Source organism: Schistocerca piceifrons, chromosome 5, assembly GCF_021461385.2.
Source record: "Schistocerca piceifrons isolate TAMUIC-IGC-003096 chromosome 5, iqSchPice1.1, whole genome shotgun sequence".
Taxonomy (NCBI): Eukaryota; Metazoa; Arthropoda; class Insecta; order Orthoptera; family Acrididae; genus Schistocerca; species Schistocerca piceifrons.
The window spans coordinates 76,514,412-76,802,769 of record NC_060142.1 but is presented as its reverse complement, the minus strand read 5'-3'; the positions used below and the strand labels follow the sequence as shown (position 1 = coordinate 76,802,769).

At 42.9% G+C, this 288,358-nt stretch overlaps 1 protein-coding gene and 1 non-coding gene across 2 annotated transcripts; one reads left to right on the top strand and one right to left on the bottom strand.

The window, feature by feature from the left end:
* Positions 1 to 8,771: 8,771 nt before the first annotated feature.
* On the bottom strand, positions 8,772 to 8,878 carry LOC124799718. The gene has a single exon (XR_007017070.1). It is a non-coding gene; the product is annotated as a U6 spliceosomal RNA (small nuclear RNA).
* Positions 8,879 to 85,445: 76,567 nt separating this feature from the next.
* On the top strand, positions 85,446 to 273,518 carry LOC124798746 (O-acyltransferase like protein-like). The gene is made up of 10 exons (XM_047262274.1): positions 85,446 to 85,639; positions 104,682 to 104,791; positions 149,951 to 150,177; positions 162,836 to 162,993; positions 181,885 to 182,053; positions 213,253 to 213,449; positions 229,746 to 229,872; positions 246,870 to 247,065; positions 262,037 to 262,179; positions 273,345 to 273,518. The coding sequence occupies exons 1-10, from the start codon at positions 85,446 to 85,448 to the stop codon at positions 273,516 to 273,518; spliced, it is 1,695 nt and encodes a 564-aa protein (XP_047118230.1).
* The last annotated feature ends 14,840 nt before the right edge of the window (positions 273,519 to 288,358 follow it).

Here is a 288,358-nt window from a genome sequence, read left to right as displayed (position 1 = left end):
CGTTCAGTCATAAATAAAGTAATAGAACAAAACCAATGTCTTGATAGCAGACTTTCTTTTATAGAAAGTTATGATAAAGCATTCTTTATACCAATTGCTTCATATTCTATTAATTAATTAAACCAAACAAGCAATAAGACTCCTAATTCAGGCGATAGCAAGGAAAGGTGTTTGTATCATTCTCACTAGGAAAGGTGTTTGTATTATTCTCACTAACCGCTTTTTCGCAATAAAGAACAGCAGTAATCATTTATTTCCTATTGTACTTCGACGAAACTTGAGTAATTCATAATTATACCAACAGTGTTTCTCGGTATTTTGCGTGATATTTTAAAGTCCTCTGGGAGACATATTGAACGACGAACTGCGTTAGCGTAATGGCTAATGTGTGTGGCTGCTAAGCGAAAGGTTCTGAGTTGTAACGAACGAAAACGAACAAATTGAGATAAAAAACCTTGATCGGTGCTTAATATATTATTTATTTAAAAACAATATCGAAGTGTCTTACTTCATGAATTTTTTGAAATTTCTAGTGGCAACTGAAATCGACCACACGGAAAGTATACGCTACGAACTTTTACTTTTGCAAAAAACTTCTTCAAAATTTCGTGCAATGGTTTACTACATCTGATGCTGCACAATAACTGCGTCGAACATCGAAACAAAATTAAGTCATTTATGGGAGAAAGGTACCAGTCAAGAAGATGTGTAAAAATCAAATTTTTGGGCCAAATAGTTTTTGTGAAATCGAATGATAAAGTCGAAACATCATGTGTCTGCACAGGCGAGCAGTGCAATGATGACAAAATCGCGCACATCGCGGAATGCGGGGAGCACGTCTCTTGTGGCAGCGAAAGGGTTAATGTGGCCGTGGTGGCATTACTTCATAAACTGCGCGCTCCCCCCTTAAACGTAAGTTTGCGAACTATACTATGGTGCTGCTTCTCTTGGCACGTACAACTGGCAACGCAGCAATCTCCCGCGTCTGGGAGGGCATGCGGGAACCGCCAAGATAAAAGAATTGAACTATAACTCCGCTCCCACGCGTCCCATGCTATGGTATTCTGCGTGCTGTGTACACGTGTCTACGTCAGTCACGAAGCACGATTTTATGAACGGCTGTATGGCGACGTCTCAGTGTCTGTCACACTTCTATAGACGACTATTGTTTTCGCCAGCAGCCGTCGACTTAAGACTAAAGCCGTCGGCACACGGACCGTGCATCCGAACGTTGAGCGTTGAGCGTGCCGAGTTTTTGACGTCACAGCATGGAATAGCACGCTCGGAAGTCTTTCCGAACGTGCAGAGCAATATCTGGCATGTCAGATATTCTGAGCGTGCGTCTGAGCGTTGACCAATGAGATGGCACAACGCTACCCACGTCACACGCACTCCGTCTCCCTTCAGTACAGAGTTGTGAGGCGCCATATTGGCATTCATTTCAAGCCTATATGTGTATATGCCGTTTCTGAGCACCAGCAAATTGAGAATCACTGGAAAACCCGTTGTCAGTAGTATGATTCGTTCTAACAAAATAATGAGAAACATCATATTCGTGGCAAAAGAGTTGTTGTTACTTGCGTATTATGAGAGTAGGCTATTCAAAGGCAGAGACACACTGATGATCCACCCAGAACGCATTGTTCTCGGTACAATTTTTTATAATTAAATTTCAATTAGTAACATATCTACAATTAAGGTTTTTAGCATGGGGTAACATAATATGATAGATGTACAGGGTGTGAAGTTCGTTAAGCGTAATGAGTAGCATGTCTGTCCGTTTATGAGTCTATATTAGGGCGGTGGTTCGCACCTTAACACTTTTTTCCTAACATTCACGTTTTTATTAGGTTCTGATACTTTATTATTAGTTTCATAGAAATATGTAGTATAATATTTGATGTTATGTAAATACAAGTTCACCTTTTATTGTGGGGTGACTTTGTTCGATTGGCTTAATCTACGGTACAGTTTGCGCTACTTGTATAAAGATATTTTGCTTCTTTTTCTTTTACGCTTCGTATTTCACATGTTGCAAAGATTCTGCTACTGGATAGGAAGAGAGATCAAGTAAGCCTGACTTTGGGGTTCTACTAAAATGTGGGAGTGATGAAATAATGTTATCTTATGTGGAGAAGTATTCCACATTTGTAACGCACTGTTTGTAACGGATCTTTTATAAGCCTGTGTCCTTATTGACTGGACATGGTGCTTTCCTTTTCGTGGACGATGGAGGAAATGTGCGTTTTAATAGAGCTGACGTGGGAATTTTACGCGTGCTCGTTGAGTAAACAGTGTGATTTACGAACTAATCCCTCAACTGCCGCTGGAGTGCGTTGCGATCGCATATACCACGTTGGGGGCCCACGTACCGTATGCACGAATCGCATCGTTCCTGAGCGTTCAGCAGCACGTTCAACTTGGCACGCTCAACGTTAACGTTCGACAGCACAGTCCGTGTGCCGACGGCTTAAGGGTGCTCGGCGCACCCCTTTGCGTGGTTGTGCCGAGAGGAAAACCCGACTGTCACCTGTTTGTCTTGTACGACGCCTTTGGCTACCAATGTGAAGCCAGAAGGGACGTTGAAGATGGCACGAACGCTAATTCGTGCTAACTGCTGGAACATATAAAGACGACGATTCACTGTCTGCTCGGTCGCTACGATGCCTGAAGAAAACATGTTTCTACAAAAGACTAATAACGATAAAAGCATACAAGTGTACTGCTGAGACAACTGGGCAACGTTGTTCCCGTGTTAGCATTCTGCAAAGAGAACGAAATCACTTTGCTTACCGCCAATGTCAGACACAATTCAAACACTTGCATTCTCAGAAAGCGATAACTTTTGTAGCAGCTGTGCTTCCGCGCAAAGCCCCTTCTGACATGAGCGACTTCCTTGTCTCAATCGACTGCTAGTGGCACCTGACAGGGGAACCTCCCCATCGCACCCCCCTCAGATTTAGTTATAAGTTGGCACAGTGGATAGGCCTTGATAAACTGAACACAGATCAATTGAGAAAACAGGAAGAAGTTGTGTGGAACTGAGAAAAAATAAGCAAAATATACAAACTGAGTAGTCCATGGGTCACATAAGTAACATAATGGACAATCTGAGGTTATTAGCGCCGTGGTCCCGTGGTAGCGTGAGCAGCTGCAGAACGCGAGGTCCTTTGTTCAAGGCTTCCCTCGACTGAAAATTTTACTTTCTTTATTTTTGCGTAGTTATTATCTGTCCGTTCGTTCATTGACATCTCTGTTCACTATAATAAGTTTAGTGTCTGTGTTTTGCGACCGCATCGCAAAACCGTGCGATTAGTAGACGAAAGGACGTGCCTCTCCAATGGGAACAGAAAACATTTGATCGCAAGGTCATAGGTCAACCGATTCCTCCACAGGAAAACACATCTCATATATTCTATACGACACTGGTGACGGCATGTGCGTCACATGACAGGAATATGTTGTCGACCCACCTAACTTGTACACTTAGCGAATGGGTAAAAAGATTCTTCTACCTTGCCCGATTTAGGTTTTCTTGTGGATGTGATAATCACTCCCAAAAAAGTGATGAAAACATAAGAGTTTGTCACATAAACTGAAAATAAAAATTTAAAATTTTCACTTGATGCAAGGTTTGAACCCAGGACCCTTTTTTTTTTTTTTTTTTTTTTTTAATTAGAAACAGTAACAAAAATGGCTACAATGAAATGACATAAATAAGATGACAGATAATTGCAGTCATGAATTACAGCATTCAAAAAATGAGTCTTTAGTAGTAGCACAATTTAGCACCTTCACTGTCACCTTCAACTGGTGGCAGTTCAGCAAGCACATTTTCTTCTTCTGCAGCCGGTTCCTCATCATCATTTCCTTGGCCCAAATTAATCATTCAGTAAATCCTTGATATGTGTTCTTTCCAGGGTAAATTACATGGACAGAAGAGAAGTCCCGAACAGCGACATCGCAAAATATTTCACTGCCTTGTTATTTTTGTCAGTTCCAGCCTTCTAAACGCATCTATAGGGAGTTCATGATCTTCCTTTATATCAGACACCAGATGTTTCTCGCCGTATTCTTGTATCTGCTGTACTGCTGATTTATTTTTCATGTGTGACTTGCAGGTGAGGTTAGGGTCGGGAACGTGACCCAATCCATTCCCTCTCTACTAGGAATCCAGTTCCTAACCTATACCCATTCGGTTGAAGACAATTCGGAGCATGTTACCATATTTCTTATTGTGATTCTGATATTTGAGTATTTTCTCGAATTCATTTTCCATATACATCTTGTATTCAATATGTTCATCGCTCCCAATATTGTTAAAAACGTAACTTGTATATTTGCCCATTAACCAAATCACTGCATTATTTTTTGCCTGAGGGTAGTAACTTTCCTCTGGTCTGAAGAAAATGTTAGTCGGTACATTGTTTGCTGAAGTTCTTGTTATTTGAGCAATTTTCTCCCTGGTCCACCTCCAGTTGATAATCCGATCTCCACAAGTGTAACGATGAGGCACACTATCAACGAGGTTGCATTTGCTGCAGAGGTTTGTGTCACTTAAACCGACGGCAAAGAGGCGCTCATTAGTGCTGATGATGTTATTGACTACCTTGTACCACGCTGTTCTCACGTCAGACGAAAGAACATCACTACTGATGTTTTTCCAGACCACATGCCATGCTATTCCAGCATATTTGGTTTCTATGTTATTTTTCCTTTCATGTTTCCGCCTTTCAGCTAAAATCGCCTTTGCTGTAATGTTTTTGGAGTTTAAAATCTTTTTGCTGAGATAACTTAGTTCAAGATAATACTCCCTAATGTGTTTCAGCTTAAAACTTATTTTTTGTATATTTATCGGCGGCTCTACACTTTCTGGCCTGACAATATCGTATAGTTTTGCTGTAATGCACCCTGGATCATTACACATTATGCTCCATGTTCGTTTGACGTACAATGCCATCGCTTTAGACTTGATGTCGGTTAGACCCATTCCTCCATTGCTTGGATCCAAAACTGCTGTCTTCACCGGCACTCGAAACAATTCCCCTTTCCACAAGAACTTTGCTGAAGTGGACATGATCGTCTTCGCCACCATTGATGGAATGGGGAGAACCTGTGCTATGTAGTAGGCCTTGGATAAAATATACGTGTTGATAAACAGTATTCTCTGGAACTGGTCTATGCTACGTTGACAGTTTTCAATCAAAGCTCCCTTGATTTTTCTTGCCACCTGCCGCCAATTTATTGCTATCATTTTTATAAGGGACGTTGTCAATGCCATTCCAAGAGCTTTGTGTTCATTGACAGGGTTCGCCCACTCAATGCGTAAGTTAGCAAGCCGCTTTATATTTAGGAATTTACTTTTATTTTCATTTACCCTCGCACCTGATGCGGAACAATATTTTGCAAGTATCATCTCTAGTTGTGTCACATCTGTTTGGTCTCTGATGATTACGCCTACATCGTCCGCGTAAGCACCTACCACGGTCTTTGTTCCTTGAATGGTAATGCCTGTCAGCCTGTGCTGTAGCTGTCTCAAGAAAGGTTCCAGCGATATAACGAACAGGAGCATGGATAAGGGGCTTCCTTGGGTAACACCCCTTTTTATTTCAATTTTTTTTGTCAGTTGACAGTTAACGGAGATTTGTGCAGTAACACCCATTGCCATGTTCTTGATGATGTCGATGGTTTTTGGCAGGAAGTCCATTCGGCGCATTATCTCTATCAGGTATTTGTGATTAATTTGATCGAATGCCTTATGGAAGTCTATGAAAAGCAGTCCACATTTTATGTTACTTGCCTGCGCTAGCGCAATGACATCGCGATACAAAGCCGCAGTTTGTAAAATCGTTCTTCTAAAAGCACAAGTCTGCTGTTGGCCTATGATGTCAGCAGTGCATGGTGTAAAGCGCTTGTTAATTACTCGAGCTATAATTTTATAATCTGAATTTAAAAGCGAAATCGGCCGTAGGTTGTTTATTTTTTTGCAGCCTCTGTTCTTCGGGATCAACACGATTTTGCATTGTTTGAACTCTGCAGGCACTGGCTTTCCTTGTAAGACTTCATTGACAATTTCGGTGAACTTTTCTCCTATTAGGGTCCAAAATCGTTTATAGAATTCAATGGGCAGTCCGTCAGGTCCTGGAGATTTTTTAGCAGGGGAGCTGCACACGATTTCTAATACATCTTCCTTGGTGATGTCCGAAGAAATGTTCTCATCACCATCTCGCGATATTCGTGGAAGATATGTCCTAAAGAGGTCATCGTATTCTTCTTCGTTTGTTTCCCCTGACGCATACATACGTTCATAGTACGCTGAGATCTCTTTAATTATTTCCTTCTGGGTGGTGATTATGGTGCCATCATCTATTTGAAGTTCATCCATGAAACTTCTTCTTCTATTTTTGGCGTGTCTGACAAGGTGGTACAATGCAGCAGTCTCATCTTCAGTGACTGACTTTGCTTTGGATTTTATTTTAAGTCCCTCCAGTTCCTTACGTTTCAGACTTATTAACTTTGCTTTTATTTTCTTGATGTCTTTTAATCTTGTAGGAATTGCATCTGTCTGATCGTAGAGGTCCCTGAGCACGCTGTAGTAGAATTCTACAGTCTGTTTCCTTTCTCTGGCCATATCTATACTAAAAGATATTAAAACTTTCCTTAGCTTCGGTTTCGCTCGTTGGGTCCACCATTCTATCACACTTGGAAAGTTGTTCAGTGAACAGAGACACATTTCCCAAGCTCTGGTTAGGGCATCTTCTAAGTCTTCTTCTGATAATAACGATATATTTAGATTCCACTGGCTTCTTACTCTTCGGGTAGGTTGTGGTGTTAAATTTACGCAGGTCAGCAACGCACTGTGATCGGAAAAACTAACGGGAACAGTTTCTGTTTTCAGTACTTTATCTGCTAAATTTTCCGATACGTAAATTCTGTCAATTCTACTACAGCAATTCGCAACAGTATGAGTGAAGTTCACCATTGTTGAGTATTTTATTTCCCACGCATCTTTTAATTTTAAATCAACAACAAGACGTCTCAAGTCAGTTGAGTAATTGAAGTTGGGGGTTTGATCCTTTCGACTCAATACACAATTAAAATCTCCCCCTATTATAAGTTGGAGGGGGTTTTTCCTCAGTAAATAAATTACGCTTTCATTAAAGAATGTGGCTCTTGCAGCTCTATTACTGCTGCCAGAAGGAGCATATAAATTGACTATAGTAACTCCTGCTACATTTATTCCAATACCTCGCCCCGATTCTAATTTATCAACGTCATGTACGGGGATGCCTTCTCTAACTAAAATGGCCGTGCCAACATTCGTTTCAGTGGAAATATTGTAAAAATCAACGTAATTGGAAAAATTTAATTGTGGGGATACCACTTCCTGTAGGAGAGCAATATCCGTCGCTGACTCATACAGAAACTGTTTCAGAGCAGCTATTTTAACATCCGACTGTATTCTATTAATGTTTAACGTGGTAATCGTATATGACTGTAACATAGGGGGGTGACCTTTTTCCCGCTAGTCTATCATTTCATGCCACTCCATGCCGGATACTTCCTGAGAATCTGACTGGAGACCACCGTCACGGTTTGCATTAGAACCTTTCTTTTTACTTTTCTTGCGGTGTGCATTGACACTAGCCTTCACCGAATGTCTGCTCCGCCCACCCCCTGAACAGTTTTCCACCGAGACCGGTGTCGGTGGATCTGAGAGGCAGTCGTGTGCCACCATCTCGTCTGCCAAAGGCGGCGCAGAAGCAGTTTGCAAACACTCTTCCAATGCCCCATCACTTCTATGAACACTTTCGTTTACTGTTTGTGTGTTATTGTTGTAAAACTCCGCTTCTTCGTCTTGGGATTTGGACTGTGACGTCGCCTGTTGTTGACAATCACTCGCTACCTCGTCATGTTTGCTTTCAGTTGCATCTGCGAGTGAATTTGTCTGCATTGATTGACGTACGGGTACTGCAGCGCGGGGTTGTGGTGTCACCAAGAGCAGCGCATCGCCATCTACTGGCGCGTCCAGCGCTACAGAATGGGACTCTGATGTCACTTCGACCTGTTCAGGTGATGGTAGCATATTCGATCTGTCTACTGATGTGCTTGACTCAGAGTTCGAATCTATGCTGACAATATTGTCTGAAACAGTTTCCAGTACTGTTTTCTGAATGTCACCTACAACTTTCAGCGATAGGTTGATATCTTCTTCATCTGTGCTACTGCCGTCACAAGTTCGACGTCTTTTGTTAGTGGCTATACTACTTTTTCCAGCCGGATTGTCTACAGTGTCTTTCCTGAGTAAAGGTGGAAATGCTTCAAGAGTATTTTGTGGCCTGTCGTCTACATTCCCCGAAATGCTGGAAACTTCACCACCCGTCATCTGATTTTCAGTCACAAGATCAGCCAGTGTTAACCTTTTACGCTGTTGTAAATTATTCTGCAATACAAACACCTTTTTTGGACAGTTCTGCCGGAGATGCCCACTTTCATTACATATATGACAAGTCAAAGTCTGTCCATTGTATATAACGTGCGCTTTGTAGCCACAAACCAAAATATGAGATGGAATGTTTTGTTTGACATGCATATCGACAGAACGAACGCCACTAAAGCATTGCAATCTATGCTGGCTTGACCACCGTTCATTACGAATTTGTCTGACGTCACCGTATTTAGATAATGCGTCTTTTAAGTAGCAGTTTTCTACCTCAGGAGGCAAATTAAATACTCTGACTTGTTTATAATCAACATCAGCATTTGAAATAGTAACTGTACTCACCGTCACGATTTTGCGTGTCATCCTTGCGCAGGGGCCATGCTAATCTTCTCTGTATCGTTCCAATTTTAGTATATGTACCGCCGAAGCGAGTACAACCCTTCGTTCCGCAGCTGCTCACGTTACCGCGAGACCACGGCGCTCTTATGGTCTCATTGTCCTTATTGTTGCTTATCTGGCATTGAACTACTCAGTTTGTATATTTTGCTTATTTTTTCACAGTTCCACACAACTTCTTCCTGTTTTCTCAGTTGATCAGTGTTCAGTTTTTCAAGGCCTATCCACTGTGCCAACTTATAACTAAATCTGAGGGGGGTGCGATGGGGAGGTTCCCTTGTGAGTACACTGCATCGCTCTGCCGTTTTATTCGCATTCTGAGACTCACGTGTCTCTAGTGATCGTTGGTGTTCAAACGGCGGCGCCAGAGTTGCGTGTGTTCTGAGCACTGTCTGTCACTTAGCACTGCTTCTGAAGAGTGAAACTGAGTTCTTGTTAAACAATAACTGTAGAGTAATCCTTTATTAGTACAATATGTTTCGATTCATTGAAACTGTACCAGGAACACATTAAGAGATAATGTTGTGGATTGGCAAGAGAGCCAACCCACTATGAGAGCAAGCCGAAAGGCACGCGTTTTAGCTCACGCAGGCTGGCGTGAGGTCTGGAACAGGTCAAGGAAACGAGACTAGCAAAAAAGGACGTAGCTGTGGAATACTTAACTTTAATCCATAAATGGTGAACATCGCTCTTGACGGTACATGTTTTACAGCATCAATAGTAACTGGTAATGGCGCCTTGCTAGGTCGTAGCAAATGACGTAGCTGAAGGCTATGCTAACTATCGTCTCGGCAAATGAGAGCGTATTTTGTCAGTGAACCATCGCTAGCAAAGTCGGCTGTACAACTGGGACGAGTGCTAGGAAGTCTCTCTAGACCTGCCGTGTGGCGGCGCTCGGTCTGCAATCACTAATAGTGGCGACACGCGGGTCCGACGTATACTAGCGGACCACGGCCGATTTAAAGGCTACCACCTAGCAAGTGTGGTGTCTGGCGGTGACACCACAGATAAAACAAAGACTGGAGGAAAAAAATTGAACAAGAGATCCAGTGAAATCAATGTGCAACTCCACTGACGTTTAGGTACTAAACATACGAAACAGACAACAACCTTCAATAGAATCGAGTACACAAAAAGCAGAGCACTCATAATCAACTCACTTACAGGGAAATGTAGAGATTATTGGACGTCTCAATCATTTTCAGTCATGTTGTATTAAAACGTCTTTAAAAGAAACGGTAAACGAAATAAGAATGATGCAATGAAACATATGGCTGGGGTAAGTGCCTCAAGCTCATGGAGATCAATCGAATGAAAATAGAGGGTGTCCCACTCAAATATCCCTGATTTCAAAGACACAGGAAAACAACCACAGTAGATACGACAATGAAAAATGCCGCACACTGTAGAGCATCTCAAAGAATTTATTTATTTATCATCAGTACACCTCTACATGTGAACCATTTGTAGCACGAAGAATATCGAGTCTATATTCAATTTCTTGCTAAGTTCTTTGTAACATTTCCTCTGTTATTGTTGCAATCGTATTAGTGATACAATGTCGCAACAGAGGAATATTGTCCACTTTGGTCACATACATGAGGTTCTTCACGAACCCCACATGAAGAAATCAAGCGGCGTAATGTCGGGTGAACGTGGTGGCCAGGCAATGGGTCCTCCGCGTCAACTTCCTATCCAGGAACTTGCGAACAGCCGTTGACCAATACGGCGGAGCTCCATCTTGTTGAAAAATGATGTTGGCTTGTTAAGTCTTGTATCTGAGGGTACACAAACTGCTCCAACATGTCCAGACACACTGACCCATTCACTGTTTGTTCCACAAAGAAGAATGATCCAACAATCCTGCCGTGCATTGGGCCGCACCAGACGTTGAGTTTAGGGTTATCACGTACATGTTCAGTATAGCATATAGATGCTATGCTGATTATATCTGTATGTTTTGACGATGCCATTATGGCCATATCACTTTAGGAAATGGTGTAAAAAAGATCTGAGGATGGTCGTAACAAACTGAAACCGGTCATCGTCTAAAGAATTCATTTGTGATCAGAGACTGGAATAAAAAAGCATTTTACAGTATTGGATCACTGTTTGTACACGCGATTTTGTCGCAGTTGGTGAAAATGGGTTCATCACTTCGAACAGGAAAGAAAACGGCAACCATCTGGAAAGGAAGTTCAAAGCCGCACCCTCAGTTGGTAAAGTCGTGGCGACGGTCTACTGGGACTCTGAAGAGATTATTCTGTTTGATGTCCTCCGTCATGGTGCAAAGATTAACTGTAAAATATGTTGTGCTACCCTCAGGAAATGGAAGAAACGACTTCAGGATGTTCTTCACCACAAAAATGCCAACGAATTCTTCTCCATGACAACGCAAGACCTCACACAAGTGCGCACACATCCACAGGAGCTCACAAGACTTCGTTATACTGTTCTCCCTCATCGACCATGCAGGCTGGACCTCGCACGTTCACACTTCCATCCGTTTGCCCAACGAAGAATGCACTCCGCAGAAGGCAGTGCGTGGATGACAGTGATGTTGTTGATACAGCAAAATTCTGACGCTGAAGTCGACCAGTAGGGTGGTACCGTGCTGGCATACAGATCCTTCCAGTGAGATGGCGTAAGACCGTCGCATTGATCGGAGATTTTGTAGAAAAATACGGTTTTGTAGACAAAACAGTGGGGAATAATATGCTGTATTGGAATCCCGAATAAATCAACCTGCTTTTAGAGAAAGAAATGAGTTGCATTACTTATTGAACGCTTCTCGTATATCAATAACTTTGTCTTGGATCTAATTCAAAGGAATAGCACAGGCCGAAAATTCTAATTATTATAATCTACTTCTCAACAGAAAGCTTTATTTAAATGACACAGAGTAAGAATATGCGTATTTTTCAAAGTTAAAGGATATAACTTTTTCTCCTGTAGTATTACTGAAGGCATTTCGGCATATTTTAGCATTTCATTTAAGTACCCTATGTGCAGATAAGTCATAAACATAATGTTTGAATGATATTTCCGCCGTTTGACTGTACAAACTTCTTTATTTTATGCTAGCTGACCCGGCGAACTCTGTTCCGCCTTAAAGCCCATAAATAATCAGATTTTCGATGTTAAGTTGAATTTTTTATTAGGAAATACAAATAAAAAATTAAATATTTTAATGATTCTATATTCTTTATGTTTCTTGGTGCATACCTTCCACTGTTCAGTTAAGTACCTTGTGATACACGACATGTTTTGTTTTATTATCAGGCGCAAGAACAAACAACGCAGATGGTCTTCCAACCCATGAACATGCCACATATAATTGACCATGTGAAAAAACAAGGTTATTCCAGATTTAAACCACAAGCTTTCAAGGATTGGCCTTGTCATTTGTTAATGGTCATGGCGAATGCACGACGGATCGGAAATAGAAGTCTTTTAAACTCAAACGGAATATCAGTTGGGATCATCGGGATCCCCGGAGTGTGAACTCCTTCACCTCCGAATTTTTCTTTGAGTATCGTCGCGTAAATAACATTGTTCATTAATTTACTTACCACCAAACGCGTACCGTTGCACAGTTTTGGTTGGTTTATGTTTCGAAGCATGTTTACTGCAGAGCCAACTTTTAGGCGTAAATTGTGCGGTGGTAATCCAGGCACATCCAAGGAGTTTAAAAATCAGTTGGATAGTTGGTGGCTTCATCTTCATTTGTTTCACTGTCAATAGATTTGAATGAATGCATTTTACCAATGATCTCATTCTGAATTATGTAGTTTAGGTCATCTACATCTTTATTTTTAGCCACTAAAATTGCTCGCTCACTCAACCAGTCATTACTTTTGTAGTTAGTAATGGTGTTTGGGAATACTTTGTTGATAAGTTCGTCTTTCGATGAGACAAAGTTACAGAAATTATGAGGAAATGAAATCAATCCGCTCGATTCTTCAACATAAATAAATACCTTGAATGTCGGATTAAATTCTCGTTCTTCGATACTGTCTGCTCCACATGAGGTCAGTTGGAAACAACTATTGTATTTTTGGGTGTTTGCATGAAAATGACGTGATTCGGGTGTTTCACCACAAAGCAATGAATGCAATTGCTCAGGTGGCGGAGTCAGTAATGGCAATTACACTTTCCCACTAGGGCAGCACAATCCGTGCGTTTCTCCAGAAAACTTCAATGCGCCACAGTACTCGCAAACAACGTCCATCGACCCAATGCAAACGAAAGGATGAAAGCAGTCATCAGTGCTAATAGCGTCGTGCCGAAAATCATGATAGTAACATAAAATAAAGAAGCCTGTACAGTCAAATGGCGGAAATACCATTCAAACATTATTACATGATTGTGACCCGAAAATATGAAAAGATTGTAAATATGAGCGAGAATTTCCTAACTTTTGGTGTTAGCAGACGACTCCACAGCTTTCTGTTTCTGCGCATGCGCAATCGGCAGTGTATTCGGGATTTTGTAACTACACTCGGTTCAGTCAACTGACCATTGACGTCACTGACCCCTGTTGGCGGCTTACTTACACGCTGAAACGTGACGTGAGCAGTCGAACTAGAACAGGACGTATTTTGTGTAAAACAGGTTAAAGAAAGCAATGTGGAAGGTCTACACTGGAAGGGTACTGATTGTGCATATGTGTAGGCGTCTGAGTTGGAGGGGGGGGGGAGATGTGGAGAGGGAAGAGAGAGGGGGAAAATGTAATGGATTGTCGGGGGAGGAGAAGGGATGTAACTGCTGTTGTATAAACCTCTCGGACTGGTGTGTGCTCCAGGCCTCTTAAGCCATGGAGAAATTTATTGCGTTGCTTTGTCCCCACTCGTGACGGCGAGAAGGAGGAGATTAATATTTAACGTCCTGCCATCAACGAGGTCATTAGAGGCGGAGAAAAGGCTCGGATTGGGGAAGGATAGAAAAGGAGGTCAGCCGTGCCCTTTCTAAAGCCGTCGGCACACGGACCGTGCTGTCGAACGTCAACGTTGAGCGTGCCGACTTCAACGTGCTGCTGAACGCTCAGGAACGATGCGACTTGTGCATACGGTACGTGGGCCCCGACGTGCTATACGCGATCACAACGCACTCCAGCGGCAGTTGCGGTATGTTTCTAGCTCGTAAATCACACGGTTTACTTAAATGGGTGCGCGTAAAATTCCCCCATTACCTCTATCAAAACGCACATTTCCTCCATTACCCATAGGCCAATCGCGTTGTTCTATATGTAATATACAAAAATAAAAACTTCAATATCCATGTAAATGTTTTAAGACGAAAAGGAAAGTACCATGTCTAATAAGTAAGAACACAGACTTATAAAATTTCTATTACAAACAGTCTGATACAAATTTGCAATAGTTCTCTACATAAGATAAGCATTATTTCAGCATTCCCACATTTTAGCAAAACCCTAAGGTCATTCTTACTTGATCACTGTTCGTACCCAGGAGCAGAATTTTTACAACATGTGAATTACAAGACGTAAAAGAAAAAGGAGCAAAATATCGTTATACAAGTAGCGCAAGCTGTCCTGTAGATTAAACCAATCGAACAAACTCACTCCTCAAAAGAAGGTGCACTTATATTTACATCACATCAAATACTATAGTATAAACTTATATTAAACTAATAATAATGCGTCAGAACCTATTACACGAAAGGGGGAAAAAATAAGACAGCGCAAGATGCAAACCAAAGTTATTTCTTGCAGCTAGGTAGAAGTTGGTAATGCTACTCACTACGCTACACTGACAACGTTGGATCCTCTTTGTGTCGTTGCATTCAAATGGCATGCTCTCATAACGCGCAAGTTACAATAATACTTTTGCCATGAATAAGATGTTTCTCGTTATGTTTTTTGCAACGAAACACACAGTTAACAACGGGTTTTCGAGTAATTCTCAATTTCCTGATGCTCATAAACGGCATATCTACGTATAGGCTTGAAATGAATGCCAATATGGCGCATCACAACTCTGTGCTGAAGGGAGATGGCGTGCATGTGACGTAGGTGGCGTTATGCTATCTCATTGGTCAACGCTCAGCCGCACGCTCAGAATATCTTACCCGCTAGATATTGCCCTGCACGTTCGGGAAGACTCCCGAACGTGCTATTCCACGCTATGATGTCAGAAACTCGGCACGCTCAACGCTCAACGTTCGGATGCATGGTCCGTGTGCCGACGGCTTAAAGCCATCGGCACACGGACCGTGCTGTCGAACGTTAACGTTGAGCGAGCCAAGTTCAACATACTGCTGAATGCTCAAGAATGATGCGACTTGTGCCTACGGTACGTGGGCCCCAACGTGGTATACGCGATCGTAACGCACTCTAGCGGCAATTGAGGGATGTTTCTAGTTCGTAAACCACACTGTTTACTCAACGGGCGCGCGTAAAATTCCCACGTTAGCTCTATTAAAACGCACATTTCCTCCATCGTCCACGAAAAGGAAAGTACCACGTCCAATCAGTAAGGACAGAGACATATAATAGTTCCATTACAAACAGTGCGGTACAAATTTGGAATATTTCTCCGCATAAGATAAACATTATTTCATCATTCCCACGTTTTAATACAACCCCAAGGTCAGTCTCACTCGATCGCTGTTCCTACCCAGTAGCAGAATCTTTGCAACGCGTGAATTACGAAGCATAAAAGAAAAAGGAGCAAAATAGCTTTACACAAGTAGGGCAAGGTGTCCAGTAGATCAAGCCAATAGAACAAAGTCACCCCTCACAAGAAGGTGAACTTGTATTTACATAACATCAAATATTATAGTCTATATTTATATTAAACTAATAATAAAGTATCAGATCCTAATAAAAACGCGATTGTTAAGAAAAAAAATTAGTTATGTCAGGACGCGAACCACCGCCCCAACAAATAAACTTTCCACAGGACAGTGACGCTATTCATTACACTAAACGGCCGTCGCGCCTTTTCAGTGCAAATCATAGTGTCTTATCACTTGCTAAAAACCTTAATCGTAGATATGTTACTAACTGACAATTACTTATAACAAATTGTACCAAGAACAATGCGTTTTGGGTGGATCTTCAGTATTGCTCCCTTCAAATAGCCTACTGTCATTATTAATTCTTTTGCCATGAATATGATGTTTTTCATTATTTTATTTGAACGAATCGCACAATTAACAAGAGGTTTTGCAGTTATTCTCGATTTTCTGGTGCTCAGAACGGTATATATACATATAGGCTTGAAATGAATGCCAATATGGCGCCTCACAACTGTGTACTAAAGGGAGACGGCGTGCGTGTGACGTGGGTAGCGTTGTGCCATCTCATTGGCCAACGCTCAGACGCACGCTCAGAATATCTGACATGCCAGATACTGCTGTGCAGGTTCGTAAAGACTCCCGAACGTGCTATTCCACGGCATGACGTCAGAAACTCGGCACGCTCAACGCTCAACGTTCGGATGCACGGTCCATGTGCCGACGGCTTAAGGAACCACCACTTCGTTTGCTTTAAGGGTTTTAGGGAAATAACGAAAAACCTTAATCAGGATTGCCAGACACGAGTTTGAACCGTTGTCCTATTTGTGACGAGATTAATAAATGGTAAGGTGGGGTACGATTATTACATAGGACAACTTTAATTAAAATAGAGGTACGATAGTCGATTCCTGTCGATGATTACAAGCGCAGCTGCAACTACATCACTCCTTCCTGCAGTTTTACAGACAAATCGTGGCTTACTTGCAATTACTGACTGTCTCCGTAACCGTAAAGAAACGGAGCTCATAATATATAGCAGGTATTTCGATAGTAACTTGTTAGAATTTCTTAGGGACAGGTGGAAGGGTTACAGAGGAATAACAGAGGTGCTGTAATTGAACTGAAAATCCGTGTATTGACAAGCACATGGAGAATGGTGAGGCAGCGTCCGGAATATGGGAATGGCAATAAATCCGCAATTCTGGTCTACTCTTCGCAAAAAAGCTATCTACTGGCGAAATAGCACTTGAAACACACAAGAAAATAACAATGGGAGTTTGTTACAGCCCTTAGAGAATATTTACTAGTTTTATTGAGGGTGTAAAGTTATCGGACGGCAGCAAGTAAGCAGTTATTGAGTCACAAGGGTTGTAGGGCGGAGGAAAAGGGCGCTTGTGCGTGATCGCGTTGCTTACCGCAAAAGCATTGATGAGTTGATGGTTGGCTACTTGCTGTGTGGGACACGAGCGCTTGTCGTTCCAGCGATCGGGGATTCACTTCGTGCCATCTGGAGATCGTGAACAACAAGTTGAATGGCAAAAAATATATTTAAAGACCCCGACAGAGATGCGAGTTCGGAACAGGCAACAGCTTAATCCTTGAAAAGAAGAAGAAGAAGACTATGATGATAGTAATGAGACACACAGTTGCTCTGTCGTTTTAATTCTGCTCATCTCAGAATGGTAGTGTTATGACTGTAACACGCACGCTGTTGTCCGCTCTCGAATATAATCATCAACGTAGATGTTAGCGTCGAGTGCAGATTCATCATTATCATCAACACTCCGCCTTTCATAGTTGAAAGTTGGTGACGCCTCACACAATTCTCTTTGTAGTCTGTCTCCATTTTTTCCTGTCATTTGCATCTCGGAGTAGCTGGTCCCATGTCCTGTGCGTCTTCTCCTTTATCTGGTCTCCTTATCTGGTCTATCCATCGTCTCGGTGGTATTCCCTGCAATCTTTTTCCATCTTTTCCAAATGATCCTCCTGTCGTCGAATGATGTGGCCAATGAACTGCAGGATTCGCTGGAAACAAATAATGGACAACATCTTCTTCTCCCTCAGTTCTAAAAGGATAGATTTGTTGGTCTGTTGGCCCTTCCATGTTATTCTCAGCAGCCTCAATGCCCACATCTCAAAGGCATCGGTGCTTTTGCGGTCACCTTTATTTATTGTACATGTTTTCCGGAGCGATACCAAGTTGCTCTAGTACCATAATTCTTCCCTTATTACCATAATTAAATGTTATCAAAACGTCATAAACATCCAAGCATAGAGGTTTCATTCCTACAAAGGTATTTTTCGGTATGCAGGTCCAAATGACGTTACTGAAAGACTCATTCGGGTTTTGCGTTCGGCCATGGAGACATTTGGACAGAAGGTCAGGATGAGCTAATTCTCGATGTATTGGTTTCATAGCTTCCATCACTTTAATGGTATGCTATTTTTGTGTCTAAATCATTCCTCTGTACCTGCTGCCTGACCCTTGCGGTATTTGCACCACGAATCAGCACCAGGTGTGCAAAGACCGTGTATAGGTGTATCATCAGTGGATAATCTGTGGAAGAATGTAGCTCACATTGCTCTTTTCAGCAACTTGTACATCATGTGTATTGATCCTTATTGCCATTCCATAATATTGCTGGAGTTCAATGCTTTGTCTGTAAGTCTTCCTTTGCCTTTTAGTCTCCACAAAATGCATGTGCATGTGCAATACCGCAACTGGAAGCTTCAGAGATTTCACCACTCTCAGTTTAGTATGTCTGGCCAGGACTTGGTTTTTTCAAATCACCGTCAGCTTCGATCAGCTTCGATGCAGCATCCCTACCCACAACGATCCTACGTCGTATATCCTGAGTAGAACCACACTCTTTCTGAACCACTAAACCCAGGTACACAAAGTGATCAACCATTCATATTCATGCGCGTTCCTGATCATCTTATTACCCTCATCATGTTCTCTACTCTGATAGTAAGGCAATAATCAGATTAGATAAAAATGTTTCAAGTCCTTTCGAACCATGTAAAGAAGTTAGACAGGGATGCATTCTATCGCCTGCTCTATTTAACATTTTTGGAGAATATGAACTTCTCTAGCGCCCAGCCCTTACTAAGAAAGATACTCCATTGTGAGTTTCCCATACATGTCTGACTTCAAGGTGATGAAGTCCAGCACATGTTACAACTAAGATGACGGTAGACTTCCCCGACAGTCTTCAAGATGTACCAAAACCAACTGATGGCGACTAGATACTGCTTCAAAGAGGACTTGTGAGCGTGTACCCCTCAATTTTGTTTCTGCGGTGGAGACATTGCGGAGTGACTTCACCAGCAGAAAGTAGTTCCTTGCTGCCAACTTGCCCAGGAGGCAAAGCTTATCCTCTGCGGCGTTGTAGGTCGAGTGGTGGGGGAGGTTCTCTGGCTTTTAAGAGGACTACATACAGTGTTCAATTTGTAAAATTGATGACCCATTATCTCAGAATCTCTGATGGATAGAGATCTGAAATTTTTGGGAAGTGTAGTTCTCGCCTTTTCTGATTACTGAACCAGAATCATAATATACAGACAAATAATTTGTTGGTTATCATTTTTTTAAAATTTATGTTCATTTTTTTAAAAATCCACTTTTGATTCTGAAAGTAAGTAGCAGCAGCAGTATACTAAGAGGTAACATAGTGTAAAATTAGACATATATATCTGTAATAGTTCATGAGATAATGGGTCAAACATTTAAAAAAGTTATTTTCAGGAGATGTAGTTTAAACATTTTATTTGATATTAACACTCATCAGGAGGCATGCCAGCTCGTAGAAATAACCACACCCATAATCAGCATTATTTAGATCCTGTTCTTGATCATCCTGTAAACCTAAAAGCTTCTTTCTTTTCCTGCCTCTCGCTTCTTTAGTCATTTTCTCTGCTGCACGCTGGGCTTTTAGGATCCTATGTCGATCCATTCGCTGGTTCAAAAATGGTTCAAATGGTTCTGAGCACTATGGGACTTAACTGCTGTGGTCATCAGTCCCCTAGAACTTAGAACTACTTAAACCTAACTAACTTAAGGACATCACACACATCCATGCCCAAGGCAGGATTCGAACCTGCGACTGTAGCGGTCGCGCGATTCCAGACTGTAGTGCCTAGAACCGCTCAGCCACTGCGGCCGGCTCCATTCTCTGGAAGGCTTGCACTATTTTGGCTCCTGCAGCGATACCAAGTTGCTCTAGTACCCTTATTACCAAATATAGAGTTTTCATTCATACAAAGATATTTTTCGGTATGCAGGTCCAAACGGCGCTACTGAAAGACCCATTCGGGTTTTGCGTTCGGCCATGAGACATTTGGACAGAAGGTCAGGATGAGCTAATTCTCTACATATTGGTTTAATAGCTTCCGTAACTGCAAATGGTATGCTATTTTTGTGCCTAAATCGTTCCTCTGTACCCGCTGCCCTACCCTTGCGGTATTTGCATCATGAATCAGCACCAGGTGGGCAAAGACCATGTATATAGGTGTATCATCAGTGGATAATTGTGAAAGAATGTAGCTCATACTGCTCTTTTCGTCCCTTGTAGGTCATGTGTTCAAAATGGCTCTGAGAACTATAGGACTTAACTTCTGAGGTCATCAGTCCCCTAAAACTTAGAACTACTTAAACCTAGCTAACCTAAGGACATCACACACATCCATGCTCGAGGCAGGATTCGAACCTGCGACCGTAGCGGTCGCGCTGTTCCAGACTTTAGCGCCTAGAACCGCTCGACCACTCCGGCCGGCCTGTAGGTCATGTGTATTGATCCTTATTGCCATTCCATAGTATTTTGTTCGTAAGTCTTCCTTTGCCTTTTAGAGTCTCCACTAAATGCATGTTGATTTGCAATATCGCAATTTCTGTTTACACATTGCATCCAACCTCTTAACACCAACTTTAGCATGGATTCAAGGAATAAATAGCTGCAAATCTTCTAGATTGAATAATTCTGGACATAGAGATACTTTTTACTCTTGCGCTATTAACTTTGAAATAATAAAAACTACACTTCCAATTGGAATTAATCGACAAATGATGCATCAAATTGTTAAGCAGAGATCAAATATTATTTAAATAATCGAAAAATGTCACTTTTTGACCACTTTCACCATACATGCTCCCCTTAAGTCGTTCATTCTGTGATGGCCCAAACCTAATGCTTCTTTGGAAAATTATCTCCTTGTGCGGAAGCATGGTGACAGAGCAAGTTTGATCACCATATTGGGACTATGGTACTGAATTGATTTCTATAAATCTAAAACCTATGTGGACTTCTCATCCTATTGTCCTTTTCTTTGGCAACACTTCGACAAGCTCGGGATTTCGGAGGAAATAACTTTAGTGGGGGGAAATTTACTTATCATATTTACCAACTCATTAATTATGTACACAATCAAAACAAATTGCGGTCGATTGGTTAGGAATCTCTTCTACAGTTAGAGTCTGTGCTTGGATTCTGTATCAAGTAACTACTTCTAAGCTCTTTCTCAGTATGGGCTGGACGCTAGAAAAGTCACCTGTTCACAGGGAGGAGTTTCCAGCTGCGACCCTAGTGTTCAGCTGCAAGTATCATTGTCTTGTCTGTTCCCCAACTTTGGCTCTGGACATTAGTGGGCATCATCTTCTTGTTTCTGGTACAGTAATTCTGTTACCCGGCATTCTCATGAAGCGTTATCTCAAATCTTCACAATACTTTTGAATTTTTCATTCTTGTTAAAAATATTTAATTCTGTTCTAATATCTTGATTTCTAATCATGTCGCTTCTTGTGCAACCCTTCGCCCTTCTTAGGAACCTCCTAACTGCAATGTGAATTTTATTTTCTTGTATTTTTTTGTGATAACCTGGCTTTCACTTTCATGGGATAACACAGGAATCGCCATCACTTCACAGAATTTTTTCATGATCTCTTTTTGTACTTTGTGGCTCAATGTTCTGCTAATGGAACCACAGACAACTGGGAATTTGCCTTTTTTCAATGTAGGAGTCAAAATTGACCTTTTTCTTGAGTCATCAATCTTCTTCTGAATGGTTTTATGCAGCCTGCCACAAATTTTTCTGCTATACCAACCTTTTCATCTAAGAGTAGGAATTGCAACAGTCCTCAATTATGTGCTGGATGTATTTCAATCGCATTCACTGATTCTTCTGTTACTTCTTGGTAGAACAATTCAATATTTAAGGTTGAATAACAAGTGCACTTCTACTGATTTTTGTTTATTTTGCACTAGTTTCCAGCTTACTAGGCCATCTTCAAGAAACAACTGACTAGGGTCTGGAAGTGACACTGTTTCTTAGGTTACCAAACATTACAGTCGAAGGTACAATCACTTGCATGAAGTGTTGTGCATCAAACTTGTTTCTTAATGTTGAAATTACACTTTATCCAATAGACAATATTAAACACAATACATAATTAAGCTACACAATATTACAGGTTACATGGATTTCGTTCCCTGACATACTGTTAAACTGAGTACTCTTAATTTATGTTGTGCAATAAACATATTTTTTAACATTGTAAACTAAACTCTAGGCACTGGATAGTACTATACAAAATAATTAGAATACACAATCTTACATTATTACAGGATATATGGTTATGATGCCATAGTTTGAGAGGTCATGAAATTGGTTGAGAACTATCCAATGGAGCACTCATAATTTATGCTAAAAACATACATGTTTTACGTTGTAAATAATGCTTTTATGTAATGGGCAATAATGAACATTGTATATGGTTAAATATACAGTATTAAAGTATTACAAGTAATATTATTGAAATTTGTGTAGCAGTATGTGTCATTGTGGTGGTTTGAGACTTAAAAGTGGGGATGTGCACTGTTGTAATTGATCATTTAAAACCAGCTGGGGCTATTGAGCTGAATGTCTGTTTTTCTCAAGCGCTTCTAATGGACTTACTTTTCTTCCTTTGTTGGCTACATGTAGTACTTCTGTGTGGATGTGGTACTTGTGACCTTCCTTCAACACTTGTTTGGTAAAGATGGAGTCTGACTTATGCAATCTCCAGCAGCGTTTGTATTCAGACAACCTAGCTGTTATGGGCCTGCCTGTCTGACCAACATAAAGTTGTTACAATCATTGCAAGTGATTTTGTAACCCCACGTGTTACTCAATGAATCTGTTTTGTCCTTGCTGTTGAATGGAACGTAGCTGTAGTGCCTCTTACATAAAATGAAGTTTTGTAATTACAGGATTTTAGAGTTTTGGCTAATTTGTCAGATAGCTTTCCTAAATATGGGCTAGTACACTAGTTGGTTTTAGACATGACTTTTGCTGCAGATGGGGCAGGCACTCAGGGTAACATTTTCCTTCTTTTTTGTGCAACGTATTTGTCAGTTAATTCAGGGGTATAGCCATTTTTTGATGCAATACATTTAATTCCGTTTGAAAATTAACTTCTGACATTGGTATGGATGTAAGACGATGTACCATGGACTGGAAGGCAGTGTGTGTGTGTGTGTGTGTGTGTGTGTGTGATACTGGTCGTTGTGAACATATCCCCTTCTCTCAAGAACAGTCTTGAACAGAGTAGAACAGAAGAAGAACTCTTTGTTTGGTTTCGAAACTCGCAAGCCGCGTGTAGTAGCATCCCATCTCTCTCACTTCTGATTGGCTGAGGCCACACTCGCCTAAAAGATCTTTGGAAGAGAAACTATCGTAGCAGATATAGCAATGGATATGTGAAAGTCGATCATTGGGAGTAAGGGGACTTTCGTGTCATTGGGTGCATATGTAATGGCAAAGATTGCTTGCATGTAGCACACCCATAATAAACATAATGTACAGAAGTTGGCAAATAAAACGCACAAATTTCACCGTCTTTCCTTTTGGGGCATATCTGTTTCCTATCAGTCTGTGTATCTATCAATCTATCTCTTTGTTCTTTGTACAGGGTGTCTCACACAAAACTGGTATGCCTCGTGTACAGGTTAATCATTGATAATCGGATTGCTTGTGAAGTGGCAACAGTGTCTCGAAAATTGGCTACACTACATTTTATCGGATATTTGAGTGCAGCTGTGTGTTCGTTTGTCAGTTGTCGTGAGGAGCTCGTATCGCTGAGTTGTTACAGAAGTGGGGCAGTTTGCATTAGAACAGTGAATTGACATTTTGCAGTGTTACATGAAGACAGGCTCCATCAAGGAATGTGTAGAAATGTTTCAAGCGAAGTATCCTGGTAGGAAACTCCCTACTAACAGCACTATTCAAAATCCATACAAAAAATGGAGGGCTGTAGTATCCGTTCAGAATGTGCAGAGAAACAGGCGTCTGACAGTGAGGACCCCTGAAACTACAGGCAGAATTCGCATGGACATTACGAGAAGTTCCAGCAAGTCTGTAAGAAGGTTATCGCAGCAGGCTGCTACATCTCGTAGGTAATGTCACTATGTCGTAAAAGATATGAAATTAAAAACCTATCGAGTGACTGTGGCGCAAGAGTTGAAGTCTGAGGACCAGGAAAAAAAGAGTTCATAATTGTAACTGGCAGTTAACATCAGTTGCTACTGGTTGCCTGGACCCCTTGCTTTACTTCATGGCAAATGAGGCCTGGTTTCATTCTATCAGGTTATGGGAACTCCCTGAATTGCAGATACCGATCGCAGCAGGACAACCCACGTATTCTGCATGAAGAACATCTACACTCAGAGAAGATAGGTGTTTGGTGCGCATTGTACGACATGCGCATTTTTGGCCCCATATTTTTCAATTGCCCCTTAAACAGTACCAGATATCTAGAGATCTTTTACTCTTCGTATGCACAACTAACAGAAGCAGAGAAGCTGTAGGCAGTATACCAACAAGATGGAGAAACCGCTCACACATCCAACCGAAGTATGGCCCATATCACCAACGTGTTCCCTGAAGACAAACTTGTCAGAAGAGTCCTCTGTGTCCCAAGGTCCCCGAAATTAATATCGTGTCATTTTTGTTTATGAGGCACACTAAAAATCAAAGCAAAGCATGTGCTGATAGTCCTCGCACAATAGACGATCTTAAACGGAACATTACTAGACAAATTAAAAAATAACGCCTGCAGAATTACAGTGTGTTACTGGTAACGTCATCACACGAAGTCAGCGATGCCTGGATGCCCATTGCCACAACATCCAGCATCTCTTATAAACAGGTAACTACATGTTTTCGTAACGTTGCTATTACCTATTCTTTGTCAGTTAGTTCATTATCTCTTGTCAATAGCACTCAGCACTTCATGTGAATAAAGAGCTAGTAGCGTTCCTGTGAAACACAACTAGCTCTTTATTCACATGAAGTGCTAAGTGCTATTGACAAGGCATATCAGATCGATTCCGTATTCCTGGATTTCCGGAAGGCTTTTGACACTACCACACAAGCGGCTCGTAGTAAAATTGCGTGCTTATGGAATATCGTCTCTGGATTTGCGATTTCCTGTCAGAGAGGTCACAGTTCGCAGTAATTGACGGAAAGTCATCGAGTAAAACAGAAGTGATTTCAGGCGTTGCCCAAGGCAGTGTTATAGGCCCTTTGCTGTTCCTTATCTATATAAACGATCTGGGAGACAATCTGAGCAGCCATCTTCGGTTGTTTGCAGATGACGCTGCCACTAATAAAGTAATCAGAAAATGAAAACAAACTGCAGAACTATATTAGAAAAAATATCTGAATGGTGCGAAAAGTGGCAGTTGACCCTAAATAACGAAAAGTGGGAGGTCATCCACATGAGTGCTTAAAGGAACTCGTTAAGCTTCGGTTACACGATAAATCAGTCTAAACTAAAAGCCGTAAATTCAACTAGATACGTAGTGTTACAATTACGAACAACTTAAATTGGAAAGAACACACACAAAATGTTGTGAGGAAGACTGCGTCATATTGGCAGGACACTTAGAAAATGTAACAGACCTACTAAGGAGACTGCCTGCACTACGCTCGTCCGTCCTCTTTTAGAATACTGATGGGTGGTGTGGGATCCTTCTCAGGTAGGACTGACGGAGTACATTTAAAAAGTTCAAAGAAAGGCAGCACGTTTTGTATTATCGCGAAATATGGGAGAGAGTATCACAGAAATGACTCGGGATTTGGGCTGGAAATCACTAAAAGAAAGGCGTTTTTCGTTGCGACGGAATCTTCTCACAAAATTCCAATCACCAACTTTCTCCTCTGAATGCGAAAATATTTTGTTGACACGTACATAGGGCGGAACGATCACCACGATAAAATAAGGGTAAATCAGAGCTCGTACGGAAAGATATAGGTGTTCACCCTTTCCGCGCACTATATGAGATTGGAATAATAGAGAATTGTGAAGGTGGTCCGATGAACCCTCTGCCAGGCACTTAAATGTGATTTCCAAAGTATCCATGTAGATGTAGATGCAGATTATTACTAGAATCTCGGGCGTGAGGCGTACCGGATTTATGTGGGACACGATGTATTTTGTGTCGCTGTTATTTTCGTGCTGTCGCTTCCAGGGAGCAATCATCAACTATGACAAATGTAGCATATTACTCATAACTAGGTGGGAAGACTCACATTGTATGACTACACAACTGAAGAACAATCACTGGAATGTGTTACATCCATTAAATTTCTAGGACTTTGAGTAAGGAGCGATTTAAAATGGAATGACTACATAAAACTAATCGCAGGTTAGGCAGACTGCAGACTGAGATTCATTGCAAGAATTCTCAGGAAGTGTACTCACAAAGGAGGTGGCTTACAAAACCCTCGTTCGACCGATATTTGGATATCGCTCCTCTGTCTGGGTTCTGAACTAGATAGGACTAAAAAAAAGAAAATGAGAAGATCTAAAGAAGAACGGTCTGTTTCGCTGCAGGTTATGGAGATGTTAAGCCAACTGCAGTGGCAGATGCTACAGCAAAGGTGTTTTGCGTTCCTCGAAGCGTCAATCAATAGGCCTATATCGCTTCCTCCAATGTACACTGAGGTGACAAATGTCATGGGATAGCGATATGCACGTATACAGATGGCGTAGTATCGTCTACACAAGGTATAAAAGGGCAGTGCAGTGGCGGAGCTATCGTTTGTACTCATGTGATTCACGTGAAAAGGTTTCCGACGTAGTTATGGCAGCATGATGGGAATCAACAGACTTTGAATAGTAGTTGCAGGTTGTTGTTGTTGTTGTTGTCTTCAGTCCTGAGACTGGTTTGATGCAGCTCTCCATGCTACTCTATCCTGTGCAAGCATAGAACTTTCCATTCCTGATATCGTTAGGGAATTCACTATTTCCAAATCCACAGTATCAACAGTGTGCTGAGAATACCAAGTTTCAAGCATTTCCTCTGACCACAGACAACGCAATGGCCGACGGCCTTCACTTAACGACCAAGAGCAGCGGCGTTTGCGTAGAGTCGTCAGTGCTAACAGACAGGCAAGACTGCGTGAAATAACCACAGAAATCAATGTGGAACGCACGACGCAACGCAGGCGCCTTTGCTAAAGCCCGTCTCACAAGGAGCAAGATTCACTGTAAGTTTCCTTGCTGGCTCGCGCGGCGGCTACCTTGCGGGCTCCGTCGTCTGCTAGCGGGCTACCTTGCTGGGAACCTTGTAAGATTTCCAGGATAGGTCCGGTGCTATTTTTCTTGCAAAGTTCCCTGCGTGCTACCTGCGTTGGCCAATCATGAGGCGTTTCGTTTGTGACGTCAGACGCGGAAAGCTTGGGCGGGAAGCCTTTGTTGATAGTCGCTTTTCTGCTGTTGTGAGGTGCGGTAGGAAGTTCTTATAATTATTAAATAATGGCACTGCAGTGGTCCAAGGAAGCGATTGAAGCACTCATATGTACTTATAGGGAAGAACAGTGTCTGTACGTCGTGAAAAGCGCAAACTATTATAATAAACACTTGCGTGCAGAGGCACTCGTTTTGCAAATACCAATACATCCATTTGTATAAAATTTGCAAAGGATTTACGATCTTCTATCCTATAAAATAAAGTCGTATATAACAGTCATTATTGGTATATTTATAAAATCAAACAGTAATGAAATGGTGATACTTTTCAAACAAAAGTAGGTGTTATGCGAATTAACCTCAACTCTTTATGAAGCATGGAGAGCACCCCTATTGCAGCGTTTCTCCTCTTAATCCAGTTTTTCGTCCATTCTTTCTTTCTTCGTCTCTCCTTAGCATGCATTTCTGCATCGTTTAGCACCAAAACAGCTAAAAACGCCAGGTTGCTCTGAACATCTGTACCTGAAGCAGCCATCTTCGTTCGATACAACATGCAGCCGATCACAACACAACTAGCTGACGATCTTGCACCGTGGGAGAGCTTCGGCTTGTAAGATAGCCGGCTCCTTTCCCTGCAAGCCGGCAGGCATGCCCGCCATCTCGCAAACTTGCGGCGAACCTTGCTCCGTGTGAGGCGGGCTTAACAGCACGATATCGCCTGCAGCGCTTTTTCCGAGCTCGTGGCCTTATCTGTTGGACCCTAGACGACCAGAAGACTGTAGCCTGGTCAGGTGGGTCCCGATTTCAGTTGGTAAGCGCTGCTAACAGGGTTCGAGTGTGGCGCAGACTCACTGAAACCATCGACCGATGTCGTCAACAAGGAACTGCACTAGCTGGTGGTGTCTCCATAAATATGTGAGCTGTGTTTACATGGAGTGGACCGGGCCGTATTGCTACGTTCGGCTACATGGACACCATTTGCAGCCATTCATGGACTTCATGTTCCCAAACAACGATGGAATTTTTATGGATGACAATGCGCCACGTCTCCAGGCCATAACCGCTCGCGATTGGTTTGCAGAACATTCTGGACAATTCGAGCGCTGTTCACCCAGACGTGAATGCCATCGATCATTTACGGGACACACTCGAGAGGTCAGTTGGTGCACAAGACCCTACACCGGCAACGCTTTCACTGTTGTCGATGGCTGCAGAGGCAGCAGGGCTCAGTACTTCTGCAGGGGACTTTCAAGTGTATATCTTTCGGAAAAGCATCATCCACACAATTCCGAAGACGGCAAGAGCTGACAAGTGCGAGAATTATCGCACAGTCAGCTTAACAGCTCACGCTTCGAAGCTGCTTACAAGAATAATATACATAAGAATGGTAAAGAAAATTGAGAATGTGCTAGGTGACGATAAGTTTGGCTTTAGGACAGTGAGGCAATTTTGACGTTACGGCTAATAATGGAAGCAAGGCTAAAGAAAAATCAGGACACTTTCATAGGATTTGTCGACCTGGAAAAAGCGTTCGACAATATAAAATGGTGCAAGCTGTTCGAGATTCTGAAAAAAGTAAGGGTAAGCTATAGGGAGAGATGAGTCATATACAATATGTACAACAACCAAGAGGGAATGATAAGAGTGGACGATCAAGAACGAAGTGCTCGTATTAAGAAGGGTGTAAGACAAGGCTGTAGCCTTTCGCCCCTACTCTTCAATCTGTACATCGAGGAAGCAATGATGGAAATAAAAGAAAGGTTCAGGAGTGGAATTAAAATACAAGGTGAAAGGATATCAATGATACGATTCGCTGATGACATTGCTATCCTGAGTGAAAGTGAAGAAGAATTGAATGATCTGCTGAACGGAATGAACAGTCGAATGAGTACACAGTAGGGTTTGAGAGTGAATCGGAGAAAGACGAAGGTAATGAAAAGTAGTAGAAATGAGAACAGCGAGAAACTTAACATCAGGATTGATGGTCACGAAGTCAGTGAAGTTAAGGAATTCTGCTACCTAGGCAGTAAAATAACCAATGACGGACGGAGCAAGGATGACATCAAAAGCAGACTCGCTATGGCAAAAAAGGCATTTCTGGCCAAGAGAAGTCTACTAATATCAAATACCGGCCTTAATTTGAGGAAGAAATTTCTGAGGATGTACGTCTGGAGTACAGCATTGTATGGTAGTGAAACATGGACTGTGGGAAAACCGGAACAGAAGAGAATCGAAGCATTTGAGACGTGGTGCTATAGACGAATGTTGAAAATTAGGTGGACTGATAAGGTAAGGAATGAGGAGGTTCTATGCAGAATCGGAGAGGAAAGGAATATGTGGCAAACACTGATAAGGAGAAGGGACAGGATGATAGGACATCTGCTAAGGCATGAGGGAATGACATCCACGGTACTAGAGGGAGCTGTAGAGGGCAAAAACTGTAGAGGAAGACAGAGATTGGAATACGTCAAGCAAATAATAGAGGACGTAGGTTGCAAGTGCTACTCTGAGATGAAGAGGTTAGCACAGGAAAGGAATTCGTGGCGGGCCGCATCAAACCAGTCAGTAGACTGATGACCAAAAAAAATCTTGCGAAAAGACCATGGAGGTAAAATTAAAAAGATTGGAGCTCGCGATCGTTCGTTCCGCGGACAGTTCGCAACTGGAACGGGGAAGTGGGAAATGACAGTTTTAACTGAAGTACCGTCCGCCACACACCATAAGATGGATGCGGGAGATGGTTGTAGGTGCCGGTAGGTAGGCCGCAGGCCGGGTAGCGACATTCACTTGACGGCTGTCACCTCTGGTTGAAGGCGCCGGCCATTGTTTACACGAGAATGAGTAGGCTAAAGACGAGATGTGTGAAGAGGGGACAGAAAAAACAAATTGTGTGGCTTTCACAGTTCTCGGAAAACCAACTGGTGATGTGTGCTTTACGTTTTAAACGTGCAGCTTAGAGCATGAGGTCGATGTGTGAGCCGGCCGACAGCCATGTCTGCTTCTGTACTCTGTTATAATGCGCACAGAGCAGAGTTCTCTTTAATCCAACGTGTATTGAGGTCTCCTATCATTTCACTCAGAGATGGAGCGTGAGAAGAATTATTGCTTATACAGGGTGATTCTTACTAACGTTTGAAAACTAGTGAAGCGACGTAGATAGAGTTCAGACAAGTAATTTAATATGAGGCCGCACCTGCAGGAGGGCACCCCGAAGGTGGATGACAGATGTTGAACTATGAATGTAACTCTATCCTTTGTCTGGAGTGTGGGACTACAGCTGGTCAATTTCCAATAATACACTACCACTAATGCAACTTCCTGGCAGATTGAAACTGTGTGCCGGACCGAGACTCGAACTCGGGACCTTTGCCTTTCGCGGACAAGTGCTCTACCAACTGAGCTACCCAAGTACGACTCACGCCCCGTCCTGACAGCTTTACTTCCGCCAGTACCTCGTCTCCTACCTTCCAAAGTACCCGAGTTCGAGTCTCGGTCCGGCATACAGTTTTAATCTGCCAGGAAGTTTCATATCAGCGCACACTCTGCTGCAGAGTGGAAATCTCATTCTGGATTACCACTAACCGTTATTTAGGTTTTATTTTTAGGCTACCAATTTTGACTCTACATTAAGTCATCTTCAGGACTTTCGTGTTACAAAACACAGCAGCACTGTAACTGATCTCGTGATGATTAATTCTCACGGGCATGTGTGACAGCTGTCGGCAACTGACAGCTGTCCAAGGAACACACATGCCTGTGAGATTTAATCTTCACGTTACACGAAAGTTACTCGATTTAAGCACGCCTGAAGATGACTTAACGTAAAGTCGAAACTGGTAGCCTAAAAATAAAACCTAAATAACGGCTAGTGGTATTGTATTATTGGAAATATTGAACTTGTGACATCACCAGATGACGTACCTCGCCCCACTTGTAGCGGTTGAGCCTACTGGTATATCGCACCTGATCATCCCAACACAAGTCAAATATTCACGTCCGTGTTTTTCTGGACCCACATGCGCGGCTTTAAGGCATGGGACTCAGGGTTCAAGTCTTGTGCCTGGCAAGCAGCATTTTTTTTCATTGTGTTAGGCAGTTATGTGTCTACACTGACGTAAGATTTATTATTTTATATACCTACCTGGCCGTCTCCTCTGGTTTGTTGCAAAGCACAGTGCCGTACAACAAAAACCTATCGTATTGTGTTACAAGTAAATGAGTAAAAGCTTCCGAATTTCGTCATTGCCAGCACACGACCTATCTTTTCTTTACGAAATAATGTCTATAACCAAAGAAAGAAGGGTCAAAAGGAAATAAATACAAAATAAGAACAGCTTTTACTCGGTTACAGCGAGGACAATAGTTCCATAACTTCAACATTTACAATAGATTTCATTTACAATAGGTGTTCGAAATTCGCAGCGTTTGCTGGAATGCAAGTATTGCAGCGCTCCATCGTCCCTTCACGTCCAAGACCAACCGCTTCAAGTGCGATGAGGTACGTCATCTGGTGACGTCACATGTTCAATATTTCTCATCTATTTTTAGGGTATTTCTCGACATTTGCGACCCCACGTGTCTTATATAAAATTACATGTCTCAGTGTCATCGACGTTGCTTTTGGGTTTTTCAAACGTTGATAAGAATCACCCTGCATATCTCTTAGCAATCTGTTATTTGCTGTAACATTATCTTCACACGGTCTGTGACACGATACATTTGGATTTAAGTAGTGTTCTTGGAACTAATCCGTGGTCTAGGGGTAGCCTCTTTGATTCATAATCAAAACGTCTTCGGTCATGGGTTCGATCCCCGCCACTGCCTAAATTTTGATAAATAATCAGCATTGGCGGCCGAAGACTTCCGGCATAAAAAGTCAGCCTCATTCTGCCAACGGCCTTGTCAAAGAGGGCGGAGGAGCGGATAGAGGTTCAGGGCACTCTCTTGTCCTAGGGGTGGGAAATTGCCCCTAAATGCGGAAGAATCAGCAATGATCAACGACATGAGGATGCAGAAGGCAATGGAAACCGCTGCCTTAAAGACACGTAACGTGTATCCACAGGACATGTGGCCTGTAATTGAAGAAGTGTCATGATGATCTCTCCATTGGCAAAAGATTCCGGAATAGTCCCCCATTCGGATCTCCGGGAGGGGACTGCCAAGGGGGAGGTTACCATGAGAAAAAGATTGAATAATCAACGAAAGGATAACGTTCTACGAGTAGGGGCGTGGAATGTCAGAAGCATGAACGTGGTAGGGAAACTAGAAAATCTGAAAAGGGAAATGCTAAGGCTCAATCTAGATATAGTAGGGGTCAGTGAAGTGAAGTGGAAGGAAGACAAGGATGTCTGGCCAGATGAGTATCGGGTAATATCAACAGCAGCAGAAAATGGTATAACAGGTGTAGGATTCGTTATGAATAGGAAGGTAGGGCAGAGGGTGTGCTACTGTGAACAGTTCAGTGACCGGGTTGTTCTAATCAGAATCGACAGCAGACCAACACCGACAACGATAGTTCAGGTATACATGCCGACGTCGCAAGCTGAAGATGAACAGATAGAGAAAGTGTATGAGGATATTGAAAGGGTAATGCAGTATGTAAAGGGGGACGAAAATCTAATAGTCATGGGCGACTGGAATGCAGTTGTAGGGGAAGGAGTAGAAGAAAAGGTTACAGGAGAATATGGGCTTGGGACGAGGAATGAAAGAGGAGAAAGACTAATTGAGTTCTGTAACAAGTTTCAGCTAGTAATAGCGAATACCCTGTTCAAGAATCACAAGAGGAGGAGGTATACTTGGAAAAGGCCGGGAGATACGGGTAGATTTCAATTAGATTACATCATGGTCAGACAGAGATTCCGAAATCAGATACTGGACTGTAAGGCGTACCCAGGAGCAGATATAGACTCAGATCACAATATAGTAGTGATGAAGAGTAGGCTGAAGTTCAAGACATTAGTCAGGAAGAATCAATACGCAAACAAGTGGGATACGGAAGTACTAAGGAGTGACGAGATACGTTTGACGTTCTCTAACGCTATAGATACAGCAATAAGGAATAGCGCAGTAGGCAGTACAGTTGAAGAGGAATGGACATCTCTAAAAAGGGCCATCACAGAAGCTGGGAAGGAAGACACAGGTACAAAGAAGGTAGCTGCGAAGAAACTATAGCGACATACCATCTGACTTTCGGAAAAGCATCATCCACACAATTCCGAAGACGGCAAGAGCTGACAAGTGCGAGAATTATCGCACAATCATCCTAACAGCTCATGCATCGAAGCTGCTTACAAGAATAATATACAGAAGAATGGAAAAGAAAATTGAGAATGCGCTAGATGACGATCAGTTTGGCTTTAGGAAAAGTAAAGGGACGAGAGAGGCAATTCTGACGTTGCGGTTAATAATGGAAGCAAGGCTAAAGGAAAATCAAGACACTTTCATAGGATTTGTCGACCTGGAAAAAGCGTTCGACAATATAAAATGGTGCAAGCTGTTCGAGATTCTGAAAAAAGTAGGAGTAAGCTATAGGGAGAGACGGGTCATATACAATATGTACAACAACCAAGAGGGAATAATAAGAGTGGACGATCAAGAACGAAGTGCTCGTATTAAGAAGGGTGTAAGACAAGGCTGTAGCCTTTCGCCCCTACTCTTCAATCTGTACATCGAGGAAGCAATGATGGAAATAAAAGAAAGATTCAGGAGTGGAATTAAAATACAAGGTGAAAGGATATCAATGATACGATTCGCTGATGACATTGCTATCCTGAGTGAAAGTGAGAAGAATTAAATGATCTGCTGAACGGAATGAACAGTCTAATGAGTACACAGTAGGGTTTGAGAGTAAATCGGAGAAAGACGAAGGTAATGAGAAGTAGTAGAAATGAGAACAGCGAGAAACTTAACATCAGGATTGATGGTCACGAAGTCAATGAAGTTAAGGAATTCTGCTACCTAGGCAGTAAAATAACCAATGACGGACGAAGCAAGGAGGACATCAAAAGCAGACTCGCTATGGCAAAAAAGGCATTTCTGGCCAAGAGAAGTCTACTAATATCAAATACCGGGCTTAATTTGAGGAAGAAATTTCTGAGGATGTACGTCTGGAGTACAGCATTGTATGGTAGTGAAACATGGACTGTGGGAAAACCGGAACAGAAGAGAATCGAAGCATTTGAGATGTGGTGCTGTAGATGAATGTTGAAAATTAGGTGGACTGATAAGGTAAGGAATGAGGAGGTTCTATGCAGAATCGGAGAGGAAAGGAATATATGGAAAACACTGATAAGGAGAAGGGACAGGATGATAGGACATCTGCTAAGACATGAGGGAATGACTTCCATGGTACTAGAGGGAGCTGTAGAGGGCAAAAACAATAGAGGAAGACAGAGATTGGAATACGTCAAGCAAATAATAGAGGACGTAGGTTGCAAGTGCTACTCTGAGATGAAGAGGTTAGCACAGGAAAGGAATTCGTGGCGGGCCGCATCAAACCAGTCAGTAGACTGATGACCAAAAAAAAAAAAAAAAAAAAGGAAGTGTTCTTGGAACTCCGTTGGCCGGTTTCTACGTACGGCATTTCTCTCTTTGCGACTATATTATTTGTGAAATTCCAGCATTCATTTTGTGTTCTGCAGAGAAGCACATAGCTCTGTGTCTGTTCGCAGTGGTTCAAATGGCTCTGAGCACTATGGGACTTAACATCTGAGGTCATCAGTCACCTAGAACTTAGAACTACTTAAACCTAACTAACCTAAGGACATCACACACATCCAAGCCCGGGGCAGGATTCGAACCTGCGACCGTAGCAGTCGCGCGGTTCCGGACTGATGCGCCTAGAACCGCTCGGCCACAGCGGCCGGCTGTTCGCAGTGTTGTTGTCTCTATAAGCTCAACGTCGCATGTTAGTGCGGCATGATATGGACCCCGACAGTTGAGAAATGTTCCAGTGAAATAGCCGTACCAAGAGCGATATTAATCTGCGTCGAAGACCGCAGTGGCATTAGCGGTAACGAACATGCTAACCAATTTGCTAACCAAGGCGCAACTTCAGACACAGCATGTCATCCGAAGCTACCGCACACAGATACGGCGACTTAAAATGAATATGCCAAGCTTTAAGTGATTTCACATAAAAAATTCAGAGCCATTATTTTTCAGAACGCCTTCGCAGAAATGCACTTTGTTCACGTCGTTAAGTGTTTTCTAGTTGGCGTTTTTGTTTTCCGAAGCATCTAAAACGATCACACAATTTCAGTATCAGGATGCCCATGTAAAGGCTTACATAGGTAACAAAAATTTAATTTTCAGTATTTCGTATAAATTATTGACTGAATTTAAAAATTTAAAATTCTTCCATGATATACTCATTAAGAGCTATAGTCTTACGTGACACAATAAGTCAAGCATTAAAGTTAGAAACTGTGAATGGCGTATATCACGGCATGAAAAGTATCCAGATTATATTTATCCAGTATTTTAGAATGAGGGCACGTAGCGTTTTTGAAAAAACTGTATACATGATGCCAAACATTTTACAAGATCGGTATAGGTAAATGGTTAAACGTAATGTAGAAATGATGCGGTACGACATTGAAATACTCAAAACTGGCAGGTTAGTTTGGAAAACCGCCAACAGTGACGCCATCAACGGAAGTTGTTGAAAATGGCGGCAAACTAGGCAGAGAAAACATTTCTCTATAGCCAAACAGTAGTAAACGGGCAAGGAGCTTTCCCTGGCAAGTTTCAAAAGGCATCGTTGGTTTACAACGGGACAGTCCCCCCCTGGGAGATTCGAGTCCGCCCTCGGGCATACGTGTGTGTGTTGTCCATAACGTAAGTTAAGTCGTGTGTAAGCCTAGGGACCGATGACCTCAGCCGTTTGATCCCATAGGAACTTAACAAATTTTCAAATTTTTCCAAATTTTTGCAACGGGACTGTGAATTGTTACAAGAAATTTGATGACGATGGTTGTTTGTGGGATGCAAAATGTTCGGACCGACCCAGCGAGTCAGAACCGTGTGAGGACTGTGATGATGCGAAGCCCCACAAAGTCTACATATCGAGGTATCTGTATTTCAGAATTGAAATCCCCCCGCCAACTGTGTCGAAAATCCGTCTACGTTGTAATTTTTATGAGTCTTGTGATCCAGTCGCACGATGAACTACAGCGCAAAAAAATTCGACTTCACACAATGACGTGGGAAGCGTACCTAACGTAAGCCGATCTCTGTGTTTACAATAATTGTATATGTGACGCTGAAGCGCGTCTTGTGTGGAAAATTCCAGTAGTGTTTGGTTTGTGCTGCATATAGAATATATGTATTTTGTTAGCATCGTTGTGTGTGTGTGTGTGTGTGTGTGTGTGTGTGTGTGTTATTTTTGGTGTGGTTATCATATGTTAAATACGGAATGGGCCAGACACAGAATTTGGGATCAAAACACATCAAGAAGGAAAGCCGGACAAATAATTTGAGGTGAACCGGCCAACTGTTGCGGCAGTTTGGCAACGGCGAACGGTTCGAACGTGACGTTTAGTGCTCTGATTTTGAGGAAACCAGCTCCAACGCGTAAAGCGTCAACCATCAAGTAGTTTTAATCAGGCTATAAACGTGTGCAACACCAATGCACTCTGGTGTCGGTTCTACTTGTCACAGAAAATTGTAACTCCAATCATCTACATAACGCCGATGTTGTGTGAATCTACGAAATAATATTGACATCGGACAATGTCGTTAGATTCCCTTACTTTCTTGTCAGGCAGTGTATATTAATGTTGTTGTTTGCTGTAATCCACCAAATAGCTACTTATAATAAGTTATCTTTATTTAGTGTTTCAGCTTTATCGCCAATTTTAGGTACCTGTGATAACAATTTCGATGAGAGCGCGAATGAATGTGAATCTCATTTAAATTAAAGTAGCTGTATTGTAATCACGTCTAGATTGGTGTGACGTCCGTATTACGTTGTTAGTGGACTGCCAAATAACTGTCACTGTTTCAATAAGATGGTAAATGATGCCAAATTTTTGAAAATAAAATGTTAATTAGGGTGTGACTGTGGTTTGACAGTTCCACTCTTACGACACTATATGTTTACAAAGTTATGCAGATGAACAACAACTAAAATTTGTTACGATAGTCTTTTGGTGTTGCATATGTTACTTCCGATTTATCCGTTTTCGTGTTCTAAAAGTTCAATAAAGTTTTTGAGGTAGTATTTGTGTCTAAATTCCGTATGTTCGTTTTATATTTCTTGTGGGTATTTTGTCGTATACATGTGGATTTCTAATTCTTCTAGAATGTTCATTGCAGAGTGTTCTGTGCAGAATCTGGAGCGCATTTTCGATCATATTAGCAGTGTGATTTTGGTTTTTCAAGTGTAAAAAGTAGCTTGACTGGATATATTCGCTCACTCTAATGTGTTCTTTATATCTGATGTGAAAATATCTTTCTGTTTGGCCAATGTAAAAGCTATTGCAGCTGCCATTGTAGATTTATATACGCCTGGATTATCATATTTCGGTGTTCTAGTGGTGGCGGAAAGTAATTTTATTGAAAGGTTGTTATTGGTTCGGGAGGCTAAGTGAATATTTGCGGCTTTAAAAAGCACATTAATTCTGTTGGAGTTTCTACCAAGATAGACTGCTGGTACATACGTTATTTTCTGTGTCGGTGATGTCTCTCGAGTTAGGCATATCTCGCCATATATTGTATTCTGCTTTGGTGTTTTACGTCTGTCGTATAATTTTGTGATTATGTTCGGGTCAAAATCATTTGTCTAAGCTATTTTATGTTGTGTGTGTTAAGTTGTCTTTGAATTGCTGGTTTTTCTAATGGTAGGCTATTTAATCTATTAATTACTGAATGGAAAAATGCTAGTGTATGAGCCACTGGATGACAGGAATTGGCATTTATAATATTGTCAGCACTGGTATTCTTTTATAGATATCAAACGTATGACAATTATTTTTTTTGCCAATTGTAAGGTCTAGATAGTTAATGGTATTGTTTTTCTCAATTTCCATAGTGAATTTAATTTTAGGGTGTAGGTGGTTCAGTTTTTGGTGAATATTTTCGGTATCTGCGTGGCTCCTACATACCAACATGAGGGTATCATGTACATGTCTAAAACAGTATACAATTTGGTTGAGAGTAGGCCAATCTGAATTAAAGAATTTCTCTTCCAGGGATTTTAGGATAATATCTGCTAATATTGCTGCTACAGTATTATCCATGGCTACTCCATCTGCTTGGGTATAACTTCGTTGTTAAATTCAAAATTGTATACTATTTTACATTGGCCAAATAGAAAGATATTTTAACATGAGATATAAAGAACACATGAAAGAGAGCGAATATAATCAGTTGAGCTTCTTTCTACACTTGAAAAATCAAAATCACGCTGCTGATACGGCCGAAAATGCACGCCAGATTCTGCACAGAGTACCAAAAGGTTTTGCAGTGAACATTCTAGAAGAATTAGAAATCCACATGTACACGAGAAAATAGCCTCAAGAAATTTTAAACGGAATTGAGGCACAAGCACTACCTCAAAAACTTTATTAAAGTTTTAGAACACGAAAATGGATTAATCAGAAGTAACAATCGTACCAAATTTTAGTTGGTAAAATAATATCGCTGTTCATCTGCATAATCTTTGTAAATATATAGCGTCGTAAGAGTGGAACTGTCAGATTACTGTCACATCGTAATTAACATTTTATTTTCAACAAATTAACATCGTTTACCATCTTATTAAAACAATGACAGCTATAAGACTGTCCACTAACGACGTGATGTAGGCGTCACATCAACCTTGACGTGAGAACAATACAGCTGATTTAATATAAATGACATTCAGATTCTAGCATGTTCTCACCAAAATTGTGATCGCAGGTAGTTCAAAATGGCGATAAAGCCGAAACAGTCTGTAGTAAATAAAGATTACTTATTACAAGCAGATATTTGGTGCACCTACTGTAATTATCATATCGTCATCAGACATGTATTATACTGCTGGCCCTAAAGAAGAAAAATTGTTGAACGTTAGCAGTTGGTTGTTACATGGTAGTTATTTGACACAATATCTGCCACTATACGCCCCTTTGTTTCGGTGATATAAAACTATTAGCATGATTGTCGCTGCTTTGTTGGCTCTCTTAGATATTCCATCGCCTTCGAGCAGGGTGACTTCCGTAGCTGTAGCGACTGCCTGTTCGGCAGTATGCTGGGAACTGTTGGGAAGTCATTAACGTGGGCTCCTTCCGGCGCAGTTATGCAACGGCGGGCGAAACGTTAGGCTTATCGCCGCTGCTGTCAGAAGCGGCCAGGCGGTTAACATCGTTAGCAACTGCGTTAGGTCATGCGACCGCCGCCAAGGTTGAGGTCTGTCGCCGAGGTCGCTGTTCTCATCACTAACGTCCACAAACAAACATCCCTAAAAACTGCATTTATTTGTTCCCTGGTGTACCTCGCATACGATTCTACACAGTGTATGTGAAAGAATTGCCTCCTCTTCTGGCAGGAGTGCCCTGCAGGTCGTTGGAGGAGCGAAATTTCCGAGTGATTGGAGAAAGTGCAGGTCATTCGCGTTGAGAAAAAGCACAAAATTATAGGCCCACATCAGTGACGTCACTATGTTAAAAAATTTGAAAACACGTTTTATGCTGGCGTAACGTATTCCTGCAGTTCGAAAATCATCTCTGCAGGAATCAACATTGATTCTGCAAACAACGCTCGCGTGGAACCCAGCTCGCTCTTTTCGTCCACGAGACCCGGAAAGCAGTAGATACTGGCACACAGATTAATGCCGTGTTCCTTGACTTCCGGAAGGCGTTCGATACAGTTCCGCACTGCTGCCAAATTAACAAAATACGGCTGTATGAGGTGTCACAATACACAATTGGATTGTAGAGTAACTAATGGCTCTGAGCACTATGCGACTTAACTTCTGAGGTCATCAGTCGCCTAGAACTTAGAACTAATTAAACCTAACTAACCTAAGGACATCACACACATCCATGCCCGAGGCAGGATTCGAACCTGCGACCGTAGCGGTCACTCGGTTCCAGACTGTAGCGCCTAGAACCGCAAGTCCACTCCGGCCGGCTGTAGAGTAACTAACACACATACACTGCATGGTGTCATTAGTAAAGTTGAGAAATCTTCAGACTTAACTTCAAGCGTTCTCCAAGGAAGTGTTATACACTGAAGAGCCAAAGAAACTGGTACACCTGCCTAATATCGTGTAGGGCCCCCGCGAGGACGCAGAAGTGCCGCAACACGAAGCGACATGGACTCGACTAATGCCTGAAGTAGTGCTGGAGGGAATTCACACCATGAATCCTGCAGGGCTGTCCACAAATCCGTAAGAGTACCAGGGGATGGAGATCTCTTCTGAACAGCACGTTGCAAGTCATCCCAGATATGCTCAATAATGTTCATGTCTGGAGAGTCTGGTGGCCAGCGGAAGTGTTTCAGCTCAGAAGAGTGTTCATGGAGCCGCTCTGTCGTCCTGGAATTGCCCAACTCCGTCGGAATACACAATGAACATGAATGGATCCACGTGATCAGACAGAATACATACGTACATATCAAATGTCAGATTCGTATCTAGACGTATCAGGAGTAACCTACCATTCCAGATGCACACGGCCCTCACCATTACAGAGTTTCCATCAGATTGAACAATCCCCTGCTGACATGCAGGGTGCATGGACTCATGAGGCTGTCTCCATACCCGTACGCGTCCATCCGCTCGATACAGTTTGAAACGAGACTCGGCTGGCCAGGCAACATGTTTCCACTCATCAATAGTCCAATGTCGGGTTTGATGGTCCCAGACAGGTCGTAAAGCTTTGTGTCGCGCAGTCATGAAGGGTTCACGAGTGGAGCTTCGGCTCCGAAAGCCCATATCGGTGATGTTTCGTTGAATGGTTCGCGCGCTGACACTTGTTGATGGCACAACATTCAAATCTGCAGCAATTTTCGGAAGGGTTGCACTTCTGTCACGTTGAAAGATTCTCTTCAGTTGTCGTTGGTTTCATTCTCGCAGGATCTTTTTCCGGCCGCAGCGATATCCAAGATTTGATGTTTTACCGGATTCCTGATATTCGCGGTACACTCTTGAAGTGATCGTACGGGAAAATCCCCACTTCATCGCTACCTCGGAGACGCTGCGTCCCGTCGCTCGGACGCCGACTGTAACCCCACATTCAAACTCACTTAAATCCTGATAACTCGTCATTGTAGCAGCAGTGACCGATCTAACAACTGCGCCAGGCACTTGTCGTCTTACATAGGCGTTGTCGACCGCCGTATCGTATTCTGCCTGTTTACAAATATATTTGAATTCTCATGCCTATACTGTTTTCTTTGGCGCTTCAGTGTAGGACGCCAAGTGAAAGAGAGAGAGAGAGAGAGAGAGAGAGAGAAAGAGAGAGAGTTACCACAGATGACGTGTCACTGATCTCATTTGCCCTAAGACTACAGTACACGCGAGGTTCCTAGTTGCTTCCACCGCTCTCAGTGGAATGTGTTGTTGTTGTTGTGGTCTTCAGTCCTGAGACTGGTTTGATGCAGCTCTAAAAATGGCTCTGAGCACTATGGGACTTAACATCTATGGTCATCAGTCCCCTAGAACTTAGAACTACGTAAACCTAACTAACCTAAGGACATCACACAACACCCAGTCATCACGAGGCAGAGAAAATCCCTGACTCCGCCGGGAATCGAACCCGGGAACCCGGGCGCGGGAAGCGAGAACGCTACCACACGACCACGAGCTGTGGACAATGCAGCTCTCCATGCTGCTCTATCCTGTGCAAGCTGCTTCATCTCCCAGTACGTACTGCAGCCTACATCCTTCTGAATCTGCTTAAGTTCCGAATAATGTTCACCAACCTGCAGTCTTCTATAGTTGAAGTCACCTACGCGGGAAACGGCACTTACGTCATGAATCCGTTATCGTTAGACAGTAATAAACTGTTAGCGAGGAACTGGTATTGTACAAATAATTCAATTTTGAATTAGTTTGTTTAAACGGGATGCCACTCGCTTTTTATTAGCAGAATACGAGAAACTGCACAATTAAAGTCCGCATTATGAATCACAAATAATGTCCATTCTTCACAATTTCACAAATAATGAACAAAGTAGTGAGCTGCATGTTTGTGTAATTGCTATCAAACTAGTTCTCAATTACATGTTCAAAAACCAGAGATTGTTAATTAAGATCTTAGCCAATACCGACCGCGACAGGCAACATGTCTCTCCATCTAAACTACCAATCGAGCTCTTACATTTACACACCAGAGATTGCTAATTAAGTCTTAACTGATACCGACCGTGCCAGACAGCATGTCTGTCCTCCGAGACAGCCGATCCAACTCCGATCTTACCGCTGAACCATCTTGCCCGCCATCCAAGGTCTCCGAAGTGCTTCATCTGCCTTTTCGTTTAGCAATTGTTTGCTATTTTGCTGTCAATCAACACTTTTGAAATAATAGAATGATAGCTTGTTATTCAGAGATGTATTTTATGTGAAATGCAAGCAAATTCACTATTTATTTTTTAAATATTAGTATCAGAAGCTTATCTTTTTGGCGCGCTGGTTCCGAACACAGCAACAAACCACGGAGAAGGGTCACAATTTTGGCGGTCTTTCTCGCGATACATGTTTCGAATAAACAATCTGTCACCGGTACCTCACACCGCATTACCTTATCTTCCCACTGCTCTCATCTCAACTGCTCTAAGAAGAGGTTCTTGTAGCAGAATATGCTGGCTGTAAAATGGTTCAAATGACTCTGAGCTCTATGGGACTTAACATCTATGGTCATCAGTCCCCTAGAACTTAGAACTACTTAAACCTAACTAACCTAAGGACATCACACAACACCCAGTCATCACGAGGCAGAGAAAATCCCTGACCCGCCGGGAATCGAACCCGGGAACCCGGGCGCGGGAAGCGAGAACACTACCGCACGACCACGTGTTGGCTGTAAAGCGGGATACATTAGAATAAAACCATTACTTTTCGCAATATATATAAATGACCTAGTGAATATCTTCGAAAGCTCCATGAGGGTGTTCGCAGATGATTTAGTTAATATATAAAGAAGTTCTCAGTTAACTCAACATGGGATGAAATCCCAAACTTTCGATAACTACCTTCATTATCGTCGGAAGTGACTAAGTCCGACTGTCAGTCATTTTACGTATACCCTCTCTACTTGGGCTACCGTCAGTTATTTTGCTACCCAAAATAGCAAAATTCATGTACCACTTTTAATGTTCGCTTTCCTAGTGTCAACGTCACCTGATTAACTCGACCGCATTCCATTACCCTAGTTTCCTTTTTGTTGTTCTTCATCAAATAACCTCTTTTAAAGACACTGTCCATTACGTTCAGCTGCTCTTCAAAATCCTTTCAATCTCTGACAAAATTACAGTGTCATCGGCAAACCTTAAAGTTGTTATTTCTTCTCGCTGAACTTTAATCCCCTGTCCACATAATCTCTTCCGCTTGCTCTACTGCTTGCTCAATGTATTTATTGAATAATATCGGGGATAGGCTGCAACCTCCTTTCAATCCCTTCTCAGCTAGTGCTTTCCTTTCGTATCTAACAGCTCTTATAACTGCCGTCTGATTTCTGTAAAAGTTGTAGATAACGTTTCTCTCCCTGTATTTTATCGCTGCTACCTTCAGAACCGCTAAGAATGCGTTCCAGTCAAAATTGTCTAAAAGCTTTCCTTAAATCTACAAATACTATACATATTAGTTTGCCTTTTTTATCCTATTTTGGAAGATAAGTCGTTGGGTTAGTATTGCCTTACGTGTTTCTACATTTCTCCTGAATCCGAAATGATCTTCCTCGAGGTCGACTTCTACAGGTTTTGCCATTTCTCTGCACATTCGTATATTTTGCAACCATGGCTTATTAAACTGATGTACGTCATATTCACACCTGTTTTCCTTGCAACTGGAATTATTATCTCCTTCTTGAAGTATAAGGAAATTTCGCTTGTGTCATACAGCATAGAGCAATAGTTTTGCCATCCTATGAACATTTGTCCGGAAATGCATTGTTGCCACGTTAGATGGCGCTAAGGAATGAAACTTCCTCTGACCACTTGCCGTGTGTTCCTTGCGTGTTGCAGGCCGTGTGATTGACGCAGCGTACTGTAAACGGCAGAATGGTCCGGTTTTCATGTCGGGAACAAGCCAGGATGGTATTTGTGTATGGCCAAGTCTGGGTACGCACAGTCCGCCGCCTCCATGCACGTTCGTCTGTCTGAAAGGGCCCATGATCACTCAAACGCCGAAAACGGGCTTGAAATGTTGTGTGATGTGGTTGGTGTCTCTGACGGTACTTGTTTTGGTACAGCCGTCCTTCCTCTTAGAGAGCCTGTGTAGGGAGAGAGTGGCCAACCGGACGATACGGCGGCCATTTTTCTACCAAACTATGGGCGGGACTTTTGAATGGCCAGTAGTGGAGTAGTATAGTACACGCTCACCGAATCAAAAGCACAAGACAATATGGTGAAATCATTCGTTAAATGCCTTTCTTTACACCTATAATATACTCATAGTAGCCTACTACGTACAGCACAGGAAAATTTGATACAGTGGTTGTAAAGATTATTCGTTACTTGCATTTATCCCGTTTAAAGTTCGTTTACTAGACATATTGCAATGAAAGTAACGTAAATAAAAAAAATAGTGTATAGTATTTGTTTTGTATCGGAAGTGCATAACGCTAAAGATTTAAAGTACCTATATTACGTTAGTTGAATGAAAGTCGTAAGCAGTTGTTTATTTCTGACATGCAAAAAGTGTGTGACGTATTAGTCTTCAAACTTTTTGAATATCACAAGTAAACAGCTGCTTACGACTTTCTTTCATATACTGAATACCTCTCGTAGATAACAAACGAAAAACATTACAAACGCCAGGTAATGTTAAATGTAGGCTACTGTAATAACAACAAAATATAACAAGAAAACTACCGCATCCCTTCTACCCCATAGTAAGTAGGCCTATTAAAAACTGTCTTCAAGAGTAGCTACAATTATTTACTACGAATAATGTTTCAGCAACCACGACAACTGCGGAAAACGTGCTTACAACTTGCCTGCGTCAACAGACAGGCAATAATACTGAAACCAAAATAATGCCTAGTGTTCTGATTCGGAACGAAATAAAGTTTGACGCTATAAAGTCGAATGAGCATGGCACAACAATTACAGGAACTTTCCGTTTCCAGCAAGGACTGTCAGATATTGGCTTCAGAAAAGTTTGTGATGCTACCAGTATGCACGAACTGTTGATGATGGCGTGTGACGAGGACCTCCCGTCGGGTAGGCCGAACGCCTGGTGCAGGTCTTTCGAGTTGACGCCACTTCGGCGACTTGCGCGTCGATGGGGATGAAATGATGATGATTAGGACAACACAACACCCAGTCCCTGAGCGGAGAAAATCTCCGACCCAGCCGGGAATCGAACCCGGGCCCTCAGGATTGACAGTCTGTCGCGCTGACCACTCAGCTACCGGGGGCGGCACGAACTGTTAAAGAAATAAGAGATTAAAAATGCAGTAAATTGTAATAGGCCTACCCACTTCAAACATGTAGGCCTACCGACTTCATCAGAAAACGCTTCATTATTGCAACTCGTATTTGATATCGCAAACGCTAATTGCGTACTAAAAACGATATACAACTAAATCGAACATGCATGCACAATGCATAACAAGTCTCTCAATAATTCAAATACCTTTTAATCGTTTCCAAAAGTCCGCTGAACTTCAATTCAACTCAAAAGCACGGCGAACATAGGAAGCGCGAGAGACGTTCAGCAGGAAAATGGCGCCAAAGCTAATCAACCAATCGCGGGCAACTTCACCTGTGGCCATTGTCTTCCTATACGGGCTCTCTACTTCCTCTCGACCGTCAGCGCCATCTACCTTGGCAACGATGCAGTTCCAGACCCATGTTCATCGAACCTTTTTTCCTCCGTTTCCAGTCAGGAATCCGTCCCTGCACTTTGTCGGTTTTATTAATGTTCACCGTATACATCTCGGTGCATCACACAACTCAAGCAAATTACAAATGGCAGTTTCATCGTGATCCACAGGTATGTTGTGAATATTATTTCTTGTCCATCTCACACAAAGTTTTCAATGAATAAAATCTATTTTAAAAGTTATATATACATACAAAATTTCGAACTGTCGACGTGTTGGCTCTAGGGCAGTTCATGTCTGTGGAGCTGGCGTCTGACAAGCGAATCTAGTCAATAGATCAATTAATGTCCTTCCTGCGGCTGTGTTCTGCACATTAATTTCGTCAGTCGCTGACTCTTGTATCTGTCTTATGACAGGTTTTCAAGTAGAGGCTTTCCATCGTATTCTGTTCTAAACATTTTCCTTCATCTATTTGTAAATTCGTCCTCTTCTAATGTCGTCTATCATTCCAATTCTCTCCCTACCTCTTTCTTTTATTCCTTCCACTTTTCCCTTTATAATTCTTTGTTGCCGACGATTCCTACGCAGTCTGTGTTCCAGCCAAGAGTTTTGTCCTTTTCCTCATTACGTTCATCAATCTTGTTTCTTCTCCAATTTTCCCCATTACTTCTTCATCTTAAATTTGTCAGTCTACTTCAGCTTAAGTTTGTTTCCCCATAGCCACATTTCGAAACTATCTTTTTTCTGTCTTTTTAACTGTTTATAATTTGCTGCTGTATTTCACTACACCCCAGACGTAACATTTAGCTGATCTTTTCCTCAGTACCACTAGAATGCTTCTAGATATTAGTAACTGCTTCACGTTTTCAAATGCTCTCCTTCTCATAGCGATTGTCCTCCTTATTTCTCCCGTAGTTAAACTTCTCAGGTAAAGAAAGCATTTTAGTTGTTCTATCTTTTTTGTCTTTATGAATTTATTAAGTGGAGCCTCCCTAGGTCACCAATATCCGCATGCGCTTTTTACTACCTGTTGGAGGAGGAGTGTTATTTGAATGTGGAACAGATGTTTCACGTCAAGCGGGGAGCAGGGGCCATATTTAAAGATCTATGCACCACTATGCGGAACACCTGGGGTGGGCCATACCAGAAAAATATTTGTGACAACTGACACACTAACAATGTATTTCAGCACGACTTTCGAATTAAAATCCTGTTACCCAACATTTAAAATTTTACGTTACAGTTTATGATTTAAGAGTCGATGATATTTAGAAAGCTAAAAGGACTAAAACTATTAACATATTCTTCACAATTTATTGAACAACTACATTAAGTAAAGAGAACAAGAAGTCGAGATTAATGGCTATAAAAACAGTATTTTGATTTTAAAAATAATATATTATATCACTAAATGTCGAAGTGGGTCACAAAATACGAGTTGCAGGTTGCCTGTCTAAAAGTTTTCTGGGGCAAAAAAAATCATTTTCAGTACTTCACACAACTATTGACCGAATTTAAAGTTTAAAGCGCTGCCATAGCGTACCCATTAAGAGGTACAGACTTACGTTAATCGTTTAATGCATTAAAATGTCTAACACAGTAAATCAAGTATTTATGTCAGAAACTACGTTTATGTTTTAAGGCAGCGTAACTCATGGCGCCCAAATAACTCAGACTACACTATGTGATCAAAAGTATCCGGACACCTGGCTGAAAATGATTTACAAGTTCGTGGCGCCCTCCATCGGTAATGCTGGAATTCAATATGGTGCTGGCCCACCTATAGCCTTGATGACAGCTCTCATTCTCGCAGGTATACGTTCAATCAGGTGCTGGAGGGTTTCTTGTGGAATGGCAGCCCATTATTCACGGAGGGCTGCACTGAGGAGAGGTATCGATGTCGGTCAGTGAGGCGTTCAGAAACTTCACAAAATTCATCTATAGGATTCAGGTCAAGACTCTGTACAGACCAGTCCATTACAGGGATGTTATTGTCGTGTAACCACTCCACCACAGGCCGTGCATTATGAACAGGTGCTCGATCGTGTTGAAAGATGCAATCACTGTCCCCAAATTACTATTCAACAGTGGCAAGAAAGAAGGTGCTTAAAACATCAATGTAGGCCTGTGCTGTGATTGTGCCACGCAAAACAAGGGGTGCAAGCCCCCTCCATGAAAAACACGACCACATCATAACACCACCGCCTCCGAATTTTACTGTTGGCACTACACACGCTGGCAGCTGAAGTTAACCGGGTATTCGCCATACCCACACCCTGCCATCGGATCGCCACATTGTGTACCGTGATTCGTCACTCCACACAACGTTTTTCCACTGTTCAATCGTCCAATGTTTACGCTCCTTACTCCAAGCGAGGTGTCGTTTGGCATTTACCGGCGTGATGTGTGGCTTATGAGCAGCCGCTCAACCATGAAATCCAAGTTTTCTCACCTCCCGCCTAACTGTCATAGTATCCAGTTGCAGTGGATACTGATTCAGTTTGGAATTCCTTGTGATGGTCTGGATAGATGTCTGCATATTACACATTACGACCCTCTTCAACTGTCGGCGGTCTTTGTCAGCCAACAGACGAGGTCGGTCTGTACACTTTTGTGCTGTACGTGTCCCTTCACGTTTCCGCTTCACTATCACATCGGAAACAGTGGACCTAGGGATGTTTAGGAGTGTGGAAATCTCTCGTACAGACATATGACACAAGTGACACCCAATCACCTGACCACGTTCGAAGTCGTTGAGTTCCGCGTAGCGCCCCATTTTGCTCTCTCACGATGGCTAATGACAACTGAGCTCACTGATATGGAGCACCTGGCAGTAGGTGGCAGCACAATGCACCTAACATGAAAAACGTATGTTTTTGGGTGTGTCCGGATACTTTTATACTTTTCATCACATAATGTAGTTATAAAATAAGCAACCTTTAATTATGAATACAGTAAATAAATTACTGAAACGTTTGATACAGCACTGGGTGCAGTATGTCTTCAAGCTTTATTCCCACCTAACTCTGTTAGTTCCCGACGATCCCGCTAGGTGTCATGCTGCGAATGAGTTATTCAAGCAGTCATAGATGCTGAGTGCACGCAATTTCGTTTCTGGTTTCATGAATCCAAAATCCACTGCAACATTTCAGAGACAATTCGGAACTAGATCTCGCAAGCCACCACCTCGAAGACAAACTGTTGTTAACTGGCACAATCGTTTCACCAAAACTGGCTGTGCATCACATAGGACGAGGGGTCAGGTTTGGCCAGCACTCTCTGACATGCACTGCTAAACATACTTCAACTAAATGCTGAGCAGTAATGGTACTACTTGTCAGCCTTAAAACAGTGTTTACGTAACGGAAATGGTAAATTTCTGTGTTTTCAACAGGCAGCATTAAATGGTTCACATTTTTCTCGCAATTATGTCGTTCTGAGATGTACAGTGAATATAACCATTTTAAATTCTCTTCCCTCGTATTTTGTTTTCCAACGTGCTGAGAGTACTGAACATCACCCACATTAACAGATACAGATTCGTCTTTTTCCTCCTTTCCACATGCTTCAGATTGCTGAAAAATGAACTGTTTGCAAAGTTTAATGACAGTATGTAACCTCCAGGATGCGTCACACTCTGCTGACAGTTTTTCCTTTACCTTACCGGCAGAGAGGAGGAGGAGGAGGAGGAGTGGTGAAGTACAGTTCCCCATCACCAGACTTTGCACCAACGTCCTGTATTAAATTCCCAACCTCTCCACTATGTCTCGTGGAGTGAGGGCTTGTGACACTGTTGATGGTGATCTGGCCGTCTGATGGAGACGTTAACTCGGCGGCCCCCTTGGTTCTGTACGGGAGGAGTAGGCCATGTGCCGGCACCATGCTTCACCCTCTCCAATCATCACCCAGCGCACCCCATTACGCACAAAAAACCTGTGGTTTAAAATATAAGGGGTCTGCGATCCCCTACCCAACGATAAACACATTTTTTTCCTCACAGGAGTCGATGGTAGACAAAATCGATCGTCAAGTGACGCTAACTCTAAGTGAATGAGTGATTGAGGTGTCAGTCCTTAGTCGAGTCTGGGACTCATTCGAGTTTGGGCCGAGCCGCGACCTGCGGGTCGTGTCGTACCGGCCTGATGTGTCCCCACCGCCGTAGGTTGACTCTCAGAAAAACACTACCGATTCGCAACAAATGATATTTCTGACAACTGTTTTAAATTTCTTACTGGTCTTGCTAAAGTAACATGGGGCCTCACCCCACCTAGTTAGTTTAACACTTGCTCGTAAGTGTTGATGAGAAATGTAGACAATGGTTCCATGTGAATCTTGCTAGGATATGCGTGTGTTTTGTGTGAGTTACTTGAGGTTCTAAGCGTGTGACGTAATTTTTTGGTAAATTCTTAAATTTTGTGCACGGATCTTTTGATTCATGACTATCCCTATTTGCAAGCAGCAACCTAGACGAGGCTCCACGTCCTAATTGGTAAACAATAGGTTGTGAGTGTGAATAACTCTGTAGATTGGAAACAAGAATGAACAGCGGGGTGAGTACAAAAATAACCGTTAGTGTCGATCACCCACGTGGTGTCGAATTGCAAAACGCTACTGCTTAAAGTGGAACTATATGGTTTTTGATACCTTTGATTCTCTCGTGTGCCGAAGGTACTAACTGATTGCATTACTACAAGAAAATGAATGGTCGTAACGACATGCTAATTACTTCCACCCTGGAAAAGAGTCAATTAATAACAATACAATAAATTATACCTCATCCCACAAAGAATTTGGCGGCAAAGACGGAGATCGCCCTCGATTATGTCCGCTCAGTTCAACAGCTTCCCCCAGAGTGCCCCTGTCATGGCGGCCCTCACCGGTCGTTGTCCTCCACCCTGGAGGGGAGGGGTACCTGTTACCATCCCCGAACTACCCCTGGCAAACACGTGCAACATCGCTGCCTTTACCTCAAATTTATGTTGGCAATAACTAACTTAGAGAGTGACCACATTTCTGCCTTGCTTCTAAGAGCAGAAGAACTCTTAACTCAAAGTTAACTAACCCAAGGCAAAGTAGAGGGATAAAGGAAAGGAAGTGCATTTATGTAATTATGAATTAAATAAACAGGTAGTCCATTTCCTCACTCGAGTTATAACATTGCTTACATTTGGAAGAATAATGAAAGTACCTCAAACATCTGTTGTTGTTGTGGTCTTCAGTCCTGAGACTGGTTTGATGCAGCCCTCCACGCTACTCTATCCTGTTCAAGCTGCTTCATCTCCCAGTACGTACTGCAGCCAACATCCTTCTGAATCTGCTTAGTATATTCATCTCTTGGTCTCCCTCTACGATTTTTATGCTTCACGCTGCCCTCCAATACTAAACTGGTGATCCCTTGATGCCTCAGAACATGCCCTACCAACTGATCCCTTCTTCTTGTCAAGTTGTGCCACAAACTCCTCTTCTCCCCAATTCTATTCAATACCTCCTCATTAGTTATGTGATCTACCCATCTAATCTTCAGCATTCTTCTGTACAACCACATTTCGAAAGCTTCTATTCTCTTCTCGTCCAAACTATTTATCGGCCATGTTTCACTTCCATACATGGCTACACTCCATACAAATACTTTCAGAAACGACTTCCTGACACTTACATCTATACTCGATGTTAACAAATTTCTCTTCTTCAGAAACGCTTTCCTTGCCATTGCCAGTCTACATTTTATATCCTCTCTACTTCAACCATCATCAGTTATTTTGCTCCCCAAGTAGCAAGACTCCTTTACTACTTTATCTCATTTCCTAATCTAATTCCCTCAGCATCACCCGAGTTAACTCGACTACATTCCATTATTCTCGTTTTGCTTTTGTTGATGTTCATCTTATATCCTCCTTTCAAGACTGTCCATTCCGCTGAACAGCTCTTCCAAGTCAAACATCTATAGCATTTAATATAAAGCGACGGAACAAGCTGATTATAATGAGATGGAACAAGCTGTTCCCTCTCAACATATCAAATGTTTCAAATGGCTTTGAGCACTATGGGACTCAACATCTGAGGTCAGCAGTCCCCTAGAACTTAGAACTATTTAAACCTAACTTACCTAAGGACAACACACACAGCCATGCCCGAGGCAGGATCCGAACCTGCGACCGTAGCTGGCGCGCGGCTCCAGACTGAAGCGCCTAGGACCGCTCGGTCACAAAGGCCGGCCTCTCAACATTGAATACGGATGCCTATACGTTTCTTTGGCGCTTCAGTGTAACAACATTTGCTACTAAACAGTGGTTTACAGAGGTAAGGGGGCTTCTCACTTTCTCTACATGTCCACAACAACGAGTATGTGTTCCCGCCCATTGGTCCCCTATCTCAATATAATCGGTTGTGGACCCACTAATACCTATTTCAATTTGAGCCAAAACGCTTGAGACACCCAATATATTTTGAAGTCAGGGTTCTTGAGCTGCAGCGTAGATAACCTGCGCGCAAATGCTTCGGCGCCTGGTAGGCTGCAAGTACAGTGTGTGCTCTTCGTGTTGTGCCGCAGTGGCGGATGCGTGGGCCAAGCCGGCACCAGGAGTGCTGTCTGGGAACACGAGGCTGCTGGGAGACTTCGACGAGTGCGTGGCCGCCGGGGGCCGCCTGTGCGTGGCAGACCTCGTCCCCAGCGCGGTGGGCGGCGGGGGCGGCGGGGGCGGCGGGGCGCAGCTGCTGGCGGCGGCCACCGCGCACCGCGCCGCTCTGGAGGCGACGCATCGTCAGGTGAGCAAGCGGGACACGTCCCACCACACGATTCCTGTCTCAATGCGGGAGCGTGGATCGACCTCCGTGAACCGTAAATTTACTTTCAAAATCTTTTCTGAAAGAATTTACTTTATTTACTAGCGATTCATCAAGAACATTAACACATTTAATCACACCAGGTGGGCATGGAAGTAGTTGCCAGGAAGTAACTGATGGAAAATGAAATTACTTTTAACAAATGTGAATTTTATTCCTTAAAGCTTTTCCAAAACAGATTTAAAATTATAAGCAGAAAAGCACCCTCGAAATATCAAGTTACAATTTTATTTAGAGGGTGAAGGAACAATATTAACAGTATGAGCCTTCGGGCTGAGAAGTTTGCCGCTCCCTTTCAACACGGCCGTAGTCATGACCGCTCACAACAACCTCTGAAAGAGTACACTGGTGCAAATCTGCAACACACCAGATTACGTTAAACTAAAAAAATTTTCAACAATTCACACAAACACGTAAACTATGCACACCGCAAGAGGGATGGAAATGGTACAACACTCAAATTATTTGCCACCGAAAGTGCAGTTTGTCTTTTTTTTTTTTTTACGGTGGAAGGGTGGCAACCTTATAACCTAAAATGACTATTTAAATAAAACCCATAAAATGCAGGCTTACATAAGATGTACAACATGCTCTACGTTACACATATACCACCTCGCAAGATGATAGACAATATAAAGACATATTTCAGGAATTCGGCCTTTAAGCAATAAATTCGTTAACACCGAATCTGACAAACATGACAGAGGTAGCTATTAACGTATGGCAGATTGACACGGGTGGGGGGTTACTAAATAACTCGAACCGCTGATTGCTCTAAACCTCCCCAATTCCACAAGAGGAAAACGGACCACCCAATTCACAAATAACCACCTTCCTGCGGGTGGGAAAACGGAGAAGAATGGTGGGACGACCCCAAAAGAAAGCGGCTGGTGACCTCACCAAGAAAACAAGTAGAATTTAACAAGTAAATGAAGCAACAGATCTCCAGTCACTTAACTTCTAATAACTGCGATTTCTGGGGAAGACCTGGCGCAGCATCCCCAACACTCTCCCGAAGCGTCCGCTGCCAGCCGCTTCAACGGACGCAGGAAGGCGCGCCGATCTCCAGTCTCGCGGCGTCGCTGCTCGCCCCGGCCAGCCCTACGTCATGGTTTCGCTCCTGTTGCTCTCGTGTGAACCGCGAAGCCACTACCCCTTTCTATAGGGCGCTGCCCACTGGACTCACGTGGGGACCTCACATGCGCCGACGCTCAAGGCGGACAAGTCATCTCATGTCTCAGTGCGCCAGCCGGTGTGACTGAGCGGTTCTAGGCGTTTCAGTCTGGAACCGCGTGACCGCTACGGTCGCAGGTTCGAATCCTGCCGCGGGCGTGGATGTGTGTGATGTCCTTAGGTTAGTTAGGTTTAAGTAGTTCTGAGTTCTAGGGGACTGATGACCTCAGATAAGTCCCATAGTGCTCAGAGCCACTTGAACCATTTTTTGTCTCAGTGCACGACCGACCAACCGACCGATCCAAACGCCAATGACCGTTGCCCGATCAACTCGAGCAGACTGGCGGCCTAACACGCAGACTCAGATGCAGGAACTCAGCCCCGACGGGGCGACCACTAGCTGAGTTCTGTTACTGGCGGAGTGGCAAGACTCTCATTTTCTGGCTGTAAAGTTTGATCCAAACATCAGACATATTAGCACTCCGACGAAAGACAGACACTGACTGCCGCTCAAATGTAAACGAGAGACAGACCAGCAACTGGTGACGCGAGACTGACGTAGCTGCGACTGACCCTCTGCCGAGCTGATAGCGCCCCTTAAATGCACGTGAACAGGCATCCTTTCCGCTTTCCCACCAGAGGGAGACACCAAAGCTGCGATTATCACAGCGGCGCCACCGCCAGAAACGGAGCGCGACTGCTTCACACAGCACGCGGCGGCGCGCTCTTTTTTTTTTTAAAAAAAAAAAAATAATAATAATAATTCCCACGGCTCACTCCGCTGCAATAATTTTTTTTCGGTTCACGTCTGAAGCATCAATACGAAAACATATAGATATTTACAGACTACATACTCTGAGATGACAAAAGTCACTGGATACATGCTAATATCACATTGGACCTCCTTTTACCCGACGTAGTCCAGCAACTCGACGTGGCATAGGCTCAACAAGTCGTTAAAAGTCCCCTGCACAAATACTCACCCATGCTGCCTCAATAGCCGTTCATAATTGCGAAGTTATTTTTGGTGAAGGATTTTGTGCACGACATGACCTCCAGATTATGTCCCATAAATGTTCGCTGAGATTCACGTCGGGCGATCTGGGTGGCCTTATAATTCGCTCAAATTGTTCACAATGTTCTTCAAACCAATCATGAACAATTTTGGCCTCGTGACATGGTGCCTTGTCATCCATAAAAGTTCCATAGCTGTTTGGATACCAGAAGTCCATGGATGACTGTAAATGTTCTCCAAGCATAACCGTTTCCAGTCAATGATCGGTTCACACCCTAGCGTTAGGAACTTGCTTATTAACAATAGTGATGCTGTAACTGTTGGTTGGTAATATTTACTGACAAAATGCAACCTAACGCTAGACTGCGTACTTACGGCTATCCCGTGTGGCCGTTTTTTAGTACGACTTTAAAAGAGAGAGAGATTATTAATTGATCACCGATGCGTCGGTTCTCGCTTGCGTTCAGGAGACGTACGGATTGATTACGCGAATAATTGACCTTTAGACCCGGACTGCCTTCACACGATCAGAATCTTCGATGAAAATACCTAAGGGACCTATTTGAATGTGAAAATGGAAAGAAAGCAAATTAGTGGAATTTCGTAAGAGAAAGATTAACACATCGGAAGTCTCCCAAATACAATCGAGACACCGCGATAAAGAGCGAACCTGTAACAAAACTCATATACAATTTGAACATCATTTTTAGTTAATGAAACAAAGGAATAAGAAGAAAATTACTGCATGGTAAAATATTAATATATTTTGAACAAATTTCTTTTGTGGATGGCGCGGTCCCGTAATCGCTGCTTTGTCAGTCCGTTCCTTCTTAAAATTAGATGTCCTTGCGTATGCGGAAAAATATTGTATTCACACCCGAGTTACCGAAATGTTTGTTCGTCGTTTCACATTGTTTTTACACAAAATAAAAATACAACTTGTAGCAATGCTATGTAGTACGTCTTAACATGTCGGCGACCAAAAGTACAAGGGATAATGAAGTCTCTAGAATATTTCTTAACGAAAGATAGACTGTTCTTTCTCCTGTTTCGCAGCTTATTGCTACCAAGCGCTGCGGCAGTGATTTTAAATATCTGCGCCCAGCAGGTCATAGTGTTTATTTAGAGTATTTAAACGCTGGACGCGCGTCTTGGTATAGGCGCACATAAAAAAATATTTCGTCTCTTTACTCTCGCGCTGTGATGCTTAGCTTCTTTACGAACTACAGCTCGTTGGCTGTCCTTTTCTTTAATGACAAATATCTCACATGCAAAGTAGCTGAAATCCAATAATATTACAACACCACACCATACCATTACGGACCCACCACCATCTTGCACAGTGCCTTGTTGACAACTTGCGTCTGTGGCTTAGTGGGGTCTGCGCCACACTCTAAACCTACAATTAGATTTTACCAACTGTAATCGGGACTCATCTGCCGAGGCCACGGTTTTCTATTCGTCTAGGGTCTAACCAATATGAGCCCAGGAGAGGCACTGCAGGCGAAGTTGCGCTGTTAGCAAAGGCACTCGCGTCATCCGTCTGCTCCCATGGCCCAACAACACGAAATTTCACCGCACTGTCCTAACGGATACATTCGTCGTTAAGTCCCACAATAATTTCTGCGGTTTTACCACACAGTGTTGCTTGTCTGTTAGCACTGAAGAAGCTCCCCAAACGACGCTGCTCTTGGTCGTTAAGTGAATGTCGTCGGCCACTGAGTAGTCTGTGCTGGGAGGTAATCCCTGGTATTCTCAGCACACTCTTTCCACTGTGGATCTCAGTATAATTAATTTCCTAACGATTTCCGAAATGGAATGTTCCATGTGTCTAGCACCAACATCCATTCCGCGGTCTAAGTCTGTTAATTCCCGTCTTGTGGCCATAATTACATCAGATATCTTTTCACATTAATCATGTGGGTACAAATGACTGCTCCGCCAATGCAGTGCCCTTTTATACCTTCAGTATCACCGCCATTTCTATATGTAGATTTCGCTATCACATGACTTTTATCATATCAACGGAAAACGCGTAACTTAAAGTGAAACTTGAGTTTCTGACGGCTTATAAAAGGTTCAAACTACTTATTGAAATTCAGCCGGATGACAGTGCCTATATTTCGACAGGTTAACACCCCATCATTTACAAGGCACAAATCCGACGATAGAGCGCTGTGCAAGAAAATTTAAACCGCCAGTAGGCAGGACTACGCCGACCAACGATCAAAATAAGGCATATGCATAATTTTTCCTTTAAGAATTACCAGTTTCCTGAACGATTAAAGTACTCAGTGGTAAAGTCGCCTTATAAAAAGGGAGAAAGGGATAATGTAGACAACTTTATACCTATTTCTATGCCATCAGTGTTGTTTGAAGTTATTGAAAAGGCTGTGTATGTAAGGATAATTGATCATTTTATATCACATAATTTGCTATCAAAGTACAGTTCGGCTTTAGAAGTCGTTTAACAACTGAAAATGCTATATTCTCTTTTCTCTGTGAGGTACTGGATTAATTAAGCAAAAAGTTGTGAATGCCAGGCATATTTTTTGATTTAATTAAGGCTTTTGATTTTGTTGATCTCAAAGTATTGCTTCAGAAGTTGGACCATTACAAAAAACGGGAAGTAGCTCACAATTGTTTCATCTTTTACTTTAACAACAGACAGTCATTATTCACAGTGTTGAGAATGGCTGTGATGCGGTGTTGAGTGGGGTACGGTCAAATGGGGTGTGCCCCAGGGATCAGTGTTGGGGCCACTCTTGTTCCTTATTTATATAAATGATATGCCCTCTAGTATTACAGGTAATTCTAAGATATTTCTGTTTGGTGATGATACTGCCCTGGTAGTGAAGGATGTTGTGTACAACGTTGGCTCTCTTTCAAATAGTGCAGTTTATGACATAAGTTCATGGCTTGTAGAAAAAAAAACGAAAGCTAAATCATAGTAAGTCTCAGTTTTTACAGTTTATGACACAATTCAACAGAACCCAACGTTTTAATTTCACGGAATGGGCATATGATTAATGAAACTCAACAGTTGAAATTTCAAGGTGTTCAGATAGATAGTAAACTATCGTGGAAAGTCCACTTTCAGGATGTTGTTCAAAGACTTAATCTGCCATTTTTGTCATTTGAACGGTGTATGAAGTAAGTGATCGTTCGACACGAAAATTAATCTACTTTGCTTATTTTCATTCGATTATGTCATGTAGTATTATATTTTAGGGTAACTCTTCCCTTTATAAACGGATATTTTTGGCTCAGAAACGGGCTGTTTGAGCAATTAGTGGTGTAAATTCACAAACCTCTTGTCGACCCCTCTTCACTAGTCTGGGTATTTTGACATTGCCCCCTCAATACATATATTCTTTACTGTCGTTTCTTGTCAACAATATCAGCTTATTCCCAAGAATTAGAAGCTTTCACTCAATCAATACTTGAAGAAATCAAATCTGCATTTCGATCGCACTTCCTTAACTCTTGTGCAGAAATCTGGAGTATACTGCTGCATCCATTTTCAGTAAGCTACCACAAGAATTCAAAAATCTTAGAAGTAATACACGCGCTTTCAAATCGAAACTGAAGAGTTTCGCCGTGGGTCACCCCTTATAATGTGTTGAGGAGTTCCTTGAAAAATTAAGTTGATTCTTATGTTATATTGTTGACTGTGTTTAGTTAAACTTATGGCTTGACGCTTTTGGGTTCATAAACATTTTATTTTATCTGTTATTACTTTTATATTGTAATTTCATGTACTGACACGTTCCATGACCTTGGAGATTTGCTCGTCAGTTGGTACTATGGAACTAGAAGTGTAAATAAAAATAATGAAATAAACACACACTCGGTATAAACGATGAATTTTCTTACACACACTGTCTTATTACATGGTTGCCATGAAAATGACGGATACTCACCTTCTGAAATATTGGCGGTTGTTGAATACATTACCTGCCTGTATTACTATAAGTTGTGTCAATAAGTAACTTTATGTTGGACGATTACTATGTAACACCCGACTAATGATAACAAAAGGAGGGCCGGGCATGTTAACTGCAGCGGAACCTGTACACCAACGACGTGAATGCGTTCGAGAGTTCCTGCAAGTATGGTGTATGTGGAAGCTTGTTGTGGAACTGATTGTTGTGGCATTCCGTGTGGTACGGCAACATGCCTGCAAGTCATGATTTGAGTGCTTAAGATTGCGGATGAGCAGTTGTACGGCTCGAAACCGGTCGAAGTGTCACTACTGTGGCCACTGCCGTGGTTGTGTCCAAAAGTATCACCTCGCGATTAAAAAAAAAAAAAAGCCACTGTAGGTGGACATACATACAAACATACATACATAAATACTTGTTCCATTGGTCATGAATACGACATTTTGTAATGAAGTGGAACGTGTCACTTTAACATAAGTTTTCTTTACACAAAATAATTATTTTTTTTTACAGTTACTACTTCATATCCACAAATTCATCTATTGAGTAGAAGGGGTTGACATTTAGAAATTCTTTTAATTTGTTTTTAAATGTTGGTTGGCTATCTTTCAGACTTTTAATGTTATTTGACAAATGACTAAAGATTTTTCTAGCACCATAGTTCACCCCTTACTGTGCCAAAGACAGACTTAACCCAGAATAGTGAAGATCACCCTTTCTTCTAGTGTTGTGGCTATGCACTTCGCTGTTATCTTTGAATTCGGATGAATTATTAATAACAAATTTCATAAGTGAATATACGTATTGGGAAGGCACTATGAATATCCCGAGTTCCTTAAGTAAATGTCTGCAAGGTGATCTTGGGTGGGCTCCAGTTATTATCCGATTAACACGCTTTTGCACAACGAATACTTTTTCTCTCAATGATGAATCACCCCAAAATATGGTGCCATTTGAAAGTAGTGAATGAGAATAGGTGTAGTAGGCTAATATACTGATGTGTGTATCACAAAAATTTTCGATATCCCTCATAGCATAAGTAACTTAACCTAACTGTTTCAGCAAACCATCGATGTGTTTCTTCCAATTCAATTTCTCATCAATGCACACACCCAGAAATTTTGAATATTCTCTCTCAGCAACAGACTTGTGTTCATAGACTGTATTTATCAATGGTGTTATGCTGTTTACTGTACAGGACAGTATACACTGTGTCTTCTCAAAATTTACTGAGAGTCCATTTGCAGAGAACCAGTTAATAATTTTCTAAAAGACATTATTTACTATTTCCTCAGCTGGTTCTTGTTTGTTGGGCGTGATTACTATACTTGTATCATGAGCAAAAAGAACTAGCTTTGCATCCTCATGAATACAGAATGGCAAGTCATTAAGATATATCAAGAACAATAATGGACCCAAGGCTGAACCCTGTGGGACACCACTCTTGATACCTCTACAGTTAGAAGACTCTGCTGATTTTTGCAGACTACTTCTCCTGTTAATTTCAACCTCCTGCATTCTTCCAGTTAAAAAGGAATTTGTTCCCTGTCCCATTCATACAACAATACTTAAGCCTATCTAGAAGAATTTCATGATCCACACAATCAAAAGTCTTTGAAAAATCACAAAATATCCCCATGATGGTTGGTTATTCAGTAGATTTGATATTTGATCAGTGAAAGCATATATGGCATTTTCTGTTGAAAAGCGTTTCAGAAAACCAAATTGACATTTTGCTAGTACTTCATTTTTACAAATATGTGATGCTGGTCTTGAATACATTACTTTTTCAAGACTTTTGGTTAAAGCTGTCAGAAGCGAGAGTGGGCTGTAGTTGTTAGCATCAGATGTATCCCCTTTTTATGCAATGTTTTAACAATAGCGTATTTCAGTCTATCTGAAAAAAATGCCCTGTTTCAGTGAGCTACTACATATGTGACTAACAATCCTACTTACCTGTCGGGAACAAGCTTTTAGTAGTCTATTGGAAATGCTATTCGAAAGCGTGTCGGGGGTCGTAAACGGACCACCACACCGCAATAGTATCGATTCGTAGCCCTAGTGGCGAAAAGAACAGACGTATCACTTCCAGGTAGATTGCTACAGGTCTTGCAACCGCTATCGGTACATGTGTCTCTACCAGAACCACTTCGCAGCGATTAAATCGGGCTGGTTTGTATAATCGCAAGGCTGCTAAATGCACCCCGCTTCAACCACGCCATCACTGAGAAAGATTTCGTTGGCGTAGGGGGCAGGTTTTTTAGGGTCAGCAACAGTGGTCCAGAATGATGTTCTCCGACTAATCCCGCTTCATCGTGGCAAAAGATTTTAGGCACAAGTTTGTGTGAAAAGAGAGAGAAAAACGTTACCCACCACATTTACCAGATATAGACTGGGACACTCAGATGTTTAGGACGGGTGGTAGGGACAGAGCATCGAGTGACATTATACTGAGTGCACTATCCGAAAATTACCTCGAGCAATTAAACAGAGAACCGACTCGTGGAGATAACATATTGGACCTACTGATAACAAACAGACCCGAACTTTTCGACTCTGTATGTACAGAACAGGGAATCAGTGATCATAAGGCCGTTGCAGCATCCCTGAATATGGAAGTTAATAGGAATATAAAAAAAGGGAGGAAGGTTTATCTGTTTAGCAAGAGTAATAGAAGGCAGATTTCAGACTACCTAACAGATCAAAACGAAAATTTCTGTTCCGACACTGACAATGTTGAGTGTTTATGGAAAAAGTTCAAGGCAATCGTAAAATGCGTTTTAGACAGGTACGTGCCGAGTAAAACTGTGAGGGACGGGAAAAACCCACCGTGGTACAACAACAAAGTTAGGAAACTACTGCGAAAGCAAAGAGAGCTCCACTCCAAGTTTAAACGCAGCCAAAACCTCTCAGACAAACAGAAGCTAAACGATGTCAAAGTTAGCGTAAGGAGGGCTATGCGTGAAGCGTTCATTGAATTCGAAAGTAAAATTCTATGTACCGACTTGACAGAAAATCCTAGGAAGTTCTGGTCTTACGTTAAATCAGTAAATGGCTCGAAACAGCATATCCAGACACTACGGGATGATGATGGCATTGAAACAGAGGATGACACGCGTAAAGCTGAAATACTAAACACCTTTTTCCAAAGCTGTTTCACAGAGGAAGACCGCACTGCAGTTCCTTCTCTAAATCCTCGCACAAACGAAAAAATGGCTGACATCGAAATAAGTGTCCAAGGAATAGAAAAGCAACTGGAATCACTCAATAGAGGAAAGTCCACTGGACCTGACGGGATACCAATTCGATTCTACACAGAGTACGCGAAAGAACTTGCCCCCCTTCTAACAGCCGTGTACCGCAAGTCTCTAGAGGAACGGAGGGTTCCAAATGATTGGAAAAGAGCAAAGATAGTCCCAGTCTTCAAGAAGGGTCGTCGAGCAGATGCGCAAAACTATAGACCTATATCTCTTACGTCGATCTCTTGTAGAATTTTAGAACATGTTTTTTGCTCGCGTATCATGTCATTTCTGGAAACCCAGAATCTACTATGTAGGAATCAACATGGATTCCGGAAACAGCGATCGTGTGAGACCCAACTCGCCTTATTTGTTCATGAGACCCAGAAAATATTAGATACAGGCTCCCAGGTAGATGCTATTTTTCTTGACTTCCGGAAGGCGTTCGATACAGTTCCGCACTGTCGCCTGATAAACAAAGTAAGAGCCTACGGAATATCAGACCAGCTGTGTGGCTGGATTGAAGAGTTTTTAGCAAACAGAACACAGCATGTTGTTATCAACGGAGAGACGTCTACAGACGTTAAAGTAACCTCTGGCGTGCCACAGGGGAGTGTTATGGGACCATTGCTTTTCACAATATATATAAATGACTTAGTAGATAGTGTCGGAAGTTCCATGCGGCTTTTCGCGGATGATGCTGTAGTATACAGAGAAGTTGCTGCATTAGAAAATTGTAGCGAAATACAGGAAGATCTGCAGCGGATAGGCACTTGGTGCAGGGAGTGGCAACTGACCCTTAACATAGACAAATGTAATGTATTGCGAATACATAGAAAGAAGGATCCTTTATTGTATGATTATATGATAGCGGAACAAACACTGGTAGCAGTTACTTCTGTAAAATATCTGGGAGTATGCGTACGGAACGATTTGAAGTGGAATGATCATATAAAATTAATTGTTGGTAAGGCGGGTACCAGGTTGAGATTCATTGGGAGAGTCCTTAGAAAATGTAGTCCATCAACAAAGGAGGTGGCTTACAAAACACTCGTTCGACCTATACTTGAGTATTGCTCATCAGTGTGGGATCCGTACCAGGTCGGGTTGACGGAGGAGATAGAGAAGATCCAAAGAAGAGCGGCGCGTTTCGTCACCGGGTTATTTGGTAACCGTGATAGCGTTACGGAGATGCTTAATAAACTCAAGTGGCAGACTCTGCAAGAGAGGCGCTCTGCATCGCGGTGTAGCTTGCTCGCCAGGTTTCGAGAGGGTGCGTTTCTGGATGAGGTATCGAATATATTGCTTCCCCCTACTTATACTTCCCGAGGAGATCACGAATGTAAAATTAGAGAGATTAGAGCGCGCACGGAGGCTTTCAGGCAGTCGTTCTTCCCGCGAACCATACGCGACTGGAACAGGAAAGGGAGGTAATGACAGTGGCACGTAAAGTGCCCTCCGCCACACACCGTTGGGTGGCTTGCGGAGTATCGATGTAGATGTAGATGTAGAACGTCATCGATATGGGCGTCATGGTGTGGGCAGGCATTAAGCACAATGTCGGAACACCGCTGCATACTTTTATGCAACCGTTAGAGCACAGCAGTATTGCAGGGAGATTATTCTGGATCATGCCCATCTGTTTAGCGGTGCAGAAGGCCCGGCTTTCTGTTTAAGGATGATTATGCTTGACCACACAGGACCGCTGAGGCGTCTGACACACTGGAAAGGGAAGACATAGAACGTATGGAAAGGTCTGCGTACATACCGAAATTAAACCCTATAGCGCATACCTGGAACGCTCTTGGCAGACGTGTTTCTCATCGAACACGCCCTCCCCGAACCTTGCAGGAACTGAAAATCGTTTTGAGAGAACAATGGGACAATTTTCCCCAGGAATCCTCAACAGTTTCGCAGACAGCATGAGCAACAAGTGCAAAATGTGCGTTAGTGCCCGAGGAAGACATTTCCCTTACAGAGAGTCCGGTATCAACCTTCATGTTGAAAGTCTGACCGGAGTCAAACATCAACATTATTAGGATCTGTCATCCTGCTTTTTCAAAAGGCGAAATCTGTACCGTTTTTCGTTATAAATATACAATTCCAGCTCTATTACGTATGTACTTTGTTTCATTGGCTCTGATTATTTCTGTTCAACAATGTCTCTGTTGCATAGCAATTATCAAGCAGTGTATGTTTCAATAATGTATTGAATTGAAATAATCAGAAGGCATATTACATGGAGATTTACACTGAAGTGTCAAACAAACTGGTACACCTGCCTAATATCGTATAGGGTCCCGGCAAGCACACAGAAGTGCCACAACACGACTTGGTATGGACTCGGCTAATGTATGAAGTAGCGCTGGGGTGGGGGCGGGGGGTGGGGGAATTGACACCACAAATCCTGCAGGGCTGGCCATAAATCTGTAATAGGACGTGGGGGGCGTAAATCACTTCTGAACAGCACATTGCAAGGCATTCCAGATATGCTCAATAATGTTCCTGTCTGGGGAATTTGGTGGCCGGCGGATGTGTTTAAACTCAGAAGAGTGTTTCTGGAGGCAATTTGTAGCAATTTTAGACGTGTGGGTTGTCACATTGTCCTGGAGTTGCCCAAGTCCGTCACAATGCACAAAAAAATGTTCAAATGTGTGTGAAATATTATGGGACTTAACTGTTAAGGTCATCAGTCCCTGTGCTTACACACTACTTAACCTAAATTATCCTAAGGACAAACACACGCACCCATGCGCGAAGGAGGAGTCGAACCTCCGCCGGGACCAGCCGCAAAGTCCATGACTGCTGCGCAATGCACAATGGACATGAATTGGTACAGGTGACGAGAAAGGATGCTTTGGTATGTGTCACCTGTCAGAGTCGTATCTAGACGTATTAGGGGTCCCGTATCATTCCAACGTGCCACACCGTTACAGAGCCTCCACGAGCTTGACATGCAGGTTCCATGGATTCATAAGGTTGTCTTCATACCCGTACACCTCCATCGAGTCGATAGAATTTGAAGCGTGACTCTCCGACCAGGCAACATGTTTCCATTCATCAACAGTCCAATGTTGGTCTTGACAGGCTCAGGCGAGGTGTAAAGCTTTGTGTCGTGCAGTCATCAAGGGTACACGAGTAACCCATATCAACGATGTTTCGTTGAATGGTTCGCACGCTCACACTTGTTGATAGCCCAGGATTGAAATCTGCAGCAATTTGCGCAAGGGTTGTACTTCTGTCACGCTGAACGATTCTTTTCAGTCGTCATTGGCCCCGTTCTTGCAAGATCTTTTCCTAGCCGCAGAGATGTGGGAGATTTGATGTTTTACCGGATTCCTGATATTTGTGGCACACTCGTGAAATGGTCGTACGGGAAAATGCTCAGTTCATCGCTGCCTCGGAGATGCTGTATCCCATCGCTCGTGCGTCGATTACAACACCACGTTCAGACGCACTTAAATCTTGATAACCTGCCATAGCAGCAGCAGTAACCAATCTAATAACCGCGCCAGACACTTGTTGTCATTCAGAGGTGTTGCCGACCGCAGCGCCGTATTCTACCTGTTTACATATCTCTGTATTTGAATACGCATGTGCATACCAGTTTCTTTGGCGCTTCAATGTAAATAATTACTATCGACTTTCTTAGAAAAGGAAGCGGACAAAAACATGGAAACACCAACAACAGAATACATTGCCTTATAAGGTGCAGGAAAATTATTGGCATCCAAAGTGAAATTCCAGTGGTCTCGGAATGAATAAATACCTCTATGTTTTATATGGGAGTCTTACATCATTCTTCCCACAGAACAATGGCAAATTCACGTTACGACAATAGACGTGGATGGAGATCACGCACCATTCTCTCCAAAGTAGACTACAATGGCTCGATAACATTGAGATGTGGTGATTGTGGTGGCTTGGGGAGATGCGAAAATTCATCCTCGTCCTCACAAAACCAGTTCTGGTTGATTGGATGATGCGAGCTATGTGAACAATGGCCTTGAAGTCTTGGAATACAGATCACCATTGGGAAACAAACATAGTACCATGGAATGGACCCGGTCACCCAAAATGACCACGTGATCCTTGGCAGTAATGTGACCTTGCGGAGTAGCCTTGGGGCTCATGGAATACCACGATGTGACTTTCCAAATCGTCACCGAATCCCCACCGCCTTTCACTCTTGGGACATAAACTCGGGCAGAAGTCCCAAACATTGTAAAATAAGACATATCCGTCCAAATGGCATTCCTCAGTCGTCCCATCGTCCAGATTTTATGGCTTCGGCACCGCATTTTTCTCTTACGGCGTTTGCGTTACTGGTGAGTGGTATTGGAATTCCTGCGAGCCTTGCAATTCCATGCCTGTGGAGCTCCCATCATGTTGTTTTGGTGCTGACTGGGTTCGCGAGTGCGACATTCAGTGCTGTTACTTTTGCAGCTGTCGCCCTCTTAATTTTCGTCACAATCCTCTTCAATGAAAGTCCGTCACGATCATTCAACATACAATTTGATCCGCGTTGTGATTTAGTGAATGATGTTTTTCCGCTTTCTCTGTATTTGCTATAAATCTTCGGTGGGGTTATTCTTGAACACCAAACAACTAGGCTCCTTTCGTTGCGGACGCACCCACCATACGAGTACCAACGATGTGCCCCCTTTTTTTTTTTTTTTTGGTCATCAGTCTGCTGACTGATTTGATGCGGCCCGCCACGAATTCCTTTCCTGTGCCAACCTCTTCATCTCAGAGTAGCACTTGCAACCTACGTCCTCAATTATTTGCTTGACGTATTCCAATCTCTGTCTTCCTCTACAGTTTTTGCCCTCTACAGCTCCCTCTAGTACCATGGAAGTCATTCCCTCATGTCTTAGCAGATGTCCTATCATTCTGTCCCTTCTCCTTATCAGTGTTTTCCACATATTCCTTTCCTCTCCGATTCTGCGTAGATCCTCCTCATTCCTTACCTTATCAGTCCACCTAATTTTCGACATTCGTCTATAGCACCACATCTCAAATGCTTCGATTCTCTTCTGTTCCGGTTTTCCCACAGTCCATGTTTCACTACCATACAATGCTGTACTCCAGACGTACATCCTCAGAAATTTCTTCCTCAAATTAAGCCCGGTATTTGACATTAGTAGACTTCTCTTGGCCAGAAATGCCTTTTTTGTCATAGCGAGTCTGCTTTTGATGTCCTCCTTGCTCCGCCCGTCATTGGTTATTTTATTGCCTAGGTAGCAGAATTCCTTAACTTCATTGACTTCGTGACCATCAATCCCAATGTTAAGTTTCTCGCTGTTCTCATTTCTACTACTTCTCATTACCTTCGTCTTTCTCCGATTCACTCTCAAACCACACTGTGTACTCATTAGACTGTTAATTCCGTTCAGCAGATCATTTAATTCTTCTTCACTTTCACTCAGGATAGCAATGTCATCAGCGAATCGTATCATTGATATCCTTTCACCTTGTATTTTAATTCCACTCCTGAACCTTTCATTTATTTCCATCATTGCTTCCTCGATGTACTGATTGAAAAGTAAGGGCGAAAGGCTACAGCCTTGTCTTACACCCTTCTTAATACGAGCACTTCGTTCTTGATCGTCCACTCTTATTATTACCTCTTGGTTGTTGTACATATTGTATATGACCCGTCTCTCCCTATAGCTTACCCCTACTTTTTTCAGAATCTCGAACAGCTTGCACCATTTTATATTGTCGAACGCTTTTTCCAGGTCGACAAATCCTATGAAAGTGTCTTGATTTTTCTTTAGCCTTGCTTCCATTATTAGCCGTAACGTCAGAATTGCCTCTCTCGTCCCTTTACTTTTCCTAAAGCCAAACTGATCGTCACCTAGCGCATTCTCAATTTTCTTTACCATTCTTCTGTATATTATTCTTGTAAGCAGCTTCGATGCATGAGCTGTTAAGCTGATTGTGCGATAATTCTCTCACTTGTCAGCTCTTGCCGTCTTCGGAATTGTGTGGATGATGCTTTTCCGAAAGCCAGATGGTATATCGCCAGACTCATATATTCTACACACCAACGTGAATAGTCGTTTTGTTGCCACTTCCCCCAATGATTTTAGAAATTCTGATGGAATGTTATCTATCCCTTCTGCCTTATTTGACCGTAAGACCTCCAAAGATCTTTTAAATTCCGATTCTAATACTGGATCCCCTATCTCTTCTAAATCGACTCCTGTTTCTTCTTCTATCACATCAGACAAATCTTCACCCTCATAGAGGCTTTCAATGTATTCTTTCCACCTATCTGCTCTCTCCTCTGCATTTAACAGTGGAATTCCCTTTGCACTCTTAATGTTACCACCGTTGCTTTTAATGTCACCAAAGGTTGTTTTGACGTTCCTGTATGCTGAGTCTGTCCTTCCGACAATCATATCTTTTTCGATGTCTTCACATTTTTCCTGCAGCCATTTCGTCTTAGCTTCCCTGCACTTCCTATTTATTTCATTCCTCGTCGACTTGTATTTCTGTATTCCTGATTTTCCCGGAACATGTTTGTACTTCCTCCTTTCATCAGTCAACTGAAGTATTTCTTCTGTTACCCATGGTTTCTTCGCAGCTACCTTCTTTGTACCTATGTTTTCTATCCCAACGTCTGTGATGACCCTTTTTAGAGATGTTCATTCCTCTTCAACTGTACTGCCTACTGCGCTATTCCTTAATGCTGTATGTATAGCGTTAGAGAACTTCAAACGTATCTCGTCATTCCTTAGTACTTCCGTATCCCACTTCATTGCGTATTGATTCTTCCTGACTACTGTCTTGAACTTCAGCCTACTCTTCATCACTACTATATTGTGATCTGAGTCTATATCTGCTCCTGGGTACACCTTACAATCCAGTTTCTAATTTCGGAATCTCTGTCTGACCATGATGTAATCTAATTGAAATCTTCCCGTATCTCCCGGCCTTTTCCAAGTATACCTCCTCCTCTTGTGATTCTTGAACAGGGTATTCGCTATTACTAGCTGAAACTTGTTACAGAACTCAATTAGTCTTTCTCCTCTTTCATTCCTCATCCCAAGCCCATATTCTCCCTCTTTCATTCCTTGTCCCAAGCCCATATTCTCCTGTAACCTTTTCTTCTACTCCTTCCCCTACAACTGCATTCCAGTCGCTCATGACTATTAGATTTTCGTCCCCCTTTACATACTGCATTACCCTTTCAATATCCTCATACACTTTCTCTATCTGTTCATCTTCAGCTTGCGACGTCGGCATGTATACCTGAACTATCGTTGTCGGTCTTGGTCTGCTGTCGATTCTGATTAGAACAACCCGGTCACTGAACTGTTCACAGTAACACACCCTCTGCCCTACCTTCCTATTCATAACGAATCCTACACCTGTTATACCATTTTCTGCTGCTGTTGATATTACCCGATACTCATCTGACCAGAAATACTTGTGTTCCTTCCACTTCACTTCACTGACCCCTACTATATCTAGATTGAGCCTTTGCATTTCCCTTTTCAGATTTTCTAGTTTCCCTACCACGTTCAAGCTTCTGACATTCCACGCCCCGACTCGTAGAACGTTATCCTTTCGTTGATTATTCAATCTTTTTCTCATGGTTACCTCCCCCTTGGCAGTCCCCTCCCCGAGATCCGAATGGGGGACTATTCCGGAGTCTTTTGCCAATGGAGAGATCATCATGACACTTCTTCAATTACAGGCCACATGTCCTGTGGATACACGTTACGTGTCTTTAATGCAGTGGTTTCCATTGCCTTCTGCATCCTCATGTCGTTGATCATTGCTGACTCTTCCGCCTTTAGGGGCAATTTCCCACTCCCAGGACAAGACAGTGCCCTGAACCTCTATCCGCTCCTCCGCCCTCTTTGACAAGGCCGTTGGCAGAATGGGGCTGACTTCTTATGCTGGAAGTCTTCGGCTGCCAATGCTGATTATTTATCAAAGTTTAGGCAGTGGTGGGGTTCGAACCCGGGACCGAAGACGTTTTGATTATGAATCAAAGGCGCTACCCCTGGACCACGGGTACGCTACTTCACAATGTGCCCATTAGCTCGATTTAGCAGAGGTTTACGGGCGTGGCTACTACAGAATGCAGCTCGTGTGGCTTTGAGTCGCCTCAGACTGGACATGGTCTTCACTTTTCCGCTGCTTACAGTGAAGAGGGATGAAGAGAGTGGCGGAACTTTCATTATTGAATCCCTGTCTCCGTATCCCTCCATTATGCTTTGACTCCTCATTGATCGACGTTTAATATAAATGTTTCGTTAATGTTAAAGCCTTTTTTTTTAGCTGGCATTCCAGTTCTCACCACTGTGATGGAGTGATGCTTAGTTTGAATCTTTCTCGCTGGAGTGCAGTGGGATCATAATCAACGTCATAAGGTGTTCTGTGTATTGGCAGGTTCCTGACGCCACTATCATCTCCACGTGATCCTGTTCCAGGCCACTGCTTCGCACCCAGGCATCTTTCTCTTTTCATGTCAACCAGCATTTCTATTCTTCTCGTCCTGTTTTCTTCTATACTTCCACTGTACCTTCGCTAGCTGTCAGAAATGCTTTACCTTGCAATGTGTATCCTACTCAGTCAGCTTTCCTTTTTTAACTATGTTTAGGAAACTTCTTTGTTCCTTTACCCTTCCCAGTATTTCAGTATCTTTCACTTTATCTGCACATTTCTTTACTCCACTCTCCTCCAAATTCACATCTCGAATACTTCAACTTTGTCTGTCTCTTTCTTCTTCAATATCCACTTTTCACAGCCATATGAAAAAACACTTCACACAAAGCATTTAACCAACACTTTTCTTAACTCCAAACCAAATTTTCTGCATAATATGCATTTTTTCTAGACTGCTTGCTTTGTCATTGCACTTCTAGCACTTATTTCTTTTTCACTCGTTCAGTTGCCAGCTTGCTCTCCACTTAACTGCACTGTGTGTGTAACGTCTTTTTTTGACCTGTTATTTTCACTTTCATATCTTTTTTGTCATGTACAGTCATCACCTCAGTTTTCTATGTATGTATTTTCATTCTGTAGTCCTGTAATCCTTCTTCAAGCCTAGATACCATTCTTTGAAGAGATATTGTTGCATGTGGAAGCATTAGTAAGTCATCAGCAAATCTGATGGAGTTCATCTTCTGGCCATCTATGTTTACTTAGACCTTCTCTACTTCTAGCGTCTTCTTTGTCAAGTCTTCAAGTCTTCGACATACACAATAAACAGAGCTGGTGAAAGACAACAATCCTTTCTTATTCGTATTTCGATTTCAAATCTGTCTGACTCCATTTCTTAGCTTGATGGTTGCTCCCTGTTCTGCGTATAACTCATTAATTAATCTCCTGCCCCTCCTATTCACCTTCTTCAATTACACTGGTCAACAGTGAAAATGTAACTGGGATGAAATACACGTTTGTTTGCTATATCGACCACGCCGATAACGAAAACGACGATGATAAATCTGAATTAGTTCTCGTTTCCAAGTTAAAGGCAGCTGCATTTAATTGCAATTATATTTTATTAGCAGTCATTGTCGATCCCTTCCTATATTGTCTTCGAAATACCGTTGATGGTAGACGGGGTGATGAAGTTTCCGACAACAATAGTTGTGTGTATTTTGTCGCTATTTTTAGCCTGGCCTCGTACCAACAAGGGGTAGGGGAACCAGAAGGGTGGAGCCGAGCATGTTTCGTTTAAGGTAGTTTTAGTGTGTTTCAAGCTTTATTCTAGTCGTATGCTGGAAAAACGTCTTACTGAAGTGTAGTTATTGCAAGTGGTCACTGTAATTCCCGTGATTCAATATGCCTCGTAAATGCGTAAACAGTGATGACAGTTTTGTGCTACATTTGCGGCCAGGTTACAGTAAAATCGCAAAGGAGGCCAGTAACGCCACATATTAGGAAGGCGTACAGACTGTACTTTGGCTGTGAAATCGGAGACTGGGTGAAGCCCTTGGCTCCTCATGTATGTTGCATATCTTGTGTCTCGATTTTCACTCGTGGTTGAATCGTAAAAGGTCTTCTATGGCCTTTGCTATACCCATGGCAACAACCACCAAACCATGTTAATGATTGTTATTTTTGTCTCACAACTTCATTAATATGGGGTATTTCCAAGAAGAAGAATTATCCCTTGACACATCCTAACATACCGTTGGCCATTCGACGAGTGCCTCTGAAGATGGACCGCTTGTTCCTGTCCCACCCGACTGCGATTGTTACGGGGACGGTAGTGAAACTGCTGCTGCACCATTACCTTCAAAACTTAGTTCTTCGAGAGATCCTAGTTTTGCGTGTAACGATAAGTGTACAGTGATTCATAAAATAACACAGTGTGAATTTAATGAGCCAGTAAGAGATCTGGAATTACCGAAAGGTAAAGCTGAACTATGGGCGTCAAGACTACAACAGTGGAACTGTCTTGGTAAATGTGTCTGCGTTCCGTAGTCGCCATACGCCATTCCTGCCATTTTTCGAAAGTGCAAAGAACTCGGTATTTTGTAGTGATGCACAGGAACTAATGGCAGCTATGGACATTGATTATAGAAGTGATCAGTGGAGCTTGTTCAAAGTAAGTCACAGGTGTATGCCATTGCATAATGGAAACGTGGTACCGTCGATTCCGATTGGGCATACACCTCACATGAAAGAAAGACATATGATAACGTGAAACAACTGTTATTGCTATTGAACTATCACAGTTTTAAATGGCAGATTTCCGGGGATTTGAAAATCATAGGCATATTACCCGGGCTACAACACGGCTGCGCCTAATTCTGTCACTGCTAGTGCCTGTGGGATAGCCGCGCTAAAGCATTACATTATAAAAAGAAAGACTGCCCTAAGCGTCAATTACTTGAACCAGCAACTGGCAGTGTTATGCACGAAGCATTTGTCGAATCAGAAAACATAATTCTACATGCTCTTCATATGAAATAGAGTCTTATGAAAGACTTCGTTAAGGCCATGAACAAAACTGGGAAAGCATGCTCTATTTCTGTTAGTGAGGCGAAAATGAGAGAGTTGATTTTCGTGAGTTGTCAGATACGCAGAATATACAAAGATGAGCATTTCAACACCACTGAGACAGGTGAAGAAAGGTTGGCCTAGGATGCCTTTGTTCAAATGTCGACAAACTTTCTAGGAAATCGTAAGGTAGGAAACTATAAGGTTCTTATGCCAAATCTTCTGCAGTGCTATGATAGACTGGGGTGCAACATGTCAAAGTTATATTTCCTAGAATTCCACTTGGACTTCTTCTCTGAAAAATGTGGTGCTGTTCCTGGGGAGCATGGAGAACGCTTCCACAGCAAATTTCGGACATGGAAATTGGATACCAGGGAAAGTGGGGTGCATCAATGTTAGCCAGTTCAGAGAGTCACAAGCAGAAAATTACAAATGCCAGGCAAAGCAGTTGCGCCTTCAATGACCTTCTTCTGAGGGACAACACCAAGCAAAGGCACACATAACTCTCTATAGTTCTCTATATATGCAATAATGTCGAGTTATCAGAACTTCAAAAGGAGTGCTATTATTGAATTTTCATCAACGTTTTCGTTATCAGCACATCCAAAACACAAAGATTAGCTGTTTTCATGCCAGTTATAGAATAAAAGTAAAATTTTATTGGCTAGTGTTACAGGATTTCCATCATCTTGTCCATTTCACTCAGTCAAGTGGCTTTTGTTGATAAGTGCACCCATGCTTCATTGGTGACAGAGACTGGAATTTGCACGTCAGTACCGTAACTGGGCGCCCCCTGTGTGGTGACAGATGGCCTTTTCAGATGAATCACATTTTATGCCCCATCAGCGTGAAACATCTGAAAGCAAACACCCTGCAACAGTAGTTGGACAAAGCTGATTCTGTTGCATTTTGTTTGTGTGGGTTGGATACATTCAGGGGCAAGTGTCCATTAAATAGCAAATTATCCCCCTCCTCTCCCATGCTAATTGTTTTATTGTTGTGCTAATTGATTTATGACCCTTGGAGATGATTTATGACCCATTGGGCATAATCTGTCTTTCTGAGGAGGTGTAAGTCAGATAGCTTAAAACACTCACCACCTCCTTATGACTATTGTTCTTCATAATAAAACAAAATTTCAGTGTTTGAGAATCAGTGTTTTGCAAATCAAGTAATTAAATGATCACCACAAATAGATTGTAGTGCTAAATATTTCTGAGGTCTTCTATACACTGGCTTTTGAGAAGACAAGCAACCTCCTCCACCACAAAGTTTCCACCAAACATATCTGGCAAAACAAAAGTCACACTCACGATCACGAAATGTGTGCTGTCTGCCAATGGTAGGAGTGCTGGTAGTTGCGCCTACGCCAGGTAGGAGAGGACTAGAGACTCACAGCCATATCGGCCACCCTGGCAGTTGCATACTCACCTCCTGGTATCCACTCACCAGCCGTATCAAAGGTTCAGAGGGCGGAGAGACTGTCACTATCACTGCCCAACCATCAACTAATCAAATTACATAGGGGAATAATCGTCCTGCACAAACACTCGCCATATTGAATCTTCTCAAATTTCCACTTAAAACACAACACACACCAGTATGCTATATCAGCATACTGGTTAGTTCACCATTCAGCCCTTCTTTGCAGAAGGAGGAATCCAACTGACGTACACTTTCATATGTGTGGTGGCTTTAGCAGTGTGGTAAATTTCTCAAGTTCATATTTGTCAAGGCTGAGGAATGTCTGCTACATAGTGATGATAATGTGATGGCACTTTGAATTCTAGGTAAAATAGTAAGAAAGCATCTAAAAACCTGTGATCAAAATATATAAGATGGAAATGCCCGACGTTAAGATTGCTATTGTGGTGGAGCAGTTGTCTGAAATATCAGAGGAGCTATCAGTTAATTCAATTATTTTTCCTACAGCTTATGCTTATTTTCTTAGAGTTTTAAACATCTACTCACCACCTCATTGGAAATCCACCTTCCTGCCAATGACTGTGTCACTGACTCTTCCTACTTCTATAGGAATGCGATAGGAAGATCCTTGACAATGGTCATATGTTTGAAGAAACTGTGAGAAGCTGTACCAGAAAATATAAATCTTAGACCTTTGAGGAGTAGCGGTGGGTTTAGGTCGGAAACTGCTCACTTTGTAACGTCACATGTGAATGGCACACTAGAAAATATGATAATTCGGTCTGCCATTGTAACAGCTAAACTGTTAAATTCCGCCTCATTTAAATGTGGTAGCAGGAAAGCAACTAAAGACCCATGATCAAACCACATGGGTTGCAAATGGCTGACATTTAAATGCTGTTTTCATGGAGCAGCTGTCTGGAATTTCACAGTAGCTACCAATTCTTACAGTGCTTATTTCTATAGCTTATGCTTATTTTCTTAGAATTTCATCACCTCATCAGAAATCTGCCTTCCTGGCAGCCAATGTGTCGCAGACTCTTCCCTGTCTGTAGAAATGTGATCGAAAGACCTGTCCGCTAAAAAGAACCTGGTTTTTAAGCTCTGGTTTCAAACTATGGAAATGGACTGTTAAAGTCTGATACTGTCTAAAACCTAGCGATACAGAACTACCTTTCAAAAATCAGTATGGGATTTATATGGTGCAGAGGACTGTAGTTTTAGTGGAACATTTGTTAATTATGGAAGGGAGCATCCTACACAGCGTTGCAGTACTTAAATAGCCCTGACATTCGTTTGGGATCTATGTTACAAGCATCTGATTCCAATGCGTGGTAAGATCACTGGGTATTTTTTTATTCATAGGAAAATTACATTTCGAAATTAGAATGGAGTCTATATGCACGTATATGACATGGAAAACTCTAGTTTTAATGGAACATTTGTTAATGGTGGGAGGATGTACCACACATAGCATCACTGTACTTAAATAGCCCTGACAGACCTTTGCAGATTAAGTTACACACATCTCATTTCATTGCACCTCTGATTACTGGGTATTTTTTTCTTCCTAAGGGGATCTAAATGCACTTACGTGGCACAGAGGACTGTAGTTTTACTAGCACATATGTTAATTATGGGAGGGAACACCACACACAGTATTACTTTACGTAAGTATCCGTGACAAGCGTTTGGTATCAATGTTAAAGACATCTGATCCCACTGTTTCGCTGGATGAGCTGTATTTTCATCGTAAGCAGATTACATTTTGAAATTAGGAGTCTGTATCCATGTATATGACGTGGAAGACTCTAGTTTTAATGGAACATCTGTTAATAGTGGGAGGGAGTACCAAGCATAGCATCACTGTACTTAAATAGCACAGACTGACATTTGGAAACTATGTGCAGTGTTTCGCTAATAATTGTTTTTTGTACACTTAGAATTCCACATTTATTGCATGTAAAACCTGCTGGAGTACGTATACCATCTTGCAATGAACCTTCGTTGACCCTAGAATGATTAAGTGATCAAAATCACAAACAGCACACCTCCATCTCAATGCTTCCACCATTTCAAGCAAAACAATACCACAGATCTACTCTCGCACCACTGCAGCACATATACCACTTCCTGCAGACCTTGTATGTTCATAGCACTTTGTTCCTTTAGAAATATGTTCAGTGATGATTCTTGAGCTGTTAATTTTAACATAGCAACACCAAGCATAATCAATATTGATGCAATAACATTGCTGTTGTTGAAGATAGGTATGCTGAGACAGAACATGTACTTATCCGCCAGCTGCCCCTTGATGTATATGTCAGTTTGCTACACAGTTTCTCCCATTCTATTTGAATGAGTCCCACCTTTGTACCGCCTTAAACATTCTCAATTCACTGTATCTTAGAGGACATGGTCAGCTGCTATCCCGACATTAACACTCATAGACCTGTGTGTGGTTAAATATTAGGGTATCAGTTTGACAGATCACACTACAAAGTCGCAGTCTACCTACTCTGTGAGCCCACATCTGTTCGTACTATGCGACTGATCTAGGAAGCAAAAGCATCATATGGATGCTGCTAGTATCGTAATGCGAAAAAAATGTCTGGGAAATACGAAATATTTCTCCTGGAAACATGTGGGGTGGATTAGGGTATGTATAGAAACATATAGACAATTTTTTGTTCGCTCAGCGTGTGAGATTGGGCTACATGAGTGATCAATAATATTGGTGCAATGTACCCTCCACCATGCATTGTAGAGCCGCTTGTAGTGTATTTGTCATAGATGCGGAATGTTCATAGGCAATGGAGTTGTTCGCAAGCAGGTGAGAACACCTGTGGTGAAGATGGAAGTTAATCTGAATGTAACTAAATCTACTGCGCATTAATACGGGTAGAAATCCTGTCCACCGTCTTCAGAAGCGTTAATTGCCATAAAATGCCTAGCAGTAAGCATCTGGAGCGAGCTGAAGTAGAATGCATATATCGAGTTTGGATTCTTTTGCTAGAATCTTAAGGGACGCAATACAAACACGAAGAACAGACAAAACCATGAGGTAAAGCAGAAGAATATGTCAGGCCCAAATTCATCTGCCTGAATGTTTAAGGGGATGTGATCCACTCACTAAGGAGTGACGGTGTAGGAGGTGAATGACTGCAGATTCAGAAGACACACCGCCTAGAGTTTGTTGCACAATAGTTCGGATCGAGGTATAAGAGGTACTAAGATGACTGCTGTTGCCTGGAAGAAACATTGACGTTGATTTGGTCCTGCTTGTTCTTGGCTCTCGATGTACAATAGTTGGGTAAGTGTGCTAGTACTGTCCATGGTTTTCAATAAATAACGAGCACTATGCATATGCGAACTGCCCATGTGGATATACTCTGCTCTAGATGAATTACAGTATCATTGTTGGTCCACTATTGAACAACACTTGGGGCTAAAAGATGAGCAGTGCTGTGATTAAGTCCACAATCTCCCCCTACTCTGAATTATGCATGGGGGCGTGCACTGATGTATATGATTCAATGGATAGTGTATTGAAAGCTCTGTGATACTGTTAGAATTCGTATGATGTGGGAGAAAAAAGTTGATATATTTCTCATGAAACACTGCGTTATCAACGAAGACTCAGACACAATTACACTGTCGCATTTCTAGTGTAGTAATCATAGGAATACGACAGAGGAGATTAGGACACATTCAAGGGGATATTAATGAGCGTATGGCATTGGTGGTCGGGAGACCCCTCGCGGGGCGGTTCGGCTGCCGCTCCACAAGTTCTTTAACGCCACTACGGCGACTTGCGAGTGAATGAGGATCAAATGATGATGAAAGACACACAACACCCAGTCATCTCGAGCCAGAGAAAATCCCTGATCCCGCCGGAAATCGAACCCGGGACCACATACGCGGGAAGCGAGAACGCTACCGCAAATCCACGAGCCGCGGACAAGGGGATATTTGTAGACAATCATTCGATCTCGATGAACTGTAGGTGTTACGCTTCTAGATTTCTTAGTGCAGTCCATGTATATTCTTCATGGCTGTGAGTTTCGCCCTGTACGGCAGTGTGCTTTTTTCTCATTGTGATAGCTCTCTGCCTAGTCAGTGATGGGTAGAGGACTCGACAGCATCCTAACTTATGGAATAGTGCTGTCAGAACGCCATGGGAGTTCAAGAGAATTAGCAGGGGTCTGTGACTCGACGGGGGACATCCCTTATCCATCGAAATCAGGTGGATTCAAATGCTATATATCGAAGACTGGAAGATTCGTGAGAATGTGGCAAGTAAGCGAAACTCTGGCTGTTGTGGGCAAACATCTTACAACCTTTCGCATAAATCTCTTGAAGTGGCTGTGATGAGAAAGTTAGCTGGACTAATACGAAAATTTCCATTGGGAAACAATCAGCAGTAGAAGTCCCACCTTTTGTTTTCTCGACAAGTACGAGGCAACATTCCTCAGTGAGTTTTGTGTGCCTATAAATGGATGGACTGACATCTTATTAGGTAGAATAAATTTACGTCTACATCTATCACACTCTTCGTAAGCCATCGTTCAATGCGTGGCGGAGGCTTCCCTGTACCACTACTAATCATTTCCTTTCCTATTCCACCTGCAAACAGAGCGAGGAGGAAAAAGTCTGTGTATATGCCTCCGTATTAGCGTTAATTTCTCGTCTCTGGTTGTCATAGTTCTTAAGCGAAATGTATGTTGGCAACAATAGACTCCTTCTGCAGTCACCTTCTCTACAATGTTTCTCAAAAAGAACAGTGTCTTCCCTCTAGGGATTCCCATTTGAGTTTTGAAGCATCCACCCATCAGTTTGGCGAAAGCCAATAGGAACGCTTCTGTAGGTCTGTATTCTAAGGGAAATCCAGGTGTGCAGGCTCATGCACGTTTGGAATGGGGTCAGGTATTTTGCTATTGTTCAATGGGTTACCTTTCCAGCATATTTCGAAAATACGTTTCAGAACTTTTCGGTTTGTAGGTGGGATGAGAGGAAGTATATTGCTCAGTGTCTTGGTATTTAGCGAAGTGACATTTGTGCACCCAGTCCTGCGGACAGGACAACTTTTGTGAGCCTGGAATCATTAACAGCTATTCAGCATGGCAGGTGCTGGCTTGTTGGCCAGGAGTGGTGCAGCCATGATGTGCGGGTAGAAGTTTGTGGCCAGGTGGCGGCAGCGGCAGCGGCAGCGGCAGCTGTTCTCTCGTGAGAGGGTGTGGCTGGTGGGTATGCGAGTGGAGGCATCACAGGGGTGGAGAAGGGAGTGAATCATCCTCCTGCCCCCACAGATCCAGCAGGGTTAGCTCGGGAGCAGTATACTGGAATTCTATGTGACACATCCACAAGGATGGTAAGGCAAGTGACAGACAGAGCGTAATTAGCAGTGGATATCTTCAGCTATTTGACAATGGTTGCTACCCATTTTTTTATAGGTGGAAGTGACTGCCTATCTTGCGCGAAGTCCTTGGAGACGTCACAGATGATTCTGTAGTGGTTATCTGGCGAGTGTTATCTGACTCCAGAAAAAAATTATTCACATCGCGAATGGGCCCTCATGATAAATTCAATTAATTAGTAAATTAATTTGATATCGAGGATTGTCACCAAAAAATTGGAAACGAGGGAGAGAGTACACAGATATGATTCACGAGTTGGAACGGTAAGCAGGCGAGATCTTTTAATGAAATTTCAATCTCTCACCTAGACAGAGAGAGATGGCCATCGTAATAAGTCAGCTATATTACCGAATGCATAAAGTGATATTTAGTATTAACCTGATATTTACAACTCTTCTGTGCCGCTATGTGCCATCCTTAAGAGACTTTGTAGGTGATGAGGCATCTGACTACCTTGAGACAGTTCGAAAGTGAGGAGACACCCTGTGACAGAATAGAGGATTCTATCAGCACTCTGTCACGAGCCAAAAATCAGTTTAATATTCTAGTTCTGCGATGCTGGTCGTAACAGATACTAAGCTAATAAGAAGAATTTTTTACCTGATGAGAGAATACTGAGAGGAAATATAGTCTGTGCTATACTGTTGTACATGATCTTAAAACAGGTAATGATACTTTAGCAATGTGCAAATACAAATATGCTCAAATTTCTTCCAACTTCGAAAATAATTGATATAAAAGGGGAGAGTCTACAGTTTGTGTGTGAAATTCAAGGTATATGGATAACAGCATCCATGTCTCAGGTCGGTTGAAATGTCGGCAATTATTTTAATGACATGTATGGAAATGTGTGTGTGACGTTTCGTCTCTGACAATGATAGTATTCTGGTTGACAACAAAAGCAAGTAGAAATACGAACAGAAAAAAAATTACTCCTCCACGAATTATAAAGAAATCAATTCTCACCATCTGACTGAATTTTAAAATATCCTCTAAAGTCTCCTAACAACTGTTCTGCCATGCTCCTGTGCGCAGTCTTGCTGCAGCAACTGCGTGATCACCGACATGCTAAATTATTTCAAAAAGCAATACTGCGATCCATGCAGAGTGTAATGCATGGACTAATTGCAACAATTACTGCCTTAATTTTATACGTAGAAACTGAACGATCAGGAGAGGTTTGGTCAACTAATCTTAAGCGATGCAAAGAAAAGTGAAAGAAACGAATAAAAACTTTTAATTTACTGTATTCAGAAAATTGATGATTTAAAAGCTGACAGACTTTACGCAGACTTTTAATTATTCCACAATGTCTATGCTCAATTTACAGCAAAGATATGAATATTACTCTGAGACTATGCATACATAGATCTGATAAAATCCCTCCAGTGCACAAGCAATCAACAACTACGTGCAGCAAAAAGGCAAATTACCAAAACATCCTCAGTTAATACCAAAGATCCTCCGGCGCTACTAGCACGGTCACGGCAGGCTGTGGCCTTTTATGTGGTGCGGCTGCTCTCCACTGCACTTTGCACCCGGCCATTTCCGACTCCGCTCGACAACTGCTCGCTCACTACTACTCACGATAGTAATATCTCAGACTCAGAGTTTGTGTATGCACACAGCAGAACCATAGACATCTAACTTTCAGGGTGAAGCGGATTTTTTAAACGAGGAAGAGTCAATGTCGGTGGTGGAACTGCAATTAGAACCGTAAGTCCAAGACATGCCTGCTTGTCTCACAGCGTGCCACAGCCAGTGACAGGGGAGGTCACGAGAATTTGGCTATCCGGAAGCCGCGACTCACACTTTGCAGAACAGTTAGTTACAAAGAAAGGGTCTGACTAGTCTGCTCTTACCCACAGCTGCATGGACAGTTCCCAGTGATGACGCTTGCAGTGTCCTCTGGCTGCTTGAGTAGTAAACTAACCAGTATGCTGGTTGAGCAGGAACTGAAGTGGACATGCGCGCTGCGTGTATTCGCCAGTTCTTAAGTGGAAATTTGAGAAGATTCAAAATGGCGAGTGTGCTAGACGATTATCCCCCCTATGTAAATTGATCAGTTGATGGTTGGGCAGTAATAGTGACAGTCTGTCTCTGGCCTCTGAGTGTCTGGTACGGCTGGCGAGTGAATGCTCAGAGATGGGTACGCAACTGCCAGTGTTGCCAATGCTAGTGCGAGTCTCCTGGCGGGCGTGGGCACGACTCCCAGCATCCCTACAGTTGGTAGACAGCACACACTTCGTGATTGTGAGTGTGACTTTTGTTTTGCCAGATATGTTAAGTGGAAGCATTTGGGTGGTTGCTCGTCTTCTAAAACGTCAGCGTATAGAAGACCTAAGAAATATTTAGCACTACGATCTATTTAATTACTGGATCTGCAAAATGCATGTACGTGATTCTCAAACGTTTTATTACGAATAAGAACCGTCATAAGATGGTGGTGAGTGTTTTAGGCAATCGATTTGACTTGCACTTTCCAGAGCTTTTTCCGTTACCTTGTCTCCTCTAAATTGTTGTTAAAGCATTAATTTGATAGGATAGTGGAAGTGGACTATTTCCTGCCGGTTTTGATATCACTATTGTGATGTCATAAGAATGGGCTATTTTTCCTGCCCAAATAAAGAGAACCACAGGTAAAGATTTCTCACCAATTAATGTTTAAATAAATGGACAATTTACGGCACATTTTGTGTCATGTAATCCTACCAGTCTAGCAGCTCAGCACAGATTGAGTTTTTTTCCCGCAAATTTCGTGTTGGGGAGGGGAGGGGGTGAATTTGGAAGGGTAGGGAAGGAGCCCTCTCTCCTGCAAACCATTTAAATAAAGAATTCACAGAAGGGGGAGAGGGGGAAGTGGGGAGGGGATATCTGAAGAATTTCCCAGGAGGGGGAAAAGTGACTCTGAACTGAACTGGGGAAGGGTGACGAAAAAAAGTGTCCCTTTTCCCAGACGGGGAAGGAGGAGTGGGAGGTGGGAGGGGGGTTCTCACAAGGATAGATGATCCCCAGGGGGTCATAAATGAACCACAGGGATCATAAATCAGTTACCACAACTATGTCTCAAACCTGTCCATGCTGTAGAAGGCTTTTGACAGATGGTCATACTAATGTGGTTCTACAGGATATGAGGCAAAAACCCTTTTCCATTTTCTGCAAGGACCGTCAAATGAGAGGTAAATAGATGGGAAGAAAGTAAGCAAACTGTTTATTATTTCAAAAGTAATCGCCATAACTAATACTTTTCTCCCACTGTGTGGCAAGGTGGTCACTGTCTTGATGGAAAAAGTTTGTATTTGTCTACGGAACTATGATAGTACCCAGGTGCGCATCTTTTCACCCGAAGCAAATTGATGGCCAGTAACATCTTTTGTCACGGTTCCAAAAATACCGAAATTGTGGGAGGACAGATAGGAACTACACTACTGGCCATTAAAATTGCTCCTCCAAGAAGAAATGCAGATGATAAATGGGTATTCATTGGGCAAATATATTATACTAGAACTGACATGTGATTACATTTTCACGCAAATTGGATCCATAGATCCTGAGAAATCAGTACCCAGAACAACCACCTCTGGCCATGATAACGACCTGGATACACCTGGGCATTGAGTCAAACAGAGCTTGGATGGCGTGTACAGGTACAGCTGGCCATGCAGCTTCAACACGATACGACAGTTCATCAAGAGTAGTGACTGGTGTATTCTGACAAGCCAGTTGACCAGACGTTTTCAATTGGTGGAGAATGTGCTGGCCAGGGCAACAGTCGAATATTTTCTGTATCCAGAGAGGCCCGTGCAGGACCTGCAACATGCGGTTATGCATTATCCTGCTGAAATGTAGCGTTACGCAGGGGTCGAATGAAGGGTAGAGCCACGGGTCGTAATACATCTGAAATGTAACGTCCACTGTTCAAAGTGCAGTCAATGCGAACAAGAGGTGACGGAGACGTGTAACCAGTGGCACCCCATACCATCATGCCGGGCGATACGCCAGTATGGATGCGACCATCATGATGCTGTAAACAGAACCTGGATTCATCCGAAAAAATGACGTTTTGCCATTCGTGCACCCAAGTTCGTCGTTGAGTACACCAACGCAGGCGCTCCTGTCTGTGATGCAGCGTCAAGGGTAACCGCAGTCTCCGAGCTGATAGTCCATGCCGCTGCAAACGTCGTCGAACTGTTCGTGCAGAGGGTTGTTGTTTTGCAAACGTCCGCATCTGTTGACTCAGGGATCGAGACGTGGCTGCACGATCCGTTACAGTCATGCGGATAAGATGCCTGTCATCTCGACTGCTAGTGATACGAGGCCGTTGGGATCCAGCACGACGTTCCGTATTACCCTCCTGAACTCACCGATTCCATATTCTGCTAACAGTCATTGGATCTCGACCAACGCGAGCAGCAATGTCGCGATACGATAAACCGCAATCGCGACAGGCTACAATCCGACCTTTATCAAAGTCGGAAACGTGATGGTACGCATTTCTCCTCCTTACACGAGGCATCACAACAACGTTTCACCAGGCAACGCCGGTCAACTGCTGTTTGTGTATGAGAAATCGGTTGGAAACTTTCCTCATGTCAGCACGTTGTATGTGTCGCCACCGGCGTCAACCTTGTGTGAAAGCTCTGAAAAGCTGATCATTTGCATATCACAGCATCTTGTTCCTGTCGGTTAAATTTCTCGTCTGTAGCACGTCATCTTCGTGGTGTAGCAATTTTAATGGCCAGTAGTGTATATGGAGGATGTGTAAGGTCTTGCCAGTGAAACTTCTGTTGCATAGTTGAAACAATATGTTGGTGGTCACCCAAACGCTGAGCCTGTTAGGGTTCCACAGTAAGTTTCAGAATTAATTTCTCTGCCTCTTTCCATAAAATGAACAGTGTCACAGAAACTTCTACATGGGGTGCGCATAATTTTGAGTTTGCTAACCGGAACGCTTTCGGTTGAAGGGTGTTTCGGTTGTTGGGTATTCTGGTAATCGGCACTCTACTGTACATGTTGCTGAGTAGAAACGTCACAGCTGACCAGTGGCCCCGCGCCACGTTAAACTGCTGCTTAGAATGTCGGTGTGTGGTGCGTGGCGTGTTGCAGGTGACGTTCTTCATGTCCCGCTTCTCGCAGTGGCAGTGGGCGGCGTGTGTGCCCTCCGCCTGTAACGCCAGCGACGCCCGCCAGATGGTGCTGGCGGCGCTGCGGCCCCACCTCCACCCGCGGCTGCAGCTCGGCGTCAGGCTGGACGAAGAGGACTGCAGCAGCGGGGAGCCGCTGCCCTGGGACCTGCCCGCCGCCGCTGCTCTGTGCGTGCCTCACCACACCTCCCTATAATAAAGAGCACTGCAAGCAGGTGCCCATTGCGCATTGCGTTTCTGCGGCTGCGGTGTCTGAGAGGGTGAATCAACGTAGCCCCCCCCCCCACCCTCTGGTTTCCTCCTTCCTCTCCATCCCCCGCCGCACCTCTACCACTGTATCCCTCCCTCTCTCCACCTCCACACCCTCCTTCATCAGGGCAATTTCCAGCACCTACCCCTTACGGATGTTGAACTTCGCCGTGACATCTACCCTTCCATCCATCTGTAACCTGGCCTTGTTCCCCCCCACCCCAGGGCCCCTCTTTTCCTCTCCCCTCCTTCTCCCAGAGCGGGTTTTCGTCCTTCCCCCCCCCTCCCCCCTGAGTTCCTGCACCCCATCCTCGCTCCTTCCCTCCCACGTCCTTCCCTCCACAGCTCTCTTTGGTGCTCCCACCACCCGTCTCCCCCCTCTCTTCCCCTCCCTCGCTTCTTCCCTTCTCGCTCATCTCCTTGCGCGTGGCAGATCCTCCGTTTTGCTCATCAGTGTGCTACATCAGTGTTGTGTTTGGTGCTGTTCTCCTGTGCGTAAAGAGCTGTGATTTTAGTTGTGTGCTGGACTTGTACATAGTGTTACTGTCAGTGTTCGTTATGTGCTACGCCGTCCATCGATAATTTTATACTGAAGCCATACGTTGCCTTAGGTTCTTTTAATTGTCCCAGTGTGTGGTTTTTTGTGCTCAATTCTTTTTAAGGTTTTTGTCTCCATTTTACAGTCGCCCCATTGTTGTCTGTTCTCGTCCATTATGTTCCCCCTTTTTATATTTTTGTCAGCCATATTTTCTCCTTTGTAATTTTAAGTGTCTTCTGTTGTATCATTATTGTCTTTTGGCTGATGAGCAGCGGATATGCTGCTGCTAGCCCACCCCGATGGGGAATTGAAATTCAATAAATAAAAAATTAAAAAAATCAACTTAGCATAGTTTTGTGGAAGCTAACGATGAGCGACACTACTTCATCAGATGACACAGCCGCTTGCCAGGGCCGTTTCTACCATTAGGCAAGACAAGCGGTCGCCTAGGGCGCAAAATTTTAGGGGTGGCAAAGGGTGGAAAAAATTAATTTCAAATCAGAGTGCGGAAAAATTGAGCAACTGAGGAGAAAGAATGGAAAAGACGAAAAATTAAATCACCAAATTGTTTTCAAAAGCATACAGAACAGTCACTTCCAAAGTCTTTACCCTCTCTGATGCAAGTAAACACATTGCCTCTACCTACCTCAAAACCAACGCAGCCGCCATTGAGTACGAAACAGAAACAAACATGTCCTTAATGAAATATTCACTCTGTAGCTGAGTGTGCTCTGATACGAAAGTCCCTGGCAGATTAAAATTGTGTGCCAGACCGAGACCTGAACTCGGGACCTTTGCTTTTCGCACGCATGGTTCTACCAATTTTTTTTTTTAGTCTCATTTCCTACGCTTTTGTTCGTTTGCTCGGGGCGGACGTCGTAAGGCATCCGTGTAAGTTCGTTGATGATCGATTAACTCATTTTTTTTAGTACAGAGGTCAGTTAACCCTCTGACCGAACATGGTGAGCAACTGAGCTGCCCAAGCATGACTCATGACCTGTCCTCAGACCTTTAATTCCACCAGTACGTTGTCTCCTACCTTCCAACCTGCGAACCAGCAGGAGAGCTTCTGTGAAGTATGGAAGGTACTGGAGGTACGAGGTACTGGAGGAATTAAAGGTGTGAAGACGCGTTGTGAGGTGTGCTTGGGTAGTTCAGTTGGTAGAGCACTTGCCTGCGAAAGGCAAAGGTCCCAAGTTCGGGTCTCGGTCCGGTACACGCTTTTAATCCGCCAGGAAGTTTCAGACGTGTGCTTGATTCGTCTCTGTAGAGTACTGGAGTGGGGAACTTGCGCTAGCTTAGGACCATGTTGCAACTTGATAACAAAACTCCCTCAGTCCCTGCTTTTGTTTTTGTCTCTGCAGATCGTTTGTCAAGCGTCAGTTCTATTGAACGGTTCTGTTGATGTTCTCAGTTCTTCTGTTCTTTTTAAATTGCAGGAAAAATTCATTTGCACAAGAAAATGATTCCACACCTTTTTAGTCCATTTCCTAATTAAATAAAATTAGTAAATGATGCCAAATTTGATTGCACTTGGCTATTCGATTGAGTTCTAGTTTAAAATGTTCTGTACATTCTTCCTGTTTCAATTATTTTCAGAGGTTTCAAAAACTGAGGACTTAAATTAAGAAATTGAGGACATTTGTTGTCCTCAATCAGTTTTAAAAGAATCGAGGACAAAGCATGAAAAGTGAGGACTGTTCCCAGAAAATGATGACGCCTTGTCACCTTAGCGTAATGGTTGAAAGTATAATAGGAGATCCGCATTGTCGTGCCTTTGGACTTTGGCAGTGGTAGAGGGGGAGGGTGGATGTTGGGGAAACCGATGGCAGTAAAAAAAGAGGGGGCGTCATTTTCCAGTTCTCGTCTATGGCGGCATAACACTTGCAACGGCCTGGCAACTTTCGTGACTTGCTTAGACACATGGAACCCACGTAGATACGAAAAGGCCACGAACTTGCGGTGCGCATGGGCTGGATGCTCTTCTGTACGCTTTGCGCTGCTCTATGACGTAGCTGAAAGACATGTTTCCTTAAGGGAAGTTTGCAGGGTCTACGACTCTACGATGACACTGTTAAATAAGCCATGTTTACGTACCTTTATCTTAGCAACCCATGAACATAACAATCTGAAGGTTTTACAGCTAACTTATACATGTTTTTTTTTTTGTCTACTGAAACAAAATTAAGAGGTAAGAAACGAAAGAACCAGACATATATATTTTTTAAAGGTACGTTACTTTTTATTATGAATATTTTTACATGTAGGCCCCTAGATTCATACCTGTTCAAATCACTGTCTTGATTGTGCTTCAGTAGGTATATGACATCATAACAGGTCACAAAATTTCATGTAGCTCTGGCAAGTAATTTTTGATGTACATGTACATAAAATGTAAAAAAAGAGTCGTTTTGATAAAATCACATTTAAAGTTTAAAACGATAAAAACTCACTCATGTTTTTAAATTTAGGGTCAAAAGCACGTAGCAGCAGTCAGCATCATCTTTGTCACCCTTCACCTCCAAAACCTTCTTATTTCTGGTTGTCCTTGCTTCTTTGGTGTTGAACTTGGTTGCAAGCTCTACCCTACCAAGCCTCGTCTGATAATTTCAACCCCTTTACAGTATGACTGTCTGTGGTGATGTTAAGGTGGACTATAACTCTTATTTTTATCATTTTTCTTCATTTAAATGTTAATATAGCATCACTGACTCCACATTTAAGTGTATTTAATCTTGCAAACGCAGTTTTGGGAGCTTGTGTCAGATATGTTATTCAAGGACTCATTGAGATTACGAGTCCACACATGTAGACACCTTCAGATGTGATGTGGGTGATCTAGGTCCCTATAACTTAGCTTGTTTCCTTCCATAACAGTTTCAGCAATGGAGCTCTTGTGTTCAAAACACATTCCTGAAAGTTCACATTCCGGAATTTACACTATGACTGAGGTCCAAGTGGGCAGTGTATCGATTTTCTGTCAGTTGAGTGTTTGTAAAAGTACGAGGCCCAGACTGTTCCTTTCATACTTTCTTAAGCATTTCGATTATCCCTGATGGCCATTCCATAATACTGCTGAAGCTGATTTGTTGTCTTATCAGTCAGTTGACCCCTCAGTGGCTTGCCATCCGACAATGTGGTGATGCGAAGAATTTCGTTTAATTTTCTGAATCATGTGCCCATCCTCTTTTTCACATGTCCAATGCATTCCAGTTTCTTTATCTCCAGACTGTCATATGGATTTGTTTATACACTTATAGACTTTAAAATCATTTACTTTCCAACATATTAACATATAAAGAGATGAACATCTGAAATTTGCTAGTTTCAGAGATTCGCAAAAAAATAATAATAATAAAATTAAAATACTTCTAAATGTCACACAAAGGTAATTTACATACCATTTCGTGCAGGAAAGAGTGCAGAATATTCAAGAAAGTGTCTCGTAAAATCTCAAAATTTTCGATTCTTTGCTTGCAAACTCCTCTTTGCCTCCCATAGACCGTCAATAGTATTAGAAAATAATATTGCGCAATATTATTGAAGTTCTCCCTAAACTGCTCAGTAGTATTGTCAATAATATTGTGCAATAGTACTGTGCTCGGAACGTTGACGATAAAGTTGTTGCTGTAGTGGTAATTGCTCTACTTCGTTGCAAGCAGGAAAAAACGGTGGATCAAAAATTGGTGAAGCAGCGTCAAAGATCACTCACGAAAACGTATTGAGAGAATTGAGTGTGAAGGGAAAAAAAGGGTATCATAACTTTTTGTGTGTTGATGTTCCAACATTAATACATTACTAGAATAGAATAGTTGGCCCCGTACATAGGTGTCCCCATAGATAATTGGCACTTGGTCTGCCCCCATTCACCAGTCTCCCTTGGAATCTGGAGTACGGAGTTTTATTCATTACTAAAAATTTCTTTTAGCTTCTAGAGGTGGTGCCCCGTAATTCCGCTAAACCTCTCCTTCAGTCAAATGTAGCCGGTGGATGAATACAAGACACTACAATGAGAAAAGCGATTCCACCAAGTCAGTGCTTATTTATTGCGCTACCGCAATAGGCCGCGTTTTATTTCAGTTGTCAGGTGCCTACCGACGTCACGTCCGCGATACTACTGGAGAATTCGAAGTAAAGATTGCTACGGAGTGGTTGCTGTACGGTAGGCTATCACCCAGGCGGTGATTGGCAGGCAGCTGCGAATTGGCAGTTTGCACCCAGGGGTGAGGTGTTGCTGCAGCGAGGCGTTGACGCCGCGTGGCAGTTCTCTTATGGCCGCTTGTTAATACTGCTGGTCGCTTACCTTACGTGAGAGGCGTCACTGGCCGTGTAGACAACTTGCCGCGTCGCGAAGGAATCAAACCAACATTCTAGACCAGCCGGAAGATCCGAGATATGTTGAGGCCCATGAAGGATTCAACACATTCTCTCCATAGTACAGGCATCTACTAACTTCGGTGTGAATTCGGGGGAGCCTGTGTTGGTGAAACTGGGAGACCATATTAGCACAGCACTCTCGTGTTCGAGCAGGAATGGCACGTACGTCTGGGGCAACACAACAAATCAGCTATAGCTGAGCACCACCACGACTGTGACAGATCTTTTATTTTTCAAGAACCGCTTACGCTTGCCGTGGTTGCTGCAGTGAAAACTAAGAGAGGCTATCGAAATAATTAAACACTCTAACAGCATGAACAGGGAGCATTGTTACAAGTTACTGACAGTATGGCTGCCAGCAACCCCAGTGCATCTGGCCAAGTGTGTTCGCCAGCCAGCACCTCCACATGGCCCAACAGTATAAACAAGTCTTCACAAGAATTTGCTGCGTCGATGTCTCGCTACAGAAAAACAGGGATTTAGTAAGGGACGCTCCCCCAACGATAATGTCTTGAGCATTAAAAGAACAACACAAACTCATTCTATAAATGTTGCTTTTATTGACTTCAAGAAAAAACAGGCTGTGGACAATGTTGGAAGAAAGAGGATATCCCATAGGTCTTATATAGACAGTCAAAAAGTTCTAAAATAATCAAAACACAGGCAGCTCAAAAACAGGAGGGACAGTAATAAATCAAGGCGTCAGGCAAGGAAGTAGACCATCTTTAACATATTGAGGTTTTCACAAGAAGTTAGAAAAATGAAGTACGTCAAGGTGTAGAACTAAAAAGCAGTTCTCATCTGAGTGCTATGGTGTATGCAGATGATATAGTCTTAACACTGAATAAGAAAGCAGACTTACAATTCGATGTATACATTATATTACCTGAGAAGAGAATTTTATAATCTGAAAATATCCATCACTTAAACGAAAGGCATGGTTCCCTCCGGAATACATCCATTCCAAGCAAAAAATTTTACTGAAGACAAAGCACTGGAACAAGTCTCCAGTTGTAGATGTTTGATGTGCGATATCAACTTAAATAGCGATAATATTGTACAGAATGCAATCAACAAATTTCATCTCATATGTGGAACTATAAACAAAACCTTAGAGAACAGAATGAGGTAAGACATAATTAATGTTTTATAAAACAATGGCTGTGTCTGATTTGCTCTATGGCAGTGAATTGAAAAAAACGAAAAAAGAAAGACAAACGCATCGTAGACCTACAACTAGCTGAAATGAGATTTTTAAGATCTGCCGAAGGTTGCTCAAGAAGAGATCTTATTAGAAGTCAAAACATGCTATAAGAAGTAGAAGTATGTAACTTAAACGACAAAAGTGGAGGAATAGAGGGAGACACGGAAGCGACGTCTTAAACGTATGGAAGAAGATGTAATTCTAAATAACTACAAGTCCTCAGGAAAAAGAGGCGTCGGAAGACTGATAAAAACATTGTCTTCAAAATGTGAAGTTTGAAGAGAAGAAGAAGAAAATGTTTTCCGTAATATACAAACTGGTAGATGTACTCACTTGGTGCACTAAGGACAGCTAGTTTTTTAAAAAATAGTTGTTTGCAATGAGTCCAGCTACTGCTTTCAGTTACTATTTTTACAGCCCATTTCTTTACTTTGAAAATTGTCAATGTTTTGTGCCTTCTATCCTTACAAAAGGATACCACAGTTAAGAACTAGTACGTCTCCACAAGACAGTGGTTGTCACAAACCGATGATAGCACCATAAGAACATGAAATGCTGATTGCATTCTTTTTACCAGTATCTTTGTGTGTTTATTCCATGTTAACTGACAGTCAATATTCATCCCTAAAACTTCGTGTTCAGTAAACCACCGATTGGTTTATCATCTGTAGTTAGCGTAACAGAGTTGTTTTCATTCTTTATGTTGAAATACACACTGTTTTCTTTATTTTCACGTTAATTTGTGTCACACGACCCATTTGTAAATATCCTTGAGAGTTTAGTTTGCTTTCTCTATTAGGAATACTCGTGGTTTACTAGTGACTATGATGCCGCTGCCATTAGCAAAATTATAACTTTTTTATGTCATATGCTATCTGGGAAGTCATTGATGAACGGAATTGGCCCCAGTGCGCTACCTCGACGAACACCTATGTTTATATGTTTCTTGTTTTACTGTGAGTTTATCGTCAGCAGACGTGTGAACTATGTCAATCTCTTGCACGCTATTTCCCACGTACGACTTTGACCGCTCGTTTGCTATTCCTCTTACACCAAGTGCCTCTTGATGTTTAGTAGAATTTTATCATCAACTGTGTCAAAAACCTTGGCCAAGTCCAATAAAATACCTGCAACCGAGTAATTCTTGTCAAGCGCTTCAAGTAGCACTTTTTTGAACTTTGTAATGGCCGATATTGTCCTTCTTCTACTGCGCTTCGTTAAAAAGGTTGCATTTATTCATGTAACTCATTAATCTATCTTTAAAGATTAATTAAATAATTCATGAGAATAGTGATAGTAGTGAAACTGTTCAAAAGCTCTTGACGAGAATTACTGTGTTGCAGGCATATTCTTGGACTTTACCCAGAAACTAAGGGAATCATTGATTTTGTTTCTCAGTGGGTTTTGTATGCACGCCTTCAGACTAGAGACTAGAACCTCATTTATGCCTTCTGTCTTCATATTTTTAATTTCTGTGTTGTTTGGCTGACGTCAAGCTCTGTCCTGGGAAACATCATTATTTCTTTATTGTGTAATTCAATGTGGATGCTACATGTGTTTTAGGAACATTTTGTTGAAACTTACGGTACATTTGTTTACAAAACTGATATTAGAACTACATCAATAAACGGCGTATTCTTTTTTTACTATGCGATAAACGTTTCCACATTCGAACAGTCAATTTCAGATGACACCAGCCTGTTAACGTTTTTGTTTTCTCAACTAACTAGTTGCGTAGGACGTTGGTGGCATTGCTCCCTCTTATCATAGCACAACTGGAGGTCGTTAGAGCTGAATATCTCTACGTTGGACCACTATAGCAATCTAAATGATGTCCACAGTGCCAGTCTCTTTAGGCGGTCTGTGGCCCTGTGGCAGAGAATAAATACACTATGTCAGTTCACGCAGAAGGGGGCAGAAAAGTCGCAGCAAGGACGATTTTCGCGTAAAGTGAATGATGAAGAGTATCGTAAGACTTGGTACAAAGTCAGCGTTCTATTAGAAATCCTTCCGTAGGCTCCGTCACTGCTGAGTAACATTTCTCTGTGGAGAAAGTAAATCAGCATTCTTCTCAGTATCAGTTTCCTTATCCTTCTTTTTCTGCATACTGCGTTTGGAAGTCTTCTGCTAGCGACATTGAAGTTGGATCTCACGACAGTATTTGTTGTGTCTAGACAAGACAGCCTAGACACAATGAGAGGAAGCCGAAAGGCACGCGCTAAGCTAAAGCAGGATGGCGTGAGGTCTGAAACAGGATACGTAATGAATGCTATAAAGAAAAGTACGTAGCTTCTGGAATACTTAACTTTAATCCATCCTTTTGGTACATCTGGAGATTGTGGCGATACAAGTGAGACTCTTTAGATACGTGCAATGTTACTAATGGCGCCTTGCTAGGTCGTAGCCATTGACTTAGCTGAAGGCTATTCTAACTATCTGCTCTGCAAATGAGCGAGGCTTCGTCAGTGCAGTCGCTAGCTACGTCGTCCGTGCAACTGGGGCGAGTGCTATCCCGTATCTCGAGACCTGCCTTGTGGTGGCGCTCGGTCTGCGATCACACAGTGGCGACACGCGGGTCCGACATGTACTAATGGACCGCGGCCGATTTAAAACTACCACCTAGCAAGTGTGGTGTCTGGCGGTGACACCACAGTATTAAACATCCAAAGTTCTTCACACGGGATCACATTTTTAAAATACTTATATTAGCCTTCGTTTTCTATATTCAAACTTCTCTTTCTTGCTACAATATAATATTTATTTATGTTCCAGACGCGTTTCATCTTTTATGTTAGAGGCATCTTCAGTGATCCACGTAACTAGGGTCCAATATACTTGACATCGATCTGTTGTACAGTATCGGAAAATACTCTGAACTCAAACATAAGGAGGTATCTTGAACGTCCCCAGTGCCATCCAGCATGGATTCCGAAAACATCGATCATGTGACACCAACTTCCACTTTTCTAACATGGCATACTGAAAGCTTTTGATCAAGGCAACCAAGTAGATACCGTATTTTTTGATTTCCGAAAAGCTTTTGACTCCGACCTTTATTGTCAAATGTACTATCATATCGAGCATAGAGCAAAATTAGTGATTGGATTGAAGACTTTTTGGTAGGGAGGACACAGCGTGTTGTCCTGGCTAGAGAGTCGTCGTCAGATGTAGAAGTACTAAGGGTGTACTCAGGGAAGTGTACTGGGAACCTTGCTGTTCGTGTTGCATATTAATGACCTTGCAAACAATATTGATAGCAACATCAGGCTTTTCGAAGATGATGCAGTTATTTATAATGAAGTACTATTTGAAAGAAGCTGTATAAATATTCAGTCAGATCTTCATAAGATTTCAATGTGGTCCAAAGACTGGCAACTTGCTTTGAATGTTCATGAACTGTAAAATTGTGCACTTCACAAAACGAAAAAACGTGGTATCCCATGACTATAATATCACTGTTGGGATCGGCCAACTCATACAAATACCAATGTGTAACACTTTGTACGGATATGAAATGGAATGATCACATAACCACAGTTATGGGTAAAGCAGGTGGTAGACGTCGCTTTATTGATAGGGTACTGGGGAAATGCAGTCGGTCTACAAGGGAAATTGTTTACAGATCACTCGTGCGACGCATCTTAGAATACTGCTCAAGTGTGTGGGACTCACAGTGGATATTGAACGTATACAGAGAATGGCAGCACGAATGGATACCGGTTTGTTTAATCCGTGGGAGAGTGTCACACAGATGATGAAGGAACTGGATTGGAAGACTCTTGAAGACAGACGTAAATTATACCGAGGAAGCCTATTAACAAAGTTTCAAGAACTGGTTTTAAATGCTGACTCTCACTCACGTAGGGATCGTGAAGATAACGTTAGAATAGTTACCGCACGAATAGAGGCATTCTATCATTCTTCCCGCGCCCCATGCGTGAATGGAACTGGAAGAAACCCTAATAGCTGGTAGAATGGATGTACTCTCAGCCATGCACCTCACGGTAGTTTGGAGAGCATAGATGTAGATCTTTTTGGTAGCAGTAAAGTTTTGTTTTACATGTGGTACTTATAGAATGAAAAAAGTTTACGCTATAATTCTCACATGAATCAAATGTACTCGTTTGTGTTGCAAAAATTTGAGTTTTCCTTATAATAGGCAAATAGGTTAGAGGGCACACTTCCATACAACTTAGTGAAAAATCGGCGCATATTCAGACTGAGATCTTTTAATTTTGTAGTTTTCATACTTCGGTTTTCTTCAGCTATGTACTATGTAGTACTTGACCACTGATCTGGCACGAAATAAAAACTTATCAAGCGATAACTGTGAGCGACTTTTGTCGTAACACTGTGCATATGGCATGTCTTGTCTTGTTTGTGTGTGTACAGTGTAAATGTTGCCTGTTCGTTTCTGTTCTCTCTCTCTCACTCTCTCTTTCTCTCTCTGTGTGTGTGCTCGAATGGTTCAAATGACTCTGAGCACTATGGGACTTAACATCGGAGGTCATCAGTCCCATAGAACTTAGAACTACTTAAACCTAACTAACCTAAGGACATCACACACATCCATGCCCGAGGCAGGATTCGAACCTGTGACCGTAGCAGTCGCACGGTTCCAGACTGAAGCGCCTAGAACCGCTCGGCCACCGCGGCCGGCTCTCTCTCTCTCTCTCTCTCTCTCTCTCTGTGGTGTGTGTGAGTGTGTGTGTGTGTGTGTGTGTGTGTGTGTGTGTGTGTGTGTGTGTTCAAGTTTGCATTAGTTTGTTTCATAGGATAACGTGTTGTGTCGTGGAAAACAGTTAAATACTTACTTGAAACAACGCAATGCTTACAGAGTCATATTCCGCAAAACAATAGTTGCTGCTTTGTCGTACCTTCTTCTCTTATCCGCAGTCAAAGTAAAAAAAGTGAATGACTGAAACAGGGCAGGATGAAACAGTATGCACAGCTGACGAGGACAACAGATAGACATGCTAAGTCATTTTCTGTTTATCTGCACTTACAAGGGAACCTCCCCATCGCACCCCCCTCAGATTTAGTTATAAGTTGGCACAGTGGATAGGCCTTGAAAAACTGAACACAGATCAATTGAGAAAACAGGAAGACGTTGTGTGGAACTATGAAAAAAATAAGCAAAATATACAAATTGAGTAGTCCATGGGCAAGATAGGCAACATCAAGGAGAACGTAAGGTTAGGTGCGCCGTGGTCCCGTGGTTAGCGTGAGCAGCTGCGGAACGAGAGGTGCTTGGTTCAAGTCTCCCTTCGAGTGAAGATTTTACTTTATTTTCGCAAAGTTATGATCTGTCCGTTCGATAATTGACGTCTATTTTCATTGTTAGAAGTTTAGTGTCTGTGTTTTGCGACCGCACTGCAAAACCGTGCGATTAGTAGACGAAAGGACGTGCCTCTCCAATGGGAATCGAAAACATTTGATCGCAAGGTCATAGGTCAACCGATTCCTCCACAGGAAAACACGTCTGATATATTCTATACGACACTGGTGACAGCATGTGCGTCACATGGCAGGAATATGTTGTCGACCCACCTAACTTGTACACTTGGCGAATGGGTAAAAACATTCTTCTACCATGCCCGATTTAGGTTTTCTTGTGGATGTGAAAATCACTCCCAAAAAATTTAATTTTTCACTCGAGGGCGGACTTGAACTAAGGACCTCTCGATCTGCAGCTGCTCACGCTAACCACAGGACCACGGCGCTCGTGAGGTACAGCTATCCTTGAAGTTGCCTATCTTCGCTATGGACTACTCAGTTTGTATATTTTGCTTATTTTTTTTTTTCATAGTTCCACACAACTTCTTCCTGTTTTCTCGATTGATCTGTGTTCAGTTTTTCAAGGCCTATCCACTGTGCCAACTTATAACTAAATCTGAGGGGGGTGCGATGGGGAGGTTCCCTTGTTAGTAGTCAGGCATCAAAAGCCACACTGACCACACTACCCAGATCTTTGTCTCGAGCTGTTCCATTCCGTTGTATTTTAATCAGTTCACCGAAACTCCATATCTGCAGTTCGATGACGAACCAGGGAAGGCTCTTAACAACCGCTGCCCGGCCACTCAGCTCTCGTTGCATAGGAGCGAGAGTGTGAGCTGTTGGCAGCAACGATATGTAAAGTTCTGATTACGGTAGCCTAGGTCTATACGGCATTCCCTCAGAATTATTGAGGTCCTCGCGGTAGCTAGCCATTACAACTATTGCACCTGCTGCGCAAGATGTATGAGGAATGTGAAATACCCTCCTCCATGAACTCCAGAGCGCCGTAGACAACGGTGGTCAAGCTGATGCCATGTTCCTCGACTTCGGGAAAGCATTTGACACCATCCCGCACTGCCGTTTAGTGGAAAAAATACGAGCTTATCGAGTATCGGAGCAGATTTGTGACTGGATTCAAGACTTCCTTGTAGACAGAACTCAATATATTGCTATTAACGGAACAAAATCGGCAGATGTAAAGGTAATTCCGGAGTACCCCAAGGAAGTCCGTTAGGACCGTTACTGTTCACAATATATACAAGTAATCTAGTAGAAAATGTGGGATACTCTTGCGACGTAACCTTCCAGTACTGGTGTTGGTAAAAGTCTACCTAAGCAGGTAGGTTACCGTCGCTTTGACCTGTCCTACCGCTCCTGCAAGCTACCGTCTGTAGTAAATGGTTTCTTAAATTCTTGTGGTCCACGAAATTACTGGCCCCTGCGAGTTATTGCTGGGTATTACTAATTTCTAGCGGAATATTTTAACGAACCGGTAAAAATTTGAACGCAACGGATAACGCATTTTTTTTTGAACCACTACAGAAGGCACCTATACAGGGCTTAATAGGCAGTATATAGCTTTTATTTACTTTCATGACCCAGAATTCGACTGTGGCACTGACTGCCACCTATTCTTTATGATGGACGGTATCAATAATCAGTCGAGGGTAGAGATTAATTGATATTTATTCAGTACCTATGGTACTTCTACAACTAGTCGTGTTTCTCTTGCAATGTACATCATCAAAACCGATCTCTAGTAAACATGGTTCAGTTTCGCCACGTAATTATGGAATGGGACAGAGGAGCGCAGACCTGGCTTCAATGTAATTCTATACAACCGCACAATTATACCTAAACCCTCGGTTATTACATTCGGTTGCTATAGATTACTCAGAACAAGTTCCACAAAGACACTACAAGCAAAACTAGGTCAGGGTGGAAGAGTATTTCGTAAATCTTTATCAAATCAGTGGGCATTAAAATCCGATACTTTTCCTAGTGGCACGAGTATCTTACTTAACGCACAACATCGCCAACAAATCAAATCGTTATGGGGGTGCACAACAAACATCACTTCAGTGCTGTTCAACCCACATGGCCAAGTTTCAGTAGCCAACAGATACCCAGAAAAATATGGACACACACGATTATTCCTTCCCTATTTTACACTCGCTCACTATCGTATGATTATTCATCGTGTACAATATATTTTCAGACCGAAACTACAATTTATCAATGCGGCGGTTGCTCCAACCGACCACGTGGCGCGAAAGCAAGTTCACAAAGAAAACATATGGAAAATAAATAAAAATCCCCAAAATATTACTGTAAATGGAAGAGCAGATTAAAATACATTGAATGAGTGAATTTCCGTTAAGCACAGAGCAATAACGTGACCGTGAGCTTAAGGCACATGGTGCGTTGCCTGAACAAGGCACTAACGCAAGGTCTACTGAAATTCGAGTAAATTAAGAAAATCAATTCCCTTATGGGGTTCAGTGGTAATTTCGCACCTGATTTCAACATCTGAACTTCATTACAGAGCAGGTTTCAGACACTCTAATACCTATGTTAACATTACCAAAACGAGAGCTGCGTCTCCATGTCTGTCCAACACCACGACCCAGGAACAAGTGCTCTTCCAACCCAATTCGCCTAATCGCTCCACTTACAAACGTGGTGGGGGTGGCGCGCCAACCTGACAGAGCCAATACTCGCGCCTACGTGTCATCTTTGCCCTGATCTGCAAACTTGGTGTCTGCTAAACTTGTTCACGTTTGGGGGGTTGGTACTACCCTACCCCAGAACGACCATTCACGCAGTGTTACAATCTGTGCCTAAAGCTTTCTGCTAGTTCACACACTCACTTATTTATACCGTCCAGGCCGCACAAAGGAAAGGAAAATGGGAAACGTGGTACACAACAGAAAAAAATTCAATTAATAACCCTGTTTAGTCCATTCTCTCCTTTTGGACACCAGCTGAGGTATTACCTGCAAGAGAAGAAACTCTTGCTAATAATTTCTGCTTGCTAGCAATTTAATAAAACATTGGAACGGTACAACAAGTTCCGTTTCACTCTTTAAGGCCGTTCGCAGACGATGCGGTTGTCTATAACAAAGTAGCAACTTTAGAAAATGGTAACGATTTGCAGAATGACCTCCAGAGAATGGATGAATGGTGCAGGCTCTGATGGTTGACCCTGAAAGTAAATAAATGTAACATATTGCGCATACACTGGAAAAGCAATCCACTACTGTACAGCTACGCTGTTGATGACAAACAGCTGGAAACAGTATCTACCACAAAATATCTAGGAGTAACTGTCCAGAGCGACTTTAAACGGAATGGCCACATAAAACAAATAGTAGGAAAAGCAGACGCCAGACTCAGATTCATAGTAAGGATCTTAAGGAAACGTAACTCATCCTCGAAGGAAGTGGCTTATAATGCGCTGAGGGTTTCGTGAAGCTATTCACGGATGATGCGTTCTCTATAGGAAGGCTGCAATGACGAAAAACTGTGGCGAAATGTAGAAAGACCTACAGGGGATCGGCGATCGCTGCAGTGGCTGGTAGTTGACCCTGATCGTTAAGAAACAGGCGAAGAGATTCACTTCTGTTCGATTACATTATCGGCGACAAATCACTGGCAACAGTAGCTGCGGTAAAATATTAACTATCCGAAGCGACCTAACACGGAATGACGACTTAAAAAAACGGTAGGCAAAGCAGACACCAGACAGAGATGCATTGGAAGAATCCCAAGGAAATGCAATTCATCCGTGAAAGAAACAGCTAACAAAACGCTTGTTCAATCAGAATGAGTACTGTTCGTCATTCTGGAGTCCGTACCAAGTAGCATTAATAGAAGAGATAGACAAGATCAAATGAAGAGCGGCACGTTTCGTCACGGAAACAGTTAAACGCTAGGAGCGCTATGGAGATGCCCAACAACTTACAGACGTAGACGCTACAAAAGAGGCGTAGTTTATCACGCAGAGGTTTACTGTTAAAATTACAGAGCGTGCATTCCAAGAAGAGACGAATAACAAGTTACTTCCTCCCAAATACGACTCACGATGACGTCGGTGAGAAAACCGGAGAGCTGGCCCCGGTGGTCTAGCGGTTCTAGGCGCTCAGTCCGGAACCGCGCGACTGCTACGGTCGCAGGTTCGAATCCTGCCCCGGGCATGGATGTGTGTGATGTCCTTAGGTTAGTTAGGTTTAAGTAGTTCTAAGTTCTAGGGGACTGATGACCACAGATGTTAAGTCCCATAGTGCTCACAAGGGAACCTCCCCATCGCACCCCCCTCAGATTTAGTTATAAGTTGGCACAGAGGATAGGCCTCGAAAAACTGAACACAGATCAATTGAGAAAACAGGAAGAAGTTGTGTGGAACTGTGAAAAAATAAGCAAAATATACAAACTGAGTAGTTCATGGCAAGATAGGCAACATTAAGGACTCTGGGACCGCAGCAGCGCCGTGGTCTCGTAGTAACGTGAGCAGCTGCGGAAAGAAAGGTCCTTGGTTAAAATCTTCCACCGAGTGAAAACTTTAATTTTTTATTTTCAGTTTATGTGACAAACTCTTATGTTTTCATCACTTTTTTGGGAGTGATTATCACATCCACAAGAAAACCTAAATCGGGCAAGGTAGAAGAATCTTTTTACCCATTCGCCAAGTGTACAAGTTAGGTGGGTCGATAACATATTCCTGTCATATGACGCAAATGCCGTCATCAGTGTCGTATAGAATGATGTGTTTTCCTGTGGAGAAATCGGTTGACCTATGACCTTGCGATCAAATGTTTTCGGTTCCGATTGGAGAGGCACGTCCTTTCGTCTACTAATCGCACGGTTTTGCGATGCGGTCCCAAAACACAAACACTAAACTTATTACAGTGAACAGAGACGTCAATGAACGAACGGACAGATAATAACTATGCAAAAATAAAGAAAGTAGAATTTTCACTCGTGGGAAGACTTGAACCAAGGACCTCTCCTTCGGCAGCTGCTCACTCTACCACGGGACCACGGCGCTCCTGAGCTCACGTTCTCCTTTATGTTGCCTATGTGGCCAAGACTGATGACCAGTTTGTATATTTTGCTTATTTTTTCACAGTTCCACACAACTTCTTCCTGTTTTCTCAATTGATCTGTGTTCAGTTTATCAAGGCCTATCCACTGTGCCAAGTTATAACTAAATCTGAGGGGGGTGCGATGGGGAGGTTCCCTTGTCAGACCCATTTGGACCATTTTTTAGAAAACCGGAGAAATTAAATCCCATACGCAGCTTAATTGACAGTGAACCTTGCAACGTATCATTCGTGAATGGAAAAGGGTAGGCGACAAAAGATAATGGTGCCGTAAGTACCCACACATTGTAAGTTGGCTTGCGGAGTATAGATGTAGATGTAGATGTGTGCAGTACCGAACCCATGCGCTGCTGTCCGCTCGACTCTTTCAATACGGCGCTGTATTGTTTTTGTTTTCTTCATGCTCTCCTCCCTTTTCATTAACTACACTGACAGGAAAAAAGTCGCCAAACCGAGGAGTTGTGCGACGTAAACGAAACTTGGCAGGCCCGTTTCTACATCTGAGAGATGATGTCTATTCCAATCGCATAAGAGCCTCGCCAGTAGCGTCACCGTGAGGATGCAAGTCAGGTTTTGCTTTAAATGCACGCTGCAACGGACGTGAGAGTTATCACTGGACGTGGTGAGCTGACGTTAGTCAAGAATGTCTTTAAGAAGAGAAAGATGCCATTATTAACACCTCACAGAGTTTGAACGAAAGCGCTCCTGGTGTCATACGAAGTCGGACCCCTCACCATAATTCCAGGTGTAGGTCACGTGGTCACGTGTGTCTATCACGATGAATGGTTGGCTTCCGTCCATCAGCGGGCCTTATTCTAACCGTCACTGAGGTAGAACCAGCTTTCATTAGAAAACGAGCTGGATGTTCTTCTGCGGTATTGCAGAAAAACTTGGCAGGAATGTAGCCACTGTACATGATTATCTGCCACGTGACGACTGGGTGTTGTGTGATGTCCTTAGGTTAGTTAGGTTTAAGTAGTTCTGAGTTCTAGGGGACTGATGACCATAGATGTTAAGTCCCATAGTGCTCGGAGCCATTTGAATTTTTTGTACATGATTCCTGGCAGCGGTCGTAACGAGAATGTGCGGTCGCAAGAAGACTGCACTACGTACAGCTATGTGCCGTTACCGACAGGGAGAACATCATGTTCAGCGTACATCTCTGGTACATCGTACTGCATCTGCTGCAGCAATTTGAGCGGCAGTTGGCACTACAGCGACACAACGAACTGTCAGAAACTGGTTACTTCCAAGGACAACTCCGGGCGAGACGCCCTGTTGCGTGAATTCTACTCATCCAAAATCACTGCCATTTGCGACTTCAGTGGTGCCAAGTGAAAGCTCATTCGAATGCAGGGTGGTGTGTTGTGTTTTCTGATGGAAGCTGGTTCTATCTCGCTGACAGCGTATTGGTTAGAATAAGGCATGTTGATAGACTAAAGCCAAGCTTTCTTCGTGCTAGACACACGTGACCACGTGACCAACACCTGGAATTATGGTGGTTCAAAAATGAATGGTTCAAATGGCTCTGAGCACTATGGGACTCAACTGCTGTGTTCATAAGTCCTCTAGAACTTTGAACTACTTAAACCTAACTAACATCCGTTCGAACCTGCGACCGTAGCGGTCGTGCGGTTCCAGACTGTAGCGCCTTTAACCGCTCGGCCACTCCGGCCGGCTCGGAATTATGGCACCAGCTGCCCTCTCGTGGTTATCCCACGCACCTTGACTGCAAATTTGTACGTCAGTCTGGTGATTCGACCAGTTGTGCTGCCATTTCTGGTTGGTATTTTCCAACAGGATAATGCTCGCTCATGTACCAACATGCTTTACAGAGTTTCGACATATTGCCTTAGCCCGCTCGATCGAGCACAAATGGGTCGTCATCGGACAACTCCAGCGTCATGCAACAAGCATTGAACTCCATCCCACAAACTGATATCTGGCACCTGTAAACACATGCCTGAAGTTTTGGGTGGTTGCGTTCAACATTATGGCGGTTACACCGCTTATTAATGTAGCAGCATTTCACATTTTCGATGGCTTATCTCTCACTTACGTTAACCTGTGATCTTGCAACGTTAATCACTTACGTCCGTTACCTAGACAAATACATTCCCGAAATTTCTTTATTCTACATTAATTGTTATTAGTGTTGCAATTTTTTTCCTTCAGTGTGTTTAGTGTTATTCAATTGAAATTTTCAGTCCTGTTTTAGCATTTTATATGTATTCTGCAGTCTACAGTGCAGCTTCTTTTACTGCTATGTATGAACATCCCATCTGAGGTTATCCTAAAACATGAACAGTCACGGATTTATTTTCTGTTATATGTGATACAGATGTCTAGTTACTCTGTTGATCCATCGATGCTGGTGGGCACTGGGTCTGTGCGGCCGTATGTCATAAATGTTTTTATGGAGTGTAAGACCTCAGGAGGTGTGTTTGCATGGGTGTGTTGCAGGAGTTGCGTGGGCGTGGTGCTGGCTGTGTCCGCGGCTGCCAGCGCCGCCCTGGAGATACGACGCCGACGGGGGAAGACGGCGGCCGCACCAGGCGAAGGGCCGGCACCAGGTGAGACAGCGCGCATGAAGATGTTCCATTGGTGATCGAAACGTTTCACTGCCAGGAAAGCTGCTCCGTACATACACCTACATAAACCGAGCGAGGTGGCGCAGTGGTTAGCACACTGGACTCGCATTCGGGAGGACGACGGTTCAATCCCGTCTCCAGCCATCCTGATTTAGGTTTTCCGTGATTTCCCTAAATCGTTTCAGGCAAATGCCGGTATGGTTCCTTTGAAAGGGCACGGCCGATTTCCTTCCCAATCTTTCCGTAAACCGAGCGAGGTGGCGCAGTGGTTAGCACACTGGACTCGCATTCGGGAGGACGACGGTTCAATCCCGTCTCCAGCCATCCTGATTTAGGTTTTCCGTGATTTCCCTAAATCGTTTCAGGTAAATGCCGGTATGGTTCCTTTGAAAGGGCACGGCCGATTTCCTTCCCAATCTTTCCGTAACCCGAGCATGCGCTCCGTCTCTAATGACCTCGTTGTCGACGGGACGTTAAACCGCCTACATATAGCGGATCACCATTTAAACGACATGCCGGTTGTTGCTAGGCTAAAACGTCCAAAATATATCCAGAACCAGTGCACAATAGCTGATCAAACGTATCTGGACACCTATTAGTAGGTATCAATATGGGGTGTGTCCACCTTCGCCTTTATGATGGCTTGAGCTATGCTGAGAATACTTTCAATGAGGTTGAAACGTCCCCTTAGAAAATTATGTATTACTGTGCTGGTAAACCTCTTACATTACTTTATTTTCAAACAGCTGAGCAAAACTGAACGTACTCAGACATTTCTCTCTTTACTTGTTCTGATCATCACTAAACTGACACAATATTTTTAGCGCAACGCAATCTGACTTTCAATAATCCCTACAAAAGAATGGCCCTGAATAACAATAACCTATACCTTTCATGAATCACTTACCTCACAAAAATCTTCGTTACTCGAACTACTGCAATACAGCGAGCGCCAATACTGCCAGCTAAATAAAATATTCTAACTACTGAAGGCACTAACTACTGATAGGCATAGTTAGCAAATGAAAGATTTTGATAGAGAACAAACAATGTATTTACCTTAATAATGTTCAAAAGTCATCATATATCAATTCATGACATCCATCTTTACAAATTTCCTTTTTCTGGCGGACACACGTCCAGATCGTGCTCACATAGTAATCTCTCAAAATGCCATCTCTCTCTCTCCACATCCACCACTGCTGGCAGCTCGCCTCCAACTGGGCAACGCTACGCGCTGTTCACATCCAACTACCCCAACAATAGCGAATATTCCAACAATGAGTCCAACCAGCCACAGACTGCACACAGCACAGTCAGTGATTTTCACACAGAGCGCTACGTGGCGTTACCAACATAAAAACCTTAACAGCTTACTTACAAGGTGTCTGAACATCTGTGGAGGAATGGCATCACATTCTTCCTCAAGAGCCGAAACCAAAGAAGATGGTGACGTTGTACCCTGGAGTCTGGCGCGAAGCCGAGTTGCTAACTCATGCCAGAGATGTTCCATTGGGTTGAGATTGGAACTCTGGTAGGCAGTCCACTGCAGGAATTTTATTGTCCACAAACAACAGCGTCACATATGCCGCTTTATGACAGGATGCATTGTCATGTTGGTACAAATAATCATAGTCACCAAACAGGTCCCCTACGGAACGTTGTACACAGTCCTGTAAAAAATGTTCATATTCCTCTGTATTTAGCGTTTTCTTAAGCGCAGTAAGGGTACCACACCCTAAAAACGATGAAGACCCCACACAGTAAACTATTGCTGGCACTATACATAACGGCAGGTAACGTTCCGGGCATTCTCCAGTCGTTCCATCGACTTGTCACAGGATAGCCTACAGTATGATTCACCACTCCAGATAAGTCGTTCCATGTCATCTACTGTCCAGTGGCAGCGCTCTTTACACCAGCTCAAGTCTGGAGCGAAGCCGAGGTTCTAACTCATGCCAGATTGGAACTACGGTAGGGCAGTCCATTGATTACAGAAATGTGCAGCTTATGAGGAGCCTCCAGACCATAGTACCTCCTTTTTTTAACTCCAAACAGGAACAGTCATTGTGCTAGCTGGACCGCTGGTAGCAATTTGGGACCCACAAGTGATTCCTTCCGCTGATTTCAGGTGGTTTTTCACAGACACATCCCGCAATACTCGACCATTCCTGTCCGTCAGTATAGTGCCATGGCCGCTAGGCGCTGGGTCGCTGGGCAAGCGTGGGGAGAGCGGCAGTGGTGGAGGTCGCTCAGGGCATGTAGGGGAAAGTGCCGATCTAAACTGAAACCTATGCTCACACTTTTTGTAAATATAAAGTGGGGTTCCTCCATGACCACACTTGCATGATGACCGTTCAAAAAGATCTACTGTCACCTCTGCTTTCGATAGTGTCTAAAAAGAATTCTGCCGAAAATGCGGCGATTAATTTTCGCCTGGTTTGATAAGCATTTGTAACTTTCAGAGAAGCGCCACGGGTGCCGAATTTTTAGTAAAACCTACACATTTCTCTGGTTGCCATGTAAATATTTACTTCTTTTACCAAAATACAGCGGAGTTTACAGTGTCTCACCTCACTAACATATTCTGCAGAAACAGCTGCCAGAGAATTCTGAAAAATTGGTTTATTAAGTTGATTAAGTGAGGAACAGAGGAAAAGTAAAGCCAGTAGTTTATGAAAAAGCGCATCTTCAGTACAAAAAAAAAAAAGTAATGTCTTCGCATATGTTGTTCCAAAATCCATAGCTTTCGTCGTTTCACCAGTTGTCGATGGCTCTTAAAAATTACATTCTTTCGCCAGAAAAGTCTTTAGTAATTGGAATAAGACGGTAGACAATGAAGTTTTATGTTATAACGATATGGTAAAATACTCTCCTCTTTTCGTGTTATCATATGCTGAAATCTCATTTCGATACCTGAAAACGTGTATGAAATGTGTGAAACGTTATGGATATTTTTCTCTAGCTTTATCGCTGACGCGGCGCGATAGCAAATGAATGTGCTACCTCAGATCAATTTTCTCGACATTGGTTCAAATGGCTCGGAGCACTATGGGACTTAACATCTGAGGTCATCAGTCCCCTAGAACTTAGAACTACTTAAACCTAACTAACCTAAGGACATCACACACATCCATGCCCGAGGCAGGATTCGAACCTGCGACCGTAGCGGTCGCGCGGTTCCAGACTGTAGCGCCTAGAACCACTTGGCCACTCCGGCCGGCTTTCTCGACATTGGTAACAGACAGATACATCTACTTAAATCTAAAGAAAAATTCAGTATGTTAGTTAAATTTGATACACGACAACCTATTATGTAATATGCACCAAAGGCAAAATCATTGCAACCTCTATTTTTCATTGCACACTTATCCGAATTTCGCGAAGTGTCGTACTTTGACTTAAATATCACAATAACTATGACCGTTAACTAAACGATGGGCACATCATCACGAACCTGACATACAAAACTGTAAGTAAAGCAAAAATGATTTTTTTTGCCGAATAGTTCCGGTAAAGTCGTTTGAGAAAGACTGCAGGGTGCGTGCCTGGATTCTGTCATCGCTCGCCGGCCGAAAAGTGGAAAGCACTTACCGGCCTCCCCTTCCAAACAAACGAATAAACTCGTCGATCGCTTTGAACGAGAACTGGTCAGTGCGCATCACCCACCGTGCCCTGCGTGAGCTGTGCGTGAGGCCTGTCTGGTCTGGCTTTACGTGTGACTGTTGTTTCGCGTTTTCACATCACAGTCACGTCAGCAACAGTCGAATTGGGTAGCTTTACAAGAGAAGAAATGTCTATGATGTATTTGTTGCACAGGTGACATCCAGTAATTAGTCCACTTTCTGAGTCGCTGCTTCTGTACTAACAACATAATACTCCTCGCCTTCTTCTGATCTGGCGGATTCGGCCCTCGCGACATTTAATGGTCAATACCGCATTACATACGAGGGGCGTTTGAAAAGTCCGTGCAAAAATAAAAGCTACTTACGTGTTTGGTGTAAACCTTTTTTATTTTTCGATATGGTCTTCTTTTAGACTTATACACTTCGTCCAACGCTGTTCTAATTTGTTGATCCCTTCCGAATAACAAAAATTGTCCAAGTCTGCAAAATAGCTATTAGTTGCTGCAATCATCACCTCATTTGAATAAAATCTTTGTCCCGCCAGCCATTTCTTCAAATTGGAAAAACAAATAGTAGCCCGAGGGAGAATAGGGGGGATGTGAAACAAGTTGGAATCCTATTTCCATTAATTTTGTGGCCACAACTGCTGAGGTATGTGCTGGTGCATTGCCGTGATGGAGAAGGACTTTTTAGCGGTACAATCGCCAGCGTTTTTCTTACAGCTTGGTTTTCAAACGGTCCAATAACGATGAATAATATGCACCTGTAATGGTTTTACCCTTTTTCAGACAGTCGATGAGGATTATCCTTTGCGAATCCCAAAAGACAGTCGCCATAACCTTTCCGGCCGAAGGAATGGTCTTCGCCTATTTTGGTGCGGATTCTCCCTTGGTAACCCATTGTTTAGACTGTTCTTTGGTCTCAGGAGTATAGTAATGTATCCATGTTTCATCCACAGTGACGAAACGACGCTTTAAGTCCTGCGGATTCTTCCTGAACAGCTGCAAACAATTCTTGCAACACTTCACACGATTCCGTTTTTGGTCAAGCGTGAGCTATCGCGGAACCCATTTTGCGGTTAGCTTTCTCATGTCCAAATGTTTGCGCAAATTATTATGTACCTATTCATTGGAGATGCCTGAAGCATTAGCAATCTCACGCACCTCAACTCTTCTGTCATCCATCACCATATCATGAATTTTATCAGTGATTTCTGGAATAGTTACCTCCACAGGATGTCCACAACGTTCAGCATCACTTGTGCCCATATGGCCACTCCGAAAATTTTGAAACCACTTAAACTGTTCTAATCGAAGGTGCAGTGTCACCGTAATGTTTATCAAGCTTCTCTTTAGTCTCCTGAGGCGTTTTGCCTTTCATAAAGTAATGTTTAATCACCACACGAAATTCTTTTTCGTCCATTTTTTGACAATCACTCGACTTCCTTGATTCACGTGAATGCCAAACACAAAGAAATAGACCAATATGGCTGAAACTTTGTCTGCGTTCTTTCAATAGATGCTACTAACTAAACATGACCTCGATAGACGCCGGTGGTGCCATCTCTCGGACTTTTCAAACGCCCCTCGTACTTTTTATCGCGTATTGTATAGCTATATACTCGACAATACTGTGAATTTTCTGACATATGCAAGTAATTTTTAACACCTACAGCTGTCTAATTGCGAGACGGACACTGTTTTCTTTAACATACGAATAATACATATTTTTCCTGTGGCATTAGAAACAGCTATCGATTAGGAACATAACATATGTGGAAGTTTATGGAATAGCAACAAGATAACAGTCCCATAAAACGCTCTCCCACTTTAGATGAGGTTCAACGAACGTCTGCCCCCCTGTACCCGTAACTGTGTTATGAAGATCCACACATGTCATGTCGTTTGAATCCTCTTATAAGGATCTTTCAAAGTACGTACATACCCAGCCATTACAGACCCTGCAGACCACGAACTGCTTCCACAAAGACTTGACATTGATTGAGAGGGCTTTCGGATGACCTCCTGAAGCATATCCTGCCAAACTCTGTCCAAGTGGTGCGTTAGTCGTCAAAATCCGGAGCTGGTTGGAGGACCCTACCCATAATGCTCCAAACGTTCTCAATTGGGAAGAGATCCAGCGATCTTGCTGGCCAAGGTAGGGTTTGACGTGCACGAAGACAATCAGTAGAAACTCTCGCTGGGTGAGGGTGGGCATTATCATGTAAGCGCAGGGTGACTTTCCGTGCAGGGCGTTGAATATAGTAGAGTAACCGCTGTGCTGTAAGGGTCCTGCGGATGACAACCAAAGTGGTCCTGCTTCGCTACGGTTGCAGGTTCGAATCCTGCCTCGGGTATGGATGTGTGTGATGTCCTTAGGTTAGTTAGGTTTAAGTAGTTCTAAGTTCTAGGGGACTGATGACCTCAGCTGTTAAGTCCCATAGTGCTCAGAGCCACTTGAACCATTTGAAGCTATGAAAGCAGATGCCACTTCAGACTATTGCTGACCGCAGTCAGGTTGGTATTCCACCGCTGTTCAGGGCGTCTCTAGATACGTCGTCGGCCTCGAATCTTATTGACTGGAGTAGAATTGTCTTCAGTGATTGTCTTCGAACTGAGCCCAATGACCAGCAAAGACGTGTCTGGGCAGTGGTGGGATTCTAACCGAACTGTCGCCCGCCATTCGGACCGACGACTAACGTACTAATTGGACAGAAAATGGCACGATATGCCTTAGGACATCCAACAATTCTATTTACCATTACCAAGACGAGTAACTACTTGCATAGGGACCACAGATGGACAAACACTTTAATGACTACCCCTGTTTGTGATGCTCTTCCTCATGAATAAATCATACAATTTTCCTGAAACTGTAATCATGTGTTTGTCTGTACATGGGCATCACATCTACAGATTTCCGTCTTTCTCGGATAACTCCTTCATGTGCATCATTTTATGTTGTGTATTATGTAGTGCTGAGGGAATTAGATTAGGAAATGAGACACTTAAAGTAGTAAAGGAGTTTTGCTATTTTGGGAGCAAAATAACTGATGCTGGTTGAAGTAGAGAGAATATAAAATGTAGACTGGCAATGGCAAGGAAAGCGTTTCTGAAGAAGAAAAATTTGTTAACATCGGGTATAGGTTTAAGTGTCAGGAAGACGTTTCTAAAAGTATTTGTATGGAGTGTAGCCACGTACGGAAGTGAAACAGGAACGATAAATATTTTGGACAAGAAGAGAATAGAAGCTTTCGAAATGTGGTGCTACAGAAGAATGCTGAAGATTAGATGGGCAGATCACATAACTAATGAGGACGTATTGAGTAGAATTGGGGAGAAGAGGAGTTTCTAGCACAACTTGACAAGAAGAAGAGACCGATTGGTAGGACATGTTCTGAGGCATCAGGGGATCACAAATTTAGCATTGGAGGGCAGCGTGGAGGGTAAAAATCGTAGAGGGAGACCAAGAGATGAATACACTGAGCAGATTCAGAAAGATGTAGGCTGCAGTAAGTACTGGAAGATGAAGAAGCTTGCACAGGATAGAGTCGCATGGAGAGCTGCATCAAACCAGTCTCTGGACTGAAGACCACAACAACAACATTATGTAGTGTATTACTAGTGTTCCCTTTTCTCGTTTAGTTACGCTCCAGGTTTCTGAACTGTTCAAGAGTGCGGTGCATAACACTGTGTTATAGATTCTGCTCTTGACCTTTAACAGGTGTCGTCAAGAGCTCGAACATATTTGGGACAAATGGGTCCTTGTGACCCACCTTTTTAATTTTTTCACTTAGGCCGGTATGGCAGGCAACAGTCGGAATGGTATCCTATCAGTGTGTGGGTGTGTCTCCAGACGTCTTCGCCGTGGAATTCATATATTTGAAAGAATTTTATTTAAAAGTTGGTTACATTTTATTAGAACAGATATATTAAATTGTTAAAGACGAAAAAGGTAAATTTCCATAATATTTAAAATAGATAACATGTATATTGAGCCTTTTCACATGTTTCCCTTCATATTCAAAAGTAAATTAGATAATAATAATAGTAATAAAATACCATTTTGTATAAAATATCATAATTTGCGTATGAGTTGGCAATAACAAGAGAAATTTTTTTCCCTATTCTACATAATTTTTCAAATGGTTTATAGACACTTACTACAATCAGATTTTTTACATTTTTACAATATTGTCTAATTTTCGTCTATTTTTAATGGGCAAATATAACACATTTTCCTTTCAGGTTTTTCGGCAGGTAGCTGGTCCTCAGTTCTGTGATTCTGAGGTTCCAGTGGACAGTTCTCTCGAAGGAAATTTTTGATTAGGATTCTTAGTGATAATGGAATTCTGGTGTGACGAAAACGCCACTGAGGATGTAGCAGTACAAGTCTCCCTAATAAAACTTTCATGAAAGTCGTTCTTTAAACATCCATATTTTTGTGTCGTCTCATTGCCACTGTGGAGCCTTGTACCACGGGAAGCAAGAGAAAGGAAGTTGTTTGGTGGCCAGAATCCTTTTTGTACAACACAACTGCACACATGTATTAACAGGGTTCTTTGTTAACAAGAACAAGAAGCTACATGTCTTTAAGCTAGCCCATGTGATGTGGTACACGTTCTTCTGTCATAGTCCACATTAGCCTCTCTGCTGGTGAAGTACCAGTCCCTGTATGAACACTACACTCTTACAGCCAGTGACGTGAACTGACAGACGCCAACTAGAGTAGTAACTGAGCTGACTGTGACTGCCACTTTGACTGTGGCAGCCTGACTGACTGACTGGGCCCTCCGGTCCGCAGCAGCGATCTAAGAGGTGCATTCAAGTTCTAAGGCCTCTGATTTTTTTTCTCCGGACTGGAAAGAGATAGAAGCATGCGCTTTGTTTTAAAATGAGGCCGCGTTCATTGTCAATACGTCGCATAGATGGCAGCACCGTACGGCAGATGGAATTTTACCGCCAGCAGCGAGAATGAGAACTGTTTTAAATACTTAAAATGGCGACGTTTTCCTTACTTGAACACCGTGCAATCATTCGTTTTCTGAATTTGTGTGGTGTGAAACCAATCGAAATTCATCGACAGTTGAAGGAGACATGTGGTGATGGAGTTATGGATGTGTCGAAAGTGCGTTCGTGGGTGTGACAGTTTAATGAAGGCAGAACATCGTGTGACAACAAACCGAAACAACCTCGGGCTCGCACAAGCCGGTCTGACGACATGATCGAGAAAGTGGAGAGAATTGTTTTTGGGGATCGCCGAATGACTGTTGAACAGATCGCCTCCAGAGTTGGCATTTCTGTGGGTTCTGTGCACACAATCCTGCATGACGACCTGAAAATGCGAAAAGAGTCATCCAGGTGGGTGCCACGAATGCTGACGGACGACCACATGGCTGCCCGTGTGGCATGTTGCCAAGCAATGTTGACGCGCAACAACAGCATGAATGGGACTTTCTTTTTGTCGGTTGTGACAATGGATGAGACGTGGATGCCATTTTTCAATCCAGAAACAAAGCGCCAGTCAGCTCAATGGAAGCACACAGATTCACCGCCACCAAAAAAATTTCGGGTAACTGCCAGTGCTGAAAAAATGATGGCGTCCATGTTCTGGGACAGCGAGGGCGTAAACCTTACCCATTGCGTTCCAGAGGGCACTACGGTAACAGGTGCATCCTGCGAAAATGTTTTGAAGAACAAATTCCTTCCTGCACTGCAACAAAAACGTCCGGGAAGGGCTGCACGTGTGCTGTTTCACCAAGACAATGCACGCGCACATCTAGCTAACGTTACGCAACAGTTTCTTCTTGATAACAACTTTGAAGTGATTCCTCATGCTCCCTACTCACCTGACCTGGCTCCTAGTGACTTTTGGCTTTTTCCAACAATGAAAGACACTCTCCGTGGCCGCACATTCACCAGCCGTGATGCTATTGCCTCAGCGATTTTCCAGTGGTCAAAACAGACTCCTAAAGAAGCCTTCGCCACTGCCATGGAATGATGGCGTCAGCGTTGTGAAAAATGTGTACGTCTGCAGGGCGATTACGTCGAGAAGTAACGCCAGTTTCATCGATTTCGAGTGAGTAGTTAATTAGAAAAAAAATCGGAGGCATTAGAACTTGAATGCACCTCGTAAATACTGGCAGTCGAGAGGGTGCTGTCGGCGCGTTGCTTGCAAGTCTGCCTTTGGCCTCTCTCCTGATGGCCATGCTTGATTCAGCGCCTATTATCGATCTTCTTGCAACCTCTTTGCCAACCACTGTGCTTTGTCAGCTTGCACCAGCACACATGTGATCTTCCCTGCTTTGAAAGAGTGTAAATAAAGCTACTAGGGCCATATCCAACATGTCATAAAATATAGCCATTGAACACCTACGACTGCGGTGACTTGTGCGGTAGTTCGCGCTTTTCTTATCTAAAGGATCCACCCCTTCTTTTGTCAGGTTATAGAACGAAGCTATTTCTGGTTTATTTGTATCAGGATCAACTGGTGAACGAAGTGCATGGATGGCAACATTATCACTGCCCTGCTCTTCTTAGGAACTTACGACAACATAATTTGTACAGCAAAAACCTGCTGACCCTTCTGGTCGACTTCACTTAGCAAGAAAATCTGATGGATTATTCTTCCTAAGAGTACTAACATGTTTTTCCTTTTCCAGTTCTGTCGCAAGCTTCTTTGAACAAAACCACTTATCTCCAATTATATTATGATTAGACTCATAAATAGGCTGGGCTAGTGTCAGGACCGATTGTGTTGGCTGTTTTAACTTCTGTACACTTTTTAATCCTTCCCTATCAGATCGTTTTCTCGAATATATGTATGCATTGCAACAATAGCTATTCCTGGCATCTGTCGTAATTGATATTTTAATCCCGTATTTGTTACGCTTTCTCGGAATGTATCTGCGGAGTTTGCAATGTCTTCTGAAGCCTATAAGAATTTCATCGACGTACATGTGTAAAATTTTTTCCGAAAACTGCGCATTAATTTTTCGAATATACCTGAAATTGCTGCTGCTGGATCAACACTTTTTCTTTCTTCTCTAGCAGAGGACATGAGAGCAAGTACAAGAAAGTTTGATATAACACTATGAAATATGTCCAGGCCAGTGGCAAATATTCAAAGGCATCTTCATGTCTGGGTTTGAACACTCCACTATGTACTAGTATAACAGGAGACTAAGACAAGTTTAAAACTCCACTCCATCGAGATTCTGGGTATCACTTTTATCTTGATCCTCATATTTCTCTCTAGCTATAGAAATTTTTTCATTAGTTCTCACAATTACATTTTGGATACCTTCGCAGAAGAGACTGAAAATATATCCCAGAAGAAGGTGACTGCATTATTTTCAGAAGTCCTCAGAATCCTGGTAATTTTGTAAGAACCTTGAAAGTGCGACTTATTACTGCTTTGTTTCCTTCTATCATTGACCATAGTAACCTCTCTCACTATTTAACTCCACATCCGACTCATCCAATTTACTTCGTTCTGTTTCTGTATCAGAAATTTTCACATCTAATCAGGAAGTCGTTACTATTTTGGTATTGTGTATGTACTGGTCACAGTCTGAATCGTCTTTAGTTTCAGTTGCAAATCCACCAAGCATCAATATCCCTTGGTAACATCTTTCTTCAAATGAATCGGCAAAACGAGGGTTAGTCGCAGACATTTTCTCAGTGTTCTCCGAACTGGCAATTGTAACCAGAAATAATATGTTAGAATATACACTTATGTTATTTAAAACATAGTCTTAAATAAGTCATCAGAATAGATAATTATGTTATTAGCAATCCGTATTACTTACTTAATTGGAACACCTGAGTCGTCCGATACCTTTCCACAAGCTGACAGTGATGTAACAATCTGCAACAATAAACAACGTACTAGTCTTAACAGTCAACAAAGTTTTGAAGCAACTGATAAACACATGGCGCTAGTAGTACAGGTAATGAATATACGATTTACTCGATAATCTGATCGTCGGATCCTCTTGACTCGGATTGCTCCAGTCAAGGATTAGTGTTCACTGATATTGATTCCGAGATGAGCGTCTCCCTGAGGGAACACATGCGTTTCATTCATAGCGCTATTCTTTCCCTAATATTCATTCATATATTGTTGTCTCTGGTAAACCAAGATCCCAAGTATTTGAACTGGTGGAACTCTCTTGAACCTCATGCCATCTATCTGAAGAAATTCTTCCTGCCCTTATCATCTTCCTAATTGCTTGAACTCCGTTTTGTCTTCTGTCTTGAGTCACTCAACCTTCTGTGTATAGTTGTGCATTTTCTGGTACAGCTATTTCAACTCATAGTTTGATTCACTTCGCGGCACTATATCATCTGGATATGCGAGACAACTGAAATTAGCAGCCGCATGTTCTCCAGCCCAATACTGTTACCTCTAACGTGACATTGAACAGAACACATGAGAAAGCATTCTCTTATCTGAAATCTGTCTCAATTTCGACGTTTCTGATGTGAGCCTTCGGAAACGCACTGTTGCCCTTAGTCCATTCATACAAGTTTCACCATTATCACTAGCTTTCAGGAGTTCTGAAGTGACGTAGTTCGTTGTGTGGACTTTTCTTGTGGTTGCACGCTGAAAATCGACGAACGAACTGTTTATTTCTTTATTCACAGTGCTTTTAGTGCAACTGAGGTCTTAAAGTGAAAACGTGATCTATTGTCGATCGATTTGGCCGAAACCATCTTGGTATTCCTGTATGTTGTTGTCTATTTTCTGAGGATAATGGTAGACTGTACATTGTAAGCTACAATCTGCAAACTGAAACATTTGTAATTATCACATTCCATTTTGCTTCCCTTCCTGTATGTTGGGCATATTCTGACCAATTTCCATTCCCCTGGCAATATCAGATTCTATCATATCGACAGGATCAGCTTATACACTGACGGAAAATTCCCAACACAAAGACAGAGTTGTGCGGGATAAACGAAAGGTGTGTTCCTACATCCGAAAGATGATGTCTATTAAAATTTCGCGCCAGTCACATGAGCGCTACTATGAGGATACAAATCAGATTTACTTTCGGTACACGCTGTAGCGGTTGTGAGGTTGGTTACCTCTGAGATTGGGCGTGGTGAGTTGACGTTAGTAAAGAACGCCTTTAAGGTCACAAAGACACTATTTATCAACACCTCACTGAGTGTGACCGAGGTGGTGTAATGTGCTACGTGAAGCTGGATGCTCCTTTTGCGATAGTGCAGAAAGTCTTGGCGGGAATGTAGGCATATTGCTGGGTGCGGTGGTCGCGGGTATGTACGATCGCAAGCAGATCTGCCTCCAGATAGTCACGTGGCACTACAGAGAGGGAAAACCATTGTGTTCGGTGTATGGCTCTGGCGCATCTTACTGCATCTGCAACAGCAATACTCTTGTGGTTATCCGACGCACCCTGACTGTAAATTTCTGGTGATTCGACCTGTTGTGTTGCCATTGACGAACAGCATTTCATGGGGTGTTTTCCAACAGGATAACGCTCGCCCACATACCGCTGTTGTAACCCAACATGCTCTACAGACTGTCGTTATGATTGCTGCTCGATCACCAGGTCTGTCTCCGAAGGACCACATATGGGACATCGTCGTATGGCAACTCCATCGACATTCAAAAATAACGTTAACCGTCCCTGTATTGACCGACCAATTGCAGCAGGCATGTAACTCCATCTCACAAACTGACATCTGGGCGCCCGTACAACACAATGCATGCACGCTTGCGTGCTAACATTCAACATTGTGGCGGGTACACCGGTTATTAATGTACCAGCATTTCACATTTGTAACCGCTTATCCTGTGCTTGCTTTAACCTGTTACCCTGCTATGTTCATCACTTAAATATGTTACAAATACAGGGTTATTACAAATGATTGAAGCGATTTCTCAGCTCTACAATAACTTTATTATTTGAGATATTTTCACAATGCTTTGCACACAGATACAAAAACTCAAAAAGTTTTTTTAGGCATTCACAAATGTTCGATATGTGCCCCTTTAGTGATTCGGCAGACATCAAGCTGATAATCAAGTTCCTTCCACACTCGGCACAGCATGTCCCCATCAATGAGTTCGAAAGCATCGTTGATGCGAGCTCACAGTTCTGGCACGTTTCTTGATAGAGGAGGTTTAAACACTGAATCTTTCACATAACCCCACAGAAAGAAATCGCATGGGGTTAAGTCGGGAGAGCGTGGAGGCCATGACATGAATTGCTGATCATGATCTCCACCACGACCGATCCATCGGTTTTCCAATCTCCAGTTTAAGAAATGCCGAACATCATGATGGAAGTGCGGTGGAGCACCATCCTGTTGAAAGATGAAGTCGGCGATGTCGGACTCCAGTTCTAGCATGAGCCAATTTTCCGCGGGCTACACGTGAAACTTGCCCGCACGCGTTCAACCGTTTCTTCGCTCACTGCAGGCCGACCCGTTGATTTCCCCTTACAGAAGCTTTAAACTGCGCATACCATCGCCGAATGGAGTTAGCAGTTGGTGGATCTTTGTTGAACTTCGTCCTGAAGTGTCGTTGCACTGTTATGACTGACTGATGTGAGTGCATTTCAAGCACGACATACGCTTTCTCGGCTCCTGTCGCCATTTTGTCTCACTGCGCTCTCGAGCGCTCTGGCGGCAGAAACCTGAAGTGCGGCTTCAGCCGAACAAAACTTTATGAGTTTTTCTACTTATCTGTAGTGTGTCGTGACCATATGTCAATGAATGGAGCTACAGTGAATTTATGAAATCGCCTCAATCATTTGTAATAGCCCTGTACATTCCCGAAATACCATTGAGCCGTGTGCGGCTTGCGTTAATGCCGCTAGTTCTTTGGCATTTTGTCACATCAAGTGGCGTCTTGTTTCTTCCTTACTTACTGGCGTCAGGAAGTTGCTGGCATGCCTCCTCGAGTGGCAGCAGCAGCGCTTATCGATACTAGTACTGTCGTACTATCTTTGGCGTGACCGCTAGTATTTCCAGGTGGTGGAGGTGTGTGTGGTGGTCAGTCAGTTGGGACGGAGCAGCGAGGAACTCTCTGTGACGTGGAGCCAGGCCGGGACCACTGGCTGCGTGGACGCGCTGTCGTATCGTGAGGCGCTACTTCCGAGAGCGACAAAGTTCGTTGCCCATCGAACCTGGACGCTGACGTTGAGTGATCAGTTAACCTGTTACGAAACCTCAACTGCTGTGACATCTCTTCGTTCATTTGAAGATTGTTGGTTCCCTGGGCTGTTCGGGCTAGCAGCAACATATGATGTGTTGGGGTCGGCGAAATCTTGCAGCCGTCTTCCTATATTGTGATTAATTATTAAACTGACTGTTACTTGCCAGTGAAGTGCACCAGTGGTATTTTCTGCCTTGTGGCCGTTAACGGCCCAGTTACCTGCCCTGGTCGTTAACGTAGTTTTCCAGCAGTGTGCCTTTCCTCGTCGTGTTGATGCTGTCCGGCATGGCGTGTAGTTCGACAGCCTTTTAAGTTGTTTGGTTAATATTTTGCTTAGAGTGGTTATTGTTCACTTGGCTGTTTGTAGACGCTAATTTCTGAAGACGTAGTGCAGTTCGTATCCTCGTCCTCGACCGATATATTCCATCGTTGTGCCATTGGTCGGACGGAAGGGTATTGGTTAAATTGTTTGTCGGTCCTTGGGTTGTCCCTAGTTTGGGCTGCCATCCGATTATTTAACCTCAACTCTTGGCTCTTTGTCTCACATAACCTTACGTTTGAACAACCTTCTCAGGCCGACTCTTGGAACACTTATGGGCACCACTTGTTCTGTTTTAGATTGTGATTTTCATTTTAGCTTGAAGTATAATGCGAGACCTTCGGCCGAGTGTTAATTCAGTTTTTTTAAATTTTACATAAAGGCCTTCAGCCATGTTAAATTAAAAATTTGAAGATTGATTTTATTTTAAAAAAGAATTTTTTTCCCCTTAACATTGGTTCTGTCTGAAATTGTTTGAAATCTAGGCGGTAAGCCATTAGTTGTTCAATGTGTTACGTGTGACCTTCAGCTGAGCATTTACGTGAACCCCTTTTAACAAGGCTTTCAGCTGTGTGTATTCTTTAAAGGAAAACTTTTTATAAGAAGGAAAGGGTTTATTTTAAATTGTTTGTCTGACTTGTTGTTCAGGCCTTCAGCCGTTGTTTCAGATTTGTTTGCGGCCTTCAGCCATGCAATGAGTTAATATTTCTTTAATTAGGTTTTCAGCCATTCTGTTGTAAGTTTGATAAGAAATTTACAGGTTGGAAAAATTCTTTATTAGTGTGTTTTAATCGTGGTTGTCCTTCAGACGTGTAGTGTAGGCCTTCAGCCGCTAATTGTTTTCCATTGCATGTTTCTTTTTTTAAAAAAGAATTTTACCTTCTATTTTTAGTTGCTTTTGATTTCTAAGCCAGGCCTTCAGCCGTTCTTGTGTTTGCTGTGTGGTTTTGGGCCTTCAGCCCAGAAAGCATCTCAAGTTCTGTAACAAGGCCTTCAGCCGTATTGTTTAATTGTGATCTTTTAATGCAATGTGTAAATGAGTGGTTCTTAGAAAAATAAAGTTGTGTGTTTGATTGTGCAACTCACAGTAACTGTTTACGGCCCCATCCACCACCATAACCTTATCGTGTGCGCTCTCTGAGTTCCTACCAACCAGGTTTCAATCATAACTCTACATCAATTATTTTTCGGTGTTGTGATCTTTTTCTTAGTGCAAACTGGCACCTCTGTCTTTGATTAATTCTCCTGACATTCTGTCCTCCTCTGGAGCTTTGTCGTTTCTGAGACTTTTGATTCAAATTCTCACATCTTCTTCAGTTTCCATTAAAAGTATTCGGTGTCGTAAATCGACGTATTTTGTCAAAATTTATTTGTGTACGTCAGGAGATTCGCAACATTGTCCGCTATAACTTAGGGATAACCGCAGCTCGATATACGCGTGTCTTAACCGCTTCACGCTGTATAATACATTAAATGATAAATAAAGCACACCGCATACAGCTTGCGGTATTATGAATTCCATCCATGGCACAGAAAATTTGCGACAAGGCAAGTGGCAGACATCTGGAGTATGTCGTGCGGGGTGGTCGGAAACAGTCTGAAAAGCTCGTGGGAGTGTCGCAGGGTAGTTCGTACTGAGAAATAATTGTTATGAAAATAATTCGATACGTTTTAGAATTAATTAGAACTGAATTTAACTAATCAGGTTGTTTCGTGCGCAAATTCTAGTGGCCCGCCAGGTACAGTTACTAGCGTCAGTTGTTCGCGTAGCACAAGTGATAGCGCACGAAACTGCTGAGTCTTTAGCTCAGGTTCTATCCTTACTACCGAACCACGTACAATTTTTTTGTGTCGCTCTCTTGTTCTGTTTTAGAAACCAAACAGAGAGCACGTTTAGCGTCACCGTCTCACCGAGCGAGGTGGCGCAGTGGTTAGCACACTGGACTCGCATTCGGGAGGACGACGGTTCGATCCCGTCTCCAGCCATCCTGATTTAGGTTTTCCGTGATTTCCCTAAATCGTTTCAGGCAAATGCTGGGATGGTTCCTTTCAAAGGGCACGGCCGATTTCCTTCCCCATCCTTCCCTAACCCGAGCTAGCGCTCCGTCTCTAATGACCTCGTTGTCGACGGGACGTTAAACAACACTAACCTAACCTAACCGTCACCGTCTCTGGCGGCCCACTTAAATTTGCGCGCGCAGCGTCCTGATTGGTTAACTTCAATGGTAACTGGCTCGAAAACAGCGCTATACATCCGACTTTTTTCTTAACAGTTACTTTTCAGCACAACCCTCTCTGCAACACTCTTTCGCGCTTTTCAGACTGTTTCCGACCACCCTCTATTTGTAGTTGTATGGATATGAAATTTAAAATTAGTATTTGATTTATTTGGGATCGTTCCAAGGATTGCAATTTTCATGGCCAGCAGTGTGTTTTTGAATTTCCTTACGGTCGTCCAACCACTTTATTATGAGTAAAAACATGGACGTTCAATGAATAATGCAACAATTTTTTTTCTGAAAGCAGGCTGGTTTTATTCAGGATTCCAATACACCATATTATTCCCCACTCTTTTGATTACCAAACCCTATTTTTCAACATAATCTCCTTTCAGTGCTACGGCCTTACGCTACCTCTCTGGGAGGGCTCGTATGCCCGCATGGTACCACTCTACTAGTCGACTTGAGACCCAACGTCTTGTTTCATCGTCGTGCGGGATTGTCGAGCGGTCTGGGGCGTCTTGTCATGGTCCGCGGGGCTCCCTCCGTTGGTGGTTCGAGTCCTCCCTCCCTCGGGCATGGGTGTGTGTGTCGTCCTTAGCGTAAGTTAGATTAAGTAGTGTCTAAGCTTAGGGACCGATGATCTCAGCAGTTTCGTCCCATAAGACTTTACCACAAAAAAAAATGATTCAAATGGCTCTGAGTACTATGGGACTCAACTGCTGTGGTCATAAGTCCCCTAGAACTTAGAACTACTTAAACCTAACTAACCTAAGGACAGCACACAACACCCAGCCATCACGAGGCAGAGAAAATCCCTGACCCCGCCGGGAATCGAACCCGGGAACCCGGGCGTGGGAAGCGAGAACGCTACCGCCTTTACCACAAATTTCCAATTTTTCTCGCTGCATCAATAATATTATCTACGTCCTGCTTGCAGTAGAGTGCATCTGTCATTGGGCCAAACAGATGGTAGTCGGAAGGCGCGCGACCCTGGCTGTAGGGTGAATGAGAAACAAGAGTCCAATAAAGTTTTCTGAGCTCCTCTCGAGGACACAGTCAAGTGTGAGGTCTTGTGTTGGTTTGCATTTCTGTGGCGACGAACTCGCTGAAGACGTTTCTTCAGTTTCCTGAGGGTAGCTCAGTGCACTTCAGGTTTGACCGTTGCACCATGAGGGAGCCCATCAAACAGAATAATCCCTTTTCTCAGAAGACCTTCACCATGACTTTACCGGCCGGGGTTGCGTGTTCAACTTTTTCTTCGGAGGAGAGGTGGTGTGGGGCCAGTCCATAGATCGCCATTTTGTTTCCAGTTCGAATGATTAACACATACGTAATCGCTTGTGACGATGCTTGACAAAAATTTGTCACGATCACCTCGTAGCGTGCAAGCAAGGCGGCAAGGATCCCAGCTCGCGCTCATCTTTGAGTACCCCTACCGGTGGACGAGTGTGTCAGCACCACCAAGAGAGACGTCCAGTTGTGAAAGAGGTGTTTGTAATCCGTCGATCATCTCGAATGATTAAGTCCGCACGTTCCAACAATTCAGGAGTCAAAGTTGTGTGCGCCCGGCTGCCACGAGGGAGATCGCACTGATTTGCGCGACCCTGTTGAAATAATGACACACCCTTGCCCTTCGACTCATCGTGCTTTTGTTCACTACCAGGTCTCTGTAGAGATTTCGCAAGCGCCTATGAATCCTTCGCTGCTCTCGTTTTCCGTCAAAAGAACAGTAGTGTCAGCTCCATGCTTGGAATGCACCTCCGTTACAGACGCCATTTTCAAGGCTGTGTATAGAGCCGCCTCCTATCAGAACTTCATGAAACTATAGGGGCTGAATGCAGATTATTCCACGATGTCCCACAACAAATTCTCAATTTCTTCAATCGAAATTGGCTGAGAAAAAAAATGAGTAGCATTACTTATTGAATGGCCCTCTTGTTATCGAAGGCACGAGGACAGGGAATAGTTTCGCAAGTACGTGAGTTTCTAGAAGACTCCTAAGTAATGGAATCTGGTACATTGTCCTGGACGCCGAGCATTAATCACAGATAACAGTGTCGACCGGGGTGGCCGAGCGGTTCTAGGCGCTTCAGTCTGGAACCGCGCGACCGTTACGGTCGCAGGTTTGAATCCTGCCTCGGGCATGGATGTGTGTGATGTCCTTAGGTTAGTTAGGTTTAAGTAGCTCTAAGTTCTAGGCGACTGATGACCTCAGAAGTTAAGTCCCATAGTGCTCAGAGCCATTTGAACAGATAACAGTATCATCAGGACTGCCCCAGGGAAGTGTGATAGAACCACTTTTATTCTCTGTGTACAGAAACGATCTGATGGACAGGATGAGCAGCAATCTGCAGTTGTTTTTTGATGACGCTGTAGTATAGAGGAAAGTACTATCGTTGAGTGACTGTAGGAGGATGCGGGATGACCTGGGGGAACTTCTGTCTGGTGTGATGAATGGCAGCTTCATCTGAATGAGGAAAAGTGTAAGTTAATGCAGCTGAGTAGGAGAAACAATCCTGTAACGATAGAGCAGTGTATTAGTTGTGTGCTACTTGACACAGTCACAGAGACTAAACATCAAGGTGTAACGTTGCAAAGCGGCGTGAAATGGAACGAGCACGTAAAGGTACTATTTCGCTGCAACTGCCGGCCGTAGCGGCCGGCAGTGACTGCGGGCAATTGACTACTGCTCCTAGGCAAAGCAACGGAACATACGTCGTAACTGCTCGGCAGTCAGCGGTCGTGACGTCATCGCGACTGCCGCGTCTCGGCCGCTGCAGAAGCAGTCATCAGTAGAGATGGGTCGAACTCGTTCATTCCCGTGAACTACTTCATTCATTTCACTTTTTGCCGTGAAGCGTTCAAATGAAGTAGTTCATTCACGAAGTACGGAAGCCTGGCGAAGTTGCCCAGTTCGCCGCTCAACCGCGGCTACGCTCGCTTCGCCTCGCTCGTACAATAAAGCTTCGTAATACTTCATAATTTTGCCAACAGATGGCCGAACTATGCAGTTACGTGCACGCAACGTTTTACGCTCTTTCAGCGTCTGAGCTAACTTAAAGAGCATGGTCGAAGGGGACAAAGGAAAGATAAAGAAGGTATTACATTTAATCTTGCTCGACATTTTCTCATGAAGCGCCCAAAAAAGTCTTTATCTGCCAAGTGAAACATTATTTGTTGTATTCGTGGACTGAAAACTAGGGCTACCAACGAAATGCAGTCCAATTTTATTTTCCTTTTAAAATTTAATCCAAAATAGAATGTGTATGTTTACACTGTCACAAAGTCTATATATCTAAGTTAAGTAATTGTTCAGAAGTTTTCCTGTAGATTTTATTTTTGTTGAGAATAATAACTCTCCAGATTCAAAACAGTTTAAACTGTCACCTGTAGTCATTGGTACGATTTCAGGTAAAATCTCTCTTTCAGTGTTATTAACAAACCTTTTATTTTCATGTTGGCTGTGCGTGCTCACACAGCCAGCCTCTTCGTTTGTATCTGTAATATTCATTGGTTCGCAAGCGCTGCCAACTGTAGGCTACCGGTAGACGCGAAGTATAACTGAACTCCACAAATAGTCACGGGTAATGATGTCAGCACTGCAGGAAGCAGCTGCCCCTCACCGCAACAACCCCACGCAAACCGTTTCCCACAAACGCCGCGCGATTCGTCGACAGGCAGTAGAGGGGGAGCGAAAGTGAAGGGAGAATGAGTGACGTAGCGCCGATGTAATGGGATGAGGGAGAGGGGAAGAGAATGAGTGAACCAGAAAAAAGTGTGGAGTATGTTATCTGTGAAGAGTTTGAAGTACCAGTTCATTGAAATTGAGTGGTTAGTTCACACTTCACTGGAGTGAAGCGTTCATTTGAACGACTCATTCACGAGCTCCCCATCACTAGTCATCAGTTGGGCCGCGACTGCCAGGTGTGTGACGACTGCAGAAATCAACGACGCGCTATGTCGAAGAAAGGTTTTCACGATGACGACGAACAGATAGTGGAGTATGTCAGCAGATACTCTATACTGTATGATAATACGCATACAGATTTCAGAAATGTGATGGCAAAGGATAACTTGTGGAGGAAGATAGGAGAATCAATGAAAAAAGATGGTGTTTTGCATATACACATTCATTTATTTATATTTTTTTCCTACTGTGACAAATTGTACAATATGAAGGCTACAACAATGCTTCCATTCTTTCTGTCACCAAAAGATTACAATAGTCGTAACAATAATTTATTTCCTTTATTTGAGCCTTAGTTCTGTTCCGGGTTGTAATCATTGAATTGTGGGTTCACAGAAGTAATTCTTAAATGTATCTCGTACCTGAAACCCTTCAGCTTGGTAGAATCCCCCTGTTCGGGGCAGGGGAATAATGTTCTGTGGTAAACTCACGTCATGGTCAAGTTCATAAAAAGGTCGTCCTCCTTTTTCTAAATAGGCGTCCCTGGTGAGATTGTGTAGACAGCAACAAGCTGTAACGAGTTTATCACATGTGTTACGTTGCAGATTCAGGTTTGTGTAGATCACTCGAAATACCTGACACAAAAGTCCAAAAGCGTTTTCAGAAACTCGGCGCGCTCGTGACAATTAATAGTTGAAGGTCGCTTTTGATTTATCTTGCTGGGCAGACGAGCGAGTGTAAGGCTTGAGAATATACTTTCGCAAGCGGAATGCCTCGTCGCCTACTATAACAAATGGCATCTTCATGTCAGTTAATGGAAGCTCTTCATCTGCTGGAAACACGTCTCCTTTCATGATCATTTTCCCCATTGCCGACTTATTAAATATCCCACTGTCTCCTTCCTTCCCATACGAACCTACGTCTATCGCAACGAATTTACAGTTCGCATCAACCAATGCCGAAAGTACTATGGAGAAATACCCTTTGTAATTCCAGAAAAGGGAACCACTTTTTCCAGGACACCGTATCCTTATATGTTTCCCATCAATCGCAGCACAGCAGTTAGGGAAACCCCAAAGAGTGTAGAATTCTTTCGCACCTTTCCTGAAAGATTCTCGAGATGGAGGAGGCAGGAAGATAGGTGCCAAGTGTTGGCACATAGCTTCTACTGTTTCACGAACTATGATGCTCAGGTAGCTTGGTGGTATCCGGAAACCATATCCAAGGAACACAAAACTCTCCCCTGTAGCTAGAAACCTGTAACACAAACCATAATTATTATTAATACATGAAACATAAATGTCTTGTCCTAATTACACAGCTAAACAAATATCGTTCCGTTTTAGGTAATCAGTCTAAGAAGAGATGGAGAGACATCAGAGATAACTACTGGAACACAGTTCGAAAAGAACAACTGCAAACAGGTTCTGCAGCACCAAGTTCAACAACAAAATGAGCGTTGTTCAACAGACTAGGCTTTTTGAGAGCTGTAGAAAGGGAGCGGTCGTCTTTTTGCAGTGTTCTGCTAAAGGAGTCAACAAGTGTTGAAGGACTGCTATCTAATGAAGACGGAAAAAATGCCAATGAAACAGGGCCTGACACTCCACAAGCCATTGCTTCCTTGTCCTCTGGTGACGCACTTGCTGCCAACTCTTCCATCTCAGCCCGCAGATCGAGGAAAACACACTGGGATTCAATCAACCAAAGGGGCCAACAACGATAATCGGGACCCGGAAGATGATGTTGGGCTGTTCGTGAGAAGCATCGCAGCATCCATTAGAAAACTACCACGTCACCTCATTAATAAGGCGAAAATTGACATTTTAAGCTATGTTACGGGACTTGACAGTTCTTCAGAATCATCTCTTGTGCCACTACCTGTCAGCATCAGTCCTTCCGGCTCGTCTTCCCTTTCATACGCATTCGAACGAACTTCATCGGTTGGAGACGGTACGTACACTTTCACCCCATTAATAAACGTCGAACCACAAGCAGGTGATACTACTTTTGAAAATAATTACTAATCATAATGTAAACACAGTGTAAGGATAATGTAAACATAAACAACAAACTGTACAGGCCCTGAGTCGTTTCCAAATAAACTTATTATTTTAATAGAAATTTACGTTATTTCATAGAGATACAAAATTATCCATTTTAAACCATTGTTGATGAATACGTATGCTTTATACAGCTTCAAAAATGGTTCGAATGGCTCTGAGCACTATGGGACTTAACATCTATGGTCATCAGTCCCCTAGAACTTAGAACTACTTAAACCTAACTAACCTAAGGACAGCACACAACACCCAGCCATCACGAGGCAGAGAAAATACCTGACCCCGCCGGTAATCGAACCCGGGAACCCGGGCGTGGGAAGCGAGAACGCTACCGCACGACCACGAGATGCGGGCTTTATACAGCTACTTACCGTAAAGTCACTGCCATTTTTTCGTCGGCTTCTATTGGAGTTTGCACTGCACTGGTAGCTCTTCCTGCTATATCTTCTCTCGCCAGACTTAAAACAAAATCGAACTGAGATGGGTTAAGTCTAAAGAACTTTCTGAACCTCTCTTCATCGTTTCGCTAGTGACCGGTTACTAAGTTAGCATAAATTCCTTCACTTTTCCGTGTTTGGAAAATGCTGTGGGGACAAGATCTTGTAAGCATTGCAATAATTTCCTCTTCTTCTTCCTCGTCCACCAAAAAATCTAGAATGGTATTAGCATCCATGTTGCGAACTCGCGTGCGTGTTGCTTTCACAGAGGTAACTCACTGAGTGGCGTGGCCGCTGCGGTCAGCAGTCTCAACGAAATACACAGGCAGTGACGGTCGACAGTTACGGCTGGCAGTTGCTGCCCGACGCTACGGCGGGCAGTCGCAGCGAAATAGTACCTTAAGGTTAGTTGTATGGAAGCCAGTGGTCGACTTGTGGCTATTGGGGAGAATTCTGAGAAAGTGTAGCTCATCGACAAAGGGGACTGTGTACAGAACACTTGTGCGGCCCATTCTTGATTACCACTCGAGTGTTTGGGATCCCCATCAGGTCGGATTAGAGGAAGACGTCGGAGGAATTCAGAGGAGTGCTTCTGCATTTGTTGCCGTTATGTTCGATCAGCACCTGAATGTTATCGAAATGCTTCGAGAGCTCAAATGGGAATCGAAGACGAAGTTCTTTTCGTGAAACATTACTGAAAAAATTTAGAGAACAGGCATTTGCAGCTGACTGCAGAACAAATCTACTTCTGCCACTGTATATGCTTACTTCATTTTTCAGGGCGCACCCAGGACATTTTACCGAATTGTTTTCGGCTTAGTCCAGGACACCGTTTTGAAATTGCTTACAAGTCTTAACGGCTTACTCAAACATTTATTCAGTTGTATTTTTTACTATACTGTACATAACAATAGCTGCCTCGGTTTTGGTTCTAGCAAATGAAAATTTTGTGTCTTATAACTTTTTAACTATTTTATATGTTCACTCTTATATTTTGAAACTTAGCTCGTGCTTAGCAGTGTGGTGTAAAAATATAGCCTCTTTAGCAGCACACTTCAGATCACAGTTAATCCCATATTCACCATTAAAAAAATTTTCTATGTTTGTCGAAGCAGCAGCATTAATAGGCCTCCTATGTGTAGCTATTTTCATGTGGTCTTTCATTCTATAGTTACCTTTATGCGCAACAGAAAATTCTTCAGTACACAGTTGTCAATAAACAAGTTAATTGTTACTGTCACTGCACAGTTTCAAAAATTTATATTTCTGTTGCAGCTTAACATTAAACATACACTTTCTTTTGCCCATTGCTGAACGACAAGACGAAATGCAGAGTAGAGATAAAATGATTAAAATTGGGTGGACGAGTTACTGCACACAGTGCCCCTGTTGTGTTGGCAAACGATTAAGTGAAAAGTTGTGGCGGAACTGGTAGCCACGCCTCTCCATTGACGTTAGCATTTGCCCCAAGGTCGACTGAAAGATGTCGAACATATAGGACTAAGAAGACCCTTACCAGCCATTAATTCTAAAACCCTGGACAATTTAGCAACCTTGGATATTAGCTTGGACAGAAATAAAAAAACCACGACTGGCCACGCTGCTCTCAGATGTGTGGTAAGTCTATCAACGTAAGTTCACCAGAGAAAAAATTAGTCATCCCTCTAGCTACCATTACAAGCATAATAGCGGGTGATTACGCTCCTGGCGTTGATAACCAGCTGGATTCGGTTAGGAAGTGAGTCCACAAGGCTGTGCAGGTACACTGTATCCAGGTTAAGCTACTCTCGGAAGATTTGACTGCACAGTTCCGCCAAACTGCGGCGTGCATGCCACACAGAACTTTTTGAGGTTCAAGTCAGGTGATTTTGCAAGCCAATCAAGAATAGTATACGCTATACTCTTCCCAGCACACTTCGATTTACATAAATGAGCTGTCACCCTCTCCCCCTTCAAGGCCAAGATCAAGCTTAAATGATAGCGGATCTAACATGTACGAGTAATATGGTGTGCAAAAGTGTTCAGAAAACCAGTTACGTATTATTTCAGCCCGATGAACTTTGTTGTTGTCGTCTTTACGTGTCTGTGTCAGCAGTTTGCTCTTGCGAGACGACCGACTGCAAATGTTCATTGCATGCAGTTCCCAGGGCAATGTTCTCTTGCTGCCAGATTGGAATGGGCCCTTATTCACTGCTTGCAGCACTTTCTGTAGGGTTTAGAAGAAATTTTGATTCAAAAGTAGTGAAATGCGTCTCTTGTTGTTTAAGTCAGAATCTTCTTTCGATCACAATTCTGATGTCGTGTTTCGTGGCTACTTGTGTTGCATCACTTCTTATAGATACGTTCAAGAGTCTGCAATGAAACACCAACAACTGAGCCACTTCAGACACTGTTTGGCCACGAGCATGGCCAAAGACAACTGTCCATTTATGCCAGTCTGTTAAGTCCTTACATTTACCCATGTTTCTGTACATGTCCACTTGCAACATAAATGTCTCACTTATCGCCAGTGCCTTGTGCTCACATGGGTGTGAGTACGCTTGAGCATGTGACTCCATCGCTGCGCCATCTGTAGAGGCTTAACGATTCATCGGTGCGCGCGCACTGGGGTGACTAATTTTTTGGCCAGAGAGTGTGCCATGCCCGTAATTATTGAGAAGAGAAGATAAATAAATTAGGGAGAGTGGAAAAGGAAATGGGGTGACCTTTTTTGGGTTATCAGTCTTCTGATTGGTCTGAGGCGGCCCGGCACGAAATCCTTTCCTGTGCCAACCTCTACATCTCAGAATAGCACTTGCAACCTACGTCCTCAATTATTTGCTGGATGTATTCCAATCTCTGCCTTCCTCTATGGTTTTTGCCTTCCACAGTTTCCTCTAATACTGTGGAAGTTCTTCCCCCATTTTTTAACAGCTGTCCTATCATCCTGTCCCTTCTTCTTGTCAGTGCTTTCCGCATGTTCCTTTCCTCTCCGATTCTGCGCAGAACGTCCTTATTCCTTACCTTCAACTAATTTTCAACATTCGTCTGTAGCACCGCATTTCAAATGCTTAGATTTTCTTCTGTTCTGGTTTTCCCGCAGTCCATGTTTCACTACCATGTAATGCTTTACTCCAGGCATACATTCTTAGAAATTTCTTCCTCAAATTAAGGCCGATATTTGATATTAGTAGACTTCTCTTGGCCAGGAATGCCTTTTTTTTTGCCATTGCTAGTCTACTTTTGACGTCCTCCTTCCTCCGTCCATCATTGGTTATTTTACTGCCTAGGTAGCAGAATTCCTTAACTTCATCTACTTCGTGACCATCAATCCTGATGTTAAGTTTCTCACTGTTCTCATTTCTACTACTTCTCCTTACATTCGTCTTTTTTCGATTTACTCACAATCCATACAGTGTACTCGTTAGACTGTTCATTCCGTTCAGCAGATGATGTAATTCTTCTTCATTTTCACTCAGGATAGCAATGTCATCAGCGAATCGTACATTGATATCCTTTCACCTTGCATTTTACTTCCACTCCTGAACCTTCTTTTATTTCTATCATTGCTTCCTTGATGTACAGATTGAACAGTAGGGACGAAGACTACATCCTTGTCTTACACCCGTTTTAATACGAACACTTTGTTCTTGCTCCCCCACTCTTATTAATCCCTCTTGGCTGTTGTACATATTGTATACGAGACGTCTCTTATTCATATTTTTCTCAGAATTTCGAACATATTGCACCATTTTACATCGTCAAACGCTTTTCCCGCGTCGACAAATTCTATGTAAGTGTCTTCATTTTTCATTGGTCTTATTACTATTGTTGTTGTTGTGGTCTTCAGTCCTGAGACTGGTTTGATGCACCTTTCCATGCTACTCTACCCTGTGCAAGCTTCTTCATCTCCCAGTACCTACTGCGACCTACATCCTTCTGAATCTGCTTAGTGTATTCATCACCTGGACTCACTCTACGATGTTTACCCTCCACGCTGCCATCCAATACTAAACTGGTGAAGCCTTGATGCCTCAGAACATGTCCTACCAACCGGTCCCTTCTTCTAGTCAAGTTGTGCCACAAACTCCTCCCCAATCCTATTCAATACCTCCTCATTAGTTATGTTATCTACCCATCTAATCTTCAGCATTCTTCTGTAGCACCACATTTCGAAAGCTTCTATTCTCTTCTTGTCTAAACTATTTATCGTCCATGTTTCACTTCCACACAAGGATACACTCCATACAAATACTTTCAGAAACGACTTCCTGACACTTAAATCTATACTCGATGTTAACAAATTTCTCTTCTTCAGAAACGCTTTCCTTGCCATTGCCAGTCTACATTTTAAATCCTCCCTACTTCGACCATCATCAATTATTTTGCTCCCCAAATAGCAGAAATCATTTACTACTTTAGGCGTCTCATTTCCTAATCAAATTCCCTCAGAATCACCAGACTGCATTCCATTATCCCCGTTTTGTTTCTGTTGATGTTCATCTTATATTCTCCTTTCAAGACACTGTCCATTCCGTTAAACTGCCCTTCGAAGTCCTTTGCTGTCTCTGACATGATTTTAATATCTACTCCGAATTTTTCTGTTTTTTCCTTTACTGCTTGCCCAATATACAGATTGAATGACATCAGGGAGAGGTTACAACCCTGTCTCACTCCCTTCCCAACCACTGCTTCCCTTTCATGTACCTTGACTCTTATAACTGCCATCTGGTTTCTGTACAAACTGTAAATAGCCTTTCGCTCCCTGTATTTTACCCCTGCCACCTTCAGAATTGGAAAGAGAGTATACCAGTCAACATTGTCAAAAGCTTTCTCTAAGTCTACAAATGCTAGAAACATAGGTTTGCCTTTCCTTAATCTATTTTCTAAGATAAGTCGTAGGGTCAGTATTGCCTCACGTGTTCCAACATTTCTACAGAATCCAAACTGATCTTCCCCGAGGTCGGCTTCTACCAGTTTTTCCATCCGTCTGTAAAGAATTCGCGTTAGTATATTGCAACCATAACTTATTAAACTGATAGCTGGGTAATTTTCACATCTGTCAACACCTGCTTTCTTTGGAATTGGAATTATTATATTCTTCTTGACGTCTCAGGGTATTTCACTGGTCTCAAACATCTTGCTCAAGAGATCGTAGAGTTTTGTTAGGCGTAGCTCTCCCAAGGCTGTCAGTAGTTCTAATGGAATGTTGTCTACTCCTGGGGCCTTGTTTCGACTCAGGTCTTTCAGTGCTCTGTCAAACTCTTCATGCAGTATCATATCTCCCATTTCATCTTCAGCTACATTATCTTCCATTTCTATAATATTGTCCTCAAGTACAACGCCCTTGTACAGATCCTCTTTGTACTCCTTCCACCTTTCTGCTTTCCCTTCTTTGCTTAGAACTGGATTTCCATCTGAGCTCTTGATATGGATACAAGTGGTTCTCTTTTCTCCAAAGGTCTCTTTAATTTTCCTGTAGGCAGTATCTATCTTACACCTAGTGAGATAAGCCTTTAAGTCCTTACATTTGTCCTCTAGCCATCCCTGCTTAGCCATTTTGCACTTCCTGTGGATCTCATTTTTGAGACGTTTGTATTTCTTTTCGCCTGCTTCGTTTACTGAATTTTTATATTTTCTCCTTTCATCAGTTAAATTCAATATCTCTTCTGTTACCCAAGGATTTGTGCTAGCCCTCGTCTTTTTACCTACTTGATCATCTGCTACCTTCACTATTTCAACTCTCAAAGCTACCCATTCTTCTTCTACTGTATTTCTTTCCCCCATTCTTGTCAATCGTTCCCTACTGCTCTCCCTGAAGCTCTCTACAACCTCTGGTTCTTTCAGTTTATCTAGGTCCCATCTCCTCAAAATCCCATCTTTTTGCAGTTTCTTCAGATTTAATCTACAGTTCGTAACCTATAGATTGTTGTCAGAGTCCACAAATACCCCTAGAAATGTCTTACAATTTAAAACCTAGTTCCTGAATCTCTGAATTACCATTATATATGCTATCTGATACCTTCGAGTATCTCCAGGCTTCTTCCATGTAAACAACCTTCTTTTATGACTCTTGAACCAAGTGTCAGCTATGATTAAATTATGCTTTGTGCAAAATTCTACCAGGCGGCTTCCTCCTCCATTTCTTCCCCCCAATCCATATGCACCTACGACGTTTCCTTCTCTTCCTTTTCCTACTATCGGGTTGCAGTCACCCATGACTATTAAAATTTTCGTCTCCCTCCACCATCTGAATAATTTCGTTTGTCTCGTCATACAATTCATCAATCTCTTCGTCATCTGCAGAGCTAGTTGGCATATAAACTTGTACTACTGTAGTAGGCGCGGGCTTCGTGTCTATCTTGGCCACAATAATGCGTTCACTATGCTGTTTGTAGTAGCTTACCCGCACTCCTATTTTTTATTCATTATTAAACCTACTCCTGCATTACCCCTATTTGATTTTGTATTTATAACCCTGTATTCGCCTGACCAAAAGTCTTGTTCTTCCTGCCACCAAACTTCACTAATTCCCACTATATCTAACATTAACCAATCCATTTCCTTTTTTAAATTTTCTAACCTACCTGCCCGTAGAACGCCAGTTTTCTTTCTCCTGATAACGACGTCCTCTTGAGTAGTCCCCGCCCGGAGATCCGAATGGGGGTATATTTTACCTCTGGAATATTTTACCCAAGAGGACTCTATCATCATTTAACCATACAGTAAAGCTACATGCCCTCGGAAAAATTACGGCTGTTATTCCCATTATCAATTACAATGTCAGATTTGCCTCTCTGGTGCCTTTACGTTTCCTGAATGTCAGATCTCTTAATCGGGCAGGTAGGTTAGAAAATTTAAAAAGGGAAATGGATAGGTTAAAGCTAGATATAGTGGGAATTAGTGAAGTTTGGTGGCAGGAAGAACAAGACTTCTGGTCAGGCGAATACAGGGTTATAAATACAAAATCAAATAGGGGTAATGCAGGATTAGGTTTAATAATGAATAAAAAAATAGGAGGTCGGGTAAGCTACTGCAAACAGCATAGTGAACGCATTATTGTGGCCAAGACAGATACGAAGTCCACGCCTATTACAGTAGTACAAGTTTATATGCCAACTAGCTCTGCAGATGACGAAGAGATTGATGAAATGTATGATGAGATAAAAGAAATTATTCAGATTGTGAAGGGAGACGAAAATTTAATAGTCATGGGTGACTGAAACTCGATAGTAGGAAAAGGAAGAGAAGGAAACGTAGTAGGTGCATATGGATTGGGGGGGGGGGGGGGGAGGGAAGAAATGAAAGACGAAGCTGCCTGGTAGAATTTTTGCACAGAGCATAACTTAATCATAGCTGACACTTGGTTCAAGAGTCATAAAAGAAGGTTGTTTACATGGAGGAAGCCTGGAGATAGTAAGTCAGAGATACAGGAACTAGGTTTTAAATTGTAAGACATTTCCAGGGGTATATGTGGACTCTGAAAACAATCTATTGGTTATGAATTGTAGATTAAATCGAAGAAACTGCAAAAAGATGGGATTTTGAGGAGATGGGACCTAGATAAACTGAAAGGACCAGAGGTTCAGGGAGAGCAGTAGGGAACGATTGACAAGAATGGGACACCGGCCGGCAAAGCAGGTGTTGACGGATGTGAAAATTACCCAACTATCAGTTTAATAAGTTACGGCTGCAAAATACTAACACGAATTCTTTACAGACGAATGGAAAAACTGGTAGAAGCCGACCTCGGGGAAGATAAGTTTGGTTCTGTAGAAATGTTGGAACACTTGAGGCAATACTGACCCTACGATTAATAAAAGGCAAACCTACGATTCTAGCATTTGTAGACTTAGAGAAAGCTTTTGACAATGTTGACCAGAACACTCTCTTTCAAATGCTGAAGATGTCAGGGTAAAATACAAGGAGCGAAAGGCTATTTACAATTTGTACAGAAACCAGATGGCAGTTATAAGAGTCGAGGAACATGAAAGGGAAGCAGTGGTTGGGAAGGGAGTGACACAGGTAAGTAGCCTCCCCCGATGTTATTCAATCTGTGTATTGAGCATGCAGTAAAGGAAACAAAAGAAAAATTTCAAGTACGAATTAAAATCCATGGAGAAGATGACATTGTAATAGTGTCAGAGACAGCAAAGGATCTGGAAGAGCAGCTGAACGGAATGGACAGTGTCTTGAAAGGGGGATATAAGATGAACATCAGCAAAAGGAAAACGTGGATAATGGAACGTAGTCAAATTAAATCGGGTGATACTGCGGGAACTAGATTAGGAAATGAGACGCCTAAAGTAGTAAATGAGTCTTGCTATTTGGGGAGCAAAATAATTGATGATGGTCGAAGTAGAGAGGATATAAAATGTAGACTGACAATGGCACGGAAAGGGTTTCTGAGGAACAGCAATTTGTTAACATCGAGTATAGATTTAAGTGTCAGGAAGTCGTTTCTGTAAGTTGTAACCTCCCCACAAAAATTTAAAGATGAATGACAATATTATTTAGAATTACTTATGGACATTGCGCCAAGCGTAACCTGCCCACAATGAAATGTACTGACAATGGCAACAAAAATGTGAAATTCGCAATCTGACTCAAATATAAATTCTTCAGCAAAAAATTCAAGTCTATTCAGTGATAAGAAAATTCAATTAAACCGAAACATCGGTCTTTGGCCCTGTGTAAAACAATCAGAATTAAAGTCTTACCTCAGAATAACTGGATGTCAAATTTCTGCTCTTTTTTGTGCGCACGGCTTGGAGGAACTGCATTGCAAATAATAATATTCCTTTTTTTTTGTGATTTTACTGAAATTTTTCTTTAAAAAGAGTGGAGTGAAATGGGAAGTGCAACGAAATCTTTAGTTCCATAAAAAATAAAATTTTTTGAAAAAATGCTTTTGAAATAAAAATTATTATTGGGGCACTTGTTGGAGAATAATTACAATAAATAAATTTTTACATTATCTAATGATTATATTAATTAACAGTATACCTCATCCAGCATCTTGACCAGTGTTGCCGACCGCCTACATCACACAACCGCACTGGGCTGCTACTACTGACCGACCGCTCTGCATGACGACTATTAGCGTACAGCACGCGACGACTACTACTAGCCAACTGCTCGCAACTAAACCGAGCTACCGACTGCCACGACTACAGACAGAGTACTGCTCTCAACTAGACACAGCTACAGACTCGCAACGACTGACTGACAGACTGAGAACCGCTCGCAACACTCGCGCGGTCAAGTGCATACTCTCTGGTCACAGATGCTACAATGCCTCGCCATCGCTGCTATGTTACATACGTGTTTCATAACCCTCCACTGGGGGGGCAAAAATTTGGCAGCGATGGTGAGTCATTTGGACTTGCCAATCGCGGCAAAATTTTTAATTAACTAATAAACTTCTACAATTTACAGAATAATTAGATGTAGTACATAAAGTAAATGTTGTGCACACGCACTAAGTACAAGATATATCAGACAAAGACAAAATGTGAGTACAAAACATAGTAACAAATCAGAAAAATGTATATACAAATTATTTGACAGATAACAAAGTGCACAGGCACTGAAAAAATTCTTTAGCATATTCAGAACAAATAAACAGACTGGCAAAAAATATTATGTTGACAAGTGACATGAGTGCACATGCACTGCAGTTGAGAACATATCAGTAAATGATGAAATGTATATACAATTAATAACAAATGACATAAGTGCATACGCATTGAAGTATTGAATATACAGTATAGTACAAATCATATTGAAAAATAAGAAAAGTGCACAGGCACTGAAGTTCAATAGAAAACATATTAACACCTAACATAAGTACACATGTACTGTAGTTCAGAACATATCATAAAAATAAAAATGTATATACAATATAAAAGACAAGAGTGTACATATACTGTACTTCAGAACAAATCGAAAAAATGTCTTTAGCATTTTCGCAATAAATAAACATAATGACAAAAAATCATATCCAAAGTGCACACGCACTGGAGAAATGTCTTTAGCATTTTCACAACAAATAAACATAATGGCAAAAAATCATGTCGACCAGTGACATAAGTGTACTCGCACTGGAGTTCAGCGAATCGAAAAAAATGTATAACCTACGAACAGAAATGATGTTACCAAAAAATGATTTTCATTATGTGACAAGAATTAGGATAGGAAAGGGAAGGATTGCATCATGGTTGTAGCACTTTAGATTGCACACAGCTGTTCTGAAAGTCCATATCTTTCCACAGAAGTACAACACCAAGTGACACAACTTGAAGTTCTTTTCCCATCAGAATTTATCAGTGTAGCCAAGACACTGAACTGTCGTAGTAATGTTCCATGTTTTCATTTTGGCAGTACATTAGGTACACCAAACAGTGGGACCATAATAACGTCTTCATCGCTCACGGTGGTGGACAGCATGTCGTGTCAACACCACGCTCTTACAAGGCGCACCAACGTAGAATTAGTGCAAAACCAAATATAGTGCTCCATGATCACTAGGATAAACAGGACAAATGGACATTGCAATAATTCAGGGTAGTCAGCTTATGAGGTGAAGGACATCAAGTCACATAATATTGACAATTAGAGACTTAATTAGTTTGTGGCATTCATAGCCCAGTTATTGAACATTTCTGTACCAAGTATGTAGTATTACAGAAAAATGTTCATTAATTGTTTTACATAGAATCAGTAGCCTTCTTTTCCTGGTTACAAAGCATTATTAAATAATCGCATTCTTTTCAGTTACAGAGTGTAATTAAGAATCATTAACCTTCTCCTAATTACAGTTAATTAATCATTTGTCATTCCAATAATAATCATTAGCCTTTTCCTAATTACAGTTAATTAATCATTTGTCGTTAATTAATCATTTGTCTAATTACAGTTAATTAATCATTTGTCGTTAATTAATCATTTGTCATTCCAATAGTAAGAATTATTAGTCTTCTCCTAATTACAAAGCATTATTAAACAGTACCATAGTTAATTAATTATGTGTCATTCCAATCTATTAAGAATCACTAGCTGGCATCATGGGTAATCGTATTACAATAAACAGTGGCGGTCCTTGGCCAGTTACAAAGTATATTTAGTATGACAGAATAATGTTCATCAGAAGTCTTAGTTGAAAAGGAGAGTCAATTATTGGCCTAGCATTAACATAATACATTGAGTGATACAAATTATTGGCACTTATTGGCCATTAACCAAAACATGAAAACTCAACATGGGAAAAAAAGGGCTAATTAATGGCATAATTAATAACAATTCTTCAAGTGACATTAATTATTGGCACTCAGTGGTCAGCAAGTATTGAATAGAATCATCATTCAGTATTATTCAGATTATTACGAAGTCATTATTAAAAATCAGTTAATTACAGTCATAGCATTAATAATCACAGGCATTATAAGTAGTCTCATTACAATAAACATTGTTTCTCCTTCAGTAGTATTCAGATCATTACAAAGTCATTATTAAAATCAGTTAATTAGTCATAGCATTAGTAATCATAGGCATTATAAGTAGTCTCATTACAATAAACAGTGGCAGTTATTAACTAGTGACAAAGCATTATTTTAAATATATACTTTTTTTTTGTCTCATTAAGAAGTCATTACTCAAGTGACATACTATTCAGAGCTAATCAGTATCATTCAGAATTTTCTCAAACTGGTATCACTATTTGGGACTGGTAATACATTTTTTTTGTTAGCAATGCATTGCGTTGAGATCGATAATTAATTGCTGAGGCATAACACTATTTGCTTTTGACCTATTGCTGCAAATGAGGATAGGTAACGTCATTCGTCATGAGTCAGCTGTACCAAGATTATGTAACAAGGCAGTATATGTGATCACATTTATAAATGATAAACACAAATGGGTAAAAAATAAAAATGCAACTACTAGAACAGGTATAATAAGTAACAGGTTTAGTAAGTATCACGAAAAGCTTCTCCTGGAAAAAAATACAAAATGGATTATTGACCTGAAAGAAGAAACGCACACTATGCTGAAAAGTAGTGAACTTCGAATTAACAGGCAGTGAAATGTGTATAAAAATGTGTTCCATAGCTGTCCTTTCCAAAACTTTCTGTCATCCTACTATGCAATGTAACACCTGCTGTCAAAACAAACTGCAACAAATACTTAAATAACTACGTAGCATAAATACATAACTTCAACATTGTTCTCATCTGTAAAGAAAAAAACTTCATTATCAATCACTTCATTACCCATATTATCATAACTTCATTATTATCATCACCTGCAAATAAAAACTTCATTATTCATAATACCATATCCTTCATCATTATTCATCAGTATTCATTATCATCTGCAAAAAATCACTTCATTACTCATTATACAACTATTCCTTATCTCTAGCATATTTCATCACTAAAACTAAGATGTGTAGTTCAGTCTGACAGCCTGCATCAATCACCTTGTATTCTGAAAGAAAAAATTAGTTAAGACTGCTATTCTATGATGAGTATAGTATATTCTTGTTAATGCCTGCCAATCCTGATCCATTTACTCTTCCCCATAAAGTTATTGCATCTTCTTTCGTTTATTCCGTAGGTGAAACTCCCATTTCTGTTGAATTTATCTCTTACACGCATCATTTCTTTCTGAAATTGATGAACAAAGATTAATGTCTTGCATTTAAATCCTATACCCACTAAATACTGACTGGTTTATGGTGACACAATTAGCCATACAGCATAACATGACAGAAAACGTAATATGTCCAAGACATTGACAGTGTTCGGATGCGAAAAAATGTACACAGAATAATACAATGCAGCAGCAAAAATGTAAAACAGTCACGATGTTGAGATGTCATAGGGCAAAAAAAATGTCAAAGTCGACTGGTGTGTGTTATATCTTAATTATTTCACAGTGCATATAAACAAAACTGGAATACAATCGTACATAAAAGAGACAAAATGTGACGTTCTTTGTGTTCAGCTTGTATGTAGTGTAGTTAATAGAGGCGAGAATTAAAGACTTTAATGGAGAGAGAATTTGATAAAATTAATACGTCACTACATAGAATTGCATAATTATTCACAAAATGCGTAAGTTCATCTGGAAAAATATGCACGGTCTGATGTGTAACGACAAGAAAAGCGACCTGCTAACCTTACCTTGCCGGGCACTTGCCAAGAAAAATACGATAATCATCAGTAATTAGTCAGGTGAAATAATTGCGTTAGTAAATGGCATCATAGTGTGTTGAATCATACAGTGGTTTCACTCAATAAACGGTTTAATGTTTGAGATGTGGTGATTGCCTTTCGATTTTCTAGTTCTCAAAGTTTCGACGTGTACAACATTGGGGTGAGGGATGCTGCGAATCCGATATGGACCTGCGTATAGAAGTTCAAATTTACTGCACTTACCTTTTAATTTGCTGGATAAATAGTGTGTACGTACTAGTATCTTCTGTCCAACGTGAAAGACGCGGTGTGTACAAACCTGTTTTTGCTGTCTTCTCCGGCGCTCTGCGGCACGTTTGATGTTGTTCAGCGCAATGTCAATTATTTCGTGGTGTCGTAATCGACGAGATGTAGGAAATGTTATTAATTCTTTAATTTTGTTAGGTGGTTCAACATTTTTCAGTATAACAGACGGAGATAGCATAGTGGATTCATTTGGAATGGAATTAATTACATGTTGGAATGAGAATATGTGTGTGTCCCAATCAATATGTCTTTTGTGGCAGTATATTCGGCACAGTTTACCAATTTCTTTCATTAACCGTTCACAGGGGTTCGAAGAAGCGTGGTACTTGGATATATAGATCGGAGAAATGTTTCTGACTCGTAACATGCGTGTCCATACGCTACTACGAAATTGAGATCCATTGTCAGAAATTACTCTCATTACATGCCCTACATGAAATAAAAAATGTTTTACAAATGCTTTCGAAACAGTTTTAGCAGTAGCTTTGCGTAATGGAGTGAAAGTAACAAATTTTGAAGTAAGCTCAACAGCGACAAAGATGTAGCAAAAGCCTCTGTTAGTTCTCGGAATCGGACCAAAAATATCTACTGCGGCCATATGTCTTAATTTAACAGGTATAATGGGATATAAAGGAGGAATATGTGAAGTGGTGTCTGATTTAGCTTTCTGGCAAATTTTACAAGACGCTAAAACTCGTCGTATACGTTTCTCCATGTTGGTAAAATAACAGTTCTGTCTCAGTATAAGAAAACATTTTCGTGTTCCGTAATGTGCGTAGCTTAAATGAGTGTACCAAATTAATTTGTTAACCAATTCGTCAGGAATGCATAATAACCAATTGTTGCTGTCAGGATGAGAGCGGCGAAACAGAATGTCATTGCGTACAGTGTAATGGTTTCTAATCGTAACATTATTCTTATCTTGCCAAAGCTGTTTAATTTCTTTCCACACGTTGTCTTTGTTTTGTTCTCGTGCTATGTCCTGTAATGACGATGAAATAAAATTTTCAAATGCAACTTGCTGAATGTACATGACACTGAAATTTGTTTTGCAGAAGTTGGTTGCTACGTCTTGCTGATTGTTGCCGAGAGAACGCGATAGTGCATCTGCTATAACATTTTGCGTGCCGGGAATGTGAACTATTGTAAAATTAAATTCCTGTAAATACAGTTTCCATCTACTTAATCTATCGTGAGTGAATTTGGCCGAAAGTAAAAATTGTATCGCTCTGTGATGTGTGTAAACTGTGGTATGTCTGCCGTAAAGAAAATGCCTAAATCTCGTAAAAGCCCATACAACACATAATGTTTCAAGTTCTGTAACAGAATAATTTCGTTCAGCGGGTGACAAAATGCGACTTGCAAATGCGATGTTTTTAATTACTGTAGAACCATCTTCTTCAATTTCCTGGAAAATATGTACGCCTAAAGCGGTGTTGGAACTGTCGGTGGCAATGGAAAAATTTCTGGTAAGATCTGGGTGCGATAAAAGTGGTGCATTCAACAGAGCATTTTTCAAATAACATTCTCGTGAGCAAAATTCTGCGTGTCAAAAGTAATGTTTGCGTTACTGTAATATGCAATCTGTGCTGTATGTGGTTAAAATCTATCGTATGTGTCGTTATTTATTTTACGGGAGGATGCTGTGGCATTTCCACTATATGAACTGTTCTTTTATTTCTTATTGACGTGTTACGCTATAGATGATACCTATTGTCTCTTTCATTCATGATTATCCGTTGTTGCTGATGTTGTTGCTGCTGATAAGATCGACTGTTATTAAATGTACGCTGAAAATTGTGCTCATCATTTTTACGTCTGTCATGATAGTAATTTCTATACGGCGCATTGCGATACGAGTTGAAATAGAGTGTTGTCTGTACGTGGTTATTTCTTTGCTGCCATGCGTTACTATTTGTTGGAGCTGGGACTATACGTGCACGCGGCGAAACATTAAAGTTTGGTTGACCTTGTAGACTGCATTGTTGGTTAGGTATGCTAAGCGGCTGACTTTCATGCTATTGTAGTGAAAAACATCTATTGTTACCAAAATGTAGTTCCTGTTACTAATAATTTTACACACACTGATGACTACGATTTTATCTGTTATTAAAATTACGGCGGTAGTTGTCATTACGGGAGTGCCTACGGAAAATTGTCACATTCGGTAAAAGTTTTGTCATATCCGGTTTTCATTACATATTTTTCTTAATTCTAGGTAGAGCAATAGTTAAAGAGCAATTTTGATAGATATAAAGGATAGTAGAAGAAAAGGCAGCAGTGCAGAAAACTAAAGATGAAACAGCACTACTACAGCTCGGGGCCCTATGCTCGCTACGGCACATATTCATTAAAGCGTAATGAATCCCCTGAGGTCAATTACGCACTGCAAATAATTTTTAGCTTTTGTGTTATAGGCAATGGCGGTACAAATTCAGAAATAAGTTGCTGTCTGCATGCTAATTCTAGTTTCTTCATTATAGGCAATGCTGTTGTAAATACAAAAATAAATTGTCGCATCTGTTTCAAAGCTAGCTTCTGCATTACAGGCAATAGCGGTGAAAGTACAAGAACAAATTGTCGTATATCGCTCAAAGCGTGTACCTGTGTTCTGTCATTATTAAATTCTTTACATTTTCTTGCGGATAAAAATTGCTCGTAATCTACGTACTCGTCATTGAATTTAAAAACACGTTCGGGTTTGTGTGAAAGTCTGTTTATCTGTGTGATTTCTGATTTCAAGTTGCATAGCTTTTCAGATTTTAAGTCGCGTTGCTTTTCGGATTTTAATTCGCGTAGTCTCTGTAAATTGCTCACATTATACGCGCTGCGTAAGTCTGACAAATCTTCGCAACGTGACGGGTTCTGTGACGTATTGGTGACTGAAATAATAATTGTCAATTCTGTTACTTTACTACTTTCGTCAATTTGGTTGTTCTGACGTTCAAATTTCTCGTCAGCTTCCGTGTTCGGAGTGTGTGATACTTCCACTGACTCTAAATTAATTTCGTCGCGAATCTGTACTTCGTTTCTAGGGCCTTCTTCAGTGACTGCATTAATTTCGTGTATCTCTGTTGCGTTTGCTGAACATTGTTCAGTGACTGCAATAACTTCGTCTTTATGTAATTCTGTTGTGCCTACACGTGTGCTACTTGATTCTTGTGCAACAGTGCCAACTTTTTCATTACTGTTATTAGCACAAGTCTTAGTATCCACACGTAATTGTCCTCTATTATCATAATAATGCGCGGCAATGGCTTCAATCTGTTCATTAAGCTGTTTATTCCGTTCACTAAGTTGTTTGATTTTTTTATTAATGTTGTCTTGTTCTTCATTCGATTGTTTATACCTTTCATTAATTAATTCACTTCGTTTGAAACCGTTTTCCAGTCTTTCAGTCATTAGTCGTAAAATTGCTATAATGTGATCCCGGCCAAAATTATCTACTCCATTCTCTGTACTATTTGACGGCGTATTTGCAATTGTCGCGTTTTGTGTGACCATTTGGTCATTCTTTGGTTCACAAAAGGCTTTCCCCGTCAAATGTACACTCTCATTCACTATTTCGGAATTAAATAACTCCGGCGTACTTTGAGTATCCTGATCACTTTCATTAGAAGAATTTGTCTGAACGTTATTTGAATTTTCCAAATCGGGTGTGTTAAGCTCGGCAGCGCTCATTACAATAGAGCGTTCTGCGTCATCAATTGTCGTCAAATTAACAGACGAGACAATTGAGTTCGTTTGTTCATTATCAAGGTAAAAGTCATCACTAGTGGTTGGAATGCACTGATTGTTAGTGAACGCAGGATTGTCATCATTACACTGCGGGTCACATGTCCTATCGGTAAAGTTGTTTGCGTCGGTAATTTCATTCATAATACCTCGCGATACACTATTCACAGTCTTTCGCGGCATTTTTACAGTAGTCACAATTATTCAAAAACAAATAAGCACAAATGCAAAAGCAACACACAAATACAATAGAGCAACGAATCGCCGTTGATCTGTGGAAAGAAAGTCACAAGTTAATAAAAGCGTAGCGCCAAATCCTAATTATATCTAAGCAAATAAGAGCAGATATCTGACTGTTGTTCAAAAGACTCTCAACGAAATTCGATCCTGGACTGGGTGTCGCCAAGTGTAACCTCCCCACAAAAATTTAAAGATGAATGACAATATTATTTAGAATTACTTATGGACATTGCGCCAAGCGTAACCTGCCCACAATGAAATGTACTGACAATGGCAACAAAAATGTGAAATTCGCAATCTGACTCAAATATAAATTCTTCAGCAAAAAATTCAAGTCTATTCAGTGATAAGAAAATTCAATTAAACCGAAACATCGGTCTTTGGCCCTGTGTAAAACAATCAGAATTAAAGTCTTACCTCAGAATAACTGGATGTCAAATTTCTGCTCTTTTTTGTGCGCACGGCTTGGAGGAACTGCATTGCAAATAATAATATTCCTTTTTTTTTGTGATTTTACTGAAATTTTTCTTTAAAAAGAGTGGAGTGAAATGGGAAGTGCAACGAAATCTTTAGTTCCATAAAAAATAAAATTTTTTGAAAAAATGCTTTTGAAATAAAAATTATTATTGGGGCACTTGTTGGAGAATAATTACAATAAATAAATTTTTACATTATCTAATGATTATATTAATTAACAGTATACCTCATCCAGCATCTTGACCAGTGTTGCCGACCGCCTACATCACACAACCGCACTGGGCTGCTACTACTGACCGACCGCTCTGCATGACGACTATTAGCGTACAGCACGCGACGACTACTACTAGCCAACTGCTCGCAACTAAACCGAGCTACCGACTGCCACGACTACAGACAGAGTACTGCTCTCAACTAGACACAGCTACAGACTCGCAACGACTGACTGACAGACTGAGAACCGCTCGCAACACTCGCGCGGTCAAGCGCATACTCTCTGGTCACAGATGCTACAATGCCTCGCCATCGCTGCTATGTTACATACGTGTTTCAAAGTATTTGTATGGAGTGTAGCCATGTATGGAAGTGAAACGTGGACGATAAATAGTTTAGACAAGAAGAGAATAGAAGCTTTCGAAATGTGGTGCTACAGAAGAATGCTGAAGATTAGATGGGTAGATAACATAACTAATGAGGAGGTATTGAATAGAAGTGGAGAGAAGAATTTGTGCACAACTTGACTTGGAGAAGGGATCGGTTGGTGGGGCATATACTGAGGCATTAAGGGATCATCAATTTAGTATTGGAGGGCAGCGTGGAGGGTAAAAATCGTAGAGGGAGACCTGGAGATGAATACACTAAACATATTCAGAGAGATGTAGGTTGCAGTAGGTACTGGGAGATGAAGAAGCTTGCACAGGGTAGAGTAGCATGGAGAGCTGCATAAAACCAGTCTCTGGACTGAACACCACCACAACAACAACAACAAAGCCAAACTGATCGTCATCTAGCGCATCCTGAATTTTATTTTCCATTCTTCTGTATGTTATTCTTGGAAGCAACTTGGATGCATGAGCTATTAAGCTGATTGTGCGATAATTCTGGCATTTGTGAGCTCTTGCCGTCTTCGGAATTGTGTGGATGATTTCAGATGATATATCACCAGGCTCATACACACCAACGTGAATAGTCTTTTTTTTTTTTGCCAGTTCCCCCAATTATTTTAGAAATTCTGATGGCTCTTCTGTCTTATTTGATCTTAAGTTCTCCAAAGCTCTTTTAAATTCTCATTCTCATACTGGATCCCCTATCTCTTCTAAATTGACTCACGTTTCTTCTTCTATCACACCAGACAAATATTCCGCCTCATAGAAGCTTTCAACGTATTCTTTCCACCTATCCGACCACTCCTATGCATTTAACAGTGGAAATCCCGTTGCATTCCTAATGTTACCACCCTTGCTTTTAATGTCACCAATAGTTGTTTTGACTTTCCTGTATGCTGAATCAGTCCATCCACCAATCATTTCTTTTACGATTTCTTCACGTTTTTCATCAGTTATTTCTTCTTAGCTTCCCTGTACTTCCTATTTATTTCGTTGCTCAGCGACTTGTATTTATGTATTCCTGAGTTTCCCAGAACACTTTTGTACTTCCTCTTTTCAAGTATCAACTGAAGTACATCTTCTGTTACCTACGGTTTCTTCCCAGTCTATAGCAGGTAATTTCAAGCGGAGTGACTAACAATGAGAAATCTTTCACGCAGGAGGATCGTACAAACATACCGCCGTTTGAGTCTCGTACAGATTCCCGTATGGACGACATAGTGATAGACATCCCCGGGGTTGTGAAGCAGCCTAATGGGTTGAAAATAAATAAATCGCCAGGTCCTGATGGGATTCCAGTTCGTTTTCACAGAGAGTACTCTACTGCATTGGCTCCTTACTTAGCTTGCATTTATCGCGAATCTCTTGCCCAACGTAAAGTCCCGAGCGACTGGAAAAAAGCGCAGGTGACGCCTGTATAAAAGAAGGGTAGAAGGACGGATCCTCAAAAATACAGACCAATATCCTTATCATCGGTTTGTTGCAGGATTCTCGAACATATTCTCAGTTCGAATATAATGGATTTCCTTGAGACAGAGAAGTTGCTGTCCATGCATCAGCATGGCTTTAGAAAGGATCGCTCCTGCGAAACGCAACTCGCCGTTTTTTCACATGATATCTTGCGAACCATGGATGAAGGGTATCAGATGGATGCCATATTCCTTGACTTCCGGAAAGCGTTTGACTGCAGACTCCTAACTAAGGTACGAGCATATGGGATTGGTTCCCAAGTATGTGAGTGGCTCGAAGACTTCTTAAGTAATAGAACCCAGTACGTTGTCCTCGATGGTGAGTGTTCATCGGAGGTGAGGATATCATCTGGAGTGCCCCAGGGAAGTGTGGTAGGTCCGCCGTTGTTTTCTATCTACATAAATGATCTTTTGGATAGGGTGGACAGCAATGTGCGGCTGTTTGCTGATGTTTATATGGTGTACGGGAAGGTGTCGTCGTTGAGTGACTGTAGGATGATACAAGATGACTTGGACAGGACTTGTGATTGGTGTAAAGAATGGCAGCTGACTCTAAATATGGATAAATGTAAATTAATGCAGAGGAATAGCAAAAGATTTTTGTAATGTTTGAATACTCCTTAGTAGTGTAGCGCTTGACACAGTCACGTCAATTAAATATTTGGGCGTAACATTGCAGAGCGATATGAAGTGGGACAAGCATGTAATGGCAGTTGTGGGGAAGTCGGATAGTCGTCTTCGGTTCATTGGTACAATTTTGGGAAGACGTGGTTCATCTGTAAAGGAGACCGCTTATAAAACACTAATACGACCTATTCTTGAGTACTGCTCGAGCGTTTGGGATCCCTATCAGGTCGGATTGAGGGATGACATAGAAGCAATTCAGAGGTGGGCTGCTAGTTTTGTTGCTTGTAGGTTTGATCATCACGCAAGTGTTACGGAAATGCTTCAGAAACTCGGGTGGGAGTCTCTGGAGGAAAGGAGGCGTTCTTTTCGTGAATCGCTACTGAGGAAATTTAGATAACCAGCATTTGGGGCTGACTGCAGTACAATTTTACTGCCGCCAACTTATATTTCGCGGAAAGACCACAAAAATAAGATAAGGGATATTAGGGCTCGTACAGAGGCATATAGGCAGTCATTTTTCCTTTCGTTCTGTTTTGGAGTGGAACAGGGAGAGAAGATGCTAGTTGTGGTATGAGGTACCCTCCGCCACGCACCGTATGGTGGATTGCGGAGTATGTATGTAGATGTAGGTGAATGCTATAAGGTACCCTTCCCACCTCCCCCGGCACGGACCGTATGGAGGTTTCCGCACCTTCTGGATGTAGATGTAGATGTGTGACAGGTGTTAGCCACTGGATTTGCAGGTTGCATGTGGACAGACTGTGAACCAGGGAGCGGCTGTCTGCTTGCAGCGTGGGTGTCGCTGAGCGTGCAGAGCGGCTGGCGGCAGCTGTGGGCGCTGCGGGCGCCCGCGGGCTCGGTGTCCTGCCTGGAGGCGCTGCGGCTGTTCAGCACGCTGTGGGTGGTGACGCTGCACAAGATGATCATCGAGGCGCAGCAGCCGGCCGCCAACAAGACCGCCGCCGCGAAGGTAGGCTACCCGTCAAAATAGTCAGGCGCCTCAGCTGGCGCTGCCTACGTAGAGCTGCGCATCACCCGCCACACTCACAGTGGTGTGGCTGATGTTTGCCACAGGCACTCAGCTACTTGTGTTGCACATGTGCACACCGAACTTGCCTCTTACTGTGTCCGTTACCATTCTGAGAGGAGGTTTGCACGATCATACACAGTGTGTTTCAAAAAGAGTGATCTGTTGTAGAATTTTAGAACATGTTTTTTGCTCGCGTATCATATCATTGCTGGAAACCCAGAATCTCCTCTGTAGGAATCAACATGGATTCTGGAAACAGCGATCGTGTGAGACTGAACTAGCTGTATTTGTTCATGAGACCCAGAAAATATTAGATACAGGCTCCCAGGTAGATGCCATTTTCCTTGACTTTCGGAAGGCGTTCGATACAGTTCCGCACTGTCGTCTGATAAACAAAGTAAGAGCCTACGGAATATCAGACCAGCTGTGTTGCTAGATTGAAGAGTTTTTAGCAAACAGAACACAGCATGTTGTTCTCAATGGAGAGACATCTACAGACGTTAAAGTAACCACTGGCGTGCCACATGGGAGTGTTATGGGACCATTGCTTTTCACAATATATATAAATGACCTAGTAGATAGTGTCATAAGTTGCATGCGGCTTTTCGCAGATGATGCTGTAGTATACAGAGAAGTTGCAGCATTAGAAAATTGCAGCGAAATGCGGGAAAATCTGCAGCGGATAGGCACTTGGTGCAGGCAGTGGCAACTGACCCTTAACATAGACAAATGTAATGTATTGCGAATACATAGAAAGAAGGATCCTTTATGTTATGATTATATGGTAGCGGAACAAACACTGGTAGCAGTTACTTCTGTAAAATATCTGGGAGTATGCGTACGGAACGATTTGAAGTGGAATGATCATATAAAATTAATAGTTGGTAAGGCGGGTGCCAGGTTGAGATTCATTGGGAGAGTCCTTAGAAAATGTAGTCCATCAACAAAGGAGGTGGCTTACAAAACACTCGTTCGGCCTATACTTGAGTATTGCTCATCAATGTGCGATCCGTACCAGGTCGAGTTGACAGAGGAGATAGAGAAGATCGAAAGAAGAGCGGCGCGTTTCGTTACAGGGTTATTTGGTAAGCGTGATAGCGTTACGGAGATGTTTAGCAAACTCAAGTGGTAGACTCTGCAAGAGAGGCGCTCTGCATCGCGGTGTACCTTGCTGTCCAGGTTTCGAGAGGGTGCGTTTCTGGATGAGGTATCCATTATATTGCTTCCCCCTACTTATACCTCCCGAGGAGATCACGAATGTAAAATTAGAGAGATTCGAGCGCGCACGGAGGCTTTCCGGCAGTCCGTCTTCCCGCGAACCATACGCGACTGGAACAGGAAAGGAAGGTAATGACAGTGGCACGTAAAGTGCCCTCCGCCACACACCGTTGGGTGGCTTGCGGAGTATAAATGTAGTTGTAGATGTAGACGGTAATACGAAGGTGGTATGAAAAGTTCTCGGAATCACCGTGAGAGGTCAGCGATAGCGCAACGAGCTGTTCACGTGATATTTATTGTACTGTTGCCCATAAACACATGCCACGTCAGTGCACTTGGAAGAGAGCTGTGGTGGTGAGGTAGCTCTGTTGTTGTTCCTGTGTAGTGATTTGTGAAGATGCAAAAAAATTGAGATTCCATCAGTGATTAAATATTTTGTAAAGATAGGTATGAAAGCAAAGAACATTCATGCCGATTTCCAGAATACACTGGGGGACTCCGCTACTTCATATTCAGCTGTTGCCGAGTGGACAAATGAATTTAAATTTTGTCGGGAGAGCTTAGATGATGATCCGTGCAGTGGTCGGACAATCTGTGTCACTACTCCAGAAACCATTGCAAAAGTGCACAAAACTGTCATGGAGGATCGCCAATTGAAGGAGCGTGAAACTGCTCACGCTTGCAGATGTCACCTGAAAGGGTACATCACATTGTAACTGAAATGAAAAAAATATCTGCAAGATGGGTGCCGCGACTCTTCACTCTGGATCAAAAACGCACGAGAATGGATATATCGGAACAATGTTTGTCCCGTTTTAGAAGAAACGAACAAGAGTTTTTGCGCCGTTTTGTGACCTCAGATGAAACCTGGGTGCACTACTATACCGCAGGGACAAAACAACAGTCAAAGCAGTTGAAACATGCTGATTCTCTGCCACCAAAGAAAGCAAAGACAATTCCTTCGGTGGGGAAGGTCATGGGCCTCAGTGTTCTGGGATGTGAAAGGCATTCTGTTTGTAGATTACCTCCCCACTGGGAAAACAATTACTGGAGAATACTATGCTAACCTCCTGGACAAATTGCAACAAAAGATATGCGAGAAATGGTCAGGCTTAGCAAGGAAGAAAGTCATCTTCCATCAAGACAATGCCCGCCCGCACACATGTGCCGTCATTCACCTGATATGGCTCCGTCAGACTTCCATCTCTTCCCAAAACTCAAAATTTTTGTTGGTGGACGAAGATTCACTTGAAACGAAGGATTGATAACCGGAGTTGACAACTTATTTTGCAGGCCTGGAGGAAACTCACTTTCAAGATGGGATGAAGGCACTAGAACATCGTTGGACCAAGTGCATTAATCTACAAGGAGACTACATTGAAATATGAAAAAAGTTTCAGTGGTGTAAGTACTTTTTTTTTCTATTCCGTTCCGAGAACTTTCCAAACCACCCTCGGAATTAACAGATATGGGACTTGCCAGCAGTAAAATGTGTATTGTTTGAATGGGCGCAGCCTATAGTTTCAGAAATTTACCGTTAGATGTCAGTTTGTAGTCACTCAGAATTGTGATGTCATTTTGTCCGCTGCAGTGTGAAAAGAGTGTGTCAGTGATTTCGGTCCAGCGTGCTTTTCGTCGGCGTTTTGGCATTGATCCGTCTGCACCCAAAAACGTTCGTCGTTGGTATCGCCAGTCTAAAGAGACTGGATGCCGATGCTAAGGTAAAAGTCGAGTTCACCTTCTCTTTTGTGGAATGCACTGTGACTGGCATGAGATATCTTCAAATGGTGCAGAATTGGCTTTTTCCACAACTTCAGGAGGACTCGACTTCATTTTCCAACAGGATTGAGCTCCACCACACTGGCACAGCAAAGTACGTCAGTTTCTGAATGACATTGCCAAAACGCTGGATAAGGCACACAGGACCCGGAGACACAGCCCTACATTTTTGGTTTCCAAGATCTCCAGACATGACCCCACATTTTTGTTGATATCAGAAGGAAAGTGGTTCATCTGCCCTTTACCTCGTGACGTAGAAGAAGTGAAGAACACAATAACAGCCGCCTTAATTTCTGTAAAACCAGGTACATCGTGTCAAGTTTACGATGAATTTAGCTATCGTATAGATGTTGTCTGTGCTGCCGCTGGTGAACGTATAGAGCATTTGTAATAGCACAGCTAAAACTTTAGGATATTGTGAGAATTTTGCATTGTACCCCATATTTGTAGTATTATGTTTTATCAATAAATATGCAGTTTTTAAATCACGTCATTGTTTTTGGAACACCCTGTACTTTTTTGAGACTGCAGCATCGGACAGAGCCAGATTGTATGTGTGCCAGATGATACATCAGATCAACACCTATGCCTGAGGTACAGGCAGGCTTTCCCTTTTACATTCGAAAGCCAGGGTGCTATTCCAGTGTTGGAGAGCCTCGGCAATACAGACGATTTAAGAATGTGAAATTGGGCTGAGGGCGCGAGCTGAAGGGAGACAACTGGACTAGGGTAATCTATGCAGCTGTGATAGCCAAAATGATTAGAATATCTGTCTAGTGCCAGCTGTAGCACAAATTTTTGTTCATTACTTCAGCTTCCGTCATTACCCTGTACTTCACTTACAATAAATTTGACGTTAGTCGAATGGTAAGGGCCAGGTGTTAGCCAATCAGAACTGTTTCTCGGGCTGCACGTTCTCTGTGTTGCCAGTGCTGCAGGCATAAGCAGCAGAGGGCTAGGATAGAGTGGGAGGAGGCTAGGCGAAACACGACATAGGTGGAGGGAGGCAGGGGAGGGGTGATATTACATGGATAGACGTCCCTAGAGATGCTTCAGTCATTGCCACTACCCTCCCCTCTATCGACGAAGGTGGTAACAGCGGTCAGTAAGTACTTTTTTGTTCTGGTGCTTACCCACCAGGCGCTGGCATGAGCACCTGGCACCTTCTGATCGAGTCGGGGCAACTCTGCTCCCCACCACTGACATCTGTCAGGCTGGTGGTCTAGCTGTAAGGCGTACTTGCCTGGAAACCGCGAGGTCGCCACATCGAATCCTGTGCAGACCAAATTTTCAGTATGACTGTAATCTATTGTGAGGAGTCCCCAGCAAGGACACCTTCTCGCATTCCACCTTAAACTGTAGGTTCCTTTTTCCGGGTTGGACACCTGAGGTACACAATGTGACAAAAAGTATCTGGACACTCCCAAAAACTTACGTTTTTCATATTAGGTGCATTGTGCTGGCACCTACTGCCAGGTACTCCATATCAGCGACCACAGTAGTCATTAAACATCATGAGAGAGCAAAATGGGGCGCTCCGCGGAACTCTCGGACTTCGAACGTGGTCAGGTGATTGGGTGTCACTTGCGTCTTACGTCTGTGCGTGAGATTTCTACACGTGTAAACATCCCTAAGTCTACTGTTTCCGATGTAATAGCGAAGTGGAAACGCGGAGGGACACGTATATCACAAAAGCGTACAGGCTGACCTCGTCTGTTGACTGACAGAGACCACCGACAGTTGAAGAGGGTCGTAATGTGTAACCGGCAGACATCTATCCAGCCCATCACACAGGAATTCCAAACTGCATAAAGATCCACTGCAAATACTATGGCAGTTAGGCGGGAGGTGAGAAAACTTGAATTTCATGGTTGAGCAGCTGCTGGTAAGCCACACATCACGCCTGGTAAATGCTGAACAATGACTCGCTTGGTGTAAAGAGCGTAAACATTGGTCGATTGAACAGTGGAAAAACGTTGTGTGGAGTGACAAATCACGGTACAGAATGTGGCGATCCGATGGCACGGGGTGGGTATGCCGAATACCCGGTGAATGTCATCTGCCAGCGCGTGTAGTGCCAACAGTGCGTTTTTTGGATGATGTCGTCCAGGATACCGAGCAGTATACATAGCATCCTCCTGTTGGGCATTTTGATCACAATAGCCATTTTAACACGGGTAATGTATCACGAAGCAAATACCGTCCGCACTGGCGGAATGCTACGTGATACCACGTACTTATACGTTTGTGACAATTGCAGCGCCATCTATCATAAGGCGAAAAAAGTGGTCCAACTTTCATATTTCTTTACGTACTACACGAATATCTAATAAAAATGGTGGTTTCTATTTTAAAAAACGCACTTGATGTTCGTTTGACCTATGGTAGCGCAATCTAGCGGGCCAACAATAGCGCCATCTGGTTTCCCCCTTCAAGCTAGACGAGTTTCGTTTTTTGTAGTTTTATCGTTTGATGCTTATTTCGTGCGATATTTGGCCCGGTCACTATCAATGGACCACCCTGAATATACGATCTAAACAGAAGTGGACCAAAAGTTTTATTTCAGTTTTATAGTACAGAATCATTATTCGTAAGCAGTGATTTTTCCTTGGTATGTGAGTGGAATTACTAAGATTGACTGAGCCAGTTAATTTTAGTGTCCTGGGTAGTGTTTATTATGTTGCTCAGATAATGATATAAAAAACGATGTAGATAGTATCCGTTAGAGCTTAAAGTAGTGGAGCAACGTTTTAGTAGAGTTCAACAAATATTACATGGAAGTAAAAAATAATACGTTTAAAAGTGCGAGAAGTGAGTAAGGACCTTGCAGTTCACCAGTATTGCGGGCCTCACTTGACCTTAAACCTGACCTACTCTGGGACGATCACAAGCGAATCAACCTTCTCTCTGGTGAAAACGGTAGGCGAAGGCGAGCGAATAGCATTCGGTCGTGTTCGGTTCGCATTCGTCGGGTACTCACTTATGATATGCCTGTTGCTTGTCTTTCAAAATGGTTCAAATGGCTCTAAGCACTATGGGACTTAACATCTGAAGTTATCAGTCCCCTAGACTTAGAACTACTTAAACTTAACTAACCTAAGGACATCACACACATCCATGCCCGAGGCAGGATTCGAACCTGCGACCGTAGCAGCAGCGCGGTTCCAGACTGAAACGCCTAGAACCGCTCGGCCACAGCGGCCGGCGCTTGTCTTTCAGTGAAGGTAAAAGGAACAGGGTGGCAACTAATCTGGAAAACGCTGAAAATCTCAAAATCTCATGGAAACTGAACGTAATGAGGAAGTAACAGAAATTTCAGGGAATTCTGGAAGAGTCGGGGAATTCGGATATACTCTAGTATAGAGGCGGCGCGTCTTTTCAATTCCTGAGGAAGACGGCAAACCGATTACCAAAGTGATCTTATTCTCAAGTTTAGCAGCTGATGAGACAAAATTTTACTATTTATTTTTCTTGAAAAGTAACTTCACAATAAATTTAATTGAAAGTTAACAAACGCGAATATGTATCAATTACGCTGATTAATGTAAAACGGAAATACACAGAAGACTCATAGCTTGCGTTCAAAGGCAGCATTCATTACAATACTGATCTATCGCTGTTGTTTTGCGAGCTTTTGATGTAATAACTGAACAAATAAAAATTGGTTTTCTATCGATCACTCTACCTCCGTTCTACCACATTACATTGCAAATTTTATCTATTACGAGTAGTACACGTTACGGGTCGCATGTGTATTTTACAGTAGTTGCGTGTGTGAAACTACTTCCTCATACATACTTTAATAAAATCTCTGCTTGCTTTGCTCATGTCACTACAAACATCAGAGACTGCCTGAGATACAGCAGCTGCTACAGTGGACTAATGGACTATTGTCTCCAGCAGGTAACAGCCAGAGTAAATGCTAACCTTTATTTGGATTCTGTAGCTCGTTGGTATCCTCCTAATTTTCCCCTCAGTTGTGATGAAAACCGACGGAGAGCACTAACCGACGTACCTACAAATATGTAAAATAATGCTAAGGAAGGATGGAGTTGCAATTCACAACTACACTTGCGAAAAAATTGAGACATCTATATTTTTCTCTCCCTACACCATTTTGACGGTTTTACCAAACACAGTGCACTCACCATGCAAAAAAATCATTTCTCAGTATCACAGATTCGCATCTCGGCTGTAACTGACGATGTATCTAGTGCAACCTGCGTGCCCAGTACAGTAAAAAGAAAAAGAGATAAAGCACTGATAGGGTTGACACGCTATCCTCGTTCTGTCGTGTTCTCTCCTGAATGAGGAACAGGTGTGGGGAAGCATTGCTTTCGTCTGTCTGGATGGCAAAGCTTCTCTCCGACCCGGGAAAGTGGGTTCGACGATGGACGTCGAGATTCGGAATCGGTCATCAGGACGCCGTCAGTCGAACATTAGTTTTTTATTTGACATTGAAATGCCAAATACACTGCCTGGAGAAAACAGTGAAGTAAACAGAAGACATATTCCGATGTCAGTTTAACTTCGTACTCGTACACACCACTGGCGGGGATTTAAATAATTAGGATTGCAATACTCTGTGAGATGCCCCCCCCCCCCTTCCATCCTCTTTTTTACTCACCTCCCCTCTCTCTGCCCCCCTTCTCTCCCCCGAGTCCTTTTGCATTTCCCTCCTCTGCCTTTTCCCATTCCCTCTCGTGTCTGCCCTGCCCCCCTCCCCCCTTATGAGTACTCTCCCTACTTTGGTTTCCCCCCCTTTTCGTTTTTTCCTCTCCTCCCTCCTTGTTTTCCCCTCCTCCAGTCGCCCCCCCCCCCCCCCCCCGGTCAGCCCTTGGCTAGGGAGTGTCATCTTTGTACCGACATTTTCGTGCAGTGTTTTACAGTGAGTGTTTTACAGTGAGTGTTCCGTGTTGTGTGTCTTTTGGGAAGTGTTGCGAATGGCCATCATACTGTCGCTGGGTGTGATTTTTTTATCCCTTGCAAACAGCAACCAGACTGTCGCCATGTTTTTTTAATTGTGTGTCTACTATGTTACTTGTCTGACTCCTGTGTATTTTATTAACATTGCCAACCCCTTTGCTTTCTGTTTTAACTTTCCACAATTTTCCGCCATTTTACACTTTGTCACCGTTTTATCGCCTGTTTTTTCTTTTTTCTTCTTCCGTTTTTTAAAAAAGTCTGTAGGCTGTAGAGCAGCGTACTAAGCTGCTGCCAGCCCGCCCCCTTCAGGGGGAATTGAAATTCAATAAAGGAAAAAAAATCTGTGAGATTTAGAACAGCCACTTATGTGGATTAGTGTTCTTCATGTTCGGTATTATAATTGCGTAGGCTTCCGCGGCCAGAGTCAGTCGACATAAAAATTTTCTGGGTTTGGTACCAAACCCAGAAAACTTTTATGTCGACATGTTCAGTATTGTTACCAAGCCCAGTGAGGTACATCGAAGAGCCAAAGAAATTAGTACAACTGCCTAATATCGTATATGGCTCCCTCGAGCACATCAAGGACATACTTCTATGTGACAGTATGGTGGTGCCAATTTTCAACACGACACTGCTCGTCCACACCTGGTACATGTGTCTATGAACTGCATGCATGTTGTCCAGGTAGTCTCATGGTCAGGAGGATCCCAAGATCTAATAGAAGGTGTTGGGTCCAACTCGGGTGTCCACTACAGCCCAATGCCACTCCATTGAGGATATCAAGGACCAGTTACAACAGCCGTGAGCCACCTCGCTTCAGGAGAGGATGCAGTGGTCTTATGACACTGGTCCCAAATGACTCAGTGCATGCATCTGGGCCAGAAGGGGTGGGCTCACACTGTGAAGTTCTTTGTAAAATTGACTCAGTTTTATAATCACTGAAATAACATCACATACTTCTCAATTCGCGAAGTTTCGTTTCGTTTCCTTCTCACACCCATGACAGACGCTGAATGTACACCGTACTTTCATACTGCAACACTTCCATTTCCTTCAGTGTCGATACTTGTTCACACGTACAAGTGAATAGTGGTGAACACAAGCGAACTGTTCACGAATGCTCGTTCACTAATGTTCGCTTCAATTCGTTCATATCTATGCAAGGCTTTCTCTCTATTTGTTGTAGTGTTGTTCATTTTTTAAGTTGCAAGTCAAGTAAAATGGTGTACTTGAGTACAGACACAACAAACCATATACAAAATGGGGTTGGATGCACTAGCTGAGAGTATGTGATCTGGCTTTATTCATCGTCAACCTAATGACAGTCTGTTGTAGTGGACATAAGTTTAGACATTTCAAAGCACCACACACATATGCTGTTCCAATTGATTATTCCATCGTTACTGCATCCATTCTATTCAGGCAGCCCGGCCTGTGTGGCCGAGCGGTTCTAGGCGCTTCAGTCTGGAGCCGCGCGACCGCTACGGACGCAGGTTCGAATCCTGCCTCGGGCATGGATGCGTGTGATGTCCTTAGGTTAGTTAGGTTTCAGTAGTTCTAAGTTCTAGGGGACTGATGACCACAGATGTTAAGTCCCATAGTGCTCAGAGCCATTTTTTATTCAGCAGCCATTTTTTGCCACCAACAACAGCTCCAATTCCCACGTCTTCCATCTCATTCCAGGAATGTCCCAATGTTCTGTCCTCTGTCCACCACTATACATCCTTTTTACTGCTGGCAGTCTGGTACATGCTAGCCACCACCGTGCGGCTCCTCCCGTCAGAGGTTCGAGTCCTCCTTCGGGCATGTGTGTGTGTGTGTGTGTGTGTGTCGTCCTTAGCGTAAGCCAAAGTTGGATTAAATACTGTGTAAGCTTAGGGACCGATGACCGCAGCAGTTTGGTCCCATAAGTCCTTACCACAAATTTCCAGTTTCCTAGCCACCACCTCCCGTCCAGCTCCTCCAGTACGCCAGTGATACAGCTTTGCAAGCCGTCCTTCCCAACGGTTCCTTCAGCCACATCTCATCCATTTCACCTCCTGGCGCAAGCAGTGGCTCCTCAAGATAAACTCATTCGAAACTCGGGTAATATTCATAGGACGATTTACCCACAATTTCCGTCTCCATCTGTTATGTACACAACAGTAAGGAGAAGTGGACCACAGAGTGGTGAGGCAGCTGTCGTCGTAGGAAAGCTGAACAGGAGCTGAAATAATTACCTGAGAAGTTAACACGACAAACGGAAGATGTACTTAACTTACGTTTCAACAAGTGTGTAAATACTCTTTGCAAATAATACAGCAAAGAGTCCAGCAATGTCAAAGTCAACAAGGATAGGGTTCGCTATAGTAAGGCTTGAATGATGGAGTCGGAGAGACGACTAGCGGGCGTCTGCATAGCGAAGTGGCCCTGAGCGCGACTGGGCTGAGCGGCTACTGGCGGCAGTCCTAGTACAGTATACTGCGGCTGCAGAGTACGCTCGTAGTACAGAGCCCCCTGTAGGTGAGGCCCAGCGGACACACACCATTGGGTTTGCCAGACCTAACGCGACTGCTGTCAGCGTCATACAGCCGGCAAGACTCAGCACAACCAGGAGCACCTCCTAAGATGTACATCGTAGCCTTGGACGAAACGTCAGGGATTGAAGAGTTCCATGGACGACGGCCATACAACTCGGAAAGATTCTCAGCGGCTGATACAGAAACTTATCATTCCGTTACCAACCATGATACGCCGTGGGGTGATATCGATATGTGATACCACACCATCACTTCCTCCTACTCATTTAACTAACATACAGTAGTACCTTGGGCCAACCCTCAACCATAAACTAAAGTGGAAACCTCATTTACTAACCATCCAACAGAAAACTCTCGGGATGAACATGAATACTGCGTCCTTCAATCATCCGCCATACCTACAAACTCAATCTTAGCCTCCTCTTCTAGTCCACTACATCCTATACATCCTGAAATATTAGCTGCAACAACCCGGTTGTTTCCTCTAAAAGTTCTGATCCTGGTATTCTTCCACTCCTACACCAACACATCCTACCAAAAATACACCTACACACTGCCCGTATTTTAACAGATTTCCTCCCCCAGACAATGCAATCTAGTAAATATTCTACCCTTATTGATGTTTTAAAACTATTTATATTAACAGAAATGATTGTGACTGAAGTGTCAAGGCATGTTGTACCACTGCTAGCCCACCGTCGTCCCATTGGGGGGGAATGAAAGAACAATAAAGGAAAAAGTAGCTTAAAATCTTGCCATGTCGTATTTTCGTATTTTACGATCTCCATGTGAGGCGTGTCTGTCTATTATTTCTTTTTTTTTTTTTTTGTCATTTATATCTACTGACTGGTTTGATGCGGCCCGCCACGAATTCCTTTCCTGTGCTAACCTCTTCATCTCAGAGTAGCACTTGCAACCTACGTCCTCAATTATTTGCTTGACGTATTCCAATTCTGTCTTCCTCTACAGTTTTTGCCCTCTACAGCTCCCTCTAGTACCATGGAAGTCATTCCCTCATGTCTTAGCAGATGTCCTATCATCCTGTCCCTTCTCCTTATCAGTGTTTTCCACATATTCCTTTCCTCTCCGATTCTGCATAGAACCTCCTCATTCCTTACCTTATCAGTCCACCTAATTTTCAACATTCGTCTATAGCACCACATCTCAAATGCTTCGATTGTCTTCTCTTCCGGTTTTCCCACAGTCCATGTCATTGGTTATTTTACTGCCTAGGTAGCAGAATTCCTTAACTTCATTGACTTCGTGACCATCAATCCTGATGTTAAGTTTCTCGCTGTTCTCATTTCTACTACTTCTCATTACCTTCGTCTTTCTCCGATTTACTCTCAAACCATACTGTGTACTCATTAGACCGTTCGTTCCGTTCAGCAGATCATTTAATTCTTCTTCACTTTCACTCAGGATAGCAATGTCATCAGCGAATCGTATCATTGATATCCTTTCACCTTGTATTTTAATTCCACTCCTGAACATTTCTTTTATTTCCATCATTGCTGCCTCGATGTACAGATTGAAGAGTAGGGGCGAAAGGCTACAGCCTTGTCTTACACCCTTCTTAATACGAGCACTTCATTCCTGATCGTCCACTCTTATTATTCCCTCTTGGTTGTTGTACATATTGTATATGACCCGTCTCTCCCTATAGCTATCATATTAACGTACCGTAACTACGAAAAATCGACGAAAATTGAAAATAATACCAGTGTTGAGAACGTCCCAGGCACAAATACCAGGGTGAGTGATTGTACAGGTGATCTGTCTTTAAATGTCTGCTAATGGGAGCGAGAAATCTGCCTGGATGTGGAAAGAATGGGCGGATGAAGGCAGGCGGTAATAACACTATTGAAGTTAGTTCGAAGCACCATAGCCAACCTATCGGTCTAAGGCGCTGCCGTCGTGGACTGTGCGGCTGGTCTCGGCGGAGGTTCGAGTCCTCCCTCCGGCATGGATGTGTGTGTTTGTCCTCAGGATAATTTAGGTTAATTAGTGTGTATGCTTAGGGACTGATGGCCTTAGCAGTTAAGTCCCATAAGATTTCACACACATTTGAACATTTGAACCATAGCTAATTTGAGCTAGAATATAGACATCTGTACTACGTAAGTAGAGAATGCATCGGATTCTTGTGTTTTCAGTTTGTGGAGGACATCGTGGTGACGCCGATCATGAACGGGATCTCGTCGGTGGACACGTTCCTGATGATCAGCGGCTTCCTGCGCTGCCGGAACATGCTCAAGGAGCTGGACGAGGGACGGTTCAGCTACTGGCGCTCCCTGCTGCAGAGGCTCATCAGGTGGGTCCGGCAGCTGCTGGAGTCTCCGATAGTGACTCATTATCACCAGCCATGCGAGATCCACTCCTAGTCGAACGTTGCCCCTAGACTGTTCCATGCTTCAGTCCTCAGCTCTGTCCTTCCATGATGTTCCTATATGTTTCCTCTTGTTATCTACCAGTAAACTACATCATCTTCTCAGGCTCTTGGATTCCAGCTTGGTGCTTCTACCGTCCAGTCGTGTGGCTACATTTCCGCCCACTTCCATTTCACATCAAATGCAGTTACAGCTATGTCTTCTGTTCCAGTCTGATCACCTTTTCATTTGATTGTTTTACTTTCTGCCCCAGCGTCCCTCCATTGCCCACTGAACAAACATTAGTCTTCGGTTTCCCATTTTAAAATTCATTATAACGTGACCGCACTATTGATGTTAATGTCCGCCAAAATCTCAAATTTTAATGTTCATTTGCATAATGGTACTATTCCTTTATGTGCTGTAATCTGACTGCCGAAGGTTCAAATGGCTCTGAGCACTATGGGACTTAACTACTGAGGTCATCAGTCCTCTTGAACTTAGAACTACTTAAACCTAACTAACCCAAGGACAGCACACACATCCATGCCCGAGACAGGATTCCAACCTGCGACCGAGCGGTCGCGCGGTTCCAGACTGTAGCGCCTAGAACCGCTCGGCCACCCCGGCCGGCCGACTGCCGAAGGAAAGGTTAGAGAAAAACTCGGCGACATGCACTATTTATTCTAGAGCTCTGAATTCCACAGGTTTACGTTGAAAGTGTATAAGATCTCTGTTCTCCATTTGAAGAGGTGTCCCCCGGAACATGCGAATAGTGTGCTGTGTTTTATCTTCAATATGGTGGTGAACCCTGGGTGAGTGTTCCTCTTCTTTCTCGTTGACAATATGTGGGGAAATGATTAAACGAAAGAAGTTTTAAGTTGCAGGTTATTATTTTAACTTTATTTGTCAGCACCAACTGGTAATATACAAAGATAGTACTGGTTGTGCAACGATAATTAATCATGTTCGGTACTTCGTGGAGAAAAAATTGTTTCATTATTTTCACTGCAATACTCGAGTCTTTCTTGCAACCTCGGTATTCTATCCTAAATGTTTTTTTTATCAATACTTTTGCACGCACTCATACGTCATTCGTCGTCGCTTTCTCCACTGCTATCATCCTACTCTTCTGCCGTACATTCGGCCGGGTGCGTCCACTTCCGTGGAATGCGTGCTTACGTGAACAGCCCGCAGGGGCTGACAGCTTGAAAACGTGCGCCTTTCACGTGATCGTCAGAGGAGCGTAATACTCTTCTGAACAGTTTATTTTCTCCTCGGTACTTTTGTAATCGAGCAGGTACGTTAAAAGAGCACCGAGTCAAGAGGCAAATTGAAATATTCATTTACAGACAAAGAATTTTAACTATCTGTGGTGTGCGTACTGTAAGACCTTCGGTACACACACCATCAGGTTATTTGACTTATTGCTCTAACAAAGTAGGTGAGTGTCAGCAATATGTCTCGTGGTCTTCTCGTGGCGTGTTTATCTTCTGCCGTTAGGTCAGACGATAGAAATGCCACTTGCACGCTTAGAGTAGCAGATTGACGGTGACCAACTTTAAACAGAACTTGATTAATTTTCACACACATTTATTAAAATAATAAAAAGCATAGACATTACGTAACTTGATTCTGGATGATGTTTACAACTGACAATCTGAAGTTCCTTTGGTCTTGGTACGTTAATCTTATTCTCACATATCTCTGATACTTGACAAAGTGTCTATACATTTATCTTCATGGCTATGTACAGGAATATGGTAATGTTATTAGGCGCAGACTGAAACTTGACTATAGACTGGTACAGACAAATGCAGACTGGTACAGACTGGTGCCGACAAATGCAGACTAATGCAGACTGATTAATCGGAGGTCTGTATGCTCGTTATAATACCTCATGCATTCAGGTATCACTGCGCGAGTGTGATCCGCGAGGAGAAAAGGTTCTACATTAGCAGCGATCTCATTGGCTGCATTACATATTAATCTGCGGAAGCAAAATTTGGTCGGTCTCTAAGGCAACGCCATCTCGTAGTGCAGAGATGGACGAGCGCTGCGCCTGCGCTGTTGTGCTTAGCGGGGCGCGCTCTAGTGGGAAAGTTGTGTACGCGCTGACTACGCGGAACTATGTACACAACACTATCTGAACATTAATGAAAATGTGAGGTGACGTCTGAGTTCTGTGAAGGTATGTTCACCGTACACCATGTCTTACTGCCAAAAGTCAAACATGATGCTACAGACTTGGGTGCAAGTTTTCGTTTTCAGACACATCGTACGTACAGTTTTGAAACCTCTATGCAGGGTGAACCCAAACTCTAGTGACAAAATTTTGGAAGTTGTTCAGGGATGCTTATTTTTTTGTATAAGCGACCTGTGGTCTCCAGTGACTCATTAATGACTTGTTGTAACTATCTGGAAACATCTTGGAATGAATAAATAAATAAAATAAATATGGAACCTAAAAATTGGCCTGGTACGAGCGAATCCGCGCGCTGAGGGTTCTGCACAGACTTAATTGTGTGTCTAGACATTCCGGGAATCGATGGTCTCGACGATTTTTGCTTGTTATTGACATTCATACTGGGAAGATATCAGTCCAAGAAATTTCAAGACTTTCTAGAATGTATTACTTTGAAGTTTGAAATCGGATAACAAATGACATAAGAAATTTTTTTCGTTTGATATAATTACAAATTAACAATTATCAGATTTTTCCCTTTACTTGTACTGTGAAATCTTTCTTTTTGTCAAATTTCATGATTCTACGTCAAGAGGAAGTACCATATAAGATTCAATGAGTGAGTTTGAGAATATCAAAATTAGCATAAATGGCCGTCTTTTTACTGCATTGACTTAGAAGCTTAATATTTTCAGTATCTCCATTGCGGATGGCGAATTGCGACTGTGATTTAAATTGGCGATTTATCTGGTAAAAATATACAACCAATCGCTTTTTATGGTTTATTCAACCATGAGCAAGTTTCGAGCCATTGCAGGCTCATCATCAGATGGAGATGTTACAAGAACATTATGTTGTGGACCAAGTGCTGTGCTGGTGCTGCTGGCGGAAATGATGGAAATTTAGTAATTGTTGACGAAACGTTTACGAACCTGGAAGCTTTCTATGTTTTAGGTACTTACAGTGCACTGCCTTGTTGTGTCCTTATCAGATCTCTTCCTATAATGTACAATATTAAGATACGTACACAAATGTACACAGTATTTAGCTCCACTTGGTTTTACATTGATTCACACAGAAAGTAAAAACCTACAAAAAGTTTTTAATTATGTATTAAATATTGCACTCTATTTGTTTACCTGTTGTATGACTGTTAATCCATATTAAAAATTTTGTTGCCAATATAAAAACGCTTCTGCAGCTAGCAAAATTTACTGAAATATAATATCTGAACTACCAATATTTGCACTGTAATACATCGTATCTCTTGCCAAAGACCATGATGTAGATATGTTATATCTATCATTTCCATATTCCTTGCAAAAAAATCCAGTGTGAATGAGCGTAAGCCAAAGTGGAGCTAAATACTGTGTATATTTGTGTACGTAGCTTAATAATGTACATTATAGGAAGAGATCTGATATGGATACCACCAGGCAGTGCACTGTAAGTACTTAGAAGGTAGAAAGCTTTTGGATTCGTAAACGTTACTAAATTTCCGTCATTTTAGCCAGCACTACCAACACTACATCTAGCTAAACTTGGTCGATAGCATAATGTTCTTGTAACACCTCCATCTGATGATGCTCCTGCAGTGGTTCGAAAACATGTTCATGGTCGAATAAATCGTAAGAAAGTGACTGGTTGCATGGTTATTACCAGATAAATCGCCAACTTAATATTTTTAAACCACATAAGAACTATAGACCTCAGTACGTGACATACATTTCAACTTGATGTGTGTACCCATACTTGAGAAAAAGGGGGATTAATAGAAACACAGACAGACACAGACAGTCAGGTAACAAATGACAGAAAATTAGTTTTTTCGTGTGATATCATTAGAAATTCGAGTTTCTCAGATTTCCCCTTTACTTGTGCAGTGAAACATTGCTTTTTGGCAAATTCCATGATTCCATGTCAACAGGAACTACTCTGTAGATCTTGATGTATGATGGACATGTTTTGATTGCATTGACTTAAAAGCCTAACATTTTCATATTACTAAAGGACTATAGACTTAAGTATGTGACGTACACATCAACGTGATACGTCTACCCGATCCTGAGGAAAAGAATTTTGAACAGACAGACCGATGGACAACAAAGTACTCCTACAAGGGTTCCGTTTTTACCAAATGAAGTACAGAACCCTAAAAAGCGTGTCATATGGTAAGCATGCTTTCAGAGACCACACGCTGTAGAAATTGCGTATTGTATTTGAGAAGTAGCACCTGAGTGTGATGTAATAATTGCTGAATATATTCAAAAAGCTTACAGTAACAAATACAATGACTTTATAAAATTTCGGAAAATGGCGCTTCTCCAGGTAATACGCTTATCTACAATTCAGTTTTTAGTAGGTTCGTCATAGCGGCCAGCATTTTCATGCTCGAGGGTTTTTTTAAACCACGGAATGATGTAGATAGAGAGGTAAAAATTGACACACATGCTTGGAATGACATGGGGTTTTATTAGAACAAAAGAAAGACAAAGTTAACAAAATATCCGACAGATGGCGCGTGAAAAATCTCTTGCGCGCGTCGTTTGGTGATGATCGTGTGCTCAGCCGCCACTTTCGTCATGCTTGGCCTCCCAGGTCCCCAGACCTCAGGCCGTGCGATTATTGGCTTTGGGGTTACCTGAAGTCGCAAGTGTATCGTGATCGACCGACATCTCTAGGGATGCTGAAAGACAACATCCGACGCCAATGCCTCACAATAACTCCGGACAAGCCTTACAGTGCTGTTCACAACATTATTCCTCGACTACAGCTATTGTTGAGGAATGATGGTGGACGTATTGAGCATTTCCTCTAAAGAACATCATCTTTGCTTTGTCTTACTTTGTTATGCTAATTATTGCTATTCTGATCAGATGAAGCAACATCTGTCGGACATTTTTTGAACTTTTGTATTTTTTTGGTTTTAATAAAACCCGATGTCATACCAAACATGTGTGTCAATTTGTACCTCTCTACCTACATTATTCCGTGATTTATTCAGTTTTCAAATTTATACAGATTTTTTTGATCACCTGGCATGTTTATTGCACCCGTTTTATACCTGCATGAAATCCATTCCCAGGTCTAAAATCTGGGTTTTCTTTCATTTGTATTAACTCTTGTCTCAGTTTTAAGGCCATGGCGTGCACTATACCTTGAATGTTTGCCCAAATCTTCTCATCTAATCCCAAATTGATAACTGTGCCTCCACATCCTGTGTGAACGGCAGTTTACGACGGGACTGCATTATGCCACTAGTAGTGGCGCCGCTTTAGTTGCGCCTGTGAACTTGAATGTGGCGGTTTACTGGGAATGCCGCGGGACCCAGTGCGGGGTCGTGTGGTAAAGAACCCCCTGGCATACCCCATGAGCTCAAAAGTAATTTGAAGGTAGTACTGTGCATTACGAAATCGTGACGTTAGATGTCTTTGGCAACCACATTGGTGACATATATCTGTCTCTGTCTATCCAGATGTCAGTATACAGCTGATTTGCAAGTAGATATGTAAATTTTACTTTGCCGACACCATAGATATAATGTATCACACTGTATCTTAAATTTGTATTTTTGGCTGCGTGATCGCTTAATCGAGCAACCTACGTCCATCTGAATCTGCTTACTGTATTCATCTCTTGGTCTCCCTGTGCGATTATTACACCACACGCTTCCCTCCTGAACTAAATTGGCGATCCCTTGTTGCCTCAGAATGTGTCGTACCAACCGATCCCAGCTTTTAATCAGATTGTACCACAAATTTGTCTTCTCTCCAATTCAACTCACTACCTCCTCATTACTTACGTGATCAACCCATGCAATCTTCAGCTTTCTTCTATAGCAGCATATTTCAAAAGGCTCTATTCTCTTCTTGTCTAAACTATTTATCTTCCATGTTTCACTTCCATACATAGCTACACTCTATACAAGTACTTTCAGAATGGACTTCCTGACACTTAAATGTATACTCGACGTTAATAAATTTCTCTTCTTCAGAAACGCTTTCCTTGCCATTGCCAGTCTACATTTTATATCCTCTCTACTTCGGCCATTATCACTTGTTTTTCTGCACTGTTATGTAAGTATCTCATTTCCTAATCTAATTCCATTAGCATCCCCTCATTTAATTCCACTACATTCCATTATCCTTGTTTTGTTTTTGTTGATGTTCATCTTATACTTTCCTTTCAAGATACAGTCCATTCCGTTCAACTGCTCTTCCAAGTCCTCTGCCGTCTATGACAGAATTACGATGTCATCAGAAAACCTTAAAGTTTTCATTTATTTTGCCCGAACTTTAATTCGTGCTCCAAATTTTTCTTTGGTTTCCTTTACTGCATGCTCAATGTACAGATTAAATAACATCGGGGGTAGGCTACAATCCTGCCTCATACCCTTCTAAACCACAGCTTACCTTTCGTGCCCCTCGACTCTTATAACCGCCATCTGGTTTCTGAAGAAATTGTAAACAACCTTTCGCTCCTTTTATTTTACCCCTTCCACCTTTAGAATTTGAAAGATGGTATTCCAGTAAACATTGTCAAAAGCTTTCTCTAAGTCTACAAATGCTATATTCGTAGGTTTGTCTTTCCTTAGTCTATCCGCTATGAGTAGTCGTAGGATGGTATTGCCTCGCGTTTTCCTACATTTCTCCTTAATCCAAACTGATCTTCTCCGAGGGTAACTTCTACCAGTTTTTCCATTCTTCTGTAAAGAACTCGTGTTAGTATTTTACATCCGTGAATTATTGAACTGACAGTTCGGTAATTTTCGCACCTGTTTTCTTTGGAATTGGGATTGTTATATTCTTCTTGAAGTGTGAGGGTATTTCGCCTGTCTCATACGTCTCGCTCACCAGATGGAAGTGTTTAGTCAGGCCCTGAATCTCCCAAGGCTATCAGTAATTCTAACGGAATGTCGTCTACTCCCAGGAGGTCTTCTTTCTACTCAGGTCTTTCAGAGTTCTGTCAAATTCTTCACGCAGTATCATATCTCCCATATTATATTGATCTACGTCCTCTTGCATTTCAATAATATTGCCCTCAACTACATCGCCCTTGTATAGACCCCCTACATACTCCCTCCACCTTTCTGCTTTCCCTTCTTTGCTTGGAACTGATTTTCCATCTGAGCTCTTGAAAGTTATACAGGTAGTTCTCTTTTCTCCAAAGATCTCTTTAATTCTCCTGTAGCGGCGTCTATCGTACCCCTAGTGATATTTGCTTCTACCTTCTTACATTTGTCCTCCAATCATTCCTGCTTAGCCATTTTGGACTACCTGTCGATCTGTTTTAGACGTTTGTATTCCTTTTCGAATGCTTCATTTATTGCATTTTTATGTTTTCTCCTTTCATCGATTAAATTCAGTATATCTTCCTTTACCTAAGGATTTCTAGTGTTGTGGACTGGCAAGACAGCCAATCCACAGTGACGGGTAACCGAAAGGCACGCGCTTAAACTCACGCAGGCTGGCGTGAGGTCTGAAACAGGATACGTAATGAATGCTATAAAGAAAAGTACGTAGCTGCTGGAATACTTAACTTTAATCCACAATTGGTGAACATTGGTCTTGTTACTGTACATGCTTCATTAGATACATAGCAAATGATAAATGGCGCCTTGCTAGGTCGTAGCAATTGACTTAGCTGAAGGCTATGCTAACTATCGTCTCGGCAAATGAGAGCGTATTTGTCAGTGAACCTTTCCTAGCAACGGCAGCTGTACAACTGGGCGAGTGCTAGTAAGTCTCTCTAGACATGCCGTGTGGTGGCGCTCGGTCTGCAATCACTGATAGTGGCGACACGCGGGTCCGTCGTATACTAGCGGACCGCGGCCGATTTAAAGGCTACCACCTAGCAAGTGTGGTGTCTGGCGGTGACACCACACCTAGCCCTCGCTTTTTACCTACTTGACCCTCTGCCGCCTTTACTATTTCATCTCTCAACCCTACCCATTCTTTTTCTACTGTATTCCTGACCCCTGTTCTTGTCAACCGTTCCCTAAGCTTCCTCTGAAACCCTCTAGTTGTAAAGTGCTATTGATAAATAAATACTTTCTGCTGGCGAAGAGTTCTCGGGCTTCCAGCCGGGTGGCGATGTCTTCAAACTGCGACGTTTCGGCGAGTGACATACTCATCATCTTCTGGCGAAGTATCGAGACTTTGCGGCTGCCGGTCCCTTTATACCTGCGGTGTGCCCCCACCACCTGGCCGCGGGAGGCTGGGTCCAGCGGAGCCTGCGGGGGGGGGTGGAGGGGGAAGCGGGTGCGCCGTTCGTGTCTCCGTCAGAGCATTCTGATCGCGTCTCGTGAGCTGGACGGTTCTTGGTGCGTTCCTGGCGTACTGCGGCTAATGCTGGATTCCAGGCCGCGCTCAGTTGATAGCCTTCGTCCCTGTTCACAAGATTCTCGTGGACCCGTATTTCTATTGATTCTTTAATGACGCTATCCCAATAGCTCCCGGCTCGGCACAGCACTCTGGTGTTTTCGAAATCAAAGGTGTGGTTTTCTTTGATGCTATGTTCAGCTATAGCAGATTTCTCTATCTGTACTCATACTGATCAGGAAGAAAACGGATGGCACGCTGGGCTATTCAGTATATAGAAAAAAGACGCATACAGACCTGTACCTCCATGCAACCAGCTGCCACCATCCGGCGCAACGCCAGTCAGTACTGACCACCTTGGTACATAGGGCGCACGTCATTTGTGACAAAGAAAGCCTCTCAGAAGAATTACACCACCTAAGAGAGGTATTTCGGAAAAACGGGTACAGTGAAACACAGATTGGCAGGGCCTTCAAGAGGAGACAGGCTGACAAATTTCAGGAAGAGGAAGAGGAAGTTAACAAGAGACTCGCCTTTCTTCCATATTTGGGGCCCACATCAGCCAAAATCGGGAGGCTATTAAGAAAATCGAACATAAATACCGTCTTCCGACCACCGCCGAAGACGAAAGAGCTGCTGGGCTCAGCTAAAGACCCACTCAAACTAAACACACCTGGTATATACAGCGTTGCCTGCGAATGTGGTGTGCAATGCATTGGTCAAACGCAGCGCTGCATCTCTAAAAGGTGCGAGGAACACATCAGGCATGTTCGACTTGGACAGACAGAGAAATCTGCTATAGCTGAACATAGCATCAAAGAAAACCACACCTTTGATTTCGAAAACACCAGGGTGCTGTGCCGAGCCGGGAGCTATTGGGATAGCGTCATTAAAGAATCAATAGAAATACGGGTCCACGAGAATCTTGTGAACAGGGACGAGGGCTATCAACTGAGCGCGGCCTGGAATCCAGCATTAGCCGCAGTACGCCAGGAACGCACCAAGAACCGTCCAGCTCACGAGACGCGATCAGAATGCTCTGACGGAGACACGAACGGCGCACCCGCTTCCCCCTCCACCCCGCCCGCAGGCTCCACTGGACCCAGCCTCCCGCGGCCAGGTGGTGGGGGCACACCGCAGGTATAAAGGGACCGGCATCCGCAAAGTCTCGGCACTTCGCCAGAAGATGATGAGTATGTCACTCGTCGAAACGTCGCAGTTTGAAGACATCGCTACCCGGCTGGAAGCCCGAGAACTCTTCGCCAGCTGTATACGCCGGGAAAGCATACATTCACAAATACTTTCTGCACACTGACCTCTTCATTATCTAAAAAACTGCAAAGTGAAAATTCCTGGAAGACATAACTTTTTTGTGACTTAGTTGTAACATTTATCAGATGTCACATTACAAGCTAGAAAACCTTTATTCGAAATAAAATACATAATGTGCTCACAAAGAATTTAACATTCGGAAATTTCTAATCGTTTGCTGTAACTGTTTTTGTGGAAAAGGATGAACAAAATTTAAAAGTAAACAATATTCAATTCAACATTCATTTTTCTTTTTACAACACATTTGAAAAGAAAATTATTTTTGTTAGCTTCTGTCGCATAGAACAGTTTTTTCCATGGACTTTGCTAGTTACAATTTTCGAGTTAGCTCTTGATCTAAGTCCAATATCTCATTCAGTTTTGTGGCCCACACAAAATAATGATCTTAAATATATGTAAGCTTTAGGCGAACATTAATGTAGCGTTAGATATGACGTCAGAGCATACTGTTTCATGGTATCAAATTACCTTCTGTCTTGTTTGTTACACACATTTCGTCAACCGGTTAACAATAACATTAAATTTCAAATGATTCTCCACATCGGTATTATGATATTCTTTTTTGTTATGTTCATAGGTCAGTTCGGTCGTCGTTGAGACATTTTTGATTCTTCGGGTGACAGCCATTTGAAATCTTATTTTCTTACGCAAATTTATTTTTGTTGCTGAAAGTAGCGTTGTCTGTGTTCCTTAGTTTTCGTCAAGTGCTTCAAGAAACTTTATCAAATGGATATCCGCCTGATATACACTCCTGGAAATGGAAAAAAGAACACATTGACACCGGTGTGTCAGACCCACCATACTTGCTCCGGACACTGCGAAAGGCTGTACAAGCAATGATCACACGCACGGCACAGCGGACACACTAGGAACCGCGGTGTTGGCCGTCGAATGGCGCTAGCTGCGCAGCATTTGTGCACCGCCGCCGTCAGTGTCAGCCAGTTTGCCGTGGCATACGGAGCTCCATCGCAGTCTTTAACACTGGTAGCATGCCGCGACAGCGTGGACGTGAACCGTATGTGCAGTTGACGGACTAAGAGCGAGGGCGTATAGTGGGCATGCGGGAGGCCGGGTGGACGTACCGCCGAATTGCTCAACACGTGGGGCGTGAGGTCTCCACAGTACATCGATGTTGTCGCCAGTGGTCGGCGGAAGGTGCACGTGCCCGTCGACCTGGGACCGGACCGCAGCGACGCACGGATGCACGCCAAGACCGTAGGATCCTACGCAGTGCCGTATGGGACCGCACCGCCACTTCCCAGCAAATTAGGGACACTGTTGCTCCTGGGGTATCGGCGAGGACCATTCGCAACCGTCTCCATGAAGCTGGGCTACGGTCCCGCACACCGTTAGGCCGTCTTCCGCTCACGCCCCAACATCGTGCAGCCCGCCTCCAGTGGTGTAGCGACAGGCGTGAATGGAGGGACGAATGGAGACGTGTCGTCTTCAGCGATGAGAGTCGCTTCTGCCTTGGTGCCAATGATGGTCGTATGCGTGTTTGGCGCCGTGCAGGTAAGCGCCACAATCAGGACTGCATACGACCGAGGCACACAGGGCCAACACCCGGCATCATGGTGTGGGGAGCGATCTCCTACACTGGCCGTACACCACTGGTGATCGTCGAGGGGACACTGAATAGTGCACGGTACATCCAAACCGTCATCGAACCCATAGTTCTACCATTCCCAGACCGGCAAGGGAACTTGCTGTTCCAACAGGACAATGCACGTCCGCATATATCCCGTGCCACCCAACGTGCTCTAGAAGGTGTAAGTCAACTACCCTGGCCAGCAAGATCTCCGGATCTGTCCCCCATTGAGCATGTTTGGGACTGGATGAAGCGTCGTCTCACGCGGTCTGCACGTCCAGCACGAACGCTGGTCCAGCTGAGGCGCCAGGTGGAAATGGCATGGCAAGCCGTTCCACAGGACTACATCCAGCATCTCTACGATCGTCTCCATGGGAGAATAGCAGCCTGCATTGCTGCGAAAGGTGGATATACACTGTACTAGTGCCGACATTGTGCATGCTCTGTTGCCTGTGTCTATGTGCCTGTGGTTCTGTCAGTGTGATCATGTGATGTATCTGACCCCAGGAATGTGTCAATAAAGTTTCCCCTTCCTGAGACAATGAATTCACGGTGTTCTTATTTCAATTTCCAGGAGTGTACATTCTGCAAGAAAGTGATCATTTCAATTTTGCCCACACAGTAGTTCATAATTATAACAGCTTCTTAAGTATGTTCTCAATAAATACTTCAATGACAAATGCTGTTAACAATTATTTTGTTGATACAATTACAACTTAAATGCTTGTAACATTTTAACATACTTGACTAGTAACAGGCTGTTTTTGAACCAATTGTCTCCTTGCGACCAGCTTTTTCTGCAGATACCTAGGAATGCCAAAAACGATAGGACGGGATCATCTTTTAACAATCTTATTAAAGCTCCTGGTCTTGCTTGGTAGCAGTTTTCCGCTAAGTGCCGGCTGCATATTGTGCTGTACGCAGTAGGGGACTATTTATCTCTCTGAATTGCTTGCACCCATAATTTTAAAATTTCCGGCACAAACAAGAGGCAGATGTAGAATTGAATAAGGGAAGTACCGTCTACAGTAGTGCAATTTATTCATTAAATACAACGCGGTAGATATACTACACTGACAAAAAAAATCGCAACACCAAGATAAGGTTGTGCGACATAACCGAAAGTCGGTAGGCGCAGCAGCTGTGGCGTAATCCTTTATTAGTACAATCAGGAGCACCTGAAGAGATAAAACAAAGATCAGAGAAAAAAATTGAAGAAGAGATCCAGTAAAATCAATGTGCAATACCATTGACGTTTAGATACTAAATATACGAAGCAGACAATAACCCTCAATGGAATCGATTACACAATATGCACAACACTCATAATCAAATCATTTACAGCGAAATGTAGAGATTATTGGATGCCTCCATCACTCTCACTCATGTTATATTAAAGCGTGCTTAAGAGAAACGGTAGTCGAAATAAAAGAAATTAAATGAAAGATATGAGCATAGTAAATGGCTCGTGTTCTAAAAGGAAACAGGGAGAACAACTTAATGAAAATATATCAACCAGATCAAGGACAGGATAAAACTCGTAAAAGTCTGTTATATCATGCTCACCTGGAGCAGGATAATCATATTACACTGAAATGCAGGAACTCATAAGGAAAATAATACAGGCAGATTATAAAAAGTTGTCAAGGAAAACAAAATGCATTGACGAAAAAGAGTTACACACCAAGAAGCGTGTTTCTACATCTGAAAGAAGATGTCTATTAAAATTTCGCGTAAGCGTGGCGCTAGTAGCGCCACCATGGGGAAGCAAATCAGGTTTGATTCAAATACACGCTGTAACGGTCGCGAGCGTTAGTTACCTTTGAGAATGGAAGTGATGAGTTGATGTTAGCCAACAATGCCTTTAAGGCGATAACGACGCCAGCATTAGCACCTCACTGAGTTTGAAGGAGACTGAGCAAGAATGGGACCCGCCAGGTTAGCCGAGAGCGCTAATGCGCTACTTCCTGGACTCGGGTAGGCGCCCAGACCCGGGTCGAATCCGCCTGGCGGATTAACGACGAGGGCTGGTGAACCGACCAGCCTGGATATGGTTTTTGGCGGTTTTCCACATCCCCCTAGGTGAATACCGGGCTGTTCCCCAGGTCCCGCCTCAATTACACGACTCGCAGACATTTGAAACACGTTCGCACTATTTAATGGTTTACACTAGACGCAGACAGCTGGGGTACACGGTTTCCGTCTCGGGGGGTATGGGGTGGCGGCAGGAAGTGCATCCGGCCACTCCCTTAAACTAACCATGCAAAATTCGATTGTAGCCATGCCGACCCTGCGATCGCTGCCGGATAAAGGCACAAGTAAAAGAAGAAGAAGACTTGGCAGGAATGTGGCCATTGTACGCGACTGCTGGCAGCGATGGTCATGGGAATGTACGGCCTCCAAACGGCCAGATTGCACTACCGAGAGGGGAGACCACCGCATTTGGCGTTTGACACTGTGGCATCGTACCGTATCTGCAGCAACAATCTGGGCAGTGGTTGGCACTACAGCGACATAACAAATTGATATGAATAGGTTACTTCAAGCTCCGAGCCAGACGTTAGCATGCATTCAACTGACCTCAAACCACCGCCATTTGCGACTTCAATGGATTCAAGTGAGATCTCATTGGGGGACAGGATGGAGCTCTCGTATTTTTTGGTGAAAGAGGGCTCTACCTCGGGCCTGCAATCATCCAGCGTGTGTGCTACACGCACTGCAACTCCACCTCGACTTACTGTCTGGGGTGCGATTTTGTATAACAGCGGGAGCACTTTCGGGGTTATCGCACCCTCTATGACTGCAAAGTTGTGAGTGTCAGGTGATTCGACTTGTTGTGCTGCCATTCCTGAACAGCATTCCAGAGGGTGTTTTCCAACAGGATAACGCTCGACCACGTACCGCTGTTGTAACTCGGAACATGCTCTACAGAGTGTCGACATGTTGCCTTGGCCTGCCCAGTTACCAGATCTGGCACCAGTCGAGGACATACGAGACAACATCGGACGACAACGCCAGTGTCATCCACAAACAGCTTTATCCGTCCCTGTGATGACAGCTCAAGTGCAACAGGCGTGGAACTCCATGCCTCAAACTGACATTCGGCAACTGTGTAGCACAATGCATGAACGTCTGCATGCTTGCATTCAGCATTCTGGCGGATAAACCTGCTACTAATGTAGCAGCAGTCCACATTTGCAAAGGCTTGTTTCGCGCTTGTATTAACCTGTGATCTTGCAATGTTAATCACTGATCCGTACGCAAAGACTGGAAAGTTGCACAGGTCACACCAATATTCAAAAAAGGTGGTAAGAGTAATCCACTAAATTACAGGCCCATATAGTTAACGTCGATATGCAGCAGGATTTTGGAACATATATTGTGTTCGAACATTATGAAATACTTCGAAGAAAACGGTCTATTGACACACACTCAATAAGGACTTAGAAAACATCGTTCTTGTGATACGCAACTAGGTCTTTACTCACACGAAGTGTTGAGTGCTACTGACAAGGGATATCAAATTGATTCCGTATCTGTAAATTTCCAAGGGAGTTGTAGTGAAATCGCGTGCATATGGTATATTGTCTCAGTTATGTGACTGGATTCGTGATTTCCTGTAGTAACTGAAGGAAAGTCATCGACTTTCCTTATCTATCTAAACGATTTAGGAAACAATCTGAGCTGGGTGTTTGCAGATGATGCTGTCGTTTATCGACTAGTAAAGTCATCAGAAGATCAAATCAAATTGCAAAACGATTTAGAAAACATATGTATATGGTGCAAAAATTGGCAATTGACCCTAAATAACGAACAGTGTCAGGTCATCCACATGAGTGCTAAAAGGAATCCGTTGAACTTCGGCTACACGATAAATCAATCAAATGTAAAGGCCATAAATTCAACTACGAATTACAGATACAAACAACGTAAACTGGTAGGGACACAAAGAAAATGTCGTGTGGAATTTTTAGCAAAGACTGCATTTTATTGGCAGGACAGTTAGAAAATGTAACAGATATACTTTGAGACTGCCTACACTACGCTTGTCCATCCTCTGTTTAGAATACTGCTGCGCGGTGTGGGATCCTTATCATAAAGGGTTGACGGAGTAAATCGAAAAAGTTCAAAGAAGGCAGCACGTTTTGTATTATTACGAAATAGGGGAGAGAGTGTCACTGAAATGATACAGGATTTGGGGTGGAGATAATTAAAACAAAGGCGTTTTTGGTTTCGGCGGAATCTTTACACCAAATTTCAATCACCAACTTTCCCCTCCGAATGCGAAACTATTTTGTTGACGCCGACCTTCATAGGGAGAAACGATTACCAAAATAAAATAAGGGAAATCAGAGCTCGCACGGAAAGGCACAGGTGTTCGTTTTTTCCTGCACGCTGTACGAGATTGGAATAAAAGAGAATTATTGTGATGGTGGTTCGATGAACCCTCTGCCAGGCACTTAGATGTCCTTTGCAGAGTATCCACGTAGATGTAGACTGAAATATGTTACCTAGACAAACGTATTCCCGAAACTTCATCACTCTACATTAATTAGTTTTTGGTGTTGTGATTTTTTTCCCCGTCAGTATAGTTCTGAAATCTAAATAAAAATGTAATTTGCGTATGAAAATGAACTTCACTTCGTTTCCTCTGGAGTTGTCTACAACCGTAAGTTTGACAATACTTCACTATTATACAGGGTGAGTCACTAACTATTGTCACCAAGAATAATTCTGGAAGTATGATAGGAGCTGAAAAGTTCGTGGGACAAGTGTGGCATGGGACAATGGGGGCCATAATATGACGTTGGTATTTTGTTACTAGGTGGAATCGCTTCGGAGATATGAATGTCAACTTTGTTGTTGTTTTTTTTTTTAATGGGATGCTATAATGTGGTACTTATTTTCTGATAGCGGCTATCGATACGAATCCAATGATGTGTAACAGTAAGGTCTTTGAAGGTCAACGACGGTCACAAAGGCGGCATGAACGTCCATTTACAGAAGGTGCCCGAAGTGGCGACCTGTGGTATCAATGCAGCGCTGCAATCTTCTTATCACGGATTGAGAGGTATTCCTTATCACATCGGCAGTTATCGATACACATGCTCTGACAATTCTCTCTCGTATATCATGCAAATAGTAAATATTCACCGAATACGGCGTATCCATCTAACGTGCCATTGACATGTAAAAACCGTTCGACGGTTTCGCAATACAACACTAATAGGAACCGTAAGACTAGTATCGTCGAATCAAGCGAACGTGAATGACGTATTCCTTTGAAGAACAAGTCGATATGCTTCTCATTTACGGAGAATGCCAACGAAATTCAGTGAGAGCCAGAGACTTATACGCTGAAAGATATCCTCAACGTACTTACACGTCGTACATTTAAATATGTGAATGATAAATTGAGAACAACTGGATCTTTAACGCATCGGAAACAACTCGGCAAAGGAAATTTACTAACGGGGAAACGGAAATTGGAACTCTTGCCACTGTGGTTCCAGATCCTTGTGTTAGTTCGCGTCAAATCTCAAGGGAATATGGCATGAGCCAGAGTAGTGTTGTTCGTGTTCTGCGTCGCCATAAATATGATCCTTGCCATATCAGTCTCCACGAAGAATTAACTAGTACGCAATTCTGCGGATGGATTGAACTTCAGATTCAGAGGGATGACACATTTATTAATTTGATTTCATTTACTGACGAGGCTACATTCACGAACCATGGAAATGTTAATTTGCATAACATGTATCATTGGGCAATTTAAAATTCATGTTGGCTGCGGCAAGTTGCACACCAGAAACCGAATAGGCAAACATCTTCGCCGCGTTGGGGTGCAGCCTGTCTTCTATAGTGGTCGCAGGATCCAGGACGTGCTAGGCTCCACTAAGGACAAGGTGGATGCATTACACACTGCAGGCGTTTACAAGGTGGAATGCGAATGTGGAGAGGCATAAATCGGCGAGACTGGTAGGTCAATAGCAACGTGCATTCGGGAACACGAGCGCTATATTCGTCTAGGGCAACACAACAAATCCGCAGTGGCAGAACATCAGCAAGACTGCGGAAAAGAAATAAAATTCGGCGAAGCCTGTATGTTGGCCAAGCAGCCAATTATGACGAAACGCAAAATCAGAGAGGCCATCGAAATACTTAAACACCCTAACAACATGAACAGGGAGGATGGACTCAGGCTTGCCCCATCTTGGCTGCCAGCAATCAGAGCCCAACAGACCGACCGCACTGTCAACACGAGGCACGAGCACTACCGGCGAGTAACTGCCGCCGCGCGGCCGACGTCCAGCAGTTGGTAAACAGCAGCAAACTTCTCATTCGACGGTGACCACCAATCGTGGTACACAACACAGGAGCCAACAGACAACAGAGGTCACGTTCTCCGTCCACCGCAATAACCTATTAAAATAAAGTTCCCTTTCCTTCTTCCTTAAGCGACCAATGAAACTAACTACCTTTTTAAAATTATGACGTAATGGCGTGTGCAGTGAACAGTAGCAACAAAATATAAAAGGACACTCCATAGCTAGAACGCACCATTAGACCCAGAAGAAGGCCGCTGCAACCGTGGCTGAAACTTTGCTTTTTCTCCAGCAGCAGTAGTTTTTTGCATTATGAGGCGGTACCATACCCAGAAAACTTTTATTTCGACCGACTCCGGCCGCGGAAGTACGCAATTATAATTCCCAAATTGTTGGATTGGACGCGGAGGTGATGTGTCGTGGCCGGCTCGATCGCCAGACTTGACGCCTCTGGATTTTTTCTTGTGGGGATTTGTAAAAGACATTGTTTATAAAGACGTTCCAAGTACACCTGAAGATATGCAAAAGAGAATTGTCAGAGCATGTGCTTCGATAAATGCCGAAGTGATAAGGAATACCACTCAATCCATGATAAGAAGATTGCAGCACTGCATTGATACCAATGGTCATCACTTCGAACACCTTCTGTATTTACAGACCTTTTTGACCTTCGTTGACCTTCAAAGACCTTACTGTTACACATCATTAGATTCATCTCGAAGTCGCTATCAGAAAATAAGCACCAAAGTATATCATCCCATTTAAAAAAAAACCAAAGCTGACCTTCATATCTCTGACGCGACCCCACCTAGCAACAAACACCAACGTCATATTATGGCCTCCGTTGTTCCATGCAACATTTGTCCCACAAACTTTTCAGCTACTATACTTTCGGAGTTATTCTAGGTGACAATAGTTAGTGACTCGCCCTGTATATTTATAAAGGTAATCAGTCGTTCCAACGCGAGGCACCAAACAACAACACAACCTATATGTACGGTGCTGCCACGATTTTCACAGATCCACAGCACTACAGTCATGTACCTTGTTCATATCTGAGATCACTTCGTGTTGGTACCGCACAGGCTGGTGCCGGCGTACGTGGCGGTGGTGGCGGTGTACGCGACGCTGCTGGAGCGTGCGGGGGCGGGCCCCCTGTGGCGGCAGACCATCGGGCCGCAGGCGGACTGGTGCCGCCGCCACTGGTACCTCAACCTGCTCTTCCTCAACAACTACGTCGCCACCGAGGAGATCGTGAGTCGGCTGCCTGCCTATCACATGTACAGATACTGAAGTACGGGCTGTTTCGATTTATTAGATGGGCTACCAAACCTGGACCACATTTGTCTGAGAGCCTTATTTTTACAGTGGTGGAAATCAGTATAAAAATATGGATATTCGCAAGAAAATTTAAATTGTCGGTTGGAACTATCAGACCAATTGTGTGATTGGATTGAAGAGTTCCTAGATAACAGAACGCAGCATGTCATTCTCAACGGTGAGAAGTCTTCCGAAGTAAGAATGATTTCAGGCGTGCCGCAGGGGAGTGTCGTAGGACCGTTGCTATTCACAATATACGTAAATGACCTTGTCGATAACATCGGAAGTTCACTGAGGCTTTTTGCAGATGATGGTGTAGTATATCGAGAGGTTGTAACAATGGAAAATTGTCCTGAAATGCAGGAGGATCTGCAACGAATTGACGCATGGTGCAGGGAATGGTAATTGAATCTCAATGTAGACAAGTGTAATGTGCTGCGAATACATAGAAAGAAAGATCCTTTATCATTTAGCTACAATATAGCAGGTCAGCAACTGGAAGCAGTTAATTCCATAAATTATCTGGGAGTACGCATTAGGAGTGATCTAAAATGGAATGACCATATAAAATTAATCGTCCGTAAAGCAGAAGCCAGACAGATTCATTAGGAGAATCCTAAGGAAATGCAATCCGAAAACAAAGGAAGTAGGTTACAGTACACTTGTTTGCCCACTGCTTGAATTCTGCTCACCGGTATGGGATCCGTACCACATAGGGTTGATAGAAGAGATGGAGAAGATCCAACGGAGAACAGCGCGCTTCGTTACAGGATCATTTAGTAATCGCGAAAGCATTACGGAGATGATAGATAAACTTCAGTGGAAGACTCTGCAAGAGAGACGCTCAGTAACTCCGTACGGGCTTTTGTTGAAGTTTCGAGAACATACCTTCACCGAGGAGTCAAGCAGTATATTACTCCCTCCTACGTTTATCTCGCGAAGAGACCATGAGGATAAAATCAGAGAGATTAGAGCTCACACAGAGGAATACCGATAATCTTTCTTTCCACGAACATTACCAGACTGGAATAGAAGGGACAACCGATAGATGTACCCAAGGTACCCTCCGCCACACACCGCCAGGTGGCTTGCCTAGTATGAATGTAGATGTAGATGTAGAAACTGGGTACACCTGCTCAATATCGTGTAGGGCTGCAACACGACGTGGCATGGACTCGACTAGTGTCTGAGGTAGTGCTGGAGGGAACTGTCACCATGAATCCTGCAGGGTTGTCCATATATCCGTAAGAGTACCAACGGGTGGAGATCTCTTGTGAACAGCACGTTGCAAGGCATATCAGATATGCTCAATAATGTTCATTTCTGGGGAGTTTTGTGGCTAGCGAAACTATTTAAACTCATAGATGTGTTCCTGGAGCAACCCTGGTGCAATTCTGGACGTGTGGGGTTGTCCTGCTGGAGTTGCCCAAGTCCGTTACAATGCACAATGGACATGAATGGATGCAGGTGATCAGACAGGATACCAGGGCGCTTACGTACCGGTCACCTGTCAGAGTCGTATCTGGACGTATCAGGGGTCCCGTATCACCCCAACTGCACGTGCCTCACAACATTACAGAGTCCCCTCCAGCTTTAACAGTCCCCTGCTGACATGCAGGATCCACGGATTCACCAGGTTGTCTCCATACGCGTACACGTCCATCCGCTCGATACAATTTGAAACGAGGCTCGTTCGACGAGACAGCATGTTTCCAAACTACAGTCCAATTTGGGTGCTGATGGGCCCAGGCGAAGCGTAAAGCTTTGTGTCATGCAATCATCACAGGTACACGATTGGGCCTTCGGCTCCGAAAGCGCATACCGATGATGTTTCGTTGAATGGTTCGCACGCTGACGTTGATGACCCAGCATTGAAATCAGCAGCAATTTGCAGAAGTAATGTTACTTTAAATCCGTCTTGATTGCAAATTTTTTTTATTATTCATATGACCGGTTTCGGTTCAATCAGAACCATCTTCAGATCTGATATTTAAGTTACAGGAGAATTGGACGGGTTACTCCTGTAACTTAAATATCAGATCTGAAAATGGTTCTGAATGAACCGAAACCGGTCATATGAATAATAAAAAAAAATTTGCAATCAAGACGGATTTAAAGTAACATTATAAAATCACTGATTGATGTTATCCCATAAGACATTATGTCTGTTTTTGCAAAATTTGCAGAAGGGTTGCACTTTGAAACGTCCCCTTTGAACAATTTATACAAGACTGTGCTTATACTGACACACAATGTTTTTAGCGCAACGCAATCTGACTTTCAAAATTCCCTACTAAAGAATGCCCTGACTAACATTAAACTATACCTTTCACAAATCACTTACCTCACAAAAATCTTCGCTGCTCAAGCTACTGCAATACAGCGAGCGCCACTACTGCCAGCTAAATAAAAGATTCAAACTATGGAAGGCACTAACTACTGATAGGGATAGTTAGCAAATGAAAGATATTAGTAGAGAACAAACAATGTATTTACCTTGATATCATCATATATAAATATAGCAGTTCATGACAAATTACAAATCTCCGCCATCTCTCTCCCCACATCCACCACTGCTGGCGGCTCACCTCCAACTGCGCAACGCTACGCGCTGTTCACAGCCAGCTGCCTAACACTACAATGGCGAGTATTACAACAATGCAAAGCAGCCACAGACTGCACACAGCACAGCCAGTGATTTTCATACAGAGGTGGCGTTACCAATAAAGAAAACCTAAACAGCCTACTTACATAGCCCCCATGCTACCCAAAAAAAATTTTACACGTTTTTCTGGGCACTGGCCAATACATATTTGTTAAAATTTTTTTCACAATTACAATAACAAAGAAATCAAAGGCACACACTTATTGATACAATGTTGGTCAAAAGCTAAAATTTTCTCACAGTCCATAAAGACAGTCCTCATCATTCGTCACAGTAAAATTGCAGTGTTTTTCTCAAAGTCTGACCAGTAAAAGACAATGCACACAGACGTAGTGGATTTCCATGCAGTCTTGAAGAAGTAGTGTTGTCCTTCCAACGGAAAGACAGTGCTGCCTCGACATGCAGACAGGTAATGGGCCACAACAGAGTAAACCCACAGCAGAGTCAGTCGACGTTTTGAAGAATATTGGTAGTTAGGTCATCACAGAGCAGACCCACTGTAGTCCTGGTAGAAATTACGGTACTGGTGGGCCACCAGAAGTGCAGACCCACTGCAGTCCTTGTAGCAATTGGTGGGCCATCAAAGATGCAGACCCACTGTAGTCCTGGTAGAGACAGCCAGCAGCCATCTGTTGCAAATGTGCAGGTGCACAATCACCATCGAAGAGTCTTGCGGACAATATAGCAAGTCCATAAACCACCACTTGTGCACTCACAAAGTTTCTGGAATTGTCCTTAGATCCAGCAATGCTGTTATCCAGTCCCTTGCTGAATCATTAACACACGTGCAAACACTATCAGTCCCTACTTCTCACATATTGTCCATGTACTATGACCAACAGAAACGTGTGCAGTGAAATGTTACTTAATTTGAAGAACTGGTAACAATTACAATTTGGTAACATAAAAATACAATAACAAAGGTACAAAATACATCATTAAAGAACATAATAATACAGATAACATCTGTAGTACAGGCTTTACAAAAGAATAGAAATGAACATATACATCAGTGTTACAGGAATTATGACATGAGTACAAAAATAAAAGATCAGAATCACTTTCGAAACATCAACTTCACACATGAGCATTAAAACAAAACAGAATAAATAATGTGTAAGCATATTTATAAGGTAAATAACATATTATTAATGCCAATTATATTCGAGGATAACAGTATTCCTCATCATAGTGAATGTAGCTTAATATTAAAAGAAGAAAAAATTCTATGAAACTACACAGAGACAGGAAGAAAACAAATACACAAGGGTACACAAACATATAGTGGGATAATACAAAAGGAAAGGACAGGGTTTGTTGTACTGCAGTATTTTGCAAACAAAACTTTCTTTACTTCTTGGAGATCTCCCTTCATTCAACATTATTCCCAAAAAGTCCTATCTATACCTGCTTTCTGTATTCTATTCATATTTTTTTCAATATAATTATTTCTCAGTGCACAATACTCATTTTGGCCCAAGTCTGTTTCATATAACTTCGCAACGCATTCTTTACCTACTCTCCATAGTCAGTTTCTTATATAGTCTACCCCTCTTAAGCTAACTTAAATCTACTGAGCTCAGATGCTAAACTAAGGGACGAGGCAATGCAGCAGCACATAAAACAATTAATATAAACAGCAATGAAAAAAAATGGAAAATCGCAAAGCAAGCTACAGTAAATCTAAATTACCAAGCAATTCAACATTACAACTAATATGAGGCAATGCGCAGCAAACAAAAAAATAAATCTGGCTTAGCAGAGTAACACAAATTAAAGTTCAGTAGCACTATGCCTGGCAAACAGCAGCTTATATCTAAACATGACATAACTCAAGCAGAAAAAATATTACAGTAAAGATTACAATGCAGATAAGGGAAATGTATAATCACATCTTAATGTCTAAGTAATTAAAGTGGTGCACCACAACAACTTATTGTAAAAGAAATATTACCATGTACTTGAAAAGAATATTATGTATGCAGTTACTGTTACTAGTCCCTTCTCATTGTTCTTTCCTTTCCAAGTGCACCTTTTTTGAAGAATGTGGATCACAAAATTATTATTTAATAGATCTGTTGACAGAAAGTGTTCACATTAGCAAATGCATTTAATTTTATTTTATGAAACCAATGCTGCAACACAGCTGGAAAACAGATGTCAAATGAAATAAGCAATTACGCAAACCAAAGCATACAAATATCATTCAATAGACATGTGGCATTTCGTAAGTCAGTAACTCTCAACTCTCGTAGAAAGACACTTGTCATTATCGGGTTTGCAGATGTAAGAATATTTCCCATCAATTCATAAGCATTTCAGTAAATATCATAAATTACGAGCTCCACAGTATGCTTTCGACAAGGAAATGTCAATAGCGAGTATAATGGCCCCCCCTTTTTTTTTTTTTACCTGTGCCGCTGAAAGGCTAATGGCTTTTTTTTCGGGCGGCTGTCGCCCAGGTGGGTGCCCGCGACGCATTACGTGCAGGTGGTCACTTAACTTTCTTACGGAAATATTTACGACAGCAGTTTCCGCTACAGTGACAGTCTCATATAAAATGTTTCACAGGTCAAGAATTTGCGTTGCAAATGTGTAGAAACAAAATGCTATTGATATAACAGTGTCCAAAAAATTTTCGCCAGCATTGTGATACATTCACACATGATTCACACATGTACACACATTTCATAATTCTGAAGTATGATTCTTGGTTTCCAACATCCTTTTCCATAAGTCAGAGTCCCTAATCACTATTCATTACTCCTTACCTTATTACACATATATATATTCGTCGACACGTCAATCTTGCGACGACACTTCAATATTTCATCATAATAAATACATAGCATAACCAAATTCCTCATATAGCACCAGCTTATTAATCATAAACGTACCTCAGCAGCATAATACACTTTGTCGTCGTAAAAAATAACATCATAACACCTCAGTCAAATCTCAAAAACGTCGTAGCTTTCTGCAATAATGTCAAAACCTAAAAAAATTCTCTGCTCATGCCAAAAGTGTCATCTGCCTCAAACGTACTTTAAAAATCATGATCCCATACCAAATACATCATTCAAAGCTCTCATAGTATCACAATGGGCCCGAAAAAATATGAACAGTTCACACAGTACAGACAAAATACAATTTCATAAGTGTGAAGTTATCCAACTGTGTAATTGCGTAAACATCTGTCACTGATGTAATAAAAAAATGTTTATCTCTCAGTTAAATGATCAGATAGCTGTGTAATTCTGTGTTAGAGAAATATGGTACCGATTTGTAAAGTTGTATAAGCAAATACCATATTAGCGAGGGTTCCTTGTGGTTGCCACACACATGGTACACAAAGTAGGCGTATACCCCCCTGAGGATTAATGTAATTATACCCTCAGGTGTTACAGATTACAGCAATGAAATGAAATGTATCACTGAAAACCTTTGTATCATTGTACTTCAAATATCTTTAAAAATAAATGTTTTAAGTACAAAATTAATCACTCAAATGCGTGTCCTGTAGCGCTAAATGTGCGTCTTGCTGTAAGATAATTCTGTGGAAGTGTCGTACTTATCGTCCTCCGAAAGCTAAGTTCTGCAGAAGTCAATGTACTTACCTCATGATAAACAAAAGTGAAATGCTTTATGTATAGATATCTTAGTTATTACGCTTATTGCCATGATGAAGAAAGTACTGTGCTGTAACGTATTGTTGTGCTACGGAAAAGGCAATCTCATTGTAGCTATACCACAAAAGTTACTACTAAAACATGTTTTACTTTGCAGAATAAAACAGAAAAACTGTGCAGAAATAAAACAGAAACACTACAAAAGCAACATTGTAAATTGTCACTCATTAGAAGCGTCGTGATAAAACCGTGTAGTTGTCACTTAAACTAACCACTGTGTCGTCTGGTATCTCACAGAAAGTACATTAAACCCAGAATGTATTTTCAAGTAAACCAAAATGTTGCATTAAAATCTCATTAGCAGTACCAGTATGTGTCCTAAGTATGTAAGCCTGATAGTCGTTACGTAATCGTGCAACTAACAAGCAAGAATGTACAAATACAACACTGTGCCGTCTGTTCACTATAACAATGCATTCGTAATTTCTGTTTAAAAATGTTCCCTAGGTTCTAGACTGGATATTTAACTTCAAACATTGTTGCATGTTAACAGTTTCTTAAGTCTGACAAAGCATACTAGAAATGTGAAGTGAAAAGTTTTATGGCAAAGACAAAGTTAAAAAGCAGATTATCTTTCAATAAATGGTTTTACATGTTAAATGTGGTGTAAACCTTTACTCTTCCTAGTACGCAGAGTTTCAACTTCAACGCAATTATCATGTGGTATACGTCGGATTCTGTATGGTCCATTGTAAACTAGAAAGAATTTGTGACTCAAGTGTTTCTTCTTATGTGACAATGAATGAGCTTTAATGAGAACTTTCTGACCAATATACAATTTTTTTGCATTTGCTTTACCGTGTAGTTTTCTCCTTTTGTCTGCTGCAGATTTTATATTTTTAAGAGCCAAATCAATTATGTCTTTGTGTCGAAGTTTACGTGTATTTGGGAAAGGTACAAGCTCTCTGATTCTGTTTGGTGGTTCTTCATTCTTCAGTACAAGAGTAGGTGGTAAAGCAGTGGAATCATGAGGCATTTCATTCAGCACGTTTTGAAATAAGTGTAAATATCTGTCCCAATGCTGATGCTTTCTGTGACAATAAAGCCTGCAAAGCTTATTGATTTCTTTCATAATCCGTTCGGAGGGGTTACAATGTGGTGAGTACAATGAAATAAAAACAGGTTTGATTTTATGGTTGCGAAGCATGCGTGACCAAATAGCAGATTTAAATTGCGATCCGTTATCTGAAATGACTTTAGCAACGTGGCCAACTTCACGTAAGAAATTTTTTACAAAGGCGTTGGATACAGACCGTCCAGTGGCTTTACGTAACGGTGTGAAAGAAACAAATTTTGAAGTAAGTTCAACAGCGACTAGAACGTACGAAAATCCATTAGATGTTCTGACAAGCGGTCCCAAGAGATCAACAGCAGCAAATTCTTTTAATTTAGAAGGAATGATAGGAAACAACGGAGCACGATGTGAGACAGTAGATGGTTTCGCCTTTTGACAAAGTTTACAAATAGACAAGACTCTTCGAATTCTCTTTTCCATATTGTTAAAATAACAAGTCGTTCGAAGAATATGATAACATTTTCGTGGACCAAAATGTGCGTAGCTGAAATGAATGTACCAAATGAGCTTATTAACAAAATCGTCAGGAATGCAAAGTACCCATAGCTTGTCATCAACAGTGCAGCGTTTGAACAGTATGTTGTTTCTAACCAGATAATAATGCCGAATCTGTGTGTGTGTCTTTTCATGCCATTTGCTCTTGATGTCTTTCCAAATCGGATCTTTATCTTGTTCATGAGCAATGTCCTTTAAAGATGTGGTGATGAAGTTTTCAAAGGCGACTTTCTGAATGTAAAGAATACTGAAATTTTTCTCGAGGTTGCCTTCTGTGGTACTTTTCTCAAGCCCAGCCGGTGCGCGTGACAGTGCGTCCGCAACAATGTTCTCCTTGCCGGGAATGTAGACTATTGTGAAGCGGAATTCTTGCAGAAACAATGCCCAACGTTTTAACCTGTCATGATTTAATTTTGAAGACATAAGAAATTGTAATGCACGATGATCACTGTATACTTTTACGTGCTTACCAGAAAGAAAGAAACGGAATTTGTTAAATGCCCAAACGATAGCTAAAGCTTCTAATTCAGTAACGGAATAATTTTTTTCAGAGTTTGTTAGCACTCGGCTAGCAAAAGCAATGGTTTTCTGAATGGTAGTGCCATTTTCTATGGCTTCTTGAAATAAATGGGCACCAAGACCGACTTTAGAAGAATCCGTGCTAAGGCAGAAATCTTGTGACAGATCTGGATGAGCTAAGATTGGCGCGTGAAGTAACGCTTCTTTCAAAGAATTGAATTCCAACTGTGCTTGTTCGTCCCAGTTCCAAATAGTATTTTTTCCAGTGAGAGAACAAAGTTTTGGTGTAACAAGGATTTGCATATTCAGAAAACGACGGTAAAAATTTACGAGACCTAGAAAACTGCGGACTTGTCTTTTTGTGGATGGCACTGGAATGGCTCTGATTGCTTCTAACTTTTCAGGATCCGGCTGAATCCCTTCAGAAGAAATAATATGTCCCAAAAAATTCACCTTTGTCCTACCGAATTCAGACTTTTCCAAGTTAACTGTAATTCCAGATTCTGCAAAAATACGTAACAAACTGTTGAGGATGCGATTATGTTGTTCCCATGAAGCTTCTGCTATCAGAATATCGTCCACATATAAGGTGATGTGACGTTTTAATAACTCAGGTAATATGGAATTTAACCCACGAATGAATGCTGCCGAAGAAATGTTCAAACCAAAAGGAAGTTTCCGAAACTGATAACAAACGCCGAAACAAAGGAAAGCTGTGTATTTTCTACATTCTGGATGAAGTTCGATCTGATAAAAGCTGGATCTGAGATCAATGGAAGACAACACTTTTACACCATTAAAATTTTGAAGAAGTTCTTCTAACGTTTGCGGCCTGTCTGTTTCAGGAATAATGATCGTATTGATTTGTCTCGAATCTAAGACAAGCCTGATCGATCCATTTTTCTTCTCAACAACATGTAATGGATTGTTGTATGAGCTTACTGCAGGCTCAATAATGCCCTCATTAAGCATAGATTGTATTTCTGTTCTAACACGGTCCCTATAATGCGCCGGAATTACGTATGGTCTAACACAAAATTTAGTATGCTCACGAACAATAAATTGGTATTGAAATCCCTTGATTGTTCCTGTTTTATGAGTAAAAACTGTGGAATGTGCTTGTAAAATCTCAAAAAGGTCCTGCCTATCAGTGTCATTACAATTCTCAATTGTTTGAATTTTATTCTGAATTAACTTATTAGTGTCAAATGCGCCGTCGATATCATCCCTGTCAGTACTTGCAGAGTGATTGTTAGTGTCAAGTCCCGTAGAAAAGTCCGAACTGTTGTCTAACATAAGGTAAAGCCGATTAATTTCCTCGTCATGGTTTGAGAGCCAATCTTCAAATTTCAAAGCTATTGACTTACCTTCTTTCTCTAAACTTATTTCAGCATCGTGAAAGTTTAAGATTGCTTTGTATTCATTCAGAAAGTCTACTCCCAATATAATTTCCGTCGACAATAATGGAACAATGAGAAAGTTCATAGAGAAGCTGTGGCTTTGACAAAAGAATTCTAAATTGGTTTGTTGGCGTACATCTACACTTTTTCCAAAGATTGCACCTTGTAATTTAATCTTATGTAACGGAAGTGTGGGACAATCGTTCGATTTGTTGCATTTGCTAAAGGCTGTTTCACTGATTACTGAAATGGGACTGCCAGAGTCAAGTACTGCCATAAATTTTACGTCATTTACAGTAATGTGAATCACAGGATATGCAATGTTGTTATGTTTTACGTCGTGTTCCTGGAGTAAGATGTCCCTAATGTCTTCCATTTTTACGTAATTACTAGCTACGGCAGCTGCGTCGTTAGTGTCATAAGAACATTTTGTGGCTGCCAGCGGTGTGAGTAATTGCCTATTGTCTCTTTGTTGGCGCGTCGTTATTGGGATTTGGAGACCTAACTTCTACAAATTCACCTCCTCGAGAGGGCCCTGCTCTGTTTGAATCCCGCCAGTTCTGATGCAATTCAGGTCTGTCGTTACGATCACATCGTCTGTCGTCATGTCGGTAGTTCCTGTAGTTTCTTTCTTGTCGGTTAAGTGGTGGAGAATTTCTCCCTGAATCGTAACTGCGCGCTGAACTGTTGCGTCTGAAGTTATTCTGTCTCCCTTGATAATAATTATTTTGGTTCCCATATTGTCTGTTTCTCTGATTGTCTCTGTGATAGTCACTACCGCAGAGAGGTGATCTTTCCCTGTAATTATTACTACTCTGCCAACGGTTGTCGTACGGGTGGTGTCTATTTTGGTCACGATTTGCGTTGTAAGAATAGACCAGTCGTGTCTGGTTATTGTTTCTGTCATCACGGAATTGTGACGGATGTGACCTGTAATTGTTGTGTCCTTGTTTTTGCATTCCGCGATTATCAGTGTCAATTTCTAGTTCTTGTAACAGTCCCTGAAAAGCTTCAATGTCGTCTTTGCAACGTCCTGCTAAAATAATATGCCGTAAATGATCAGGTAATTTGATTAAGCAAATGCGGATGAGTTCTGAGGGGCTGTATGGGTTTGACAGGTACTGATTCTTGTGCAACATGTCTTCAAAATATTTCACAAGACTGGAGAATTCAGATTGTTCGAAATGTTTCATCATTATGATACCATGTTTTACTCGGTCTTGTGTGGCTTGAGACCAATATGCTGAGAGGAAGGCATGGTAAAATTCTCCTTCACTGTGGCAATCGTGAATGACCGATCGCATTCTTACAGCTGGTTCATTCTCTAAGTAGCCACACATAAATTCTAATCTGTGTTCCAACGACCAGTTGGGAGGAAAACAATGAGAGAATTGATGGAGCCATGCTTGTGGATGAATGTCGTTGGCAGAATTCTTAAATGTTTTGAATTTACGTGTAGTAATGAACAGCTTATAGTCAAAATCATCATGTCGGCGAGTCGCATATCGGTCATTGTTAGGTTGTGTCGGCCGTTCCATCTCAAAATTCGGTGCACATTGCCAATTTCTTTCATAACTTCCGAAATGCCCTGTGTTATTATTTTGCGGCTTTTCCGTGTTTCTAAGTCCCTCTTCCCGTGTTGGAGCGCCAGTGTCCTCTGAAATACGTAATTCTTGTATTACCTGTGTCAGCTGATCTTGTACTTCCCGGATTTCTCTTTGGTGTTGTGTATTAATTTGATTCTGATTTTGTTTGAATTTTCTTATTTGTTCATACTCTTCTGTGTCAGTGAAGGCTACGGGTCTTGTGTCATTCAGATCATCATCTACCTTTGTAGATAAGTTAGTGACCTGATCCGAAAGTTCGGCTACTTTCTCCGATAGTGTCCTTATTTCTTCAGTGTGTTTTTCTGAACCAAGTTTCAGAGTATCTACTGTGTCCTTAAAGTTTTCCTGAGTTTTTGCAAGTTGCGTAACCGAATCGGTAGATGCAACTGAGTCAAATTTAGCTTGCAAGGTCTCATGATTTTCATGAACAATAATTTGCAGTTCTTTTATGGCTGCTTCGTGATTCTGTAATGCATTTTCATGCCACGAAAAAATAGGTTGAAAATGCTCACAAATTTGTGTTTTTACGTCATTACAGACTTTTTGACATTTCGATTCAATGTTATGTAACTCAGTAGTTAAATCTTCACGTGTTTGTTCAAGTGTTTGTTCCAATGAGTCTAACTTTTTAAGATTTTGTTCCACTGTGTCCAACTTTTGAAGCTTTTGCTGTGTTTGTCTCTGATTTTGTTCCACTGTGTCTAACTTTTGAAGCTTTTGCTGTGTTTGTCTCTGATTTTGTTCCATTGTGTCTAACTGTTGCTGTGTTTGTCTCTGATGTTGTTCCATTGTGTCTAACTTTTCAAGCTTTTGTCCCATTTGTTGCATTAATTGTAATAACAATGCACTGGGGTCTGAAACATGTTCCTCAGTGCTTTTCGGCAGTGAAGTTGCACCGGCAACATTCACATTTTGACAAGTGGAAAATGTGTCTTGACTCATTTGAGAAAACGGTGGGAACCCAAAACCTGAGTCTGCAGTATTTGCAATATTGTGTTCTGCCATTCCCGATTCCTGAGGCGAGCTGTTGACGTCCTGGAGAACCACTTAGGGGACCACATTCTGGGCATCGATTGGCCACCATATTCTCCGGATCTGAAAACATGCGACTCCTTTTCGTGGGGCTATATTAAAGACAAGGTGTACGGTAATGACCTCAAAACCATTGCTGAAAACAGCCATTCATGAGGTCATCGACATCATCGATGTGCCAACACTTCAGTGGGTCGTGCAGAATTGTGCTATTCGTCTGTGCCACATCATCGCAAATGATAGCAGGCAGTCCGCAGCTCGTGGTCGTGCGGTAGCATTCTCGCTCCCCACACCGGGTTCCCGGGTTCGATTCCCGGCGGGGTCAGGGATTTTATCTGCCTCGTGATGACTGGGTGTTGTGTGCTGTCCTTAGGTTAGTTAGGTTTAAGTAGTTCTAAGTTCTAGGGGACTGATGACCATAGATGTTAAGTCCCATAGTGCTCAGCGCCATTTGAACCATTTGATAGCAGGCATATCGAACGTATCATAACCTAAATCCGAATATCTGTAGTGATGTTTACATGTTGAATAAAGTGTGTGCACGCCGTAGTTTGTAACCAATTTACGTTTTTCGTATAGTTCAATAATTGTCACCCTGTATTTCATTCAAGAAACGACTTCAGAATCCTACTCTTAACACCCAAACATAAACAGGCTGTATTGGAATTTACTGAAAAACATATGTAATAGTCTTCAGAAAGGGATAAAGTGATCTTCAGTGATGAGAAGAAGTTTAATTTAGATGAGAAGGATGGATTTCAATATTATTGGCGTGATCTGAGAACAGAGCTAATGGTAAGATTGAGCAGAAATTATAATGGTTAAAGTGTTACCATTTGGGCAGCCTTCTGCGCTAAAGGTAAGTCAGGCATTCCTTGGATGGACACTAGAATGAACTTTAACATGTACACAGAGATGATGGAAACAGAACTGATTAGAATGTACGAAGACGAACAACAATATAATGCATCTGTAAATGTTTCTGCTACAAGAAATAAAAGTGGCTTGAAGATAAAGATGTCGATGTTTTGCCCTCGCTTGCACTTAGCTGGAGTTTGAACCCCGTAGAAAACCTTACGGGAATATTTGCAAGGAGTGTTTATCGCAATGGAAGGCGCTTTCTGGCCGTATGTGAGCTGATAAGAGTGATACGAGAAGAGCGAGTGACAGTTTCACTGGAAGAATGACTAACCCTAACAAAAGCGAATTTTTGAGGTAGTTGGGAAGAACGGAGATTGGACAAAGTACCGACAGTGCAATAACACAACAGGACAGTGAGTACCTTCATAACGATTCAATCCAGGAAATGCAGAAGCTTTACTTTGTTACTCGTGATATCAAAGAAACTATATAAATCCGATGATTGTGTATGTCTTATCTGTATCAACAACACCCATAGCAAATTCGACACACGTATGCTTCAGAAATTGTATTATTACTTTCGTGGAACCCTATCTTTACACTGATTTCCACTACAGTACAAAATAGGCTTTTTTCTGTCTGTCGTTCAGGTTTTGTACTTCAAGACGACCAGTTTAGGACAATGTCACTTATCTTCAGACCATCAGTATGCTGATACTGCGAACGACTGAAAGCATAGAGAAACTAAATCCATTATATTTTCCGAGTATACACAGCTGCATTGCACGGTTTAATTATAATTATATTCTCTTGAGTAAAATGTTCCGGAGGTAAAGTAGTCCTCTATTGAGAGATCCAGACAAGGACTTCTCAGGAGGATGTTGTCGTCAGGAAAACCAAAATTAGTGGTCTGCGGGTTGATATTTTTTTTTTTAATTCTCTAACCTACCTCCCCAATTAACGGATCTAACAAACAAAAAAACAAACAAAAATCAAAAACAAGCCTGTTGAATATGTTGATGTTAGGTTTAGTGGGAATTACTGAAGAACAGTGATAGGAACAGCAGGACTTCTGGTCAGGAGAGAACAAGACTATCAACACGAAATCAAATAGGAATAATGCAGAAGTAATAATGAATAATAGAATAGAAACGCGGGTGAACTACTATGGACAGAACAAAGAACGCACTATTGTAACCAAGACAGACAAGAAGCCAACACCTGCCACCGCTGTTCAAGCTTATGTGCCTACTAGCTACACAAATGATGAAGAAATTGAAAGAACGCTGGATGAGATACGAGAAACTCTTCACTTACTTCAGGGATACGCTAATTTAATTGTGATGGTGGACTAGTATTCGGTAGTAGGAAAAGGACGAGAGGGAAAAATAAGATTAGATTAGATTAAATTAGTACTTGTTCCATAGACCATGAATACAACACTTCGTAATGATGTGGAACATGTCAGGTTAATAAAAGGTATCTATACAAGATATTACATTACACAAAATATTACATGACACTGAATATTTTTAATTTTTTGTGGGTGTTGGGGAAATTACCCACTTACTATATCCAAAAATTCATCTAATGAGTAGAAGGAGTTGCCATTAAGAAATTCTTTTAATATCCTTTTAAATGCCTTATGGCTATCTGTCAGACTTTTGACTTTTGAACTTTTGATGTTATTAGAAAATAGACTGAAAGAAAGTAATGAAAGAGGAAGCCGTCTGCTAGAATTTCGCACATAGCTCAGTTTAATTGTTGCAAACAGTTGGTTCAGCAACCATTAAATAAGCTTGTACATGTACAACACACATGGAGACGCTGCAAGGTTTCGCATAGATTATGTAGTAGTAATACAGAGACAAAGAAAACATTTTAAACAACAAACTTTTTCATTGGTGATACATAGACTCCAAACATAATTTAATGGCTACGAACTGCAGATTAAAACTACAGAATTAACAGAACGGAAGGAAATTAAGAAACTGATATCTGGATAAACAGAAAGAAAACCGTGTTGTTGACAGTTTCAAAGGGAGCGTTAGACAACGATTGACTGAATCAGGGAAAGAGATACAACAGAAGACAAATGGTTAGCTTTGAGGGAACCCCTAGCATAGCGCACAAGACACTGAATTTAGCTAACGAAAGTAAAAAATATAAAAATCCAGGAAGTGAAGTAAGAAATATAGAACTCTAAAAAATGAGATTGACGGAAAGTGTAAAATCGCACAGCAAGAATGGCTAGGACACAAATGCAAAGCTACAGAAGTATGCATGACCATGGAAAAGATAAGACTGGACAACACATTTGAAGTGAAAGTGTGTAAATTGCATGATTTTGAATTAGTTATGCTTATTTCAGCATAAAATGATACAATATCGTCATTTTCATAAATATTTAGCTCTAGGTTTTTTTTTTAAATTTATCTACATTTTTGTATAAACAACTCACTAACTAAGTAACAAATTTTAAGTTAATAATTACTTGAATTATGTTATGTGTTATGCATTGATAAATTTCAGGGCCATTCTGGAAGTACAAAAGTAAAATATTAAGAAAAATGAAGGAAATATTACATGAATGAAAATACTTTGTAAGTCTACTTTGTACCAGAACTGTGTAAAGCACAAAAGAAAATATATAAATTATCTGGTCACAAATGTATATAAAGGATTACAAATGTTAATTGTTCGTATGTTCAGTATATACAATTACATATTTTGTGGAGATAAATTCAGAAGATTACTGTTTTCGCTTGGCTTGACGTTTATACACATACTCGGGAACATCCCTTATGACAGTCCAGCAGTAATCTGCTAAAACAGTAGGTCTCCACATTCCGGCATACATCTTCTCAAATGTGGCAATATCTTGATGAAATTGCTTCCCATGTTCATCACTTACTGCACCACAATCATTGGGGAAGAAGTTAAGATGACAATGTAAGAAATACATTTTCAATGGTATGTTGCAACCAAGTTTTTCATAAGATGACAACATGTTATCTACAATCTCCTTGTAATTTATTGCTCGTTTGTTCTCTAAGAACTCTAAACAGACTGTCTTAAAACATTCTCAAGCATGCTTCTCATCACCTTGTATGATTCCATCAAAATATGGTCTCCAGAAAGCTCTCGAATTTGTGGGCATGCAAAGATGCCCTTCTTTACTTTGGCATCACTTAAGTAATGGAATTTTTGCCTTAAGTACTTAAACACGTCAGCATCTTTGTCACTCCCTTACAAAGTTTTTCATGAGATCCAATTTGATGTGAAAGGGCTGAAGCAGAATCGTTTTAGGATCTATTATTCACTCTTAATGTTCTTTATACCTGGTTGAAGAGATTTTCTGGTGGGCCATTCATGTTTACTGTAATGAGATGCACGAGCTCGGCTATCCCACTTACAGAGAAAGCAGCAATATTTAGTATGCCCTAACTGCACACCTAATAGCTGTGCAACCACTTTCAAGTCACCACAAATCTGCCATTGAGAGTCATTATACTTGATGGCTTCTAGTACAATTTTCATGTTTTTGTATGATTCCTTCGTATGCACACTATGTCCAACTGAAATAGAAGGAAGCTCATTACCAATATGTAAAAGCACTGCTTTTAAGCTCAATTTTGACGAATCAATAAATGTGCAAAAATTATTACATGCATTAATAAAGTCACTGAAGTTGAAGGGAAGGGAGACAAAAAGATCACTAAAATTGGTATCAAAATGTTTATGTTCAAAATATTGCTCACAAGTAAGACCAGGGACAGTAATATAATCCATTGTTACTAGTTATTATGACTTCGACAACCCATTATAATGTTTGATTTAAAAATCCGTATATAATTATCTCACCGTAATAAAACAGTGAAAAATGAAAACTACAGCTAATTTTGAATTGTCTTCGTGATATTCGCGATCAGCACATTAGAACTGATAGGAATTGGCTATTTTCATCCGATTTACATTTTCATTTCATGTAGAGGACAATTAAAGAAACCATATGAGTCAAGAGAAGCACCTGCTGTATGAATATCAAGAGCTTCAAATGATTCAAATGGCTCTGAGCACTATGGGACTTAACATCTATGGTCATCAGTCCCCTAGAACTTAGAACTACTTCACCTACCTAACCTAAGGACAGCACACAACACCCAGTCATCACGAGGCAGAGAAAATCCCTGACCCCGCCGGCAATCGAATCCGGGAACCCGGGCGCGAGAAGCGAGAACGCTACCGCACGACCACGAGCCGCGGACAATATCAAGAGCTCAAACGGCAAACTTGTACTAAGCAAAGAAGGGAAAGTTGAAACGTAGAACAACTGTATAGAAGGGCTACACGAAGGAAGAGATGACAGTATTATGGGAAGCAAGAAGGAAGTAGAAAAAGAAGAGGTATGATACTGCGAAAACAATTTGACCAAGCATTTGAATTACTGTGGTCCTTGGGAGAGTCAACCATGACGAAACTGTTCCACTTTGTGTTCAAGATTAAAGAGACAGAGGAATTACCCTCAGACTACTAGAAACAGGCAATAACTGTAATCCCAGAGGCAGGTGCTGACAGATGTTAATATTATTAACCAACACTTTAACAAAATATTGTTGTAAAATACTTCAACAAATTATTTATGGAAGAATGGAAAGATTGGTAGGATCCAACTTCGAGGACGATCAGTTTGCGTTCCGGGGAAATGTGGGAACACGCGAGGTGGTGTTGATCCTATGGCTTAGCTTACAAGGGACCACTTGAGTGCGAGGTCGCGAAAGGCCAATGATGTTTACGGCATTCGACGCCCCAGATATTGTCTACCACTCAACCACAAAATTGGGACTGGAGGTATCCAATAGCGAGCACAGCATGAGGCTCCGGAGTGTAGTTGAACTGCTTAGTCCACGAGTAACTCACGATAGTGCTACAGTGCTGGTGGTGTTGATACAAAGCACGCAATGCAGTGGCAACGATAAACAAAGCATATTTGCAACAGTTTCCGAAGTTGATGCTTTAGCTGAAAGCAACCCAATGAATTTCGCAGAGTGAGAAAGTACTCGCAGATGAAATATTAGCGTTTCTGCAAGGAGTTAGTAGAGTGTGTGCTGTCGTATATGCACGATAGAGCGGACAATGTGCATGTGGAGTACGATGATGACAATACGTGCTTAACAAGTGAAAGTGATGCTGAAAGAGGTGTCGAGCCATGTAGTTCATCATCCTTCTCGGACAGGGAGCCACAAATTCCGTCTACAGAGAAACGTAATGAAGGACACTAGTTGCCCAAGGAACGGGTGCTAAATATAATTACGCACATGGAAGATCACCAGCAGCATAGTAAAAAAACAATTACGAACAGATTTCGAGTAAGTCCACAGCAATATGACCGTTTAGTGCTAAGAAAAACTACCGGTATTCAAGCGAGGACAGGGAAAAGTTGTTACGAAAACTGGTGCTTGAGCGTTTCAAGGGTGCTCGATACAATACGTAGCATGTGCGCGACAGTGACATATTATTTTAAGCACATCAAATTGCGTTCGGCATAGATTACAGTGATTTCAAGGGCACCAGGGATGGTTGTATAACTTCAAACAGCGCTACAGCACTGGTAGACGTAAGATAACGAAATTTCAAACGAAGCAACAACTTGATGATTCACAGAAAACTGCGAAATCGGCCCGAAAATTTGTAGATGAGATAAACAAGCTTATCCCGTCGTTCAGTAAGGAATTTGTTTGCAACTTCGACCAAGCATGATTTTAAGAGTATGTGCATACGAAAGGAACCTTGGAGTTGTATCAAAATCAACTAACATCAAATCAATGCTGTAACGCATTCGTATAAAATTATGCCGACTGTTAATCTGGCTGGTAAGTTGGATAGAAAGTAATTTATTATGTTGCGAGAAGTTGGAGGTGATCTGTCTCTTACGATTCTTTCTCGTGTGCGTGATCTTGCAGGGGCAGTAGAGAATATTTACGTCAGAGCAAAGACGAGTCGGAAAATGGGCGTAAGAGAACTACAACTAAGGCATGAGACCAACTTTTATCGAATATCTGGTCAAAATAGTTTGCTTTTGGTCGATTCCTGGTCTGCGTATAAAAATCATACTACATTAGAGCAAACTGTCCGTCCTGAAAAGTGTATGACGTGGCAATTCGTACCACCTGGAACCACTGGACAAATTCAGCCTCTGGGTGTTTGCTTTTCCATGCCAATAAAACATATCGCATTATTTGCAGCTACGCCTTAAAGAATAGCCGGTTTCACGATAAGCCCCACGGCAAACTGTTACGCACTCGGTTGCCACGACAAACTGTTACGCATTCGGTTGCAGGTCATCATATTCCATCAGTTTTCATCAACCCGTTACGCCATTATGATTCTGTATGCATTCTTTAAGGGTGGATATCTATATGAACGCCCTGCACGGTTCGTAACTCCCACGGAGTTCGCCTTTGATCTTGATGGTGCGAACCTTTGTGGTCACTGTGGTGCGCCATTTTTCATTCGGTGTTCATGGTTCAAGTTAATGGTTTGTTTTGAACATTTCTCGAATGTCGACGATATCCGTTTCGTGAAATGTAATACATTCATGCCATAGAAAATTGACCACCTCTTGTATCTCCTGTACACTCATTTTCTCTCACCCTCCTGATACACATGGTGAGTCGTTAGCAGCTAATATTTTTTCTATCATAATTGTTAACACGACACTTTCAAATAAGCCTTACTAATGATTGAACTTGCGACCTCGCAGTCAAGGGGTTCCTTGTTAGAAGAGATACCGAAGCGATGTAAACCTACGTTTATAGCATTTGTAGATTTATAGAAATGCTTGCGGCAGTGTTGATTAGAATCCACTCTTAGAAAGTAGCAGAGCTAAAATACAAAGAGCGAAAGATTATCTACAACTTGTACAGAATCCAGACTGTAGTTCCAAGAGATGGAGGACACGAATGGGAAGACGTAGTTGAGAAGGGCCTGCGACAGGGCTGCAACCTATTCCCTCGCTCTGTTTGCGAGTGGAACAGGAAAGGAAATGACTAGTAGTGGTACCCAACACCTTCCACATGCACCATTGGCTAGTGGAGTATGTATGTAAATGTAGAAGTCTGTGGGTGTGTGGGTGAGTGGGAGGGAGAGGTAATGAGGCGCTTAAACTGTAGAGGTAGACCAAGGGTCGACTACAGTAAGCAGACTAAGCAGGCTGAAGTGCATATAGGCTGCAGCAGATATGCAAGATGAAAAGATTCTTGCACAGGGTAGGCTGGCATGGAGAGCTGTATCGGAACAGACATCACACAAAAAACCACAACAACGGTGTACTGATAAGTTTTGTGCTGGTCTGCATACAGTGCTGGTCTTCACAGTTCTATTAGGATTGTACTTCATTTTATTTCAAGTATATGAATACTGATGAGTATAATATATAAAGGGTCGTCATTGCGTTTTTTTTTTATCGACGACTGCGTGTATAATTGGATGTATAAGTACACATCAAGTTTTAATTACTAAATCTATTTCTTTTGAGAACACTTGACTGTATAGCCATATTAGTTAACACTCTGTATATATACATTTATTGCTCCTCATGTCCTCATTTACGTCACTTGTTATGTTTACGAGGACACCTTGTAATGGCCATGTGCGCATGTAATGAATAAAACAGTTTATTCAATTGAAAAACGACCTACGTGGCACTACGACGTCTTTTAATTGATGTTAGCTCTTGTTACTCTTGTGGTGAAGAGTTGACAGAGCGCCATTTTGGTTGTGAAGATGCACAATATACTTTGTGTTAGACATACGAGCCCAAAAAGTTTCGAGACTGGAATAATAGAGACGAAATTTAACATGGTGGTTTAAATGCTTAAGGCATCTTACATTGTCTCTCCCCACCTGTGTATAAAGCACAGAACGCCAATGAATTCACTTGAAAGTGTCAGAAAAGTCTTTCTTTAGGATGTTGTTCAACTTGCGCTCCATATTCACAGATTAAAATCACTCTACTCCATAACTACCTCGCCGGCACTGGCACAGCAACTGTAATAGATATTTAAGGGACAAATAAAAGAAGTCTCGGTCGCACAAGATATGCGCATTTAATCTTCTAATGTGACGCGTTTCGTCTGTTCTAGGTATCATCAGACAATCGATAAGAACTCTTGCTAATTACGACCGAGGAGCTGAACGTAATTAAAGTTCCATACCCAGATAGCCACAGTCAATACTTCATAACATTTTTTCTCCCCCCCTCCCCTATCTTTCTCTCTCTCTCTTTCTTTTTGTGTCATCAGTCTTCTGACTGGTTTGATGCGGCCCGTCGTGAATTTCTCTCCTGTGCCTACCTCTTCATCTCATTCTAGCACTTGCAACCTAAGTCCTCAATTATTTGCTGGATGTATTCCAATCTCTGTCTTCCTCTACAGTTTATGCCTTCTACAGCTCCCTCTAGTACCACGGAAGTAATTCCCTGATGTCTTAACAGATGTTCTATCATCGCTGATGACATTGCTGTTCTGAGTGACAGTGAAGAAGAATGAGATGATCTTCTGAATGGAATGAACGTCCTATTGTCCCATCCCCTTGTCAGTGTTTTCTACATATTCCTTTCCTCTCCGATTCTGCGCAGAGAATCTCCTCATTCCTTAACTTACCAGCCCACCTAATTTTCAATATTCTTCTGTAGTACCACATCTCAAATGCTTCGATTCTCTTCTGTTCAGGTTTTCCCACTTTAAACTACCATATAATGCCGTACCCCAGACGTACATTCTCAGAAATTTCTTCCTCATATTAAGGTCCATGTCTGATACTAGTTGACTTCTCTTGGCCAGGAATGCCCTTTTTGCCAGTGCTAGTCTGCTTTTGATGTCCTCTTTGCTCCGTCCGTCATTGGTTATTTAGGTGCCTAGGTAGCATAATTCGTTAAGTTCATCTACTTCGTGACCATCGATCCTGATGTTTCCTCGCTGTTCTCATTTATGTTACTTCTCATTACTTTCGTCTTTCTTCGATTTACTCTCAATCCATATTCAGTACTAAGTAGAGTGTTCATTCCACTCAGCAGATCATGCAATGCTTCTCCACTTTCACTCAGAACAGCAATATCATCAGCGAATCGCATCATTGATAGCCTTTCATCTTGAATTTTAATTCCAGTCCTAAACCTGTCTTTTATTTCCATCACTGCTTAATCGATGTTCAGATTGAACAGTAGGGGCGAAAGACTGCATCCCTGCCTTACATCCTTTTAATCCGAGCGCTTGGTTAATGGCTCGTCCACTCTCATTATCCCGTATTAGCTCTTGTGCAAATTGTGTGTATTACCCGCCTCTGCCTATAGCTTAACCCTATTTTTCTCAGAATTTCGAACATCTTGGACCATTTTACATTGTCGAACGCTTTTTCCATGTCGACAAATCCTATGAACGTGTCCTGATGTTTCTTAAGCCTTGCTTGCATTATCAACCGCAACGTAAGAATTACCTCTCTGGTGCCTTTATCTTTTCTGAAGCCAAACTGGTCGCCATATAGCACATCCTCAATTTTCTTTTCCATTCTTCTGTCCAGTATTCTTGTCAGTAACTTGGATGCATGAGCTGTTAAGCTGATTGTGCGGTAATTCTGGCACTTGTCAGCCCTTGTGGTCTTCGGAATTGCGTGGATGATATTTTTCCGAAATTTAGATGGTATGTCACCAGAGTCATACATTCTACACACCAACATGATTAGTTGTTTTGTTGCGACTTACCTCAATGATTTTAGAAATTCTGATGGAATGTTATCCATCCCTTCTGCCTTATTTCATCTTAAGTCCTCCAAAGCTCTCTTAAATTCTGATTCTAACATTGGATCCCCTATCTCTTCTAAACCTACTCCGTCTTTTCTTCTATCACATCAGAGAAAACTTCCACCTCATAAAGGTTTTCAATGTACTCTTTCCACCTATCCGCTCTCTCCTTTGCTTTTAACAGTGGAACGACCGTTGCACTCTTAATGGTACCACCCTTGATTTTAATGGCACCGAAGGTTGTTTTGACTTTCCTGTAAGCTGAGTCAGTCCTTGCGACAACAATTTCTTTTTCGATTTCTTCAGATCTTTCATGCAGCCATTTTGTCTTAGCCTCCCTGCAGTTCCTGTTTATTTCATTCCTCAGCGAATTGTATTTTTGTATTCCTGAATTTCCCTTAACACCTCTGTACTTCCCTTCTTTCATCGATCAACTGAAGTCACAAGCAACACTAAACCGTAAATTGCATTCGACGCCTCGATCGCGCTTAGCAAGAGTTTTTATCGATTGTCTGATGGGTGAAACGCGTCACATGTGAAAATTAAATGAACCTTTCTTGTGGAACCAAGATTGCTTTTTCTGTATAATTCATACATTCTTCGATATTGGCAAACCATCAGACACCCATTCTGCACTTTGTCATTTTGTTGTGTATTCCTTTTTTTTCAGAAAGAATTGTCCGCGTTTTTCATTTCAGTCATGTCGCGGCAGGCGTCCACGTGACATTGCTTGTTGTTCGAAAGTAAAGGTGTGCGGGTGTTGATGTGCGTTCACATTCTATTCTTGTTCGAAAGATTTTGGAGAATGTCTTGAACGCCTTATTTACAGATGTTGATCCACTGTGTTACAACGCCGTTGGCACGCTACGGTCGCCCGTCCGCTACTTATCACTGCCTGCTGACAACTCACTGGTCGGATGCACGCTGCCACCGTAGTTACGGCGCTTTCGTCGCTTGAATGCGAGGAATAAAATCGGTCTGGAAAGTCTATGGACGGGCGGTATATTTCAGCCGTTATTTCAGTGAAGCAACTGGTTGGTATCAGAAACGAGTATAAACTATTAGGTTCATAAGTTGGTAACGATTTGTTTTGCATATTGGTATTCCGGTATCCTGTATTCCGGTTCCTGTATCGATGAGGCAAGGCATCTGTGATATGCCTTTAGGGCGTATGTCAGGATACTCCTACTGCATCTTCTGCCTCTCGGCAGTCGTATCGGCCTTGCGATCCACTGCCAACCGAGGTTGACGAGAGAATGGATCTGCACCTGCCCAACTGCTTGTCCACTTAAATACGAGTTCACGCGCGGACGACTCCGGCAAAGTTTCATGGGTTACGAGTTTTTAAAAAAAGTCCTGTGGCGATGGAGTACTGACGGAGAGACAAGAGCTTGGTGTGCCCGAACCTTAGTTGGTGATCTGCACATTAGGCGGTCAGACGGTGATGGTCGTTCTGGAACTCGGCAGGGACGGGAGGACTGGTTCGGCAGCTCGTCAGACGACAAAGTAGCCCTATTTAGGATTGCTCTGCTTTCCCTACTCCAGGGAGGGGCCTAGAAAAGACGGCCTAAACATAGCCCGCCTCAACTCAGTGCAAGTGTCAAACCGCGGTCACTTGTTCACCAAAATATGCGGTCGAAAAAATAATAAAGGAAATACTTGCATTAAACACTTTATGACTGGTATATGGAACTGGATAATGGCCATAATCAATGTCCAGAGAGAAAGACAGCACTTACTGCTAGAGAGTTGGCTAGATATAACATCGACATCGCCGCCCCAACTGAAACATATCTTAGTGACTGAGCTGTGTGAACAGCTCGGAGGTTACAGCTACTACTGGAGTGGGAAACCATCTACCGAAAGGGCGGAAAGTGGCGTAGGATTTGCCATACTAAAAAACTGGCGTGTTCATTGACGGTACTTCTAAAAGGCATCAGCGACAGAAACATAACGCTCAGAATTCAACTAACATCTAAGAAATAGTTTCAGCTGATCAGTCTACGCACCTACACTGCCATCTCCCGTGAAGAGAAGTACTAGTTCTGCCAAGATCTCCGATATGCACTTCAGGGCATTCCTTCTGCGGATAAAGCCCTGTTACTCGGAGATTTCAATGCTCGGGTTGGCAGTGATTTCAGTGTCTGGAATGGAGTCACTGGTCGCCATGGAATTGGAAAATGTAACTCAAATGGTCTTGATCTTTTAACTTTATGTGCTGAATCTGAACTCTGTTTGACAAATACATATTTTCGGATGCCCGATAAATATAAAACGAGGTGGATGCACCCAAGATCTAAACACTGGCACCTACTAGACTATGTGATCGTACGGAAAAAATATCTTGGTGAAGTACTGATCACACGTGCAATGAGAGGCGCTCAGGGATGGACAGACCATCGACGTGTGAGATCCAAATTAAACATAACTTTGAAAGCACCACGCCGAGCGTCTCACAAAATACTATGAAAATTATCCTGCAAAATCTTGGTCCACGATCAGACTACGAGAGCAAAAGTGGACGATGCATTCGGTTCTGGTGGCTTTTGATATCCGAGTCTGCGTCCGTAGATGAGCACTGGAATGTATATGCTACCAAACAGCGCAGATGTGCCACAGACGTCTTGGGAGAACCTCAAGAAAAGAACCAAGATTGGTTTGACGATTCAGGTATAAAGATCAAAAAGCTTGTTAATGACTTCAGAGCATCTCTTCGCAGTCCTGATCTTGACAAGCGTAAAGTAGCACATTTCAACCTGAAAGTGAAGGTGCGCGCCATCAAAGATAAATTGTTCGTTGTGAGAACGCTTCGCTTCCTGGACTTGAATCTTTCGCCGACCAAGATGTCATCGCTTACAAGACCTGGCATTGTGGAATAGGTCCGAAGACCCAAAGTAGACCCAGTTATGTTTATAGAAATATGCCATTTACATTGTATACTCGCTCATGTAGAAAAGTTAGTAATGCAATCTTACGCTGACACATACCAAACAGGCAGAGTCTTCGAGTGCCTGGAAACTATCTTTCGTCCAAAATTAAGGAAGATAGCACATGTTTATGACAAAGATAAAACTTTGTGCGACCGGATCTTCAAAGCAAAGCTCGGTTTTGCAAGCCACATCTGAGCCCGCCACAATACGGACTAAACGACAGACGGAGTCGCTGTCGGCGAAGAGGACATCATCATCATAATTCCGGTTGCTATATACTTATTTATCGATTGTCATTTTTTATTTATAGCTCACTGTTGCTATTTGAGTTTACATAGTGTCATTTTGTCATTTGGAGTTAGTGAGTGGAGCTGTGGACGCCTTTAAACGGAGTGCCAAGTGGAGAAATCGTAACATTTCCGACATATTCTTTTGTCTGAGTTCAGTACATGGATGACAGCAGCGCAGGCAGGCAGATATATTTGCTCCGTGTATGGGGATAATGCCACTGGACAGAGTACGGCAAGAAAATGGTTTCCTCGTTTTAAGGGAGATTTTTACATTATCGACTCTCCACTTCAGGAAGACCTTCTGGGTTTCATGAAGATCGTTTAAATACATTAATGCAGAATACGACAGTGCACTCGAGAACCGGCGAATGTGATGAACTGTGACCATTCCACCATCGTCTGACATTTGCACACAACAGAGAAGATTCAAAAATCGGGTGTACGGATACCGTACGCTCTAAGCCAAAATCATGAAAGCGGGTAGCCATACATGCATCAGCGCTTGCTCGTCATTCATCGGCTCTTGAACAACGCCGACCATTCCTATTCTGTATCCTTACTGGTGATGATAAATGGTGTCTTTATGCCAGCGAAAGGAAAGGGAAGGAATGGTTGAGCGCAAATAAAGCAGCAACTCCCCACATAAAGACCTGCACGCTTCCACAAAACATGATGTAATGTATCTTCTGGAACAGCGACGGTGTGGTATACTACAAATTGCTTCCCAGAGGTGCAGCCGTCACTGTTGACATTTACTGTCAAGAACTGAGACGCCTTGCAGACGCAGTCCAAGATCAACGACCAGGAAGACTGCGTGAATTGACGGTACCTTATAAACCTTATCTTGCGCGCTCATATTTTCACCTTTTCCGCTATCTATCCAACAACCTTCAAGTAACTTCCTTTCCGGATGAAAATGCGCCCCCAACGCGGCTAGACGAGTTCTTCGGTTCAAAACCACGTAATTTCTACACTTGTGGAATCGAAAAGTTATACCAGCGTTGGCAGACTTTTTAAATTACTATTGTTATTATTATTATTATTATTATTATTAATCCCTTTAACTCATTGTAGGTAGCCGAGCGGTTCTAGGCGCTTCAGTCTGGAACCGCACGACCGCTACGGTCGCAGGTTCGAATCCTGCCTCGGGCATGGATGTGTGTGATGCCCTTAGGTTAGTTAGTTTTAAGTAGTTCTAATTTCTAGGGGACTGATGACCTCAGATGTTAAGTCCCATAGTGCTCAGAGCAATTTGAACCTTATAGGTAGTATAGGCCTGCAACAAAAGATCGCCATATTGTTCTGTCTTCTGCTAGTATTTTCGCTTCTTCCCACCCTATTCCTTGCCCTTGACCTTCTGCTACAACTGATCGTCTCCACGTAGTTCTCGGCCTGCATCGTGCCCGTCGTCCCTGCGGGATCCAGTAAAGTACTTCCTTTGCAATATCTTCATTTGGTCCCCTAAGTATATGTTCTAACCATCTCCATATCCTGCTTCTTATTTGCAGCTCTATTGGCTTCTGGCTGGTACTTTCCCAGAGTTTTTTCTTAGAGATGACATTTGGCCGCAATACCCCTCAGGATGTTCCTCAGACATTTGTTGTTAAATGCCTGCAGCTTGTGGATTCGCTGCTTCGCCTCTTTCCATGTTTCACATCCATATAGGTGCACAGATTTTACATTACTTTCAAATATCCGCAACTTGGTCCTCAATGTTATTTCCTTTGCTCTCCAGATTGAACGGAGAGTTGTAAAAGCGCCTTTCGCTTTGTTGATGCGGCTGTTAATGTCCTCTGTTGCACCACCGTATGGTGTAATCATGCTTCATGCCGCGAAACGTATCCACCCTTTCGACTACCTGGATCCCAAGCTTAAGCCCTGCTGTGTTGTTTTCATTTGCCCGCATGTCTTTTGTTTTTTGGGCATTAATTTTCAAACCGACTTTCTTCGCCGAAGATTTCAGACCTTCTGGTTTCTATTTCATGTTGCTGAGGCTGTGGGATATAAGGCAAAGGCCATCCGCAAAATCTAGGTGTTCTAGTCGTGATCCATTGCTTCATTTTATTCCTCTCCCTTTATCCATTGCTTGCGTCATTACAAGATTCAGTACTATGTTAAATAGTATCGGTGAGAGCATGCAACCTTGCCTAACTCCTGTTTCCACTGCTATTGGATCTGAAAATAGACCTTGAAGTTGAAACTGGCGTATGTAGTTTTCATACACGCAGTTGACAAGACTGATTATTTCTTGGGAATTCCAAAAGTTTGCAATGAGCTCCATATTTTTGTTCTAATTGTACTGTCGAAGGCCTTTTCAATGTCTACAAACAGCATGTAAAGCGGCGACTGGTATTCATGTGATTGCTCAGTTATTATTCTCAAGGTGTTTAACTGGTCAATGCAAGAGCGACCTTCCCTGAATCCTGCTTGTTCTGTTCTTATTTTCTTGTCTGCATATGCTTTTATCCTATTTAGACTATTCGTAAGAGGACGTTGCTTGGAACTGACGCCAGAGTGATGCCTCTCCACTTGTCACAACAGTGGAGGGGAACTATAATTGATGACTGAAGTCCATGTGTATCTGTTCTGTTTACTAAACTTAGGGAAAACGGTATGAACTCATGCACCAACTCAATAGTTATGGAATGATGCTCAGTCTGGTTAATGGGATGCCGATGATGTAATTATAGTGTCTTGTACCGCAAGGAAGCAAGGGAGAGAGCGCTGTTATGGGTGGCAGGAATCCTCTTTCTACAACACAAATCCACATGTGGATTAAAACGGTCCTTCATTTACGTGAACTGGAACGTTTACTTAACTTGAATAGAATCCATGTTTTGTGGTACAAGCTCATCAGTAATCGTCTCTTCCAGACTGTGAAGTACAGTCCTGGTAGAGATAAACTAGTCCTGCCATAGTCACTAATCAGGTCGCTATGCATAGTCATAGTGTGCGACGAACTAGAAGCCGCTCTGCGAGTAAACTGACAGACGCCAAACTCGATGGTTGAGTGAAGCCCTCTGATCATCGGCGGTGGCCTAAATACTTGCTGTCGAGAGTTCGTTGGTAGTGTGTCCGTCTTTGCCGACCGGTGAGCTGGCGACAGCTTACACCAGCACAGTAGTTCTGCACCCACTGTCCACTGTGTGTGCTATAGACGCAGGCTGAACTTTTCGGCTATGAAGTTGGACAGATAGGTACTACAATGAGATCCACGAACAATGGCGTTTCACGCATGTCAAGGCACGGACGGGGATTGCATTGTTGACGATAAATAAATGTCGTGTGACTATGACCTCCTGTTGGATAGACCGTTCGCTGGATGCAAGTCTTTCGATTTGACGCCACTTCGGCGGACACTTGCGTGTCGATGGGGTTGAAATGATGATGATTATGACATCACAACACCCAGTTCCCTGAGTGGAGAAAATCTCCGACCCAGCCGGGAATCGAACCCGGGCCCTTAGGATTGGCATTCTGTCGCGCTGACAACTCAGTTACCGGGGGGGGGGGGGGGACATTGTTGACGATTCAAAGCGGTACGTGCATGAGCGTGCTTTCTGCACGAAGAAAGTGTATATCCTCCAAATTATGTCTCTCGCTTACTTATACAGGATTTATCACTTACAAGGGAACCTCCCCATCGCACCCCCCTCAGATTTTGTTATAAGTTGGCACAGTGGATAGGCCTTGAAAAACTGAACACAGATCAATTGAGAAAACAGGAAGAAGTTGTGTGGAACTGTGAAAAAATAAGGAAAATATTCAAACTGAGTAGTCTATGGGCAAGATAAGCAACATCTGGGACACTATGAGCTCAGGAGCGCCGTGGTCCCGTGGTAACGTGAGCAGCTGCGGAACGAGAGTGAAAAGTTTAATTTTTTATTTTCAGTTTATGTGACAAACTCTTATGATTTCATCACTTTTTTGGGAGTGATTATCACATCCACAAGAAAACCTCAATCGGGCAAGACAGAAGAATCTTTGTACCCATTCGCGAAGTCTACAAATTAGGTGGTTTGACAACATATTCCTGTCATGTGACGCACATGCCGTCACCAGTGTCGTATAGAACATATCAGATGTATTTTCCTGTTGAGGAATCGGTTGACCTATGACCTTGCGATCAAATGTTTTCGGTTCCCATTGGAGAGGCACGTCCTTTCGTCTACTAATCGCACGGTTTTGCAATGCGGTCGCAAAACACAGACACTAAACTTATTACAGTGAACAGAGACGTCAATGAACGTACGGGCACATCATAACTATGCAAAAATAAAGAAAGTAAACTTTTCACGCGAGGGAAGACTTTAACCAAGGACCTCTCGTTTTGCAGCTGCTCACGCTACCACAGGACCACGGCGCTCCTAAGCTCACGCTATCCATGATGTTGCTTATCTTGAGCATAGACCAATCAGTTTGTATATTTTGTTTATTTTTTTCATAGTTCCACACAACTTCTTCCCGTTTTCTCAAATGATCTGTGTTCAGTTTTTCAAGGCCTATCCACTGTGCCAACTTATAACTAAATCTGAGGGGGGTGCGATGGGGAGGTTCCCTTGTTAGCATCACAATCGGCGATGACGACTCGCAACAAATGGAATCGATCTTGACTAAACAACTCGCTACGATCATGTTTAATTCTCGTATTAGCTACGGCATTCACAGCAGAGCGCTGAGAACGTGCCGACCGCTCATTGGCTGTCGGAGCATACGTGACGCAGGTGCGCAGAACGAGCCTAAACTCGCCCGCCGCCGTTGTGGTTTGCAGTGCGTGGCGCAGTCGTGGTACCTGTCGGCGGACACGCAGCTGTTCGTGGCGGCGCCGCTGCTCGTTTGGCCCCTCCACTGGTGGCGCAGGGCGGGCGCGGCGCTGCTGGCCGCCCTCCTCCTCCTCTCCGTGCTGCTGCCCGCCGCCACCACGCTGCTGCTGTGCGACTGCCCCGCGCTCATCGGGCTCGCCACCAGGTTAGTCTCAGTGACTACACTCAAGCGCCAAAGAAACTGCTGTAGGCATGCGTATTCAAATACACAGGTATGTAAACAGGCAGAATACGGAGCTGCGGTCCGCAGCACCTATACACTGTGTTACAAAAAGGTACGGCCAAACTTTCAGGAAACATTCCTCACACACAAATAAAGAAAAGGTGTTATGTGGACACGTGTCCGGAAACGCTTAATTTCCATGTTAGAGCTCATTTTAGTTTCGTCAGTATGTGCTGTACTTCCTCGATTCACCGCCAGTTGGCCCAATTGAAGGAAGGTAATGTTGACTTCGGTGCTTGTGTTGACATGTGACTCACTGCTCTACAGTACTAGCATCATGCACATCAGTACGTACCTTCAACAGGTTAGTGTTCATCACGAACGTCGTTTTGCAGTCAGTGCAATGTTTACAAATGCGGTGTTGGCAGATCCCCATTTGATGTACGGATTAGCACGGGGCAATAGCCGTGGCGCGGTACGTTTGTGTCGAGACAGATTTCCAGAACGAAGGTGTCCCGACAGGAAGACGTTCGAAGCAATTGATCGGTGTCTTAGGGAGCACGGAACATTCCAGCCTATAACTCGTGACTGGGGAAGACCTAGAACGACGAGGACACCTGCAATGGACGAGACAATTCTTCGTGCAGTTGACGATAACCCTAATGTCAGCGTCAGAGAAGTTGCTGCTGTACAAGGTAACGTTGACCACGTCACTGTATGGAGAGTGCTACGGGAGAACCAGTTGTTTCCGTACCATGTACAGCGTGTGCAGGCACTGTCAGCAGCTGATTGGCCTCCACGGGTACATTTCTGCGAATGGTTCATCCAACAATGTGTCAATCCTCATTACAGTGCAAATGTTCTCTTTACGGATGAGGCTTCATTCCAACGTGATCAAGTTGTAAATTTTCACAATCAACATGTGTGGGCTGACGAGAATCCGCACGCAATTGTGCAATCACGTCATCAACACAGATTTTCTGTGAACGTTTGGGCAGGCATTGTTGGTGATGTCTTGATTGGGCCCCATGTCCTTCCACCTGCGCTCAATGGAGCACGTTATCATGATTTCATACGAGATACTATACCTGGGCTGCTAGAACATGTGCCTTTACAAATACGACACAACATGTGGTTCATGCACGATGGAGCTGCTCTACATTTCAGTCGAAGTGTTCGTACGCTTCTCAACAACAGATTGGGTGACCGATGGATTGGTAGAGGCGGACCAATTCCATGGCCTCCACGCTCTCCTGACCTCAACCCTCTTGACTTTCATTTATGGGGGTATTTGAAAGCTCTTGTCTACGCAACCCCGGTACCAAATGTAGACACCCTTCGTGCTCATATTGTGGGCGGCTGTGATACAATACGCCATTCTCGAGGGTTGCATCAGCGCATCAGGGATTCCATGCGACGGAGGGTGGATGCATGTATCGTCGCTAACGGAGGACATTTTGAATATTTCCTGTAACAAAGTGTTTCAAGTCACGCTGGTACGTTCTGTTGCTGTGTGTTTCCATTCCATGATTAATCTGATTTGAAGAGAAGTAATAAAATGAGCTCTAACATGGAAAGTAAGCGTTTCCGGACACATGTCCACATAACATATTTTCTTTCTTTGTGTGTGAGGAATGTTTCCTGAAAGTTTCGTCGTACCTTTTTGTAACACCCTGTATAAGACAACAAGTGCCTCGCGCAGTTGTTAGATCGGTTACTGCTGCTGCAATAACAGGTTATCAAGATTTAAGTGAGTTTGAACGTGGTGTTTTAGCCGGCGCATGAGCGATGGGACAGGTAGTGATGATATAGGGCTTTTACCATACGACCATTTCACGCGTGTGCCGTGAATATCAGGATGCGGTACAGCAACAAATCTCCCGACATCGCTACGACCGGAAAGAAATCCTACAAGAACGGGACCAACGATGACTGAAGACAATCGTTCAACGTGACAGAAGTGCAACTCTTCCGCAAATTGCTGCAGATTTCAATGCTGGGCCATGAACAAGTGTCGGCATACAAACCATTCAACGAAACATCGTTGATATGAGCTTTCGGAGCCTAAGGCCCACTCGTGTACCCTTGATGAGAGCAGGACACAAAGATTTACGCCTCGCTTGGGTCCGCAAGCACCGACCGTGGACTGTTGATGACTGGAAACATGCCGCCTGGTCAGACGAGTCTCGTTCCGAATTTTATATGCTGGATGGACGTGTATGGGTATGAAGACAACCTCATGAATCTGTGGACCCTGGATGCCAGCAGGGGTCTGTTCAAGCTGGTGGAGGCTCTGTAATGGTGTGGAGCGTGTGCAGTTGGAGTGATATGGGACCCCCGATACGTCTAGATACGAATCTGACAGGTGACACGTACATAAGCATTCTGTCTGATCGCCTGCATGCCCTCATGTCCATTGTGCATTCCAACGGACTTGGGCAATTTCAGGAGGACAATGCGACACCCCACATGTCCACAATTGCTACAGAGTAGCTCTTCTGACCTTAAACATTTCCGTTGGCCGCCGAACTCCCCAGACATGAACATTACTGTCACCTTGAACGATTCTCTTCATTCGTCGTTGGTCCCGTTCTTGCAAGATCTTTTTCAGGCCGCAGCGATGTAAGGGATTTGATGTTTTACCGGATTCCTAATCATGGTACGCTGGTGAAATGGTCGTACGGGAAAGTCCCCACTTCATCGCTACCTCGGAGATGCTGTGTCCCATCGCTTGTGCTCCGACTATAACACCACGTTCATACTCACTTTAATCTTGATAACCTGCCGTTGTAGCAGCAGTAACCGATCTAACAACTGCGCCAGACACTTGTCTTATATAGGCGTTGCCGATCGCAGCCCAGCATTTTGCCTGTTTACATATCTCTGTATTTGAATACACGTGCCTATACCAGTTTCTTTGGCGCTTCGGTGTATATGTCTCATCTTTTGTGTTATAGATGCATGGTACAAAGTATGTGCGTAGGGAGGTGTATTATGTGGAGAAGGTGATGTTCATAGATTTGTTAAACAAATTGTAATCCCCGCCACATTGTCAGACGTTAATGATAGGATTTGAAGGAAAAAAATTATTGGTAACTTATGTAGTCAGCATTACAGTTTTATTAAATAGCCATAATAGTAATTATCTAATAAAAATAATGTAGTTTCAATACAACTGAACCTTTTCTTTTTACTCTTCAGGAAATTACAGGAGGCAATTACCCCCATATTGGGAACCACTGTTATACAGGATGTATCGTACGAGGGGTATTCGGTAAGCAAGCTCCGATTGATCACGAGATGGAAACTGCACTGAAAATGAAAACTGTTTTATTTGCAGCAGTTTTCTGCCCCTACCATCTACTTCTCTAGACAACCGCCGCTCCGACTTAAGCGTTTGTCGTAATGTTGTACCAACTTCGCAGTACCCAAGTCGCGGAAGACAGCCACCTGTGCTTTCCGCCACTTCCCTGCGCTGGTCTGCAGTTCGTTGTCCGTGCCAGCAGTTTGTGTGGGTGCAGATGAATATAAGAGGCAGCCAAGTTGATGATGTATGGTGATTGATCAAACACTTTCCATTGAAAACGCAACAGGGGCGTCCGAAATGCGCCTGCAATTTGCCGACGGAAATTGTCATGAAGAAGGACATGCATGACAGCTACGTTGTGATGGGTGGTATCAAATCAGGCGAAACCTCTCAGTAATCACCCATATTTGGAGCGAGACACTTGTTTTGAAGGATGGTATGAAATCAGGCGAAACCTCTCAGCTATCACCCATATTTGGCACGAGACACTATTTCTTAGGCATCTTCACGTGCTCACTTTGTGCTCAGAACCGAAAAGAGCGATATGACGTGATCGATAGGCACAATAGAGACACTGCCCAACACTTCTGTCAGCGGATTTTCATCGTAATTTCCATTTCGTGAGCTATCGGGCTTTACTTTGCGAATAGCCCTCATAATTAGTAACGAGAATTGTATGTCAATTGAAGGAAGGGAGAGGAAGAAAGGAAAGGAAAAGAAAGAGAGTGGATCACTGCTGGCAGCTGCATTGAGACACTATGTGGAATCGCCGGCCGCTGGTGGCCGAGCGGTTCTGGGCGCTTCAGACTGGAACCGCGCGACCGCTACGGTCGCAGGTTCGAATCCTGCCTTGGGCATGGATGTGTGTGATGTCCTTATGTTAGTTAGGTTTAAGTAGTTCTACGTTCTAGGGGACTGATGATCTGAGATGTTCATACGAGATACTCTACCTGTGCTGCTAGAACTTGTGCCTTTACAAATACGACACAACATGTGGTTCATGCACGATGGAGCTGCTCAGAGCCATTTTCAAACTACGTGGAATCAGCGACAATGAGTGAAAATGTGTACGAGACCAGGATTCGAACCTGGGATCTCATGCTTACTTAGGCAGGTGCGTTAATCATTGTGCCATCCAGGACACAGCATTACCACAACTGTGTGGACCATCTCAGCATGCCTCACGGCCGATCCACATTCCCACTGAATGCCACCTATATGCAGTTCCTGTCCATTTCCCCCAATTCCCTTCTCTCTTGTATCACCACCCCTGGCAGATCTTCCCAGTTTTTTTATTCATCATCGAGTGTGCTGTGTCAGTGTTCTGTTCAGTGCACTTCTACAGTGTTGTTAAGTGGTGTGGTTTTTATTCGCATGAGGTCAGGCGTATTTGTGCATCCGCACTGAAGAAAGTGGATCCATTGCACAGCTAGGCCTATCAAATTATTTGAATGCGTGGTGTCTGTTCTTTTGAACATGTCCAAAAGAACAGACAACACATGTTCAGATAGTAACGAAAACTGACAAGGATGTGAAGGAGTACTCACTCCAGCTCTGTGCCCCCACTCCGTGGTGTCCCCCTTCCTCTCCACCTTCACACCCTTCATATCCTTCACCAGGGCGATATCCAGGACTTCCACCTCCTGGATGATGAACTTCGACATGACGTCTACCTTGCGTACCTACTGTAGCGCGGCCTTGTTTTCCCCACTCCCTCCTTTGCCCTCAGCGGTTTTTCCTCCTTCGCCCCCCCTCCCCACCTCACTCTCTACACGCCCTCCTCGGCTATTTACTGCAGCCCCCTTCGTTGCACCCCTCACCCCATCCCCATCCCCCTCCTCCCCCCTTCTAGCACCATCCCTTCCCCCCAATTCCCTTCTCTCTCGTATCACCACCCCTGGTAGATCCTCCCAGTTTTTTTATTCATCATTGAGTGTGCTGCGCCAGTGTTATGTTCCGTGCACTTCTACAGTGTCGTCAAGTGGTGTGGTTTTTGATTGTGTGCTCGACTTGTATGTAGTTTTGTTGTCCATGGTTTTTCCATGCTGCGGTGCCCACCACGTGGCTGTTTTAATTGTTCTGCGACTTTTTATGCTCCTGCCATACTTGGACTTGTGTCTTTTAATTATCACAGTCTGTGGTTTTTTTGTGTAAAATGATTTTTTGTTTTTTTTAATCTCCATTTTTAGTCACCCCATTTTTGTATACTTTCTTCCAATCATAAGCTTTAATTATTTATTCAAGAAATACATAAGAGTGCAACCTGCCAGTCCTCTACAATATTGTATCTTACTCTTTTCAAGTTAATAGATTGCTTCGCACATTGTGGAAAGTGAAATCCAACGAGAACGTGAAGACTATCTTTTCTGTGTATGTAAATTGTAACGAGGTTCACCAGTTCGTTGAAAAATTTCTCTCCATCCTTGCAAAATTCCGATAATGATCTGGTTCTGCTGCAAGTTCTCTAGTCATGTTAGTATGACCGTCTTCCAAGCTTCTTTTTCGCACATCGTCACTTCCTCTTCTTTTTCTTTTTGCAGCACATAATGGTTGCAATCGCAATACATGGGAGCTCTACGTCATCGATGTCCGACATGTTCGCCATGAAGGCACAGTTCTTACTAACGCCTCCTGGGCATCAATGTTACACAGTAAAATTGTGCTGTTTTCGGCCTTCTTTTTTCGCGCAATATATTGACACAATATTTTTGCACAATAAAGTATATAGTGATAAATGCGAAACCGTTCCCAGTACACAAGCGTCTGGAAACGAACAATTTGTGAGGTAACTGCCATTGTGTGCCTATGAGTTGCGACTGACTTCAGTGGTAAATATTGTCCTAGTTACTACGTACTACAAATGAATGAGTCAGATGGGAAAGGGATCATGACCGATTTTTTTGGGCCATGTCGTATCAACAAAAGTGTTCATTAGATGGGTACTGAACTAGAGAAGGTGCCATGGCAGAAGACGATTTGAGAGGAGTATGGAGCTCTTTGATAAGCTCGTTCTCTTAGATGTATAATTTTACCGTTATAAGCGTGGAAACGGATGATATTCAGGACTTCAAGATCTTGTGGCATAACCAGCACAAAAGGGATGCTACCGCAGTGTGCTCTTTTGGTAGCAAAACAAAAATGAAGCTTGAGATATCTATTTCCAGTCACATCATTTACGTAGCGATTCTCCTGGAATTATTGAAGTCAAGTCATCCATTAATGGACTCCCAACTGTAAATCACATCTTCCAGAGAAATAAGCATATAGTGGGCCTGTTACAACAAAAAGAAGAAACTAAACGATGTAAGGAAAGTTCTACAATACGTACATGACGAGTACCAACCATTTTGTAACGTTGTCTGCCAGTGGCCAGCGAATGATAGACAATATGAAGATGACAAGTATGCTCACCATTGTGTGCTTTGATGTAATTTCTTGAGGCGTATTTTGGGTAAATTATGAATAAAGCTGTATGCTCATAACACACCCTCTTATTGCTGTAATAAATACGAATTTTATGAACTTCCATAACACAGTCTTTCCATGCAAACAGAACGCTAGTTGCCTCATCAGCCTCACCAGGTTTGAAAAAGGATCATCCCCGCCACATTCAGACTGCATCACTGACCACTCTAGATGGCTAAATTATGTCGTAATGGTGTATATTGTTTCACCCTGAGGCCAATTGTTAGACAGCAACTCCGCAATACCAAGCTTAAGGGGTTGTGTAGTGAAACAATTTTTTGTCTCTCCCGAAAAATGTACTTTCTGGAGCATGACCCCCTTTCCAACTCACCAATCAAATGTATTTGAAATGTAAACTTTTCAATTAAGTTCTCATCTCATTGGGCTCAGAGTTCACTGATCGCCTACCTTACCAAGAAATACAACACTACTTTAGTGCGTTACGTGTTACAATTTACGGTACAGTCGTGACTGTTGAATGAGATGTTCCACGTGTCGCCCTCGCATTTGGAGGTTGTCTCGCAAATCTTGACGAGACTGTATAAATCGATGCTCCAGTTGTTAAAAGTGCATCAATGGGACTGCTGCATACTTCACTTTTGAGGTGACCCGCGGCAGAAAAATCCAAAAGATTGAGGTCAGGTGACTTTGCAGTCAAGTCTTGTGTTTGGTTAAAGTGGAAATTAAATATACGAAGATTGATACAAAACTGTTTTCTTGATGATGTGACAATTAAGAAGAAGCATATGTGAATTTACAAGAAGTTTAATAAAATGTGGATCGTGAACACCAAGTCAAAAATTATTTCTGCTGCACCATTGTTCTGATCTGGGATTGCTTGATCATTAAGAATTTCCTGAAAAACGCATTTGTTAGGTCTTCAAATATTGCTAAAATACAGATCTGGACCTTCTAGCAGTCAAAGTGGAATCACTCTAGAATCAAAAAGATGAGCCATAACAACTTCGACGAAATCTACGTGGTAACCCATTCAAGATAAGTGCCAAAATTAATGACTTTTTTACAGTGACTTCATTATTTCCATTCTGACGATACCATCCATAGTCAATAACTTTGTTGTTGCCCGATAAAGCGAACATATGCTGCGTGAGCAACATTATTAATCTGATTTCTAACCTACTTTGCAAGTGGTGGTATTGTTAGAGGCTCCTTTGTGGCACCATGATGTTCACTCGAAAGTTTCAGCTTTTGCCATCGTATACCTTCACACGTGTCAGTTTTCGCTATTAATTGTGATTCAACATGTATAAATTATGAGAAAATCGTAGTGTCAACAATAAACCTCATGTGTCTCACGTCTAGGTGAAAATGTTTCCTTCACGTCAAAGGTCACATTTTTTCTTTTTTTTTACGTCATCAGACTACCGGTTTTGGTCTATAATGGCCATCTTCAGATCTTTTGAATGTTGGGCTCCATAAGGTTCCCTTTCTGTGCAGCGACCGTGGAATATAAAATTATAAAGAATGTAGCAACCGGTCGCGGAAACATAATTTATTTATCTTGTTGCAAATCGATTTCGACTGATATCAGCCTTCATCGGTGCATTTTTCTAACCGATACATGCCATAAGTACTGTCCTTGGCAGTTTTCTATCGTGATGCCAGTCGAAATCGATTAGCAGCAAGGTAAATAAATTATGTTTCCGCGACTGGTTGCTACATTCTTTATAATTTTATCTTCAGATCTGTTTTATAAAAACTTGTCATAATATAGTGGAGCCATAGTGGCATAGTGGCATGGTAGCACGGCTCTAGTATATTAGGAAATATTTTTATAAAACAGAGCTGAAGATGGTCGTTATAGACCGAAACCGGTAGTCTGATGACAACAACAAAAAAAGTGACCCTAGATGGGAAGTAAATGAAATTTATTCTGTATTCAAGTCATTGTTCAATTCGCAACCATGTCGCAGCTTATGAAAATGTCTCCACCTCACGCCATTTCAGTGATGGCCTGTCAGTTTAAATATTCCTGATGTCGCCACTCATCGAATCCAGGCCCACTGCATGGGGAGCGTGAAAGCAACTATTCGGCTACAGAGAGGACTATTACATTTATGGCATGAGTAAAATGACTAAAGGCCCAAGGAAAGACAACTAATATCTAAGGCATGGAGGCAGTTATGGACGCTGGGGGCGCCTAAAGATATCTTGCTTATGTCGAAGAATCTTCTCTAGCCGGCTCTGGTAGCAAAGTAAACTTTACATCTATGGCCACAGACCCCATAGTTCACTGACGTTTATTGAAGATAGAGTCCCTCAAGGCTCTGTCTTGGCCCCATTCCTATATTCTGTCTCTACGAATGACATTTGCATGATAACCAAAACCTGCTTACCCTAATTTGTCGACGACACCGCTATTTATGATTCCCAAAGCAATTTAAATTTTGTTAGAATGAACCCATCTAGACATCTCTAAAATATTAAACGTTGGTGTACGTTACGAAAAATAAAAATTGGAGCCAACAAAACCCATGTAGTTAAACCACGCAGCATAGAAGTAGAAACGAAAGATATTGCTAGTGACCATCCACTCAAGAGCACGACCAAAACGTCTGGAAAAACAGTCAGAACTCACAGTCAACACAGCAGACCACACCGCATCAGGAAAAGGAAACGGATGGTACACACTAACGTATAATAATAAAATAACACACAGAATGGAAACATATTGCAAGAGCAAGGAATCACAGTAAAATTCAGAACAAACGACACATTTGAACAAAGTCTAAGATCAGACAAAAGAAGCTTAGACAAATTCAGCAGTGTAGGAATATACCAACTCACATGTAACTCCTGTCAAGCCCAGTACATAGGACAAAGAAGCAGGAACCACAGAACAAGGTACACAGAGCACATGAGACTCTGAAGAGTGACAGCACATATTCCATTTCTGCAGAACACCTAATGAACAAAAACCATCACCTCACTAATATCGAAAGTGACCTACACATCCTCAAACACAGCAACAGGTTACATCAAAAACTAACAACAGAAGGAAGTTATTACACACAAAAGGCTATAGTGGAAGGGAAAAACGTAATAAATGAAGACACATCACTTTGCAACAGCACACTCCTCACGGCTCTAAGAGAACTCACACAGGACACAGAAAAAGAACAAAACACATACACACACAATTTTAAAAACCTTCTCGCAATATGCGAGACATTCTCGTGACACGCGCGAACAGCAAGATGGTGTAATGTTTTGAATTACAATCAAGTTATGATTTTCTGTGTTTAGAAGCAATTGCAAACCGATCAACAAACATGACGAATTACATGACAACCTAATGCACTCCAAAGCTGTAACCACAACACCACCGCAATTCCCATTAGATTAACGCTGACTTGTAGAAGATGACTTATTCATGTTTGTTAACAACAGCAGCTTATACAATTGTAGATGGCATGCTGTATGCCAAGAAACGGCAACAGGAACACGGGTAATATGCCCGAAATAACGGCAACAAATGTAAAAACCGTGCAATGACTTAAAGTAAATAGGGTGTTATGGAACTATTCTGAGAGTAAAATATTCGGAAGCAAACAGTGCACATTAACAATATTTTATGATGTTTATAACGATGCTACTTTCGCATGTTTATAATAAAGAAAAAGTAATTCACTGATGATGGCGATATTGCCACTGAAATTACTTAGCGAAATAAAATAAAATACATAAAGATAAAAGTGTTTGGCATGAAGGTGGGCGCAGAATCCTATACTGTTGTAGAATCCCTGTTAGATTAATACTTTTAAATTGTATCGACCTGTCATGACCTGAATCTGTGAAATATCTTGCACATCACCTGCTAACCACACATAACCAAAGCACACGGTTTAGCCTCAGACCTTTTCTTTTCTAACTTACCCTCGTTATGAGAGGATATGGAATATCCCGTCGTACAAAGCTAATGTGGAAAACATTTACGTTTATTATCTGTTCTAACATGCAGGTACGATCTTAGGAACTGCCTTCACCACCTACATATGTCACGGCTAAATGCTGCAAAACAAAGCCCTAATCGTAATCGTCCACATCTCATGTTTTATTTCCCATAAAATCATCCGATTTCTCTCATCCATCATAGAATCCAAAGCCATCTTATTCTTCACCAGTACCGCTCCCTCCCCCTACCATCTAATAGCCTCTCTCTCGTCTAGTGCAGACAAAATCATCTACAGACAATATCCCAAATCATCCAACACTATTTTAGATATTAATTCGTGTCAGTTTCTTATTCATTCCCTCTACTTATTCACATCATTCTCATAACTGTTATTTATAAAACCCGTAACACAGACAATAGGCATAACCTCATTGATCTTTCAAGTTAAATACAGGTTTGAGCCCAAACGTCTCTGGTCTGCCCATACGTGTCCCCTACAATCCGCTCCAAATACAACCCCAATTTGGAGATGTAAGATACCCAACTCTTGGCATCACCTGCCACAAATACAGGATGTTTCTAAAATGACTTCACAATTTTAAAAATTCATATAAATTTACTGAAAAGAGATATAGATCTTGATTTAGTGTTTTTTGTAGGGAAACACATCAAGTTTTTTACCTTAAACTAAAGATGTTGTTTGTGGCTTCCATAGGTTATCCTGCACACATTCCATCGGAAGTCAATTTCTTCCCAAACTCGCTGTAACACAGCAGGTGTAATCTCTCAGTGGCGGCGTAAATCCGTTATATATGGCTTCCGTTTGTTATCCTGCACACATCCCATCGGAAGTCAATTTCTTTCCAAACTCACTGTAACACTGCAGGTGTAATCTGCTCAGTGGCGGCGTAAATCCTCGCTCTAAGTTCAGGTAGAGAAGCCGGCACTGCAGGTACAAACACGATATCCTTGATGAATCACGATTTAAAAAAAAACGAGTGGTATCAGGTCTGGGGAAAGTGGGGACCATGAAATTGGCACATCACGGCCAATCCATTGACCTGGAAAGCGGTCACTGAGAAAATCCTGGACGTTAGCCAGGTAGTGAGGTGGTGCACCATCTTGCATGAAGTAAAAATTTCGTTCTTGTTCATCCTCATCGATCTGTGGTATCAAAAATTGTTGTAACACATCCAGGTAGGCCTACACTAACCCGTTGATGGTTCTCTCATGGAAAGAAAAGGGGTAGCCGAGCGGTCTAAGGCGCTGTAGTAATGGACTGTGCGGCTGGTCCCGGCGGAGGTTCGAGTCCTCCCTCGGGCATGGATGTGTGTGTTTGTCCTTAGGATAATTTAAGTAGTATTTAAGCTTAGGGACTGAAGACCTTAGGAGTTAAGTCCCATATTTCACACACATTTGAACATTTTGAAAGAAAAGGGGCCGTATACCTTGTTCTTCCTGAATGCATTAAAAACCCGTTCAGTTTAGGGCTATCACGAACATGTTGCAATGTTTGAGGTGGATTATTTAGCATACTTGGTACGGAAATTACGCTGAAATGTTGTAGTCGACTTCGATTCTTCAAACCAAAGCACACAGCTAGCACGCTCGGGTCCAGTGAAAATAGCCACCTTCAACGCAACTGCCGTTTGCGACCCTTACGGTACGCTTCGGCACTATCTAACTAGGCGAGACAAAAATTGATGTCTTTTCCTACAAATTGACTTTAATATCACCTCTGTAGGTACCATGAATTAATTTATATGAATTTTCAAAGTTGTAAAGTCCTTTTTGAAACACCCTGAGAAATAAACATGCAAACCAGAATAACAACGGAGAAAATGGCTCAGAAACAATCGAGACAAGCTATCAACTATAGTATGTTCATCATATGAAAAAACCTGATGTAAACAAACAGAGACGCGATGATTGGTCAGAAGGCTTAGAACACGTACACTGGTGTTGTTATGCTCTTGGAAGTAGGTCATTGCCGCGCAGAGTCGCCGTGTGGTATGAGGCGTCATGTCACGGACTGCGCGGCTCCTCCCGCCGGAGGTTCGAGTCCTTCCTCGGGCCTGGGTGTGTGTGTTGTTCTTAGCATAAGTTAGTTTAAGTAGTGTGTAAGTTTAGGGACCGATGACCTAAGCAGTTTGGTACCTTAGGAATTCACACACACACACACACACACACACACACACACACACACACACACACACAAGTAGGTCTTAATTATCTATTAGATATCTTGTTACTAACAAGGGAACCTTCCCATCGCACCCCCCTCAGATTTAGTTATAAGTTGGCACAGTGGATAGGCCTTGAAAAACTGAACACAGATAAATCGAGAAAACAGGAAGAAGTTGTGTGGAACTATGAAAAAAATAAGCAAAATATACAAACTGAGTAGTCCATGCCAAAGATATGCAACATCAAGGATAATGTGAGCTCAGGAGCGCCGTGGTCTTGTGGTTAGCGCGAGCAGCTGTTGAATGAGAGGTCCTTGGTTAAAGTCTTCCCTCGAGTGAAAAGTTTGCTTCCTTTATTTTCGCAAAGTTATGATCTGTCCGTTCGTTCGTTGACGTCTCTGTTCACTGTAATGAGTTTAGTGTCTATGTTTTGCGACCGCACCGCAAAACCGTGCGATTAGTAGACGAAAGGACGTGCCTCTCCAATGGGAACTGAAAACATTTGATCGCAAGGTTATAGGTCAACCGATTCCTCCACAGGAAAACACGTCTGATATATTCTATACGACACATGACAGGAATATGTTGTCGACCCACCTAACTTGTAAACTTGGCGAATGGGTAAAAAGATTCTTCAACCTTGCCGGATTTAGGTTTTCTTGTGGATGTGATAATCACTCCCAAAAAAGTGATGAAATCACAAGAGTTTGTCACATAAACTGCAACAAATGAATGCAACAGTTTCACAGTCGCACAGTTTTCCTTGTGCTCTGTCAAAACATATGTTTTTAACGTTTTCAAATTTTTCCGTGTGTACACCGTCAAATCCTGCATATGTCCTAGCAAATCCGAACATGTCCTGGAAGTTTGGAGAGTGAAGTTGATTGTGTGTGTGTGCCTGAACTTTGATAATCGTCTGAAAATAAAAAATTAAAATTTTCGATGACGGGAAGACTTGTACCAAGGACCTTTCGTTCAAGAGCTGCTCACGTTAACCACGGGACCACAGCGCTACTTGGCTGGTACACTCCTTAATGTTACCTATCTTAAGCGTGGACTACTCGGTTTGTATATTTTGCTTATTTTTTTCATAGTTCCACACAACTTCTTCCTGTTTTCTCGATTGATCTGTGTTCAGTTTCTCAAGGCCTATCCACTGTGTCAACTTATAACTAAATCTGAGGCGGGTGCGTTGGGGAGGTTCCCTTGTAAGCTACGGTGAATGAAAGTGTAAGATATTCTAATGTATTAACATCCATCAACGTTTTTCTTAACCACGATTTTGTAATGTAATTTTTGTTTCAAAAACCGTGTAGTCACAGTCTTTGTACTGTTGTCCCAAGATAACTGGACGTTGTCCTCTGATTGCCGCGCTATTAATGCGCAGAACGAAAATCACTGATATGAAAATGGCTGAGGCTGCATACTGTTCCGTAGTGAAACACACGTGTGGAACACGGTTAAAAAGTATAAAGAAACAGGTGTTTCTTAATGTTTTTCATAAATTTACAGAAAAAAATCGTCTTTCAAGTTTTCCAAGGGACTGTATTTCATGCAGTTGAGACACAAATACACATCGGATGTATAGCGGAATCGGTAGCTAAGTAGATTGATAACCTGGTGTTGCGGATCACTGGTTCAAATAACGCCTTGCTTAACCTCTTTGCCGTTCAGCTTCAAATACCTACATCTCATAGCTAAAATTCATCATCACGTCTTATGAATAATACACGTCTTCTTTTTTCTAATTAAATACTGCACGTGAAATGTCTGGTTTCATTTCAAATACAAATTACTAATTTCGATATTTTGTTAAAGATTGTTAATAAAGGTTGTTTATATTAAGAAAACACACCGATTTAATTTTTAGGACAAAAATGACAAACCAAATACTGTTCGTTTGGACTGTGTCCATTGCATTATACCACCGATGTAGTCTCAAACGAACCATTCTGGGAAGTGTCGTAGGAACATGAAGAACAATCACTTTCACAGCATCGAGCACACAGTAGAAATGCTGTTTTTTACATTTGCCACTACCATTACAATATGGACCCAACAGAACTTGTCTGGAGCTAAGTTAAGGGATTTGGCCCGAGAAATAACAAGACTGTTAAGCTGCCAGACTTCCAGCTTTTTCACATGTCACTGGTGAACGCTGGAAGGATATAGTACGGCACGTCGTAAAAGAAGAGGAGAAAATGCAGCGCCTGGGTGGCTTTGTGGATTCTGTTGTTGATTGACTCGTTACCAACATGGAAGATCACAGTTCCAGAACTGAAATGTCTTTCTCTGATTCGCATAGGTAAGGAGCTGAGAGATTACCAGAGGACTGACTGTAATTAATACCTTCAGTGGCTTCAGTATTCAACAATACGGTGAAATCCCTGCACTTGCGTCACACATAGATCGCTCAGAAAAATTACCCTGTATTTAAATATGGAATTTTCAGCACTCTTGTTTGCAATTAGAATACTACGTTAGGTGAGAACGAGAGCATTTCATGCTTTCCGTCTGGTCACATATGAAGCTTGCGGTAGTGCTGGAGTTTTACCAAATATTATTTCATTCTATTTAAAAATTAAATGACATTCGCGGCTGGTTCCGGCGGAAGTTCGAGTCCTCCCTCGGGCGTGGGTGTGTGTGTTTGTCCTTAGGATAATTGTGTGTGTAAGCTTAGGGACTGATGACCTTAGCAGTTAAGTCCCATAAGATTTCACACACATTTGATCATTTAAATGACATTCGAAGCTGTATTGTTTGTCTGCTCGCCTCTTTCTACGTCTACTGCTCACATCATTGCAGGTTAGTTGGACCAGATGGCTGGTCAGCGCTGTCCGAGTTAAATGCGCCGGTAAAGCTGTTGTCCCGCATTATTGCGCAGTCTGTGTGCGTGTAATACATCACAAAACGTATCCTTATGATAGTACTCGACTGTACTGGGCACAGTTAGGCTTCCGCTCCACGTGAAACAAAATTGAATGAGTTTTCAAGCAAACGCGGAAGAATACGTGGTGTAATGTTTACGTCAGGTTTATTCTTATGATGGACACGGTATAGCGTCTCTCTTCTCTAAGAAATGGCAAACACATTTAAAAAATGGGGTAGACTTTCAATCCAGCTGTGTCCCTGATGATGACAACATGATATGTTGTAGAAACGTTCTGCTTGTCAAACGTAATAATTCGCCTGAGAATTTTTCCTTCATAACATACACGCTGGGAAAAACTGAGCCACGCTTCTTAGTTTATTTTACGAACTGATACCGCCCTTACCAACTCTGTTTGCCACGCAGTTGCTTCTCGTGCCAGGTGCAACTGCTTCACTTAGTGGTGGCAAGTAATGTTGAATGCACGTTGGAAAGCCACATCCTGTTTTAATGAAGAGCCCGTTGTGTGTTGCAGTGACGATGCGTCCCTGCGGTACGCGCGGTACGTTTACTTCCCCACGCACAACAGAATGGCTCCATACCTGGTGGGCATCGGGCTCGCCTACGTCATTCACAGGGGATACTTCACCAAAATCACCAAGGTAAGTGCATTTCTCTTCCACGCGGCACCAGTTACGTGCCTGTGTGGGTAATGGGATCTTTAGCACTACTGATGAAGACACTGAAACCTCGAGAGTAACTTTTCTATTTTTACTGGAAATGAGCTATATTCCGGCCAGGGCAGACGAGGAGGAGGGAGGTGGACAAGTAGTCAGTGGTTACAAAAGCTGGTGCATCTCCGTACATAAAAGGCGGTGTCCTCACCGACTGACTGACTCATCATCGCTCTGCCTAGGCTGCTAAGAATGGAAAATTGAAATTTAAAGAGTATGCAGGTCATATACTGTAGACGTCGCTTAAGAAACGATTTTTCGAAATTCCAACCTTAAGGGTCTGAAATAGAGGATGAATGGTTTTTTTTAAAAATGTCGCCGTCAAGGCAATTTTGAAGCTAGGCCTGCGAAAATTTGTATTTGGTTTCTCCGTCAGAAATAAACACGTGACTCAGCATTTTTGGAAATTTAATCCTATGGGGTTGAAAGAGTGTGTTAAAGCTTTTTTTGAAAATACATCGTTGTTAAAGAACTACTAAAGTGTTTTTAAAGCTACGTCTACGGACATTGGTATTTGACTTCTCGGTTTCAAATATAAGAAATACGTAGTCCATTAAATTTCGGACATGCAGCCGCGCAAGTAAAATTTCTTCCACTGAAAAAGACGGCTGCCTTCCATTTTTGGATGTTGTCGTTCGCCGTATAAAGTTGATGGCACGTAGGACATGCCGTATAATGGTTCAAATGGCTCTGAGCACTATGGGACTTAACTGCTGAGGTCATCAGTCCCCTAGAACTTAGAACTACTTAAACCTAACTAACCTAAGGACATCACACATATCTATTCCCGAGGCAGCATTCGAACCTGCGACCGCAGCGGTCACGCGGTTCCAGACTGTAGCGCCTAGAACCGCTCGGCCACGACGGCCGGCAGACCATAGGTGACCTTAAGACCTTAGTGCATAGGACGTACTGTATATCCGATAAGTATAATTTGCAAGAAGAGCTCTCGCACCTCAAGAGCATTTTTAAAGCGAATGGATTTTCTCCGCAAGAAATTCGTAAAAATTCGTAAAACCCAGAATGCGGGTATATGATGGGGAGGAAGATAGTAATTCTTTCAGATCAAGTGCGTGTCTGCTGTATGTGGGTGCTCTTTCCTCGAAGATAGGCCATATTCTCGAGAAGCACTGAAGGTGATATTCCGGCCTCCCACGAAGATTGCAACTTTACTCTGTAAAGGACGATTCATAGTTTCGTAAAGGGGCTGTGCATTAGATTCCTTGCGGAAATTGTGAGAAGTGATAGATAGGTCAAACAACACTCACCGTTCATGAGACCTGTGTGGAACAACGAAGATACACATGCTTATCACAGCCAGACAAGTCAGCTGTGGCCGAACATTGTATTGACAGAGGGCGTTCCATGAGCTACAGTGATGTGAAGATTTTAACATCCACCTCTTACTTTTGGGATTCTGTCTTCAGGGAAGCTATAGATATTATATTAGCTAATAATTTAATAAATATAGATAATTGTTTTAGTTTGGACGAAGCATGGAATCCGACTCCTGGTTTAATTAAACTGCAGAGAAGTCGTCATGGTGTCACCACCGCCAAACATATTAATCCTCTATTGACCATTAAAATTGCTACACCACGAAGATGACGTGCTACAAACGCGAAATTAACCCGACAGGAAGAAGATGCTGTGATACGCAAATGATTAGCTTTTCAGAGCATTCACACAAGGTTGGCACCGGTGGCGACCCTACAACGTGCTGACCTGAGGAAAGTTTCCAACCGATTTCCCATACACAAACAGCAGTTGACCGGCATTGCCTGGTGAAACGTTGTTGTGATGCCTAGTGTAAGGAGGAGAAATGCGTACCATCTCGTTTCCGACTGTGCTGAAGGTCGGATTGTAGCCTATCGCGATTGCGGTTTATTGTATCGCGACATTGCTGCTCGCGTTGGTCGAGATCCAATGACTGTTAGCAGAATGTGGAATCAGTGAGCTCAGGAAGGTAATACGGAACGCCGTGCTGGATCCCAACGGCCTCGTATCACTAGCAGTCGAGATGACAGGCATCTTATCCGCATGGCTGTAACGGATCGTTCAGCCACGTCTCGATCCCTGAATCAACAGATGGGGACGTTTGCAAAACAACAACCATCTGCACGAACAGTTTGACGACGTTTGCAGCAGCATGGACTATCACTCGGAGACCATGGCTGCGGTTATCCTTGACGCTGCAATACAGACAGGAGCGCCTGCGATGGTGTACTCAACGACGAACCTGGGTGCACGAATGGCAAAAAGTCATTTTTTCGGATGAATCCAGGTTCTGTTTACAGCATCATGATGGTCGCATCCGTGTTTGGCGACATCGCGGTGAACGCACATTGGAAGCGCGTATTCGCCATCGCCATACTGGCGTATCACCCGGCGTGATGGTATGGGGTGCCATTGGTTACACGTCTCGGTCACCTCTTGTTCGCATTGACGGCACTTTGAACAGTGGACGTTACACTTCAGATGTTTTACGACCCGTGGCTCTACTCTTCATTCGATCCTTGCGAAACCCTACATTTCAGCAGGATAATGCACGACCGCATGTTGCAGGTCCTGTACGGGCCTTTCTGGATACAGAAAATGTTCGACTGCTTTCCTGGCCAGCACATTCTCCAGATCTCTCACCAATTGAAAACGTCTGGTCAATGGTGGCCGAGCAACTGGCTCGTCACAATACGCCAGTCACTACTCTTGATGAACTGTGGTATCGTGTTGAAGCGGCATGGGCATCTACACGTGTACACGCCATTGAAGCTCTGTTTGACTCAATGCCCAGACGTATCATAGCCGTTATTACGGCCAGAGATGGTTGTTCTGGGTACTGATTTCTCAGGATCTATGCACCCAAATTGCGTGAAAATGTAATCAAATTTCAGTTCTAGTGTAATATATTTGTCCAATGAATAGCCGTTTATCATCGAATGTCTGTACACCTTCGCCACAGGCGACGCATACGTAAGCGTATCTCTTCGCCGCCGACCAGCGTCTGTGACCCGCATACGCAGTACCACTCCGTGGAGCATATAAGGCTGCGCTTGGCACCTTGTCGTCAGCCTTACGACCCACTCTGTGGATGGCTGGATGATACGCGGCCTAAATATCAGTGGAAGAAATTTTATTTGCTTGGCTGCATGCCCGAAAATTAACGGACTATTCATTACGCACCGAGAAGTTGAAAATGCACAACGAAATTCGTGTTTTAGTGTTTTTGAAAATTGAACCCTTAAGGGGGTGAAATAGAGGATGAGATTTTTTATGAAAATATTTTATTATGAAAGCATTTTTAAAGTTAAATTTATGAATTTTTATGTTTGGCTTCTCAAATAGAAATGAAAAATACGTTTTTTACTGTTTTTGGAAATTCAACCCCTACGGGGGTGAAATGGGGATGAAAGTTTTTATGGAAATATTTCAGTGTGCAAGTTTTTGAAGCTAAATCTATCAATTTTGTATTTGGCCTCTCTGTTAGAAGTAAAACATACGCACGTCACTGTTTTTGGAAATTCAACCCCTAAGAGGGTGAAATGGCGTCAGACTGGTTCACTAACTCATCATCCCCCAGTCCTAACCGCTAAGTTAGTTAGGGGAGGGTGTGGGTCTTATACTGTAGGCATCGTTTAAGATGGGATTGTTCGGAATTCCACTCCTACGGAGGCGAAATAGGGGATGAAAGGCTTTTTGAAAGTATGTCGCTATTAAGGGAATTTTGAAGCTAGAGCTACGAAAACTGGTGTCAGGTTTCTCAGCCAGAGAATTAAATAATACGTGTTTCAGTATTTTCGGAGATTCGACCACTAAGGGAGCAAAATAGTGGGTCAAAGTTTTATGAAAATAAATAATTACTAATGAGCTAGGATTTTTAAGGCTACATCTATGACAATTGTTATTTGACTTCTCGGTTAGAAATAAAGAAATACGTGTTTCAGTGTGTCTGAAGGGAGTGCAATAGGGGATGAAAATTTAAAAAAAAACGTTTCGTAACATTAAAAAAATTTTAAAGCTATATTTATGAAAATTGGTCTTTCACTCCTCGGTCAGATATAAAGAAATATTTATTAGGGCATGAAAGTTGCTACGGAAATATCTCCACAATAACGAAAACTTTTTACTTCAGCTACCAGAATCGCTTCTTGGTCAAAAGTACATTCGGAAAAGACCATGGTTATATGGCTTCAATTAGCGTGAAAAAGGTGTTGTAAATTTGTGAACAACATAAAAATTCGATTAAATAAAAACAAAAAAGAAAAATCTCTGCAACTCATACAGTCTACGCGAGCGAAGCTAGTCATGCTACATGTTGCTAAATTTTCAGATAACTGCAGAAAAAAGTCTCGCAACTGGAGACCTACATTTTACAGTAGCATATCGAAATTTTTATTCAATAGCAAAGACAAACTGCAACCCTTCGTGCAAACAGATGTGTGTAAAGTCACATGCAAGCATTCTGAAAAATATACACTCCTGGAAATTGAAATAAGAACACCGTGAATTCATTGTCCCAGGAAGGGGAAACTTTATTGACACATTCCTGGGGTCAGATACATCACATGATCACACTGACAAAACCACAGGCACATAGACACAGGCAACAGAGCATGCACAATGTCGGCACTAGTACAGTGTATATCCACCTTTCGCAGCAATGCAGGCTGCTATTCTCCCATGGAGACGATCGTAGAGATGCTGGATGTAGTCCTGTGGAACGGCTTGCCATGCCATTTCCACCTGGCGCCTCAGTTGGACCAGCGTTCGTGCTGGACGTGCAGACCGCGTGAGACGACGCTTCATCCAGTCCCAAACATGCTCAATGGGGGACAGATCCGGAGATCTTGCTGGCCAGGGTAGTTGACTTACACCTTCTAGAGCACGTTGGGTGGCACGGGATACATGCGGACGTGCATTGTCCTGTTGGAACAGCAAGTTCCCTTGCCGGTCTAGGAATGGTAGAACGATGGGTTCGATGACGGTTTGGATGTACCGTGCACTATTCAGTGTCCCCTCGACGATCACCAGTGGTGTACGGCCAGTGTAGGAGATCGTTCCCCACACCATGATGCCGGGTGTTGGCCCTGTGTGCCTCGGTCGTATGCAGTCCTGATTGTGGCGCTCACCTGCACGGCGCCAAACACGCATACGACCATCATTGGCACCAAGGCAGAAGCGACTCTCATCGCTGAAGACGACACGTCTCCATTCGTCCCTCCATTCACGCCTGTCGCGACACCACTGGAGGCGGGCTGCACGATGTTGGGGCGTGAGCGGAAGACGGCCTAACGGTGTGCGGGACCGTAGCCCAGCTTCATGGAGACGGTTGCGAATGGTCCTCGCCGATACCCCAGGAGCAACAGTGTCCCTAATTTGCTGGGAAGTGGCGGTGCGGTCCCCTACGGCACTGCGTAGGATCCTACGGTCTTGGCGTGCATCCGTGCGTCGCTGCGGTCCGGTCCCAGGTCGACGGGCACGTGCACCTTCCGCCGACCACTGGCGACAACATCGATGTACTGTGGAGACCTCACGCCCCACGTGTTGAGCAATTCGGCGGTACGTCCACCCGGCCTCCCGCATGCCCACTATACGCCCTCGCTCAAAGTCCGTCAACAGCACATACGGTTCACGTCCACGCTGTCGCGGCATGCTACCAGTGTTAAAGACTACGATGGAGCTCCGTATGCCACGGCAAACTGGCTGACACTGACGGCGGCGGTGCACAAATGCTGCGCAGCTAGCGCCATTCGACGGCCAACACCGCGGTTCCTGGTGTGTCCGCTGTGCCGTGCGTGTGATCATTGCTTGTACAGCCCTCTCGTAGTGTCCGGAGCAAGTATGGTGGGTCTGACACACCGGTGTCAATGTGTTCTTTTTTCCATTTCCAGGAGTGTACATTCATCAGTGAGGCTGGGCTGTGGCAGTTAGGTTACCGAAACATCAGAGAAGCTGGGGATTAAGAAAGGAGGACTCAGCCTTTGCCGATCATCTAACAGAAAACTACTCATGTGACATAGAATGTGCTATTTCTATTTAATATCGGTTTGCAGCACTACTCCTACGCCACAGCATCATCAGCAAACAGTCGTAGATTGTTGCTGACCGTATCGGTCAGGTATGACGCTGGAAGACGTATGCTTCGCGCATCGATCTTTTTAGAGAGGCGCTATGTGTGAAATGACAGGAGGGCTGAAGTATAAAGTACACTACTGGTCGTCAAACTGCCCACCAAAAATAAAAACAAAGTACATTTATTTTTAAAAAAAATTGCTCCAGAAGCTGGACCATTACAGAATACGGACAGTATCTCACAATTGGTTCACGTCTTACTTTAATAACAGACAACGAAAGGTCATTATTCACAGTATTAAGAATGGTTGTGATGTGGGGTCTGAGTGGGGTACAGTCAAATGGGGGGTGCCAGAGGGATCAGTGTTGGGGCCTCTACTGTTCCTTATTTATAGAAATGATATGCCCTCTAGTATTACGGGTAATTCTAAAATATTTCTGTTTGCTGATGGCACTAGCTTGGTAGTAATGTATGTTGTGTGCAACATAGGCTCTGTTTCAAATAGTGCAGTTCATGACATAAGTTCATGGCTTGTAGAAAATGAACTAACGCTAAATCACATTAAGTTTCTAACACACAATTCAACAAAACTCAACGTTTTAATTTCACAGGATGAGTATATGATTAGTTAAACTGAACAGTTCCAATTTCTAGGTGTTCAGATAGATAATAAACTGTGGTGGAAAGTCCATGTTCATGGTCTTGTTCAAAGACTTAATGCTGCCATTTTTACTATTCGAACGGTATCTGAAGTAAATAATCGTTCGACACGAAAATTATTCTACTTTGCTTATTTCCATTCCCATTGTAAACGATATATTTGGTTCAGAAACTGGCAGTTCGGGTAGTAAGTGGTGTAAGTTCGCGAACCTCTTGTCGACCCCTGTTCACTAGTCTGCGTACCTGACGCTACCCTCTCAATATATATATCCTTTACTGTTGTTTCTTCTTAACAATATCAGCTTATTCCCAAGAATTAGCAGCTTTCACTCAGTTAATACTCGGCAGAAATCCAATCTGCATTTGAATAGCACTCCCTTAATTCTTGTGCAGAAAGGTGTGCAGTATCTGCTGCATCCGTTTGCAGTAAGCTATCACAAGAATTCAAAAATCTTAGGAGTAAGCCACGCAGCTTAAAATCTATACTGAAGCGATCCATCGTGGGTCACGCCTTCTATTCTGTTGAGGAATTCCTTGAAAAATTAAGCTGATTCATGTGTTATATTGTTGCTTGCGTTTACTGAAACCTATGGCTTGACTTTTTTGGGTTCATAAACATTTTATTTCATTTGTTATTACTTTTATGTTGTGATTACATGTACTGACACGTTCCATGACCTTGAAGATTTGCTTCTCAATTTGGTCCTGCGGAACTAGACGTGTAAATAAATAATTAAAAAACAGGTAAAAATTCTGAGACACAGTCTCCTCTCCTTTCGATCTGACACTGTGATCGTAGACCAGTTTTGGCCTTAATTCAAAAAAATAGAATCGACGCTAATTGAGAGATATATACCAAATAAAATAATAAGAGATGATACACATAACGGATCATAATACTGTTGCAGAAGCGTGCCAATTTAATAGAACGCAAAATTTTCAAGATTGGAGAAGCTATACAGAAGCTTGAAATTTAGTGCTAACTTCAATGCAAGATGCGTTTAATAGTTTCCACAGCGAAACTTCGTTCCCAAATCTGTGAGAAAACCCAAAGAGATTCTGGTCATATGTAAAGTACATCAGTGGCAGGACGCAATCAATACCTTCACTGTCCGATAACAACGGTGATGTCACTGATGACTGTGCCACTAAAACAGACTTACTAAACACAATTTTCCGAAATTCGTTCACAAAAGATGATGAAGTAGATACAGGGTGTACATAAAGTCCGGAAACACTTTCAGTTATTTATTGCACAAGAACTAAACATTGTACAGGTATAATACACATGTCATTTTGGAGAGAAACCCTGAAAGTTATTTTTCACATATAGCACCACAGCGTAGTTGGGTAATTTGCCTATAGTCTGCGCCAGTCGCAAACATGACGAGTTCAGGGGCGGAGCGAGCTTTCTATGTGTTGGAGTTCGTGAAATGGCCTCCCCGATCACCAGATCTCATTCCGTGTGACATTTTTCTGTGGGGACACATTAAAGATCTGGTGTATGTACCGCCTCTACCACAAAGCACCGAAAGAGAATACAGGAAGTGACTGCCACAGTCGACCATGCCATGCTGGGACGGGTATGGCAAGAATTCGATTACCGTACTGACGTCTGCCGGGTCACTCATGGTTCGCATATTGAATGTTTGTAAAAAAAAAAAAAAATCTCAGTTTTTCTTCAAAATTCAATATGTATTGGGACGTTATTTCTATTTTGAACTGCATTTTCCTTAACCTCTAATATAAAGGGAGTCACCATTCAGTGACCATTTCATTTCAACGTATTTATTTGAGCATCATAGATAAATCATTAAGAGAATTACAATCATAAATCAGATAATTTCTTTAAGAAACGCCATTCAGGCAAACTTTACAAACTGCTTGTTATATAAAACCACAAATGAATTAATATCTTTAAAAACATCTTAAAAAACCGCCACTCGGGCCAAGTAAATCATTTAAAATAGATAAATTATTAAGAGAATTACAATCATAAATCAGATAATTTCTTTAAGAAACGCCATTCAGGCAAACTTTACAAACTGCTTGTTATATAAAACCACAAATGAATTAATATCTTTAAAAACATCTTAAAAACCACCACTCAGGCCAAGTAAATCATTTAAAATAAACTTTGCACCAAATAACCAAGAAATCAATTATTATTTCCACATAGATTGAAAACCGCCTCTCCCGGACGAGATATTACCAAACAACTTTACAAGGTTATAGACACTTTGATCAATAATAACCCAGTTATTCATCATCATCATTTAAGACTGATTATGCCTTTCAGCGTTCAGTCTGGAGCAAAGTCCCCCTTATAAAATTCCTCATCGTGGAAACCCACCTTCCGTTGTTCCCATCTACTAGTACCTGCAATCATCCAAGCTACTTTCATATCCGTAACCTCAATCTTACTGATAAGGTAATCTGAATCCACCCAGTTTAACATTTTAATGTTCGGATAATAAGTTGCCGCCTCTTTAATCTAAGAATAGATGATCGATGCAGCTAACCGCTATCTCTGTGTAATGTCTTGTCTGTATAGACGTGTATCTGTTGTCTTTAAGATCCCTTCACCTTCACACATAAGTCTATACAGTAAAGTAAGGCCCTCCCAGTTCTTGACTGATCCGTGATAAGACAGGCGAAAGACTAATGGAGGATTATTAGTATTATCTCTATTTTCATTCGCTCTCTCTCTTTCTCTCCTTTATCTATGTATAGTTTTTAATATAAGATTTCATTACGTGATATAGTGATAAAAAGAATCAGCCAAATAGAATCTTTGGTGGAGTCCTTCGTCTTGGTAATCAGCGGCTGGCTTGCTGTAAGAGATCTTTACATTTATTATTACTGTTAAACACTGCAGTCAGTCGTGGTAGAGGGTATTTACTGTGTGGACATTACACCAGCTTTCGCTCCCATACAACAAAGTTGGTCGAAAGATTGAACGGTGCACAGATAACTTAGGCTTGGTACTGACTTCCTTCTTGCAGAAGAGAGTAGATCGTAGCTGAGCGCTCACTGCATTAGCTTTGCTACACCTCGCTTCCAGTTATCCTGTGAGAATATGCATCCTAAGTACTTGAAACCGTCCACCTGTTCTAACTTTGTTCCTCCTATTTGGCACTCAATACGTTTACATCTCTTTCCCACTGACATTACTTTCGTTTTGGAGATGCTAATCTTCATACCATAGTCCTTACATTTCTGATCTAGCTCTGAAATATTACTCTGCAAACTTTCAATCGAATCTGCCATCACAACTAAGTCATCCGCATATGCGATGCTGCTTATTTTGTGTTCACATATCTTAATCTCACCCAACCAGTCTATTATTTTCAACATGTGATCCATAAATAATATGAACAACAGTATAGACAGGTTGCAGCCTTGTCTTACCCCTGAAACTACTCTGAACCATGAACTCAATTTACCGTCAACTCTAACTGCTGCCTGACTATCTATGTAAAGACCTTTAATTGCTTGCAAAAGTTTGCCTACTATTCCATAATCTCGTAGAACAGACAATAACTTCCTCATAGGAACCCGGTCATATGCCTTTTCTAGATCTATAAAGCATAGATACAGTTCCCTGTTCCACTCGCAACACTTCTCCATTATTTGCCGTTAGCCAGAGATCTGGTCCTGACAACCTCTAAGAGGCCTAAACCCACACTGATTTTCATCCAATTTGTGGTTCATGGTGTGGGTTCCTGTAGTCATGTCCTAGTTCATGAACCACGGGCAATGTATGAGTGGCCAAGTAAGTGGTCCTGACAGTCAGGATACCAGTTGCTTTGGAATAAGGCCGGGCATCTCGGACATATTCTGAGTCGTGGTCACCTTTGTGCTCAGACGGCAAAGACTGTCAAATCCACCGGTTAGTCCCTCAACCGCTAGGGGTAAAACTCAATGGGACCCGGGGAAAGTAATGCTACGAACCTGCTTCCCTGGTACTTTAAATATGATGCTGGCAACAATTAAACCCAGTTATTTCCTCGTCAAAATTGACATACGCCACTAAGGCTGTTTGCACAGCAATTTTAGAAAACGGTTTCAATTAAGACACTTTCTTCTAGAAATCAGTCAAAATTCTTAAGACAAATATTTAAAACATTTAACCCGGGCAACCTTGCAGAGCCACCACAAGTTTTAGATAACTGCAGCTTTTACAATAACTGAGGCCCGAGATTGTGAGGCCGCGACTTGGCCACGAACGGTGGAGACGACTGAGTACTTATCTTCGAATTAAGATGTGGACTCCGTTTGTACTTCCACCCCGTTCAGAACACCGAAATCGGAACCAAACAGCACACGCGAGCTCAGACGAAGTCCACCGCCCGTACGCCCGCTAGTAATTTAAAAGGGGAGGCTTTGCACTTCGGTGGCCCACTGCTTCCGATCTCTGAAACATAAATCAGAAGCGACAACAGGAAACCAAACAACCCTTCCTTCACCTTAATACTCAAACTTATACAGAAAACTAATTCGATACAATTGACAATAATAAAACTGATTTCATTCCTTTAAGCAGAACCACGTACACGAATGATGCAAACGTAAGTGGCTCATTGAAACCCAAGCATCACATGGAGCACATTATGTGGGCCTGTAAGGTGCCACACGGCAATCTTTAGACACGGAACATACATCGTTCGGTAAGGCTGCGCACACGTATCAATGTTTTAGACACTTGCAAGCTGAAGTAAGAACAATACTATTAAGAAGCGAAGCACACACTTAATAAGAGGCATGAAATATCACATCACAGTCCTTGCAACGCTTTGCTGCCTCAAGAGCAATCATCATTATATTTCAGTAATCGTTGGTAGGACTTGAATTACTCAACTTGTTGCCAGCTGCTGGATCGATGTGGCGAAGACACCAGACGCTGCTTAGTCCCATAGTGACAGCGTGTTCCTTCACGCAAGAGAGCACATGCATAGCTTCACGAGGCTGCCAAGAAGCCACAGCGCCGGCCCGCTGTCACTGACCCCAGTACGATCAAGCGCTAACTGCCGCCCGAACTCAGGCACACCGTGCTGGCTGTCGTCTCTCCAACGTCTCGCTAATACGCGCACTTCCGCGTACCGTGCCCAACATGTTCTCCCTTTCCACTCCCTACTGCCCGCTATATCCTGAGGCGGCCCAGGCTCCATAGACAAACTTCTGCCAGAGGGAATCGATAGTGTCTAACCATAGTAGCTCTGGCACCATTCCCACCACGGCTCATGTATGACATCTGGACAATTTTTATTTCTTGTGCAATAAATAACTGAAAAGTGTTTCCGGACTTTACGTACACTCTGTATTCCAGAATTCGAATCTAGAACAATTGCCAACGTGAGAACTTACAAGTAAATATCCTCGGTGTAGCGAAGCTGCTTAATTCACTTAATAAAGGCAAGGCCCCTGGTCCAGATTGTATACCAGACAGGTTCGTTTCAGTATAAGCTGATACAATACCTGCGTACTTAACAGCCATATAAAATCGCTTGCTCGCGGAAAGACCCGTACCTAAACACTGGAAAATTGCACCAAGTCACACCAATACCCAAGAAAGGAAAAGAGGAGTAATCCGCTGATGTACTGTCCAATATCACTAACATCGCTTTGCAGCAGATTTTTTGAACATATAATGTGTTCAAGTATTACGAATTGCCTCGAAGAAAACCATTTATTGACAAATGGTCAGCGCGGAATCAGAAAAAAAATCATTCTTGTGGAACAGAACTAGCTCTTTATTCTCACGAAGTAATGAGTGCTAGCGACTGAGGATGTCAAAATGACAGCATATTTTTAGATTGCCAGAAGCGACGTGTAATTAAATTACCTGTGTATGGAGTGTCGCTTCATTTGTCCGACTGGATTCGTGAGTTCCTGTCAGAAAGGTCGCAGTTCGTAGTAATCAGCTAGCATAACAGAAGTAATAGCTAACGTTCCCCAAGGAAGCGTTACAGGCCCTCTACTGTTCCTGATACACATAAACGAAATAGGAGACAATCTGAGTAGCCCTCGTTGATGACGCTGTCATTTATCGTCTTGTAAAGTGATCAGATGATCAAAACCAATTGTAAAATGATATAGACAAGATATCTGTATGGTGCGAAAGTGACAATTGACTCTAAATAATGAAAACTGTGAAGTCATCCACATGAGTATTAAAGGAATCCGCTAAATTTCGGTTACACGACAAATCACACACATCTAAAGTCTGTAAATTCAGCTAAATGCTTAGGGATTACAATTACGAATCAGAACACTTCGAAAGTGCAACAGATCTGCTAAAGACAATGCATACACCACGATTGTCCATCCTCTTCTGGAGTATTGCTGTGCGGTGTGGGATCTGCATCAGATGCGACTGACGGAGGACATCGAAAAAGTTCTACGAAGGGCAGCTCGTTTTGTATTTTCGCGAAATAGGGGAGAGAGCGCTACGGACATGATACGTGAATTTTAGTGGAAATCAATAAAACAAAGGGGCTTTCCGTTGTGGCAGGATCTTGGGAAATCTTAACCACCAACTTTCTCCTCCGGCTGCGAAAATGTTCTGTTGGCGCCACCTATGTAGGGAGAAATGATCATAGTGATACAAATAAATCATAAATCGTGTGGCCCGCGTTTCTCAGCCGTATTTTATAATAATGTACATTTAGTAACTCAGTCGAATTCGAAAAGTCAGCTAACGTTAAGAGCTTATTAAGGGTGTATATTTCGCACCGAGAACAAGCAAAAATAATTACAGACACAGCAATATTTTAAGGTGTGTTTATTCCTAATTGAAGCTTCTGAAGAAGACGACCTTTCGTATATCCGAAACAGGGAAGGAACAAATACTTGGCATTTGCTGCTGTAGGCTGTACCTGACACCTTCGTCGAATAAAAAATATACTGGAGGAATTATAGAAGGGGCGGGGAAAGTTGACCCGTCACCTCAGTGATGAAGCTGGGTGAAGGGGCGGATATATTTGTCGTTGCGGAATGAGGGGAATTGTTTCCTTGTTCGCCTTCCCGTGCTGACAAGCCAGTGGAGTGTGCGCCTCTTAGCGATCAGCTGCAATTGTATAAATTTCAAACGGAAGAATTACAGAGGCGGTCATCTCGAAATTCGGTACATGTTTATTTGAGGGACGGCCTATGAAATCAAATTACAACTGTTGTATTTTGTTGGTGCGTACGTTTGTATCGTTTTAATTTTGCATGTTGGTATTCCGATTGCTGTGGGTTTGTTTATCGATTTCCATTATTTATTAGTAGTTCATTGTTTCTCTTTGAGACATTTCGTCATTTGGAGGTAGCGAGTACAGTGGACGCTAGAAAATGGAATGGAAAGCGGAGAAATCGGAGCATTTGCGACATATTCTTCCTGAGTTCAGCAGCGGAGGCAGCCAGAAACATTTCCGACATTTGGGGATAATACTACTGGACAGAGTTGGCAAGAAAATGGTTTTCTCGTTTTAGGAGGATTTTTACATTAGTGACTCTCCATGTTCTGTAGGAGCTTCTGGGTTTGATGAAGATTGTTTAAATGCGCAATACGACAGTAAATGTCGCCTACATTATGCTAGACTGGCACAACACACTATACAGGAGTTGGGTTGGGAAGTCATTCCGCATCCACCTTATCCACCTGATATTCTGCTCTCAGATTTTGGCGTTTTCGCCTCTCTATCGCAAAAACCGCCAAGTAGCTTCCTTTGCGGATGAGAAATACGCTCCGAACATGGTTCGACGAGTTCTTCACCTCAAAACCACGTGATTTCTACAATCGAAAAGTCATCCCAGCGTTGGCAGACTGTTGTCAGTAGTAAAGGAGAACATAGTATTGATGAATAAAGTCTCTTTTACGTGTATTTGTTTTAAAGTTACGAGAAAACGCTACGAACTTAAGCACCAACGCAATAATACAACATACTGAGTATAAGAAACATGACTTTCGAAACGTTTAGAAAACATTTTTGATCGCTTCTCATATTACATGATTCAGAAAGGACTTTACATCTTTGAAATGACATAGAAATCTATTAAGCTAACTTACAAACTCGGTAGATGTGTTATCTTGTAGCGAATAGCTCGAAGTTTGATTCGCGTAGTGCATGAGTACCCCATTCCGCCACCAGGAATGCCAACGTAGTGGACAGTTAAAATGGCTACTTCCACTAATTCTGTACATGCTCGCCATGTGTTTTGGTTTCATGAAACGAACTCTGCATGATTAAGATGACGTAGACGGGATGGTTTACTACAAGAAAGAAGGTCCACCACTTAATTTCCTCACGCAAGTTCGATGTTTCCTAGATAATCGCTTCCCAGGTCGGTGGGCTATCCGTAAAGGGCCGATAGCATTGCCGCCTCTCTCCCCAGCCTGAACACCACTGGATTTTTTTTCTCTGGCGTTTTACGAAAGACTGTGTGTATGTTATTCCCCAACTCAAAAATTTAACTGACCTGAAAAATTGAATCTATGCTGCCGTTGCAAACGTTACACCCAATTTGCTGCAATGAATAAGGAGAAGAAATTGATTATCTGTGGCAAGTTAGTGTATCACAGATGGTAATCACATCGAACCAAAATGATACTTGACAGTTTTATGTGTAACTTGACAGTGTTTGCTACAAAATGACACATCTACCGATTCTTTAAGTTATATCAATAAATTTCTATACCATTCTAAATTTGTCATGTCCTTTTTAAATTATCCTGTATAAAGAATATTACTGTTATTAGTTAATCATCCGCTTACACAAACAACACAACTTATAGTTAGACAGTTATGGTTTCACAGCATTGTGGCCATTGTGGGTGCAGCAATCTGAAATCGAGAACAGTTGAGAAGAAGTGTTCTGAATGGTGTCGACTTAATCATGGGTACTTGGTGAGGAGGGGAGTGGGTACTTATTGTGCGCCTACTGTAGCTAGCTTATTGGGCGCTCATGATATACTAATTTCTATACATTACTAATTAAAAAGAAGACCGATACATTGCGAGCTGAGGTGCTGTGCCGCAATGTCAGGATCTGCTCTTGAGAAGAAAAGTTTGATGATCACTGTGTGGCATATTTAAAAAATGCAACGCCTGGAAGCAACCAGAACAGCAGCCGGAACAGATAAGTTTTCTAGAAAGTACTCAGAGCACAAAGGAGACGCCGGAGGAATGGCGTTGATTTGAGAGTTGTCCAGAAGTGCTCCATAGACTCACAAGGCATCACATGAGCTCACATGCCGAGCTGCGAGGCGTGGCAGTGCGTTGGCGGTGACCATAGAAGGTCATACACGAGGCCCAGGAGGGCGTGTCCAGAAGCACCAACGTGGAAGGAGCGGCGTGGACCGTGAAGGAGTTCAGTACAGACAGCTGTACAGGGGGGAAGTCTGTATAGTTCAATACCAGGGCCTGGACTTGTAGTATTCGCTCTCTGCTCACTCTCATACTTACCTGCATATGTACCTCCACGGGATTTTGTGATAAGGGGTAGTGTACTTTCATTCAAGTTGTAATGTCTAGTATCGCAAGGAAGCAGGGGAGAGGATGTTATGGGTGGCCAGTATCCTCTTTCTACAATACATATGCACATGTTTATAAGAATAGGAAACTTAACTTGAATAGAGTCCAAGTGTTGCGGTACAAGCTCATCACTAATAGTTTTCTTACAGACAATATTGGTAATTTTGCTATTAAAAACTTTAGTCTCGTTACTTGTCCCGCTGTAGTTCTAATCTGGTCGCTATGTACTGTTGTGGCCTGTGCCGTCAACTGAGTCACTCTGCGAATAAACTGACAGACGCCAACTGGATGAGTCAGTGGGACGGTCTGAATACATGTTATCGAGAGGATGTTGGCGGCATGTTACTTGTCAGTGTGTCTTTGGCCTCTCTCGTGAAAGGTGATCTTGATCCAGTGCCTACTTATCGATCTTCACGCATGATATTTGCCGACCGCTTTGCTGGCATAAGCTGTCCAATTCTTGCTCAGATGATCTGTTAAAAATTGTAGTTACTCAAGTCCCGCCTTTGTTAGATTATTTCCGAAACTTCCTGTTAGGCATCTCCACGTTAGACGACTTGGATGACCTTTTCCAGTCTCCACCTTCATAGAGCGTCTAGACCGCTCGCTGGATGCGACAACTCGAGCAGAGCAGACTCGTTTGCAGGGGCCGTGACGTGTCCTGTGTGTTCCTACAGACGGCGTCGCTGGTGTGCTGGGCGGCCAGCCTGGGGACGCTGGCGGCGGTGGTGCTGGGTCCGCGCCGCATGCTGTCGGCCGGTTTCCGGCTCGAGTCGGCGCTGCCCGAGGCGGTGGCCTACGCCGGGCTGCACGCCGCCGCCTGGGCGCTCGCCACCGCCTGGGTCGTCTTCGCCTGCCACACGCGGCGCGCCGGTACGTGCTGCCTACTCTGTCCGACTGAAACCCGGTTGCACTGGACAGCTTGCTGGCTGGACCGCTCCTGCCGCCAATATACCACTGGGTACTGTGCTGGTACAGTCGATTCCACTCGTGCTGCGCTGCGCAGTGCACTGTGTCTGCCACTCCTCGGTCAGCCGAAGTACACACATCAAAAAAACTTTTGCATCACCTCGGTTCCGGAACCTGTACAGAAAATTGGAATAGAGATCAACATAAATACACTCCTGGAAATTGAAATAAGAACACCGTGAATTCATTGTCCCAGGAAGGGGAAACTTTATTGACACATTCCTGGGGTCAGATACATCACATGATCACACTGACAGAACCACAGGCACATAGACACAGGCAACAGAGCATGCACAATGTCGGCACTAGTACAGTGTATATCCACCTTTCGCAGCAATGCAGGCTGCTATTCTCCCATGGAGACGATCGTAGAGATGCTGGATGTAGTCCTGTGGAACGGCTTGCCATGCCATTTCCACCTGGCGCCTCAGTTGGACCAGCGTTCGTGCTGGACGTGCAGACCGCGTGAGACGACGCTTCATCCAGTCCCAAACATGCTCAATGGGGGACAGATCCGGAGATCTTGCTGGCCAGGGTAGTTGACTTACACCTTCTAGAGCACGTTGGGTGGCACGGGATACATGCGGACGTGCATTGTCCTGTTGGAACAGCAAGTTCCCTTGCCGGTCTAGGAATGGTAGAACGATGGGTTCGATGACGGTTTGGATGTACCGTGCACTATTCAGTGTCCCCTCGACGATCACCAGTGGTGTACGGCCAGTGTAGGAGATCGCTCCCCACACCATGATGCCGGGTGTTGGCCCTGTGTGCCTCGGTCGTATGCAGTCCTGATTGTGGCGCTCACCTGCACGGCGCCAAACACGCATACGACCATCATTGGCACCAAGGCAGAAGCGACTCTCATCGCTGAAGACGACACGTCTCCATTCGTCCCTCCATTCACGCCTGTCGCGACACCACTGGAGGCGGGCTGCACGATGTTGGGGCGTGAGCGGAAGACGGCCTAACGGTGTGCGGGACCGTAGCCCAGCTTCATGGAGACGGTTGCGAATGGTCCTCGCCGATACCCCAGGAGCAACAGTGTCCCTAATTTGCTGGGAAGTGGCGGTGCGGTCCCCTACGGCACTGCGTAGGATCCTACGGTCTTGGCGTGCATCCGTGCGTCGCTGCGGTCCGGTCCCAGGTCGACGGGCACGTGCACCTTCCGCCGACCACTGGCGACAACATCGATGTACTGTGGAGACCTCACGCCCCACGTGTTGAGCAATTCGGCGGTACGCCCACCCGGCCTCCCGCATGCCCACTATACGCCCTCGCTCAAAGTCCGTCAGCTGCACATACGGTTCACGTCCACGCTGTCGCGGCATGCTACCAGTGTTAAAGACTGCGATGGAGCTCCGTATGCCACGGCAAACTGTCTGACTCTGACGGCGGCGGTGCACAAATGCTGCGCAGCTAGCGCCATTCGACGGCCAACACCGCGGTTCCTGGTGTGTCCGCTGTGCCGTGCGTGTGATCATTGCTTGTACAGCCCTCTCGCAGTGTCCGGAGCAAGTATGGTGGGTCTGACACACCGGTGTCAATGTGTTCTTTTTTCCATTTTCAGGAGTGTATCTTTTCAGCAAGATCTTCAGAGGTGACGGTCCAGATTGTGGTACACACTGGTACCACTAATACCAAGTAGTATGCGCCCATGCATTGATGCATGCCTGCATTCGTTGTGGCATACTATCCACAAGTTCATCTAGACGCTGATGGTCCAGGTTGTGGTTCAAATGGCCTCAGAAGTTGAGGTCATCAGTCCCCTAGAACTTAGAACTACTTAAACCTAACTAACCTAAGGACATCACACACATCCATACCCGAGGCAGGATTCAAACCTGCGACCGTAGTGGTCGCGCGGTCCAGACTGAAGCGCCTAGAACCGCTCGGCCACCAGCAGCCGGCGGTTCAGGTTGTCCCACTCCTCAGTGGCGATTCGAAGTGGATCCCTCAGAGCTGTTGGTGCGTCACGTCGTCTATAAATAGCCCTTTTCAATCCATCCCAGCCATGTTCGATAGGGTTCATGTCTGGAGAACATGCTGGCCACTCTAGTTGAGCGGTATCGTTATCCTGAAGGAAGTCATTACAAGGTGTGCACGATGGGGGCGCGAAATGTCGTCCATGAAGACGAATGGCTTGCCAATATCCTGTCGAAATGTTTGCACTATCGGCTGGAGAATGGCATTCACGTATCGTACAGCCGTTAAGGCCCTTCCATGACCAACAGCGGCGTACGTCGACCCCACATAACGCCACCCCAAAACAGTAGGGAACCTGCAGCTCGCTGGACAATAAGGTGTTAAGCCTGACTGGATTGCCTCCAAACACGTCTCCGACTATTGTCTGGTTGAAGGCATATGAAACCTCACTGGTGAAGAGAACGTGGTGCTAGTCCTAAGTAGTCCGTTCAGCATGTAGTTGGGCCCATTTGTACCGCACTGCACGGTGTCGTGGTTGCAAAGATGGACCTCGCCATGGAAGTTGGGAGTGAAGTTGCGCCTCATGAAGCCTACCGTGCGTAGTTTGAGTCGTAACACGCCGCCCTGTGGCTGCACGAAAAACATTATTGAACGTGGTGGCGTTACTGTCAGGGTTCCTCAGAGCCATAATGCGTAGGTAGCGGTCATCCACTGCAGTAGTAGCCCTTGGGCGGCCTGAGCGAGGCATGTCATCGACAGTTCCTGTCTCTCTGTATCTCCTCCATGTCCGAACAACAACGCTTTGGTTCACTCCGAGACGCCTGGACACTTCCCTTGTTGAGAGCCCTTCCTGTCACAAAGTAACAATGCGGACACGATCGAACCGCGGTGTTGACCGTCTAGGCATGGTTGAACTACTGACAACACGGGCCGTGTACCTCCTTCCTGGTGGAATAACTGGAACTGATCAGCTGTCGGACCCTCTCCGTCTAATAGGTCCTGCTTATGCATGGTTGTTTACATCTTTGGGCGGGTTTAGGGACATGTGTGTATACGAGGCAGTGAAATGAAAACGACACAGATGGCAAAACAGTGAACTGTTAATTCTTTCAAAAGTAATCGGCATAACTGTTGAAACATTTATCCCACTGTGAAACAAAACGGTCAGTGGCTTCGTGGAAAAATTTCTGCAGTTATCTGTGACACTGTGATTGTACCCAGGCATGCACCTCAACGTCTGAAGGAAATCGGAGGCCACGAATGTCCTTTTTCTGGACTCCAAAAATATTGAAATCACACGGGGGGAGGCGGAGGATGGGGGAGGGGGGGGAGGGGATGTATGGTGGGTGTGTACAGGGTGTTTCAAAAATGACCGGTATATTTGAAACGGCAATAAAAACTAAACGAGCAGCGATAGAAATACACCGTTTGTTGCAATATGCTTGGGACAACAGTACATTTTCAGGCAGACAAACTTTCGAAATTACAGTAGTTACAATTTTCAACAACAGATGGCGCTGCGGTCTGGGAAACACTATAGTACGATATTTTCCACATATCCACCATGCGAAGCAATAATATGGTGTAGTCTCTGAATGAAATTACCCGAAACCTTTGACAACGTGTCTGGCGGAATGGCTTCACATGCAGATGAGATGTACTGCTTCAGCTGTTCAATTGTTTCTGGATTCTGGCGGTACACCTGGTCTTTCACGTGTCCCCACAGAAAGAAGTCACAGGGGTTCATGTCTGGCGAATAGGGAGGCCAATCCACGCCGCCTCCTGTATGTTTCGGATAGCCCAAAGCAATCACACGATCATCGAAATATTCATTCAGGAAATTAAAGACGTCGGCCGTGCGATGTGGCCGGGCACCATCTTGCATAAACCACGAGGTGTTTGCAGTGTCGTCTAAGGCAGTTTTGTACCGCCACAAATTCACGAAGAATGTCCAGTTAGCGTGATGCAGTAATCGTTTCGGATCTGAAAAATGGGCCAATGATTCCTTTGGAAGAAATGGCGGCCCAGACCAGTACTTTTTGAGGATGCAGGGACGATGGGACTGCAACATGGGGCTTTTCGGTTCCCCATACGCGCCAGTTCTGTTTATTGACGAAGCTGTCCAGGTAAAAATAAGCTTCGTCAGTAAACCAAATGCTGCCCACATGCATATCACCGTCATCAATCCTGTGCACTATATCGTTAGCGAATGTCTCTCGTGCAGCAATGGTAGCGGCGCTGAGGGGTTGCCGCGTTTGAATTTTGTATGGATAGAGGTGTAAACTCTGGCGCATGAGACGATACGTGGACGTTGGCGTCATTTGGACCGCAGCTGCAACACGGTGAACGGAAACCCGAGGCCGCTGTTGGATCACCTGCTGCACTAGCTGCGCGTTGCCCTCTGTGGTTGCCGTACGCGGTCGCCCTACCTTTCCAGCACGTTCATCCGTCACGTTCCCAGTCCGTTGAAATTTTTCAAACAGATCCTTTATTGTATCGCTTTTCGGTCCTTTGGTTACATTAAACCTCCGTTGAAAACTTCGTCTTGTTGCAACAACACTGTGTTCTAGGCGGTGGAATTCCAACACCAGAAAAATCCTCTGTTCTAAGGAATAAACCATGTTGTCTACAGCACACTTGCACGTTGTGAACAGCACACGCTTACAGCAGAAAGACGACGTACAGAATGGCGCACCCACAGACTGCGTTGTCTTCTATATCTGTAACTACTGTAATTTCGAAAGTTTGTCCGCTGAAAATGTACTGTTGTCCCAAGCATATTGCAACAAACGGTGTATTTCTATCGCTGCTCGTTTAGTTTTTATTGCCGTTTCAAATATACCGGTCATTTTTGAAACACCCTGTAAGTGCTTCCCACCGAAACTTCTGCACAGTAGTCGAAGCAACCTTCAAAATTATATGAACGCATGGTGTCTGTTCTTCTGGACATGTCCGAAAGAAGAGACACCGTGCGGAATCTGCAACAATGATACACTGAAGGTGGAGTGGGGACGGGGAGCAAAAAGGAAGGAAAGGGAAGGAACTGTTGATTCCAGGGAAAATGTGTGGCAGACCAGGATTCGAACTTGTGATCTCCCACTTACTAGGCAATTGCTTCAACCGCTGCGCCACCCAGACACAGTGTTCGTCGCCACTGCGTGGACTGTCTCGTGGGAACGTGTGTCGGCAGAGCCCCGTACTAAGATGGCCCACATAGATGGGGTTAGTGCTGAGTCCAGGTGGCACAGTGGTTAGCACAAGTGCCTAGTAAGTAGCAGGTCCTGCGTTGAAATCCTGCTGCGACATACGTTTTCCCTCTTCGCCGATGATTCCACATAAAGCCCCATTTTGGAGCTTTCGTCAATAGTTCCTTCCATTTTCTTTACTTTCTCACCCCCCCCCCCAACCATCAATTTATAATCTTGGAAACATACGGGTATACCCACATGATGGTACTGCAGATCACTGCCCTCTTGATTGTGGAGTAAAAACACTAATATAGACAGAACATTCCCACTTGCCTGGCGTGGTCTCATGTGTTCTCTGTATCACCAGCTCCTACACCATATGGCTCTTCAAATGGGCGTACCTCTCTTGGAAAGCATATCTGGTGGTTCCATATGAAACTTTTTTGCTCCTTATCCTGTCAGGAATCGTTACCTGATGTTTGTCCTTACCTAGCAAAATTACCCTCTGTGGGGAAATACTCCCCCACCCCCCCTGCCAATTCGAATCAACGTTTCCGAGAGGTCTCCCTTGACTGCTATGTAAATGGCCAAAACAACAATTCTGTCCCATTTATCCCCAATCGAGACTCCTTCTGCCCACTAACAGATCACCTGGTATTTCACTGAAAAGAAGCGCTACTCTACATGTATATGTATATCAGATTTAAACAGTCCATTCTGCGCTTTGAAAGAGAGAATAAAAAGTGGACGAAAAAATATTTCGGCAGCGATTCGACAGAAGATGGTGCCTATGACACATACATCTCGCTGTATCAACACTGTCACCCGGCTACAAATGCAAGAGTATTTCGTGCGTAGTATACAGGGTGGTCCATTGATCGTGACCAGGCCAAATATCTCACGAAATAAGCGTCAAACGAAAAAACTACATAGAACTAAACTTTCGTTCTTTGTAGTTTTTTCGTTTGATGCTTATTTCGTGAGATATTTGGCCCGGTCACTATCAGTGGACCACCCTGTACACTGGGAAAGTCTACAAACGCAGAATATTAAGTTCAAATCAGTTTAGCAAATATTCTAGAACTTTATTTATTGTACTAAATGTAAGTTAAACTTGAGACATGTGTGGTTACAGCAAGAAACAAGTCAATAAAATTGAAAATTGCATCATAGTACTGAAATTACACTTCTGTGAATTACATATTTGACAAATAGCAGCTGGACTAAGCTCAGTCAGTTGCTGAAGGCCTTACATCATATGAAGAGCAATCTTAGAAATTTCCTCTCGCTTTGCTAATCTGTTTTAGTGTCTCGTCACTTTGTCCATTATTTGTTATTTTGATTCCAAGCACTTATTCTAATGTATGGTCCCAGTATTCGTGTTGAGTTTTTCGTAAATTTAATTTCTGCTGCTTCTTAAGATGTTTCATTGCTTTGCTCTCAACCCATAATGCATGTACAGTAAACTGTTCATTCCATTCAACAGGGCCTGTAATTTTTCCTCACTATCATGGTGAAATAATTCATCACATGTGGGGACATCAAGATGACGCCATTAAACCTATGAGGAAAACGAAAGAGGTACTCTGAGAACTAGCACACAGTTGGGATAAGAATGGTTAGATAATGTTTTAAAAGTTGTGTCAGACTGTGAAGATAAAACTCTGGTAATTACTCCTACAACAAATGTGTTCTCCTTATCACAATAGAATTACTAGAGGTAATTAATGGAACTATGAACAGAAAAAGCTATAACTAATCATACAAACATAGAACAATTTAAGTACGCTCCAAGGCTATCAGAATTTAGAAACATGTGTTGGTTAAATACTGACTGTTATGGAATAGACACTACCAGAACCATGGATTGAGTGCTGGGGCCCCAGGCTTGGCAACGCTGGTTAATACGCCTGCCAGTTCAACAACTCAGCATAAAGAACCGCTTCGCTGTCATCAGACTTCCATGTGTCAACAGCCTGCGACGTCAGGAAGCCTCTCCAGTTTGACACACTGCTACGTGACAAAAGACAGACGTCAGTCATCGACCTTTTTTCCAGACATTTCTACGATGACAAAGAAATCCAGTGCCTTCCGCCATGGCAGTACGGAGGAACGGCATTTACATCTACATACATCAACATAGATACTCTGCAATCCGTCATACGATGTGTGGCGGAGGGTACCCTGTACCACTACTAATTATTTCCTTTCCTATACCACTTGCAAATAGAGCGAGGGCAAAACCACTGTCTGTAAGCTTCCATACAAGCGCTTATCTCTCTAATCTTATCTTCATGGTCCTTAAGCGAAATGTACATTGGCGGCAGTAGAATCGTTATGCAGTCAGCCTCAATTCGTGGTTCTCTAAATTTTCTCAATAGTGCTCCTCAAAAATAACGTCGCCTTCCCTCCATTAATTCCCATTTGAGTTCGCTGAGCATCTCTGTAATACTTGCGTGTTATTCGAAACTAGCAGTAACAAATCTAACAGCCCTCCTCTGAAATGCTCAAAATGGGTCGCACTAGTACCCTATATGTAGTCTCCTTTACAGACGAACCACATTTTCTTAAAATTCTCCCACTAAACCGATGTCGACCGTTCATCTTCCCTACTACAATCTTTATATGCTCTCTCCAGCAGTAACAAATCTAACAGTCCTCCTCTGAAATGCTCAAAATGGGTCGCACTAGTACCCTATATGTAGTCTCCTTTACAGACGAACCACATTTTCTTAAAATTCTCCCAATAAACCGATGTCGACCGTTCATCTTCCCTACTACAATCTTTATATGCTCTCTCCATTTCATAGTGCTTTGCAATTTTAAGCCCAGGCATTTAACCGACCTGACTGTGTCCAGCAGAGCACTACTAAGGCTGTATTCGAACATTACGGATTGTTTTTCCTATTCATCTGCATTAACATACATTTTTTTTCATTTTGAACTAGCTGCCTTTCAGCACAACACCTAGAAATACACTACATAGACCATCCGAAGCCACCGTACTGTACCACAACTAGTCATTTCCTTTCCTGTTCCACTCGCAAATAGAGCGAGGGAAAAGCGGCTGTCTGTATGTCTCTGTATGAGATTTTTCGAATCTTATCTTCGTGGTCTTTACTCGGAATGTAAGTTGGCGGCAGTACAATCGTTCTGCAGTCAGCCTCATATGCCGGTTCTCCAAATTTTCTCAGAAGTGCTCCTCGAAAAGCGCGATTCCCACTTTTCCCAAAGCATTTCCGAAATACGTGTATGTTGTTCGAACCTAACGGTATCAAATCTAACAGCCCGTCTCTGAATTGTTTCGATGTCCTCCTTCAATCCCCGACCTGATGGGGATCCCAAACACTCGAGCAGTACTCAAGAATAGGTCGCACCAGCGTCCTATTTGCGGCCTCGTTTCCAGGTAGACCACTCTTTCCTAAAATTCTTCCAATAAACCAAAGTCGACCTTCGCCTTCCCTACCACAGTTCTGACATGCTCGTTCAATTTCAAATCGGTTTGCAATGTTACACCCAGATACTTAAACAACTTGACTGTGTCAAGTGGGACACTACTGTAACAGAACATTACACGTTTGTTCTTCCTACTCATCCGCATTAACTTAAATTGTTTCCCATTTAAATCCTGGTCCAGTCAAGTACATCATGATCAGCATGGAAGGATCACAAACGGGACCTGACCTGCGTCAGTCGTTGCCACAAGTTCTGCTGTAGCAGTTTAGAGTTTATCCCATAACTATGTCCCTACTACCATCGCTGGACAGCGATCCGAGGGCCACTGCCTAATTGGCCACGACTTGGCGGCTACCACTCTGCCACCAGAGTCCCCCGCCGGCCACCGCTGCTCTCCAGCCTTAGGTCCAGAGTCAGATTCTGGGCAGTGCCAAGATATGCTACAAGAGAGAAGGCACTGCTTGCGGCCCTGTGACCCTGGAGGGCTGCGACCTTTGCGTGGCCACCACTGATGAATCAGCTCCCGGCGTACAGCAGCACTAGCTCATCGCGCTGCCACCTGGCAGCAGGTATTCAAAGCACACTGCGACCAGCCTTGCCAATTGCTTTAAAAGGGAATACTACGAGAGCACACCGAGCCATCCCAGAGATGAGGACGCACTCGAATGACTGTCCAAGCTCAATAAATTAATAAAGAACTGCTTATCTTCACTTTGTTTCTCTACAGCTACCCACATGACACTTCTGTCTCCCAAGCCACCGAAAAGAACCCAATACATCCCAATTGGGGGTCGAGCCCATCTTTACAAAGAAGAATATGGCTCCCACTACACAGTAGCGATCATTTCTCACCCCGACCCGTTACATTACACACTATCTGATTAAAAGTATCCAGACATTATTATGTAATGAGAACTGACCACCAGATGTCAGAAGAGGTGGTCCTGCCAGAACAAAACGAGTTGAGGAATATTGTGTTGTGAGGGAAGCCCTCCTCAGAGGACAACGCCTTAATGTAGCACTGTCCGTGCAGGCGAGGAGGTTTGCACGCTATGCCAGCGGTAGCTTAGCTACCAGAAGGGTCACCCAAGTTGGACAGGCCAGAGGGAGGAGCCAGACAAAATGTGTCCCATAACGGCATATCGCTCCCCCTTTCCTATCCCAAATCTTTCCTCACCATGTCCTTTTCCTGTCATTTCTTGTTATTAAGTCCTCAACGGCAGCGACAGCCGAGAAAGAGTCTTCCGGAATGGTGAAGCTGGCACAAGGGACACCTTTTCTTTTTGCGTACAGAAAGTGGACAACTAGCGACTGTATCCCAGAGGGGCAGCTACAGACAGCGTCTGACTCATAGTGAGCGGCTGGGAGAAATACAAGTGAAGCTGAAAAAACTCTGGAGAGGTAAAGCAAAAGAAAGACTAAACATAGAATGACTCAGATTTGGAAAACAGATTTATGGAAAAATGGGAAAGAGGTAGTGCTGATGAAAGTGTTAATGATAAATGAATAAAAATGAGGGAAGGACTTACGGACTCTGCCAATGAAGTACTAGGAATTAGAGTATCCCAAAGTACCAGGAAAGAATGGTTAACAGAAAATATGTTGGAAAAGATGGAAGAGCGGAAAAAATGGAAAATGTAGAAACTGAAGAAGGCAAGAAGAGGTACAGGAAAATGAATAATGACTTAAGAAGAGAAACTGAAGAAGCAAGGGAAAAATGGATGAAACAGAAATGCGGCGAAACAGAGAAAATGGAGAAAGAGGGTAAGTATGAAATGATGTACAGAATGGCTAGTGAGATGTTTTTTGAAAGTAAAAGAAAGAGGAATACAATGGAAATAAAAAAAAAGCGGATGGTACTCTAGCAGAAGAATCACAAATGGCAAGAATATATTGAATGTCTGTATAAGGGGGATGAAATACAAAGCGAAATTAAGGCTGAAGAGGTGCAATATGTACTGTAAGATGGAAAGGGATTCACCATCTTGGAAGCAGAAGTAGAAAAGGCGCTGAAGGAGATGAAGAATAGGAAGGCATGTGGAACTGATGATTTGCCAGCAGAACTGTTGAAGAGTCTGGGATAAAAGGCAAGAAAAGAAATAGTCTACCTCTGTAATGAGATATATGACAAAGAGAAATGTCCTGAAGACTTCCTTGCAACAGTTATGATACCAATATATAAAAACAGAAACACTAAAAAATGTGAAGAGCATAGGACCATCAGTCTAATTTCTCATGCAGCTAAAGTGTTGCTGAGAATGCTGAATAGAAGGCTATATGACAAGCTGGATAGAGGGATTGCAGAGGAGCATTTCGTATTTAGAAGAGGAAAGGAACAGGAGATGCTATTGGCCTGTTAAGAACTATAGGGGAAAGATATATGGTAAAAGGTAGAGAAATCTTTGATGTTTTTATATATCTAGAAAAGGCTTGTGATAGAGTTCAGTGGAACTATCTAATGGACATTTCGAAGAGGAAAGGAGTAGGTTGGAAAGTAAGGACAAGGATTGGAAATGAAGTGTCAGAAGGAAGCAGCATTGGACGAGGTGTCAGACAAGGTTGTTGCTTTTCCCCACTGTTGTTTAACGCATACCTTGAAGAGATTATTGCGAAAGGCTTAGATGGGAAAAGAGGAATATCTATTGGTGGAAAGAGAATAGAATGTATAAGATTTGATGATGGCATGGTATTAGTGGCAGCAAGTGAGCGGACAGTGAATAACATGCTGAAACATCTTAACGAAGCTTGTGTGGAATATGGGATGAAAATAAACACAGCAAAAGCAAAGACTGTGGTCATCAGTACAAGACGCAGACTGTCAAATATTAAAATAGGACAAGCTACCATTAGCCAAGTAAGTGCATTTAAATATCTTGGAAGTATAATAACTGAAGACTTGATATGTCACCAGGAGGTGAAAACTCGAATTGCCATAGCGAAGGAGGCATTCAACAGAAAGAGGAGACTGTTATGTGGCAAATTAGACAGAGGTCTAAGGAAAAGGCTTGGAAAATGTTTCGTCTGGAGTGTGTCACTATATGGGGCAGAAACATGGAAATGAGACGAGAGGATGAAAAAAGGTTAGAAGCATTTGAGATGTGGATGTGGAGGAGAATGGAGAGGATAAGCGAGATGGAAAGAGTGAGTAATGAAAGAGTATTGGAAAGGCTTGGTGAGAGAAGATGTCTGCTGAAGGTTATAAGAGAAAGGAAAAAGAACTGGTTGGGACATTCATTGAGAAGGGAATGCTTGCCAGCAGATACTTGGAAGGACTGGTTTGTGGGAGAAGACTGAGAGGAAGAAGGAGATACGAGATGACAGACGACATAAGGGGAAGAGGAAATTATGCAGACGTGAAGAGGATGCCAGAAGACCGGACAGACTGGAGAACTACCATGTGAAAACATGCCTTTTGACAGAACACTGATGATGATGATGATGGGAGAAGCAGTAGCAGCAGAACTGGTAAGGGACGTTCAGCGACTTTGAATGTGGACTAGTCACTGGATTTAATCAGCCGTGTCAACCTTTCGAAAGCTGCCTAAGTCGACTGTTGGTGACCTACACGTGAAGGAATAACCACGGCTAAACGAAGACCAGGCAAGCCTGATGTACTGTTGGACAGGGACCGTCGATCACTACAGAGGGTGGGTGTGAAAAATCGGGTGAAATCAGCGGAACGAAACACTGGTGGCTTCGAAAGTACCACCATCAGCCCAGGTAGCAGAGCACCTGTGCATAGGAAGTTAAAAAGAGTAGGATACAGTGGTCGAGCAGCACCTCGTAAGCCACATATTTCTGTTGTCAGTGCTAAGCAACACTTGAGGTGGTGCAAACAGCGACTCCACTGGACAGTGGATGACTGGAAATGATGGAGTGCTGAATCACTTTATAGAGTGTGGCGATCCGATGGAACGGTTTGGTTGTGGCTGATGACTGGAAAACCGTAAATGCCGTCGTGTGTAGAGCTACCACCGAGGTACGGAGAAGGTGCTATTACCAAGTGGGATTGTTTTTCGTGCTTTGGTCTTACGTAAAATCGGTAAGCGGGTCGAAGGCTTCCATCCAGTCACTCACTGATCAGTCTGGCCTGGCAACGGAAGACAGCAAAACGAAAGCTGAAATTTTAAATTTAGCATTTGAGAAATTTTTCACAAGGAGGATCGTACAAACATACCGCCGTTTGAGTCTCGTACAGATTCCCGTATGGAGGACATAGTAATAGACATCCCTGGGGTTGTGAAGCAGCTGAATGAGTTGAAAATAAATAAATCGCCAGGTCCTGATGGGATTCCAATTCGGTTTTACAGAGAGTACTCTACTGCATTGCCTCCTTATTTAGTTTGCATTTATCGCGAACCTCTTGCCCAACGTAAAGTACCGAGCGACTGGAAAAAAGCGCAGGTGACGCCTGTATATAAGGGGGGTAGAAGGACGGATCCTCAAAATTACAGACCAATATCCTTAACATCGGTTTGTTGCAGGATTCTCGAACATATTCTCAGTTCGAATATAATGAATTTCCTTGAGACAGAGAAGTTGCTGTCCATGCATCAGCACGGCTTTAGAAAGCATCGCTCTTGCGAAACGCAACTAGCCCTATTTTCACATGATATCTTACGAACCATGGATGAAGGGTATCAGACGGATGCCATATTCCTTGACTTCCGGAAAGCGTTTGACTCGGTGCCCCACTGCAGACTGCTAACTAAGGTACGAGGATATGGGATTGGTCCCCAAATATGTGAGTGGCTCGAAGACTTCTTAAGTAATAGAACCCAGTACGGTGTCCTCGATGGTGAGTGTTCATCGGAGGTGAGGGAATCATATGGAGTGCCCAGGGAAGTGTGGTAGGTCCGTTGTTGTTTTCTATCTACGTAAATGATCTTTTGGATAGGGTGGATACCAATGAGCGGCTGTTTGCTGATGATACTGTGGTGTACGGGAAGGTGTCGTCGTTGAGTGACTGTAGGAGGATACAAGATGACTTGGGCAGGATATGTGATTGGTGTAAAGAATGGCAGATAACTCTAAATATAGATAAATGTAAATTAATGCAGATGAATAGGAAAAAGAATCCCGTAATGTTTGAATACTCCATTAGTAGCGTAGCGCTTGACACAGTCACGTCGATTAAATATTTGGGCGTAACATTGCAGAGCGATATGAAGTGGGACAAGCACGTAATGACAGTTGTGGGGAAGGCAGATAGTCGTCTTCGGTTCATTGGTAGAATTTTTGGAAGACGTGGTTCATCTGTAAAGAAGACCGCTTATAAAAACGCTAATGCTACCTATTCTTGAGTACTGCTCGAGCATTTGGGATCCCCATCAGGTCGGATTGAGGGATGACATAGAAGCAATTCAGAGGCGGGCTGCTAGATTTGTTACTGGTAGGTCTGATCATCACGCGATTGTTAGGGAAATGATTCAGAAACTCGAGTGGGAGTCTCTGGAGGAAAGGAGGCGTTCTTTTCGTGAATCGCTACTGAGGAAATTTAGAGGACCAGCATTTGGGGCTGACTGCAGTACAATTTTACTGCCGCCAACTTATATATCGCGGAAAGACCACAAAGATAAGATAAGAGAGATTAGGGCTCGTACAGAGGCATATAGGCAGTCATTTTTCCCTCGTTCTGTTTGGGATTGGAACAGGGAGAGAAGATGCTAGTTGTGGTACGAGGTACCCTCCGCCACTCACCATATGGTGGATTGCCGAGTATGTATGTAGATGTAGATGTAGATGTAGCTTAAGAAAATGCTTATAGGGGAAGAAGATGAGCGTACTGCACAGAAAATTGCGCTTTTTACAGTAGTAGAACAGTTTGGAGACGATGTTTATTTGTGTCAGCATGACAATGCACCGTCATAAACGGCGTCTGCAAGACAATGGTTTACAGACTGTAACATTCCTGGAGCGGTCTGCCCAGAGTCGCGGTCTGAGTCCAATGGAATATCTTTGGGATGAATTATAAGGCTGACTTTGCTCAAGACTGCAGCGCCCAACATCACTACCTTCTCTGGTTTCGGTTCTTGAGCACGAATGGGCTGTCACTCCTTCACATACATTCAGACATCTCACTGCAAGTGCCCCTGACAGTGTTCAGGCCATCATAGACGTGAAAATGGACATTGCCCATGTTAATGTCCGTTAATAGTCGTCTGAATACTTTTGATCAGACAATGCATGGGTAGTGAATGGAACGAAGCTCAGTTTTTAAGGAAGGTTTCAAAACTCAACTTTACAATTAGAGCGCCAGCAGTTCCTTGAACTCTTGCTAAAATGTGTACTCTTAACATGTGTTGCAGGGTGGATCGGCACGGCGCTGGAGGCTCCGGTGCTGCGGCCGTGGTCGCGCCTCTGCTACTCGGTGTACCTGACCCACCTGGCAGTGCTGCTGGTGCAGCAGGGATCCATGCGAGTCCCGCCAGCGCTGGACAAGGCCGCCTTCGTGAGTACCATCCTCATCATCACGAACAGCACAGCCGAAAACTAGGCACACATCTTCCCCAAATGTGGCTGTCTACTTAATAATATAAAGGCACATTAAAGACTAGGGTTATGTACTTCATTGCCGGCCGCGGTGGTCTTGCGGTTCTAGGCGCGCAGTCAGGAACCGTGCGACTGCTACGGTCGCAGGTTCGAATCCTGCCTCGGGCATGGATGTGTGTGATGTCCTTAGGTTAGTTAGGTTTAAGTAGTTCTAAGTTCTAGGGGACTGATGACCACAGCAGTTGAGTCCCATAGTGCTCAGAGCCATTTGAACCATTTTTTTATGTACTTCATTAATGCTGAATGGTTCAATTCGGCACTACAAGCCATCCCCACCTGGACTGATGTCCACCTGGATTGTCAGTTGACTCTTACTTTCAGATATGAAATCATAATCCATTATGACTGGGGCGTGGGATGAATGTAAGTCACATTCTTTTTATTTAATACGAGGGTCACTCCAAAAGAAATGCACACTATTTTTGTAAAAATACAGTTTTTATTCTGCATGTGTGAAAGTTTTACAGTTTGTAGTTACATCCTTCCCGCTTGTTTTGAAACTTATTTCAACCTGTTCCTGTGAGTCGCGCCGTCACAGCATGTCTTCAAGATGGCTGCTACTCTTGACGTTCGTCAGAAGCAACGTGCTGTCGCAGAATTCCTGTGCTGTGAAAACGAGACAGTGGGAAACATCCACAAGAGGTTGAAAAAGGCGTATGGAGATGCTGCTGTCGATCGCAGTACAGTTAGTCGGTGGGCAAGCAGGTAACGTGATGAAAGCGGGCACGGCAATATTGAGGATTGTTCTCGCAGCGGCAGGGCTCGTATTGCACACGCTCCAGACAATGTGCAGAGAGTTAACGGATTGGTGACTGCTGACAGACGCATCACAGTGAACGAATTGTCATGCTACGTTGGGATAGGGGAAGGAAGTGTTTGTAGAATACTGATAGCGTTGGCGTTAAAAAAGGTTTGTGCCAGCTGGGTTCCCAGGATGTTGACAGTGGCTCACAAAGAAACAAGAAAAACGGTATGCAGCGAACTTTTGGAACAGTATGAGAATGGTGGAGATGAATTTCGTGGAAGAATTGTGACAGGTGGTGAAACATGGCTCCATCATTTTTCATCAGAGACGAAGAGGCAATCGTGGAGTGGTATCATGCAAATTCACCCAAGAAAAAAAAATTCAAAACCACACCTTCTGCTGGAAAAGTTACAGCTACAATGTTTTTCGATTCCGAAGGATTCTTGCTTGTGGACATCATGCCAAGTGGAACCACCAAAAATTCTGATGCATATGTGACGACACTGTGTGACTATCATTTCTTTGGGAAACTGAAAGATTCTCTTCGTGGAACAAGGTTTGAAGATGATGACTCCCTTGTGCAAGCTGTCAAACAGTGGCTCCACCAGGTTGGTCCAGAATTTTACCGTGTTGGTATACAGGCATGGTTCCAAGATGGCGTAAGGCAGTTGAGAGGAATGGAAATTATGTGGAGAAATGAAAATATTGTTCCTAAAGGATGTATCTACACACTGTAAAACTTTCAAACACGTAGAATAAAAGACGGATTAAAAAAAATAGTGTGCATTTCTTTTGGAGTGACCCTCGTAGTTATTTACATTCCTCCAGCATCACCAATGGGGCAGGCTGGTAGTTCCCCTGTTGGTGCTCTTCAGCAAATGATTTTTATAAAATTGTTTGGATTAAAATAAAACACTTCTTGAGTTTAAAATACAGATGATGATGTTTATGGAGAAGATGATACTGATATTGTGTATATTCTAAAAATTTGTGAGTATGATGTGTTGTGGGCTTCTTGTAACTGTGAGTGGGGATTGGCGTGTGGAAGGTGTTGGAGACGATGTTGGATGGAAAAGGACGAGGAATGTTTTTGTGGGAAGGAGCTGATAGTTGGAGGAGGAGGAGGAGATTGGTGTTTAACGTCCCGTCGACAACGAGGTCATTAGAGACGGAGCGCAGGCTCGGGTGAGGAAAGGATGGGGAAGGAAATCGGCCGTGCCCTTTCAAAGGAACCATCCCGGCATTTGCCTGTAGCGATTTAGGGAAATCACGGAAAACCTAAATCAGGATGGCCGGAGACGGGATTGAACCGTCGTCCTCCCGAATGCGAGTCCAGTGTGCTAACCACTGCGCCACCTCGCTCGGTGAGCTGATAGTTGGCATGCAGGTGTTGGACAGGAGTGGGATGCCAGCTGGGCAAGAAAAGGGCAGCTTAGAGCCTTCATTCTGGATGGGATGAATTGGACAAGGAAGGTGCTGCTGGGAAGGAATGGTACATTTCAGAGATATATTCACAGACTGAGAGAGGCAGGCGAGTGAAATTCGATTGGAAAAAGAAATGGAGTGCATGTACATGGAAAGAAGGTAGGATATGTTGATACAGCTCCCGCATTTTGTGATAATATATCTGTTTTGCACTCTGGTGTGCAAAACTTAAGAACGAAACTAAGTTTTGCCTGATCCATCACTGCCAACTAACATAGCTCAATCAAACTTGGGCCATAGACAGAAACAACTACTACAGTTTAGCACAGAAGATAACTGAAATAAATATGCAATGAGACGAATAGAAATGACACTTTTATTCAAACACAGTGGTTTCAGTGAAGTCACCGAGATTTATGATTGTCCCACGGACATTAAAAAAGGCGGAACATGGTTCTAAATACACTACTGGCCATTAAAATTGCTACACCAAGAAGAAATGCAGATGATAAACGGGTATTCATTGGACAAATATATTATACTAGAACTGACATGTGATTACATTTTCACGCAATTTGGGTGCATAGATCCTGAGAAATCAGTACCCAGAACAACCAACTCTGGCCGTAATAACGGCCTTGATACGCCTGCGCATTGAGTCAAACAGAGCTTGGATGGCATGTACACATGCAGATGCCCATGCAGCTTCAACACGATACCACAGTTCATCAAGAGTAGTGACTGGCGTATTGTGACGAGCCAGTTGCTCGTCCACCATTGACCGGACGTTTTCAGTTGATGAGAGATCTGGAGAATTTGCTGGCCAGGGCAGTAGTGGAACACTTTCTGTATCCACAAAGGCCCGTAAAGGACCTGCAACATGCGGTCGTGCATTATCCTGCTGAAATGTAGGTTTTCGCAGGGTCGAATGAAGGGTAGATCCACGGGTCGTAACACATCTGAAATGTAACGTCCACTGTTCAAATTGCCGTCAATGCGAACAAGAAGTGACCGAGACGTTTAACCAGTGGCACCCCATACCATCACGCCTGGTGATACGCCAGTATCGCGATGACGAATACACGCTCCCAATGTGCGTTCACCGCGATGTCGCCAAACACGGATGCCACCACCATGATGCTGTAAACATAACCTGGATTCATCCGAAAAAATGACGTTTTGCCATTCGTGCACCCAGGTTCGTCGTTGAGTACACCATCGCAGGCGCTCCTGTCTGTGATGCAGCGCCAAGGGTAACCGCAGCCACGGTCTCCGACCTGATAGTCCATGTTGCTACAAACGTCGTCGAACTGTTCGTGCAGATGGTTTTTGTGGGAAGGAGCTGATAGTTGGCATGCAGGTACTGGACAGGAGTGGGATGCCAGCTGGGCAAGTAAAGGGCAGCTTCGAGCCTTCATTTTGGATAGGATGAATAGTGCAGGGCAGGTTATGCTAGGAAGGAATGGTACATTTCAGGGATATATTCACAGTCTGAGAGGGAGAGGCGAGTGAAATTCTATTGAAAAAAAAAGAAAATGGATTGCATGTACATGGAAAGATTGTCGGATATGTTGTTAGAGCTCTCGCATTTTGTGATAAAATATCTGTTTTACACTGTGGTGTGCAAATTAAGAACATAACTAAGTTTTGCCTGATCCATCACTGCCAAATAACATAGCTCAATCGAACTTGGACCATAGATGGAAAGAACTGCTACAGTTTAGCACAGAAGGTAATTGAAAGAAATATAAAATGAGACGAGTAGAAATGACACTTTTTTTGAAAGAAATATAAAATGAGACTAGTAGAAATGACACTTTTTTTGAAAGACAGTAATTTCACTGAAGTCACTGTGATTTATGATGGTCCCCTGCACATTAAAAAGGCGGGACATGGTTCTAAATATGGTACGTGATCCCCACGGACGGCACTGCGCTCTCTGCCTTGTGTTCACATACTGGCCACAAGGCTGTCAAGGAGTTCTCCACCAGCTCGGCCAACAAGTGGTGGGTGGTCGTTCGTGCATGTACCATGCTACAATACGCCTCTCCAACGCATCCCAGACGTGCTCGATGGAATTTAAGTTGGGGGCACGGACAGGCCAGTCCGCTGAATGTCCTCTCGTTCCAGGAGCTCCTCTGCCTGCGCAGTTTGTTGCGGTCGCGCATTGTCGTCCACAAAATGAAGTCAGGACCGACTGCACCTCTGAAAAGACGCACATGTGAAGGAGTGCAGTGTCATAATGACGCTGACCAATGATTGTACCTTATAAAAAGGTTTGGAGGTCAGAACACCCATGCAACAATATGCCTTTCCACCGCATAAGACTTGGGTCACCAAAACGATCATGTTCGACAATGCTGGAAGTGCCCTTAGCAAGGAAAAGGAATAAAAGTGAGATAGTGTTAATACTTTAATCCTTCTTCACCTCCTCTGCATTACTGCAGATGACGTGTCACTGAGCACCCTTTGTACTGTGCATGCAGTACACGTGAGGCGCCTAGTTGTTTCCACTGATCTGTGTGGAATACGTAAGTTCTTGTACACTTAACTAACCTGCTGTCTTCATGATGATGATGTCCCCAGCGCAGAAAACAGCACGCAGGTCGTGGATTCTTTTTCTTGAGCCTGAAATTAACTTCACAAGGAACCGCTGCTGCGAATAAACTATAACTCATTTGGGATGCCACTCGCGTTTTTATTGATATAGACAGGAGAAACTATTCTTGATCACTACGTATTGAACATATCTTTCCACAGTGATCATATCTGGCTAAAATAACATGAAATACATCCTGCCACAGACAACATGTCTGTCTACTGGAACCGTCAGAACTGGAGAACAAAATTACATGAATCAAATACTACTATTACAGACAACATGTCTGTACCTAGCGACGGTCGGAACTGTAGTAAATAAAATTGCATGAATCAAATACTGCTATAACAGACAACATGTCTGTCTACTGGAACGGTCAGAACTGGAGAGCCGGACTGCCCGAGACACTTCGCGCGCCAAGCCAGCAAGGCGTGACCCGAACGCCACCGAAGTGCATCGGCAGTAATATCGTCAGTCTTTTGTTTTAGTAATACTTTGATTTTAATAATTTTGAAATGACTGATTGAAAGCTGGCTGTTGAGAGATATTTATTTAAAAAAATGAAGTAATTTGGATGACAGGTTTAATTAATAATAGGAACCAAAGTTTAACGTTTTGGCACCCTACCGCCGAACACAGCAGCCAATCACAGAGCAGCAGCATCATGCAGGCAGTCTTTCTCACGGGAATGGTACCGAATCTAACATCTGTCACCGGTACCTCATCCCACATTGCGTCATCTCTATGCTTCTTGCATCTCCACTGCCCTGGAAATAGCTTCCTGGAGCCTAATATGATGGCTGAATAAGCCAGAAATATTACACCCTCACATGGCGAAAGATGGGAACATGTAATGTGCACAGGAGCATTGTCGAACATGATCGTTTGGGTAATCTAGATGTTACAGTGTGAGGGGCATAATGCTCCATGGGCGTACGGACCTCCAAATCTTTGAACACGGCACACTCACCGGTGAATGTTATTATGACACTGTATTTCCTCCCCATGTGCGTCTTCTTGGAAGTGCGTTCGGTAATGACTTCGTTCTTATAGACAGTATAATTACTGTATTTGAATGAAAGTATCATTTCTTTTCTTCTCATTGAGTATTTCTATCAATTACCTTTAGTAACTGAACTGAAAACAATAAGATGTCCACTCACTTCATACAACTATAATTTACCCCTTTTATTCGGTCAGCCATTAATGATGTTTACCCTTGTCATTGATATTCGGTACCTTTATGTCCATTCTTGTACTGTCGTAAAAATCAACAAAGAACGAACGAGCCCACCCCTTTCCTTATTTTTCACTGTGTGTGAGGACACCTGTATTGTTCCAGTCCACTGATTAACAATGTAAACAGCAAGAAGTGCAGCATTTGTTGCATCGCAATACGTCAATCACATCGCTATTACAAGCAACGTGGGGTTCATGTTTCCATCTCTGGATGTGCAGTAGCAGTGCGTTTTGTTTATTGCATGCGTCAACTTCACTTTGCAATTTCTCGGGATGTAATTGATGTTCTGCGATGCAACCAATGCTGTTCTTTTTGTGATTTTTCATATTATTGATTACGTAAGAAATAATATGGAGCGTCCACTTAAAAAAAAAGTTTGTGTTGAAACTGATATTTACTTACGTTTTAGAATGTCTCGTAGTATTTTCTTTCATGAGCCCCTGCCTTACATTCATACTGGTCAGCAGTATCTGTAGTTGTGCCAGAGATATTTGCGCTGAAACGTTTAAGTGGGCCGCCCTGTACATAAATTTACGTGTGACGTACTAGATATGTTCTGAGGGGTTTACTTAACTAATGTCGAAACTAAGGCTCAACCGACAGTGGTAACGTTCTGGCAAGCCCATATTTGTGCGAAACCATTCCTGATTTTTGGACCATGATAATGGACCTGCTCACGCTTAGTTAACTGTCTGTGAATTTTTGGTCAGAGACAAAACCTTAATGATGCCTCTGCCTTCATATTCCTGAGGCATGATTACATGTGACTTTCCGTCGTTTTAGAAGCTTAGATGAGGTTAAAAATGCATCGCTGAGAGAGTCGAAAGCTGTTCCAAAAATGTAGTTGCAGAAATGTTTTGGAATTGGAGAATGCGCCGTCGTGAATGTGTACTATTGAACAGGCAATTCTGAAGGGGATAATTTTGATGCAGACAAATAATGAAATTTTTTTCCAGAGGGAAGTAATTCTTGTTATTTTCTTGGACACAAATCCCAGGAGGGTGAAAGTTCAAATGGTTCAAATGGCTCTGAGCACTATGGGACTTAACATCTATGGTCATCAGTCCCCTAGAACTTAGAACTACTTAAACCTAACTAACCTAAGGACATCACACAACACCCAGTCATCACGAGGCAGAGAAAATCCCTGACCCCGCCGGGAATCGAACCCGGGAACCCGGGCGTGGGAAGCGAGAACGCTACCGCACGACCACGAGCTGTGGACGTGGGGGGGGGGGGGGGGGGGGGGGTGAAAGGACAAGACTCCTAACACTAGAGGTCGCGCAAAATAGCTTGGTCCATATGCAGGAAAGCGTTTTCGTCCTGAATATTGTGCGCTTCCATCCCTTTGTTTAAGTTTACTCTCACTTGCTGACACGCACACTTCGAACTTTCCCGTTGCTATCTCCTTTCCACATGACGTGACAACACAGTCATGCAAGGTGTAAGGAATATTTCTTCGAAATGAGCCACATTTGATTGTATTCAATAACATAAATTTTATGTCAGAAGAGACGAACAAGGAAGCAAAAATCTCGTTAAAAATTATGTTTGAGATGGTTGCAGAATCCCAGCTATTTCAGTCGCACAATAAAGAAGGAGGGGGAATGCTTAGTTACAAGTACTTGGCATTTCAGGATAGAAGGATAGAACATGTTATATTTAGGTAACATTGACAAAAAGTTTTTTAGAGGACTGGCTCTTAATTTCCACACCACACAAGTTCTGTATTTTACATTGTCAGTATCATAGTAAGCGACAATATGTGCTACACTACTTTGTTTCCTGTTTTGTTTTTTGTTTTTTGTTTTTGTTTTATGAGAGTACCTTTTGGCAGCATGTAGGCGAACTTGTTTTGTTTTGACTCATCCTTTGTTTGTCGACTATTTCTTGTTCAGTACTCTACAGATAAAGTGTTGATTTGGAACATCTAGATTTAACAAATTATTTATCATACTCACATAACTCATAATATAATCGTTTGTAGGTTAGCTGGCTGTTGCTTATAATTTACAGCAATGGACAGAAACACAGAAACACCAGAAACATAACATATCCCGATGCCCAATATGGTGCAGGGAAATCTTTGGCATTCAAAATAGTTTCCAATCGTTTAGGAATGGATAAATATGGGTCATGTACGGTTTACAAGGGAATATCATACCATGTCGGAATGGATAAATACAGATATAGTACAGTTTACAAAGGACTCTCATACCATTCTTTTTGCAAAATATTGTCAAGTTCAGGGAACGATGATGGAGGTGGACAGCGATCACACACACTTCCATCCAAAGTAGACAACTAGGGCTCAGTAAAATTGAGGTTGACCAGGGAAGATGCAAGAGTTCACGCTCGTGCCCGCAAAACCAGTCCGGGATGATGTGAGGTGCGTGAACAGGGGCCTTGTCCTCTTGGAACACAGCACCACAAATGGCGCACAAACGTTGTACCATGGGATGCACCTGATCAGCGAAAATGGCCACGTAACCCTCTACAGTATTGCAAACATGCAAAGCAAGCATGCCGCCCACGGAATACCACGACATGGCCGGCGAAATCATCAGTGCGCCCCCGCCATATTTCATTCCTGGGACATAAACTCAACCAAAAGCTGGAGACAGTGTGAAACAAGACTTATCTGACCAAATGACTCTCTCCAGTAGCTCCTTAGTCCAGGTTTTTTGGCTTAGGCGTCACGTTTTCCTTTTACAGCATTTGCATCATTGAGTGCTTTGGAACTCCAGCCTGTCCTCCAATTCCCATGCTATGGACCTCCCATTGAGTTACTTTGGAGCTGATTTGATTCGCAAGAACAACATTCAGTTCACAAGTGACTACTGCAACTTTCGTCCTCTTATTTTTCGTCACAGTCTTTTTCAATCACCCTCTGTCACGATCTCTCATCACACACTTTCTTCAGTGATGTAACTTAACGGATGATGTTTTTCCGTTTTCCCTGCATGCAGCATAAGTCTCTGATAGGGTGCCTCTCGAAATAGCGACCACTTCGGCTACTCTGGCTCTGAGCACTATGGGACTTAACATCTGAGGTCATCAGTCCCCTAGACTTAGAACTACTTAAACCTTACTAACCTAAGGACATGACACACATCCATGCCCGAGGTAGGATTAGAACCTGCGACCGTAGCGGTCGCGCCGTTCCAGGCTGAAGCGCCTGGGACCTCTGAGCCACACCGGCCGGCACTTCGACCACCTTTGGTATGGAAGCCCCCATAGGAGTACCAACAGTTGGCCCACGTTCGAATTCACTTAGCTCAGACATACCGCAGTCACAGCTAAACAGAACACTGGTCTGAACACGACTAATGCTTGCAACATATTGAGAACTTCGCCTGGGCGCTATTCTTGGTCCAGTGCAACAGCAAAACCTGAAGACTTGGCCACCATTTGCATTTATGCTGAAGCATGCAATTCTCATTTGTTTCCATATCTTCGGTGAACCTGTGTATGCTCCGCATACCTGTGTGAGTAGCCTTCAGCTGCTTCTCACGTGCTGTGCGGTGGCTGTTCGCAGCGGAGCCCCCACCACTACTGTTGTCCCCGCCCTTACCGTGACATCTGAACAGGGATGGGCAGAGTTACACTGAAGCGCCAAAGAAACTGGTATAGGCATGCATATTCAAATACAGAGATATGTAAACAGGCACAATACGGCGCTGCTGACGGCAACGACTGTATAAGACAACAAGTGTCTGGCGCAGTTGTTAGATCGGCTAATGCTTCTACAATGGCAAGGTTATCAAGACGTAAGTGAGTTTGAACGTGGTATTATAGTCGGCACACGAGCGAATGGACGCAACATCTCCAAGGTAGCTGTGAAGTGGTAATTTTCCCATACGATCATTTCATGAGTGTACTGTGAATATCAGGAATCCGGTAAAACATCAAACTTTGCTGAGGCCGGGAAAAGATCCTACAAGAACGGGGCCAACGGCGACTGAAGAGAATCGTTCGACGTGACGGAAGTGCAAACCTTCCACAAATTGCTGCAGATTTCAGTGATGGGCCATCAAAATGTGTCAGAGTGCAAACCATTCAAATGGTTCAAATGGCTCTAAACTCTATGGGACTTAACATCTGAGGTCCCCTAGACTTAGAACTACTTAAACCTAACCTAAGGACATCACACACATCCATGTCCGAGACAGGATTCCAACATTTCGACCGTAGCAGCAGCGCGGTTCCGGACTGAAGAGTCTAGAACCGCTTGGCAACAGCGGCTGGCGCAAACCATTCAACGAAACATCATAGATATGGGCTTTCAGAGTAGAAGACCCACTCGTCTACCCTCGATCACTGAATTACACAAAGCTTTACGCCTCGCCTGGGCCCATCAACACCGACATTGGACTGTTGATGACTGGAAACACGTTGCCCGGTCGGTCGATTCTCGTCTCAAATTGTATCGAGCGGATGGACGTGTATTGGTATGGAGACAACCTCATGAATCCATGGACCCTGCATTCCTGCAAGGGACTGTTAAAATTGGTGGAGGTTCTGTAATGGCGTGAGGAGTGTGCAGTTGGAGTGATGTAGGGCCCCCGATATGTTTAGATACGACTCTGACGGGTGACAGATATGTAAGCATCCTGTCTCATCACCTGCATCCATTCATGTCCATTGCGCATACCGACGGACTTGGACAATTGCAACAGGACAATGCGACACCCCACACGTCCAAAATTGCTGCAGAGTGGATCCAGGAACACTCTTCTGATTTTAAACACTTACGCTGGCCACCAGACTCTCCAGACATGAACATTATTGAGCATATCTCGGACGCCTTGCAACGTGCTGTTCCGAAGAGATCTCCACCCTCTCGTATTCTTACTGATCTATGAACACCCCTGAAGGATGCATGGTGTCAGTGCCCTCCAGCACTAGTTCAGACATTAGTCGAGTCCCTGGCACGTCGTGTTGCGGCACTTCTGCGTCCTTGCGGGGGCCCTACACGATATTAGGCAGTTGTACCAGTTTCTTTGGCTCTTCGATGTCTTTAGTGCGCTCTCCCTGACTGGGCGGTGCCTGCAGGTGCACGGCCTGGTGGGGGACCTGGCGGCGTCGGCGCTGGTGTCGGCGGCGCTCTACCTGCTGCTGGAGGCGCCCAGCCTTGGCCTGGGCCGCGCGCTGCTGCGACGCCTCGGCCGACGCACTGCAGCGCCGCGGCGCCCCAGCCAGCCCGCCACCTGCGTCACGGCCGCCTGACTGCGCGTCCAGGCCAACTCAGCGCGTCTCCCAGCCGAAGCTGGCAGCTGCCGCCCTTCAGTATCCGCTATCCAGTGTACCTGCACACGTACTGGCAATCTACGCCACTGCTACGCGAACACTCGTTGCATAGCCCACTACAAAAATGTTGCATGAAATGCTTTGCCATTTGATTGGAAGAGTCAAACTGCTCCATACGTCTCAAAGGAATAGGTAGCCTCCGTCCCAAGCACAAATGTTCTGAATAAAATTTAGATCTGTCTGCGTAATTATGCTTTGGTGAACCACTGCTTTTAAGGAAAGGGGGGGGGGGGGTAGGACGTCAAATGGGCCGACCTGGAGCAGGAGAGGCATCACAGGACGTTTTAATTTCCAGTGTCTATACTTTTACAAATAAATCCATAGAACTTTGTCAGCATCACCAAGAAGGATTCAGGATTCACACTCATTGCAATGGAAGTTCGAAAACATAACAAAATAATTTTTTTTTTACGTGTGAAATTTCATCATTTTTTTCACTTACTAATGGCTGCATTTGTTGCTATAGGTACAGTTTTCTTCATAAGTTAAAGAGATTCGTCGATGAATTTTGCGCAGCATACATACCACACTTACAGGTGTATGAAACTCTAGAATTTATTTAATTTATGAAAAAACGAATGATCTGTTGTATTTTAAACTTCATATTTAGAAAAAACACAAATTTTGTAGTTAATTACCTCAATTTTTACGACAGTTTTTAATAGATTTGGAAAATTCTAGAGTTTCATACTCCTTTAAGTATGGTTTGTATGCTGTGCAAAATTCATCGAACCATCTCTCTTACTTATGAAGAAAAGTGTACCTATAGCAACAAATGCTGCCATTAGTAAGTGAAAAAAATGATGAAATTTCACATGTAAAGAAAATTACTTCCTTATGTTTTCTAACTTCCACTGCTATGAGTGTGAATTCTGAATCCTTCCTGGTCATGCTGATAAAGTTTTATGAATTTATTTGTAAAAGTATAGACAGTGGAAATGAAAATGTCCTGTGGTACCTCTCCTGCTCCAAGTCGGCCCGTTTGTCGTCCTACCCCCCTTAAGAGGCCTGACTAAGAACGCGGTATAAAAACTATTTTTAGCAACACAAAATATGTTAAAACTACCTGGTAATTAAAACTGTGTGCCAGACCAATACTCAAAGCTGGGACCATTGCCTTTAAAGGGCAAGTGCTCTGCTAACTCAGCTATCTGAGAACGCCCTACTATCTACTCTCATAGTTTTACTTCCACCAGGACATTTTCTCCGACCTTTTCAAACTTCATAAAAGTTGTCCTCAACCGTACCCTTTGGGACTAGCAGTCGTGCGAAGAAATGGCTTGGCCACTCGATAGGTATTGTTTGCAGAATGAATTTTCACTCTGTAGTGCTGACGTCAATTTCTTGCACACCTACGCAGGAACGTACTATTGTTACTTTGCATGCTTTCCCGACGGATCTGTTGCAAATACGCTTCTCGGGTTTGCCGCCGTATAGTATTGTGTAAATCGCACAACATTTCTTCGGTGCAACTGCTCGATATCATCAGGTGGTGGTAGCTGCTGCTGTCACTGATGCAAGGCACGACTGATGATAATCGCGCGGCGTAGGAATTTATCATGCCGGGAGCAGGCAATACGCGTGCGCGGGAAGACGCTCGTAGTTGGAGGAAAGCGGAGCTCCTGGTGCCCCCTGCTGGGAGCCGCAGAAAAGCCATCCGCGCGTGCGCTATGGGCAATGACTGTGCTGCCGGATGTTTGATCTTTTCTGCTCACATCCTGTTCCTAATCCATTACACATGGAAACATTTGTTTAAATCTTTCACGCATTCACAGCAACAAATTTGCACCGCGTGGTGAGAATCGGAACTAATTTTTTCCTTCGTAAATTGGTTTCGGATTAACACATTACAAGACCTATCAAGTTTCGGTTCTGTACGATAATTACAGCCCACACTGGACCTCTATCAGTAGATGCAATTTAATCACAACCGTCCCATACTTTTTTTTAAAGTCAGTAGAGCACTATCCCGCGGAAAGCAAAGGTTCCAAGTTCGAGTACCAGTCCGGTACAGAGTTTTATTCTACCAGGTAGTTTCAAATGAGCACACATTCCGCAGCAGAGTGAAAATTCGTTCTGGAAATAAAATACATTACTGGGACCCTAAATTAGTCTCTCACAGTATAACGTTTAAATTCTGACCCTTTGTGGAGTCTCTCGTCAAACAAACGAATTAAAAGTTGAATTTCCAAAAAATAAACAATAGCCTTAACTCGTAAGGGCCGATTACGATATCTGATATAAAACTTTGTATCTCTTTAAGTAAAACCTAACTTTTACAAACAAACTTTCACGCATTATTTCACATAACCTTCATTAAAATATGACGGTAGTATGAAGATAAACAACTGACATATTGTTCTTGAAAAACACAAGCACAGCACCTCATTGTATTAACTCACTTTCAGTATACTGAGCAGTAAGATCACAAGTTCTAACCTGGTGTAGGTAAAATCAGTAGTTCTAACCTGATGTAGGTATAATTCGTCAGTTCAGTTCGAATACGAAGTAATAGCTGACTCAATTAGAATACAATCGTTATTATCGTTTTTGAAAACTACTGCTGCCTGCGAAGGTTGCCTCGTCGCATTTCTTGCCAATTCTTCGTGGCCTTCTAGAGGAAGCTGTAGAAAGTAGATGTTCTCATTAATAAATTAGACATTACTCTTGAGCTTATGAGTTCAAAACGAATTGAAACATTCGAGGCACAACTCGAAATGCCGATGTGTCTCGCTGGCCTGTGAAGTCCGCCAGTGAGCGTACCGCAGTTGGGGGCGGTTTGCTGGCACGTCCCCGAGGTTACTCGGTGCGGAAGATAGCGTAGCTACTGTGTGGCTGTCGAAAGAAGATTCGCAGATTTATTTCCTTCTTTTCGTATTCAGCATGTTCTTCTGTGAGTGAGAAATTCAGCTCGTGATATATGTTAAGAATGTTAAATTTTGTGTATTGAAATGTAGTTAATACTTACAAGGGGGGCCACGACGTTCGGAACGCGAATTTACTTCAAACTTCGTACACTCGTAGTACTCCATTAGGACAACAAATGTGTAAGCAGTAGCGCGTACTTCTCAAGCGTTATTGAGAAAATCGCAAGATAATTTCGATATATACCTGTGCGTGGCCGTTTTTACCAGGAAGCGGTGGCAGCCGAGTGGGTAGCATTCAAGCCCCGTAATCGCTGCGTCGGTGGATCGAGTCCCGTTCGTCAGTTTTATTTGTTTTTTGTTTTTTTGTTTTTAACATAGTAATTTTCTCAACTGTTTATATTACAATTGATATAATAGGAAAACACGTGTAATCGGATGAACTTTTATTAAATTTACAATGTTATTTGGCAGTTTACAAATTTTTCTATCACAAATAATATAATATTCATAACTATCGACTAGTAAAGGACCAAGCGCATAAAGTGATACTGAAAGTGTATGCTTGTCCGTGATTTGAGAAATCTCTTATACCTGGAAGGAGCCCGAAACTACTTCTTACTTACAAGTTTTGACCGGCACAGACGGCTTTCGAAAGATGTACGATTAATCGTCGCTTTCGACATTACGAGTACAATGGCAGGATGGTATTTTTCGTAAAAACATGGAAAACATAACGTTAAACGGCACCAGCTGCGTTAAAAAATGCTGTTTCCGCATACGCAAGGTCTTTTGAGGTTTTCCGTGGAAAAACAAACCTCGTTAACACTTTCGAAAACCTCTCTTTCAGCCGATAATTTGGAAGCAAACCATGCATAACGCAGCATTTCCTCAAATATCGGCGCTGATAATTGATCATGCAGTATCGAGTGTATTTTAATAGCGTCTCCACGAGAAGCAGTTTCTCGTTCTTTTACGATCAAATACGAACAATTTTGGAGACACGGACAAGCATACATTTTCAGTATCACTTCATGCGTTTGGGTGATTACTAGTCGATAGTTATGAATATTATATTATTTGTGATAGTAAAAATTTGTAGACTGTCAAATAACATTGTAAATTTAATAAAAGTTCATCCGATTACACGTATTTTCCCCATTATATCAACTGTAATATAAATAGTAAAGAAAATGACTGTGTTAGAAATAAAAAAAACTGACGAACGGGACTCGATCCAGCAACCCAGCGATTATGGGGCTTGAACGCTACCCACTTCATTTTTTTTTATTTTTTTTGTATTTGGTAGTAGCGGACATCACATGACATCTGTTGCAGTTCGTTGTTGATCCTTTCACTCAGTTTTTATTACAGAGACCAACCAGCTCTCCGACCGAACACTCTGAGCTACCGTGCCGGCAGTCGGCTGCCTCCGCTTCCCAGTAAAAACTGCCACGCACAAGTATATATATTTGACGACCGAAATTATCTTCTGATTTTCTCAATAACACTTGAGAAGTACGCGCTACTACATACACATTTTGTTGTCCTAATTGAGTATTACAAGTGCACGAAGTTTGAAGTAAATCCGCGTTTCAAACGTCGTGGTCTCCCCTTGTTAGTTAAAATTTTTACCTAATCATTTTGTACGTTTTATATAATTACGATGCTTGTAATGTTGTAACTGTGTGATAATTTTGTAAAGAATTAAATAAAATGTGGTTATACTTGATATTTTTGAAAAATTCTGCGAGAATACCTCCGAAGAGAATGTATCTACTGTTCGAGTAGGAGATGCTCGTTTTAGGTTGGGTGTTACATTGCTATTGCTTTGAAAAAAACGTCATTTGTTATTGTGAAAACAATGGCTCCTCTGAATCAGGCCGAGTGGTTTGTTTACAGTGAGAGATTAAAGAAACAGATCATTTCTGTCGGATGACGTTTTACGATTTTCGTAAAGGTAGTAATCAGCAACAACTGCTCGAATCACTTCATATCTTTTGGCAATCAAGCACCTTCAAAAAAACTGTTTGAGTTTCAGAACTAGGTCGTGGCTGTGCTTCCATCAGCGATGGATTTCGTAGAGGTCGGCCGGTTGTAGTTCCAAAAACCATCGGTACTTTGCGCCACATGATTTGTATTAGCAAACAGCATATCGAACGGCTTCCAGGGGAAATGAAACTTTGATTTTCAGAATGTCATACAATTGAGCGAATTTAAAAATTTGGTATACTGTCATAATCTTTCAATAACAGGTATAATGTGATATTAAAAGCTTAACACAATAAGTCAGCTGTTAAAGGTGGAAACTGTGTATGTCTTATGGCTGAGTAATTCACGGCGCGCATAATACCCAGTATTCGAGAATGAGAGAACTCAGCTGCTACCAACAGACTTAAAACATAATTTCAAACCATTTCGAAACAATCCCTCACTGACACGCCCCCACAATAATGACAGGGAAAGGAAAAATAGTATATCTTTAACTTCATCTTTGGTGTTCATGCAGGAAAACCTCAGCGCCAGGTAAGTTCTTTTAATTTATCACTTCTTTCAAATTAAGTCTATTGCACGACACATAGTTCAGGAGATACAACACGACAAACATTCAGCTGTGTCAAAAAACGGAGCGCAAATAACTCACGGTATGAAACTTCCTGGCAGATTAAAACTGTGTGCCGGACCGAGACTCGAACTCGCGACCTTTGCCTTTCGCGGGCAAGAGCACTTGCTCGCGAAAGTCAATGGTCCCGAGTTCGAGTCTCGGTCCGGCACACAGTTTTAATCTGCCAGGAAGTTTCATATCAGCGCACACTCCGCTGTAGAGTGAGAATTTCATTCTATAAACTCACGGTATATTTATTTTGGCTTTTTCATTAGTCTACGAGTAAATAATCCGAAATTAATAAAATCAATACAATTACGGTTTTGCGTCTTCAACTAATAAGTCAAGTATTTAACACGATAACTCATTTATAAAATAATTACACGGGAATTGTATTCTTTACTGACTCAGTGTTTGTTGGGGGTTACTGGTTGTAGGCGATCGGCATATGACTGGCGGTCAAATATTGGAGACTGCGCTATAAACGATTTCACATTTACAATTAGCCGCGAAAAAGATCTTTCCGTTGGATTCCGCTTAGCCGAAGCCCTGAAACAGGCTCGTGTGAACTGATATAAACAAATGCTCAAAAAAGTCGACCTTGGATTCGCGTACTCCGTGTATGACATCGTGTAAGTAGGAGAATTTTGAATATATTCGTACAAGCTGCTATCCGATCTTTGGGCGTAGTCGGCTACGGCTTGTGATTCCCAAAATGAACCAAAGCCGACAAAAATAGTTCACTCGCCAAGCTTTTCCTAGCAAAAACAGAAACTGTTCTTTGGTTAGATTGGACATGTCACGACCATTGCTTCAGAGGATAGAAGAAGAGGTATTGCTGAATACCCTATATAACTATTTACGTCCCAAAACTCACCGGTTAAGCGGGAAAAACAACCAAAAACGTTGCATTGCTTATTGCAAGACAATACACGACTTGCAGTTAATTATTGGACACAAAAAATTATCGAATTGATCTCACACTGGCCATGCTGACGTGATCTGAAAATATGAAAAGATTTTCCTCGCACTCTCACTAGTAACAGGTTTTTATTGACTTATTTAAATCATTTCACGAAGCAACATATTTCGAGGTAGAAACCTCACTTTCAGGCTACAATGGCAATGCAAGAAACATTTGACAGAATAACACATAGATTTCTTTACAGTTTTTGCAAGAACTGCGGCCGTCCTGCGAAGAAAGAGAGGGGTGGCCTAATATGATCGTTTTCAAAGCAGCTGTTCAAACAATTTTTTTCAAAAATAATCACTCACTTTCTTCATGTGTTGTGACTATTGAATCACGTTACCCACTGTTTGCAAAGAACACTTAAAACTCGTCATTACAATCACGTCTGCTGTTCACTAGAAATAAGTTGGCGGTCAAAACAAAGCTTGTTTCGATTTAACTATTGATGCGTTGATCTTGATGTTATCTGTGAGTTGGAATGTCTTCTGCACAACTTGCATCTCTGATGTTGGTCGACGAGAAATATTACAATGAAAGAAAATGTGAAAATTTAACGTTAACAACGAAAATACGAAATAAATTTTAAAGAACTGCAAAGATATTGCTATTGGGACACAGATTCGTATGTATTCTTAATCGTTACGTATTTTCTATTTTGACAGTACTGAACTGAAGTTGGTGAAGAACTGCTAGTTCTTGAAATCTGTAATTTCGATCAGGATCTCGTTTTTCCACTTTTCGCCATAGATGAATATTTCCATTTCCTCCAAAGATTTTCGTTTTCCAGGTGACCCAGAAGTCCGTCGACATTTGAAAATTAAGTACTTCACAGTATAATTTAGGTAGAGCAGTAACAATTGATACATCCTTGAAATGCGGAGAGTTTTATTGAAACCAAACAAAAGTGCACAAAATGACCAACAGGTGGTGGTTCATATGATACAAAAGCAATAATTAGAATAACAATTAATTTTTAACAGAGACGTCATACGATACCTGTAGTGGAAGGACTTATGAACAGCATTGTACAACATATCAGTAAGTATGGTGAGAAATTTCCATCGGAGTTGTCTTTTAGCATTCTCTATGAGGTCGGACGATCGCTGTAGCCTTGCAATTTCAGGTAACACCACAACCAATAACCACACGGATTGAGGTCTGGAGACCTGGTAGGTCAGATATACTCGTACACTGAAGCGCCAAAGAAACTCGTATAGGCATGCAAATTGAAGTACAGAGATATGTAAATGGGCAGAATACGGCGTTTCTGTATGAGACGACTATCTAAGACAACAAGTGTCTGGCGCAGTGTTAGGTCGGTTACTGCTGCTACAATGGCAGATTATCAAGATTTAATTGAGTTTGAAAGTCGTGTAATAGTCGGCGCACGAGCGATTGGATACAGTATCTCTGAGGTAGCGATGGAGTGGGGATTTTCCCATACGACCATTTCACGAGTATACCGTGAATATCAGGAATGCGGTAAAACATTAAATCTCCACATTGCTGCGGCCGGAAAAAGGTGTTGCAAGAACAGGACCAACGATGATTGAAGAGAATCGTTCAGCGTGACAGAAGTGCAACCCTTCCACAACTTGCTGCAGATTTCAATGCTGGGCCATCAAAACGTGTCAGAGTGCAAACCATTCAACGAAATATCATCGATATGGGTTTTCAGAGCAGAAGGCTCACTCGTGTACCCTTGATCACTGCATGACACAAAGCTTTATGCCTCGTCTGGGCCCGTGAACATCAACACTTGACTGTTGATGACTGGAAACATGTTACCTAGGTGGACGAGTCTCGTTTCAAATCGTATCGAGCGGATGGACGTGTACAGGTATGGAAATAAGCTTATGAATCCATGGACCCTGCACTGAGCAGGTGACTGTTCAAGCTAGTGAAGAATATGTAATGGTGTGGGTCATGTGCAAATGGAGTGATATGTCTAGACACACTTCTGTACGTAAGCATCCTGTCTGATCACCTGCTCCATTAATGTCCATTGTGCAATACGACGGAGTTGGGGAATTCCAGCAGGACAATGCAACACCCAACATGCCCAGAATTTCTACACAGTGTTTAAACAATTCCGCTGGCTACCAGACTCACCAGACATGACCATTATTCAGCATATCTGGGATGCCTTGCAACGTGCTGTTCAGAAGAGATGTGCACACGCTCGTTTATGGACAGCCCTGCAGAATTCATGGTGTCAGTTCCCTCCAGCACTACTTCAGACAGTAGTAGAGTCCATGCCACGTCGTGTTTCGGCGCTTCTGCGTGTTACCCTAGGCCCTACATGATGTTAGGCAGGTGTACCAGTTTCTCTGGTTCTTCAACGTATGACGGACGTGGCAACTCAGCATGCAGTCGTCACCAAATGATGTGTGCAAGCAATATGGGGTGGAGCACCATCCTGCATAAAAGGTGATTATTTTTTTCTTCCTTTATTGTTACTTCACACCTTACATAAGGTGGGCTTGGCAGCAGCACAGTACACTGCTCTTCAGCCACAGGTATTACAAAAGAAAAACAATGGAGACACAGAATATACAGAACATAGTGGGGGACAAAAAACAGTAGACACAGTAACGAAAAAACACGAAGCCATTCACACGCGAAGACACTGATGATGGAGACGACACGTGAACGATGGAGCGTGGGCGGCGAAAACACTGAGGCACAAACACGACGGCACACACACTAAAACGGTGGACGATCTCTGGCGCGCGAATGTCCACTTAACGTGTGCAAGTCCAGGGACCTGCCAAGAGGGGAAGAAGATGGTGGGGGAGGGAGGAGGGAGAGGGGAGAGCAGAGACGCCAATGGCAGAGGAGATGGGGGGAGGAATGAAGGTATGGAGGGTAGGGGAAGCCTGGGGGAGGAGGGGGGGAGGAAGGGAGGAGGGAGGGAAGGGAGAGAGGGTGCCCTGAGGAAAAAACACAGGAAGTGGGAGGATCAAAGTTGACAGGAGGGGTAGATGGAGGGGAGGAGGGCATCATCAGGGAGGGGGAGCTGACAGAAACTACCTTGGGAGAGGGTAAGGAGAGTGGAGAGCAGGTGGGACGTGGAAATACAGGCGCAGCAGCGTACAGTGGTGGGAGAGGATGTGAGAGACAAGCAGGTGAGGGGGATCAAGTTTATGGGAGGTGTAGAGGATCCGTCACCGTTCGAGGAAAAGGAGGAGGTGGGGGAACGGAATAAGGTCATACAGGATCCGCGTGGGGGAGGGGAGACGGATGCAACAGGCGAGGCGAAGAGGATGGCATTCGAGGATTTGAAGGGATTTGAAAACGGTAGGAGGGGCGGAGATCCAGGCAGGGTGGGCCTCTGGGCCACCACCCTAGTGGGGGCTGCAGAGACAGAGGGAACAGTGAGGGAGTGGAGGGAAGGGATCAGAGGAGGAGGCATGGGAGGAAGGAGGATGGTGAAGGGGTCCAGACCCCATGTACGGCCAGAAAGGAGCTTGAGGAGATGGAGTCGGGAGCATGCCTTGGTTTGGATTGTCCAGATCCAGGAGAGGCGACGGCCGAGGGTGACGCCAAGGTACTTAAGGGTGGGGATGAGGGCGATAGGATGGCCATAGATGGTGACATAGAAGTCGAGGAGGCGGAAGGAAGGGGTTGTTTTGATTACAATGATCGCCTGGGTTTTGGAAGGATTGACCTTAAGCAACCACTGGTTGCACCAAGGGGTGAACCGGTCAAGATGGGATTGGAGAAGGTGTTGGGAGCACTGCAGGGTGGGGGCAAGGGCAAGGAAGGCGGTGTCATCGGCGTACTGGAGAAGGTGGATGGGGTGTGAAGGCGGCGGCATGTCCACCGTATACAAAAGGTACAGAAGAGGGGAGAGGACAGAACCTTGGGGCACACTGGCGGAGGGGAAAAAGGTGTAGGAATCCGTGTTATGGGTGGTGACGTAGGAAGGACGTTGGGAAAGAAAGGATGCAATCAGATGGACACAGTTAATAGGAAAGGCGAAGATTTGGAGCTTGAAGAGGAGACTGGAATGCCACACACGGTCATAGGCGCGTTCGAGGTCTAGGGAGAGGAGGATAGCGGAGCGATGGGAATTGAGCTGTTCGGAGAGGAGATGAGTGAGGTGAAGGAGAAGGTCATCAGTAGAGAAGGACGGCCGAAAGCCACATTGGGTAATGGGAAGGAGGCGGTACTGTCGGAGATGCTGGTGGATGTGTCGGGTAAGGATGGATTCCAGGACCTTGCTGAAGACCGAGGTAAGGCTGATGGGATGGTAGGAGGAGACAGAGGACGGCGGTTTGTCGGGTTTAAGGAACATCAGGATGCGTGAGGTTTTTCACAGGTTGGGGTAGTAGCCGGTGGACATGACTACATTATAGAGCCTGACCAGGGTGGAGAGGAAGGAGGCAGGAGCTTCACGAAGGTGGCGATAGGTGACACGATCGTGACTGGGAGCGGTGTCGCATTTCATGTGGAGTGTAGCGATGATATCCTGAGTAGTGATGGGAGAATTGAGTGCAATGTTGTCCAAGTACTGGAAACCAGGAGGCAGGGGAGGGACAGAGATGTCAGTTAGATCGTGGACATTCAGGAAGAGGGAGTAATCGAACTGGGGATCGTTGGGGATGGTAAAGACATTGGAGAGGTAGGAGGCAAAGTGATTAGCCTTACTAAGGTTGTCAGGGAAGGGTTGATTATCATGAAGGGGAGGGCAGTAGGGGGGGGCTAGATCCAGTAAGGCGGCGGAAGGCTGACCAGTACTTGGACGAGTTGATAGGAAGTGTAGCATTAAGACAGGTGCATGTCTGTCGCCAGTCCCGTTGTTTCTTAGCCACGAGCAAGTTTCTGATGTGTCGTTGTAGTTGCCGGTGGCGTCATAGTGTGTCTGGGTCACACGTGTGAAGGAAGGCATGGTAGAGACGGCGGGATCCACAGAGAAGGAGGATGGCCTGTGGTGGTAAAGAAGGGTGGTGGGGGTGGATAGTGACGGAAGGAATGTGGGCCTCCACAACCTCAGACAAGATCTGCTGGAGAACGGTGGCGGCATGGGTAATATCATCAGGGTAGTGGTAGGTGAAGGGGTGGCTATTGACCTTGGTAGAGAGGGAATAATCATGGACTGCAGGTTGGGACACTGCCGGAGGAAGTGCACCTGTTTACAGGCACTCAGATGTAGGATGTGCATTATAGCGCAGACACCTCTGGCAGCAGAGGGATTGAGGAGGGGACGGGAGGGGTCGACCTTGTAATGCTGGTGGAAGAGGAGGGCACCCTCCTTCAGGAGACAGTCAATGGGTGGGGCATGTTCTGAGAACACCCGCATAAGGTGGGTGGGGCCAGTGGGGTTGAAGATGCGGCAGACTGCCCGTATTTCTAAGGACACCTCCTCCTCCATGATGGTCGGACTAAGCCGAGTGATTACATCACGGCGGTGAGGTAGGCGGGCGACGCGGGGTTTGGGGTTGGCGGGAGGGGGATGTGGAAGGTGCAGGGGTGAGGGAGGCATTGGGGCCAAATCGAATAATGGGGATTCAGGAGAGTGTGTGAAGGTCGGGCTGGGGAAAGAGGTGAGAATGGAGTCTCGGCGGGGAGTGAGGAGGGAGATGGGGGCTCCGGGAAAGTATTGATGGAGGAGGAGTGTGAGGTTCCGGGCCTCGAGGAGGGAGGGATCACAACGGGAGAGGAGGTATTTGTAGGAGGAGGGTGAGGAGGAGGAGGTAGCAGGGACATGCAGAGAGACATCCATGGCATCCTGGGGTGGGGGGGAAGGGGGGTGGGCCTTTTTGGGAGCAGAGGAGGCAGGGGTGCCACTGGGCCGTTTGACGGCGACTGAAGGGTGAGAGGAGGCATGTGGGACAGGAGCAACTGAGAGGTGGTGGGAAGTGGCAAGTCCCGGCGTGGATGCTGGAGCTGGCACCTTAGACAGGGATGGCGATGGTGAAGGTACTGGCGATGATGAAGATGACGATGACGATGGTGGTGGAGGTGAGGGCGAGAGCGGGGTGTGGGCCGTGGCCCTCCGGGCCACCACCCTGGCGGGGGCTGCAGAGACAGAGGGAACAGAGTAAGGGAGTGGAGGGAAGGGATCAGAGGAGGAGGTGCGGGAGGAAGGAGCTGGGAATGAGGCGACAAAGAGCGAAGGAGAAGGGAGGGTGAGAAGAGGGGGGGACAGAATGAGGGGGGGGCATTGGGCACACCATGTAATTGTGGTGGTGGCAGCAGAGGGAGAGGTGTATACTATGGCGGTAGTGGTGTCAGTGGTAGTGGTGGTGGTGGTTGACATGATTGCAAGGAGGAAAGGAACAGGACACGACAAAAACTTCAGAAGAAAACAAGGGACTCACAAAGAATAACGAAGACAGATGAAGACCGACGAAACGCCGACTGGGGCCAAAGCCCCACTCCGCTGCCACTGGCGGGAGGTGACCACAGAGGCTGGATCGTTGGTGGGAACGCTGACAGGAATGCTGCAGCTGCTGCTGCCGGGGGCTGGACTGCTGCTGCTGCTGGCTGGCCCTACAAAACCCTAACACTTCGATCAGAGGCGAATGCCACTATAGAAGGGTGGTACTCATTGTGAGGTGTTTATCAGCCAGGCTCATTTTATACACGATTATGATACGACAGCACTGACATGTTATTGTCCAGCGCCATCTGTTGGCCAGTTTTTGCATTCGTTTTTGGTTTCAATAAAACTTCATGTCATTTCAGGAATGTGGATCAATTTTTATCTATCTACCAACGTTATTCTGGGAATTAGTGCATTTTAAAATGTTAACGGACTTATAATTCACTTTGAACAATGCTTTAAGTACGTTATCTATTGCAACACCGTATCCTGTTTTTTCCTCTCTCGACTATATGTTTCACAATAGCTGATTTGCTATTCTTATCAAGTATAAAACAGTCAATATGACTTTTAAAAGGTGTTTTAAAATTTCTATGCATTTGGAAATCAGAATCGTTTTAAATTGTTTCACATGTTTAATCACCGAATTATCTTCTTCGTCTCTTATATCAAATAAAATGTACAGGACAGTGTTTTTCAGCACTCCCAGAAGCTTTAGAATCCCTCCTAAGCCGTGTTTTTGAGGAAACAACATCAGAATGGAGAAAGTCGTTTTTATAAAAAAAAAATTTTGTAAGAAATTAAAAAATGTGTTCATGCTACATAATTTATACCTGTTAATCCCTTTGCCCTGCTCCAGAAAGAGATGTTCCTACCTGCTTTGTGATAGGTCTCCTCCATTGTCCTCCTAGAAAGAGAAGTTATGGAGTTGGTAGGGATGGTGACTGACAATCTAGCTATGGAGTCACAGAAGCTACTGGATGTCCCTTAGCCGAAAAACAAGAGAGAATTTTACGCCTCTTTTGTTTTCAGCAGAGAAGTGCAGTGGAGTGGAAAATATTTTGAGATTGTTTGGATGAATATCTTCAAAATTTTCATGGGTATTCAGCCAGGTAGCGTCGTCCAAACGGCGCGATATTTTGGCAACCCAACTTCTTGCTGTCTTCAGGCATTCCTGGAGTCTGATCTTTGATAGGTGGCGAATTTAAACAATCTTTACCCCCTCTCGCAGCCTCCATCTTGGCACTTCCATGTGGTCAGCAGTCAGTAGTGGGGGAAGTGCAGCGCTGGGTGGTAGGGGATGCGCGACGTTTGTGATGAGTGAAGCTTGGCTCTGGGTGGTGGGGGGAACTTGGCAGCAGGTGGTGGAGGAAGCATGGCGCTAGGTGGTGGGAGAAGTGTGGGGCCAGGTGGTGGGTGAAGCGCGGCACCCTGCGAGAGATCATAGACCACAGTCCTTCAGTGACCACGGTCGCACGTGTAAATCTGCCACCGTGGTGACAGTGGGTCTTCTTCTTCACGTGTCCTGACAGGGGCGCCCCACCACTGGGCGCCTTGCTTCCCCCAGCATGGGCTGCGGACTGCAGAGAACCGCCAAGGCGGCGGCTGCGGGGGGGGATAAAGATTATATAAAGCCAGCATCCATCAGAGATATCAATTAGACACCAGGAACGCCTGTAGATGGCAAGAAGTCGGCTTGCCAAAATATCGCGCGTATTGGATGACGCCACTCGGCTGTATACCGGAGAAATTTTCAAGATTTCCATACGCTGTGAAAACCTCAGATCAAACATCTTCATCCATTCGAGTCTGTGGGTCGTAAGGTGCATTGTTATCAGCCTGATAACACGTAACTTTCTATCGTCCGCCTTAAGCGGAAATTTCCATTAAAATTTTTTCATCTTTATGCACTCGAGAGAAGTTGCATTACCGAGAAAACACACACGTACGCACACACACACACACACACACACACACACACACAGACAC

Coding starts and splice junctions, on each gene's coding strand:
- LOC124798746 (XM_047262274.1), top strand. CDS start 85,446: ATGTCCCGCTTCTCGCAGTGGCAGTGGGCGGCGTGTGTGCCCTCCGCC. Junction 104,792..149,950: donor AGGCGAAGGGCCGGCACCAG/GTGAGACAGCGC, acceptor CTGGATTTGCAG/GTTGCATGTGGACAGACTGT. Junction 262,180..273,344: donor CGCTGGACAAGGCCGCCTTC/GTGAGTACCATC, acceptor CGGTGCCTGCAG/GTGCACGGCCTGGTGGGGGA.